We start from the raw sequence: 283,966 nt of genomic DNA, 5'->3' as shown, positions 1-283,966 counted from the left end.
CCTGCATTTACAGCTTGAGCTCTGTGACCAGCTCTGTGAGGAGGAAGGTGGGGATGGAGGAAGGTCACTTCATCTGCTGCCTGTCTCATTTCTGTCAATGTAAAGAGCTTTACAGAGACAAGTAATATTTTGCAATTGAGTTTCTCTTTTAAAGACACTTTGATGCTAATGTTGATTTAATAAGGTTCTCTCATTCTCTCTCCTTGCTTAATTTGAAACGTCTAATTTTGTGCTTCACAGTTCTGAACACAGAATTAGTGAGGGAAGAGGAGCCGGAGGCAGGAGGAGCACAGTGCCACACCAGAAGTTGCCAGGGGAGATTGATTCAATAGAGTGAAAAGGTGCAAAAGGTTATGTGTCCACAGTTCAGAGCAACGTGATGGTGGTACTAATGAGAAGAAGAGCTTGATCCTTTAAAATGTTCTAAGATCTCTGTGGGTGTATAACAAACATGAAATGGAAAAGGGAGCATTAGAGTGTTGGTTTCTTTGAGTGGATTTTTCTTTTGATTTTATATGTATGTAATATATAATATATGACAGGCAGGAAGGATAATATTCTGAGATAAACAGACATTTTAAGGTTTTTATTTTAAAGGTTGTTTTGTTAAGAGTGGCATTTATTTTCAGAAATGTTGAGAGGTTATGAGAGATTGTGAATTTGATCTGGCTAATTTATTTTGGCTGAACTTGAATGTGTGTTTTTCCTGCTAGACTTTTATGCTTGTGGAAGAAGCTATTGACATGGACATTTAATTCCTTTGTCCTGGGGATAAATGTGAACTCCCCAATACCACAGTGCCAAAAGATTATCTAAAATATTGTACAAATAATAGTCGTAGTGAAAGCTTTTTCTTTGCCTTCTGCTTTGTTACTGTGCCTTTCCTCTTCCTCATAGGAAGCCACTCCTATGCAATGGAGTTCAAGCCTAATTTGCCTCTAGCTTGAGTTGGTTGACAGCTCTTCACATAACTGAGTGGACAGAGTAAAAGGAGTACAAGATGTGTTCAGCTTAGTTTTATGATAAGCTGCCAACATGTTTCTTTGAAAACCTCATTAAATTGCAATTAAAAATTTTAAAGGAAAAAAATAGGCCATTTCAGTCAGTACTTGATAGATGAGTTTGTGGTTTTCAGTGCTGGCCAGGGGCATGAGCTGCTTCTTGCAGTTGGAGCGCAGTGAAAGGTTTAGTGAAGTCTGACCACAGAATCACCAAAAAACAGCTGCCAGCACTGGGAACTGTGAGTGATGATTCTATGATTCTCTGCCTGGGTTTCTTTTATGCCCTTGGTCAGAGGGAAATGTCTGCTTCCTGATTAAAGCTATGTATAAGACCCCCACCCCCTTTCTTCTCACATTGTTTCTGGTACTAGGACCTGCTTCTACCAATTGCTTCTGCTGAATTTGATAGCTAACACTGGATTCTGCAGAGTTATCTCAAACATTTGGCTGGGGAGTGCACTTGACCATGCAGGCCTGCATAAGGAATACAGCTTTAGGCCCAAATGTTAGCATAGATTCTAAAAGAATCCTGAACTGGCCTTCAAGGGTTTCTTTTCTGCTGACTTTCAGTGCCTATAGTGACTGGACTCCAGGAATATTTATCAGATCACTTGCCTGTCTGGATATTTCCAATCTATTGCACTGGCCAACTTATTTGATCAATAAATCAATCAATCAACAGGTTCTTAAAATTACTTTCATTGACTTTGGAGGGGTAACATACAAAAGGAGTCTACAGAAAATAAATGATTGTATGTGTCCCAACTATAATTACAGAGCAAACAGAGTGGAGATATGTTTGTAACTAGTATATACTACAATAAATATAACAATCTGTCTTTAGGGTTCTGTGATAGTATGTTGTATTGACTCTTTAAATTTGCAAACTCATAGACCATGAATCTTGGCTCTCTCAGGTCATCTGACTGCTATAATTAGAGAATACCCTATTTAAAAGCTAAATTTCAAGCTTCTTGCTTTTGATTAAAAGGTCCAGAAATAAATATTTTTCCGGTTCCTTAGCATGTGACATAATTCTTGAGACTTAGGAGCTTCGCTGACAGCAAAATGTTTTCTTTTCTTAAGGAAAAATTCTCAGACTGCTTAACTCTTCCTGCTGCACCTGGTCTCTGCCACCTTCTTCTTGACAATAGCAACACCTGTTTCATGATCCTTGTTGATAGGCTTCCAGGTACTGCTCCTTCAAAGAAAGAGAAAATGCTCTCCTCCTTAATTTTCCAAGCCATCTGCCTTAAGCAAGAGTGTGTTGCTTTGCCCAGTAAGTGGTCATGGAATTAGTTTTGGATTCTTGTAGTTTTTAGAAACATTAAGCACTTGCACAATGGGAAAACTCCTCTTTGCAAATTGTCCTATCAAATGGAAATAAAAATTTTGCTGGCAGTGACATAGATTTGTGAGCTGATCTTGATAAAATCATGCCCTGGAGATTGCAATGTTAAAATAAAGAATGCACTTTTACAATAGCCTGAAATCCTTGTTGTTGCTGAACCTACACTCTTCTTTTTGCAGATGATTTCATTATGATATATTTGGAACTTCATTAAAATATGCAACCTTGCAGCATTTTCTCTTATCACAGCCTTGAGAGGAGCCAGTGTGTGTGTATTTGAGAGCCAGTGTATTCTCTTCCTAAAACACACAGTGGGTTGCAAGTGCTCTGGAAGCAAGGATCAGAGTCTCTAGTGGACATTTTGTCTGTAGCTCAAAACCACAACTTAATTGGCAGCCTTTTCATAACACTGGCTGTGGCTTAGGATGTGGGGGAGTGCTGCAGGTGAAGATGGAGGTACCTTTGCAGCATTGGTTGTAGGGAAATTTAGTGCTGACTACCTGTGTGTCTTAAGTGATTGGAGAAATAAGAGAGGTTGAGATCAAGTTCCTCACTTCTGTGCTTTTAATTTCCTGGGTAGTCCCTGATTATTCTTTCCATGTGTTTTTACTTCATAGGTAACACCTTACTACAAGTGTGATAAATGTTATATATGTGGACTATCCCAGACCATTTATTTTGGGTCCCCTATGCTTTATGTGGTCCTTCCAAAGCAAGGCATTGGAATCCACATGATTTATACTAAGTGTTAATTACTGTATGTCTTTCCCACATGCACCTTGGCAAGTTGGTAGCTTGGAATCTTCCCCCAGAATGGTACTGACCCTGTAAGGGTGTGTAAAGTGTGCTTTGTGTATGTCTGGGATGAAGGAGCAGGGAAAAGAGGAACATTCACAAGGCTGTCAAAGGAGTAAAAACAAGCTGTGTTATTTGAAAGTGATTTTGATTCTCCACCTGCTGAAGGATTCATAGACAGACAGAGGATGGATGACCATTGTTGAAGGCTTTCTAGAATTTTCTTAACAAAGTATGTAATTATGACAGTCTCTCTGTATTAAAAAGCAGCCCCAAAGTCAACTGCATTTCTTTTAAACTGTATATTATTTGCAATAATAACTTTGAAATTAAAAAAAAGTTTCTAATCTGGTAGTAGGAAATTTGTATTCATTTTATTGTGCTGGCCTGTATCTATTGGCTGGTGCCTACAAATATCTGTTTTTTTCAGGGGCAGGTAAAAAATGTGTGTAGTGTCTGAGAGCAAATGTGGTAAGGGAATTCAATCTGAAGACACAGGATTCATAGATTTTAATGCTTGGAGACACATGGGTTGATTATTAATGCCATCTTGATTTTTTTCAAAACAGTGGTGGTGTTTGAGGTACTATGTTTGACTCCAAAGCTAATATGTTTGGTATTTAGGAATCTGGCAGGAGAGAGCTCTGTCCCCTGTGCAGGCACAGCAGTGAGACTGGGAGGTAGGCATGCATAACTGTTATTTCCCCCCGTCTGTCCTATCCCTAGAAAGCCATATGCCACCCTTAGGCTAGTGTAATGGGAGTCTGCATTAATGATTATGAGCTAGAAATAATCCAAGAAGAGTTGAGTGGCCTTTGTTTCTAGTTTTACGAGAAATACCTCATTGACTCTGCCTGAAATATATGCTGGGATCAAAAGTCATATTTAATACAAAGTTTCATGATGCCCTTTCTTGAAATTTTTGGTTGCTGGTTTGTTTTTCTTGTCCTAAATTGGTCGGGGACTTGGAGATTCTTAAGTCTAATAGGCAGAGTAGGAATTTAAGCAAGAAGGTAAAAATTTAGAGCAAGTTGTTGACTCACCTACTATCAAAAATAAGCATCTTGAGCATACATCTCTAGAGAACCTATGCTCTGCAAGATTTCTAAAACCACTGAATGCCTTGTCTGTTGGCAGCCTGCAAAATGAAAACTGTACGTGTGCATATGTAGAAGTGGTGATGGGAAAAGGAGAATGTGGAAATGGGCTGGAGTATTAAAGCAAGCAATGAAAGCAGATGGTTTTCTTTGGATTTTATAAAATAGGTTTATCTTAATTTTGTTTTAAATGAAAACCAGGAAACGTCACCATTGCAAAGCTATTTGTAGCTGTGCCATAAGCATTAGGATGCAGTTGTCCTTAATCATAAAAGGGCCAAGGTTTTTTTGGCTGCTTCCCATCTTCGTGTTTATAGAATTGTGTTTGGTCTGTATGCATTAGAGTTGAGCAATTTCATCACAGCCTTTCCTCAAAATTGATTACTGTTCAGTGACTCTTCCTTCTCCTTCTCCATTGTCAGTTGGTTATATCTCAGACTCTCATTACATTTAATATTGATACTGCTTCAATTTTTCACTAACTGGAAGAGTTGAAGAGTCTGGAGTGGATACTGAATGTCTAGATATATTCTTTAAATACTTGAATTCCTATCATTCTGGACCATGATAAATTTAGAGCTGGATTACTGCTTTAGGAAGAAGTGACTGTTTGCTCATTCAGTGATGAAGTCTGGTCATCAAGATGTTGGAATATGTGTTGCAGAGTTCTTCAGATACTGACATGAATGTAAAAGTTGTTGCCAACAGCTGCCTTGGGTTTTGGGCACCTGCTGCCTCTCATTTCTTGCATCTCCCACTCTATCTTCCGCTCCTGAAGCTGGCAGTGCCCCCAAAAATACTCTCTGTTGAGTTCTTAAGTAGGAGATCTCTACCAAGCTGGTAGTCTGGATTCCTGAGTCATTGGTCACACTGCAGTGCAATCTGTTCTGTGACAGTTCTTGACTGTGGCAAGGAAATGGACTTCAGGGGGAAGCTGGTTCCAGTCAGGTAACAAAGGCATTGTCCTTCCAAAGGCCACTGCCCTGTGCTCATCCTTTCTCCCTCTCTGCCAATCACAGAGCTGTGCTTTGATTGCTCACTGCCATTTTTACATTTCCCCAGAGTGTGACAGACTTGAGTGGTGTGCATGATGTGTAAGGCTGATGTAGTGTATAGTGAGTCTGGGAAAAGTAGCTGGGAATTGCCCTTAGGAGTGAAATACAATTTTGGTGCTGTTTTCTTGATGCCTTTGGAAGTTGGACTGTTGATACAAACATGGGAATGAATAATCAATGCTCAAGTGTGGAATTTGCAGAAGCACAGATGTATTACTCGTGTAGTTCCCATATCCAAATGTCTGTATGAATCCCTAGGACAGAGGCTGCTGCTTTGGCCTGTGAGCCTGTTTCAGTAACCTTTTGTTTCTGATACAGTTAGGAGGAATATCTTGGCTGGGTTTTGGCCTCAAACAATTAAGTCCAGTATTTATTCTGGTTCCTGTGGTTGCTGTCCAATGGGTTATCTGGAAGAGAAAAAAAACCTTTCCAACGGAAGAGTTCAGAAGTATTGACCAAGGGTGTTGAAAGATGACTTGTATCCCAGGGCTGGAATTATAAAACTTGTAAGCTGCCATCTGGGAGCTGGAAGTGAAGCTCACTTAGGGAGCAAGGAAACCAGATATTGCTCATTTCTTAAATGGATTGCTTAAAGTTCAGTTAGATTAATGGATAGGCTGTCTGTTGTTACCAAGACTGGTAAATACAGGTCTGCAAAGACATCTTGGCACAGGCTTAGAAGTTAGCAAAACTTAAACCAGTAGCCCTCTTGAGTTTTCCTTTTTATATTATTTTATTGGTGTATTTTATTTAGTCAGGGTTTTTTTTTTTTTTTTCCCAATGCAGCAGTATGTACTACTACACATTCTAATTTTCCTGTTTCCATTCAGTGGAGTGTATCTATTCCTATTCTTGGAGTAATAATTTTTCTCTCTCCTGAAGGTTGACAGAATTAGAATATTGGCAGCACTGCAGAAGAGATGCTCTGTGATTAGTAACAACGTTATATTATCTAAAACTCTGATTCTGCTGTGTGCATTGTATCTTATGGGACACATATTGGTGATAGGGCTGTTCCTTCTCCTTGCTCTCATTTCTCAGCCCCTGTCCAGTGCCACTGAGTTAGTACCTTTTGTTTATTTTGTCATGTGAGTGTTTGTCCACCAGCAATGTGTCATTTCATGGCTCAGGCACCCGGGGATGACAGATGTACATCCAGTAAAGAGTTAGTGGTGTGCATGACCTACCTGCTGAAATAATAGCAGGCACCATGAAGAGTGCTGTGTTCCTCCTGTCCATCTGCTGAGAATGGACAGACCTGTAATTGCTAAAATGTAAAAATGAAATTAAACTCATCTGTCCTGGCTGTAAAAATCATCAGGAAGAAAAATGTTATTCAAAGCAGGCTTTTGTCAAGATTGGTCAGTGATTACCAGTAAACACCTGTTGTGTATTGGTTTGTTTGGCCAAGGACTTGATGCTGCTATATCAAATCTATCTGCAGAAAGGGGGAATTGGCTCCCCTCAGTTCAAATGTAGATGTTCAGTTCCAACCCTCTAAGCTGGTGCAAAGGATGAGGATGGACGACACACATATCTCATAACACATCATCCCTCAGTTACATGAAACAGTCTCTGTGTGCCATTAAAATGATGACAGATCCCATAAAAACATTACCCTCCACTGTCTGCTCCCTCTGGCAGTGAACTATGACCAAGAGGAAAGTTCCTTGTGCCCTGTCAACTCCCCTCAAGTAAATAATCATAATGAAAAAGGGCCAGCCATTCTGAAGTTCCTGCTTAGCCAATGTGCTGCTGATTGAAGGTAGCCCTGAGAGGCAGGGAAGGCTTGCAGCCCTTGACAGCAAATGAGAGCTGTGCCTGCCTCATAAATGCCTTGGCTTCAAAAGGAGGTGGTTATGGGCATGAAATGTTTATCATCTTGTACTTGCCTTGCTGCTGCTGGCTTACTGTGTAAGTAAAAAGTAGTAACAAGTAAAGAAGAGGCAATACTGCAGTCTGTTTTATCTGCTTGTCTGCACACTTAAATAGGCTTGTGGGCAAAAGAAAAGGAGCAGGTGGAGGCAGCTTGGCTTTGACAGAGGTTTGGACTCTGCACTCAAGAGGTTTTCAGTTGCCTATGAAGGGGAATCTGGTTGGGAACCTGATCAGACAACTGGCTTTCTGTTAGGAATCACTCTGAAATTGCCCATGGCGGAAGATGACTTGCTATGTAGGTCAGCTTGTGCATTCAAAAATGTCCTTTAAAAGATTACTTGTTCTTAGCATGTAATTGGAAGCAGCACAGTTGTTGACCACCTCCTTTTGAGTCTGCCCAGCACTGGCACATTCACTGGTACACGTTGTGTATCAGCATCTCCAACACATGCAGCACCCTGCATGGCTCCCTGGAACTGGCTGCTTCCCAGCTTCCTTTGCTTAGCTCCCACCCTAAATGGGGGTCCTGCAGCAGGCTGTGGGGGCTTTGCTCTGGTTTTTGTTTAGGGGGTGCATGAGCTTTTGTTTTGCTTTTACAGCACAGTTCCCAACAGGGGACAGCACTGCATTGCTTACGATGCTTGTCATTTTAAAGGAACTTTTCTAAACTTGTCATCTTAAAAGCTATAGTGCACAGCAGCAGGCAGCCTCCAAAAATCACTGATTTCTCTTTTTCTTCTCTTTCCCTTCCTTTCTATCTTGTGCTGTCTTTATTCCAAGCCTGAGGATTTGGATGCCTGGGTAAGCTCTCTTTTTTGTCTGGATCTTGCTTATTCCAAGTGTCATGTTGTTACTGTGCATGTGCAGATTGTTATTGCTGAGCACAGATGCAGGATTTTATTTTCTGTCATTACATTTTAAAAGGTGTTCAGCTAGAAAATTGCATATTATTTCCTCCATAAAGATTTTCACTGGTTCCTTTTGTGTCGCTTACAGCTGCTGAAACCAAACTTGATCTGGTGATGTGTATTGTTGGCTATGAGAGTAGCAGAAACAGGAGGAAATGAAGGTTATACCTGTATTGCTTTTTAAGGCCACGAGTTGCATCTGGTTTCTAAAATAGAGCCTGGTCACCTGCCTTTAATAGAATGAAAGGTAGGACAAAAAGCCAGTGATTTTGTAGGCCCTGTGTCTGGAATAGTGATTGCAGACAGCTCCACAGTGATGGTGATATTTCTGCTGATGCCAGTGGAGGTTAAGTCAAGGCTCCCCCATGGCTACTTGCTTGGTACAAGCCTCCCTGTAAAGTTCTGCTATTCAGTCTTGGGTATGAAGTACACAAATTGCCTCTTACTATTTCAGTGTTGCCCTTTCAGCTCTGCCATTCCCTTTAGACTTGGCCAGGAACATGCCAGCTAGCTAATTTTGGAGTTAGCTCTGTTCCTCAGTGAATTTCTGTCAATTCCTTCTTCTCATCTTGGAGTCCTTAATAGCATTTGTTTTTCTCCCCTGCCACCTGGACTGCTACCAGGACTGGAAGAGACTTGGGAAAGCATGAGGTATTAGAATTTGCAGTTGTGAAATGTGGCAAGCTGAGGTGCCCAGCCAAAACATCTCTGCTGTGCTGCTGCAGAGATGTAACTGTACCTTTGGGGGAAGCTGATAGTTCTTCTCAGCAAAGACAGGATGATGTAGAAACTAGACATTTGATAGACTTGAGATCCTTTGCTTTATCCTTGTAGCTTATTTCCCTGTGTTGCTTCTGACTGATTATCTAGACATCATCTTGCTAGTTTGTGAGTGGTGGAAGTGCTTTGCCAAGAAGATAAATATTTTTGCAGTAATCTTGCCAAGTGCTGTGACTTGCTTTTAGGAAGTATTCATAGGCTGAGGTTTGGACCTTTCCTTCTAGCTTGAGTTGCCCTTTGTAGAGAGAGTTTTTGGGTTTTCTGTCCTCCAGGAGAGTCTTCCCAAATCCCAGAACCCAAACAGTATTGAGGAGAGAGACAGCCTGGTGGTAGCTGTCAGCTGTGGGCTGTTCTAACACTGGATTTTATTCCCAGGTGCCACATTCCTTACCATCATCTGACCCTGCCAATAAGCCTTTTTTTTTTTTTCCAAACAGATTTCCACCCTAGTTTTCATTTTTAACAAGGTGATGAGGTGGGACTGTGATTAAAAATAATAAAAATGTGGTAATACTTTGGGGTGCAACAAAGCCAAAGCTAATCTGGCAATGGTTATAGCTAGAGTGAAGCCCAGCTCTAGATCAGTTGCACAGTCTGATGTGTGGCATGTTAGTGTCAGCTCAGGACATGGCTAAGAGTGTCTGGTTTTGTTCATAGAGAATGAACCAATAATATTTCATTACCTCAATTAGGAGCTTGTAAAATATTTCTTTTGGCCTGTCTGTCAGCTAGCAGGCCAGTGCTTGAATCCTTTAGTTGTGCCAGTATATAATGTATAGCTTTAGAAATGTGCTTGCACTGTTTGTTTCTAAATGGGTTACTTGATAAAGGGAGAGAAAGAGGCAGAGGATCACATAACTCTGCCCTGGCTCTTTGTCACTGTTCAAGGCAGCACTGAGATAACCTGAAAAACCTTGGGCTGCAGAAAAAATGTGAAGATAAAGCAGAGGAAAAATTTGAAAGAACACCCAACCAGTCCATGGATCCATGCCCATGGAAGCTGTAGCAGCATGTTAGTAGTATGCCTTTGCTGTCCTTTTGTAAGAATATAATCCTTGTAAATTCTGACACCATCACAGGGGATTCTTGAGCATTTCTTGAATACGTCTTATATCTAGCTTTTGTACAGAGGGCAATGGCATACATATAAATATATCCCCTTTTCTAAGTTTTGGGTGCATTCCTTTGTTTTACAGCTGAGTATGCCCTTTCTTGCTGGTCGCTATTTTGGTTCTGTGTTCATACTTCTTAGACATCACACTACCTGTGTTCTACACATCCTAGATGTCATCTCTGGCCTTTGGTCACCTCTTGCACAGTATGTTCAAGTTCCAGCATAATTGTGCAGCTTGGAAGTGAAATGCAGCTTTCTAATATCTGATTTTCAAATCAGTGTGTTATCATGCATGTTTTCCCTTCTCCTTCCTTTTAATTCTAAAGGCCTTTTTTCAAAAAGTCTAGTGATACTTTGTTTAGCACTTGCAATCTCAATCCCCTGTGAAATTGTAATCATAGCAGCCAGTTCTGTCTGGGACATCACAGGCTTCTAACTTCAGGTAGGGAATAAGCAGCAGGACTAGGGGAACTCTTAATAAATATCCTATATTCGTTCAAAATGTCCCTAGTTGCCTAACCCAGTTTGGAACAGTGAATATTTCAGATGACACATGCTCTACTATACCGTTTGTACTTCAAACATCATCATAAAGTGCACTAAAGTTTTTAGTAATAACAGCTGGGGATAGAGGGAAACAGAAAGCAACTTTGAAGCAGATCTGTCACAAAAAGAGTGTTTCTCTGCATACTTCAATGCACCGAAACAGCAGCAGATCTTGAAAACAGGCAAGGCATTGAAAATATGTTTGTGTTGCAAGTATGAGGTTTCTCTGTAACCTCTAGTTCATCATGCATTATGGGTGATAAGTAGGACAATGGGGGATAATATGGGAGAAATTACTTTGCGGGAAGAATGGGGAGTACTCTGAGGTTACAGTCTGCAGTTAGGAGATCCAGTTTTGGTTCTTTGACCTCAGTTTTGCAAGACCCTGGGGAAGTGACTAACAGAATGCCTGTGTGCATGGCTGTGGAGGCATTATTCACTGCCAGCTCCAGTGAGGTCAGCTTGGCAGTCCAGGGTTGTCATTGTGCAGAGCAGTGCACTTCTAACGTGTCTGCATCTCAGCACCCTTCTTAAGAGATCAGGTGTTTGGTTTGTGTTCCCTTCCAGAGAAGTTATAAATATAAATGTGTTGGATTTCTTGTGCATGATGTCAGGCAAAGTCACAGGTTGGAAAGTTGAGTGAGCGTGTGGGTTTGGGATCCATGTATTGCCAGAAACAGAATAAAGCCTCTTGAGCACTAGTATTGTTACATTATTGATTTTGTACTTCCATAATATCCACCATCCCTGGAGACTAGCACAAATACATAATTATCTAGATTAAACAGAAACTTTCTTGTGTTTATAAGAATTTATTGTTTGACTCTCTTTTGTTTCTTTTTTTCATCCATCGTATGGTACAGCTTCCATCTGAATCATGCAGAGGGGTCAGTAGTGTCTTACTCTTCTTTCTCTTCCTTACTTATTTTCCTCTTAAGGAAATACAAGTCACTTGTGGAGTAATCTGATTTTATAAGTGTTAGGCAGAAAACCTGCAGGAGAATTGGGTTCTTTTGGTCATCCACCAGACCACCCCACCTTACATCTGTTTCATTTTATTTGAAATTGCTTAGGTCTTTTCTGTGTAGAAGATTGGCTCAGAGGACCAGCTGTGGTTCTCCTACCAGAAAATGGTTATAGTTCTGGCACTTATAGAGTACCCATTGGTGCCCCTATTGTTGCTGTGATATCTCTTTTGTCAGGCTGCATGTGTGGGGCAGCTCATTCTCATCCCTCTCCCCATCCTGTTCCAGCAGGTGGGAAGTAGTATAGCAGCCATAGGTTAAAGCACAGCCAGAGATTTTGCTTTTAATCAAATGCCTTTGAGACAGAGAAGATTTAGTTATGAGTCTCTACTGCTTGGCCCTGTTTTCTGGGATAACAAACATGAAAACCAAAATATTTCTTTAAAAACAAACAAAGAAACCCACATCACTACCACACCCCTAGAATCTTCCTATTTCATATAAGCCTTTTTTTGCTTGCTTATCAACCACCCTCACTGCCTAGATTAAAATCTCTTCTAAGCCCTATTATACCACTGTATTTCCATCAGCAGGGGAGCAGAAAGAAGGACATGCACAGCAACTTGCTTTCAGATGTAATTTTTCTCGTTAGCAATGGCTTTTGGCCGTAAAATGACAGGTCTGAGCCCACGGGGATATTTCTGTCCCAGCTGCTTAATCACGTTGGACCAGCATTTTCTGTGGTTGTGCCATCATTAGAAGTTAAGAGAATGTTGCTGGGATGCTATGGCCTGGCAGGGTTTGTGTCCATGTTAAGCAGGCTAATCATTCTGGTTTTGAAAGGTCTTCTGCCTGCTGCTAACTTCCATGGCCCCAGAGATTTTGAGGTGGGATGGGGGATGTGGAAAAACTGCCATCTTTTCTTGCTATTGCTGCTTGTTATTTTTAAACTTGAAAAGTTGGATTCAGTTCCATCAATGTCATGTTTTCTTAATACTAGTTCAGTTTAGGGGTGGGAATATAATTAAGCGGTGCTGGCTGTAAGGAGCTAGAAGGCTACAGCTGTTGCTGTGCCCACACAGACTTTTTTAATTGAGCACTGTTTAGCTGATGAGTACCAGATTTACTGTTTTGATAGTGCCATGCTTTTAATTTGTAAGATAGAAGAGAAATTCTTTGACAGCCATCTTCCCTCTTGCAGCACCAGCCAGAGGAACTCTGAGGGTACTGATGGGGAATGCACAGAGAGCATGTGGAGAGGGTACTTAATTATCTGGATAGTCCTGTGTATGTCTGTTGTAGGGAAGTATTTAATCCTTAGAAGCTTTTGGACACTCCAAGGGGCAAGGGTTTATAAAGAGGAGGATTTGAGGGGATTTGGTTGGTTTTTTTTAAGGTAAGGGGAAGAACATTTGAGTAATGACTGTCATGATTCATGGAAAAACAGACATGGATAAGATGGAGTTCTGAAAAAGGGAATGGGAAAATGTCACCTTTCTATTATTACATGTTTTCATTTAATAAGAAGTGCAAAACCAAGGGTTTGAGTTTGAGTAGGATGCCAATAAGAGCATTTCAAATGCTGGGGGATAACCCAAAAGAAGCTACAATTCTCAAGGTTTGTACTTCCACTGAGGGGGATCCCGTGCATGAGTCCTGAGCAGAGATTATTTTTTTTAGTCCCTTTTAGTCTGCATCTCATGTGTTTTCCTTGCACTACATTGTTTATTATTAATTTCTTCTTCTCCTGCTGCTGTTTTGTTGTCCCTGCCAGGCTGTGGAGCTGCAAGGCTGGGAGGCAAACCTGAGGCGACAAGAGGCCTTCTACCAAGAGCAGCTGGCCCGCATTGAGAGGAAGGTAAGGCTGCGTTGTCTTCATTTCTGGCCCCTGCAAGGGTAGGACTCAGATCTGTGTGGATCCAAAAGGTGCAGAACCAAAATGTGTTGTGCTGCAGCCTGGAACTGTCAGCTGACAGTATCCTATCTGCCCCCCAACCCTTATGTAAGTGGTGAAAAAGCTGTACAAATCTTTTGAGCAATTTGTGTTTGAAAGATAAAGGTTTTTTTAACTGGATGATTTTAAAAAAGGATTTCTGGTAGTTCAAACTCTATTATCTTTTTTACCATGGGATTTAGGTGAAAGCTAAATTGAAAAAAACAAACAAGTGTCCTGGTTTTTATTCCTTTTGTTAAAAATCCTTTCCTTAATAAAAAAAAATAATCAACCACCGCAACATAAATTTTGCTGTAAATATGAATTAAAGTTGTATTAACAATTTTTCTCTAGGGAGCCAAACAGTTCAAAGAGTGGTGCTGCAGTACACTGCCTGCTTCTTGTTGGATAAGCCTTTGAAATAAACATGATTTAAAGAGACACTGTCAAGCATCTTTTAAGCCTGAAATGACCTTTGAAAATCCATTTAGGGATTTGAATCTCTCCCCTAAACGTGGGATTTGCTTCTCTGTTTAATTGTTTACCATGATGAGTTTTTAAAAATTGATGCCATAAAAATAGGAGCAGCCATGCTGTTCCTTATGAACTAATGTGTTCTTCACTTCCTGGCAAAATGAAATAATGTTATAAGTAGTCTTTATTTTTTAATAAATGTGGAGAATAATCTTCTCCAATTTGAAGCAATTAGACCTCCTGACAGGGAGTTGCATACATTCGACTTGTAGTTGTGTTATGTGACTAAAAAGAAGTGCAAACAATGAAAAGAGTGGGTTGTAAAGAGACCGGGAAATCAATCAGTTTTACTACCAATATGTAGCAGGATGGTGAGTATGGAACATGGGAAAATTGTAGATTATAGAAACGGTGGGGAGCTGTTGGCATATCTATTCCTCTTTTCATTCCCTCCTACTGTATGACTGTCCATGCTGCATTTTTTGAGCCATCAGTGGTAAAACATGCCTGTGAGCAAATTCACACGGTACAATTTTGCAACACTTTAATCTGTACAATTCATTAAAAATAAACTATTAAAACTACCACTCAGTGTTGCATTTGTATTTTAAATTCTATTTCTAGATAATGGGGATTGTTCAGTGAAATTGCAAACAATCTAGCAGCTATCGTTCTAATTATCACAGTTGTCCATATGTTCGTACGCAAGGGGAATTTTTGCAATTTCTTGATCCCATGCTGTTTGCTTCTATTATGTTCTTCTCTCCAGATCTGGTTTCGTGAAGCGGAAATTACAGGGGAAACCTGTGAGCCTGTCCTTTATGGACAGTGGAGTGGGGAGAAGTCTGTGTCCAGGCTGCATTGTCCTCTTTTTGAAATCTTTTGTTGTCGTTTGTGTTTTCAAGTCCACGTCCCTTGCTACAGGGACACCTTTATAAACATCATGATGGGTATTTTAGTGTGGGATCTTCTTGGGGGAGTAGGGTGAGCTGCCCATAGTTTCTCTGTAGCTCTGCAGCTTGAATAGGACTGTCTTCTAGTTGTTATGTGTACAAAAGCAAATAGATAAAAAGAACAGGTTTTCTTTCCTCTCTTGAAACACTGGATAGTTTCTGACCCTTAAAAACTAGCATTTTGCTGGTAATAAAATAGAAGAATGCCTCCAACCGTTAGTCTGGATTGGAGTGGGAGGTGGTGGGGGCTAGAAGGGAAAGGAGAGAAATGTACTTGAAACAGTGTAATAAAGCTTAATTGTATTAGTTTTGAAAAAGGTTTTTGATCTTCTCTGAGGATAATTTTATTCCTATAATGGTTGGAAAGATGGAAAATGCAGCACAGAACAATCTTTTTTATTAGCTGTTGCTTTTATATAATTCTGCTTTTATTTGTTGAATACACGCAGACCTTGACATTTATTTATATATTTTTTCCTTCCGCTGTGCTAAAGCTTTCCAACACAGGCTTAGATATATTTTTGTATATCTGTGTATGTGTATGTCAATATTAGAAAAAAGCTCTCAGTAAGGGGATGGTGGGAGAGAGCTCTGAAATAGAAATTTGCTTTCTCTGCTGTTTTAAAAGGAAATAGTCACTTGAAGTGTGGTCACTGGTAGTTCAGAGGTGTTTGGCTGGGAGTGAATGAATATGGCTCAGTGTGGAGTTAGCAAGCTGAAATTTCTCCTTCTGAGGATCAGGCTATCAGGAATTCCCCTCTCTCCTCCCCTGCTGTGCCCAGGTTGGTTTTGTCCCCACTTCTGCATGATAACAGGATTCAGCAGTAGGAGATTTAAAGATTTGTTTTTGAAGGATGTTTTGAACTATTGATGTTAAAAACTCAGTACCTTCCCAGTAGGATGCTAGGAGTAATTGTGTTACATACTCCTTACAACAGAAGAGCTGCTCAGTGAATCAAACACAGAGACTATCCTGTTTCCTCTGACAGTGGTCAGTTTGTAAAGGCTTTGAAGGAAGGAAAAAAAACATGACCAAAACAAAGTGACAAAAAAAACTTTTGGAGAGCAGCTTTGAGAAGAGCCTTGCTAAATGTTGTCAGTTGGAGGCAGACACTTGCCCTGCTGCACAAGAGTTTATTTTCATTCAGTATTTTTATTCATTGAAAGTTGATTTAGTGCCATTGTTCTTCTGTGCATCTCAGGCATTTTTCCTGTAGTCCTGTTTAGCTCTGTGCCTCCAACATCATGTGGCAGTGTGTGCCACAGGTTAACTTATATACTCTATAAATTCTCTGTTATCAGTTTCAAGTATTTTTTGCATTTAATATCCTTTATGTGAAAGAGATAAAAGAAATCCTCCTCATTATTCATTATCTGCAGACTTCTTTTCCCTCTTTTACCTTTCCATTAAACTGTGCAGTCCTTACCTTTTCAGCCTCTGCTTGTGTGAATGATTTTTTCCAGGTTTCTCATTCTACTTGTTTGTCTTTTGGCTCTTTCCCCCTAGCAGCTCTGTCTTTGAGATGTATTGACCAGAATTGAACTCAGTAGTTCTCTTGAATGCAGCAGATTGTGTGAATACATTATCCTTTTATTTGGTAATCTTTGAAAGAGTACTGTAATCTACTGGACAGAGCACAGAATTGGAAGGAAAAACCTGCTCATTTTCTAATAGCCGTTTCTCTTTTGGGAGTTGGAAACAATTATTTAGTCCATCTATCTCAGTTATTCCATCTATGTGATGGAATAGCTTATAATGGGAGGGCAAAGTGTTGTGAAACAGTAAAGCTATAAAAATGCTAAAAAGGCTTTGCCTTTAGTTTTGCATGAGGTGAACTATAGGTGTACCTTATTTCAAACAGATCTTGAGAAACTCAGTTTCTCCAGACAGTCTTATTAAAATTTTCACGGGAAAAGGCATGTATGAAAAAATGATTGCAGTATTTCAGCTCTTGGGGTTTTCCCTGCATCTTCTACTGAAGCAGTGGGAGAAATGAGACAATGAGTGCAGCAGTTCTGTGTCACAGTGAGGATCCATCTAGTTCAGTGTGCTGCTCCTGCCTGTGACTGAATGTCCAGGGATAACTGTAAGAACTGAACTGATGGGAAAAGAGGCTGTGGAGTCTTCTTCACTGGAGACAGTCAGGGAGTATCTGGACACAATCCTGTGCCTTGTGCTCTGAAATGACCCTGCTTGAACAGGGAGGTGTGGGACCACGTGCCCCATTATGGTCCCTTCCAACCTGACCCATTCTGTGATCAAAGCAAGGTTATGGGGTATTTGCCCCAAATGCTTTGACCATCCTGGCCAGTCATTTTTGGAACTTCTCCTCACGTGTTTAATGCTCAGAGGGCTGTGAACCAGGACTGTGTGCACAGCGCTCGGGATGCGGGGGGACCCTGAGCGTGTGTGGCAGCTGTGTCAGAATCACTGTTTGGTTCTCTGTTTCTTTGTAGTGCCTGACACTTGATTTGCACTTCTGACTTGTGTTGAGCAAATGCCACACACTGCTGCTACTGGCAGCATTCCTCTGTTTTGAGTGCAGACTTGAATATATACAGTGGGTGTACTGGGATTAAGGCAATGTTGGGATTAGTTGCTGGGAATATTCTTCCCTCTGCACCCTTCATTGTCAGTTTTTCAGGGGCTGTGTGTGTGGGAAGGGGTGGTGGGCTTTGTTCTGCCTGCAGTGTGGTGCATGCTTCTTAGAGATTATTTTAATCAAATTTTGTTGAACAAATTCCTTGCAGAGGATCATTACACCAGTAAAACCCTTCATCTTCCTCACTTTAACTCTGATAGTGTGTTGTAGTTATGTGTTTCTGTCTCTTGGGTCACATGTATGTTTATGTTTTGAGGTGCCTGAAATATTTTGGTAGTCAGGAAGATGAGAGGGAAAAGCTCCTTTGAAATGACTGTTTCTTGTATGACTGGGTGTGATTGCAGAGTTGGAGCTGGTGGTACAGACATTCCATTCCACACCTGTGTTTCCAATGTGACTGTTTCATCTCCAATAAGTAATCCAGTAATGAGACCTGGCTAATTTATTATAAGTGGTTAAACTTCTAACTCTGACTTGTTCCAGTAATTTTACACCTCATCCATGTAATTTGAATTATTTCATAAAATGTGTGTCTTCTCTTAACTGTTTTGAATGAGGTTTTGTACTGTAGTGTTCCTCTGGGTAGAAAGAATGAGAGTTAGACTAATAATCTGTAGGGAGAACCTGAGACACACTCAATTTGAGAAGCTCAAGATGATGTTTTTTCATGCATTTATTTGTTACTGAGAAGCAGGGAGGGAGATGGAGGCAGGTTGTTGTAAATAGGTACCATATATACTGCTCAGAACTGGGATTTTTATTAGGGATTCTGTCTATTCTTTCTCCAAGTAGTAGAAAGGTCCTTAAAATATTGTAAGAAAGAAGTGCAGTCTCTCCTGGAACCCTTCAGATGCCAGGAGATTTCACTTAGCATATTAGTTGTATACTTTCTCTCAAGTAAATATTTGTTTTACTCCTTTTGCTGTTTGGCCTCTTGCTGAGTTTAACCTGACAAAAGCTAAGGAGTGCTGCACTACAACAAAAACATGGGCAGCACTTTGGAGTGGTGTAAAACAGCAGAGAAAGGCTGAAGGTAATCTTGGAAGATAAAGTGAAACTCCTTGCTGTAGATGATGCCTCCTCTTTGTTTGGATTTTCCTAAGCTCCAGCTCCCACGTTATCTCTTGTTAGGCGGCTGTGGACTGCTGTGAGCACTGGCTGCATTAATATGCAACGTTTTTCTGCTTGTAGTTTTTCAGAGCAGTAAGTAGCACAAGAGGTATTCATAAGCTGTACAGTATTTGTGCAAGTGGGAAAGGAATGCATTGAATACATACCTTTTTTATTAATAAGGTTGACTGCACCTTTTTCTCTGCTTGACTTCACAAATCTTGTAATTTTGTGTGTGGCATTCATCTTGTTTGGTTTGTTTAAATTAATCTCTTTTTGCCCTTGTACTTCCCGTTTAATTCATGTTTGTAAAGCATTTAGGATATGTAAAGAATGGGAGGCAAAGTTATTTTTGTTTGTTATTCCTATTGGCCTTGGTACTTCTTCTTGGAGCTGTCTCCCAATTTAGTGTCCCAAGGTCACCCCTACATGCAAGTCCACTGTCATTTTTGGTTTATGGCTGGTGACTTGTCTCAATATAAATTTCTGCAGAAAGAAGTGATAGAAGCCTGAACAAAAAAGCCTTCCAGAACAATACATTCATGTTGGATCTTCATCATCAATTTAAAACAAACTCTGTGGGGCTGCACAAATTGATGTCACCTGGTAAAGGTGGGGAGGGATTTCTGTTGAAGGGGATGAGAAATCCATTCCTTGAGTTGGATGCCAGGCTTGTGTATCCACAAGACCTAGGGATCACTTGCCTACCTTTGAAAAAACAAGCTATGTTCAGGTGTTATCTCCAGCCAAACCCTCTGCCCTCTCAGTGGGACTTAAAGATTCCGTGCCTTTTGATAAATGAGTTGATATGTCCTGGCAGGTGTCACTGACACCATTTGCTTTCTCCTGTAATGTCTTGGGGCTGTGTGTGAGCTATTGCCATGTGTGTAAGGGCTGCTTTGTTTGCCTCTAGTTACAATCTTGCTCTAGCCAGTGCTGTGGGTACCTGGAGGAAGAACAGCTAGTGTGAAATGAACTTCTGGTCTCAAAAAATGTGTTTCCCTTTCAGAAGAATTTCTTGTCCCCATCTCCATAATTGAACCTTAAAATATTCTTTAGAATTTCATTTTCGTTTCTTATCCAATTTGTTCAGTTCTCTGTTCATCCCCAGCCCTTCCTGCAAACCCTTCCTCTCACAAACCCACCAATGCTTTCTTTGAATTTTCAACATCTATGATGCAAAAAGCATTTTGCCTTTCAAGCCAGTAGACCAGTACAGCAAAGCACCCAGTTCATCAAACTGTTGATTTAATCTTCTGAGCCCAAGAATAATCCCCAGTGTCATTTTCTGAAATAGGTTGACAAGATCCATCCTAATCATTCAGATACTTCCAGTTGCTCAGGTTGCCTGTCTGTGGCTGCTGCTCTCAGGTGCCAGTGGCTCTTATCAGTCTCCCAGGGCCCAGCCTTTGATGTTTAGAGAATGGAAGATCCTGTCCTGTGTGTGAATTAAATTTCTGAATGGGAACAAACTGAATCTGAAATCATCATCTGAACCAGTTCCAACCTTCCATCCTCTTCTCCTTTTCACTTGTTCTCAGCCATTAAATGTCATGCTGGGGTAAGAGCGTGACAGGGAGGGCAGCATCCCTGATTTCTGCTGTCTGCAGGCATCCATTAGGGCTGAAGAGCATCTTTAGAGGAGGCTAATGCTCCTTGTAGTCTCCCTGTCTGCAGGGACAGGTTCTTTCCTTGATGCTGGTGGCCAACACACAAACTGATTTCCAGTACCTTGTGCTCAATTCACCCATTTAATGGCTTTTTTGCTGAAAGCTTGTGATGTTTAGTAGTTAATATACCTCAGTACACAGCTTTTAGAGATCAGATAAATTGATTGGTAATTTGATGAACTCAAAGAACATCTATAATAGGGTAACTAAAATGTGTTAGATGTCAGCACAGCCTCTCTGCCTTCTCTGCAGTGTGTATGTTCTCCCTTCAATATGTGTTGACTGCTGTACAGTACATTACATCAAATTACAAGCAGCCTCTATGCAAACAGCAGCTAAGTGTTTGCTTCCTCTTCAGCCTGCAGGTTTAGTGCAGAGATGCCTTTGCAGTCTGTGTGCTGAAGGGTGAACTGTCAGAGCCTTACGGTGATTTTGTTTCCCTGGCATTTAGAGTATCTCTGCAGAGGGAGAGAATGATGCTTATGGGCTGCTTCATCTTGGAGGAATCCATCCTCAGGCTCGACTTGTGAAATAAATGTGGCAATGTGTGGTTTGAACTTAGTGTCTTAACACTGAATTTAGCAGCTGAATTTAGATAACAATCTGGTATCTGGTCTCATCAGTGTATCACTATGAAGACTTGTTAAAGGCAGAACAAAAAGACCTGGAATGTGATCTTGTCTCTTTGTTAGAACTCAACACTGGAGCATTTGTCAAGTCTAGTCCAAAAAGAGCAAAACAAGAGATTCTTTTGTCTTACTTCTGAGAGCTTTCCCCATTATCTAATATTTCTGATATCCTACCTTGGCATTTTTTATTCAACCCAATTTTCCCTTAATTTCATTCATTTTCTCATTGCCTAATAGTTTAAATTTCTGATTCCTCCCTCTTTGTGCTGTTTACATGCTTGTCTATAAGCAGAATTGGTATTTATAAATATGTGTTTGTATATTTATATAGATAACACTGTTACAAATAAAAGCAGTGCTACTTTTCTAATGGAAAGCAGCACTTGCACACACCCCCCCTCTGTCTCTCAGCTGTTTTTACTGAGATGCAGTTGTACCTCAACAGCAACTACATCACCCTGCTGCAATAAATACCAGTGCTGCCTGTTATTTCCGTGTAATTCACCAACCAGTGTACAATTAATTTCAGGCCCTGTTATTGCACTATTGGCTATTTTATGAAGCTGTAGAGAGTTAGCAGAGTGAATTGATTAAATGTGTTCCAGACCTTAGGCTGGATTCAGTGTGTCTGCTGGGATTTCGATGATTGAAGCTTGTGCTTCTCTTGGGATATTCCGGATTTAGACTTAGTCTTGGAAATCGGTTCAGGTAGACAAAACTTCCCTGTGTGTGGAATTCACTTGCATAAGAGCCTGACTTTGGGGAATCTGAGATTTCTATTTCAGCTCACAGTGGTCCTTCCACATGTGGCAGGAAAAAGGCATTACTATTGTGACTTAAAAATAAAGCCAACAGTGGGATTCGTTTTGAAAAGGTCCTTAAAATTATGGCTCTGCCCTTACAGAATATGCTGTCATCATGTTAATGGAAAATATGGCTAATAATTACTCTATAAATTGACTCCCTGGAAGATCTCAAATTTGTGCTGAATTAAGTAGTCCAAAGATCAGACTTTAGAAAGGAACTACTCCATATTTACAGCGGCTGTACCTTCTGAAGTGTTTAGTAGTTTACTGTGGGTGTGTTAAATACATGTTTCATGACAGCCTGGGGCCACTTCTCTGAAGGTTTTTTCCCCATCTGCCAGTCATTTTAAAGAAACATAAATAAAAGAGCTACTCCAATTTCTTGAACATATAATGCACGTTCCCCAGAGACCAGGGTGACTCAGAAGTAGCTTGTAAATAACATGTTCAATGTTTTTAAATAGATATGTACCATCAGGCTCACAGTGAGGTCTTCAGCCACTGAAAACTTGCTTTGCCTGTCACAGAATCTCCTGGTTTCATGAAGATGAGGGGTGGATTTTTGTTTGTTTGGTTTTGGGGTTAATTGGTGGTTTGCCCAAGCCACAGTTTGCCATTAAACACCTTGGCTTAAATGAAGATTTCCTGGCTCACCCATTTGCATTTTAGCCTCATTGTAAATAAATATAAAATAATGGCTAATTTTGTTTTGTTTTAGTTAAAAACAGTAAACATACATCTCATATGCAGTATAACTATGTGAGAGTTGTACCTCACAAATGTGGAAAGGAGATTGCCCTGGTAGGTGTTCAGCAGTGGAGTGGCCAGCAGGTAAAAGATGTTGCCCTGCACAGAGGACAGCAGCAGTGAGGAGTGGCCACAGAGCCAGGACATGCTGAGAGGCTGCTGAATCTGTGCCCATCTCCAAGAGGCCACAGAGGAGCAAGGATGGGAGAAGAAAATGTGGGAGCTGAGATAAAGCTCTAAGCCTCAGGTTTGAGGAGACTTGTAATAACTAGGTTATTTTATGAGAAGAGCTAGCTTTTCTTTTCCTTCCCAATTACTGCGTTTCGGGTCTTTTAATAAGAAAACCAGCTTAATTCCTTCTCCTTTCTTCTGCCTCCCCATTCTTCTGAACAGAAGCCAAATTTTTTCTTTCATAATTTCAAGCTGCAAGGTTGCTTTGAGCTTGCACGCCTGGGTCAATTGAGGAGTGCCTGGGTTGTGGATTTTTTTTTTCCCCAGAGATGTCTCATGATGTACTGGGCAGTACACAGAAATCATCTTAATTTGCCCTGACATGCAGCAAGCTTTGAACTGGCTGGACTGTGGTTCTTGATCAGAGAAGACGACTCATATGGGCGTGTAAAAATGCTGTATTGTGTGTCTGTCTGTGCATGGATATGCATTTTTTTAACCTCATTTTTCATAATAGTTATGTATACCACAGAATTTCCTTTGGCTGTTTAGGGAATTAAATGTAGTGCGTGAGACCTCTCACCTTTAGGTCATTTGTTGAGATGCAGCAGCAAAAAGCCATTATGCCTGATGGTTAATCACTCATTCATGTGGCACTGAGGTAACTCTTTCTGCAGCTAGAGACAAGGGTTTGTTGCAGGAAGAACAAAAAAAATCCCCCATAATAGTGTCCTAACTGTTGATTTCTGTGAGAGCATCCCAGGGAGGAACACAGCATTTGTCCTTGCTGGCTGAAAACAGAACAGTGCTGGGTTTTAAGTTTGTGTGTTCGTTTTTTCTGTGGAGAGAGGATTTACCTCCAGGTCTGAAGTGTTTGTGGTGTTTGTTTTTATTCCCTCCTGTTGTTCCCCAGCAAAAGCATAAATCTGTCCCTTCTTTGTGTTCCTGTTGTCTTGAGCTCAAGCTGTCTCTAGTTGAAGAGCTTGAATTTTTTTGCTTGGTCTTGTCCAGATATAGATGAAATACTGATATATTTTTTTTCGTGAGCCTGAAAAAATATCCAGTTATAAAAACCACTGTTTCCCCAGCCTCTTTTTCTTACAAAGTTTATCAGCTACAGCAACAAGCCCCTGATAATTAGGATGCTTATACCAAAATGTTTCTTCTGGAACTTTAAGCCTACCTATATTTCCTTTTCATTTAATGCCAAGTTCAAGGTCTGTTGTTGCTTGTATGTAGTAATCCTTACTGTCAGACTGTGTTTAGAGATTAAATTCTGAGTAGATTAGCTTGCACCTATGAATGTGTGGTACACTGTGCATGTGACATTCTTCCATTTATGTTCCTGAGAAGCCTTGGCAGCAAGACATCGTGAGATTTTTCAGGTTTAATGTTAATAAGTAATTATTCCTATTATTGTTTAATAGGCTAAAAGTGAGACCTGCCTTGTTGCCTTTCCCGCACCTGGATTCTGTAAATTCCATAACTGAGCTGGTGGTGCCCAAAAGCTCTGTGAGGCCAGGGGTGACATCCTGCCCCAGGGCTGTGTCCAGTGGTCCCTGCCAGAGATGGGAATGAAGGAGTTGTGTGGCTGCTTGCTCTCTGTGGGTGTTGGATTTTCATGCTAATGTTTTCAGCTTAATAGGCCTGCCGTGAAAGTGCCTCTCTCCATTGGTTGGAGCTCTGTGGTCCTTCTGGGCTCCTCTTTGGAGCCTTCCCTCTTTGCCAGCTGCACTAAAAAACAGGTGAAAGAGAAGATTGCTAAAAGCAGAGAGAATGAGACTGTCAAATGATGGAGATTGCTTACAAATATTTTCTGATTCCTTTCTTATCCCGTCTGCCATCCTTTCTCCTTTGTCCTCCTTGTGTTTTATTTTTATCTTAGGATAAACATCTCATTTATTTTCTGTTTCCTGTGTGCTGAATGTCAATCTTTTGAATGGTAAAATATATATAAAAAGATACTAGTATTCCTTTCTCTGGAATAACTGATGCCTTGCAGGGCAAACTAGAGATTATGTGACAGTGATATTGTAAAGGCAGGCCAAAGGAATCTGTGTTAATCCATTTTCTTTTTCTTGTTGTCCATGTTTCATTTTATATTTTATTTTCCTTTCTAATTAATAATCAATATTTCTTTGTAGAAATATTTTAATAACTTTTTTTTTTTGCCACCTGTAAAATACATTGTTGCTTTATAATGTTTGTCCAACTATCACTAATAAGGGAGAATGACATAAAGTCATCCTTTGTAATACTATTTTTGAACTGTGGAGCTGGGGACTTTTTCCAGGTATTCATTAACTGAGGTTTCTAGCTCACTGGAAGATAAGTGAACATTGTCCCCATTTTAAAAGTGAGACCTTAATGCTTTAGGTTAGTATTTTCTATAATAGCTTTTTTCTCTTCACTTTTTGGTTATCTGGGTATGGTGTATTTCTTCAGATGTGCTGATTACCCATAAGTTGAGCTTGAAGTTTTGAATAATGAGCTCCTGAGCATCTCCAGACAGAGCCATGAGCCAGCAGGCACTTCTGAAAGTGTGGATTTGTCTGTGTCATTAACCGTGTACAGTGACCTGTGAAGTCCTAGCAGTCTTTTTGGCTGTAATCATTAAACCAGCCTCTCCTACAGGATAAAATGGGAAGAGAGCCTGCAAGCACAGTGAGAGAACCTTGACTGAAAATACAAATATCTTCAGAAAATGCTCTGGGAGTAATAGTAATAAAGAAAAAGTACAGTGGCAAAATAAATTGCTGCTGATACAATTTTTCTTCCTCTCTCAAGTTTGCCTCTAGTATGGCAGATTTTCTCCCTTCGATAAATAAATGCAAAGATGGGAATTGCTGCCAAAAACTGTCACATTTCTGGAACTTTCAGCCCCTGATTATTCACATTAAGCCTCTCCCCCCACCCCCCAGCAGTACAGTATTCTGAATATGTACACCCACCATTCTGTCAGATCCGTGCAGTCTGTGTCTGGTTCATCTTCTGTGTCTTTGATGTGCTCCATAACGTAGGCAAAGAGAGGTCTGATAGTCTCTCTAAAAACCTGACAGTTTGTGTGACAATCTGTCCACGAATCCACAGGCTCCTTGTCAACCAAATGAGCCTTTGAATATCAGAGGTTCAGAACAGCGCTTGCAGCATTGCATATGCACCAAGGGGAGAGTACAACAGGCTTCCTTGTAACCTGAGAGATGTCTGCCTTTCCCTTAATCATTCCAGGGACATCTCATCATTGCTTGTTGGCTGGTTCTCAGCCCCGCACATGTCGGGGTTATTTAGCAAAGCTTGATTTACTGGGAACTGCACGTGGAGAATAATTTGTAGTTGGGAGTAGAGGAAAAACCCCGGGAGGGGGTGGAACTTCCAGGCTTCGGCTTACTTCTGTTTTTCAGCGTTTTTTTGTTTGTTTCTTATAGTGACTCTCTTCCCTGCAGTTCCTTTACCCATGCAAATGTATGGATGTGATGCATTTTATTCAGTATTCTCCAGTTCTCTTGTACATCCTTTTTCCTTGTGTTCCTCTATTCTGCCTTTTTCTGGGAACACAATGTACTGCATTCCTTAGCTACCTGTTGTGTAAAAGGATGGGGTCATGAATTTAACTCAGCTTTTTTTTTTTCAATTGGGACAGGAACTGTTAACTGGGCCAGCTGCTGCAGTTTATAAATGGGACTTTGGGATATTCTCAGCAGAGAGATGGAAGTTTTAGCTGCAGCATGACTGTCCGAGGTGGTGGGAGTTTTGTTGGAGGCTCTGTCAAATACCAGCTTTGGCACGATGGTAAAATCTTAGCTAAAATGTTCCTTCCTTCCTTTCTTCCTTCCCAAAATAAGCCCCTGTGACAGGCCTGACAGGGGAATGTGCTTCGTATCTTTTTTATTGTATGACAAGTATTTGATGGCTGCCAGTTTTGTTTGATGGAGTTTTTTTCCCCCTCTTTATTCCCCCTTGAAAGTGCTGGTCAGCCTTTGAGTGAAACTTCCGCCTGTATTTCTTAGCACTCTTGATATTCTGGCAATTTCTTTTTTTTTTTCTGTTTCCCTTGGCATCGATTCTCTGCATTCCTGTCACTCTCTCATGGACAATGCTCAGTTGTTTGAGGCAGCATCCTGTGATCTCGGAGCTCTTCCTGATTGTGTGGTGGAGCTGCTGGTGGGACCCTGCAGGATGAGTTGTGCAGCTGCCCAGCACAGGTGCTGGGGTTTGCCAGGGGTGCTGTGCCCTCAGTGCCATGGGCACCACGTTACCCCTGCAGGTCAGGCACGTGCAGGACTCCTCTGAAGCAGATGCTGAAAACTCTTGATGTTTAATCGATGCCTGGGAAGCCTGTTTACCTGCACTTGTCAGGTGTAATTGATTTAGGCGTTTACTGTGAATTCCTCACCTCAGCTAAACTTGCAGCTGGGAGGAGAGCAGGGTGATACTCCCCTGCAGCAGTACTGGCATTAATCTGGGCCTTTCACAATGCTGTTGCTGTCCTTTCCAGAAAGCCTGAGTTACCTGCTGGAATTTTGTGGCCTTTCTCTTTGAAGCCACTTTTACTTTCCAGAGTTTGTTTAAAGAATTGGCAGTGCTTTCTTTGTAGTCTTTCAGAAGGGTTGCTTTAAAGCAACCTCATATAAACACAATGTTTTTCTCTTTTCTCCTTCTTCCCCTTTTAATTGCTTCTGTAGTAATAATTTCTTTTCTGACTTGAAGATAACATAAGACTTTTCTGCCTGCTTCCAGTGAGGCACTTGAAGCTTTTGCAAGTCCCTAAAACCATTTTGCTGTGGGGTATCTGTTTTTAATTAGACTCTTCCCAGGGTATCTTCATAGACAGTCTGACTCTGGTGTGGGATCACAGCCTGGGTCTGTAAACCCATTTTCACTCGGATGGAGTATCTCGGTGTGGGACCCTGGTTCTGGGAAGTCCTGGGATGCATATTTTTATTTGAGTCACCATGTGCTTTAGGGACTGTAGCTTAACCTTTTTGTACCTAGTTATCCTGTGTTATCCACAAGGTAAACCCAGCCATGTTCCTTCTCCCCAGCTCTGCCTCCCTCAAGCTTTGTGGAGATACAAAGCGTTCTGTGGGATTTTATCTGTGAGAAGCTTTCTAGATATGCTACAGAATTAATATTTTGCTTTCAACTCAGGATAATATTTCAGACATGAGAGGATCTGTTCAAAGAGGAATGTACTTCTGCTCCTGACTAGTTTAACTTGTCTGTGTTCTTACTGTGGACACTACTCTCTTTATGCTTTCTCTGAATCTTAATCCAAAATTTATGATCTCACAGCTTATTGCCGAAGGAAAGAATAGAATGGAACAAATTCAATGCTCTCATTTCATTATTGGTCTCAGCGGGAGGAATGGATGAACCCACACATGAACAGCAAACAACAGAGCTGTGTTTAGAAGTTGGCTTTGGCTGAAAAAGTCTCTTTTTTTTTTTCATATCAGCAAGCTGTTTGTAGTTCCTTGCATCTTTTCTCTGTTACCTTTTAAGAAAAAAAGCATATGAATTTTCAGAAAAGCAGTTTAACCCTTAACTTCTATGCTCTAGTGATATGCTCTATAGACATGTTTCTCTTCCTTGTTAATTGGCTTTTATTTTTATGTGCATTTGATGGGAAGGAGGAAATGTGATTGAGCTAACTGCTTGCTGATACCAGCAAATGGGCTAAGCAGAAACGCCAGAGGAGTGAGCTCAGGAGGTGAAGAGATTGTTTCTTGCAGCATATTCTGAAATTCCCAAACTCCCTGTTTTGGACCAAGGCTGATAGCAGTGATTGATTGTGTGAGTTGATTTTAACACATCCACAGGGTCATCCAGTGAACAGATTGGTTTGGCTCGTCTGCCTCTGTACCTGAGGGAGGGATGCAGGTACATGGGGTAATTTTTCAAATCTGTTAGGAGCCGTTTGCGTGAGACTTCTGAGTGGTGAGAATGAACAGCCTGATCTACAGCGCGTGTGAAGCAGTGACCTGCTGAGGTGTGGGGACCCTGGGTGCACCTTTGCTGCCCTGAGGCACTGCTGGCAGCAGAGCTGGCTCCCAAAGCTGGCACTGGCCCATGTTTCTCTGCAGCTTCCATGGCAGCAGCTGCATCCAGGCCATGCGTGTGCTGCCTGTCCCAAAGAGCATGCAGGCGGGCCACAGTTGTGCTGCTCCTCAGGAAGGTGTGAGGTCTTATTTCTGACTTCAGAAGCAGCTGGAAGCAGGAATTTGAATGTCTTCCAGCTGACTTTTGATATGTAAGAAGTAATCTTTGCTTTCCTTACCTGTTTCTCTCAGAAATTTGCGATGCCTTTGTGGGGCACACCATGTGTTGCCCCGCTCACAGCACTGCCTCTTGTGCTCTTTTGGGTTTGAGAGAGGCTTGCAAAGGGCATTTTGGTGCAGGCTGGTGAGCGTGGATGTCAGGAGAAGGGATGGAAGCAGCACGTCTGTCAGGTGCGAGGCAGATTGCACCATCCAATCTCCGGCTGTCGTCTGCAGCATTTGTCAGGCCTCTACTGCCCTGCTCCCTTTCATCACAGCTATCACTGGCATTCATCTAGGCTGGCAGCATTTCAACAGCTGTTAATCCTCTATGTATCTCTAAACACTGTGACCACTGACAAGCTTCTATACTCTGAGGTGTCAGAATATCTCAGGATATCTGTGGTGATGGTGGTTGGGTTTGTTGGTTTTAAATCAAGACACCTTCTAATCTATTGACCCGCACTGAAACGGATGGAGAAATCTTTGTCCCAGTGTCAGGTTTTTAATGCTGCTGCTTGATGCTCACAAATAATTTCACGTGAAATCTGATTAATTTTGATTTCCTCATGCTTGTTTTGATCAGTTTTCTGTTTTGCATGTTACTGCAAGTAGCACATGTTTCACTGAAGTTGTAAGGAATGTGGTTTAATGTCAGTGTGAGAATGAGCTGGCAGGGTTTTCTCTTTATGTTTCAATTACTTTCCCTCCAGAAATAACCCTGAGAACTCAGTCTTCTGTTATTATGTCTTCTTACTTTCTTTGCTGTATGTTCTGCAAAGGGCCTGGGCAGTGTAGTGAGGTGTAGTAGTGAGTGTTGGAGTTTCTCTGCATGTTTGCAGCCAAGGAGGAATGCTGAATTAAAATTACTCCAAATTTAGCTCTAAGTTTTATAATTGATTCCCTTTGGAAGGGAATTTTTAGCACAAGGGTGTTTTGATGAGTGGAGAGCAAGGGTATAGCAGCAAATCTGTTGTAGAAAAAGAGCAGGGTAAAGGAAAGTGGTTCTGTTGCACTTTAGGCTCTGGTTATGTATTTTTACGACTTCTTGGTGTTTTTATTATTTGCTACGACCATCATTTAATAGCAGGGAAAAATCTTTCAAACTAACATTTCTTTGCTTAGTTTGTTTGTCTTCTCTGGAGAGCTCTCTCCCCATATGACAAAGCTCTGATGTTCTGAAGTTGACTCCCCTAAGGCTCAGCTTTATTGAGAGAAGTGAAACGTTTTAGGTGGTTCATTCATTCTTTCTGTGTCTTTTGTTATTTGAGCCCTTATGGTGTCCTTTGGTCATGTTTTTAAACTTATTTCTGCAACTAAGACTGCCAGGAGCTTTATTTAATAATAGTTGAGGTCTCATGTTCAACTTTTTCTTTGTGAGCTGCCATTTTATCTCAAGCATCAAATAATGTGAAAGTAAATTAAAAGCAGCGTTCATGTCTTGTAATTTCGTGTGGAATGTTCTGTCTTTTACTGTACCACTGAATATCGTTTTATGAAGATAAAGGACTTCACTAAGACTACAGGCAGCTCAGACTTTGTTTCAAGTGCAAATACCACACCTTGATCCTGCTGAATAGCCCTTGTGTGGAGGCGACCCTGCTGAAGCTGGGGGAAGTGCTCAGGTGGTTCCTGACTTAGCTCCTTGTTTGCAGCTATATTATAAAGCCCTCCAAAGTTCTAGGCCACTGGAACATTCTCTCCTGCCATAGTGTAGTGGGTAAACTGCTGAAAATGAAGCAGATCTTCTGTTTGAAGTAGTATAGATGAGAATACTTGGAAAATTATTCTCTATTAGTAGAAGCCCCAGATCACAGAACCTGCTGTGTCTGTGCCCATGCTGAAAGGCCCTTCTCTTGCCCATTTAGCCCATTTATTTCTCATTTAATACTTAGGACAAAAGGGAATGTGGCTTTCCCAAGGTTGGAAAGGGTCTAAAGGCCAAGGAAAATGTATTTTTAAAATCTCCTTGTTGAACAAACTCAGATTTAAATTGCAGCCCCCTGTTTTTATTACTTGGGGAAGCATTTAAAGGTACTGATTCATAGCATTAGAAATATTGTTTTATTGGATTTTAGAGTTTTTGGAGGGGAAAGGTCTCGATCAACAGTTGGATCATAGGGGAGGATGTTTCCTTTTCATTTTTAAAACTCAGCAGCTTTATCTGCATGTTGAAGGTGTTCTATGCCCCTCTCAATCTTTGCATGGTGCCTGGTGGTTGCTTTGAGACCAAGCCTTTCCTCCTTCCCCTCACTGAGATTCTTGCCTCTGTTCAGGCTCTCACTTGCCTGCTTTTAGCACCTTCAGAATTCAGAACTAAAGCCTGGGTTCCTTTCCCAGCTATTTTTATCCATGTCCATCGCTGATGTTGTTGAAGATGAGCCTGACCCAAGTGCTGGGCAGTTGAACTTTAATAAAGTAGGTAAGGTTGTGCCACAACCACTTTAATCAACAGCACATCCAGCAAATGATTCTGTTGGCTATTGTCACTTCCTTCAGGTGGGTTAAACACGACCTCATGCTGGGGCTCACGTACAACAGATTTGTTCCTGTTTTCCTCTCCTCCTGCTGTTTCACTGCAGAGTGCTGCAGGCTAATAGTGTCTGATGGGACTACTTCCTATTGCCTGAAAAATGTTTAAATTTGCTACCTTGCTTTCTCTTTTTCCCACTTTCTCTCATTCTGATCTCTCAGATCCAGTCCCTTTGAGAAATCAGACAGTATGAAATATGAAAATTGCTTGGGTAGTAATTGGAGAAATGGTGAGACCTTTGAAGCCCAATGGAGATAACGCTTACATCTACTTATTCACATTATTTAATTTTTAATGGCAAATTTAATTAATGAAGCACAGGTCTTGTGGTTTCATGTGTGAATAAGTAACAGCAGGGAGCTATAAGTCATGAGGTCTGTTTACAGGCCAGAGAAAAAGGCACCATTAAAAGCTGAACTTTTCAATATAGGAAGGAGAAAAATGGATTTAATAGCATTAAAGTTTGACCACTCTGTAATAAGTAAGTAAACAAAAACATTAATGATAATTTGCTGGTAAAATGCATTTTGAAGTGGTTAGTCCTTCATGATTCCTCAGTTTAAATCTGTCTCCTAGGTCAAAATTTGAAAAGCAAAATCTGTTCTGTGTTTCTTTTGGTATGTAACATAAATTCAGGCACTAAAGATAAAACGCTTAAATATAGCACCTTGAAGCCCAGGTTCTGAAAACCTTTATAAACCTTTCAATTAGCTGAGCTTCACACAACTTCAGAGATACAGGCAGCTGTTATCCCTCACTTGCAGATGGAAAATGGTGACTTGCCCAAGATTGCACAAGTGGCAGAACCACTAATAGAACTTGAGTTATATCTGTCCTTTCCTTTTTCCAACCACTGAACAGCGTGTGTTGGCTCATCATGCGCAGGACCAGCTGCATTTATGGGAAAATAAATGAAGAAGGGCAAGAATAGTATTCTATATAAAATGACCAAATTTGGGGAGAGACGAGATAGCAGCTCGAACCGGCCCTAAATGAATAGCTGTCCTCGCTTTCAATACCATTTTGTCACTTTTTTTGATTGATTATTGCATATTTTCTGCTTGTGCCTTTTCAGAGTAAGAGCCTTGCAGATGAGCTTTGTGCCAGGCAGTTGCCAGTGGAGTCCAGGGGCTTTGCCTAAAGCAGCTTTGTCAGCAGCTTAGTGACACTGACCTGTAGTGCACTCACTGGGGGAATGCAGCCCTTCCCTCCTGCTGATTGTGCCTGGGAGGCTCCTCGGTGCAGCCCAAAGGAGGAATTCATCCTCCACATTCAGTGACTGAGCAGTTGTGAGCTAAAACTCTTTCCGTGCAAGTTCAGGAGAATTTAATGCAAACCACTTAAGCCCTGCAGCAAGACACTCAAGCCTGTGTTTGGCAGCGCCTTAGCTGAGACCTGATACACCTCCCTATGTTGTTAGAAGGGAAACAGGCTGCATAATTTTCTTTTAAAGAATAAGTAACATAAGTAGAAGCACTGAAATGTAGAATGGATTTTCCAGTGCTAGCAGCCAGTTTTGATACTTGCATGTCAGTTACTTACAAGATCCTTCACAGCAATTAATGGAAGTAGAGAACAAAACATGACCGAACTCAAAATAGCTCTGTGCTGGAAACACCTTGTTTTTGTGGTTACATGGAATAATCAAAGCTCATGGTTGGTTGATAGTGACCTTTTCCCCTTTTTTCCTTTGACAAAAGTGAGCCTTGGAATGAGGGATGTGTTATGGCCTTGATACATTTTGTTGAAAATAAAATCGACTCGTAAGTATTTCTGGCATTCTTTGAACCGAATATTCTGTTTGTTCTTGGAAATTGTTATTAATTATAGAAGATGACTTTGTGACAAGATAAGATCTGAGATGCCTTTAATTTTTAGAGCTGAGCATTCTATTCTTTGTTTCAGAATGCAGAGATCTACAAGATGACATCTGAGCAGTATCAGGAGGCAGCCGCCAAGGCAGAGGAACGGATAAAGTGAGGAACCATTTTTGTTCTTTTCAGCAGTTCCAGTTGCATTTCATAACATTTTGTGTGTGGCTTCTGGATGTTCCTGTAAACACAGTGTGAAGTTACCTCCTGTCAGGTACTGAGGGGGCTGAGGAGGTGCAAGCTGACATCTTCTCTTTCTGTGCTAAGCTTGCAGAGTTTAGTATAAGGTTGATAGATCTTGCAAGGAAGCATGAGGGAGAAGAGAGTGACTTAAAAAATTAATAATAAATAGGAATATTTACTAGGGTTTTCAAAATAGCAATGGAACATGTTTAATCTGTTCTAACTTTGACCCGTTGTACTTAACCTATACACTGTAGCACTGGGCTGGTGCATGGGGGTAGGAAGAATGGCACCACTTCTAAAGTTTTCATTGTCCAGGGGAAAACAAGATAAACAGTGTAAATCTCATCCCTGTTAGTTTCAAATTAGAGTTGTAATTTTCATGAATGTTTTCTTAGAATGGGTGCAATGATTTTTCTGTACTTTTTTATTTGCCTTAGTACAATAAGTAGACCTTTAATGTTGCCTTTTTACTGTGAGCATATATAGTGTTTAAATTATATTTGTATTTGTCAGTAGTGTTATATAACTTATTGTTCCACATGCACTAACAGCTGCCCAAGAAAAAATATTTTCTATAATTCTTAAATATTAATGAGGCTAAAGCAATTACGCTGTCAAGAGCAGCACTCGAATCTCAGTTGGGTAAACAGTTGGCCAACATGCAATAAACTGGGAGTAGCAGCATATGTAGTCCGGTTGGGTTCAATCCAGACTCTACAATACTTAATTGCATAAATAGATAATATAGTAGTGATGAATATATTAGTGGGATGTGCAGTATATTGTGCTGTCTTTATTTAAAATTATGTTTAACTGCCAAAGTGTCACATAACCTGTTGTAATTTCACGTTTTTGTTTGGACAGTCAAGCAATAAGTTGCTAAAGAAGCCAAAACAAGGCAGCTAACACATCATTTGCATTTCCATCCTGTTTTCCATAGCAGAATTTTAAATTCTCTTTTAAAATAAAATTTAAAAAATTCATAGGACATAACTTTCTTATAATCTTTAATCAATGGAATATTTTCTTGGATTTGCTTCTGCAAATGTGTGATCAGTTGTTGTGAACTTGTGTAGTGGTGATTTATCCTTGTGACTTGGTAAAGAAAGTAATTGGGACCTGGGATTGTGTTCTTCACTCACTAGTACAGCCTATAACTACCTTATTTTTTATAAGTAGTCTGAAGGTTGGTTCCTGATGTTTCAGTTTCCTTTGGTCTGTTCTGTTTCTTGTGGAAACAAAGACTGGTAATGTAGGAAGCTCAGGAGTGCAACCATTTCTTGCAAAGATTAGTGGCAGAGACCAACACAAATGCTAATGAATTCTTTCTTTCAAGATTGAGAGTGTGCTTGTGGTCTCTTAAGGGTTTCTTCCCCTTTTCTTTGAGCCTTTATCATCTAACAGTCCCTGGCTTCTGGCCTTATTGTACAGTGCTCTTGAATTTGATGGCACTGTGAACTTGAGCCATTATAAAGGAGCAGATTCCTTGGGCTGTCTTCTTTGCAGCACCTGCCCTAATGGAATTTTGTGTGAAAAAATAGCATGGCTGGAGGTATCTTGAAAAGGGACAAGGTGAGTGGCATGAGTGAAGCTGAGGGTAAAGTTGAATATCTTGCATTCTAGTTCTTCACAATAGAAATTACCAGCAGTAGCCAGGATTGCACTGAGCTGAGCTTTGGAGTTCATGGTCTGGGACTGATAATGCCCTTTGATAATTGTACATGCAGGAAGAATCATTGCTTTCCCCCATCAGCCTGCAGTGTGTCACTTCCATCAGCATGCAGTGACCCTTTTCAGATTGCTGCTTTGTGTACAGCACACTGTACAAACACTCCTGAAGCGTTCTTGTGCCTCACACCTGGGTCATGATAGGCTGGGACAGGGTCAGAGGAAAGTTCCTTCCTACACTGGCATCCATGCTCAACTGGTAGGACTTGAAGTCTGTGAGTTGTGAGGTTCTCCTGTTAGGCATCCTACATTCAAGTCATTCTACAGCCTGTTTATTGTAAGAGCCTACAAGATCCTGTGACTTCACTGGAATGAGTAGTTTGCTTATCCTCTTTTGCACTTTCGTATTAGACATGCGAGCACAGTTGGTGCTAAGATAGGTTAGACTGATTTATGCAGATCTAGTTCTTTGGTTCACAGGAATAAACTGACACTCCTGCAAAACTATGTGAAGTGGAATTTCAACCAAAGTATGAATGAAGTACAGGTCCGCCCCTTTCCAGTGCTGGACTATGATATCTCGTTAAGGAAAGGAAACCAGGAGTTGCACTTTCTCCAACTGCAGAGAGTCCAGATCCTTCACCACAGTGTCTCTTCCTGAGCTTCTGTTATCCCTGTTACACTGTGAAGACCTGCCCTTGGCACTTGTGCCCTGTGAGACCAGTCTGTATTTGTTCTCTGCCACGGTGTATCAGCAGAGCTGATGGAGGAAAAGGGAAATAGGGCTGGGGCTCTTTCCGCAGTGAGTACCCTGTTTTTCAGAGTCTGTGCCGAAGTAAAGAGAAGAAATATCTGAAACAAAACCTCAGTGTTTTCTTGGCATTTAGTGACTTTTGTAATTCTTTTATCAACACTTACAGCTCTGCACAAGTGGTCAAGCATTCCATGGACTGTTTCCACTCCTTAGTGGTTGTCAAGCATTGCAGGATTTAGGAATATTGTACACCTTTCCACCAGTGACCCTTCACAGCATGCCTGAGAGGTAGGCAAGTAAACCTTCCTGTCTCCCTTTGTATAAAAACAGAAGTGAAGTACTTAGTGCTGAGCTTCATATTAAATCACTGACACAGTCATTAGCTCTTGGTTTCCACTTCAAGGCTTGATGCCTGCATGGCCTGACTTGTGCAATGGACTTTGTTCCTCATCTCTTTACCTGAAGCCAGCCTGCTCTCATCTCCACATACCTCCTATCAGAGTGTCTCCTTCTCCTTTCTTCTGGGCTCTGTCTAACCTGTTTTATTTCCTCCCAGCAAAAAGATCTTAGCAACAAGATACCACTGAGCACAGCTTTCAGCACCTTAAGCAACTTGCTCTTGTTGCTTCTCCGCTGTGGTGAATTGGACAGTTGCCATGGACATATTGTCTCAACTATGTTGTTATAATTGGCGCATTGTTATTTTTCTCTTTTGTTAACTAACAGAATTAAAGTCAGGGGACCTAGAACATCCCCTGCCTTCTTTCCCTGTTTAGCAAACTATGCACATCAGTAACCACCCACAAAGGAAACAGTGTGTAAATAAAAAGCCAGTGCTCCCCACCCTTCCCTTCATTCCACATCCTTTTCTCAGTGTTCATAGAGCCATGACTCAGACTGGGTTTAGAGAAGACAACTTGCTAATCCCCTCCCTGCTACAGAGAATAAAATGGCATTTCATTCCAAGCTGTATTAATGCACTCGCTCCAGGGATAAAGCAGCACTCCCAAAAGGCAGTGGCCAAATTTTCTTTCTGTTGCGTTTGTCTTTGTCTTCTTTTGAGTGTTACATTTAGATTAGCTTCTGAGGATTAAATGTTATTACAGTCCCTGAATCTGGTAAGGGGAAGGAAAAAAACATCAGTAAAGAGGTTATGGCTTAGTGCAGCACTCTAGATTTATCCTCAATATGCTGGTTTGGGGTTTGGTTTTGTTGGGTTTTTTTGAGGGTTTTTTTTTTTTTTTTGTGATTTATTTTCTTTCTTGAAGGTCGTCTTATCACTTTTTAAAAAATTATTTATTTTTGTAGTTGTTACTTTTAGATGCAAGAATTGGCCTGGGTGGGGGTGTGACTCTAACAGGTAAAGCTGCAGGAGTTGGGTGAGGGGATTAGGAAGCTGTTAAAAGATAAAATTGTTCTGAGGCTGAGTTTCCCTCTGAAATCTCCCTACAGCTTTCAGAACTGTTTCTGAAGCTGCTTACTGATAACTCTGTTGCTTTGCATGTTGTGCTGAGAGGACTGCATGTGCTTTGTGCTGTTATCAAGGAGTGCATAAAGAATCTCAGTTAATCTTATCCTGGTGGAGATCAGCTGTGAATCCAAGGCAGCTTTCCAATGGAGAAACTGCCAAAGAGATTCACTCCATGTAGGACCTACTATGTGAGAGTTTCATTTAATGGTCCTAAGATCTTTAAACTTAATGGACATGAGTATTTAAAGTGATTACATTAGAGAAACCGGCAAGCAGTAAGTATCCTCCTGGCTGAATGTGGAGTAGAAAACCACACTGACTCAGTGAGGGTAGGGGAAGAAAGGTCATAGATGGATTGTCTGCTGGCAACAGGGAATGTATGGCTTGCTTTCAGTACTCATGGAAATAAAGGTTTTATTGAATTACACAAGATTTTATGAGGCTGATGGCCCCTCAGTTAGAATGGCAAGATTAACTGGAACCTAGAGAAACTACCTTTTTTTGTTTCTTTATGTAGATATGGAAAGTTTATAAAATAGTTATGTGAGTTTATATTGAGTTTGTTAATCTTGAAGTCTACTGTGAGGCTTTGGGTATTTCAACAGAGGATTGTGCCCAGGAGACAAGGTCTGAAACAGTTATTATATGGACAGTTGTGAAGCCAAAGGAGAAGGGTAAAGACATCATAGTTTTCAAACAAAATTGCTCTGGGATTTCTTCTATCATTAGATTAGATAAATGATTAATTTAGTGTTGAAATTAAGAACCTCTCCAACAGGGATTTAAGAGTTTTCAGGAGTAAGAGATTGATTATTGCTGAAAGCTTATCCATAGCCTTACCTCAGCATAGTCCTTTTGTGCCCTGCAATGATGATACCTTCACCAAGATTATTTGACTTCGTCCCAGTCCTGTTCTTCCCTTGCTGCTTGGTTTGTGCTAGCTGTTCCTTCTTCTGTCTACACTGAGTCTGTTTCATAATCTTCAAATAAAGAGATGGGTTATTAGTCAAAGCTTTTCTGTTTCTCACTTTTATGAAGTTGCTCTTAGTAGGAAATTAAAATATTCTCTAAGAGATTATAATGCATGAGTTTCCTCAAATTTATTTCAGAAGAGGGCAAAAGTATATGGGTGAATTTTGACTTTGTGTCGTTTTACCTGGTGTGCATTTTACTGGAAGAAAAAGTTTCTGGTCACTTTCAGTTCTACTTCACACAGCTTTTCACTCATTACCTTAGGATGTAAACATTTTCCTTGTGAATTCTGGGAGGCCTATTGCTAACGAACTGCTTGTACCAGTGCATTGATTTCCTAGCAACATATATTCCCCTACAGCTTTAGGAATATGGTATGTGGAAATAGAAGTTGAATATGTGCAGTGGATTTGCATAAATTTTCCAATTGGGCCAGATTATTCTTTTCTTGAACCAAATTTTAAATCTTGAAAATTTATTAGATTGTGTGCTTTATCCAAGCTGTTGAATGTTCTTTCTCTGAAGTTCAGTTCTTGAGGATTATTAAGATGCTGCTTCTAAATAAGATTTTTGTTTTGCCCAGTTAGTAAAATGAGTAACATTCAATCTAACGTTCACAGTATTGTGTTTCCTCTCATGCGTGATGAGAGATGAGTCCAATGAACTGAGGTTGCAATTCTGTTAGCTCTGAAAAACTGGTGTCTCTTCAAAACTGCAGGAGCATTTCTTCACTGCTACATTGGTGGATACTTGGGCATTTATAAAATAAGATCTGAATAACAAGGACTCAAATAGCAAAGGAAGAGGTGCCAAAAACTCCATGTAGTCTGTTAGGGATGTTTCTGTTGCTATCGATTTTTACAAGAAAAGCACTTGTTTTCTGTAGTAATGTTGCCTTTATAAAGCCCTTAGATCAGGGTTTGTTGGCAGGCCAAATCCAGATTGTTTTCAAAAGCATGGATATTTGTGCAGCTGTTAAAACAAACCTCAGTCATACTTTGTGCATCAGAGGACATGAAATATTTCAGTTCACAGCTCTTTATTGTGGAGAATACAGTGAAAATAAGAGCAGATCTCTGCCCTCACATTGGGAATTGCATATTCCAACATGTGCCATGGTGAAAGCAAGATTTCTCCAGGTTTCATAGCATCTTTTTATGTATTTACAAATTATGGCAGATCCACACCAAAATCCAGAACTTTCTGTGCCTTTGGCCTTCCCCTCCCCTTGGCTTGAGTTGGGAAAGGTGTAATGAATAGTAATTAATGACCCAGCTTAGCCTATTCCTGCTGTGTTTTTCTGCCTGTCTTCAGTGTGTGTGTGGTGTAGTGTGCTGGTGGCAGTGGTGTGGGGCTGATCTGTAAAGGACTGAGGTTAAAATTGTCTGGGGAAGCTTTCCATAAAGAGTGGTGAATTAAAGATGTCAGAAGCAATAATGCCTGAGAAACCACTTGTTACCAGTGAATTAATGACTTGTTTGCTAATTAGCAGCCTGAGGCAAAGTTGAGGTAACACTCTAACAATCTGGTCATTAATTCAGTTGCAACTGATTTCAAGGGCAATGTTGCTATTTTGAACAGTAATTGTATTCCTGACTCTGGATTATACACTCTGTGTCCTTGCTGTTGAGTCACTCTGCTCCTGAAATCTTGGAGGGATGGTAGAAGACACCAAAGGCAAGTCCCAGCTGGGGAAATTTCAGGGAATAGTTTGTTATATAGGTCAGAGCTTTTATATTTTTGTCTTCTGAGGAAATAAAGACTGTGGCAGGACTGCTGTGGACACCTTGCATCTTGGTGATGCATCTGCACAGAGGAAGTTGGTGATGTTTAATGCTGAACTGATTAAAGTCCATTTCTCCCTTAGAGAAGAAAAAAACCATCTGTGCCATCAAATTGGGCTTCAATAGCTTTAATTTTTTATTTATTTATGTGATTTTTGCATTCTTCTTGTTAGTCCTGGCAGTTGCGCATATACTTACCATACCAACTGCAATTCAAACTAATTTGACCCAAAAAGCTGGCATTTGGAAGGCAGGAGCACTTGTTCAGGGATGGATGAATATTGTTTCCCTGGAGAGAGCTGGTCAGTGTTGTGCTGACTGTGAGGGCCACCAGCAGCACACTGGAACAGCTCCAGGAGGCACCTGAGATGCTTCATGTGCTGTTCTCCAGACTTAGAACCATGGTATTTAAATTGTTTTTTATAAAGTTTTTTTTCTATTTTTTGAGGACTTCTTGAGTTAAAATATTCACTTAGAACCAAACAAGCAAAAAACCCCCAAGCTTCCCCCAAAAACTGACTTGTAAGACTTTTTGTTTGTGCTTGCTTTGAAAGCACCATTATTGATGTTCTCTGAGGGATGAGTAGCTGCTTAATGGGGATCTTTGCTGAGTCAGTGTTCAGAATTGCACAGCTTGGTAAAAGGGGGCACTGTGGTTTTGAAGTTTAGAGAATGTGGGCAGAAGCAAGGGAATTTTTTTAATAAGGTGAATGTTTAGCTTCAGATCCCACCTGAACTTTAACAATGGCAGCTTCAATCTCCTCTATAAATTTATTTTGGTATCTTTAGCAGGATGTGCCACTCTGTCAGTGCACAATATACTAATGGACTCATATTTTTGTCTATCCCTTTGTGTAGTATGAAGTAAACTGTAGGATCCTAGTGCAGTACCCAGTGGCATTTTGGAAAAGTGATTGCTGTTCAAATGGGTAGTCAGGGTTTTCTTCTAAAAAAAGAACATTTCGTTTGCAGTGTGACATTATTATAAGATCATCTCACATAGAAGACATTTACTGAACCTGCTGCCCCTCATGTCTTGTGGTCATATGAAATCAGCATATTGCTTCTTCAGTTACCTTCTTTAGAAGACTTTTGAGGAAGGTATTTAATAGACCAACAGTTTCCCAACTAATTCCCAGACATTATAGCACTGTCACAACCCATATATTCTTAAGGCTTGTGCTGCATATCTGCTACAGACTGCAAGGCTTCCCTTCCTGACCTGAGATCTTAAACAGTTTTTAGATGATGTTTTTTATCTGAAGAAAGAAAATCCCTATTCGGGTCACTTGTTGGGCTGTGTGTTTTCAGATTCAGTTATTGCTTGCTATATTGCTTTTCTGCCTTGTGGGAGCTGAGCCAGCTTCCTTTCTGATTCAGAGAACTCCTTCCAGCAACAAGATTCTGACTCATTCCTGCTTGGCTTCCAGAGACTGTTTTGCTGCTAACTTTAGGCTCTTCATCTTTGCTAGTCAACTTTTAGTAGCTTGGCATCTTTGGGAAAAAATGGTGCATGGTGTTGTGGGCAGGAGATCCAGTTCTGTTAACTTCTGTATCTCTTGGCAAGCGAAGGAAGAGGCAGTAGTTTTCCTTTCATCTTCCAAACTGGCAGTTTCTCAGAGCTCAGTATTCTACCATCATGATCAGCGAAGAATTTACATCCAAATGTACATTGGAATTATCCACTTGTGGGGAAAAGTCTCTCATTATTCTGAGCCACTTGCCATCTGCCATGCAAAATGCTAGTAGGGGTGATTAGTTATTGCATTTGCGGGTTCAGTAGGATAAGGATAATATTATTCTATATGTTTTAATTCAGTTTTTTGCTTATTCCTACCCTTCTCGTCCCCTAGAGACCCACAGCCCCAGTGCCTGCAGCTTATGGGATCTAAGGAAGCCAGTTAAATTTGGTTGAAACTGCACTTGGCAGAGCACCATGAAGTATAAGTGAAAGTCTTTGAGGATGACCCATTGATCAAATGGGAAATGACCACTTGTGTGTGGGGATTAACCATGTAGGAGGACAGGGGAGGTTGTGACACTGGAGTAAGTCAGATGGAGAGCTGGAACCAGCATTGCATGGGTCACACAATCTCTTTGCATCAATTTCATGATGGAAATGAAGAAGTTGTTGACTTCCAAAATTAGAGGTTGTTACAGAAAACTGATAGATTTTAGTCACTTTCAACATCAGTCTGTATGTTCTAGAGTTTGGGTTTTTTGTTTTATTTTTGGTGAATGAAATGTGGTTGGGGCAGGCTGTTTCTACTGACTGCAGTGCAGTGACACAGCAGGTGGCTGACACTTGAGACTTGGACTTCTGTGGTGACTTTTGTTCTCAGTTATAGAATCTAATTACTTACACAGAAGAAGATTTCAGAACTGCTTCTGCCTGTCTGTGATTGGAAGGAAAGGAGGTGTCTGTCCTGGGAAGAACAAGGGTGCAGTGAGTGCATGAACTCCAGTGGGGAATTGGGTGGCAGTTTCAAACAAGCTGTCAAAAACAGGAATTGAGATTGGGAAGTACTTGAGTGACAAATTTTGTAGGATCACTGAGTCACCCAGAAACTCACAGTATTTTAAAATATTCATTCATTTGGCACTTCATGAGCAATGTATGGAAAAACAGAGTGGGGTGACCTGTTATTAAAATGCAGCTGTCAAGAGGAGAAAGAAAGAGGGGAAATAACCACAGGTGTGCAGGAGTGTGCTGCTGACAGTGTGACAAGGCATGTGAGAAGGATTTAGACAGGAATACAGCAGCTTCAGCTGAAATTTGAGGGTAACCCCCCTGTTCTTCTGAAAATTGTCATGAGGTTTCGCCTTTTCTTTTAGTCTGTCCCCTCTTGCTCTAAACTGTGTGTTACTTCTGCAAGCTTTCTATTCTACCTGAATCAGTGGCAAAGCCTGATGAGCAGTGTTTTGAGTACTTGAGGCTGATCAGAAATACTTCTTTCCTGATCATATTAGTTTAGCCTCATGAGACATGCAGTTTGTTTACACTGTGCTAGGTTATGTAGCTTAAACATTACTGATTTTTTAGTAGACATTTGGATAATCTATTAAGCTTCTTCCATCTCTTATTTCCCTTGCCACACAGCTGTAACACAGCTCTTACCTCTTCCATTCAAACCACGTTATCAAGCTGATGTGCAGGATCAGGGAATCCCATAGCTTGTAGTGAGGGCACAGTGCTTAGTGATAGTGCAGCATCCTGTGCTGAAAGTTAGCTTGCCTGGCTGTTTGTTCTGTGCTGATGAGTTTGTTATATGTGAATGAAATGCTTCAATTGTGTTTAATTTTCTGCTGTAAATGTCAAGGATGCAATAATGAGAGGGAATGAAACCTTGCTATGTGCTGTGTACTGCATCTGTCTGGAGTCATTTTTTCTGACATGTTAGAGAAGCCATCAGAGCCAACTGCTACCCAAGGGAGGAAGCAGTTTTACAGGTCAGTTAACCACCTATTGGGTTTTATATATGTACAGTGCAGCCTTCCAGCACACCACATTTACGTGACCAAAGCATCACTGAGCTTGGTCTGAAACGTGTGTAATGGACCCTGGATATATAAACATACTAAGCAGCAATACAATGTGTCTGATGCCTTCCCAACATGCAGAAACTGCTGCTCTGTGCCCTAGGATTTACTGGCAGTGCTGCCCATGCATGTCATTGCTGGTGTCTGGGGCTGTCTCTGCTCCAGTGACTGTGGTGACTAATGTGGTTTGCTCAAGTTGGTTCAGACACTGGTCTTAGGCAAATAATGCAGCAGAAAGCAGCTAATCAAGTCACTGGATTTTGTGGCCCACATAAAATTCCAGATTACTGGCCCATTTAGGTTGCTGCTTGCAGCTATGTGCTGGAGCCACCTACTTTTAGGTTGGCTTGTGAGAGACCTTGTGTGTCTTTGTTTATCAGTATCTGACCAGAGGTATCAAAGTGTCTGAGTTTAGAAACCATCAGCTTCTGTCTTGAGTTTTTTGTTCAGCTTGAATGGTTTCCCAGAGTAAAATGTAAAAATAAGATCTTGCTCTTAACTCCATCTGGAGTTGCTGTTCTTCCCAGTAAAGCCAAGTGATGGTGTGTTACTCACTGTGGAGTTACTGATTTTGCACTAAAGAGGCTAAAGAGCTGCCAATTCCTGAAGCACTGAAGTTGCATCTCTGCTTGGGTAGTCTGATCTCGAGCTGGGTGGAAGGACCAGCAAATACATAGAGCTTTTCCAGCTTTCCCTTGCTTTCCAATACTATATATATAGTATAGAGTCTATAATTCTTTTAAAAAGGGAGCCTGTCAGCAGCACCTGATAGTAGCCATAGTGCTGTGTTTGAAACCTTCTGTCTCTGGGTCTGTATCCTGATGATATGGCCTTAATTGCTTTTTGCAGTGAGTTTGGATGTTTGTCTTTGGAAACTGTTGCTTCTTGATTAATTGATGGACATTGAGACTGGCACTTCTCCTTCTAGTGCTGTGCTTATGATAGAAATTCTCAAAGTACCTTACTTTAACCTCCCAGACACTTCGTACTTCTTCATGGGGTTTATATCCATGTAGAAATGAATTTGCCAAGACAAATGAATGCAGTTATTGACTGAAGCAGCTGTTACCTGCTGCTATTGAACAGTTAGGAGAGGGTTAAGAAGAAAACCTCTTCTGAGCCACTAGATTGGCCCTGACTAAGATGAATGTCTAATTCACTCCCAGCGTCCTTACTGCTGCCAGTAATAAAAAGCTTGCTTCACATATTCACCCCACTGCAGACGTTTCTCTTAAATTAAATATCAAGAGGACATATAATAGCACGATTCCACGCCAAGCCAATATTATCAGATTGATGTCAGCAGTGATAATAGAAGAAGGATAAGTTGATGAGATTTCATTTATTAAATAAAGTAAGGGGAATTCGCAGTGATAGAAAGGATTTGGTAACTCTCGGTGTCAAAATGCAGCAAGATCGTGCTCATTCTGCCTTACCTCAAGGGATAGTAGAGAGAAGGATGCCCTTTGTTTCATTTTAAGAAAACCTCTCCCTTCTTTTCTAGACAAAGACCTGATTTAAATCTCTCCATGGGAGGGGGAGAGGAAGTTCTGAAATCACAGATTTCTTGTGTATGTGGCCTTCCTGCCCATTGCACACTGACCAGGCAAAGGTTTCTTTCCTTTCTGTGATAGGGGAGGCACTGTTAATGAATTTTATTTCTAAATCCATCTTTTACTTTTTGCAACCTGTCATCCTTTCTCCTTTCCTCCTCCTTTAGACAGATGAGAGTGTGTTTTATTGATTTAATCTTTCCTGTTCTGTATGTCCTGCATGTATTTATTTCCAAAGTATTGTAAGAGCTTGTCTTCCGTACTTCCATCTGCAGATATTGTGCTGTCACTTCCCAGCCCAGCCTTTCCCTCCTGCCTTTTTCCTTACTGCTGTAAATGAGCCTCTTACACCTGTTCTGATAATAGTTGGAGCAGTTGCAGCATATTTTATTTTAGACAGAGGCCAACTGTCTACCTCATTTGGTGGTGACATATGCTTAAATGTTTGACCCACTTCAGGAGAAAGGCCAAAGCATACAAGGCTTCTCATAGTTGTATATACAAACCTCATCCCTTTTCCACCATTTTCCTTTTCTCTTATATGAGAAATAATGGTAAAAACCCTCAGTGGCACGTCAGGAGCAGTGTGATCGGGTGGCCAGAAGATGAATTTTCCTAAGGATTAGTTGGTGCCAACAACCTTGAGCTAGGCTGAGGGTGAAGGGAGATAGTTGATAAAAGTCCACCTCCTTTGGAACTAACCCACAATGTCATTGCATTCTGCAGATGTGTCTGTAGTTGGATGCTGCTGCTCTAATTCCTTTTTGTCTCAGATATGCATGAGGAAAGTCAGACACCTGTAAGGTGCAGCTGTTTGTGCACAGGGCTGCAGTTTCCCCAGTGTGCCAACGCTGCAACCTGAAGCTGAGTGTTAATGTGAGCAGGAGAGTGGCACCCCCTGATTCAGGCTGGGCCGGCATTGTGGCTGCTGTGCAGGGAGGAAAGATCTCAGGCAGTTGTTCACCAGAGCACTTCAGGTACCTCTTTCCAGTCCAGATGGGCACCAGAACTAATCTGCTGGATGTGGATAACTTGTGTACTCCCACATTCCGCAGTAACTGGTATTGATAATTACCTAAACCAACTTTGCAATTTGTTGATTAGTGTCTCTAAATCTGTTTTGAGAAGCTGGTGCAATTGATGCATAACCACAGCTTGAGGTTTTGTTTTGAAGAAATAAAGGAGAATAATCTTGTTATTTTGGGTACACGGTACCAAATAAATCCTCCCTGTGTTGTGGGAGGTGGTGTGCAGGAATGCTGGTTTAAATACTTGCTGGGCAGTGCATACTGGTCTGTGCTGATTGATCCTCTGCCTCTGGTAGGCTTTAGGCAACAATGCTCTTTTTTTGTGGCTTCTTGCTTACCACTGTGTGGCTTTTAAATATCCCTGTGGGCTGAGCACCAAGGGTCTGTTAAGGAAGAGGGCCACAGACTTTGCAGCACTGTCTGAGCCCACAGGGGGGTCCTAACTTCATAATTATTCCAGGCAGTGAAGGCTGATACCATAGGAAGGACAGCGATCTAAAGCAAAACAATTCCTGTAGCTCTCCCTGCTGACAATGATAACCTCTAAATATTTCTATGATGTTTGTACCATGCTCAGTTCAGATGAATACAAACTGGTTTGTGGTGTGCTGTACCTTTTAGCTCTTCCAGGTTTCTGTACTAAAATTACAAAATGCCCTTCAGTTTAACATCGCCGAGTTTAAAAAAAACTAATTTTAAAAGTCTTAACTTTTTCAATGAATTGAGGGATTTGGTGGTATTTCCTGACCTGGTATTGTTTGGTATCATTTCCACAGTCTCACTGATTTGATTAGAGTGATATTAAAGTTAGTGACAAAGCAAAATGCCAACATTATGAGTTTCTGAAGCTCTCTCTGGGTTCTTTTCTATCCCAAAATTTGAAGATTTTTTTTTTAGAATATGGATTTTCGAGGCTTTAAAGGTGATTTGCTATATAACATAGAAATTAAAAATGAACACTAACCCTTAGGGACTGTGCATGGAATAAGTTTTTTCTAAAAGCTGTGAGATTAGTGAAGAGGTAGAAAAAGAAGTCTGTATAGTATCCTTGCTGGTTTCTGATCCAAATCTCAGTGTTGTAGTGTGGCTGTCATTCTGATAAATTCCTACTCTCTCCATGTATGTTGGCAGTATGACTGAGGGCTGAAGAAGTATCAATTAGAGTACAGCTCAACCAAATTATTGGGAGAGTGTGCCCAGGTTGTTGATATGGAAAAATAAAATTGTTCTTCTTTTGGTGCTTCCACTTCTTTCCTGAGCACCTTACAGAGATGTGCATGATTTGGAAACTCATATTTGAGCTCTCCAAAAGCATTTAGATTTTGGTTTAAGATTACTTGTTTTCTTTGAAGTCTGTTCCACCTGAGAGACTGTGACATGCCCAGGGACAGGTCATGTTTTCCTTCTCTCTGCCTCACTAGGAAGCTTTTGTGCTGAATGAGTGCCTGTTGTTCCTGGGGAAATGAATACATCATAGCAAGGCATTAATATCTGCCTGTAGCATCAACTGCTTGGGAAGGAAGAGGTGTGTTTGATATTTGGGCACAGATCTCTAAGCATATTGGAGCAGGAAATGCAAGGAATTAAATGGATTTATGGTTTAGGAGACGACATCTGAGGATTGCTACACCTAAGCATATGTTCTCTTACTCTCTGGTAAAACATACCATGGCCATGGTGCTGTGAGTGCCTGCAATTTGTGTCTGCCTGTCTGTGCAGCTGATGTCACTGTCATTACTGTGTTTGTGCCATTGTTGCTGGGATTGTTTTACAACGACCTTCCCCTTTATTGGTACTGTTGCTGATGATGTGCCATATGTACACATGCACATTAGAGTAAAAGAACATCATCCTTAATTGTTCCTGGGTAGCTGTCAATGCCATTTACTGAGTATGAATACTAATTTCTGCAGAACTACAAAGAAGCAGATATCTGGTCTTGCTATTTTTCTGGGTTTTTTTCCAGTCACTAGGAGAATTGCAGTGCTTCCAACCATGCTGGATTTCTTGTAGTGTTTAAATAGATGAGAATTCAATAGATTGAGGTGGCTCATTCAACAAGTCTGTTCAGTTCCTTGTCAGACTGTTACAGATCTAGTGCAGGCCCAGCCAGGATTTCTTAAGTTCTGCCAAAGATTTCCAGTGTGAGTTGAGAAAATCATTGAAACTCTTGGACTTGGGGATTTTTTTCCCCCTGAATGCAGAGGAGAGATGATGTTTTATATAAGGGTGAAACAGCTTCTACACCAGCTAAGAAAGATCATGTTCCTTCTTTTTGCTAAGTACCCTGGATTTTTCAATTGAAACACCCTGTTGGTCATTTGACCCACTTTGGTGATTGGTGCTCCCACCAGTTTCTCTATTAGGACTACATGACTCCAGCATAAAATTAGTATGTGTGTTGCTGGCAAAGTGGTAGTAAGTGGTTGAAAACTCCTCTTCACACATCATTCTGTGCTTGTTTTCCCTGCAGGAGGAGGAATGCTGATCCTATCTGTGCAAACCTGCAGTCTGAAATTCTGAAGTGCTACCAGGAAAACAAAAGTGAAGTGCTCAAATGCTCGGAGCTGGCGAAGGAATATCAGCGCTGTGTTAGTGCAGCTCAGAAGGTAACAAAAGCTTCTCTGTTGTACTGGCTGGCTTTGCTGTCTTGTTTTGCATGGTGCTTTCCTCTGAGAAGTGTTTTTGAGAGCTGTGGTATCTGTTAGTCAAACTGCAGTCTTCACAGGAGACAAATCTTGCTTGGGATCGGGTTTCCCACATTCATTCCACATTTCCCAGTCACACAGTGTGTCCCAACTTCATTCCTGTCAGCGAGTCCTGTTGTACCAAAACAGTAGAACCAGTGCTCCCAGGTTTCAAAGCCAGTCAATGATTTTCCCTAGTTTTACCTTCTTGGATGTTATATACTGCAAATACTAAGTAAACCCACTTTGACAATGTCTGCAACAGTTTCAACAGGCTCTTAGAGATAGGAGGATAAACTCAGGATAAACATCTCCTGTTATGGGACTTTGCAATTGGAGATCTTCCTTCTTTTCATTACTGCATGGGAAAAGGTTCTGTACTGTGGGCAAAGCTGCTGTCTGTTAAGAAAATTCCATACTCCTAAAAACTCTTCATCTTGTGTAGGAAGCCAGGAAGCCTTATGGCTCTTCCTTCTGAGATGCAGAGTCCCAGTAGGTTCTGTTGATGCCTTAGGACAGTGGCTGCTCAGTACCTTGGAAGAATTTCTGGCTATTGAAACAAATGAAGGGGAAAAGAAAATGAAGTATTTGGACATTACAACTAGGGTATGGTCCTGGGCCATGAGAGAATTCAGTGGGTCAGGTGTCCCTCAAGGGCAGACTTTTCTGGTTTGTTTTTTTGGGTTTTTTTGACAGTAGAAAATTCTCTAAAAGGTGCTGAGCATATAGTAAAGTGGATGTAGGGAAAAGGATGGTAATAGAAAATTGAGACTTTTCTCATGGGATTACTAAAGCAAAAGGTGGGGGAGAGGTGGGTATTTCATGGAAGCAGTCTTTCTCTGCATTAGCATTGTGAGGGAAGCTGTATGCCTGATTTAAGTATAACATGAAACAAGCTGCCAGCCGGCTCCCAGAAGAAGCCCGACAGAAGGAGATGGGAAAATTGTCAGGATATATTAGACCAAATGTTGTTGCTAGTCCTAGTGGAATTTTTTTCCTTCCTGTTTACAAAGAAGGTCTTTGTATGTCTGCAAATCAGCAAGGTTAAAGCTGCCAGGGAAAGGGCTTTTCTCTGATATCTCTAAAGTCCCCAGCTCCCAAAACATGTGGTTTCTTTTTCTTCCCCAGCTTTAAAGTAAAGTGGTGCCTGTGCTGCTGCTGCACAATCCATGCCCCTGGTTGCTGTGTGCAGAGCACTGCTGCATCTATTGCCAGCCTCTCTTATCCTCCTTGCCTCCCCTAAATCAGGCTTGTAGCCTTTTCAGTGGAGTATATCTTTAGCAAATGCATTTACCAATACATCTTTATTGCATGCAGTGCAGGCAGAATGTGATTACCAAAGAAGACAGATTGCATTAAACTTCAGCATATTTGCAAGCTGCGGCTCCAGCCCGCCTGAGAAAGGGGCTGGGATGCTGCCAGCCCCGAGCCCCTGCCCAACATTATTAAAGAGTAAATTGGAAGCTAAATGACTGGTAACAGCAGAGGGCAGTGAAAGATCCTAATAACTTGGATCTTTTTTGGATTTGGTGGAGGTTTTGGTAGGTTTGCTTTATAAACCAAAAGCTGGGGTTGTCTGGTTGTCTTCGTTCCCAGAGTCTTCAATGAACTTCAGAATTTTTTCCCCACTATTATTAGAAACTACCTGGAAGGAGAAGTGCATACAACATTAATTTGTTGTGGATGATGACAATGTGGCAGAAAATCTTGCTATGTTTTAAGAAGGGGCTTGAAGAGACTAGAGAATAGGTAACTAACACCTTGCAGCTAGATATAGGCACTAGAGGGTTCTGCAAGTACAAATTCAAATGCAACTTTTGTAGGCAATATGTCTTCTGTAGTTTCCTTTTGTCCCAGGACAGCTCAATTCCCTGACAATTTGCCTCACTGCTCTTACTGACTCTTCTGACTCCTGAGATTCATGTAGCAATCACAAGCTGTTGTTTTATCATGTAGGATTAAAACTCCCTCCTCCCTTTCCCTTTTTAAGCTGTTATTTTTCTTTAAGTTTAAATTAGCATCTTATACCAAATGGCTTTGTCTCACGCATTCCTCTTTCAGGAAATTCAGGTTGGAGAAATGTGGGAAAGAAAGGCCAGAATCACTTAATTTCTTCCGTATTTTTTACCTTTTTTTTTAAAAACACAATTTGTTTTCCAGTGCAGGAGGAAATGTAATCAAAGTTAGATGTGTGACTTCATCTCACTTGCATGGTGGTGATTTGTTCATTTGCTTTTTACTAAGGATTTTATAAGGCTTGCTGAATATTCTTTAATGAAGCATCTGCTTCTCTGCAAGTTCCTTTTGATGGCTGGTAAAAATGTCTGCAGGGCATGGTACACATTAGACTCAGAGAAAGCCAGCTCTAGATTTCTAGACTGAAAATTACAGCTTACAGTGGATGAGAATGATTCTTTGCTTCTTCCCCTTTACTATGTTTGTTTGAGACCGTTCCTTTGGACACCCATTTCCCTTTCCCTGTTGTGCACATTTCTGTTGAGCCAGGAGCTGAGATACACCCTCAGTTATTTCTGCCCCATGAACAAATATGTTAGGTAATCATGCAATGAGTTTTAAAATGGATTTTCTATTGGTTTTCTGTACAGCTCCTCTTCCTAGAAGAGGTTACTTTATTGTGGTGCATGGTAGAAATATAGCTATTGTTATCTGTTTTGTATATTTTCTGACTATTGGGCCATCTCTTGTAGTCAACAGAGAGAAATAGGCATGTGTAGAGTGTGATGCATCTGATTCTAAAAAGTCATCAGGAACAGGCAGGCTGAATTGCCAGCCAGAGATGAGTATTTCCCTCTGCCTCTTGGGAGGTGCATCCAGAGCATAGACTACAAAGCTGGTGCCTGTTCTGGGATGCTCATGGTTATGGGAGCAGGATCCTGCTCTGGTTGTCTGCCTTTGTAGCCAGTATACTTTCAACTTGCCCTGCCTGACCTGCTCGTGAGCTTTTCCATTGATAGCACCCTGAATGTTGAGTTTTGGGCGCGTCACCGTTGACTCAGTGCAGCATCGCTGTGCCGAGCGTTGACTCATCAGCCTCTTTAAGCTCTGGGTTCCTTCCTGCATCCCCTGCTTTGCTTATGTGGAACTTCTCTGACTTCAGAGGATGTTACTGTGACAGCTCCTGTTTAATTTAGGAGTGTTTTATCTTTTCTGGTGGTCTGTTTCCATGGCTGTGCAGAACTTGAGCTACAGCATAAAAATTGCTGGCTTTAAATCTAATAAAAGCTGGGATAATGGGACAGCTGTAGGAGGGGCAGTTCCCATTGTGTCTCTCAAAATTGCCTGTAGTTTATTGACCGCAAGTTTCACCAAGAACTACTGCTCTCGTTAGATAATGAGAATTGAAAATTGCTGCTGCTGTTTCCCCAAGGTTTTATCTCGTGCCACTGAGAAGGGGGTGTGGAAGGAAAAAGAGAGTGGGCAGCGGAAATCTGTGTAATTTCTTAGATTGGGTCCAGGTGGAGGCAGAAAACAAATGATTTTGTTTTAAAACAAGTCTGAGTCCTATTAGTGAATTGCTTCCCTCCCCTGTACAAATATGCATTCACATGCAAGCTTTTCAGAGGGTTTGTGACCCATTCTGCTGCCCTTGCATTCTGTTCACACCAATAAGCAAATGTGAATTGAAGGCGAATTTTAGTTGGTTACTTTGTTAAGTAATTGGTGGCTGTACCAGGGAATCTCCAGCCAGCTGCCACTTGGAAAATGAGGCCTCCAGTGACCAAATATTAATGTGAGTTGAGATTTCTAACAGAATCTGCTTCCTGCAACTGTGTGCAGAAAAATGTCTGTTAGTGAACAGCATGTATTCCTTATTTTCAGGGGTTTCCTTTCTGTCTCTAGGTGCTTGTCTTCCACAGAAGGACCAAGGTGAAATTTTTGTGCACTAGCTCCTGGCCAAACCAAGCTATCAGGAGCCATGTACTCAGACATGTGTTTTCCCTTGTCAATAGAAGCTGTATACATTGAGCTAGGAGCCATTCATAATCCTGCACTGTTCCTCCCTGTGCTGTGTCCAGCTTCTCACAAATCTGCTATTCATAACAGACAAAGGTAAACCTACTTCTGTCAAGGCTTTAGGGCTTGTCTGTGTAAGGAAATTACAATGCAATAAACTGGTGAGTTTCTCTGTATATGAACATTCAGGGTTTGTAATGAAAGTGCAGGGAAAATGCACACACATTTACTGTGAGTCACTCTGCTGTGTGCAAACAAGCCCTTGCTAAATACTGATTGACTGAATTCCAGTGAAGGGAGACTTTTAACATAACCTTGAGTTGTCTGTATTCTGTTTTGCCCTTGACTATAATAAAAAGGAATATGGTCAATTTATTGTGTTTACGTTTCCAAGTGATCCCTGTGAAAGCCCAGTTTCCTTCTGGCACTCAAAGCATTACACTTCTGCTGCAAGTTTGTCTCTAATCTGTGGGCAGAGACTTAGATTGCTGAGAGGATGCTGCAGGTATTTCTGCAGTTCCCATCCTGTTGGAGCAGTTTTGCTCAAGCACTCTTGATCCTGCTGAAGCGTGGCCTGCTGGGAGCTTTAATTTCTGCAACTTGGATCTAAAGAGAAACAGAGTTGGATGTCATGGGCTGCACTGCAGGTATCTGAGCATTCTGGATCATCAGGCTTTTGCTAAAGTGTTGTTTCCATTCTGGTGCATTTCAGGGTACTTTATAGACAGATTGTGTACTTATCAGGATAGAGAGGAGCAGTCAGTGTGTGGGGCTGGAGAAAGAAAGTTTGAACCAGGTATAGCAAGGTCTGTATCTGTACTGTAGAAATGCCAGGATTTCTCCTCCCCCTGGGATTCTGCAGAGGTGGATCTTGGCTGTTGAAGCCTCATTGAGATGATTATCACATGGTATGCTGCTTGAAATACAGTATATCTAACTTGAAAGGCTTTAGGGTTGTTTGAGCTTTCTGGAATTCAGGTTTGTAGTTTCAGGTGAATCTGTGTGTTTCCTGTCTGGAGGATGCTGTGCCCAGTCATCCTCAGGCAGGTACACAGCTGTCCTGCCTCCCTTTGTCAGTCAGTCTTTGCTCAAAGGAAACATATCTGTAAAGGGTTTGTCTTGCCTTCTCTAGAAATGAATTTATCTCTCTTTTTTTTAATCTTTCTTTCTTTCAACCTGTATTTGTGCAAATGCTGTGGTGATAACATTATTAGAGGAGTTTGACTCAATAAATGGCCCCCACCAGGGAGTTGGGGAGAGCTGCAAGCTGCAGGCAGCTGCTGTTTGTTTAGTCATGAACACAGAGGAGCAGTGGATTAACTGTACCCAGGCATACCCTGACCTGGTATTTGCAAAGGTGAAGAGGATCCATATTTTGCTTCTAATTATGAAGTTATTGTTTTGATTTTCAAGGCAGCAGTTGTAGGTTCTGGCGAGTCTTGGGTCTGTACATAATGCTTCATATTCTCAAGAGTTCACTGTGGATAAACTAAAAATATAGAGCTGCCTGAAAGGACATAAACCACCATCTTAATATATGAGGCATGTTCCAGAGTAAATGCTGGCCTGCTCAAAATGGAAATGTCTGCTGTCTGTACCTGGTATTTATGAAACTGGAGGCATCATAAGTTCTTTATTTACTCTGTATCTCAGCACTTCATGAAGCTCTGATGTTCCCCACAGCCTGGTGTGTTGTGAGCACTTATTAACCACATGAACAAAATCTTCTCTCTGTATGCTCTTTTTAGTCCCTATAAAGCCCAGACCTCCTCAGGTTTATAATTTTTGAAGAAAACGAGAAGAAATAAATTTAAAATTCACTTGGCTGTGCTTCAGGGCTCCTCTTCCAGTGATGCTTAGTCCATATGCTATATCATCTTCACATATGAGGTTCTTGTATCCATTACCTGATCTGGAATGAGGACTTCTTTCTAAGTTTTCTAACAGTTCAACACCCAGTCCCTGTGCATATTTTTTTGTTGTTGTCTGATTTTTGTTTGTTTTGAGGTTTTGACATTACAGTGTTACAGTGAGGCATAATTGCTTTTGAGTCTAATTTCTTGCTTGATGGTTCTGATTTCAGATATATTTACAGGTAAAGTTAATCTAAATATGTATGTTTTACAGATGATTTTGAAAGCAACTTCTGTAAACGAGGGAAAGAAGTCAGTATGACTTCTACAATTTCTGAAGTTGAATTATTTGGCATTTTGTTACTTCTAAAATGTGGTCTTGCTACAGTTCTTGTTTTAAAACCTGGTTAGCCTTAAAGTGTTTAAAAATAGTCTAAAATTTTTTTACAATAAAATACTATAAGAGTTAGCTGATCAGGAATGAGACATCTTTGCTGACCTGATGCTCTAATGAGGTCTTTGAGTGGGTGTATCTGAAAAGTCTCATTAGACTTTGGTATCAAAATTTTACTCTTTGTATTCTCTCTCTTTCTTTTCAAAAATTATTTCTCTTTAGGCTTAAATTAGTGGGACTATATGGATCAAATGTGTTTTTTTGGTTCTGTGTTCTCTGTAGGGTGTATTAGGCAGCATTTTCCTGAGAGCTGTAGCCTGTATTCAGTCAGGCTTATCTAGTATGGAAAATAGTTGCTTGGGGGTGAGAGACTGTTGTGATACATCTGGCTGTTTTAATGCCAGATTCTTTCTCAAAAGATTTGTAGCACTGTTGGCAAGTGGGAAGTGGAAATTCTTACTCAGATTAATTCCAGGAGACTGATGACCAAGCAGTCTTGGACAGAAAGAAGTTTATTTCCAATTTTTAAACTATGTGTTTTGCTGCTGAAGTTAGATTGAAACAGATCCACAAAAATTGCTGTCGATAGCAGAGGCTGGTTAGAAGCACAAGGTCAGTGGTCAAGTGCTTTCAGACTCCCAGGAAGTTCCAAAGTAGCCCCGACTTCCATAACTTCCATACTAATTTTAGATCCATTCTCTGACAACTGGGCTATAACTTGGGAAATTTTATCAGTGATGCCAAAGCCTTCATGACAAACTGGGGAAACCAAAGATTTGTTGTGCTCTTTGTTGGTCATAGCCTGCACAGGATGGTTTCCTGCTGTGTGCAGTTTGCAGTCTCCACACACCATCCATCAGGTATTTTTGTCACAGGTTTTGGGGCTGTATTCTTTGAGGACTAGTAGGATTTAAAGCCTTCATCACTCAGCTGAATGTGTCTGTGTGGGCAATGTGCAGGGGTTATTGTGGTGGCAGTGGTCCCATTCAACTGGAGGAGTTGCTCCCAGGCAAGCAAGCCTGCTCTGAGTAGCCCTCTCTGGAAGTTAGAGAATGATAGATGAGCCCTCCTGTTAGTGGGAAACCATTCCTTGTCTCTTCAGAGCTGTGGCATACTGCAGGAGGGGATTTGCAGAAGTTGCCCTGATGCTGCTTGCTAGTGTTTGTTCTCTCCACAGAGCCTCCTCATCCAAAGCTGTTAGAGCATTCATCTGTTAAAAAATCCAAACTTGGAGGGAAAGTTTCTTTCTGCATCGTGCCTGCAGTAATTGTTTGTGATTTTCACCCCTCTGTGACACTGTCTGCCCAACAGGCCTCCTTGTCTGGAGATATTTCCTGACAAACTTGTGATGCTTCCAAAACAATTTAAAGCTTTCAGTCCTAGCTAAACCTTTGCAAGCCAATTGAAAAAACCTTTCTGGACACCAGAGCTTCAAATACAGGACCAGGACATGTTGAAGATAGTGTGTTACAGTGATCTGAATACAGTGTTAGAGTTAGCTGTGCTGCTGATGCTTCCATCTCTGGCATTCTTCTGGTTATAACATCCTTTTTGGTTAGAGGCCTTTACTGGTGGCCTCTAGGAATTGGTGAAAGGCTCTTAAAGGCCTCTGCAGTCACAGAAAGTGTCCAGAAAGATAACACTTGGAATAATTAAATTGTTACCTTTGTAACACAAGGGAAGCAAGAAGAGAAGCCTTGAGTTAGGATGGTGCTGCAATGTCTGGTGTACCTTGTTTCTGAAGCTGGAGAAGTGCTGCTCTGCTGTGTTGAGCCTAAGTGTGCATGCAGAAATGCAGACAGAATTATTTTGACACTGTGTTCGCTCCTTGTCCCTGCTGAATGCCTGTTTGTCCTGTATAAATGGATTTCAGGATCAGCCAATCTCCAGCTCTGAATTAGTCTAATAAGGCATGGTGCATAGGGTTTAAAGGTCATTTTGCAAGCAGCTGGCTTCCTGCATATATTAAGGGGAATGGTTTTTTAAATAATGGTATTGGAAAGCTGTTGATTTAACTTTTAAAATACCTGTATGCTATAAAATTTCAGCTCTTCTGCCTCTGTCCTTCAAGCACTCTGCTTGCCCTCTGCCTGCTCATCTTTCTGTCATTTCTGATTACCTCTGCCCATCTGCCTCTGCATTCTCTCCCCTTAGGTTTATCAGTCCACGTTTGCTGCCCACAAGGACTTGGCTTGTATTTCTGAGGAGCTCATCTCTTTGGTTACTTCTCTGGGCTGGGAACAGAAAGCTCAGGGTTCCTTGGTTCAGACTGTTAATAAAGCAATATTGCACTCTTCTTTTATTGGGGGATTGGGAGCTCTTAACAATCACTGCATTTTTGTGTCCCAGCAGGTTCTTAGTTCCCTCCTTAGGATGAATTTAACATTGGTGAAAGAAGATTATAATTTACTCTTTTTCTTAAGCTTCTGAACTGCTTGAATCCTGCACATTGATTATTCCAGTTTCCTCTCTGTGGAGTGTGTACTTCAACCTCAACCTGATCCAAGTGTTTCATATGAAAATGGAGGATGTTTTTATTCATTTGCTTGTTTCCTGGATTCCTCTTTGAGTTTGCTGATGAGTATGATTTGAAATGTTCTAATGACTTGTAAAGTGTGGACACTGTCTTAAAAGCTGAAGGGAGCACCCACATGTCTGGGTCATGCAGGCTTTTATCAGGTGGCAGTGTCCTCCTGCCAGGTGTGAGATGGCACCTTCCCATTGCAGTTACTTGTAGAAAATCCTGCATCTTCAAATGTTCTTTCTGCTTGTTTGAAGTTTTGTTCACAATATATATCCTCAAGAAATCAGATAACTGGGCAAGAAGCAAGCTTAAAATTTATGGAGATGACAGCAGCGGCAATCTTTTTTCTTCTTGCATTCAGACCGAACTGCTGGGAAACTCTTACATTTGTCTTATTTTCTGAAGGATGTTTCCTCCTCATGACTTGCAGTTGTTCTGAGTTTATTCTGTTTTTAGTACCATGCAGTGCCCTGACACAGCTACTTAAGCAGTCTTTGTCTAGGACACACCTTTCTTCTTTTGATATTATATTAAAAGCACCTCCTTTCTGTTCTTGAAGTTTTTTTCTCTGTAGCACTCTCCTGACTGTTGTGGAAATAGGAGAGTGATACAGGACTGAACTGAGTTGTGTGTTCTCTCTGGCTGCCTGTAAGGGCTCAGACAAGCAGTGCCCAGGTGTGTGATGGATCCCTGCTCAGCTACTTTTTTAAAAATACTCTTTAAGTAAGAGTAAAACTCTAACTAAGTTAGAGGTTTTTTGCTGATAGAACTGTAAACTTTGCAATTTAGAATAGTATATTAGCATAAGATTTAAAAAAATCCCCAAGTTTCTAAATACCAAAGAACTGAGATTTTTATCTTCTGTGTGAGGCAGTAGGGCAAGTTGTACACTGTGTTTTAGTTACCTACTTGATAGCTTTAGAAAATAATATATTTGACAAAATAGGAGAGTTTCAGGTTATAGATACGATATAGAGACTTGTTGATCTCTCCAAAGGATTTGAAAAGGAGACCGAATTACTATTTTTTTTGTTTGCACCATCTCAATGCCATCTTAATTCCATGTCTGAGAACTTCTGCTGATTCCTTTTCATGGGTGGAAGAAGGGAGGAAGTGTATCTTTCTTTGGAGGCACTGCCTGCAGCTAAACATGGTGTGTTGGGAAGTTACATGGGCACTTCTAACGATCCTCTGGGCTCTCTGGCACTGTCTCTCCATGGATTCAGGTGTGTACCAGATGGTGACTTTGAACACAAGAGTTTCCATCAGGACATATCAGCAGGAACTATTGAAAACTTGTGTCTTCAGTGGTGCTAAATGCAGCCTAGGATTACCATCATTTAACAAGCTCTGTAATATTCCTGGGCTCCTGGGGTGTTGTCAGTACTGTTTGACTTCCTGTGGCACATCAAGGTTGTATTTTATCTTTTGGTACCAAGCCTAAGTGCATTTAGGAGTATTCGAAGGCTTCTTCTCAAATCTTGTAAAAGTAGACAGCAACTGAAAAATGTATTGGATGCTGTGATCCAGGTAGGAGTGTTCCCAGCTGTGTGTACCTTGAGCTGACAGGATGAAGGCACTGTGATAGAGTTGGAGTGCACTAGAGAAATTTTTGTGGAGAGCTTGTATGGCACCAGTGATCACTGTATTGTTCTACAAAAGCCAACTTAAATTTCTAAAGCTTGTCTGGACTCCAGATTGACCTCTGGAGCAGAAGCAGGTTCATTGCTGAAGGTAGGCTGGGTGTAATGTTCTAATGCATTTCCCTCTTCCAGTCTTTGTCAAATGTCTTGAGGCACATGGGCTGCAACTTGGTTCAAAACTAACAAGCATTTTAATTTCACAATTAAAAGTGAAACTCATACTTTGTTCTTGCAGCTGCTGATGGGTGGCTCGTGTGCACACAAAGCTGTGTTGTGAACTTGAGACAACAGAATGCTCTCAAGTTCCTTCTTTAATCCAGTATCAGATGAGTGCTGGTTGGGAAAGAGCCCAGGCTATGTGAGACCCTTCTTAGTGCCTTCTTGTTTTGCTGAGCCTTGACATCTGCTACAATAAAACCCCATAAAATGCAGGAAAGTCTCTCTCCAGTCAGGTGAGTGTATTAGCAGGCTTCTTGCACCGATGGATTAGAGCCAGGCTGTGTTCAGTAAATGTGGCTAAATAATAAAAGGTGAGATTGTGTGCAGTGATCCCAGGTCTCCTTTCTCCAGCTGCTGCCTCCTGTCTGTTAGCTGGGAACCTTTGCACAGGCAAACAGCTTTGCTTGAGAGAGCAGGCTATGCACTGTATTCTGACACAGCCAAAGGTGGCTGACACAAAGCCAAAGGAGAGCTTCTCTCTGAGGGACTGAAATGTCAACAAAGATGTTGTACTGCCTTGCAGAGCCCTGACTTGCTTTGTATAAAAACTGAGCAGATGTTGGTAGGTCTGGAGCTTTGCCATATACAGAGCAGACTCTGGAGAGCAGGGCAGAGCCTGCTCAGGTGACACGAGGGACACTGTCCTGGGTTCAGTGTGCCAGCATTCCCCTGAATGTGGGGCTCCCCCCAAGCCATGTCTGGAGCTTTACCCTGCTTAGGGAGGTGGGACTCATGTAACCATGCTGTACATCCATGAGCCTTGTTCATGTCCCACTCTCTGCTTGCTCTAACCCTGCTGGTGAGTTGCAGTGGTGTTCCTCAGAAGCACAAAGGCTCTGAAGTAATAAGTTCCTGTATACCTTGTGAAAACAGGCAATTAGGTGGAGGGAAGGGACCCCAGTGGTGCTTGTGCAGGGGGAAGGATATTGACTCACTCTTTATTAGACGTGAATTTGGTCACAGAGAAGCTTAACTTTGAGACACGGATCTGGAGGAATCCAAGTGGCTGCTCATGAACAACCTATTTCCACTTGAAGGCTCTGGCTTGCCTCAATGTTTGAGGGGCTGACTGCTGCTTACCATTGTGATCACCTTCATTGGAGAAACTCAACAAGGGTGGCACTGCAGCAACTGAGATGATTTGTCCTTTGGAATATGCCTTCTCTGTCTAAGTATTGATTTCTTTTTTTGCCTTTTGAGAAATGGGAACAAACTCCTTGTTACAAAAGAAGGCTACAGAAAGCTTTCAAAAGTTTATAGCTTGATCCTCTAAGGCCTGTTCTTTTATTTTAGGGCAAGATAAAAGATAGAGTATTAGGTGTAAGCAGCCTGGAAAAAGAAAAATGCTTGTGGATTTAAGGTAGCCTCTGGTCTTGCTTCCTGCACCTCTTTTTTGTGTTGCTCAGGCAAATGTTTCATGCTTGGAAAATCTGAGCTCTGGGGATCAGAGCAACTGCAGATCCTTGCTGGCCTCAGCACTTTGTGCTGATGATGAGCAGGCAGTTGTCAGCTCCTCAGTAGCTTATTTTTGCTGCTGTGTCTTGAGGCAGGATAGCAGCTGAGATGAGGGAAGAGGAAACTTTGCAGTGTTATAGTCCTGTGTCCAAGGACTCATGAGACAGACATCTGTGTGTGAATGGAACAGCCTGAGGTCTGCCAGCTCAGTGATGGGTGCTCAGTGTGGCTGTTGGTTGTGGCGTGGCTGTGCTGTCACAGCTTGTTCAGAGTTGGTCACAGGCTCAGTGACTTTGGGCTGGGTTTTTTTCAGTCCCCACTGGTCATCCTTGTCCATCTATTATTAAGCCCACTTGGGCATGGCTGGCAGGAGCTTATTCCAAAGCCTGATGGAAGCAAGGTTTGGTAGTTGGGGAGCGTGGGCATTGAGGAATTGGTTGTGTCAGCCGGTCTGCAGGTGGGCTTTGGACAGGATAGCAGGGGTTCTTATTTATAAAGTTTTCATAGGCCCCTTGAGTCCAGTGATAGGCTTTGAAGCATGGTTTCCTCTGAGCTCTGCTTCCCCACAAAATCTTCAAGCATGATCCATCAAAGAGTGTGAAATATATTCTAAATCCCACTGCTGCCTTTTTCTCAGTCAGCAGGGTTGTGCTTTCTTCTCTAGTCTGGAGTTGTTTGCTGTTGAGAATAAGCAGTCTCTTTTCTTGTGGTTCCTTACCTCTCTTTGGGACATGATGCCATCAAGAAAACCAGCTGTTCCAATCTGAGAGCTGCCTCTGCCTGTGTGCTCTCTTGTCAATTGTGTTGAATCAATGAAGTGCTGCAATACTGTAGAGAAAAGGGGGAGGTGAAGAAATGAAGAGAGAGATCACACAGAAGGAATATACAGAAGAGGATTCATATTCTGTCCCATGGTTCACAGTGGCTGTGTCTGGAACTAGATCTGCTATAAACCAGAAATTCCCACATGAAAACTTGAATCCCAAGTCTGAATCCTTGCCTCACTAAGTTGTGGGATCTGAGAGGCCCACATGGAGAAGAGAGCTAGCTAATCTCAGCATCTTGGGACACCTGATAAGTCCTGACTGTTCCTGCTGTGAAGGTGGTGGCTTTGATAAGTGTTACAGGAAAAAATGTTTAAAGGAGGGAAGTAAGAGAGATAATTTCTGGATGCCAGCTGTAGCAGAAGGATAATGTTTAAAATATTCCTATTGAAAATCCTGCAGATTGCAATTCTTACTCCCTTCAACTCTTGAACCACTGTCTCAAACCTTTGTCAATACAGACATTTTTCCTGCTCAGCTTCAATGGCATCCCTGTTCAGCCAAGAAAACTGCCAGGTTGTGCTTTGACTTTGCTTCCAGATGTTCAGTGCAAAAAGGTTTCATTGCTGCTATGGAAAGCTTTTCTTAAGGGACAACATAAAGCAGGAATGTTGTGGTGCTTGAAGGCTGAAGTAGGCATCTTCCCTTGAGAAGACTCTTCTGAAGCACAGATGTCTGGTACAGTCATGAGGATAAAAGGTTATAAGGATTTTGTGTTAATCTGCAGCTGTTGATCTTCCCAGCAGGTTTGAATCCAACTGATGTTTGGACCCACCAGCCAGGTATGCAAGAGAATTTCTTCAGGGGCTCTGAACTGCTCCTCTAGGCTGTAACTGTTCATCTGGGTCCTGCCTGCTCTTCCTTGTGATCCCTGATTCTTGCTTTGCTCTCTCTGTTGGTGTTTTCTTTGGCTTCATCAGTTTTGATTGGTGTGTACCATGGTACCTGGTCCATCCTGACAGCAGGATGGTAAGTTCACACCATACTCTGTGTTTTACCTCAGGCAAGTTTGTGTTCCTCCAGATAATTGCTTCAGAATCAACAGTTGGAAGTGTTTCTTAATCTTGGCACGAATTTCTCAAGTACCACTGAAGTTCCAGTGAGTTTCTGGAAGTGCACATTGTAGAGCTGTGGGAACTTGCCCTCCTGATTCCTGACTTGGCATTTCTTATTTGCAAGTTTGCATCTAGGTGAGCCCTTGATTATCTGTTTAGGTTTTGGTTTTTTTTTCAATAGACTGACTATATCTTTTTATGGTTTTTAAACCTGTTTCCCTGAGGTTGCTGCTTGGAATCCTTCTGTTAAACTTAAAAATACTAGTAATTGCCAACCCTCTTGAAAAGGATGTGGAAGGTTCAGGAATCCCCATTTTGTCTCACTGGCACCAGGATCAAGTGTTCTATAGTGCTGCCAAGTTATTTTCTCTGTTGTATTTTTGGTTTGTTTGATTTTTTTTGTGGTGTGCTGAATTCCAGATGGCTGCAGTGCCACACTGGCACTGGGGTTGGTCCCCATGAGGTCAGGAGAGTTCATAGCAAATGTTTGAGCTAGAAGCAAGGTAAATTGTTCTAAAACTCTTCTGTGATGTTCTGTGATTAAAACTCAGACTGTGAGTATTTTACACGTATTTTATGTGTGGCTCACTGATCTCCTCCTCACCACTTAGCTCAAACAGTTCTTGGCCATGTGTAGGTTTTTTCTTGTAGTCTGAACAAGCGAGCTACAGATATGCTGTTGCCTGGGTTTGCTCCCTCCTCTTCTTCCTCCTCCTCCTTCCATCTCTTTTACTCACCCATTTCTAGTCTGGGCTCAGATTTTTTCTTTTCCCTGTCTTCATTTTTTCACCTGCTTCCTTCCAGTGTCTCTGCACCTTCTCCCTCCCTCCTCTCCTCTCTTCTGTCCCCTTGGTTTGCATTCCTTTCATTTCAAAACCTATATTGGAGCTGACACCGGGCTGCCTATTCCCTGCAGCACTGAACTGGCGGTTTGGAAGGAGGAGGCTGCAATTCCCTCAAGGGGCAAGGCAGAGTTCAGTGTCTGTCTTATTTTTAAATATGCATCTGAACATGGCTGATCAGAGGAGCAAAAGAAATCTTCAGGTTCTGAGCGCTGGAAGCTCATAAGGACATAGTGCAATCCTCTGCATCTCCCTGCTCCTCCTGCACTCCTCACTGAACATGAAAGCTGCTTGGCACGGGAGACTTTGACTGCAGGGAAGATGGGTAAGGATCAGAGACCCCATGGAAGGAGGGTAGAAAGGGATGGGTGCTTTGCAAGCCTCATACCTTCTTTTTCTGCTTCAAGTTCTTTTCATTCTGTCAGGTTTATGCCCTCTTTTGTGCCCTGAAGGACCCCAGAGTACCTTACCCAGCTATAGACCAGCTTTGCAGGATGCTGTTTGACCAAAGACTGATGGCTGGTTGTCATGCTGGTACAGTGAGGGGACAAGCTGAGATATTCCAGTTCTATATCTTACCACAGCCAGTGCCATGACAAGGTACCAGAGATGGATCTGTAGGTTTCCCAGTAGGAGTAGGAGCTCTGCTAAGGCAGATTTTGTACCCAGCTGGTGAATTTCCTAAATGATTGTGCTGTGCAGCTCTAGCTGCTGGCATCTGTTCAGGCAGCACAGTGACGAAGTCACCTAAAGGGCAAAAAAGAGGCAGGTGCTTACTGGTCCAACAGCTCCTGCCAGCAGATTAGGATCAGAAGTGAAGGAGAGCATATTGAATTGAAGCTGTAATCATAATTTCAGTTTAGACAAAATGTATGTAGCTTGGCAGAATACCAGCGTCCTGACTCTTGTAAAAATGTGTCACAGGGTCCTTCAGGACCTTGGGAAGATCAAGACCTTTATTGAAAACCTTCTGTCAGCTGTGTTACTTTCTCACAGCTACTCCCTTCTGCAACATGTTGGGCACTTCTGGTGCTGAAAGTGGTCAAACCTGGTGTAGGGTAGCTAAGGGTTCCACGGTGATTGCAGCAAGTTGTATGGGGGAGGCTGCAGGCTCATCCTCTTTATGTTTTATTTTAGTATCTTGCCTAGTGAGCTGCCTAGCCCATCAGAGGAGATACCTGACAGCATCAGGACTCAATACCAGATGATTGTCAACTGAAGTATGTTGACAGTGCTGAGGGTAGAGTGAAGTAGGCTCTACTCTGAAGAGAGAAGGCTGAGGAGGCTGTATCTTAGTCTTTCAGAAATGCCAAAATCATCCTGGAAAAACCAAATGCTTTTGATTGGAGAAAAAAATCTTGCATGAGGATCTCAGTGTTTATGTTGTCTAATTTCTTTCTTTAGAAAGAAAGAAAAATAGTAAGAGTTAAGACTTTCCAGTTGCAGACTGGTGAAATGATATGTGAGAATGAATGATAGAAAAGTTGACTGCTGGGGTGGATGGATTTGGCCTTCTGTTCTGATTCTTCCTTTTTTTGCCAAAGGATCCATGTTTTTGGACTCTGATGAGGTGTGTTCAGTTGCTGTCCTTTTAAGTTTGGACAGTGTTTATGTGGAAGAGGTTGTGCATTTGCAGTGGGTGAGGAATGGAAACAGGAGCTGGCACTGTGCAGCTGATTCCTTCTCTACATTGCTGCATATTCAGTTGTCACTTTTTCTCTACTTGCTGGAGATTTTTGGTTTCTTGTTTTAAAATAGCTTCTAGAGAGAGAGAGGATCGATTGCCTACAGGGATAGCTGGAGCCAAGTGGCAGATAAACCTCCCCTGGCTGCATTTGTTCAGCTCCTCTCTGCCCTGGGGATGGCTCTGCTGCAGTTGTGGGTCCCCTGGATGTGTCTCTCTGTGTACCCAGCCCTGATGAGCAGCATTGTGAACACCATGGTTTACACACTGCAGTCCTGACTAGCATTATTCTTCCAGTTAGACCTTTCTTGAATAGCAGAGCTACTTCTAACAGGCTGCCTTTTTTCCTGAAAAATCACACATCACTGCATTCTTGGCAGAGCGAGGTTATGTATATGGGGGAGCCCCAGATAACAGCAGTCAAACAACCTGAGCTGGCTGCTCTGATTGCACCATTTGCTGATGTCATTGGGGCTGGAAGAATTCCTTGGGAAAGGAAACAAACTGCTACAATAATTCCAGCATGCTCCTGTGACCTTGCTTTTGCTACAGTGGGGAACAGTTTCCAAAAAAACAGTAGAAAGAATATGCCCAAAGTCACTTTCATGTGTAACTTAAGTATTCAGGATTTTACCCTGGGTCCCACAAGGTAAAAGGCTGCTGTGTTAACCCCAGCTCTTCATCTCTTGCCAAGTCTGGAAATCCGGGTTCTTAAGAGGAGCTGTTACTTGTATGACCTTCATGCGTGAAACGGTTTCTCTTTTAAAATGTGTTTTCCCCTTTATCAGTTATTCATTGAAGAGTCTCTTTGCATCTGTAGAATTTTGAAGGGTAGCTATTATTTTACCATTTTAATTTTCCCAGCTGTTCAAATAATTGTTTTAACCTCTCAGTGCCTGGAAGTGCTTTTCACATCCTGATAGCTTTGCATTGTATTTCTTTGGTTTCATGGTTTAAATTGCCAACAGTTTTCTCCCTGTTCCAAATGGTTACTCTGTGACTTTCTTCTCTATAGCTTTAAAGTCTGCACTGTTCTGAACACCATTGACAGCAAGACACTTTTGAACTTCCACGCTGGGATACTGAGCTCTCACATCCTATTTTGGGGTTTGGGCTTTTTTGTTGATGTTCTCCATACACACAGGTACCCTACAAAAAAAGAACTTCAATATTTAAAGATATTAAAACCCCATTAAAACCAGAACAAACTGGTTATTCTGAAAGGTCCTGCCAGTGGCCTCTCTGGAGTTGCATTTCACTGTATGCAGGGAAGGGGCTCTGACAGAGACAGCAAAGCCAGCACAGAATACATTGTCTTCATACAGTTTTACAGGGAGTAAAGTCAAAGCATTTAATTTGACAGTGGTTTCTGTAGCCCTGACACAAGGCTGTGATGGCTGAGGACGAGGGAAAGCTTCCTGCTGGTCTGGCAGAGGACATGGCTGATTGAGCTGAGCACTCAGCTCCAGGGCAGTGTTCCCAGCCCAGGGTGATGCTCAAAGGGGAGGGATGCATCTTGTGTCCCACCTGGGGCAAAACCCTTCCACGTGGGAGTACCTCCAGACCAACAGTGTCTCATTTCATAGCTTCACTTTTCTTTTTGATTTTGATATTTATATTTATTTTCATTGAGCATTGCTTTTCTTGAGTATGTCTTTAATATGTCTTTATGCCTTGCCATAGGGACAGAGGTAAAATTTGAAAGTAGGTAATTACATTGTGATATTCTGGACATATTGTTGTAGTTTCTCTTATGTGTTCTTCTCACATGTTCTGAAAGTTGCAAAAGGTGATTTATAATTCATCAAACTAAGCATAAAACATCTGACTGCAAAGCCTATCAATCTGATCCCATCTCTTTCCAGCCCTTTAATTAGGGAAGCCTTGCTGAAAAATGTACCCATCAGCTACTGAGAAATAGTGCATTCCTGGACCCTCAGTATAGATCTTGAGTTATCCAGGTGCCAAAATCCTGTCAGAACTGACAGATCTTAGAAAATACACCCACAGGCAGAACATTATCCATTATACCAGCACTGAGCAGTGGGCAGCAAGGAAAAATCAGCAGAGAATGTGTCTTTATAAACTTTAATTGGCTTTTCCCGTTGCTAAAAATCCGTGTATCCGGCAGGGGAGAGAACCTATCTAGCAGTTTGATTTTTCCATCCCAGAGCTGAAGGGTGCAGTCCATCTTCACTGACGTGTGATGTGGACCTGTCTCAGCACAGCTCCTGGCAGTGCAGTGGAATCCAAGCCCACAGAGAAGGCTGCCAGGCTGTCCTCGGTGAGTGACCGTGCTTAAACAAGTGTGAAGAATGAATTACTCTGGATAAGCTGGATTTCATCTGTGCTCCCGTTGCTCAAAATTTGCTTCAGACAGAGCCAAACTTAGTTAAAGTTTTCTTTGGGTGCTGGCTGCTAACTGCTCCTGGAATACAACTGGCTGGGGTGTGGAATCGAGGATCTGGGCAATGGATATGCTGATCAGAAAGGAGGCAACAGCCAAAGGAAGCAGGAACTTTGCCAGAGCTACAGGAAATGCAGAGATTTGGGGGGCAGAACAAGCTTCTTTTGAGTTGTTTGGCACTGCAGGTTTTCATCAAAGGCAAAGGAAACAGCAACTGTGTGGATTTCTCTTGGGAAGGCTGTTTTGACACTCTGTTGCAGCATCTTACATTTACTGAACTGTGTAAAATGTTTCAGTTCTTCTTCGGTGCTTGTGTCTTGTTGCCATTAGATTTATGACAGTTTTATTAAATAATCTATTCAAGATCATTGCAGATCTATTATTATACTGTTTTTTCTCCTAATTGATTAATGAAAACTACTGATTTCTTTATTTGTGATGTGTCACTACTCTTGCTAAATTCCACAGAATTTCTGAGAGCACTTTTATTTTAACTTTCTATTCAGCTAAGTCAAGCTTCTCTATCTCATTTCTATAAATACTAGAAAAGTATGTTCACTCACAAAAGGCAGTTTAGTTAGTGAAATGCATTAGAAAAGTTTCTTTTTCAGAGTCCCTGGTGGTCTTAAAAGCAAACTGTAAGACCATCGCAGGTTTGCAGTCATATGAAGTCAGTTTAACCCTTGTGCTTAATAAAATTTTTTAAAAAAGCAAATTGTAAAGTTTTGTTGTTACAACAACTGAGGGAGCAGTCCTTTATCCAAAGCCTGCTCTGTAGGACCCATCCTGCTTTTGGCAGAGATCACTGTGATGGTTTGGAAGGGATCTGCTGAGCTGTGGCAGAGCAAATGGAAACCCCTGTCACCTCCCTGTGTGTGCAGTGTGGAGAGGTGAGGGTGCAGCAGAGGGGCAGGGAATGTTCCAGGGCTCTTTGCTCCGGCTGCAGCCTGAGCCTCTGCCTTTGCCAGGGCTGCTGCAGGGCCTGGCACAGTCAGTTCCCTGTCAGGATAAACTCTGCAGCCTGCCCTGTACAAGCTGTAAGAATACGATGGACCTTATGGAAAAATAAGTGTTGATTGTGTGGTTTTTAGTTTTTTATTTCTGCTTATCATATGGCCGTGAGAGACACAGCAACTTCTTGTGCTTGGAAGTTTTCTTTAGAAATTTGAAGCAAGTGGGAGGAAGGGGTAACAAAGTCTATTCTGTTCCTCTAATTCAATCTCCCTATTTACGAGCCCAACTCGTCAATATGTTGTCACTGTTCTTTGCAGCAAGAGAAAGGCTGAAGCCTTAGAACACTTCTGGAGAATATCTACAAATCCATGTGAATAGCCTAAAACATCATAATTCGTGTGGTTTCCATGGATGCCGACCATGCTGCAGTTAGGGCAGTTCTGGTGTGTTGCTCCAAATGCCACAGCAATTTTACCAGGATGCAGAATTCTTTCCTGCTGGCCCTAGACTCTGGTGGTGTTGCTGTCTGCTGTTAAATAGCTGTCTTGTGCCTCTGTGAAAGAAGGGATTCCTGCATGTGCAGCTTGAGGAAGTGGTAAAGAGTTTTATTATGTACTATAAAATAATTATTCCTGATTAAATCAAACTGCATAAAAAGATCAGGATTTTGACATCTTATTTTGAGATGGTTAAATGCTTCTTTGGTGGTCTAGAGTTACTAGAGGTGTTGCTATCCTAGATTCTCAGTTTGTCAATGCATAGTGTAAATTGGATGGACAGTGCCTGGCTCTGGCTCTGTGTCAATCATTCCCTAAATGCCTGTTGGCACCTGAGTGACCAGCTCCTCCTGCTTAAAAGCAAGCCTGCACAATTCTTCTATTTTTCTAAACCATTTGCTGTCTTTAATTGAGCACTGGGAGCCATTGTGTGCGTGGTGCTGCAGGATCCTTGTTGTGTAAGGGCATTGATAAATATGTATTGTGTTGTCAAGTGTTCGTAGCTACTCTGCAGGTAGTGGTGAAGGAGTGAGCTGCATACAGTTAAGAGTCCTTGTGTCTTTGGGGTCAATAAAAACAAGATGGCACAGGGAATTGTGGGAAAGGGAGCCAGGATAACTGCCTTCAGCATCACCTGCTAATAAACTATTAGCTATTTATAGATCAGCTGAGGCTTTGTCAACCAGATTGTTAAATTAGTATTTACATACTGGCCTCATGGTCTTCCACAGAAAATGTCATTTGCATTAGTGCTTGGGCAGAAGTGCAGCTTCCTGTGCTCCAGACACACGAGTGTGTTTGGTCACAGTCCGTGGCTGGCAGTGTGTGTGTGAAACCATTCCTGATAGATTCTTACCTTGCAAATAAATCCTCTTCTCCCTGTAGCATCATTTTCCCATCTTTCTGTGCCTCTCATTTCTTGCAGAAAAGCTCACCTTTGTTCCCAAATGTCCGCAACTCATCATGAGGCTGATCTCACTAGAGAGAGAGAGATGAGCAGCATTTCTGCATAGCAATTCCTAGTTAATCTCTGCCTCTCAGAGAGAGACTTGAATTGTTGATGGCTTGTGGGTAATTTAATAACTAGCAAACAAATAAGATGTGTAGATTGTAGCAACTTAGCCCAGATGCAAAATCCCCACACCTATTTGCATCTGTTTGAAAGAATTCTGTTATGAAGGTTTGCTTTTTTACATTTTAGCACCGGTGAAACAGCATCAGGAAGAGTTGCTGCTCAGTGAAGCTGTGTTGATCACAGCAGGCTCCACACCTGGCTAAGCAGTTTCAATCCCCTGTGTGTGTGCCTGTGTGCCTTTCAAAAGGGAAGAGTAATCTACTTGCTAGACGTGTGTCTCTTGTAGTCCTTGGACGACCTTGAGCAGTCATTTAACTTGTGTTTATTTGCCCATCTCTACCTGGGCAGATATTACTTCTGTGGTTTGGAGTGTGGAGGTTGAATGGATGCCTCGGCTTCGTTATAGATGAAAAGTGTTACTGAAATGTAAGGTATTCATAGTGTCTCTTCAGACAGCTGATCAGAGTTCAGATTCACCTTCCTGTCTTGCTGCTTCTTGCTTCAAAGCCGTTTGGACACTTGGATTGTGCGGGAAGTCGGAAGGCAGTAATAGCAGGGCTGTGATGCAGACAGGTGTCACAGCCTTTGCTCAGATTCGCTTCTTAGCACTCGCAGGGCTGTTGATAAGGTGCTGTTATGCTGGTATTGTGTTATTCTTAATCTGTCTCTGGCCTGCAAAGGGTCCATCAGCATCAGTTTCTCTGACACCTCGGCAGGCTCTCTGGGCACCTCATTACTCTTTTCAGGAAGAGAGCATTGCAATCCTGCTCCTGTGTCCACAGAGAGCAGAGCTCATCTGCCTGTGCCAGCCCAGTTACTGTGAGGTGAGGGCTCAAAATGAGGGCTGCAGTTTCTTTCAACAGGTACATGAAGCACATAATACCACAACAATAATAGAATATTTCCTGAAACCGTTCACCTTTTATTTATTCTGTTTAAGACAGCAAAGCCTTGATTTCCTCCCCTTCAAATTCTTCTCTTGGCCCACAGGAGAGGGAGTGGGAGTGGGTCTCCCAAACCCAGCTGTGGCCATGGGTTTGGGAAACCTGGAAGTTGATTCCTTGGTGCATCAATTCCAGTGACTTGGCTGTGCTTATTTCACCATTACCTTTCCCTTTTAACTTTAATCCTTGCTGTAGGCAGCACCTGATTCTTACATTTTCACATCTACCAGGTTTTTTTCTGCCTTCTGCTACTATTCAGGGGAGATGGGGGTTGGGATGTGGTATTCTGCAAAATGTCAAGGTCTCTTCCTGGAGAGCTGACAGCAAAGGTGTTTTATATGTACATGGGCTATCAGGATGAGACATTCCTACTCAGAAACATTGGCTGAGACAGACAGACATTCCTCCTGCCACAGAGAGACAGGCAGGCTCACTGTTGCCAAGCCTTGAAATATTTGGCATGTTTTCTATCGCCCTAGTTTTGTGGAGTTGTACCTGAAGTTTTATAAGTACATGAGAATTTAGTTCTGTGTTTTTACTAAAAAAAAAGAAAAAGGAAGGAATAAATAAAATACAATAAACTAACCCTCCTGCCTAGACAGAAGTGGTGTGAGAATGTGACTCAATTGCTTAAAACCAGAAGACAAATGAAATAACCCTAGTATATTTCTAAGTAGTTTCACAAGTAAACCTTGTGGTTTTGTGGGAGTTTCTGAATTTCCTCTTAGATTTTCAATATGTGAGGAGTCTGCAGCAGGGCTTGTTTTCTTGAGTGAAGGGATATTTGCAGCTCTCTAGGAGTTCACGCATCTGCAGTGTCCCCTGCAAGCAATAATGAGCTGACCAAAACAATCAGTCTCCCTGAATTAGAAGAGCCCTGCATTCTTCACATTTTCTTTGCATTCTAATTCGTGGTTTTTCAGTTGTTCTAGCTTTCAAGCCTTTCTTGCAAACAGCAGGATCTTAAATTTCGAGTGGAAGCCAAGATTTCTTGTAAGAACATGGTTCAGGGTAGTGGTGTTTTGACATTTTCACAGTTATGTCATATATCATCACACCTCTCTATGAGCTGGCAACGCCGTTTACACGGAGATGAGCGTAATTATTCACAGAGGGGCCCTGTTAGAGCTTCGGACTCCCTGGCTGATCTGGAGGAGACCAACTGGCTCTGCAGGTCTGTGTCTGTCTCCCATGGGCTCACAGCACCATGCAGCTGCCTGTGCACTCTCACACTGGCTCCGGTGCCAAGGCACGTGCTCCTGCAGTCCCCAGGGAATTCAGCGGCTCCCACTCACACCTCTGCATGGCCCGAGCCGAGGGACACATGCAGCCAGGCTCCCACAACACAAGGGTTTCCAATAAAGCTGAAACACAGAGTTATTGTTTGTCCAACCACTGGCGAGCGCACAGAGCCATTGTGTGGGTCCTGAAAGCCTGGGCGCTTTATTCTCTGCAGACTGAATGGCAGCCGCGGGTAATAATAACACAAGATTAAAAAAGCCAACATTATAGGGGCATTTACAGCCCGCTGAGAGAATGAAATCTCAGCAAGGCTGAGCTGTGTCTCCAGTGATCCTAGGTTTTTACTGCTTGATAAGGAAATGATGGGCAGCTCTGGAGAAATGGCCACCACAGAGCAGACAAAGGGGGAGCAGGTTGGCTGTTCAAACGCTGCGGTAAGTAATGGAAAAGCTGTCTGCAAATCAAGTGACCAGCCCGTCCTTCCCCATGCTGGCTGAGCTGGGGGGGTGTGTGCAGGCACACTGTTTCCTTCTCAGGCAGACATCAGTGGCACCAGGATTGGTTTAGATGGTTCAGAGCCTTGTGCTTGGAGGTCTTTGGTCAGCATCATCATTGATCGCTGTTAGCAAATTCACTCAGGAGAATTTACATGTGAGAATGAGACTGACTGCTCAAAAGAGATGGTGGAATTAGATTTCTACCTGCAGGAGCAGACACTCTTTCTGTCAACTTAAACTTAGGGAGACAATAAATACAAAGCGTCCTGAATGCAAGTTCCAGTTCTAAGTCACAGTAATGACAACTACCTGACACACTTTGAGTTCATCTGACACCTTCTTACATGTGGAGTTTTATTATTTTCAAAACAAAAAAAACCTACTCCACAAAAAAAAAAAAAAAAAAATTAAAGAAAAAGACCATTTTTAAGGAATAGCTCCTTGTCTTAAAAATCAAGTCTTTAATTCAGTGCTGATTTTAACAATTCTTTAATGCAAATATCTTTGTAAACAGCTTTGTAAGATTCACTTTCCCCTTGCACACATGGAAACTGTTCTTGGTAAGTCAGAGACAGAGTACCAGCCTGTAGCAAGATCCTCTCAGGATATGCCCAGGCTGCAGAATAATGATGGCAGATTAAGGCAGCCCTAACCTTGCTAGCCTGGAGTATTACCAGCGGGCTAACCCTGACAGTGCTGAGCCACAGGAATTTGTACCCACCTGTTCAGACAGGTTGTGCAGCTCTCTGCTACTCAGCAGGTTTCTGAGGCAGCATCTTACGTATGTGACCTTGGTCTTTGGCATTAATGATGCAGTGAGTGAAACAATGAGAGGTAGTTTAAAGTAACAAAAGATGGTTTTGCTACGTGGCTAGGGCAGGTGTGTTTAAAAACTGTACTTGTCCTTTCTAAAATCATTCTCATCTGTTTAACTCTTGCTTTGCTTGTGCCAGGCAACATGGCATGGAAATTGCTGGGCCCTGGGTGCTGTTTCTAGTGTAGGATATTGTGGGGATTCAGAAATTCAGAGTGCTTCATGGATTCATTTACTTGGATTAATGAATCTGTCTCTGCCTCTGTTTCCCCAAGAGTAATGTGAAGTTACTTACGTCAGAGGGATTTATGAGCTTTTTTCTATATTGGCCATTTTGCAGAGAGTGAAATTCAGCTTAGAGGGCTCTGCAGAAGGACGAAGTATTTGAGTTTATTTTCTTATAATCCTGGTTACAGAAAATTGGCAAGTTCCTGTTTAAAGTCTCTTTAAACACAAAGTATAAGTACTCTTGGATTTTTTGTCCTCTTTCTTTGTTCCTGTTTTTCTTCTCTCTCTCTCCTTCCTTTACATTTTTGTTTTTATTTAAAATGTTCCCTTAAACAGCAAACTGTACAGGTTGTGACCTGAAGGCTCCTCTGTGCTGGCACAGATTTGCAGAAGGCAGCTGAGGGCTTGCTTTGTTTCCACTGGTTGCAAGTGTGAATTAAATGTATGTTAGTGGTGAGGTCTTTGTGGGCAGAGTGTAAAGAGGTGTTGAGTGACAGTAGAAAAGAATGGTCTAGGAGGGGGGCAGAGAGGATGTAGCTTAAACTAAACATGATGCTTGCTTTTTTCCAGAACCTTTACAGGAGAAGCATGAATGTGTTCCCAGTCCACAACTCCCTTGTCTCTTCTTCCCCCACCCCACTCCCCTTTTTTTCCTCTCTCACCCTCTGAGGCTGCTGTTTTAGGATGAGTTGGTTCCAAACACACAATACTTTCCAAGCAGATAAACGGACACCTAAGCAGCTGCACTGGTATCTATCATGAACAGACATGCTGTACAGTGAGGAAAATTACAAGATGGGACTGGCATCATTTGTCATATTATAAAAAAAATACAAAGCTCTCCCTCCACTTGAGCAGCATCCACAAGACAATTGAACAACACTCTTAAAAACTGTCACTTTCTTTTCCAGTCTCTGAATACATTTTCAAATACTAACGTTAAACATTCCACCTTCAGGTCCTCTGTAAAGAATGTGTTTTAGACAGATGGAAGCAGGTCTGTGTCTTGACACTGATGCAGGACTATAAATTTGCAGAGGAGGCAATAGGAGATAATTGTTTAGAAGGCTTTTGTGGCCTATTCCAGCATCTGGTATTCTACTGGGGTGTCCTCCAAAGAGGGATAGGGACAGGATGGAGCTAGAGAAATGCTGAGCTTGTTTTTCACTTGGTAAAGGTTTTTAATCTTGAAAGAAAAACTTGGAATTTACACAGGAGGAGACACTGAGAAATCAAGATGTATCTCCCAGAGTTCACCATATTCCCTTCATTAGCTCAGACCCATGGTTCAGTTGTAGGGCATTTTATCTCCTGGTCTCTTCATTGCACTGGTGGAGCTGGGTGCCAGCTACTCAGAGCAGATCCCTGTTGCCCAGGGATTGACTGTGGCAGTGCCATGCTCAGGGCAGCTGAGCTTGCAGCTTCCCCTTCTGTGGTTGGGCATCTCCATCTGATCTCCCAGCCAAGCATCTCCTGATGTGTTACAGCCTCTCCATCCCCATCCACGGGTCATGCCCGGCAGGAACACCCAGTGCTCTCCAGCCCGGGCTGCACATTCCCTGCTCAACAATTCCCACTCCTTGATCTTGTCAAAGGGGAGTGGCACAGTGAAATGTTTAGTGTTTCTTGACTTCTGAAACCTCTGTCCAAGAGGTGTGGCTCAGTGATTTGACTGTCTCGGTTCAAGTCATTAACATTTCAGAAGGGCTGTTAATTCTGTCTGGTTGCCTGAACTTGGTAGAAGATTGTCTAATTGGGGCTTGGTGAGGGCCAGCCAACCAGACTTTTCTTCCTTGAGATCTAATCAGATCTTGCAGCTCCTGGGAGGAGATATTTCAAGATACTTGAAAATTGGCAAGAGTTAGACATATAATTAATTCTTTACAATCTGATACTCAAATACTGTAAATGCTCAGTCAGCAATAAGCTTCTGGTGCAGGAGAGTTCAGTGCTGAGTCAAACGGGCTGATTCTGCTGAAATAATTTCAGTTTCTGGTTTGTACCTGGGTAGGGGAGGATAGTTTTGCAAAATAATTATTTTCCTCTATTTAATTTTACCTGTAGATGCCCCTAGTGTTTGGTAGGTGTTTCACAAAAGCAGGTAGGAGTCAAATCTCACATCTATCTGCAAACAGACCTGAGAATTCTCAGTTTTCTCTTGACTATCATTGCTGATTTTTGCCTCTTCAGCCAGAAGAAAAGGAGAGCGACATCTACACCCATGTGGGTGAGATGAATACAACTATCACACAAATAAAATTACTGGCTGCCGAGTAGCAACAGCTTAATGAAAATGTGAAGTGTTAAACAAATAAAGCCAGTCAAGCTCATAATACTTCTGTGTGGAATTTCTCTGTATCACTGAACAAAAATAGAATTAGTCATAGAAAAGGATATCTGGAGAAGTCTCTGCCTGCCTCTGTTCTTCGTATATGAAGCCAGACTATGCAGGATTGAGCCGTACTTTAAATGCAGACATGATACCCTGACCCAAAGAGGAATTCTCTTTATCCAGAGCAGGAGCCTGCTAAAGCAAGACAGAAGGAAACAAGATAAAGCACCAGATTTCCTCTGAAGCATAAATGCAAATTGTACAGAGGAATGGATCCCTTGAGAACTGAATTTTTGCATTTCTTTAGCATCTTCTCTTGGTGAATAATTATCATACCTCTGTGTGGTTGGTAAGTGTCATTACTTTTAGGTACAGAAAGGGAAACTGAGATAGGGATTTATTTCAGCTGCTGGAAGAAGTTGGGAGGTGACTGACAGTAGAGCCTAGGACTGGCTTGTGCACTCTAGGCCGTGCTCACCCTCCTGGAGTGCACAGAGAAACTTCAGGCTTTAATAACACTGGCAAGCCCCTGGTGAACTCCCCAGTCTGAGAATTTAAAAACAACCATTGAGGGCCCTCTCAGAGGCACAGACAGTGCCATACCTGAGGTGAAGTGTTTTCAGCTCTTCTTTGCACTCTACCCAAGGACTGGACTTTCCTGTGCTTCCATCTCCATGAAAATTTCTGGAGTTAAAGACATGCTCATTACAACTAGTGCAGGTTAGTAATACATCCTGGGATGAGTTCTGGAAAGACAAAATGCAGTATGTAAATCTGAAATCAGCTTGTCAAGAAGCCCTGCAGCCAAGGAGCTGCTATATTTGCCTCCAAACAAAATTACATCCTCTTTCCCCGGCTTCTCCCATCTGTCTGTGTGGGGCTGTGAACAGCCAGTGAATGGGATGGGATGTTCCCTAGGATTTGGGAGGACACCTGGGGCTGCTCCCTCTATCTCCTGTCTCTCTCTTCCTCCACCTGCTCCCTGATGGCATTTCTTCACAAATTAAGCACATCTCAGCTAGGCTTGGTCTCAGGTTGTGTGGAGTCACTGGTGTATTGAAGGTTTTGTGTCTGGGTCACATGGAGCTTTAATACACTGGGGAATTAGAAATGTTTTGGGAGTTTAAATTCTAAGTGCCTTTATTTTCCTGGGTGACCTTGTGAAACTTCCTTGCACCCGACCTGTATATTGCTGTCCTGCTGCCTTTATCTAATTTGTTTTCTTGTGTATGTTACTGACATCCAGTGAAGTGTAATTTGTTTGAGAAGTGGCACTTATAACAAGGATGCTGCTAGTAATCCCTGCATTGAATCCCTATATACACAATGTTCCAGCAATAATTAAAGTCACAAACTTCAATCTTGAGGGATGCACAGGGGAAACTATCCTGAAATGAGGCTTTCCATATCTGACTTTTCTACTTCCAGTGCTTTTTAGCACTGTAGGATTTGCTATTTTTGTTCCAGGACTGAAGTAGATTTAAGAGGAAGTCTGACATCCTGAATTTACACGTCCTAACAACGGTGTTCATCAGTCAGTCTTCTTACCATGTCCTTTCTCTACCTCTTCTCTCTATTAATTTTCCTCAATAGTCTGCAGGGATCGTTTGCCAGCCTGATTCAAATTCCTGCACTTCCCTGGCATCTTGTTTTATAACATCTTGCATCATGTACTTTCCATTTCTGTAATCCATTTAATCCAGGATACTGAGATGGCTTTGCAGGTATTTATTGCATTTCTTTTTTCCTCGTGTAAGGAGGTAACAGGTCATTTATACAACTTAATCCAAAGTCTCTTGTCTTCTGGGGTTATTTTTTCCTTTTATTTTCCCACTGATTATTCTGGAGGCTGGTAGCAAGAGAAGGATAGACAGTTGTGGAGAAGTTGCCAATATTTATGTCTATTGTTTCATTATATTGTGCCCAGAGCATGGCTTGGCAGTTCAGCAGTTAAACCCCTGGAGCCAATGTCCCCCAGCAAATAATGTTACTGTTGCCTCTCCTTAATTTTTGGAAGTGTTGGGCTTAGGGTTTGAAATAATGAAATACTGTTGCATCAGTAAGTGGTTTTCCATTCCTTTTGGCTCTGGAAGCGGATATTCACAGTTGGGTGAAGTTCATTTTAATCCTCACAAAACCAGAGCTGGATTTGTAAAGGTTGTCATTGTTCTGCTTTAGAAACACTCTGTATCTTCTGGATCCCTTTATCCCTCCCAGGGGCTAATCTACAAGCTTGCAAAACATTTGGGGTGACTCTAGTTGCAGGATGGAGGGGCATCCAGTGTTATCTCCTTTGCCTCCTGCATTGCCTTCTACCACTCAGTCCAGAAAGGCACAGGAGTGTTTGGAGCGTGCAGTTTCTGATGTGTGCAGATAGTGGGATGTAATTACCTTCCTCTGAGATACAGTCATTACACTGGCTGTAAAGAGAGAGGGTCACAGTCCTAATGGGAAATGATTTTAAAGCAATCTTGACCAAGTCTAGTGGAGCCATTTCAGAGCACTTAAAACTCAGCCAGTCCTTCATGGCACTTGTGATATGTCCACTTCATGCAGCGAGAGGCATTGGGATTAACACTTGTGGAGGGATAAAGAAAATCCATGATAAACTGCAGCATTGGCTCTGGGCAAGCATTGTGTGCTGCCACGGGGGAAAGGCACAGACAGAGCCTGGCTTTGATTATTATTGTTCTTGATACTGATTTGGAAAAACGCAAGGCTCTCACAGAAGCAATAAGCCAGAAGTCATGAAACCTGCCACCTTGGGCTTCCTGTGCTACAAGAGCTGCTCCTCTGTCCCCAGGCTTGATTCCTGCAGAGGCAAGAGGATTGTTCCCATTTCCCAAGCAGGTAGCTGGACAGATAGAGGCACAGTCCCCAGATCAGAGCCAGATCACTGGTGGGTGCACTGTTGGTTTACCTGGGAAGTTCAGGCTTCAAAAATGTTCTGTTTTATAAGGCAAATTTGGTCAGAGGTTGTTTAATAGCAAATACTAGTTTGTGTTATGCTAGACAGGCTTCAGCGTGCTTTGGTGCGTGCTGGGGTTGTGCTCAGTAGCAAGGTGAGGAGAAAGATTTCAGCAAAGCTGATGGAAGGTGGCAGTCAGCAGTTGTAGGTCACATTGAGGGGCGCTGGCAGGTCTGTTGGGATCAGCCCAGGACTAAAAAGCAAACACCACTTCACATAAGCAATTTTCTGTATCTCAATCCTTTACAGAAGCACAATAGCCAAAGCTGTGCAGGTTAGCAGAGCTCTAAGCTGGTACCTGGGAGAGCAAGAATATCTAGCAGTGGAACACTCTATGTCTGATTTTCATCCTTTGAGCTCCTCTGTAATGTTAGTGGAAAACAAAAATTGTTTAAATAATGGAGCAGACCTGATGAAATTGTGCAGTGATGCAGAAGGGGTTGAGGAAGGGTTATTCCTTTCTTTCCATTACTTTTCTCCTGCTGCCTTGCCTCCCAAACGTGGGTGGAATCTTCGTGTCAGGCGCTAGCGACATCAGCCTGGCCCAGTGGCTTTTCTTAATGGCAAGAATGAGATTAAATGCAATTAACATCGATTGAGCAAAAACTGCCCTGGGTTTGTATGTGGATTAATTAACGCTCATCCTTTCAGCAGCAGCCCTTTGCAGAGCTGTGTTTGTTCCTCTTGGCCCCACTCTTTTCTAGCACATGTCCAAAATCAAAAGCACTGAGCTTGTTTCCTACTGTGATGTCTGGGGTTACCAGCTCAGCAGGGAGATGCAGCCCCCCAACCAGGATGATTTTTTTGTGCAGTCTGCTGACTGCAGAGCTGCTCAGTCAGTGGCAAAATATTTCCTGTTAAGCAAGGCTAATGACGGGAGCTCTCTGCAAGTTAGAACAATGATCAGAACAACTGTCTGGAGGAAATCAATGTTATAATGCATGAACAAACAGGTGAGTCTCAGAACAGCTGGAGATTAGCTGTGCTGCTGGTAAATAACTTTGCATTCGGGTGATGCAGAGCAAGGGGGAGGTGTCGAGGCAGAGCAAAGCAAGCAGTGGCTCTTGTGAGCCAAAGGAGAGGGAGGAGGAAACCAGAAAGACTCTTTCTGTTCCTAGCACTGTGTTGGTGGGGTATGTAGACCAGGAGACTTCCATGTGAAAGCACTTTCTGGGGTGTTCTGACAAAGCATCTGGTGAGTTTTCTGAAAAGCGTCTTTTCTGCTGTCAAGCCAACTTTGAAGACACCATCTGGGGACGTAGCCAAGAAGTCATTGGGTGAACTTGCCTGCTTTGCAAAACTATTAACACCAGTACAGAGAAGAGGGAAAACAAAACTCTCTTCATAGCTTTTTGAATTAATGTTTTTTGTTGTTGCCAGGCATGCTGCTGGCCCTCCTTATTCCAGTCCCAAGGACAGCAACTGTTGGACTCCTGAAGGATGAGAGAGACAGAGAGGCTTTTCTGTGCAATAACTATATGGCACAGAAGTGCTGTGATCCATTAGTCAGCACAGCTGCTCCACAAAATAGCCAATACTCTGAGTGTAACAGAACAAATTGCACATAACCAAAAAATACCTACAGCATACATCAAACCAAAGTGACTCAAATGTCCCTTGCAGTGCTTTGGGGTGCTAATAGCCCTGCAACAAATGCCTCATCCAGTGTAAAGGCCTTGAACACCCATCTCAGGGCAGGTCAGGATTTTTGTATTTTGTTTGTGCCTCTTTCCACACTAACTGAGATGAAAAAGTTGTGTGGTCACGTTGCTGAGGTCTTCTGTGTGCCAACAGGTATTGTGATGTTGAGAGCTGCCTGCACACAGCAGGCGACTAGGAACTATGGAGATTAATTTCTACTTTGTCACTGACACTCCAAATGTACCAAGTCATTTATCATGGGGATCTGCTTTCTGATTTCTTCATAGCTGCACAGTGCCCATATGTGTGAGTGCTGTGGTGCAACTGCTTAAAGGGATGTTAAAACAAAGGCAGGGCACGTGGTGCAGGGAACTTGCAGGGTTTACCCTGTGAGACTAACGCTGGTTAAATAAATATGCCTTAACACAGCTGAGGCTTGGCAAACAGTGTCTCTGGCCAACAGTGAAGGAGGAAGTTCTTCAGGGTCTGGCTTTTCAAGGAGGGAGATTCCTTTGTTGGCTGAGAGCCTCCAGCAAGGCCCAGAGCCGAGGCACAGAGCTGGCCAGCACTGAGGGAGGTGGAGAGGATGCTGCAGATCCACCAGGCAGCCCCGAGCTCCTGCACTGGGAACAAGGAACAGGACAGAGGAACAGGTGCATTAGAAAATCTTGCTGAAGCTTGCTCGCCCCAGTGCTGGGTCCCAGGGCCTCAGCTCTGTTAGAGGACAAGGACTGTGTTGGGCATTGACTGGACTCCCTTCTCAGCAGGGGTGAGATTTGTGGAGCAGATCTACTTGCAGAGCTCAGCCCTTTCTCCTCACTCAACTGGACCCAGAACTGGAGAGCTACTGGTTTCCCACAGGGGCTGCAAGGTGGCAGGCTGTGTTAGCTAAGCAGCCCATTTTGACTGCAGTTATCTCCTGAGCAGGGTGCCACAGTGGTGGAAGGACATGAGTTAGTGGCTCAAAGGTCCCATTTGCTGTGAGAGGCATGGAAGAAAACAAGTGCTGTGTGCCCTCCAGCTGGACTTGCTGTCAGGACTGAACAGATTACCATCCCTGTTTGTGCTGATGAGGAATTTGCCTTTGCATGGACACTGTTTTCATATGTAGAGGTGCTGGGCTGGAGCTCATCAAGACTGGAACCTGGTCTCTACCTTGATTGCCTTGGCAGTGGCATTAAGAATAACCTGCCCTCCCTATGCAAGAAGGGCTCTGTTCCCTTATCAGACTGAGGGTGTGGTGCACTCTCCAAGGCTGTTCATCTCTGACTTCTTGTTCTGCTAAGACTGCAGCAGAGACCAGCTAAAGCCAGCTGTGGGGCAGTCATTTTTTGAGGAGGCACCAAAACTTTTCAGTCTGAGCCTCAAGTCCATTAACTGGGAGTATCCTGTCTGGTGAGAACAGTGATTGCAAAGCCTGGACTTGTTGCCTGTTCGCCGTGTCTGGTGCATATGCAATGATAAGGGCATGGAGAAGAGGTAAAGCTTCTCCTTCCCTTTCCTGGCTCCTTCTGCTTGAGGTAAGTGCTATAGCAACCTGTTAGCATCTTGCAGGGAGGATTCCAGGCTGGAAGAAAATGAAAGGGTGCCAAGTCTGCACTGGCATGGCTCCAAAATTAGGTGGGCAAAGAGTGGGTTTAGTCTCAGAGATAGGGTGTACCTCAGCCCATCAGTTCTGGGTCCAGGCTCACTGTGCAAAGGATTTTGAGAAGGTTTAGTCATCCACAGTGAGATGGAACCTGATGTTTTTGCACAAGGAGTGTTTGTGAGCCTCCAGCTCAATGCATACCTGGTATGTGGGTAGGTTAGGGTGGAAAGCATTCATTGGGGTTAAGAACTGGCTGTTTTCATTTTTTCCTGAAATAAGTTAAAATATCATAGAATCATATAATGGTTTAGTCTGGAAGGGACCTTAAAGATGATCTACTTCCAGCCCCCTGCCATGGGTAGAAACACCTGCAACTAGAAGAGGTTGGAATATGTAGTTATGATTTTGAACATGAAATTGTGTAACTCTGATATTCTTCAAAATTGTTTAAAAAGAGAGGTTTTACTGTCTTCCAGAAGGGTTAACCGCAGAGTAGGCACAGAAGTGATTTTGGTTTGTTTTCTTTTTTTCACAAAATGTAGCATTCCTGGACACTTTACTGAAGTGTTACAATGTGAATACAGCAAATTACTTCATTGCAAAATTGATCGTGAGTTGTTACTGCTTCATTCATTGCAATTTCAGTGAGTGCTATTGGAGTTTTTAAAATATATTGCTCTGTGCATAACTTTTAAGTCACTAATGATGAGAAAAATTACCTGGGAAATTAGAGTCAGTGGAGTATTATTGATGGTTCATTTGTCAGATTTCTGCATAACCTTTGTCTAAATAATTTGGTGTACAATTTTCTCTTTATTCTTGAGTTCTTTGAAGCTTTTCCAGTTCATTGTTGTCAGAGATGGGGCTGTCTTTGGAAATTCAAGGCCAGCATTTTCAGTCTGCGTTGGCCATGTGTCAGCCAATATCAGCCTGCTGTGCAGAAGCAGCCCAAATGACATCCTCACCTTCTGACAGACAGTGCCAAGCGTGCTAGCATCATTATTTTGTGATGTTTTCCATTCTGATTCACACTGAAGAAAGCTCAGCTCCTCTCCTCAGAAAGGCAAATATCTGGAGAGTAGAACTGAGCTCAAATACAGCCCTAATAAAAACGGGCCATGAGACTGTATGCAGTGAGGTGCTCATTTATCTTTCTCTAGTTGGCTTTAGCTGGGTCATCTTAACATGGATCAGCACTGTCTGCTCTCCCAAAAAAAGGGACCTGCACATATCCACAGCATGAAAAAGAAGTAGCCTGTTGGTGGGCTTACCCTCTGATCCTGCTGTTCCTGAGCACTGACACAACCCTGCCACTGCTGCTGCAGGAGAGCTGATTGCCCACATTGGGATCCAGCGCTGATTTCTCAAATCCTCAGAGGGAGAGGTGCTACAGCTGGTGTCATGTGTGTTCTCATGCACTGCTGATGGCATTGTTGATTTCTTTGACTTGATTGATGCCATAAGATAAAAATAGGAAGAGACCACAGCAGACTTTGCAATCTCCATCCTAAAAACTTCCTAATTTGAAGCTTTCTGTCTTACAATAACCTTCAGAAGTTCACAGCTCATATGCAGATACCTGCAGGATCTGAGGAGGTACTGCTTGGAAGGTTTCTGTGGGGACAAAGCAGACGTGATTTTGCTTTGAATTTTGGGAAGGCTTGGATCTTAATAGAATAAAGACTGTCAGATATGTCAGGAGTTAGGGTGGTCTCTGGGTCCCCATCTTTCTTCTTCTCACTTCTCTGGTGGTCTTATATTGATCCTGTTCCAGGATGAGAGAATGGGGAGCATATGTGTGTGTGTGTGTGTGTGTGTTTGGTGGCAACTAATCAAAATGCTCCTGTGTCCTCCTGTGCTGAGGCAGGACTTAGTGTGGGGTTGCACTTACTCACTGCTCCAAGGCTTACCTGGAGCCACAGCTGTTCTGTCCCACTATAGGCCAGTGGATTTACAATCCTGATTGTTGCAACTGACCATGTGCTCTTGATCACAGACTCAGCCTTTTGTTTGGTATCATGAGCTGCTTTCTTGCTTCCACACTCCTCTCCCCTTGAATATCTTGTGTTTTACAGTAGGTGAAAGCTGAAGGTTTTTCTGAGGGATTTTCACCCTGCTAGTGCTACTCTTTCATTTCTGATGTTAACATTCCCATGTCAAGAGCTGTATAACTAACTTACTGCCTTTTCCTTTTGTCTCCTTTTTTCTCCAGGAGCTGTTGGTTAATTCTGGATAAACATCATCTGCCAAAGAGCAGAGGACAGGGACCATGGACACCCTTGGAAGCTCCAGCATCCTTCTGGACAGACACTGACCAAAACCAGTGCCTTCTGCCCTCCATCTCCAAGACAATACAACATGATTCCTCTTCTAATGCCTGCATGTATCAGTCTCAGTGGATGTTCCTGGGGGTGGGAGAAGGGTTCCAGGAGCAGGGGATGCTATAGTTTCTTTTCATTGTTTTGCAATGTAAAGAATTGTGTTGGCCCCAGGTGCTTCCAGCATAGCTCGTAGCTTAGGGTCTTGCTCCAACACAAGCCTGGTTCATCCAGCTCTAACTTCAGTTTCTCCAACCTACATGTGAGTTTCAGGAGCTGTTGCATCTGTTTGCTCTGGAGAAAGAGGTCCCAAGTATTTGGAAGTAACCCTGAGTAGCTTGTTAGGATTAACTGTTCCTAGCATGCTCCCATTGGTTACACCAGCAGGCACATTCCTTCCCTTCCAGGGTTCCCTCCTAAACAATAAAGTATTTAACAGTCACTGTGTGCTGTGAGATATTTCAGTCCCATGAGTTTGTCAACTGCTGTTTTCTGCCTATTGCCAATGCCAACAAAAACTCCAAATGAGTGTGAAGAATAGCAGTATTTCAAGTCACAGTTTATAAATCACAAAACTTGTTCATTTTGGTCCCAGGATGACTGTCTTATTTGAAAGTACTTGGTTACAAAGTCCTGGCTGAAGGGAACTGGTAGTGTGGAATCATACTGGAAAAACCTTTGTCTGCTGGCTGCAGAGCCCAAATTTTCTTTCTTTTCACAAGCTCTTGTGTGCAGTTCCTGCTGTGTCTGCCATAAACCACTGTCCCTTTCATCCTTGTGCTCTGTGTTGAGCCCTCTCCTTGCTGTATGAGGAATGGAGGATGCTGGATGCCTCTGGAATCTTATTCTCCTAGAGGTAGGTGTGGCAGAATTGCAAAAGGCCTGTCAGCAAACCAGGGGAGCAGGTCTGGTTTGGTAACCTGATTCCTTTTCTCTGGGTACAGCTTCTCTGTCTGGCAGCATTAGCTTCCTCTGTCCTCCCTGACTGTATCTGACAGTTTTTGAAGAATGTGAACATGGATTTTTGGAGGTCGTGTCAGAGTTTAATGCAGTGTTTATGAAAATGGATGAGGGGGGCTGAGAATTGTTTTCTGTGTTATATTCTGCTTCGTCTCTTTTTTCTTTAGACAGCAGCTTAGTGCTTTACATCTCCATTAAAGCAACAAAATGCCTTTCCTTCTTATTGAGAGCTGATGCCACAACACTTTTCATCCTCAGAAGTGATGTTTGCTTACGCATGGCTTATCTCCGTTAGTCTCAGATCTTGCAAAAATTCCAGCTCTGCATCTTTGTGTAGGTCAAAATTGCTGTCCCTAAGGGAGGAAGAGCAAGTTTTCCAAAACAGAGTAGGACAATTAGTGCCCTCAGATCTGTTGGAGCAGGACTGGGTGGGCTTTTGCTGCTGCTGCCATGCCAGTTTTTGGATCTGCTTGGGATAGCCACAGAACTTGTGACTCTGCAGGCAGAGATTTAGAGCACCAAGGTCTGTCCCTGACTAGGTTTGAAATTATTGTTGGTCTGAAGAGAAAAGTATCTATTTTGTCTCTTCCTCATTTTCCTCTTGCCCCTGTCCAGCATTGCCTTGCATGAGTAATTTGCATGTTATTATTTCAGTTGCCCTAAACTGGGGGGGACTGTGATGCCAGGGCTGATTATTTGGCGGCGCTGGGCAATTTTCTCTGTTAGGCAACTGTAATACATTTTCATGTTCTTTTATAATGAGCTTTATTTACCAAATTGGCAATTCCTCTGTTGAGAAATAACTGATTACAGCATTCAGGGAGTTGCTGTCATCTCAAGATACACAGGTGTCTGTGGAACATAAACAGATGTGATCATTCAGACAGTGAACTCGATGGGGGTAGGGGGGGAATCAGCCATAAAATCATAAATGGAACAGCCGCAGCTATTGTTGGCCAGGTGCACTGCTGCTGTGTGCAGCCCAACAAGGACAAAGTGGCACTCAAAGGCCATCCAGTACCTCCAGATGAGGGACTGCTTGATTGTTAGCTGAAAATACACCTCTTACCTGTCACTGCACTTCAATACTGGCTTGCCTAGCTCTGTCTCCAAAAGTTTCTGAGGACATACATTCATTTGTGGCATAGCCTTGAAGTGAGAAACTCCTCTGTCCTGCTGTGTTGGGTTTGATTTTAGCTTACTCTGTGCTAAATGTCTACAAACTTGTTGGTGATCATGTCTGTGGGGACTGTGGCCCCATCTGCCTTTCAGGCAGTCCTTTTCCTTTGGTGTTTCCTAGTGCCCAGAGGCAATTTTGTTGCTGCTGTTGCCCTAATCACCAGCTCAGACACCTGAGCCTGGGGGAAAATACAATCACCAGGGATGTCAATAGGAGACTGCTGAGGATGAAGTTCAGTTGCAGAGTCTCAGCTTCTATCCAAGTAAAAAATGTGCAGGTAACAGAGCTTCTTGAGTGAATGCTTTCTCTTCCCCCTCATCTTTGCTGCTCCTGTAGTACCAAGGCCCTTAAAAAGAAGGAAGAAGCCCTGCACCTTCTCCTAGGCTCCTTGTTTTTCCTTGACTCCTCGTGGGATATTCAGAGCAATTTTGTTTCTGTGCAAGATGGTGACAGCAGGTGTCAGTTATGCTCCAGAGTGGCAGAGATCATTATTCCTGAGCCTGGTGTCCAGTGTTGAATGGATGTCCTTTCCACACCACTACCACCACAGCTGGCACTAATGGAGAACAGGGACAGCAGGATAAACAAGGTCTGAATCCATTGTGGAAGCTGAATTAGAGGCAGTTTCCTCCAAAGGCAACTTTGGGGTGGGGTAGAGCCGGCCATCATGCTGCTGTCTGTGCTGCATAAAAAGCAGCTCTTTTGTGGCCAGGAATACCTGTTTCACCAACTAAAACCAAACCTTCCTGTGGCCAGGTGCAGCACAGTGCTGCCTTCAGCTGAGCAGTGCATGTCCATTTTGCTTGCTTGCTTATTGCAGTTCTCTGCAAGCTGGGTAATTTTGTGTACAAATGCATCCGGTGATTTGGATGCAATGCACACAATTGGGGTAATTTCATGTGAAAATACAGCTTGCAGAGTGCCTGCTTTAAGAGTATGAATTGTTTTAAAACTTGCCAGATGAATGGAAAGAACAACCTTTTTATTCATGCATAATTTCTTAGCATTGCAGGAAGGGAAAAGAACAAAACCAGAGAAGTTAGAGAAGATACAGGAAATAACAGAACTGATAAAAAATTTCCAGTGGGCCTCAGTAGCTCTGTAAATGAAACATTCAACAAGCAGCACTTTGAGATTCCAGTGTGCGAGAACATCACCGGCACTCCAAGCACCAAATTTGTGATCTTGCATAAAAACTCAGCCCGTTGCCTCCTGCTGTTAATATTTCACACTTGGCTTTGCAAGATGCTTTATCTAATATCCTCTCTGCATTTAGGCAGCTACCTTCTCTGCCTTGTCCATAACAGGGGAGGCAGGAGGAGGAAGGCAATTGCCAAGTCTGTCTGTAATCTATGTAGGAGGGTTTTGTGTAGCTGTAGGGGGACAAGAGTAAGTCTCATTTCCTATTTTATAGTCTGCTGAGTCCTGTGATCTCATGCTGTGTGCTCCTTTTCCAAGCAGAATTTTTCAATTTGTCTTTCAAGTTCTTGTTATTTTTTATTTCCAAACTGGTTAAAAGTGTTTGTCTGTAACTTGTTGATAAATCGTTTGTGTCTGACTCCCTCAGGTGCTTCATTGCCTTGTATGTGTCTCCAGTCTTGTATGTGTCTCCAGACCACCTTTTTCTTGTCTTGTCTTGTGCTCCCCCAGTGGGCTGTTATCATCCCTTTTTTGGAACCCCTGGGAGCCTGAAGGGCTGTTCAGGGTCCTGTGACATGTAACCCCACACCTGCTCCCATTCATGTGGGTTTTATCCTTGTCCAAAGCTGGATGTGATATTCCTGAGCTGACTCACCTGCCTTGCCAGCCCTATCACTCTGCTCTTGGTGTGTGTTGGATTCTCCTCACTTTCCCTGTTCTTGATTCCTTGGGGGAGTGAAGGTTGGTGTGGCCTGGAGTGATTGGGCTGTATCACCTTTGAGCTGGGGCTGTTCAGGCCAGTCATGCTGCCCCTCCATCTCCCACTCCATTGTGGAATTGTGCTGGCATAATGGTGGTTTTGCAGCCTGGGGCAAAGCCAGAGGAAGCAAATGGAGCAGCCAGTGGTCTCAGGAGAGCTCCCAGTCAAAAGTGTGTCTTGAATTTAATGACACGTGTGCTCTTTCAGACTTTTTGTAGAGGTCAGAGCATGGCAGGGAACTTTCCTCTGTCATCTTCCTAGGGAGAGCAGCACACAAACTTTTCTTTCCAAGTTGAAATCAATTGTTCCCTCAGGGCTATGTAACAAACTGCTCCTGTAGCTGATTTCCCCTTGTGAATGGCCTAAATTAGATGCTCTCCCTGGTTGCCCTCATTGGAATAGCTTGTGCTTTATCCAGCCATTTCGTTTGTGCCATTTGCTACGAGATGTTGATAGCACTTGTCTGGTTCCTGCTGCCCTGTGTTGTTCTGTATGGGAGCTATTGCATGGCAGGCCTGCTGTCCCAGGGAGTGCAGGAGAAGAGGCAGCAGGGACTTGGAATCTCAATTTGATTCCTACTTTGCATCTTCCTTTGTTTTCAGAAAGTCTGTTTAAAAATAATTTCTGGTGTCTTTGGAGCAGGTTTGCTAGTTGACATTAATTGAAACAAAGCCCTTAGGCTTACTTGGATCTTTTTGAGGAGTTAGAATCTATTCACCTCCTTATGGATCCCTGAGAGTTTAGTTTCAAAATCCTTTTTGAATGCTGAGTTGATATCGGGGTAACAGCTGCAGGGTAAATTGTCTTCATTCCCATCTAGTGCTAACATTTTTGGCAAACTGGTGCATGCAGTTCAGTCCTGTACACTTCCTACTGCCTGCTCTACAGAATTAAAAAAACAAGTTACCTTCAGTGTTTAAGACCAGAAAACAATTTGGAGTCACCCAAAACCTCCATCTGTGCCTTCTGCATGTGCATCTGTACATGAGCAGCTCTGCTGGAGTCTCTGGGTGGGCATCTCCTCCTTGCCAGTGGGACAGAGCTTTTGTGATATTTAGCCCTTGAACAGTCTGAGTTAATCTCTCTAATGGCCACCAGTGGAGGGCATGAGTGCCACTCCCTCAGGAGGAATGAAAAGGATGTTATTTTTTCCCTTCTGTGACCTCTTGAACATCCCACTGTACCCATTTTCTTGGTGGTGGAGTCCACCATCATAGTGAGTTTGATTTTTATTTTCTGCGAGTGGGGAGTGCCACTGTAAGTCAGGATTAGCTAAACATAACATTAAAAATAAAGCACGGCTATTAATTTAATGGCTTCCTCGTTACAACCATCATAAAACAAGTAAACAGGAACTCTGCCAGTGCTGCCTGCAGTCCTCCTCCAAGTGGCTGAACCAAGGGAGAGATTTGAACTCTTGCCATTTGATAAAGCCATGTGTGAACATGGCTTTTTAAAAATTAAATCTTTACTTTTCCTGTAGTAGCATTTGAACTGCTGAAGAAGCCTGGCCAGTGACTGCAGTGGAGCTTTGCAGCTCTTAATGAGACAGAGGGGAAATGGCAGTTCAGGACTTAGCTTAAATCATACCAGCCAAAATAAAAGATTACAAAAGGCTGCGAAATTGTTCTTTGTGGACTGTCTCACTGAAACAGCCTTTGTAGTCCCTTTAATCCTTACTTATTTTTCTTTTGCAAAGGAAAATAAGTAAATTCTGTGTTGGGACTTGTTCCCCTCTACTCTTTATCTTCCAGAGTGCTCTTGGCAGCTATTGGCAACTTGCTTGGGTTGGAATTTACTGGAATAAATGGGTCACACTGGGGATCTATGGTGGCCACATAGACTGGGTGCCTGCTCCCAAGTACAGTTCTGTCACTGCATCTCAGTGGGGTGTACAGAGACAAAACACACAGGGGTGTCCAAACAGTGGAATTATTTGTGTGCTGGGCTTCTTCCAGACTTAAATCAGGTGCTTGTGCAGTGCTGTGGGGTCTTTAACTTAAAGAGGTTACAAAAAGAGAAAATACTCATCCATTTGTTTGAAGACTCCATTCTAGATATTTTCATATAGTGCCTTCTGGTATCCTGAAGTTTACATTCCCAAACTGGAGGGTGGATTACAAAACAGAATATCCACAGTAATGTATTTAATATTCAGCTGTGAAACCTCAGTGCCAGCTGTTGGTTCCACCCAGCCAGTCATTGGCCACATTTATGTGCCTGTGCTAGGAAAAAGGAATTTTGCTGTCTGAAGGAAAGGGTTGCCATTCAGTCTGTGGCCAAACAGATAAAGAGGATGGTTCATGCTTCAGAGTCTAAAGCTGATTATCTGTGTGAAAGTACCCTCAGCCAGCAGGGTCTGGCTCCTCAGCTTCTCAGAAAACAAAGCAGATGTGCTCCTCTGGGGCTGCAGGTGGTCCTGTGTTGCTCACTGCTGATCCAAAGTTCCAGGAGCTTTATTGGAGGCTACTTTGAGGCAATGAATGTGATTAGGTCCCCCTAGGTTATAGGAATCCAGTGTTGATGTGACAGTATCCAAGTGTAGCAGCAGGAGAAGGAGATACATTTGCTTCTTTGGGACTGATGGGCTCATGTTTCAAAGTCTGGTTCTTCTGCTGGGTAAAAGAACTTCATTCAACACTGCAAGGAACTGCACAGAAAAATGAGACCCACGTGCATGCCATAAATTTAAGGTGATCTGTATCATTCTTCTGACTGTGAACTTGGTCACTGCCAATGAGTGCTTACCTTGTGGGATTGGAGGTCCAAACTCAGCTCTCTGGAAATATCAGACACACCCATTCCAGGGAGATTTTATTTATTGTACTCCAGAGAATTGTGCTCCAGATCTCTCTGCAGGCACCCCTGAGGCTGGGAGCTCCAACACTGCTGCAGACCTTGCACTGAGCATGCAGATGGCAGCAGAGTCACAGCTGTTCTCAGGAGGGCAGAATTCTGCCATTCTCAACTTGAAAGGAAATTGGAATTTAATGAGGAATACAAGGTGAAAACTTCTGAAACTTGGAAGCCTTTCACTCTCCTTCAACTATCCTTTGAGAATGTGGACCATGGAGCAAAATGCATCAAAGGTGGCTCAGCCCTGCTCCTGCCCATGGGGGTACCCTGGGGAGAGCTCCTGGCTCTCTGTGCTCTCCTTGCTCCATCTGCTCCACGAGAATTAGATCCCTTCCATCCAGCCTTAGATTTTAGGGTTAAGTAATTTATAAACCAGTCTGCAATATTTGTTCTTGTTGCTGTATATCCCTACATATTGTCCCAAAAGTCTTTTCCAGATTTGCAAAGTTATATCAAATCTCACCTGCTGACTGCAGGAGAAGCACCTTCCCTCTCCTGGTGCATGTATGTCCAAGGAGGCTGTGCCTGGACCAGGGTTTTCCCTCCTGTGTTGAGCCCTGGGGACTGAGTAGTTTATGGGAGTGAAGAGGAAGTGCTCAGGGAAAAGGAGTGGTTGAAAATGTATTTTAACTCTTAATGTGGGAACTTAACTAATGGTCTTGGTTCAGGTTTTCTAAGGCTTCTCCAAGCCTGAAAATTTGGGTGAGTGAGTATGGCAGGTGAGTCTCAGAGCTGTACAATAAATTAATGGACTTTTCCATGGACCTGTGCACAGTGTATCAAGTAGTGTAATGGTGCCCTTAGTCCAAACTTCTTATTGCAAAGTCATCAGTGGTTTTTTAGCCCATTACTGTTAGCAGAGATACTCCCTACCCCAGCAGTGAGACAGGGACATGGAGAAGCCTTAGGTACTTTCTGCCTTCCCTAAAGCACTTTGCAGGGCACTGACTGTGGGCACAGCTGTGCAATCTGAAAAGCAAACTGATCCTGCTGACTCTGCCTCATTTTACTTCCCCTGACAAGTAATTGAGTGGTTGCACTTTATTAATGCTAATGACTTTCTAGTTTGAGCTGTTAGTGCACAGTTTGATATTTATATTTATTTATTTGTAACATCCAGTCTTTGTACTGTCTGGATTAATCCTCGAGCTAATCTGATGCTGAGATATTATTGTGACAATTGAGTCACAATACAATTTGACATTCATGCTGTACCTGGTGTAGCTAATTTATGTAACTCAATTTATAAATTACATAAATAGGTTACATAATTTACCACATACCTTGTACACTTCACAGTAATATTCCCAGCTTGCAATTTAAACAATTTTTATACTGAGAATAATTTACACTGAAGACTCTTGAATAATTTTGCAATCTATTCCTGGACAGATAAGGAGTTGTGTTTGTTAAATAAGCACTTGCTGGTGTTGATTTTAACTTACTAATCACCCTGTCCTCCTTCCCAGATAATCTGTAGCCTGTCCTGGGTGATGCTCTGCTGGCAAGGCCAGACCTCTGCAGAGGTCCATGTCTTCAGCTTCTGCCTTTCAGGAGCTGCTTGCCTGGGAATGATCAATTTTTCCCTCTGTCATCCACCTGAAACTTCAGTGCAGCTGGTCCTTGCTGGAGATCCAGCCCTGCTGCCTGCAGCCTCCCCAGGAGTGCAGAGCCCTGGCTTCTCCATCGCCCACCCGAGCACCTGCGTGATGGTGATGGAGTGACCCTGGTGAGGTGGGGCTGGGGGTGAGCAGGGGGCTTTGCACTGCTCTGGGGGAATTTGTGGTGCAGGGTTAGAGGACACCTCCATGGGCAGAGGCACAAAGATGTTACATCCTCGGGAAGTTTCTGCCTCACCCAGCTGGTGTTAGAGTGAGACAGCTCCTGCTCCAGACCCTGTGGCACTGGAGGCATCAAAAGGAAGCAGTGAAAAGCATCGTGTAACCTGCTCATGGCAGTGCCTCCCTGGCCCCAGAGCTTTGTGCTTTCCTCCAGGAGCAGCTCCTGAAGCAGCCCCAGCATGGGGGCCCAGAGGAGGAGGATGGTGCTGTCCTTCACCCCTTATTGAGAAGCCTGTGGCCCATTTCCATGGCTCCTGGTCCCTGGGCTTGTGTGAGTGGCCATGAGTGTCACTGTGCTGCTGGCAGGTGTAAGCCTGGGTGTCTGGCAGTGCCCAGAGGCAATGCTGCTTCTGCAGCTGGGTGCAGTGTTGACTTGCTGGTAATGTTTGCAGAGGTCCTGCTCTCCAAATCTGTCGCTTCCCATCTTCAGGAGTCCAGGCTGTGGCCATACAGTTCCCATGTGGCCAGCAGTAGAGAACAGAGGCACTGGAGCAAGGACCTGGAGGCAGGTGCTCATACAAACAGCAGCATCACTTTTCCTTTCCTTGTCCTGTCACTTTTCATCCTGCTACCCCTGCCTGGATCCTCCCCTTTCCCCAGGAGGGGCCAGTGGTGACAAAGATCATTAATTTTGCAACAGCTGCTCCTAAACCCCATCAGACCCCCCAGCTGTCACCCTGTGACTGATGCCTCTGAGCACCACAGATATCAAACCTGCAAACAAGATATCTACGAGTGTGGGGATGGAGGTTGTCTCACAGCCCTGGCAGCCACCATGGCCACCAGCAGTGATGCTCAGCCCTGGCCCCTTCGCCATGGCCTTGCTGGGAGGAGATGTCCCCTGCCTGAGCTGCCTGGCATCTGGGGGACCATGGCTCTCCCCAGCTCTGCCTTTGCTCCTCCCAATCCATGTCCCAGTCAGAGCCAACAAATGAGCTGTTATGTGCACACAATCCCAGGACGTGCATGGCCAGACCCGTGCACCCCAAACGCGTGTGGGCAGACCCTGACCTGGCTGACTCCTGTAATTATCTCCTGCAAGGCAAAACAATTAGGAGTTTCTGCTCTCCTCTCCCTCCCTTCCCCCTTCCTCTTCATTGTTCTTGGCAAAAAAAGGTTAATTAAACTCGGAAAATATCCCTTTTCTCCCCCCTCCTAAGCATGAGACTTAATTTTCTCTTTATATTTGTATTTAATTAATTCCTGCAAAGGCTCTGACTATATTTTTTTGGTATTATTTCTTTCTTTGTCTCTCTCATTGTTAATCCTTGCATATTCAGTTTTTCTCCTCCCTTTTCCCCTAGATTTGAAATTCTATTACCATTTCAGAAGGCAGGCGTTTGAAGAGAAAATTGAATACCCATCCAGTCTTGATAAGAAGGGACATTTGGTACTAACGGTAATTTGTGAAGCAGATTTCCTCACACCCCGTGCTGGGGCCCCACCTTTCTCCCCGTGTTTGCTGCGGATGATGTGCGTGTGCCACGGGGGCGTGGGGATGTCACAGCACTTTGCAGCCTTTATATCCCCGGATTTCTGCGTCAGAATGCCCTGGCGGCTGCGTGTGGGATGGGTGACACGGTGACACGGTGACAGGCTGTGTCTGACACCTCTGATGCGCCCTCACACCCCTCAGGAGCCCACCCTGCACCCCCACTTTGCTCTTTTTGCTCAGGGGTGATGCCCCATCGTTTTGTCCCCATGGTTTTAGGGGGAAGCTGTGCTGTTTTCAGGGGAGCTCCCGTTCCCAGCTCCAGGAGTATCCTGGTGCCAGCAGGAGTGGGAGCAGCTGCCCTGAGCCCCCTGAAGGGCCATCCTCGGGCTGTGGCTGTGGGAATGCTCTGGCCTGGGTAACGCATCCACACCGGGGTGTCGGGGCTTTGGAGCCGCGCTCCTGCAGCTCCTCCATCCCAGCCACGGCCCTGGGCACAACCGTGCCCCTTGTGCCTTCCCCACCCTGTGGGGTTCTTGGTGCTGAGCTCCGGGCATCTGCTGACGCTGGGAAAACAGCTCTGGGGGATTTATGGTGACCTTTTCCCCCTGCTCCGGGCTCGCTGTCACCTCCTGTCGCCTTCCCCGCTCGGGACATCCCGCGGGGTCCCCAGCGCCCGGCGCTGCCCGGGGATGCGGAGCGCGCCCGCGGGGCCGGCTCCGAGCGTGCCCTGCTCGGTGCCTCGCTCGGTGCCTCGCTCGGTGCCTGGTTCCGTGCCTCGCTCCGTGTCCCGCCCCGTGCCTCGCTCGGTGCCCCGGTGCCCGCAGCAGCAGCAGCAGGTGGCACTGTCGGCCCGCGCTGCCGCAGCCGCTCCACCGGGCCGGGGCCACCGGCGGGGCTGGGGCCGGGGCCGGGCGGGTCCCCGCTGCCCTGGGCGCATCTCGGGGAGGGTCCCGGCCTGGTGCGGGACAAGCAGCCGCCCCCGAGCGTGCAGAGGGGATGGAACGGGCTCCCGACATTGTCTGGGTGATGCCCATGACAGCTCGGACTGAGCCGAAGTGAAATATTCCGTTTCCTTGCCCGAGAGAGAGAGACTCCCTCGGCAGCTTATTCCACTGCTTGACAGCCCTTTCAGTGAAAAAATTTTCCCTCATATCCAATCTCAACCTCCCCTGGCGCAACTTGAGGCTGTTTCCTCTCGTCCTGTCACTTGTTACCTGGGAGAGGAGGCTGATCCCCACCTGGCTACATCCTCCTGTCAGGGAGGTGTAGAGAGAGAAAAGGTCCTGGTGTTGCTACCCCAGAAGTGCCGAACCTGAGCTGGACAGCCACCACTGTGGCCACCGGCGTGTCTGTGACTCCAGAGAAGCCCTGCACACAGGGCTGGGTGTTGGGTCCTGTTTGGTGGGCCCTGGGTCCCAGCAGGGCAGGACCATGATGTCCATGGATCTGGAAGTTCCAACAGGAGTCCCGGGGGAACTCCCCATCCTGGCACAGCCGTGACCCTGAAGTGGAATAGGTTGGGCATGATGGGGAGCTGAGATGGGATGTGAGAGTCTGGAGAAACCTTTTAAGTCCAGGGGCAGCAGCCTGGGGGTGGAGAGCACGGGGGTGAATGGTGAAGCTGCAGAGCCCTCAGGGAGCAGCATTCTCCCCACCTCTCTCACTGCTGGGTAAATCATGACGGCTTGGACTGAGCTGAAGTGAAATATTCTCTGTTTCCTTGCCCAAATCTGTAGTTTCCTTCTGGCTCTGAGGCTCTGGGCCATATTGCACATTTGAATTTAAAAGCAGACTTGTGCTTGGGCTTGTTATTTATTTATTTATTCTAGAATTGTTATTTTCTTTAAAATCAGGGTCCTTTTTTTGCTGCAGTTTCGTGGTTCCTCTTGGAGCAATGACTGATGGACCGGGGTGCAGAGGGCTGGGGACACGAGTCAGAAGTTGGTCCCTGGTTGTGTGGGGTGTCCTTGGGGATGTCTGGAGCTGGCAGGAAGGGAGTGGTGGAGGGGAGAGCCTGGTGCTGGCTCCCAGCCCTGAGAAGGGAGATGCAGAGTTAAGGCGATAGCTGGGGGTGCTAATGGGCACCCCTCTTCCCCTCCCTGCTGCAGGATTTGCCATCTGCTGTGTGAGAAGCGGCATTTGCTTGCTTCAGGGATGTCACACTGGGGATGACACGTCCCTTCTCAGCATTGCCGGGCTGTCCTGGCTGGGCTGCACTCTGCCCATGCCCAGCGAGTGCAGCAGCGTGGGGCTGGGCCCTGGGGCTGCCCTTGTGCTTTGTCACGGCTTTACCTTTCTCCCTGGAAAGCCAGAAAAGGCTGGTCCCTGAGGCTGTGGCACAGCACGCACAAGTCCCAATGTCCCTGAGGCTGTGGCACAGCACGCACAAGCCCCGGTGGCCATTGCAGGGTGCCAGGTGTGGCAGGCAGGGACCAGCCCCGCCCCGGCTTTGGGGATGGGAGCGGTGCCACGGAGCAGCTCCGGAGGAAACGAGGATAACTTGGGATAGATGAGGGGAGGAGGTGGGACAGGGGTACGAGGAGTTGGCAGAGAGGAGGACACTGGGGAAGGGGGGGTACAAAGGGGGAGAGCGCCCCGCTGCAGGAGCGCCACCCCGCAAGCCCATCAGTGCTAACGAGGATTCAGGGCCTGCTCCGGACTCCGGTGCGGGGCTGCAGCCGCTGCCGCCTGCCCTCGGTGCGGGTCCCCAATGGCTCCGCGGGTAATTTACGGCCACATCGGTGCAGGCAGCTGTTCGCAGGTTGGCAGCAGCGCCGATGGGGGCCTGTGCCTGGTTTGAGGCTCTAAATAACCCCATCGGCTGTGCAAACCATCCCAGCCAGGCTGCAGGGAGGAGAGGGTGGCAGTCAGACATCGCTGGTCTGTCCCCCACAGGCACCAGGTCCCCAGGCCGGGGGAGCAGATGGCTGCAGCCAGCTCACGGCAGCACTGTCACAATGGGGTCCCTTAAATACCGATACCACGATCAATTAGGGTTCACTGATCGCGGCTGATCCTGTGCCTCGCTGCGCGCGGGGCGGGCGCCGGCAGCCGGAGCGATGCCCGGCGGAGGCTGGAAGTGCTGCTGGCATCTCTCTCCGTGCCCTGGGATATGTGTGCAGACATATGCTTCCCCAATCTGCTCCAGCCTCGCTGTGTTCTGACCATTCCTTGCAAATGGCCTCAGAGGGTTGTAGCTGGGGAAGGAGGTGCCAGGGACACTGAGGCAGGGACACTGAGATGCCAGGGACACTGAGGCAGTGAGATGGTGGCTGCCCCACAGCCCCTGGCACATCCTGATGGAAAAGGCTGGGAGAGGGAGGAATAATTTGGGGTACAGGAAAAACCCCAGGGCTATGTGATGGGTATTTTTGGAGATGTTGGCTCTTCTAGAGCCGGATCTCTGTCCTAGGGTGATTCAAGTCACGCTGAGCCTAGGTCAGCACAGCCAGAGGTATAACCCAATCTATAATCTTTTGCCTTCAAGGATTTAGTGTCTCTTAAGCCTTGCTCTGGCCCAAAACAACTGGAAAAGGAAAGTGGAGCTTGCAACCACCTCCTCAGAGTGCCCTGGCTGCTGTGAGCACTTCCAACATCACCTCACTGGTTTGCAGGTCAGGAGGATGTGACCTGAGCTGGTGCCTGCAGCTGGCATCACTTCCCCAGGTGAGGTGGCCATCGGGGTGCAGGGGAGCACAAGGGTGCCCTCAGCTGCACCCAGGGCAAGCCTGGGGCCATGCTTGTCGGAGAATGACTTAAAGAAAAGGCCATGAGACATACAATTGAGAGAAAAGTAAGAGGGAAAAGTAAAAGCAGTTTCTAACAGTTCTCAGCCTTCTGACTTGTATAAACAATTAGACTCTCTCAGGCATCATTCTATAAGCAATGGAGTTCTCAGACTGTCTTCCCATAACAAGCAGAACACCGTCTCTGGGAAGGCCTGCCATCCTGAGAACAGATGTAGAAGTTCTGGGAACACTGGTTTCTGTTTCAGTTTCTGGTTTCTGTTTTTGGTTTCTGTTTTTAATAAACAATTGTAGGTATTCTAAAACAAAGGGAGTGGTTAGAAGTTTCTCTGTTAGCCTATCATGAAATTGGATTACAGAATATTCATGAAGTTCGTTAGTATTGTTATTTAAGGTGATTGATTGATCAATAAAGTTGGAGTTCGATGCATTACCAGGATGGTCGTTTCTCCCTTCACTTCAATACATGCTGGCTGCTGGCCTTGGCCATTGGCATTTTGGGGTCCCTGGGGAGCACCTCCCTTGCTGGCTGCCCTGGGACTGGCTGCTGTGGCTCTGTACTCCAGCACCTTTGACAGGGCACAGAGGTGATGTGTTTCTGCTCCCCACAAGCAGTGATTTTGCTTTCCAAGGAGTTCCCTCTGTTCCTGAGTTTGCTTCTCCTCAGGTGCTTCTGCCCTCAGACAAATCCAAGTCCCTGGCATGTGGGCTGAGGCTCATGGGGAGAGCAGAGCCCATAGGATGGGGAGAGGCATTTGGGGATCCTGCCAGGGTTGAGGGAGGTGGGAGAGCTCACAGGGGTGCAGGGATCTTGGGAAGGGACAGCAAAGCCCCAGCCAAGGGCCAGGGAGGTGCATGGGCTCTGGAGGAGGTTTGTGTCTGCAGGATGGGGCTTTCCTTTCCAATGGAGTGGGGTTCTACAGCCCGGTGGGATTGCCGTGGGATTGCAGCAGGCACAGTGTCGTGCTGGGGTTTATTAGGAGCCAGTTAATAACTCTGTACTGGATGGTTCGTTAAAGGAGTTAATTTACCCTGGGCTGTTCTCTAATGTGGGCTGCAAGGCTGGGCTCTGACCGTGTCAGGCTGAGCCTCTGCTGCCTCCCTGCCCCGGGGTATTGCCCTGCAGCCTCACTGCCAGCAGCAGGGCTGTGGGGTGAGCACTGCCGGCAGGGATGGGCTGGGTCCCGCAGGGTTTCTGCTGGCATCCCCCTCTGGGTGACCCCCAAGCCCTGGCTGGGATGGCAGCTCCCCGTCCCCACCTGTGTGTCCCATTCCTGCCATGAGGCACCAGCAGAGCCTGGCTGGGCTCAGGGACCTGCCCTCCCTGGTCACCCCCGAGTGGCTGAGCTTCCTCATGACGCTGCATCGGGAAAGTGGCTTTAGGAATACGTATTGACATTAAAAAAGGCCCCTTTGTACCTATTAATTGAAGTCATTAAATTTAATGGGATGGTTATTGCATGTTAAATAAATACTGGCTAATTATGAAAAACATATTTGCCAAGGCTTAACTATAGAAAGGAAGCCTCAATTACATGGTTATTAAACCTAAAAAATATACACTTTTAATAATGAAGTGACATTTAAATAACATACATTAACTGTCTTATTAAATGTTGATTCTTTTCATATTTGAGGACTTTAATTTGGAATGTTTTCCCTGGCACTAACTGTACGATGCATCATTAGCTGTCTTTCACTCATAATTTTGTAAACTTTTTTAATAAATAGGCTGAAGTGTTTGCATTTGCTTTTGTTTTCCTAGCTTCCATCTCTCTCTTCAGGCAGCAGGGATGTGCCAGGGGTTTGTGCAGGCAGAGCAGGAACTTCCAGGCAGCTTCTTCAAATCACTAAACCCTTCCTAAAGATGGTAAACCCTTTCCTAAACCTGTCATCTGAAAATAGGCAGGCAGCCAAGCTCTTCAGGATTTTTGACACATCCTTATGGAAAGGACCACTCTGCCTCACTCTTGGTTTTCCAGATTGAATTAGTTTGTCAGAAGTACCCAGGAGATGGAGAGCAGGGTAAGAGCAGGAGCTCAAGGCTGCAGTGGAAGCCCCATCCTGGTACAGCATTCTGTCTCTATGGCAGAGACAGAATGGAAGTAACCCTTGGAAAATCAGTGTTTTGGGATGTCTGCACCCTTCCCAGGTGTGGGGGAGCCTGCTTGGACAGGGATGCTGTGGGGCACATCCCCAGGTGCTGCAGCACCTGCCCTGCTGCTCCACAGGGAGCAGGGAATGTGGGAATGGCGTGGAGCAGCCCAGCCCAGGGCAGGCAGGCTCCTTCCTTAATGCATTTATCGATTGCAGTGTACACGTCAGGATGTAATTTAGAAATCACTCTCCCAGAATCAATTAAAGACCTTACTGGCAGCACAGGCATCTCTTCTAGTTAAAGCCTTCACCCTTCCCTCAAACGCACACCCCACCGTTCCTGCTCAGCTTTTGGGGAGTTCCTGCCTCCCTCCCAGCCACGTGGAAATGTGGGTGCTGGGATCACCCTCTGGCAGAGCTGCTGCTCTTGTGAGAGCTGGTGCAGCCTCAGCTGCCTCCCAAAGCAGCCATCAGTCAGGGGCTGTCAGGGAGCCAGGACCTCTCATCCTCCAGACTCATTCTTAATGTTCCTGCGTTCACAGTGGGGTGAGTAATCTGTGCTGGGGAGGCCCAGTGGGCAGCACAGAGGCACTCAAATTAATTATGGAGGAGTTAAGTCCCAGGGGGGCTCCTGGGGGAGCGGAGCTCAGAGGTAATCAGCCGTGCTGGTGCTCTGGGCAGGGGCTGCCCTCGCCTGCCCTGGGGCTGCTCCATCCCTGAGAGGAGCTGCCCAGCATCACACACAGCTGGGCTCGGGAGGAGGGGGCTCCTCAGAGGCAGCAGGTGGGGGTGGCACATCCTCTGGCTTTCAGGCAAATGAGCATAACCACTGTGGGACAGGGGTGTGCCAGCTGCTCTGCGCTGGCTCCTGAGGGCTGCATGTGACGCCTGTACCCCATGATGGCTTTTTCCAGGGCACAGACAGGGCTGCCTGGTACGTGGGGATGGTGTTGGAGGTAAATGGTCTCCCAAGCCCATCAGCTCACCCATTTCCCTCCCCTCCTGTTGAGCCATTTGGTGTTGGCAGGGAAAGTGGGTGCAGCTCCCAGGTGAGTGGGTCTGGGACCAGCTGGGGGTGACCCCAGGTCCCCTAATGCAGGGAGGCACAAGGTGGGGATGCTGGACCCACATGGGTGCAGCTGGTGGGGCAGGTCCAGCAGGGTTACAACAGTGTGGGTTCAGCAAAGCAGAGTCTGGACTTGTATATTTAGGTGGAGAACCTGCAATTCTAAGATGCATCTTGGAGTGGGGTGGCATAATTGTTACTCAGGATTGCTGTGCTGCAAGGTAGGGGGCAGTCAGAGTGGGCTGCTGTGGTGAGCATCAGGTTTTGTATCCTGATTTTGACTTGGTTAATGTTATGGGGTTTGTTCACAAATGGGAACTGAAAAATCCTTTTACAATGGTAATATTTCTTCCAACACGTAGACCTTTGACAATGTCTAAAAGAATTTCCCTATTTCTCTTCCCTCCCTTGGCCCTTTTCTTACTATGGTGATGAACTTTCATCAGAACAATTGCAGGCTGGGTTTCAATTCCGTAAAAACCACTTTAGTCAATAATAATTTTTCTATGGAATTCTGGGGTTTGGGTCCTGTCTTTGTGCCCTCTCTCCCAGCACTGTTACAGGTGCACAGCCTGAAGTCAGAGCCAGAGTGAAACATCCCTGCTCCATCCCAGCACCATTATGCTCACAGCAGTGATGCCAGGATTGCTCTGGCAGTGATGCCAGAACAAACCCAGCTCAGCTCTTCCTCTGCCTGCCTTGGGGGTACCAGGCTCTCCAATTCCTGCCACCCCAGGAACAGAAGGAGCACAATGGATACAGACCCACAGTGTCCTGCTGCCCTGGGGTGAGGCTTGTGGTGCTTGGTATTTCACAGGCCTGAGCATTTCTTCCTCACCAAGGTTCCTGATGCTCCTCAAGGGATCTCTGTGCTGCAATATAACATCCCTGTATAGAGAAATTTTCTTAAGTAATGGTTTCTGCAGATCTTTTTAAGGTATATTTATCCTATCTTTTATCAGAATAGAATTAAAGCAAAATTAGAAACTAAAATAACTTTAATTACGAATTTCATGATTCGGTATGTTGTAAATCTCTCAGCATAATATTGTGCCATAAAAATGCTATTTTGTGATAATTATTATTATTATAATTAATGTTCCTTAATTGCTGATGTCGCAGGCACATGCTATCTCCCAGGTTTTCCTGCAGAGTCTCTGGAGGAGCTCTCCAGGGCGGGGGAGATGCAGAGGATCCGGGCTGGTGCCCGGGCAGGCTCTGGCTGTGTGCACACAGGGGGTGCCCGAGCCATGCTGCCAGCTTGTCCCACCCTGGGGATACAGGGATACACTCTGGGGATTGCTTCCAGCACCTCCCAGACAGGGAGGATGCTGCAAGCTGTGAATAAAGCCTCTGCCCCAGGCTGTGCTGTGTTTGTGCCCCCAAACTCCCTCCCACAGGGAGATGGGCTGAGTGTGGCTTGGTGCCTGTGCCTTTGGGCCAGTGAGAGCACCCAGGGTGTCTGTCTGTCCTGCCAGGGCAGGGGCAGGCACTGGTGAGGAGGAGCTCACAAACGCAGGGCATGAGCAAGGGGAATATGTGATGGAGAGCTAAGATGGCAAGAGGGAGGTGGGAGAATGCAGTGGGATGGATGCAGTGGCCAGACCAGGGCTTGGCAGTTCTTGTTTTGCCCTTTATCAGCTCAGAGGATGCTGCTGGGGTCTGGGAGGCAGGGACACAGAGTGGGTCTGTGGGCCCAGGTGTGAGGGAGGAGCAAGAGCACGGGGATGGAAAGCGCCTGATGCCAAGTGTGTGAATTTTTCATGTGACCCTGAGGCCTCACTTGTGACAGCATGGGGCTGCCCAGGCCCAGATGAGAGAGGGAAGGCATCAAAATAGCTACTGAACCACCTGCTTCACAGTGGTGAGTGTATATGGGATGAAGCTGAAACCAGGATACATTTTTAATGACTCAGGAAGGGCTGGGTTTCTTTAAATAAGACTAGACAATGAATATGTGCTCCCGAAGCTGTGTAGTGCACCATGAATGCATTATTTACAGCAGCTTCTTCCTTGTCCATTTTAATTTTACATGGGTACTCGAGAAAGGGAAGGGACTCCTTGATGTCTCATGGCCACCCACTTGTTCCATGTGACAGAGGTGAATTTTTGAGCCACCAGAGGATTTGGTGTTGATCTTTCCATGACTTGATGGCAAAACAGCCATCCTAGAGATGGAGCCTGGCACCCAGGAATGCAGGGAGCTGCAGGCTGAAGTTTTGTCTGACTGATACATCATTGCTTTTGATAGTGCCATTTTCTGCCTTCTCCCCACGGATGAAATGCAGCGGGGATGGTCTGCAGCCCTCCCTTGTGCCCACACATGCTGAGCTCAGAATCTCTGCTCCCTGCGCTGGTGGAGGACAGAAAGCCTTTGGGAAGCGGGCAGTGACACAGGATCCTCAGAGTGAGGGAGGAGGTGAATGTGCCCCATGGAAAAGATCCTCAGCTGGCCCTGGCAGGGAGGGGATGGAGCAGAGGGAATGAACAGCAGCACAGCAGGCTGTGCCAGAGCAGGGAGGAGTCCATGGTAGAGCATCTTGGAGACTTTGTGTGCCGGGGGAATGGGGCAGTGACTTTTCCACCATCTTCAACATTGCCCTGACCCAAAATCTGTGCTTGGTGCAGGGATGTTGGGCTGCCAGGGGAAGCACAAAGTGACTCCAGCACTCCTGAGGGGCTGCTGAGGTGGGATCAAAGCCTGGGAGCTGACGGACATCGGGCTGCTTTCCCCAGCACTGCCAGGCCTGGGAGGGTTGGGATGGCAGCTTGACGGCTTGGAAAATAGGCTGAGATGAAGGAATATCAATAGGAGAGCGAGCTGTTCCTGCCGAACAGCCCCGGGGCAGCCAACGTGAAAGGCTGGTTGTCTCCGAGGAGTTGACAGGTGTCTGCATCAGGCATCCTGCTAATTAAGCACCGTCATGAGTCACAGGGCTCAGGGATGAAGGCGCTCAGCTGGAGCAGGTATGGCCAGAGGGGATCTCTGCAGGACCTCCCTGGCCCCCGGGGATGGGCTGGTGCATGCATGATTTGTGGGCTGGTGGATCATTGGGATGGGCTGGGGAATCAGCTTTGGGAAGAGCAGAGCCATCCCACTGTCTGTCTGTCTGTCTGTCTGCACCCATTGTGGCTGTGTGTCCTTCCCTGGCTCCCATGTCCAGAGCAATCTCCTGTCACAGGCCTGGCAGGGGCCCCCAGAGCCTCTCCCACAGCTCCCAGCACCCATCCCACCAAAGCTCTTCCCAAATCGAGGTGTGTATCTCTGCCAGCGACAGGCTGAGAAAATGAGGATGTTCCCAGGCTTGTCTTTCTCCTGATCCTCTCCAAGAAGATCTTCTTGCTGAAATGAGCAGTGGTGCTGCCAGCCCAGCAAATCCCCAGGAACTTGAGCATGGTGGGCTGGATGGAGGGGCTGCTTGCTTCTTTGTGGGCACTGATCCAGAGGGGGCTGTAGCAGCAGGCAGAGGGTGAAAGCTGCTCTGGCAGACAGCAAAGTGCCTTCCTTTCCAGCAGAGCCAGGAGTGAAGGAATGATGCCACCCTGGTGCCAGCCCCTGTGCCACCCTGTGTCCCTGTGCCTCCCCAGCACCTTCTGCCCACTGCCCTTCATGCAGCTGCAATCCCCTGAAAAATGGCTCTATTCATTACCCATCTTAATTCCACCCCGGATCCCCAGAGGTCCGCAGACACAGTTTGTTATCCTGGCTGTCAAGGAGCTTAAAGAGCTGCTGGTGCCTCCTGGAAAACTTTGACAAAGCCTCTGGTCAGAGCCAGTGCAGCTCCCCAGCCTGGCTGCTCATCCTTTCTGCTCCCGAGGCTGGATTAGCAAAGATGTTTGTGAGGGTGGGAGGAGGGAAAAACCCCATTGCTGCCATCTGGGCAGAGAGGATCCCTCCTGGTGCCCATGCCCATCTGGGCATAGCCTGGCACCATTTGGGCACAGCAGACCTGCAGAGTCTGGCTGGGAAGGTCCCCAAAGCCCACATTTGGATTCCAGACTGTTCTCTGGGCCAGCCAGATTTCACAACCTAAAAACCTTTGGGCTGAGGCCACTGGGTTTCTTTCATCCCTCTGTGCTCAGTGCAGGGGGTTTAAATGGGGTTGCAGGTTCATGGGGGTTCATTTCCTGAAAATTTTTCCACCTGTGGGTGATAGCCAAGGGAAGTGGCATGGCCTTGACTCCTGCACTGTGCAGAACTCTGCTTTTTAGCAGAATTTTTAGCAATCAAAAACCGCAAACAGAAGAAAAACTGTGAATTTTTCTGATAATTTTTGGTCCCTCACCACTCAGACTGGGAGAGCAGAGTAGAAAATCTTCCCCATCCCTTTGGGCTCTCTGCAGTGCCTTAATCCTCTCCCAGTTAGTTTCTGCTTTTGACAAAGCAGTTCTCAGGCTGCTTTTAGAGAACAAGATGCCCCTCAGTCTCTCTGCTAACACACACAAAGCGCCCTGGACACCCCAGGAGCAGTTTGTGCCTTGATGTGAATGTGGTGGAAGCTGGGTAAGAAGCGAGTTTTGCACAGAGAACAGGAGTGGGGTGAGCCCCTCAGCTTTCATCCCTCATCCCTCATCTCTCATTGCTGGGTTTGAGTCCAGTTGCCTCCGGAGTCATCCTCAGCCCCAGCCCTCCTTCTCAGCCGTCCTCAGCCCCCATCCATCCCTCTGACCCATCCTCAGCCTCCAGCCATCCCTCTGACCCATCCTCAGCCCCAGCCATCCCTCTCAGCCCCAGCCGTCCCTGGGAGCCGGGGGCGCGTTTCGGTGCCGCTCCCGCCGGTTCCTGTCAGCCCGCAGGGTGAGGATGAGGATGAGCAGGGGGGCTGTGGATGAGCACAGCAGCCCCCTGGGAGGCAGGATAAAAGCCAGGCTCTGAGATAACGAGGCTCTGTCTGCGGGTGCGGAGCCCAGACGCGGGGGATGCCGTGTGAGTGACAAGCGTGTCCCGCTGCCCCGGGCGCGCTGTCCTTTGAGCCACCGAGCAGCTCCGCGGGTCGCTGCAGCCCGAGGCTATTTCCCACCCGACACAAAGCCACAAAGCCCAGTGTCCCCTGCCAGCTCCCTCCTGACCCTGCTGGCCACGGGCATGGCTGGTTCTGGGATTTCCTTTCTGTTTTCCTTTCTATTTTCCTTTCTTTTCTTCTCTCAGGGCTGGGCCCTCGGTGCATCAGGCAGGAGCACCCTCAGGCAGGTGCCCGTTCTTTTCTCACCACTCTTTCTCTCTCTTTTCTCCACCATCTTGGTTCCCTTTGTCACTGGGTGTATGTGGACAAATACATCTTGCAGCCAAAATAAATGGCTCCAGTTTCCCCTGCCAGGGGAAATGGCAGCACCGGCCCGAGGGTAGGGCTGCTGCACCCTGCTCCATGCAGGGAGAACTCATCCCTCTCATCCCTCTCATCCCTCTCTTTTTGCCTCTGGGGATGAGATGGCAGCCGTCGGACCAAGGTGCCCAGGCAGCAGCCCTGGGAGAGAGTGGATTTCAAAGCAGTAGTGGGAGATTGCCTGAATATCTCTCCCTTCTTTTTCATTCGTTTAAGAGGTTTTGCTGTCTCGGTAACTCCCCCGAGAGACAGGAGCAGCAGCCTCTTTGGATGTGAATACCTGACAAGTTTTTAATGTGAAAGGTATGCACTAAATTTAGTCTCATGGAGGAAGAGGGGGAAGAAAAAAAGGAGAAGTGTTTCTTTCAGTCTGGGGGAAGTGATCCAAATCCCAGCCACTTCCCTGCCGGCAGAGCTTGATGATGTCTCCTCTGTCTGGAAAGCTTTTAAGCCTGGGCCCCATGTGTGTCCCTGCACAAACAAGAGGTGGGAGAATGGCAGCCCCCGATGCTGTGCCCTGGGGGAACGGGGCTCTTCTCAGCTCCTCTGGCCTCCTGGATGCTGCTGAGGGCGGGATGGGGAGATAAATGAGAACAAAACCTTGTTGTCCAAGTTGCAGGGACATCATCTCAGCTCTCAGGTGGGCTCTGAGCGAGGTGTGACCATTAAGGTGCTGGGGGTGCTGAGGGGAGTGCAGCTCTGCTGTTTAACACAACCAAGTCACCCCTTTTCTCCTCTATTTTCCTTCCCTACTCTCACTTGAGCCTCTGAAGGTCCATTTTTTTATCTGTTCTGGTACTTGAGACTCACCTGTGCCTTGTGCTCTCATGTCCTCTCCCAAAGCGCCCTGTGCTGCTCTCCACAGCTTTGGAATTCAGTTCCTCCTGTCAGAGAGGGCAAGGAGCTCCTATGGACACACACACACCTGCTGGGATGTTGCAGAGGACATCCACGCGTGTACCTGCACAAGGCGAGCACACACCTTCTTCAGATGGGGCAGCTCCCAGACTCCCATGGCGTGTAAAGGACAAAGTGTCAAAAGGACAAAGTGTCCCTGTGCTGAGAGCTGGTGGGGCTAAAGGTCTGGCTCGTTGCAGCCAGGAAAACCTGTCTATAAACAAGCCACCTTACACCGACTGCCCGTCCTGCAGCAAATGGTGGGGTCACAGGGAATCAGAACCATTTACAGCTCATTCTCCTAATGGGGAGGTCTGGAAAGATCCACTCCTCTCATTTCCATCTCAAGGATGTCTTCTAACATCTGTGGAGGTCCCGATGACAAACACTCTATTTATTCCTGCTGATTTTATAAAGGTCCATTCTTTGGAAAGATGATGGAGCATTTCATTAGGGCCCAGCCAAACAGAGGACAGGGCAGAGCAGGGCACCACGGTGGCACTGCTGTCTCTGGGAAGGGACTCTGTGGCTGGCATGGTGAGAGGGAAAAGTAGGGGAAGGTTACAAGAGTGCATAATACTGAACGTGCTTAAAAAAATACAAACAACCACTTCAGACGCTCAATTAATACATTGTAACGTTCTTATTATTTTTCTCCCCTTTTGTAGTTTTAATTTTCAGCGGTAAGACGCCGAATGGACGATCCTGGGGACCGAGGCCCTGCCGTGGGGGGCAGGAGAGCGGCGGGGGCGGACACTCGGGTGGGTGCGGTCCCATCCTTGCCCCGCGCTCCGTGACCGCTTTTAGCGGGGCCCCTCCCGCGGCATCGCCCCTTTAAGGGCGGGAGGGGCGGGGCGGCCCCACCCAGATATCCCCGCCCACCCCGCCAGGCCCCGCCCCCTCCCCGCCTCTGGCGCCCCCTGCAGGCGGCCCGCGGGCGCGCCCCCGCCTCCCCGGGCTCTTCCCTCGCGCCGCCGGTGCGGGGCGTGCGCGCGTGCGCGCGGCGGGGGCGCGCGCGGCGGGCGGCGTTCCGTCGGGGCCCCGCGCCCCGTCCCATTCATGCGGGGCAGCGGCGGCGGCGAGAGCGAGGCGGGCGCGGAGCCCCGGGCGGCGGCGACGGCGGCGGGGGGAGGCGGGCGCGGAGGAGGAGGAGGAGGAGGGGACGGAGGAGACGGAGGCAGCGGCGGCGGAGAAGGCGGCGGCGGCCCGGCGGGCGGCTTGGTGTGGAATGCAGTTATGGCTGGCACGGCGGAGGCGAGCGGGGACCGGAGCCGTGAGTAACCCGGCTGCAACTTTCGGGCGCGGCGCGATGAGCGCGATCGGTCGGTTCGCTAAAAATAACGCGGATTTGGCTTTATCGCTCCCCTAAAATATTTGGCTTTATTGGCACCGCGGCGACGGCGCGGGGCTGGCCCGGGCAGGGCACGGCGGCCCCGTCGGGGGGCGCGGAGGGGCCGCGGCGGCCGGGCTGGGCTGGGCTGGGCCGGGCAGGGCCGGCGCCGCGCTGCTGCCGCCGGGACCAGCCCGCATTGCGCCCCGCGGCTCCCGGAGCCGCCTCCCGCGGGGGGACAGAACCACGCCGGGACCGAGCCTCTTTCTTTATCCGCCGCACGCCCCGCGCGGGTCTCGGGGCGGTGCGTGCCGGGGAGCGGGCAGGTACGGGCTGGACGGGCTGGGGGCCGCCTCCCATCGCGGAGCTGCTCGGGCCGGGGCGCTCCCGCGGGTAGCCGGCGCCAGCGGTGCCTCCCTGGCCGGTGTAGCGGCGGGGCTCGGCCGCCTCCCTCCTCCCCTCCCTCCCTCTCCGCTGCACCCTCCCGCCCCGGCTCTCGGCAGCGTTCGCTGCCCCAGCCCCGCCGGGTCCGGCACCGCTGGGGACGTGAGCCGGGCTCAGTCCTTCCGTGCTGGCCGCCTTAGATCACGGATCTGCCCTGCCCTGCGTCCGCGCTGCCATCCCCGCATCGTGCTGCCCCGCATCCTCGCTGTCACCGCTGTGTCCGCACTGCCCCGTGTCCCCGGTGCCATCCCCGCATTGTGCTATCCCGTATCCATTCACGTATTCTCGCCGCTTCACATCCCGCATCCCGCCGGGGCGCGGTGCGCGGCATCCGGGCTGGGCTCGTCCTGGAGCCCACAGCGCCGCCGTTCCCTCCGCGCTCTCCGCTCCCCAACCGGCGGGGAGGTGCCGTGGGCGCCCTGCGGGATGGGATGGGGTAGGATGGGATGGGGTAGGGTGAGATGGCTGCCGTGCCCTCGCTGTGATCGGTACTATTGTGATCGCGCTGTAGTTTGGCAGCGCAGCTCCGGGCGAGGCGTGGAAGGCTGCGGTACCTGTGCGGGGCTGCGCCGGTGCGCGCCTCCCGCCGCCGGTGTAAGCGGGGAAGGTGGCGGATAAAGCCGGCTGCGGGGTCCCTTGGCCCCTTCCCTTAGCCCGGCGAACACACGCGGCAGCTCCGGCGTGCGATCGGGGAGGGATTTGCAAAATCTCTGTGGCATGCTGAAATAAATCCCGGAATCCCGCAATCGCCTTCTCCTCCCTCGTCTTCCTTGGGGGAAAATTCTTCCTTCTGCCTCTGGCCGAGCGCCGGGGTAGGGGGAGCCAGGGGAGGGGGGCTGGTGTGTAAACAGGGCTTAACATGAAGGTCACTGGTTAAAGAGGAGACGGATGGGAGAGAAAAGACAGGCATTAACCTCACTTGTTAGCTCCCCCCTGGCTTCTGCTTGGGGAGGACAAAACAAAAGCAGAACCTGCTAACGGGGGGGATGAATATTCATGATCCTTCTCGTATGCTCCGGGACACGGAGGGGAGAAAAGTTGGGCAGATGAGCCGCCTCCCGAAGCTGCTTTTCCTCCAGCTTGCGAGAAAATCCTTTTTTGCTGAGCGAGAGCTGTGTCGGGGGGAATTATCAGCCTTTTGCTGGATTTCTTTTTTAAATTTTTTATTTTTTATTTTCTTTCGTGTGCGGCTGCAAGAATTAAAAAGAAAGGGAAAAAAAAAGAGGAGCTGAGGCTATTGACTACATCAAAGGTTATCCATTTGAAAACACCATTTTCCTCTGAACAGCGGCTAATTGCTTCCTGAACAATCCCAGGGTCTTTTGTATATACTCAGTGGGTAAAATGAGTGACTCGATGTCTCTCTCTTAAGACACTGGTGACCGAACAGGGCGGAAAGGTGGAGAAGCCAAGGAAAAGCAGTGGGGCAGATGCCTCTGGGAGGATGCATGGATAATTTCTTAAGTGGCTGCAAGGAGGGAAGGTTTTTTTCTTCCCGCTCGCCGCCGAGCGATCTGCTGGTGCCAGTGGATGCCGGTGCCGGCAGCGGTGTGGCGACACGGGGCTGTAAGGAAAGCTGGTAAGGAAGTTTGGATTCAAAATCCCCGATCATGCGTGTGATCTGGTGCTCCCCATCCGCCCGTGGCTCTCCGAGACAGACAAGCCTGGATGCGCTCGCTGCTCTCGGGGGGCTGCGGGGAGGCAGCTCCTGCTCCCCTGGGTGCCTGGGCTTTCTGCAGCTGCTGCCCTGAAGATTAAAGTTTTGGCGACATTGCTTTTGTTAGCATGATGATAGCAGCGCCGGGGAGAGTTTTCCCCCTCTTGGCTTTTTTTTTTTTTTTTTTTTTTTTTTTTTTTTTTTTTTTAATAGAAGCATCAGATTTGGAGCAGAGCGCAGGCATCTGCCTTGGCGCACGGAGCCGCGGAGCCGAGCGCTTGTGCTCCGTGACACAAAGCCCTTTCCCCGAGCGAGGCAGAGATAAACAAACTGCTCGGAACTGCGCTGCAGACGGGGCCGGGGCCGTGCCGGCGGCTCCCGGGCAGTGAGCGTGCTTCAGCGGGCTTTGCAGCCCGGATGGGAAGGGCAATAAAGCGGCTGCGTGCTGGCAGCGCTGCCTCCCCTCCTCCACGGCGGGGCCGGGGCTGCCCCTGCCCTGCTCCCGGCCCTGCTCCCTGCGTGCCCGTGTCACGCCGGGCCGGTGATTGCCGCGCCTTCGCTGCGTTTCACTTCTGCCCAACAAAGCGAAGGATCTGGCCCTGGGATCGGAGTTAATGAGGGGAGCTGGGGTGTGTTTATCCTGTGTGCTGCGTGTGGGTCAGGGCCTTTGTTGCTGGCTGCCTCGCTGCTGGCTGCAGCGCTCAGCGCCGGGAGCCGGAGCCAGCCCTGAGCCGGCAGCTCCCGAGCAGCACAGACCGGGCTGGCACAGCGGCTCCTCGAACCGGGGGAGCATCACCCGTGCTGGGCCTCTGCTGAGTCCCGTTGGGCTTTGTTGTAATCGCCTTTCTGTGTAGGGTGTTCTGGTGCCTTGGTCATTTGTATCCCCAGTGAGGAGTCAGTGATGGTTTTTGGCACCTCTGGCTCAATGGAAGGGGAGCCTTGGAAGAGCCAGGACAGCAGAGGTGTTGCCATGTCTCTGTGCAGAGACAGGAGGGCGGGCATGGGTCGCCCCAAGGCCCATAGTGCCATCCTCACTGCCTTCAAGCTTGAATTTTTCATTGATCTGAACTGGTGAAATGCATGTATTGAGAACTTAGACTGTTGTTGTCTCTGATCCATTAATGTCTCATTCAAGTTTGTGTGCTATATGGAAAAAACTAGTGATTAGAGGGTTCCTAGCCAGGGTTTGACCAGTGAATGGCTTGGTGATGTACCGTGTGTGTAGAGAAAGGCCCAAAGGCTGGGAATTATGAGTGATGTGGAGCTTGGTTCAGCATGTACCATGACTCCTTAACTTCCCTGAGTTTGGGTTGGGGCCCCTTTTCCCAGCAAGGTGCTGAGTGCCATGGCTTCATGCAAAATGAGGAGGAGCAAGGGTTTGCCACCATCCACTGGTGAGGTGGCTGGTTTGGCTTTAGACTGGAGACCACCAGCTTCTCCTCTGGCTGTACCTGGGGAGTGTTCCATGCAGTGCTCTGGGGAGCATCCCACTACAGATAAATGGTACTTGGTGAGAACATGTGTGCTCTGGCACCATCCCTGACCCACAGCCTCATTCATGCCCTCTTAGCCTTCCCCAGGGTGCAGCCTGGGGTGTAGATACCCCAACATGGTCTGCCTGCTATGCTTGGAGGTCACATTTGAGCAAACACCTTGTGCCTCATGGAGGAGAAAAGCTGCAAACAATAAATAAGTTTTGGTGGTTTTGGTGCCAGGCATGGGCAGTCCTGGCTCTTCTGCCCTGCACTCACCATGTGGTGTATCCAAGCCCACACCTTCCCATGGGTTTGTCTGAGCATAGCCAGACATGGGAAAGTGTCCTTGTTTGCCTTGCTTCCCTGAGCCCTCTGTGGCTGCCTCCAGCCCTTGTTCCAGGTGGAAGCCACCATTTAAAAACCTGAATGAAAAACATCTCAAAGTTTATTTTCCCTTTAGCCAAGGCTTGGAACGCCTCCTCTTTGTTGCTGGTGTGTCAAGATGTTCGAGTCTGGAAGAAAACTCCACATCCAGGTCATCAGGCTCACATTCCATAAACACTTTTACTCCTTTCTCCTCTGAAGTTGCCTTGCATGGTGCAAGATGGACTGTTTTGGGTGATTCCTCTGTCCCCATGGTGTCTCGGTGTAATGAGAGCCAAATGCAGCCCTGGCCTGTGCCCAGCTGTGCTGGTCTGTGCCTGGGGCCAGAGACCCTCGTGAGCTGCCTGAAGCACAGAGGAGATTTTTTATTGCTGGGTTCAGCTCAGGGCCTGGTGCGAGCCAGGGTGCGATATCCTCTTTGCTCCTTGAGCTGAGATTGTGAGGGATTTTGCTGGAGAAAGTGCCCGAGGTGAGAACATGCCAGGGGTGCCAGAGACTGGCTGTGTGGCTCTGGGGACATGCTGTGCAGGGACCATCTCCTCCTCATCCCTCCTCTCCCCACCGGCAGCCTGCAGATCAGCCCTGGGGCTGGCTGCCCACCTCCTCATCCTGAGCATCCCTCCATCTGCCAGCCAAGTTGGCACAGAGGCCCGGGAGCGCTGCTAATCCAATTTGGGCAGTTTAGCTGCACTTTGCTCTCCGTGCTGCTGGCCGGAGCTCGGCGCTTTAATCCGGCTAATGACCCCAGCTTGAGTAACCAGGACTGTTCTCTTGGTTCAGTTTTCCTTTCTGTCCTTCTCTTGGTCCAGTTTTCCTTTCTGTTGGTGATGGTGAAGGGCTGAGGCTGCTTCTGAGTCCTGTCCGTGGAATCAGGGGCGGTTTCCAGGTACAGGTTTGTGTGGGCACTGGAGGGTGAGGGCAGCGTGGAGGGACACTGCAATCCCTGCTTTCTCTTTGTGAGATTTCTCTTTCCCTCTTCCCGTTTTTTTTTTTAATTCTCTCCCTCTTTTTCTGGTGAAGATAAGCTCGTCTTCCGGAGTTATTTTGCAACATAGTATTATTTTCAGGAAGGCAAAGCCAAGAAAAATAAAAGCGTCTCTCTTCCTTGGGTTGCCTACTGTTTAATGTACAAAATACAGGGGTGGTAATTGCATTAAAACATGTATAATTATACTGGAGGGAGGAAAAAAAAATCCTGCTAATTGCACATGTGTTTTGAACTGATAAATGTTGAGTGACTCTTCATGTTTTCTTGGGAGTTTGGAGGAGCAGAGATGCAGTCTGGCATGTGAGGGGTTGGGAGTGGGGATGGCTTCCCAAAATTATTGGGAAGCTTGGATGCTCTGAGTAGTGTCGATGTCGGGGGCATGATCCTTTGCAGATTCACCTCCCCATCCAGGCAAGTCTTGGTGTCATTGTAGGAGCCCTGTGAATCCCTTTGCTTTATGCGTTTAGTTAAACAACTGTTTGTCAAAATATTCAGGCGCTCTCACAAAAGTAAATTCGTGGCAGGAGAAGACACAAATTTCTGTGTTAGGGGGAGAAATTTCCTGTGTGTGTAGCCCCACATCCACGGGCTGTTCCCCCTCTTTACCAGGGTGTTGGCATGGCTGCCGGGGGGCAGGGGGGAGGAAGGATGGTCACACTCGTTTCAAGTGGCATGATGTGAAAACCACATTTCCTCCTGCCAGCGCCGACCCCGTCAGAGCTGCCGATAACATCGCAGGTGATTGTAATGGCACCAAGTTGTTTGCTTTGTGCATGCGGCCGGGCTTTGTGTACGGGCGCCTGCTTCGCTCTTCCTGTGCAGACTGTTAGTTTCAACAGGGGAAGAGGAAAACCCAAAAATATTTTAGGAGGAGTTTAAAAATAATCTTGGAGCTTGGCTGGTGGGCAGGATGTTTCGCAGGATCGTGTGTTCCCTGCTGGTCCGTGTCCAGCTTTGTGGCCCTCGGAAGGCTTTGCTGGATGGTGTTAAGTCCTGCATTGTCATTTTGGCCAGCCCGAGGGCTTGCTGTTGGGCTCTGCGAGCTGGAGCTCGATGGGAGTCTGCCCTGCCCTGGCATTTGACTTTTGCGCTGGGTAGATCTGGCTGCCCTGCAGCAGAGCAGTGTCAGAGCCGGGGTGTGAGCCCCAGCTTCCAGCTGCCACGGCCTCTGTAAAACATTTATATCTGTTCCCCCCTGTTGCATTCCCTCCACCCCCATCTGCCTCTCCATGGTTTTTATTCCTACAAGTGTTGGCATGCTGCAGGGTCCCTGCCTGCCCGCTGCTGCTTATCTCCGTGTCCGGCTCCTGCATGGCTGCTTCCTCTCTGGAGTCAAGGGGGGGCTCTCCCTCTCTGCCGGGACCAGAATCGGCCCGATGAGCCCTGCTGAAGTCAAGAACCTGTTTTTCAGGCTGATGTCATCGGGAAGAAATGGGGGAGGAGGAAGGCAGGGAAGCAGCGCTGTTTCCGAAGGAGAGCCGCTGCCGAGCCCCATGACGCTGCCAGCGGCCCCGGCCTCCAGGGCTGCCGCTGCTGTTCCTGATCAGCCGCTGCTGTTCCTGATCAGCCGAGGTGCCCTGGGGCGTTGGCACCACATGCGGGAGCGGGAGAGGTCCCGCTCTGCATGGAGAGGGCTGGGAGGGAGGTGTCAGCTCCCAGCACAGCAGGACCTCTTGGCCCACTGGCTGTGCCTTGTGTGGCTCCCTGGCCTTCCGTGGGGGTGGTGGTGCTTGCTGGAGCTGCCATCCAGCCACTTTCATTAGCACAAAGTGGGTTTTTGGCAGCGGTGCTCGGGCAGCCCTCCCAGCACAGGCGAGCAGCCGCCTCCTCTCGGCTCTGCACGGAAGGAGCTGGTCCATGATGCTGATGCCTGTTGGAATCTCAGCTCCTCATGCATGGCATCAGGCCATAGAGCAAGGTGATGCCCATGTCTAACCTGGCTTGGGGCCGCAGCTGGGATCTGCAGGAAGAGGAAAAGCCTTGCTCTGCTCTCCCTCCCAGCCAGCAGCTTGTGGCTGCACCCACACTTTGAAGTGTGCTCTGCCAGGTCTGGTGGGTAAGACCCCCTTGCTGTGGGAAATTGGGGTGAGGTGTGCTGTGTTGGCACTGCCCATAGGAAAGCAGAGTGCAGGTACAGCCACCTGTACAGGCACCTCCCTGTTCATATCAGATGCTCTTTGCCCGTGGTGCTGTGAATGAGGCTTCTTTTGCACTCTCAGAACAGTTTCCCCTGTGGTGGTGTTGCTGTGGGGAGACTTTTGGGCTTTTCCTTTCTCTGCCTGTCCCATTGCCAGATGAGGCTCTACTCTCTCTCTGGATGTCTTACTTCACCTTGGGAAAATAAAACATGGGGCTATGCTGAGCTGGAAACTCCGCAGGGGAAGCAGAGCCAGGACCTGAACTGTTTCCAGCTGTGGTTCTTGGGGCAGCATAACTGAAACAGCAGAGGGGGAAGGATGGAAGGGTGGTAGGGGAAGGAGAAGAACACGTGGCTTGGGAAAACTCATTTGGAGAAGTTTTGTGGTTGTTTTAATCAGAACTAATGTGATGGCAGTTGTGCTTGGCTTGCCACAGGACAGCACAAGTGCTGGTGTCAGCAAGGGGCCAGGCAGAACCATGGGAGTTTCAGCTCAGCTGGGATTAAACCAACCCCAGAATGACCTCACTTTGCTGGACTGGAGGGCATCCAGCAACCAAGAATGCTCCTGTGGCAGTGCTCCATTGCAAAGAGGGATCTCTCCAGATTCCCTATGGGATATGGGGAAAGCGCTTGTGACAGAGAGGTGAAAATGCAGCTTGGAGAGCTGGGCTGGAAGAGGGGCATTGATCTGGGGAGTGTAAGATCATGACTTGTGTTTGTGGCTGCCCTGGCCCAGTGAGGGGTGTGGAGCATCAGGCTGGGGAGTGAGGCATGATGAGTGATATGTTATTTCCCAGGGAATGAGATCAGACAGGGGAAGGATGCTGATGGCCAGAGGATCTCTTGTTGGACTTCCCTGCTGTTTAGAGACCTTGCTTGTGAGTGACCTTCTGGGCCTCTGCTGGTCCAGCTGGACCAAGGTGACCTCTGCCAGCAGGGCTGGTTTTTGGGACATTTATGTGGGGCAGTGGGCTGATGGGTTGTGAGAATCAGAGTCTGGGAGTGTGTAGGCCAAAGCCAAAGGGGGAGGTGGCCTTCAGGGAATTTGGTCTGTACTACATTGCTCTTAAGATGTGGGCAAGATGTTATTAATTGGTCCTGATTGAGGTGACAAAATTTACATCAGGCTGGTGTTTGAAGCCTTGAGCTGACCTGGGTGTTGATAGTAGGAAGCCACAGTCTCATGGCTGGTGTGCTGGTGCCTTGGGTTGGGGTCTGTGGATGATGAGAGGCACAGAGGGGTTGGAGGAACTGATGGACAAACTTCCTGAAGCAGGATGGGAAGCAGCAGGCTGTGTCCTGTGTGGATGATTGCCCACGGGCTGTGCACTGGTCCAGGTCTGTGTGCTCCTCTCTCGGCTGCAGGGAGCACAAGGGAAGGTGGGGGGCACTTTCCTCCTGGGAAATGCAAGTACAGCACGTGGGCTGCAAACAGAAAATCCCTCAGCAGCCCTTGCAGGGCCCTGTATAGACTGTGATACCCAGGTGAGCTGTGGGAATAAGGCAAAGGACAGCCACCAGCTCTCACTCCGGGTGTATGGATTTGGGAAATGTGTAAGGTCTCTGTCCATGCCTGGTTTCCTGGAAGGGCTGCTGAGGCTGTCCTCATGTACCTCCTTGCCTTGGGACGCTGTGGCTGTGGGAGCCTGGGTTTCCAGCTTGGAAATGCTTGTGAACCTTTTTGGAAGGGCTCTCTGCAGAGCAGCCTGCAGTGGTGAGTGGTGAGTGCAGGTAGTGGCTCCAGAGCTGCTCTGGAGTTCAAGCTGTTCTTGGCGTGACATGACTTCTTGCAGAGGACCAGAGAAGGGGAATTGTGCACTTGAGAAATGCTGTTTAATTTCCTTACTGCTTGTTCTTTTATGCTCCTTTTTGCTGAGGGTCAAGCTTCATGAGCCTTTGGGCAGTGGATGGCTGCTTCTCCTTGTCATGTTTCTCAGAACAAAAGAGGCTGAATTCTTTGCCCAGACGATCCTTGCAGGGCAGGAGTGGAAGCTGGGGTGGATGGCAGGATGGAGTCCTCAGCCCCTGCCTGGGAGGAATGGCAGGAACCTGGGAAGAAACTGAAGATATTCTTGATTGGGTGATAGTAATGGAGATTAGGGCAGCTTCAGAGCCTGCCATTGATTTCATCAGGGTTTGGTTTGAGCCAGGGATAAGGGTTTTAATGATTTAACTCACTGGCTAGGGAGGGACCCTAACCGAATAGTTTTCAATGACTGCATGCAGCAAAAGAAGGAGTTAAAGTTTAGCCCTGTTGCAGCAATTGCATATGTAGTGCAGCTCCAATTTGTACCACCACCAGGCTTTCCTTATTGCAAGGCTTTTCCCAGCCAGATGAACCTAAAAATACAGCAACTCTGGGGTGAGGCTGCCTCTCCTGTGGCCTGAAGGCTTTTTTCTCCCCTGGATAATCTCCCCTCTGTCCCCTTTGCTAATTACTGGCAGCTTGTAGCTGGTCCCTTCTTGGCTATATCTCATTGCTGAGAGCAGCCAGTGGCTTGGAGGGATTACAGGTAGAGGCTCTTTAGATGCCATTTCCCCTTTTGTGGGTGGATTATGTGGGGTTTTCAATCCCACACCTTCTCTCCTCCAACCTCCCTTGCTAAAGTGCAAGGCTATAAAGCTCTTGGGATGTTTTGCTGGGAGAGAACCTGCTGGGGTCGTGTTGATGGAAAAGCAGGGATGGCAGGCGGGTCTGTGAGTGCCAGATCTGCACCTCTGTGCTTGTCTGCATGTTTAAACCCTGTCTCTGGGTGCTCCCCTGAGGGCTGCTGCTCTGTAGGCTGGTGCTGACTCTTGGACTTGCTGCCTGGATGAGTGGAGAGGTGGTCCTTAACTCTCTGTCCAGTCTTTGCCTTTTAAGGTTAGTTTTTCCATCCCAGTACTCTTGCTTTGCGCTATCAAAAGTGATGATTTCTTTCCCAAAGTGTGATCTCCCATCCCAAGCACAGGTTTTTGGGCACATTGCAGGAGCAGGGAGCTCTCAGCCTGGGGGGATGAGTGCTGCTGCCCCTTGCCAGCTCTCCAGCAGCCAGGAAGGGGGGCACTGGCAACCCTGGGCCATGGCCATTGCTTACTGCAGAAAGGCTCATTGGGAGAGGCTGGGATCTGTGGGTGCTGGCCCTGCTGAGGTGGGTAACTCCATCTGAGTTTTGCAGTGGCTGCAACCCTCTCAGTGTGGCCACTCTGAGGTGAAACTGTGAGCAAATGTCCTTTCCAGGGGGGATGAAGGGGACTGGGCAGGATTTGGTTGTTGTGCTGGCTGTGTTTCTGAAGGCTGGTTTCCTTCTATAAACACATGTGTGTGTATATACATATATTATGTGTTTGTGTGTGCACATGGAAATCAAAACACAAGCCTGTGGTGATGTCTGGCCTGTGGTGTGGCCCCTCTGTGGGGTGAGCCCTGGGGATGCTCAGTCTGTGCTGCATCACTTGCTGCCCAGCAGCACTGCCAGCTGCATTTGTGGTCCTGCTCTCCCAGCTGGCATGCATGCAGCAGGGCTGGGGTGAATAATTTTATTGCTGCCTGTTTCAGGGCAGGGCTTGGCGCCAGGGTATCTGCCCAGGGTTTTTCACGCCTTTGGACTGCTCTGGATGTGTTTGTGGTGCAGGTGTTGCTTCCTGGTGGTGGCAGTCATCTGGTGGCCCTGGACTGGGTGACCCCAGGGCACGGTGCTACTTGAGTGCAGCCCCAGGGGTTTGGGTGCCCTGTGGTTTAAGGAGGGTGCTAGGGGAGGAGCTGCCCTGCCTTAGCTGCACTGTGACCTCTCTGTGGCCCTTGGAGCTGTGTGACAGCAGGGAAATGCCCTTTGGCTGCTGCTCCATGGGCAGGGAGCAGTGCAGGGCTGCCTGCACCATGGTGGGCTTGAGCCCTGCTTTAGATCAAAGTTCAGGAACCCATATCACTGAATCACAAAAAAAGCAGACAAACCAACTATTTGTGCTGTTTTATTTTCACTAATTGTTGCTGATGGCTTTTACTGGACAAAACCACCACTGGTGTCAGGTCACTAGGACGAGATGTTGCTGCTGCAGTATATTTAGGAGCAGAAATCTCTGAGGAGCTCTGCAGAGTGTCATCTCTCAGCTTGCCCCAGCTCTGCCTCACTTTGCTCTCGTTCCAACTTCTGATTTGCAGTTCCCTACGTTAATTTGGGAATCTCCTGTTGGGCTTTCTAGCCCTGGTTTGTGGCAGCAGCTCGACCTCTAGTTCTCTCACCCACTTCCTGAAATAGAAGCAGTGAATCATAGAAATGCACCAAGAAAGCAAGTTCCCTGTCGTGCTCTCTCATCCTGGCAGGAGACGCTCTGGTTGGCATCCCCACGCTGCACCAATCTCCCACTGTCACCTTCCCCATCTTCCCCGTTCCTTCTCTGCTTGGCACATCACTGACATATGAATTTGGTGCTGGTCTCCTTGCCAGGCAGCCAATGTGCTGTTCCTGAGGGGCTCAGCCTCATGGGAGCAGTGTCTTGGTGACAGCTGTGCCAGTGGGTGGGAAACCACTCTCTGGTTTCCTTCAGGAAACCCCAATGCCTGCAGCTGCTGGGCTGTGGCTTTCTGGGCTAACCAGTGGGTTTGTGCTCACAGTGCCACTCGGTCCCACATCAATGTGGTTTGGGGCTAATAAGCTCTGATATGGGGTGCTTCTCTTTATTCTCTTACCAGCAAGCTCAGAAAAAGGAAGATTCCGAGCAGTGTGTGTGTCTTCTAGGAGTGCCCTTGCCCTGACAGTTTTGTTACCTATTCTTTGTTGTGAGGCTCCCAGTGTTGGAAAAAGTGGTAGGAATGGGTGATTAGGACCACGGGGATGATTTCCAGGGTGGTGCTTTGGTTGCCTCCACACCCATGGAGCTTTGTGGCATCTGGATTTGGTCTCAGTGCTGCTCATGTGCCGTTGTCCCAATGTCCCTTTGAGACTGTTGCCTTGGAGGTGGATGTGTTGGGAAGTCGAAGACAGCAGGGTGAGGAGCATTGTGGGCAGAGGCAGATCTGCAGAGAGGGTTTGGAAGTGGTGCAGAAGCTTTGCCCAACATATCTGGGGCTCAGGAGAACTGGCAGGGCTGCAAGGGTGGCCAGGGCTGGGCTTGCCCTGAAAAAGGAGAGGGCAGTCTTGTGTATGCTAGGAGTTGGAGAAGGGGAAAAAAAGTTTCTCTGGCTCTGTGGCTTGAGAGGGGAGCAGCAGAAGTGAAGGACGCTCTATGGAATGTTGGGGTAGCCGTATGGCTCAGTGCTGATGCAGCCCCCCAAGGTTTGCATGTGGCCTGGCTGGTGGTTCCCACAGCCCTGCCAAGGGCGGGATGCTGAGGGTGGGGCAGCGTTCAGCCCTGCTGATATGGCAGCTGGCTGCCCTCTGACACCCTGCCCTGCCAGGGCTGGGACCTGCAGAGCTGCCAGTCACCGCGGGCCATATTTCCTACCTGTGCCACTCCCTGCTGGGGATCCTCTGGGAGGTTATCCTGGGCTGAGTCAGAGATGGGTGATAAGGAGAGAGGGAGAGGCTCTCCTTCTCCTCCACTCCCTTCTGGAGTGGCTTATCTGCACTGGCTGGGAAACTGAGCTGGTGCCCCAGCCATGGACCTTGGTCCCACCTGGGGTGGATGGATTGGGATGGATTGTGATGGATTGTGATGGTGGGATAGGCTGTGTGCTGCAGGGGGGTTTACACAACCCCAGGTTAGTCTAGGGGTGCTTGTGCCTGTGTGGGGAGAGTGGATGGAGAAGACAGGAATGGGTTTATCATGGAGGGGCTGCTGAACTGACACAGAGAGCAAAGCTGTGTTTCCTGTGGCCATCTCCTCCCTGCTGCTGGGATGCAAAGGTCACCCCAGTGTGGGGTATTTGACTGGCTCCCCACTGCTTGGCTGCTCCCTGTTGGTGAGCCCCAGCTGTGGCACAGCAGCAGGCAGAGCATTCCATCCCCCCTGTGTGTGCCCCTTGTCCCTCTGGAGCCTCTCAAACCAACTGTCTCATGTCTGGACGTGTGTTTTTAATGCATAGAAATGCCAGAAGGACAGGCTTGTCCTTGCCATGCCCCTGTGCTCCCTCCAACCCCTCCTGCTCGTGCCCCTCCTGGCAGGCAGGTGGCAGGATAGTGGGCAACATGCCAGGGCTCTTGGCTCTTTCAACTCCTTTAAAAGGTGCTTTTGAGATCCCCCTCTGTGTAGGGGCTTGGGCTGTGCTTGCTGCTAGCTGGGATTTTGCATCCATTCCCAGCCCTGCTGTAGAGTGGGATTGGGGCAGCAGGTCAGGGTCTCTTCTGCCTGCTAGAAAAATGTGAAGCAGCAGAGTCTCCTGGGTGGGGTGGAACATGCTTGAGACTGCAGGAAAGCTTCCTAACCCCGCTTTTCTTGTCTTTCTCCCTCTAGGGTTGACTGGACTGGCCACGCCCACGATGCCCTGAATGTGGAGCGCAGAGGAAGCAGAGGAGAGTGTTTCCCATTAGCTCCTCCTCCCTCCCCCATCCCTTTAGTTTGGGTTTGTTTCTATTTATTTTGTGGCTGGGTTTGGGCATGGCCTTGGCTGGATGTGAGGCTGCTGCAATGTGGCTCCTTTGGCTGAAGCACCACTTGTCCATCCACATTTGGACCTTGCTGCTCTTGGGGAGCACCTGGCTACCGCTGGCGGCAGGCAGCCCCAAATCTCCCTTTAGGACTTTCCCGGTTACAGACTGGAGCTTGACACATTTGGTGGTCCATAACAAAACTGGGGAGGTCTACGTGGGGGCTGTCAATCGGATCTACAAGCTCTCCAATAACCTCACGCTCCTGAGGACCCACGTGACGGGGCCCGTGGAGGACAATGAGAAGTGTTACCCTCCGCCCAGCGTCCAGTCCTGCCCGCACGGGCTGGTCACGACCAACAACGTCAACAAACTGCTGCTGGTGGACTACTCGGGGAATCGGCTGATCGCCTGCGGCAGCGCCTCCCAGGGGATTTGCCAGTTCCTGCGGCTGGACGACCTCTTCAAGCTGGGTGAGCCCCACCACCGCAAGGAGCACTACCTCTCCAGCGTCAACGAGTCGGGCACCATGTCCGGCGTCATCATCGAGGTGCTGAACGGGCAGAACAAGCTCTTCATTGGGACGCCCATTGACGGGAAGTCGGAGTACTTCCCCACCCTGTCCAGCCGCAAGCTGATGGCCAACGAGGAGAACGCGGAGATGTTTGGCTTCGTCTACCAGGATGAGTTTGTCTCCTCGCAGCTCAAAATCCCCTCGGATACGCTCTCCAAGTTCCCCACCTTTGACATCTACTACATCTACAGCTTCAGCAGCGAGCAGTTTGTTTACTACCTGACCCTGCAGCTGGACACCCAGCTGACCTCTCCCGACTCCACTGGGGAGCAGTTTTTCACCTCCAAGATCGTCCGCCTCTGTGTGGATGACCCCAAGTTCTACTCCTATGTGGAATTCCCCATTGGCTGCGTGCAGGACGGCATCGAGTACCGGCTGATCCAGGACGCCTACCTGACCAAGCCTGGCAAGGCTTTGGCCAAGTACCTGGGCATCTCAGAGCAGGAGGATATCCTCTTCACCATCTTCTCCCAGGGCCAGAAAAATAGGGTTAAGCCTCCCAAGGAGTCTGTGCTCTGCCTCTTCACGTTGAAGAAGATCAAGGATAAGATCAAGGAGCGTATCCAGTCATGCTACAGAGGGGAAGGGAAACTCTCCCTGCCCTGGCTCTTGAATAAGGAGCTGGGCTGCATCAACTCGGTGAGTTCCCACCTGTCTTTACTCAAGCCAGACTGTTTCTGGTGGTGTTCTCTAGCTGGACTTTCCCCAGTGATTTCACCTGGGCTGTGTTTTCCCTGTGGATATGGGCAGTGTCAGTGAGTTGGGGCTGGGAGGGTGGTAGGCTCAGGCCTCAGGGTGTCTGCTGCAGCTCTGCTGTGGAGTCCCTTGCAGATAGCATTTGTGGGTGTCCTGTCACCTGGGACTTGGCAGTGGCCAAGCAGAAGGTGTTGGAAGCAGCAGGATGTGCAGGACAGGGAGCACTGACCTGATGGAGGGAGCTGGGGAGGCTGGTGGTCCCAGCAGAAGTTGGTCAGATGTTCAGCATGGAGGGACCACATCCTCTCCATGGGGTGCTGGGAGGGCGCAAGGCACTGTCAGTGAGGTGGCTTTTGGGAGTGACCAGTGCAAACTGTCAGAGGTGCAGGAGGTGAGTGCTGCTGTCCTGGAACAGTGATTCCCAACCGAGGGAGCACTCCCCTCTGTCCCCAGGGAAGTGTTTTCCTGCCTGGTTCCCACCTGGGTGTCTCAATTGCTCGGTGTGGGACCTCTGAGTCCTGGTGGGCAGGAGATCTCCCAGCTTGGCTCTCGGGTTTATTTTCTCATCGAAGTGTTACTGTTACTGCATTCTTTTCTGGGCAATGTTACAAACCACTCCTAGTTGCTGTAGGCTACATCTCCAGGTGATGGAGAGGTCATAGGCTGGACAGTCTCTGCGTAGGGTCAGATATGGGGCTTAGGCAGGCTTGGGCTGCTGGTGTGAGTGTTTGGGAGGGTCTGGTGGGGGTCCTGACCCACCTGCTATCACCCACCTCCCCCAGGTGTGGCTTGTTGGTGTTCAGCACCCACCAGCAAGCCCCCAGGCGTGCTCAAGCAGAGCTCTGGGTGCAGGCAGGTGGGCGGGGGGGTCCCTGAGAGTAGCCCTGCCCTCTCTCCCACCATCCTCACTGCACTCTGAAGGAGACAGCTAACAGCTGCCTGACAAAGTAAAGGGTTTGCTGTCAAGAGCGCTGGGCTCACAAATCAGATTTTGGCTTTGAACTAATTCAATTTTGCTGGAAAATGATGAAATCGTTACACGGCTGCCTGTTGGGCCGTGCAGCTGCTGGCTCTGCCGTGGAGCTGCTCTGTGCTCAGTGTTCAGTGCTGCCTCCCGTGCTCCCAGCTCACCTCTCCAGTGCCCCACATCCCCGGGTTTGGGGAGCCTGCTCTGCCCCCCTGCACTCCAGGGATGTTTTAAACTCTGATGGTCCCAGGATTGCTGCCTGGGTGTAAGTGGATCTCTGGTACTCTCTGGGTCCTGCAGATATGACTCTTGTGTGCTGTGATGGGGAGGCTCCTGCTTTTGTGTGAGTTGGGCTGGGGAGTGACACCCTCCTCCAGGTGGTGTTTTCTGTCCCAGTCCTTCTCCAGCTGCCAGGCAGAGTGGGGCAGGATGTGACTGGATCATAAGTCAAGCCCTCAGCTCCTTGCTGTGTTGTGCACAGGCCAAACCAGACCACTAGAAGTATGTAGTCTCTCTCTGACAGGAATTTCTGTGCCCCTAATAAAATAAAGCCACCTCTAGGGTGGGTCATGGCAGTCATGGTGGTGAGGACGGGCCAGAAAATAAAGGACATGCTGGTTTTTAATTTATAAGGAGGCAAAATGTAATTGCTCAAGTCAGTAGCTGCTTGGGATTTACACCCCATCCATATGGAAATGGGCAAGGAGCTCTCTTGCTGTGCTCCTTCTTGGCAGTAAGGGGCTGAGGCTGGCCCATGCTGGAGGAGGTTTTGTCAGGGCTGCACTCTCAGACCTCAAGCAGTGCAGGGCCAATGGATACTCATCACCAGTGCTGAATTCTCCAGAGCTGGTGCTGGAGCTGGGAGGAGAGGCAACCAGGCTTGGCAGATAGCTCAGGAGATGTCAGTGATTCCTCTCCAGTGCTGGTGAGTGGAGTGAATTCCTGCTTCCCATTTCTCTCTCCCTCCTTCTGGGATCCTGTGATCTGGAAGTGGGAAGGGGAAGGAACTGGCTCTGTAGGAAGACTCCTCACACTGGTGTGAGACCCAAGACCTGAGCATGGACTTCCAAATGCAGCAGAGGCACCTTGTGGAAGCACCCAGGCCACTTCCCTGTGCTAGCCCCACTGCCTAAACTGCCCCTGAGCCTCTCCAGAGGCTTTGCTGCTCCCAGGTTTCACTCAGAGGGGTTTGGTGTTGTGTAGCCTGGCTCTTTCCTTCCCCTGTGCAGTACAGGGCTGGGAGGTCTTTGTGCCTGGGGCCAGATGTGCTCAGCACATCTGCCCAGTGCTCCTGTCCCCAAACTGGGGTGAGCAAGGGCTGGTGTAGCAGGGCTGGGAAAGGGCAGTGGGCTGCAGCTGGGGTGCAGATGTTGCAGCAGGGAGTTATTTAGAGTTCCTGGAGCCCTTGGCTCCTGGGCTGGCAGTGTGGGCAGAGCCAGTGCCTGGAGCCAGCGGGATGTGGCATCAGCTTTCCCTGGGCTATCCCAGGGAGAAAATGAGTTTTGACTCCTCAGTAAGGCTTGCTGCCCAGCTTGCTGGCACAGGACAATGGCTGGTGACAAACTGGCTGAAAGTGGGCCAGGATAAGCCAAATCCTTTCCGGGGCAGTCAGAGAAATGCAGGTGGTAACAAACTGTACCACACTCTGATTATTCCTGAGCAGCGATTAATGCGCAAAAAGCCTGGCATCCCAGCCTGGCACTTTGTACCAGCCTCCTGTAACCTCCTCCCTGGCTCTTTGCATCCCTCCACATCCTCCATCACAGCCCCTGGAGGTGCACAGGGGGAAGGGGGTGAGCCTATAATGGTGTTAACTGGCGAATTACTGGCTAATTAATAATGCTGAGTGATGCGAGCCTTGTCGTGCTGTCTGCTCCCTCATTGCTTTCGTAAGTGGGCTTGAAGAGAGGCAATGAGACAAGGCATATCAGGAGACACCCGCTCCTGCTCGCTCTGGGCCTGCCTTCCCCCTCCTTCAGGTCCCTTTCCCCAGGAAATCCGAATTTCCTGACCCTGTTTTGGGGAGGAAAAAATAGTGCTGGGAGAGAGAAGACTGCTGTGCTGTGCAGATAGCTGCCCTGGGGTGTGTGAGCCAGGGGCAACTGAGAGGGGTGCCAAAGGAAAGCATGGAAATAGAAACAAAAGATAAAAATAATTTTTAAAAAACCCCAAACCCCCAAAAGAAACACTGCAACCCCCCCATGCAATAGACTGAAGGTTGTGGTCCCTGCAAAAATCCATGCAAATGTGAGAGTGGGCAGATCCCGATGCCTCCTGCAGATCCCAGCATCCGCAGGCTCAAGCGCTGCAAGGTCACTGTCCCCCCGGTGCCGTGGTGTCTGTCTGTCCCTGCCAGCACCGGCTGGGGCACAGCTGTCCCTCTGTCCATCCTGCCCTCCGTCCCTTTGCCTTGGCTCTGCCCGCAGCCCGCATCTGCCAGGGATGGGTTGTGTCGGTGGGTTCCACAACCCCGGCACTGCCGCCCTTGGCCCGACCTCTGCGCCGCCTGCGCTTTCCTAACGAGGCAGTTTGCTGTTAATGAGCTAATTGTCGGCGTAATTATTTATCGAGGTGGTGTCGGCATGGCGGCGGCGGGAGTTCCTCGGTCCCAGAGCGCAGCTGTATTTGTCATTTCCCAGAGAGTATGTTGAGACAAAGCAGAGAGCAGTAAACACCATAAACATCTCTCCTCTTGCATATTCAGCAGCCGCGGGGTTGGGGAAGCTGCAGATTGAGCTCAGAGAGAGCAGAACCTGCACCCAGGGGTGCCAGGGCTTGAATACCTTTGTGGCATTGCCCTGAACCCTTCTGTTGCTGCAGATGGCTGGGTTGGAGGTGCTGGGGTTTATTTGGGCTGTGGGGGGCAGAATCTTTTCCCCAGCAAAGCAGCTGAGGAATCCCAGGTATTTGGATGGGAGCTTTGTGTCAGCTGGAGCATTGATCGCATCTCACTCTGTGATTAGGAAGATAATTTTCTAGGATCTGCTGTTTTAAAATTCCTATTCTCATAATGCAGAGAAGGATGCTTAGTGTGTGTGTTGGCCAGTGGATAGGAGAGGGCAAGGCTGGCATTCAGAGGGTGAGTGGAGAGCTTGTGATTTCCCTTCCCTCTTTTTCTTGTGGTTGCAGAGACAGGCAGTGCCCATGTTCCTGTTTTGGGGATCCCTGTGTCTGTCATGATTGGCTGTAGGAGTTCCCCTAGTTCAGGGAAGCATGAGCAACAGTCAGCCGGGGAAGGGAGCTGATCTTTGTACGTTAACTCAACACTCAAAACCAGAAGTTAGAGTAACTGAGGGGGCATCCCCAGAGTGTCTGATGGGCTAAGCGTGACTGCTCCTTCCCTTTTGGAAGGCTGACACAGCACTGAACTCCTGCTGCAGTAGGGATTGAGACCACTGGCCCTGGAGCAGAATGGTGGCATGGTGAGGAGGGCGAGCAGCCTTGCCATGGCTGTGGGAGCCCGATGCCATTGAAGCTGCGAGTGTATTGTGCTGGGGCACGGAAAAGTGCTGTGTTTTCTCCCCTCCACATGGGTGCCTGTTGGTGGGAGCCAGTCTGGGCTGATCCTGGCTTCCCAGGCAGAGATGAGTGGGAATTGCAGAGCTCTGCACTGCCCTTGCGTACGTGGAGCTTGGGAGCTCGGCATTTTCCCATATGCTCTGTGCACATGCGGTATGGATTTAAAACCCCTTGGGGACTGGCATGCATTTGGAGCCTGCTGCCTGCCAAAAAACCTCTCTCCCCTTTAAATTCAAAATTATATAAGGAGCCTTGTGAGGCGGAAGAATCCCGTGACCGGAGCAGGCTGTCTCTGTCAGCCGTGCCTGCCTTGCCGCTTTACCCTCCTGCATCCAGGCTTGCTGCCACCTTTGGGGATTTGGCAAAGCCCTTCACTGCCTGGGACAGAGCAGGGATTTTGCTGGTGCTGTGTGACCATGTGAGGCTGTTGAATCATGTGGGAACACTGGGAGGCCCATGTGCCCCCCAGGCCAGGCAGCTGTGGCCAGGGTCTGTTGTTCTGCTCAGCAGGTCAGGTGAGGATGCTCGAGGTAGGGGTGAATGCTGTGGATCTAGTCGTGGTCCCACTCCCCTGCCTGCATCTCAGCTTTCACAGGGAGCATCCCTTTGTCTTTGCCTTGTCCATCATCTCACTGTCCTTGAAGGAAGTCCATGCTCTCACAACCCTGAGAGTGGACAGAGGCCAGTGCAGCCCTGCTTCTGCCTTTCCCCAGGCAGAGGGAAAGCTTGCAAAAGCTTCTCCCAGATCTGTGGGTTTGATCTGAACTGAGGAGGCAGCTGGCTGAGCCAGGCCCTTGTCTGGGGCAAGGCAGCGTGGAAAAAATGTGGGGATTTCCCAAAGACGTTCCTGCGGGAGGAGGAACAGGGCTGGCAGGTGGGTAGGGTGTTTGCTGGAGGCTTTGCTATGTGAAGTGAAGCTCTTCCAGGAGCCCTGACTTGTTTGCCTTGGCATGGCCTTGTCTGGGAAGTGTTTTTTCTTTGGGGGAAGGCTGGGGTGCAGCATTCAGCCCCTCCTGCCTTGCTGCCAAGCTGATTTTTTTTTTTTTTTGAAGCTAGCGCTGGGATGAGGAGGAGAGGAATGTGTGTGTGCTGGGGAGCTTGTGCTGGCATCCCACGTGTCTGAGATGGGGATGGAGGGGGGAGCAGGGATGCTCCACTGGCTCCTGCTGTGTTTGTAAGTGCTGCTCTGTAGGATGCAGGGGACAGAGAGCCTTGGTCTTGGTTTGCAGAGCCTGTTCAAATGTAGAGAGGGCCTGCATGCCGTGCATCTGTCCCAATGGCTTACATCAGTGTGTAGGGGATGTTAGGGAAATGCCAACCCATGCCTTCCCTTGGCTGCTGTAGGAGGCTGCCAAAGGTGCTGTAGCTGTGGGGTGAAGGTAGGAGATGGCTGATTGCCATCTGTGAGGTCCAACGTGTTGAGGCATTGGCAAAAAGCTCATCTCTCCTCTGCTTTCTTCCAACAGCCGCTGCAGATCGACGACAACTTCTGTGGCCAGGACTTTAACCAGCCCCTGGGAGGGACTGTCACCATCGAGGGGACCCCTCTGTTTGTGGATAAGGAGGATGGCATGACCTCGGTGGCTGCCTATGACTACAGAGGACAGACTGTTGTCTTTGCAGGCACACGGAGCGGGAGGATCAAAAAGGTAGGAAAGCCCTCAGTGGTGCTGATGGGGAGGGATGAGCCCTTGCCCTTTGTGGGGTACTGGTTGGGCTGGGCCTCCAAAATAGCGTGACCTGATATATTTGGGGTAATGTGCAAAGGGCCAGTGAGGGGCAATTTCCCCTTGCTTCTCTCTGCCAACTGAATTTACAAAACCTCTGCCCTTTTGGAAGGGTTAAGACATAAGGAAGGTGAGTCCTCGCTGATGGTTGTTCAGAGCCCATCCTGTCATGCCTTGGGGGCAGGTGGGCTTGCCCTGGAACTGCCATGGGTCAGTCTCTGTCCATCTGGATCCTCTGTCCATCTGGCCTTGTCATTGACCTGGGCAGGGTGGGTGTGATGGCTCCAGGCTGGCGAGGGGGAGCCTTCACTTCCTGCCCCCTGCCTGGGCACAAAAGGCTGCTTGTGGCAATTAGCAAAGAGCTCCGTGCGTGCCTTTCTCTGCCTGCATCTCCACAGGGCACGGATTTCCTGTTATCATAACATCATGCCTGTAATTACAGCTGTACATGCCCTGTGTAAACATAGCTTCCATGAACACATCCTCAGCCACGGAGAGGCCATGTGGAGGTTCTGCTATGGACCAGGGCTTGGCTGGGGGATTTGGATCATCTCTCTGTAACTTGTAAGGTGCTTCAGCACTCTGTTTTGGGCACAGCATTGAGCATTTTTGCTACATCTCCTGATCTGTGGTGGCCAGGGTGCCCTGCAGTAGGCAGGGTGGTTTCCCTGGCAGGAATCTGGATGCTGTTGTGTAGTCCCCATATTTCCTACTTGCTCTGACTCTGTTCCCCCTGACAGACCTGCCTGTGCCTCTGACTATTAGCAGCGTTTTTGGGGCATGGGCAGCACACGTTGGAGTGGGGGGCATGATGGAGGGGTCCTCTCTAGCCCCACGCCTTCTGCTTGTCTTTCTGCAGTCCTTGGAGGGTGCAGAGCAGCAGCAAGGCTGTCGGGATGGAGGCAGCTCGTCCTCCCTTCCGGATCAATGAGGGGTCCAGAGGGACTGGTGTCAGGTTGCTGCAGGCTTCTCCTGCTTTGGGCTCCAGATGGGAGCTTTTAGATGGAGATGGGAAGGGAGGAGCATGTGGGAGGAGGGTTCAAAAAGCCACAGGGGCTGTGTTACACCTCTGGTTCCTCAGTTACCTAGAGGACCTGGTGGTTGGTTTTTAGATGGCAATTTGGATTTTCTTCTAACTGCTTTTTTTCAGTTTTTCCCTGGTCTTTGCACCTTCAGAGCCATTTGGAAGGGGTCAACTAGTGCGGGTGCCTGGTTGGTGTGTGGGCTGCATGCTGCAGCCATGACTGCAGGTCATGTATGTGTATTTTGAGTGTCCTCCCTCCCTGCAGGGCTTCCTCAAGCTTTGTTTTTCCTTGTTTTGAACTTGGTGCCCCAAAGAGCTGATGGGGCTCTCTGGCCCTGCAGGGCATGAGGACGTGGAGCTGATGAGACTCAAGAGATGGCTCTTGGTCCTGTCTCAGTGCTGGAATGCTGGGTTGGTTTATAGGCTTATCCTGCCTGGAGCCCCCAGATCCCCTGGTGTTGCAGAGCTCTCTGATGGCAGCCTGGGAGCACTTTGCAGGCTCCAAGTCCTGCTCCACGAGGTGCTCTCCTTGTCCCTGCAGTGACCTTGAGGTGGGCAGCCCAGCCCTCCTTCCTGCGGCAGGGGCTGCCTGGCGAAGTGCTGCCTCAGCAGCTACCTGATCCTGCTGCCGGGCTGCCAGGGCTGGAGGCAGGGCAGGAGGCTGAGCAGGGGCTGCTGACCTGTCTTTGAGTGGCACCAGTGTGTCCCCGGCCAGCGGATGCGATACCTGGCAGGGGTTCAGCAGAGTGTAGCCGAGGTGGCTCCTGCAGGCAGAGGGGAGGATGTGTGTGGGAGGGTGCAACCTTCAGCAGTGTCTGCAATCCCTCTGCTTTTAAACTCTTGGTGCTTCCCACTGTCCCCTTGGCAAACACCCACCCTAGGCTTGGTGCAGCCTGCTGTCCCCCCCGGCCTTTGCAGAAGCCCTGGCATCTCCTCTGGGACGGGAAGGGCTGCACTGACAGCTGGGGGCCTCCCTCCCCACCCCCTGTAATGGATGCTGCTCTGCTGAGGGGCACGGATCCCGCCATCTGGGCCGGGGTAAGGTCAGGCCACAGTCACTGCTGCGTCTGGCTTTTCCTTGGATGGCAGCTCCCATGCCCAGCATTTGTCCAGACTGTTGCGTGCAGACAGAGCCTCCCTTTGTCCCCCCAAAAAGCCACGCGAGCCTGTGCCTGCCCTGCAGCCTGTCCCCAGCCCTGCCACCAACAGTTGCTGTCGGGAGGGCAGGGTGCTGGGCAGCACCTGCTGCCACCACAGCTGCAGGAGACCCAACTTTGGGGGGGCTGGAAGGAGCTTGCAGGCAATGTCAGATTTGCAAAACTTTCTGTGGGACAGGGGCTGTGGGCTGGGATACGGAGGCACCAAGGGGATGAAGGTCACAACCCCTGGGATGCTGAGCCAGTTGCAGCAGCAGAACCCGTGGCAGTCCAGTCTCAGCTTGTCCTGCAGCAGTAGCAGGCAGACAGTTATCTTTGGCTGATCCCAAGTTATGTGGAGAGGCCAGGCTTGGAAAGCCCTTGGTCCCACGTGCTCGCTGTGCTCCGTGCCAGCAGTCATGGGACTGGGCCACTCGGGGAATTCCAGCCATGCCCAGGTGAACAATGCAGGGATGGGTTCCAGCACTGCTGCAGCTGGCACTGAACCACTTCCTCTGTACTCCTGACCTGGCAGGGATCTGGCCTTGCACCCTACAGTCTGGGAGTGCTCTGGATGGGGAAGTGACAGGGGACGTGAGCTGTGAGCATGCTGCAGCAGGAATATCAGGGGATGTTTTTGAAAGGGAAATGAAGCTTGTATCCTAATGCTTGGGTTTTTCCTGGAAACCACCTGTCCTCAATTGGCAATGTTTTATTGGGCAGTTATAATTTTCCCAGGTTGTCGTTTGTATTTTTTGGGTAGATAGGAAGCTGTGTGTGTGATTGCAGTGGGAGTGCTCAGTCATGTGCTGGAAAGGCACGTTTGACACTGCACCCGTGTCAGCTCTTGAGCTGTGTGTGCCAAAGGCTTGATTTTGGGTGTGCTTGAGGTGTTGTATGGTGAGAGGGAAGAAGGGTGGTACTGAAGGGGGTGTGCTGAAGGGGTGCAACCCCCTCCCAGTGACTGCCGTGTGCTTGGAGCTGGAGCAATGGGACATTCTGAGAGGTGCAGTGCAGACCCGGCTGCCCTCCTTCACTGCCATCTGCTCCTCGTTATGCAAACACGGCACTGCCTTGGGGCTCTGCTGAGCTCAGTGTAGCCCTTGTGGGTTGACCCAGTTTTGGGTGCTCTCTGGTTATTTTTGGGGGGATGAGCTGAGCTCCTCTCTCAGAGCACCGGTGGCTCCCTGCCCACAGCTGTTGCAGAGCAGGGGGGCTGTGAGCTGTGCCTCCTGCCACAGCCCCACAGCAGATACCCAGCACCTGGGGGGATCCAGGCACTGGCGATCCCTAAGGCAGGTGTGGTTACAGGACAGTGCAGCCACTGCATCCCAGCCAGGGTAGCCAGGATTGCACATCCCTCTCAGCCAGCTGAGCTCTCATTTTTGAGGATTATCTCTCCCCCCTGTCACCACTGCAATCCCTGTAGCTCCCTGTTCTGTCCTGGAACTGGCTGGCCTTGGGCATGAACGCATCGTGTCTCCCTTGGGAATCTGCTCCCCCCTGGGGCTTGTGCTTGCCACGGCTTGTTTATTCTCTCCCACAGAAAGCACAGCTGAACTGGGCCTGTGTCTGGCTGCTTTGATTTCACTTCTTTGATAATAATAATACTAACAATACTACTAATGAGAAACTCTTCACACTAAGTGGATTATCCCCATCCCTAACAGCAGGACATGGTGCTCCTCTCGTGGCCTGGAGAGGGCTGAGGGGCTCCCTTGCAGCTCCCTGTCCTGTGGGCAGGGAGATGATGATGGTGCTTTGGGGGAGCAGATTTGGCAGCCTATGGAGACCCCCACCTTGAATTCCCTAAAAGCTTTGGATTAAGGATGTCGCAGTGTGCTCACAACCCTTGGTGTGTCTGAACAGAAAATAGGTGCTATGGGGAGAGGGAGTTGCTGACCAGGGCCTTTTTGGAATTTCCCTGTTGCTTGCTGGCTCCCTTCTATCACCAAAGCCCCCATGTGTTGGTGTCCTGGGTGCGGTGCATGACCTGATCATGGCTCACGTGAGCTGGGGGAAGAAGCTGTCACTCTCCCTGCCCACCCTGCCCATCCCTGTCCCCACAGATCCTTTGGCATCACCCTCTGCTCGATGCCCAGGGGAAGCAGCTCTGGCTGAAAAGGGGCCCTTTGTGTCTCGCGCGCGGAATCCGGCTCCCGGCGTGCACAGCAGGGCTTGGCCCGCCTCGTGACCCTACTGACTGCCTGTGCCTTGGCTGGCTTTGCTCTTGGGGTGTGTGTGGGGGGACACATTTGGGGCATGAACCCTGCCCTGGCAGTGTCAGCCGGTGACCCTTGAGGATTCCCCCAGGCATCGACCCCAGCGCAGCCCCTGGAAATGCTCTCCTGCCCGTGCTGCTGCCTCTTCCCAGCTGGCTGCCCGGCACAAGGGCCTTTTGTTCCTCCTGCCTCTTCCCTGTGCCTTCTCCTGCTCCATCCCCACCCCATGCTCTGGAGCCCCCTCCCCACACGCTTACAGCCCCCGTGGGCCCGGTGCTGGGCCCCGTGAGGGAGCCGCGCTCCTCGGAGCATGCGCCCACGCCTCTCCCCAATCAATGGCAATAATTTTATTGGCATGACAAGGTAGCCGACGGTTGCCAAAGTGAATCCATCAAATACCTCTTGGCGGCTCCCCGCCCCCTCGAGAGCTCTCGCTGGAGTCGTTAAGCTGTTTTAATCAAGGTGGAGGCTGGAGAGCAGGCGTGTTAAGTGGATGGGGTGGTGGGGAGGGGGCGGCGGAGCGTTCCCGTTGTCCCCTTGCTCGTGGCGGGGAGCGTTCGGCATCGCCCCATTGCTGCTCTGCAGGAAGGGGCCCCGCTTGCCGGCGCTGGGCTTTGTTGAGCCGCCCGGCTCTGAACAGGATGTCTCATTGTTGGAGGAAACAATTAGAAATTCATCGTGAACCGCTGGCCTCTGGGATCTGCCGGGGGCGGCGAGGCCGTGGCTCCAGGCAGCTGCCAGCTTCGTCCTGGGGTGACTCCTGGAGGGGAATGCCGCTGGGGTTCCTGCTCCTGCCTCGTGCAGGATGCATGGGGATGAACATTGCCAGGCTCCTGGCACTCCAGGGGATGCTCCAGCATCCTCATACAGCCTTGGGAAAGGAGAGATGTCAGGGGACTCACTGCCCTCAAAGTCTGCTCCCTTACCCTCTGTACCCCCAGGCTTTTTGACTCACAAGCCGCAGCTCTCTCTCCTTTCTCCCCATCTGCTCTGCTCTCAGTGCAAAGCCAGCAGGTGAGTGAGGCCTGGGATTCTGGCTGCTGGCCAGCCAGGAGGCAGCAGCAGCAGCAGCCAGCCCTGCTCCAACCTTCGCTGCCGAAAGCGCTGACGGTGCACGTCTCGCCTGGGCCTGGCGCCGGGCGCCCGCAGCAGCCGTGTGCCTCATGTGCCTCACCCCCATCCATCAGCACGCTCCTGAGCCTCGCCCCCATCCATCAGCCCACTCCTGAGCCTCGCCCCCACTCCTGAGCCTCGCCCCCATCCATCAGCCCCCACGCCAGCACAGTGCCTGCTGCACTTTACCCCGTCAGGCAAGGTGACTTTTGGGCAGCAGCGCTTTGTGAAAGCCGGAGGATGCTGGGGGATGAAGGTGGATCCCAAAGACCCTGTGTCTTCCAACGGGCTACCAGGTGTAAACCTGGCTTCTGTAATTGCTCTGTGAAGGGGTTTGGGGGCAAAACGCTGCTTGGCAGCCCCTTGGGACAAGGCAGTGCTGCGCTGCAGGGTATGCTCAGGAGCTGGCAGGTGCCAGCCGAACATGGCAGCATCACCTTCACAGCTGGTCCCTGCAGACCATCCTGTGCCCTGGCAGGGGCTGCCACCCTGGAAGTATTGTGGAAATAAGGCTGGGAAAGGAAAAAGCAAGAGCCTGAGGGGTTTGTGGCTGTGTGCCTCGCTGCTCCTGCCCCTGTTGTTGCAGGGCTGTGTAAGGCATTGGTGGCCATGGCTTTGCAGTGCTGGGAGAACAAGGCACATGAGCGATCCTTGGGGTCATTGATGGGGATGCTGAGCACCCATAAATGTTTGGGTCATGCTCATTGGGTGCTATTGTTAGGAAAAGGGGTGTGTTGGCTGGCTGGAGGCGTGCAATGCCAGCAGTGAGCAGTGGGTTTTCCCTCCGAGCTGGTTGCTGAAGCGTGAAGCTGCTGAGCATTTTCTCCTGCACCTCTCCGCTGCTGAACGCAGGGCTGTGGCCCCTGTCTGTGACCTCTGTTCTGCAGGGAAGAGCGGGAGCACGACTCTTGCTTTGGACTGTGCCTCCTGCTGGGGACCTCTGTGGTGGCCCCAAAGGGAGGGGCAGGGGGAAAAGCCACCCCATTAAAATGGAAATGAGCTGGGAGGGCCCAGCTCTGTTGGATCCCTCCTGTTGGAGCCATTGTGCCTATTCACTGGCTAACTTTCACAAACACTGACTAATTTTGCCTTTTCAGGTGGGAGAATGGCCCCTACCTCCCACCAAAGGCAGCAAGGGAGGATGGCTTGGCTCATCTGGAAGGCAGCAGTTTGGGAGGCAGGGACTGTCGGTATGCCTGGTGTGAAGGGGCAGTGCTGGTGTCCTGCTTCCCCTTTGTGCAGGCCCATTAACCCAGATTTAATGGTGCCTGAGGAATTTGCCCTCAGCCCCTGGCCTGCTGGAGGAGGGAGGATGTGTGCTTAGCAGGAACTCAGGCAGCTCCAGTGCTGTCTGGGCTTCTGCATGTTCCAGCCCTGCCTCAGGTAGAGACATGACCGTGGGGAAGGTCAGACATCCCCATGAGCTGAGCTCCCTGCTTTTCCCTTCTGGGCTGGGAGGAAAATCCATCATAGATGGAGAGCAAGGTGGAGGTGTGGTATGGCACTTGGGGATGCAGGATGTGGACTCCAGCTGCCCCTTAGTGGCTGCTGGATCCTGTAATCCATCTCTGAGACTTTGATACATGGGTGGTCGTTTGTCTCCAAGCCCAGGTGGGGATGGTGTCAGTCCCAGGCTGCTTGGAAGAGCTGCTGTTTGGTCTCTTGTCCCCTGCCCTGGTTAATTCATTACAGGCTTTCCTGAAGTGGAACAGGAGAAAGGATGCTAATGGCAGGCTGGTGCTGATGGGGAAGGCAGCAGAAAGGTGCCCCATGGGGTTGGCATTGTGAGGTGAAGTAGGAATAGAGGAGCTGGAGTGGGTGCTGCATGGTGGTGAGGGTGCAGACCCCTGGGACAGCATCCCTGTTTCTCTCTGGTTCTTTCCCTGGATGACCTGTGCTACCAGAGCTGATCCTGGCACCTCCCTGCTCTTTGTGTACCCATGGACCAGCTGCCAGCACAAAACCTCCCCGTGGCAGTGAGAGCAATTGTCTACATGGGAAGCAAGTGGGAAAGTTTTATTTAATGGATGCTTAGTTCTTTTAATGCCATTTAGCAGCTGGAGAGAGGGAAGAGAGGCAGCGCTGTGTGACAAGCCAGCTCTCTGCAGACGGAGAATGGGCTGAAGTAGTGGGGAGCATCCCTACAGTCTGGCAGAGAAAGGCAGGATAATGTGATAGTGCTTTAATTTGTCCACGCTTTGTGCTCTTGAGGGCAGCATCGTTTGTAGCTTTGTGCTGGGACAGATCTGGCATGACTGGGGTGCTCAGCCCTGGGATGCAAGGAGGGGTTCTACTGGTAGGGCAGGTGCTGGGAAATCACCTCCCTCCCACCATAATCCCTGTATGGGTGAAGGAAACAACACCAGGCTGAAAAAAGCCGGCGTGGTTTTTATTAGCTACAACCCTAATGATGTATTTTGGATTGCTCTCCTGCATGGATAAAAATTACCAGTCCTTGAATGAAGGGGAAATAAAAAAGTCTCTCTGACCTTGAAGCTGTTCGTTCACTTGTCTTCATTTCATTCCCCTTGGCTGGGGATGCAGGTCAGTTTTGGGTGCTATTTATAGTCCGCTTCATTTGGTGGTTTTCTTTACAAAGCGAAGGGTTGTCACCTTTGTTTCTGATACTGCAGAGAGGAGCTGCTCTAGGGAAAAGGAAGCATAAATGAGAAATCTCTCAGAGTGTTCCTGTATGCGGCAAAGCTTTGTAATCTGGAAAGATCAAAAAGCCCTGGACTGCCAACCTGAGCTCCTTGTGGGGAGGTAGCCAGGGTCCACGATGCCTTGAGAGACATGGGGTGATGCTTTTCTGTGCTGGCCAGTGGCTGCTGGGGCTGATCAGATCTTTTATTTCCACCAAAACAGAGATAGTTTCCCTTTCCAGGCAGCTTGGCTCGTGTCTCCACATCTGGCACGGTTGGCTGTTGTTGAAACAACATGTGGGCTTGATTCTTCCCTTCTCCCACCCCCGTGAAGGAAGCTGTGGCTGTGCTGTCCATCTTCACTGAAGACACATGTCCACAGGAGCCCGGCTGCTGAAGTTGAATCCCCTGCCTGTGCCTGCATCTCCTCCTCCAGCCCTGTCCCTGACAGACAGACTCGTTGAAACAACAAATGTTGCCATAATTTAATTTTCAGGCAAACAATAGTCCGGGGACAATGTTAAATTCATGAAACTGGCTTAATGCGATGACATTTAATGAAGCAATTTGTGCGCTAGCGTGGCTGTGCGTGGCTCTGGAGTGGTGGGGATGCTGCTCCACCCTGCTGGGCACTCCCTCCTTGGGAATGGGCTGGGAAAGGTTGGTGCTGCAGGGTAAAGGAGGGGGGCTGTCCCACTGCTCTCCAGGCTGTGTGTGCTCTTGTGGTGCAGCTTTCCCATGCTGCTACCTGGTGCTGCTGCAGTGGGAGCTGGAGCTGGTGGGTTCAAGCTCTGTGGTTTGGCCTGGAGGGAAGGGTTGATGAGAATGTTTTGGAGCAGGAGGGGACTTGTCCTCTGCAGCCTCTGCTTTCCTTGGACTTTTCCTCTCTGTGTCTGGAGCCCTGGAAAGATTTTTGCCCCCTTGCCCCCCATCTCCTTAGTGGGCCAGATTGAAGCCTCAAACCCTGTAGCACCCCATCTTCCATGCAGGGCTGGCTCTTCTCTCCAGGGTACCCTGGGTTGCAGTATCCCATGGGCTGTTAAGAGGCTGTTCCCTTGAGAACAAGAATTAGGAATTATGCTGCACTGGGAAAGCACAGGCTTGGCTTTAGGGGATTTACAGTTCATAAAAGCAGGTGAGAAAAGGCAATTTGGAGGGTGGAGAGACCGGCTGCTTGCTCCAGGGATGGATTGGATTTGTGCCATCCCACCAGCATCCCTTGGGCATCCTGGCACCAGCAATGTGTGGGCTTCTGCTGTGTCCCAGGAGAGGGTTCCCTGCTGTTTCTTTCTCCCCTTGATTGACAGAGCCCTGTAGATCTTAATTATGTGCCAGCATCCACAGAGCAAACCTGGTGCTGCTGTAGCTGGAGGCTTAACGCTGGTAATGCTGCTCCATGGGCAGGCAGTTCCCAAGGTAAAGGGTTTCCTTGCCTTTTTAGGGACAACTTGTAGTTCTCGCTGAACATGATGGGCCTCTGGAGCTGTGGGAGTGGGAGCTGGACTAGTGACAGGTGAAGGGACAATGTGAAACGTACATGAGATTTTGGTGTGGTGTTCTTCAGTGGAGCTCAGGGAGGAGGGAGCTGGAGACACAGCAATGTCACTTCTTTGGAGAAGCCCATGTCGCGTTTCCCACCTTGAAGGACACAGTATCCATATGTATCCAGCAGGGCTTTTCCCACCTCCAGTCCTGCCTGTCCCTCTTGCATCCTCCCAGCCCTCCCAGCAACAACCGAAACCTGAGCTCCACCAAACTCATGTCACTGCTGATGCTCCTCCCAAGCAGGACTTAAAACTAAATTTTTACTGAAGCACAGCCAAATCCTTCTGAGGATGGATTCTGGGCTCAGCAGAGGTGCTTGTGGGCAAGCTTGAGGTCTGTTGAGCAGTTTGCAGTCCTGCTGATCTTGGAGGCTGGGTCAGTGTCTGGCTGTTCTCTGGTTCCCCTGACTTTTTGCTTTCTGTTAACAGTGGTCAAAAATTAATTGGTAGTTGTTGAGCAGAATGCAACTGAAAAAAATTAATAGAGGAAAATATGATGCAGTTTGATGTGTGCACGCATGTGTGTCTCTCTCTTTCTACATATGTATTTATTTTTCTTTGAAAGTTTCCAGAAATAGGTTTGTGTCTTGGCCAGGGTGACTGCATCTGTAATTAGTTAAGGAAAGTGGGTGTTTTGGTGACAGCCACGCAGGAATGCTCAGCATCCCTGGTGAGGATGCTGGGATGTGGGACCTTGGAGGCATCGAGTACTGGCAGCTTCCTTGGCAGAGGGAGGGGAGCAGCCTCTGCCCCTGGATGGAAACACTGGATCAGGTTGGGCTCAATGCCACCAGCCCTGGTTTCCTGGGGGAGGGTGATGCTTGTGGTATTTTATTTAAAAACTAAGCAAAGTCCTTTAAAAAGACCCAAACCCCTGAAAACTGCACCTTGCATGCATGGCTCCTGCCAGCTGATCCCCACCCTTTGTGAGGGATGGGAACTTCCCAAACTCAATTCTCCAGGATTGCTCTGTGTTGGTCTCCTTCTCTTCCTGGTATGTTTATGAGCCTCAAGGGATCTTGTTTTTATACTCAAGGCTCAAAATTAAAGATGTGTTTCCAGTAGGTGAGACAAACACTCCCTGTCTCAGCTGGAGGTTTCCTTCCTGCCTCTCCTTCCCTCCTTGAATCTGCTGGTGGGAAAGTGTGAGCCTGTGGCTGGAGCCCATAACCTGGGAATGAGATTCCTGGGCTCTCCCAGGGGGATGAGTCAGCTTTCATGCAGGATGTGTGAGCTGTGGCTTCTTCCTCCAGTGGCTTCTTATTTTAAAAGAGGGCAAAAAATTGCTGCCTTTGGCATGGAGGTGGAGGAGCAGGGAATGGGGAGGGGTAAATGTGCTTGCTCAAGCTTCAGAGTGTGGTTCACCTTGATGGCTACGGGCATGCCATGTGATGCTGCTGCCCATCCACAGGTGTGCTGCTTAAATTGTGGTAACTCGGTTGTATGGCAGCATCAGCATTTCTGGCTGGAGGCTGTGGCAGGGCTGGCACAGCCTGGGTTGGCACCCAGCACCTGTGTTCCCTGCTGGGTGTGCTGCTTGGTGTGCCTTGAGCAATCCCCCTGCTCTTTAGCCACTTATCCCAGAGGTGGAGCCCATCTGTGTCCCACCCTTCATGGAGTTCAGCATCATGACTTGCCTTCCCTTCTGCAGCCTCATCCTTCCAGACCTCATGCAGCTGAGGTTCTCCTTCCCCATTACCTGCTCACCGGGGGTACTGAAAGGAGACTGGGCTTCATTTTGGAAATGAGGGTGATAAAGAGCATCCAAACAGCTGTGGTAATCTCTATTTCACTCCCCAAGACCTTATCTGCCTGGGTAGCTGTTGATGCCTCCCTCCTGGGATAGAGGAATCCCATTCACCTCTGCCTGGCTTTGGTTTCCCCTTGCACATGCTGTCACACTAGTGAGCACCCTCACCACTGTGCTGTGAAAGCCTTGGCTGGAAACCCAGCCCACATCTCCAAGTACATGATTTTTCAGCTGAGACTTGGCCCATTGTGAATTTCTGAGTTGAGCCAGAGGTGACACTTCATGCCTGAGGACTAGAGGTATTTTTGCAGGATATACTGAGCTCCAAGTGTTGCCCTCCGTGTCCCTGCCACGGGTGGCAGCTCGCACTGGTCAAGATTGTTGAGTCAAAATTGTTGTTTTTGACCCCTCTAAGCTCCCAAATTCTGTTTATGCTCAAGATCAGGGAGAAACAGAGAGAGAGTGAACGTTTTTTAAATAGCTTGCGAGTTTCTGATGTTGTTTTTCATCAGGAAAATGATAGTTGTATAGAGGCAATTAATTGGAGGAAAAGTTTCTGGTAATAAATGTCAAGAATGTTTCAAGAATGGTTTGCATAAAATACACTTTTTTTTTAAAAGTCTCCCAGCAAAACAAAAGCCTTACCCTATTTTGAACCTTGCCAAAGAGAAACAACTACAAAACTTCAATTTTCTTTTTTTTTTTTTTTTTTTTTTTGTGTGTGAGTGTGTAACGTTTAAGTGCTTTTTTTTTTCCTGCTCAGCTTGTGCTCCTTAAACAAAAGCATGTGTTTTCCTGGCGTGGCTCCCTCGAGGCAGCTCTGTTGCAGTGGAGGGCAGGGGCTGTGGAGGTGATGGCTGCACAAGTCCAGGCAAGTCCTGCTTTTTGGCAGGAGCTGGAGTTCTCCCTTTTTTTGGGGCGGGGCAGGGGGAAGGGAGGTGGTGATGGATTTTGGTCAGTTCCCTTCTCCTGCCTGCATTTCCCAGTTCTGCTCTGTGCCAGACGTGGGTGGTGGTGGTGCCTGCAGCCAAAAGGAGGAGCAACGTGTGGAGTACTTTGATATCCTGGGGCAGAAGGTGATAAGGGAAAGAATGAAAGCTTCAGAGCGATGTTAGAGCCTTGGCTGCCTCTCCCGGAGCAGCCATCGCCTGCGGCTTGTGGGCTGTCGGTAACCCTTCTGTGCCTCTTGCTCCCTAGAGCTCGGGGAGTTGGCCTGGCAGAACTGACGTGTTATGGGGGAGGCGATTTCCTGGTGGGGATGTCTGGTTCTGTGCATGCTCTGGAGCATCCCTGGGGTGCTTGTGGCTGTGTGAAGCTGCCAGGGAGCTCCGCTCACCCCGGAGAAGATGAACCCCGCTGCGTGCTGCCTTCCAGCCACAGCCATACCTTTGGTCCCAGCTGTGGGGTTCAGCGCTGGTGTGTTTTTCATAAAGGCTCTTAATCACATACAGGATGTTTCTGTTTGTTCAAGCAATGAAATCACACAAACAACCCACCCCCAGTTTGGCTTTCGCAGAGCATCAGCTGCTCGACCCAAGGCAGAGCCGGAGCAATCCTCCCCTCTCCTCCTGCAGCTCGGGGCCCAGCAGCGCGGTCAGAGAGCGCCTTTCCTGCTGTGGCCATGCCCTGGAAAGGTGCCCAGCACTGGGGATGGGATCACACTGGGGCTGGGAGCTGGGGCTGACTCATCACTGCCTGCTTGGCCGAGGCAGCAGCAGCAGCAGAGTCTCATGGGACCAGGCAGAAAGGCTTGGAGAGGCAGGACCAGCCCTCAGTTCTGGGGGCTTGGTTGCAGGCAGGCTGCACATGAGGCATGGTGCCCCCCCAGACCTTCTCCTGAGGGGAGCATGGTGCTTTTTTGGCTGGGTTGCAAGCTCTTCTTGTTCCTGGACACTGGGGTTGTGTATTTATTGCATTACCCCAAGCACTCAGTCCTGGATGAGGACATCACAAACCTGCCACTGCATCACCATCTTTTACTTTGGGTTTTGTCCTTCGGGATGTTAAACAGACAGAGAACAGGAATGCGTCAGGGTGGATTGAAATAAAAAAAAACACCCTGACTTTTCTCACTCCTGTTGCGTGCATCGGTCCCATGGCTGCCGTTTCCATGGCAAAGCAGCGGGCCTGTAACCCAGCCCGCCCCGTGCTCCTCAGCATTTGGAGGAGCAAAAACCCTCGGAGATGACAAGAATAATTTAACGAGCCATTAACGAGAGTGGGGGAAAACACCGGAGGAGCCGAGCGGGGTCGGGGTGGGGGCGAGGGGAGGCAGGGCTGGCTTTTGGCAGGGAGAGGGTCACGTTGGCAGCCTGCTCGCCTCGCCTTCGATGTGTTATGAAGTTTTGGAGGTTGCTTGAAAAGTGTCTGGGGAGCGGTGGCGAGCCAAGCGGGCTGCGGGCCAGCTCACAGCTAAACATGTTGTTGTGTAAAATTGCAGTCAATTAATTTGAGACCTGCCAATTTCAACTGCAAAGCGCTAGGAGGTTCTGTCAAGTTTTCAATGGGATAAAAAGGGGGAAAGGGGGATTAGTTTTCAGCACTTGGACGGGCAAATAGTGATCCTCTGCCCAAGCCTGCAAAGCACCTCCTCCTCTCTGTTTCTTTTGCTTGTGGTAAACTCAGCCTCTCCTGATGTTAAAAGTCCTTCTGGTGTATGCTGTTGGGGCTGAAATGGCTGAAGGATGTCAGACAGGGCCTAGTGATCTGCTGGTGACCATTTCAGGGCTTGGGGAAGCACTGGCTGCAGGGGGATGACCCACTCCCCTTTGACTTTGCAGTATTCCTCCTCCATAGTCTTGTGGGGAGTATCCCCTCTCTGGCATTCCCAAAGTGCTCTTCCCCAAATATGCTGATTCCTGCAAGCCTGCAGGTCCTTGGTGTGCTGGGTGCTACACTGACTGTCTGAAATAGAGGAGGAGCTGGAAAATGCTCAGGGCAGGCCCAAGAGGTGCCCTGTGTCCCCTATGTGCAGCCTTAAAGGTCAATCCTCACTCACAATGAAGTGCATAGGCTGGTACTCACCATGCAATAGAAGACAACCTGCCCCAGAGAGCTGATGGCCAGGTGGGCACAGTGTCTGAACCCCACAAAGGCTTATTCCCCCCATTTCATGGTGGCAGTGGGGCAGTGCTGCTCTGCACAGAGCCCCTCTTTCTGGTGGCGCTGTCCTTCCAACTACTCCTTGTACCTATTATCCTCTTGTGCTGCAGGAGCACAGCACCCCCAGTAATGGGACCTGGGCTGAAAACTTTGCTGAGGTTTTGCTCTCTTTATGGCAACTTTAATTTGAAGAGTGTTTCCTGGGTTTTTTTGGGGGGGGAGGGTAGGTGCTTTATGTGCATCTGCAAGCTGGCTTTTTTTTTCCTCCTTCCTTTTTATTTTTTTCTTATTTTACAGCTTAATGCAACTTCTGAGAAAGTGCAGCTCTGCTGTGAGTAAGAGTCATGAGACTGGTGGGGCGAGCTGGCTTTGGCTTGCTGAGGGTTGAGCTCCTTCTTGGGGCTGCTTGAGCCTGAGATTTGTGCCTCAGCTCTTCCCTGTCCTTATCCCAGCTTGCTTTTCCATCCACAAACACACTGTACAGTGTGTTAGATTTACACACATATGCTCATGCATCTTTCATTCCTGTGGTCTTATACCTGGGCTTTTGCTGTCACCTCTGCCATCACGGCTTTATGTCCCCAGGACACCATCTCCAAGCACTGCTGCTTTCTATTTTGTCACCAAAGGGTGTAAATCCACTTCTCCCAGACTCCTGGGGCTCAGAACCAGCTGCATACCCCACCATGGCCATGGGGTTTGTGCTTTTCTGAGCCAGGGCTTTGTGCTTTTCTGTGTCAGGCTTTGCTCAGCGCCCGTGCGCGAAGGAGCTGCTGTGGTCCCTGCAGGGCTGCAGGCTGCCTGCCCCTCCTTGCTGTCAGGAGAGGGGATTTGGAGGCAGGTCCCTCTGGAGCCAGGCTCTGCTGCTCAGGCTCTGCTGTATGCGGACTTCCCCAGAATATATTAAGCGTAATTTCCTCCTGCCTCACCGGAAGCTTGTTAATATTTCACTGGGGCACGGGGGCAGACTGCAAAGCCCACGCTTCAAAGGAGGGCAGCTTTCAGCAGCTCTGGGGTTGGCTTTTGGCTTTCCCAGCTCTTGCTGTAACTCGTTCTGTGGTTTTGAAAATAGGTAAAAACCCCCAACCAGCCAGTTGAGGAGAAAGCCCAGGCAGAGCCCACCAGGCATGCCTGTCCCTGCCTTGCTGAGCCAGGCTGTGGCTGAGCTGTCTGCTCAGCTCCACTCTTCCTGCACTGACATTTGGGGAAAAAAATTGTAAATTCATGTCTGGGTGCTTTGTGAGCTCACTTGGGTTTGAAATGGCTGGGAGGAACCTGGATTTGCCTTACTGCTGCCAGCATAGCTTGTGAGGAGGGCTGAAGTGCGTTCCCCTTCCATGAGAGGAGATTTTTGGGAATGACTTTTAGGGAATTACTTTTGCTTGATCCTGGACTCCACAAATCGGAGCAGGATTGGCCCTCCAGGAGCAATAACAGAAAAATTACTGCATTGCATGGGCGTCTTTATGTGTTTTTTAAACTGTGCCTCCTAATTATAAATAATGGCTGCGATATGAGATATGATTATGATGGATGGTGATTCTGTATTCCGTGTGCATTAGCGGCTTTAACCTTGCCGGGGTAATTATGTCTCATTTCAAATTCTGATACTATTTATTTGAGGTAGGGGACTGGGAATTTAATTTCTACTGCTTTGTCTTTTAGTATTATTATTATTTGAAAAGGATACCTTCGCAAAATTGTTTTTTAATCATTCCCTCCAGTTGGCAGCACCAGTTTATTAATATTTTCAGTGCCCAAGTGGGGCTGTTTTGGAAGTGTTTGTAAAGGTAGATGTTTTGGGGGAATGTGAAGCTGAGGGCTGATGTGTAGGAGAGGAGCTATTCCTGCAAGACACCAGCGTGCACCCCTCAGCTTCAGTCTTTGCCAGAGCAGCTGCCTTTGGCACTGGCTGCTGCTGACCCCTGTGCCTCTGCCAGCCTGGGCTCCCTGCTCACAGGAGGTCCCTGGAGGTGCAGGAAGGGCTGAGCCATGGTCCTGCCCACCCCTCACCATCTTCCATGGCACATTTAATTAAAAACCGCATCAACCCGAAGATTGTGCACGTGGTCCTTAATCAGTTTGAAGTCTCTGTGAGAATAAAGTAATTATACTACTCGTTTGGTTACAGTAATTAAAACTTTAATTAACATCATTTCCCACCCCTTGGCCTCCCTTTACAGATATTCAGGCATGTGATGGGTGTCTGCCAGGGTTGCATCTTGGGATAAGGCTGTTTATGATTCTGCCTGTCCCCATCTCTGTTCCCTCCTGCACCAGGCTGGTAAGGTCCAGCTATTCTTGACCCTGGCCCAGCTCTCTCCAGGCTGCCAAGTGTCAGCTGCATTCCTGTGTGGGAATGCTCCATGGCCAAGGTGCTGGCAAGTGCTGGTGGGGAGCAGCTCCACTTGACATCCCCTGTAAGCACTGGGAATGGTGGAGAGGGTGGTAGGTGTTCCTTGAAGATCTTCTGAGAACTTAGTTTTGAATGTGGCATGTGGTTTGGTCTGGTCTTAGCAAAAGCTGGGCTTTCAGGGAGCAGCCCTGCATTCCCAGGAGGAACTTGTTAAGGAGACAGGCAGGCTCTTCATTTCCCATTGCGTGGACCTGCAAGGGCTGAGGTCACAATGATTTGTGGCTGAGTACTATCACACCAGGAAAGCTCAGGGTGGGCTCCAGCCCCTCTGCACCCCATTTTGTCCCCCTGGGTAAGATGTGGCCACACCACCCCGTGGTCAGTGATGGGCTCTGTGTTGGCCAGCAGCACCCTGTGCTCCCTGGAGCCTGCAGAAGGGATTGCTGCCTGCAGAAGCAGGGCAGGGAGTTCTGCAGTGGTTCCAGAGGAAATCCATGCTGTGTAAAACCTGAGCTCTTAAATATCTTCAGCAGCATCCTTGGGGAAAGCAATCTCTATATTTAAATCTCAATCTCTCCTTCGAAATTGCTCTGATGCACAGACTGAAGGGTCTAATTTCCATCCTGGTTTTGAACAGGGAGCCCACTGCAGACAAGTGGTTTTCTTTGCTCTGGGTTCTGCATGCTGGGGAGCCATGGCCCCATAACTTTCCCTTGGCTTTTTGGAAATGTATAGAAGGGTCTAGTGTGGCCAGGGATGTGCATTGGAAATGGTGTAGGAGGGCCAGAAGTTTAGAGTATGGGAATGAAATTTTAAAACGTGAACAAAAAGGAAGATCAGGGAATTTAGCATCAAGAGCTCAAGCTGGAGTGAGTGAGAGGGTCTAAATCTATTTCAAGCAAAATATTTGCAGGCACTCTGGTGTGCTCAGTGTGAAGCCAGGCTTAGCTGGCTGTTATCACCAGGATCACTGGCCATGGAATGTTGGAGGATTTCTTGTCTAATCTTGAAAGTGTTTGTGTTTGGAGCAGGGGCTGTTCTATGAGGAAAGGACCTGGAGTTTTGATCATGGCATGTTTACAATAGTGGAGCTGTTGATCAGAAAAGGTTAAGAAAAAGCGTGGCTGTAACTTTCTGTCTTCTCCTGATGGCATGGGTTTCATTCTCATGGAATCCATCAGGTAATGCATGATTTTGTCATTGAATCTGTGAGAGACTCTGCATGCCCAGTCCTACTGCCTGTGCTGCCTCTTAATATTTAATGTCACTGTGCCCTGCGATATTTAGACCCTGATTGTTTATTGCTTATCAGCTCCTCCCGGGCAGCCTGGTGTGATTTGTCCATGGAGATAAAACACCAGGACAGCCCAGAGCTGCAGTAAAAAGAGGACTGATGGGCAGGAAGGGATCAAAGCTGGTGCTAAATGGGTGAAGCTGAACCCGCCGTGCCATCGGTGTTGTCCTTCTCCCTGTGTGGAGGTGAATGTGCAGTGGATTTTGTTCCTATTATAGTCCCCTTGCTGCAGGAAATGGCTTTTGGCTCTCATGCCGTGGAAATGGTGGCTGATGCACTTATGCGGTTGGAGCTGAATGAGTGGGAGGCTGAGATGGGGGTGCAGAAGGTGCTGCAGTCTGGTGGATGGGTAAATCCAGACATGAGCCATTGTGCCTGCTCAGACAGCCCCACTGAAACAGGGCTTGACTGGGGCTGGATCTGTGTGTGGGGCTGCTGGGAGGGGAGGGCAGCTGACCAGGGGAGTACCCTAAAACAGCCCCCCCCTTGGGGTATGCCCCTCTGCAGCCCCCACTCTGTGGCTTTTCCTGCCCCTGGCCCCTCTGTTTGCAAGGCCAAAGCCCTGCCTAGCGCTCAGGCAGCTCCTCTCTCTCTGCTGTGCTGTTCAGGGACCAGGAAGGAAACAGCTATTTTCCTGGAGCTGAGAGGGGAGGAGGGATCCAGCTGATCTCCAGCTGTGCTGCAGCCCTGGGAGCTGGTGCTTCCTCCCTGACCTGTCCCTGGTGAAGGCCTGTTACCCCCTCCCTGCCTTTTTTCCCTGGAAATGGGGTGGTCCCCATTCCTGCTGTCAGGCAGCAAGGCTTTGAGCCCCTGGCCACTGGCAGAGACTTTGCCTGATCATTGCTCCATGTCCCAAGTGGGCAGGATGGTGAGGGTGGTGGGACAAGCCTTTAGCATTCATGTTGGGGTTGTCTTGGTCTGGTGTCCCGTTCTCGGCTGTTTTGATGGCCTGGAAAGGCTCGGGATGGCCTTGGGACAGCCCGCGCTCCAAAGGACGAGAAGAGTCTTCAGGTTTTTTCTCGGTCTTCAGTGTTTATTAGTTTTTTATCTACAAGATTTTCTCTCGGCCCGACAGAGGTCCACACAGCACGTCAGCCATGGACACACTGACTGCCCTCGGGGCGGTCACTTATCTTTATACCCTAAACTACGTATAAGATATTTACCTATTTTCCCCAATGCTTTTCACCCTTATTGATAGGTGCACTTTTAGTAAGGACCAATCCCAAAGTGCCACCACCACCACAGAAGATGGAGGCCAAGAAGAAGAAGAAAAAGAAGAAGAAGAAGAACAGGACACGCCCCAATTCCTCCATCTTACTTCTCTAGACCCCCCTGTACCAAAATTCTAAAACCTGTGTTTCACACTCTAATTAACCTATCCCTTCACCATTTATCCCAGTGAGATCCTCCCATCCTCATACAGGCGTCGTCTCCTGTGCAGGATCAAAGTCCAGCCACCAGACACTTCTGGCAACATTCCAGGACCTCCGAGCCCCCCAAGGGTGGTCTCGGTGACTCTGCACCTCAGTCCTGAGGCGCTGAGATCCCACAGTCTGGTTGCATATGTGGGCAGAAACTGAGGGAAGCTCAGGAAAGGGGGTTTATGCTGCCCTGTTGAGCTGAGCAGCATCATTAAGAGGTAAATAATTTGAATTTGCAGAATAAATAGGAAATTCTAAGCTATGGAGAGGCTGGCGCTGGTGGCTCTGGGTCTGCTCTGTTCCCTGTGATGGGCTGTGTGTCAAGGAGCACCAGTAGCCCAGGGTTTGGACTGGTCCCCATGTGATCTCTGGAGGAGCCAGTGCCTTGGCAGTGGAAGAGATGGTTTTTGTTTTGAAAACTCAGTATTGAGCCCTTCAGGTGAGAGCTTTCTCCCCAGGGCCTTCTCTGGGAGGTTTAGGAATTAGCCAGCCCCAGGCTGGTCACGTGCAGCCTGAGTCCTGTGGGAGCTGGAGGTGACACATTGCCATGGCTTCATTCATGCCTCTCATGCCTGGGGCCTGCTGGGACTCCTGGGATGCCTACAGTAATTAATGAACAGGAGGAAAAATAATCCAGTGTTTCTGTGATGTGCTCTGCCCTTCACTGCTGTCACCCAGGGCTTTATTTTTGCATGGAGAAGAACAGTGGGATGCAGAGAGGAGATCCCTGTTGCATTTTGCTTTGTGCTCTCCCTGCCCTCACCTTCCATTTTGCAAGGCTAAAATTCCTTCTCCATCTGTTACTGGGCTTTCCTCCCTCCAGAGCTCCCTCCTTTCTTCCCAGGGCTTGAGAAAAATCAGGATTGTCTTACCTGCCTGTGCTCCTCTCCCTTGCAAGGGACATTTCTTCAGTGGGATGTGGTGCTGGGGTTTCACAGGATATTTTTGCTGGAATGGGCACAGGCACTGTGTTGCTGGAGGCACAGTTTTGGGACCCTCTGAGGCTCCCTCCCCAGGGAACTGATGTCCTGGCAGCTGCTGTGCTTCCCCAGGGACACCCTGAAATTGCTGTCAGTTCTCTTTAGCCTTGGGCAGAGCCCAGCATGCAGATCCTGCAGGGCTGGTGGTGCTGCAGCTCTGTGCAGAGGTGAAGTTGCATCACTGTTGCTTGGCCAAGGGTTAGCAAAGATTGCCACCCTGCCAGGTCACAGCATCACATGGAGGGGTCCCTGGGGTCCCCCATCCCCCTTCCCTGTGCCACTCAACAGCTGCCAGTGCCTCCTGCCTGGTCCCTGGGAGCCCCAGGGCAGTGCCTGCCCATTGATTCGCTTGTTGGGGGCCCCCTCTGACTGCCTCAGCCCTGAGCCATGCTGATTGGGAAATAATTGCAATAATAATAGAGATATTTTGCTCCTGAGTGACTAGACAATATGCACTGGGCTCTGGGCCAAGAGGGCTTTGAAGGGCAAAGCTGAGAAATCAATGGCTCAAGGCTGCTGGAGCTGCTGTGGGGTGGCAGGGATGGGACCCAGGGCTTTATTTGGGATGAAAGTGGGGCAACTGCCCTAATGCATCACACATTGTGTAATTCCTCTGCCACTTCATTGTGACTTCACCATCCATCAGTCCCTCCCCACCTGGGTTTGGCTCTGCCAGAGGTGCTTCTCCTGTGCATTATCCTGGCACTTGCTCCCTCTTTCCAGCAGTTCAGTTTTGGTACTGAGAGATGGGAAGGATTTTTCTGACATTGTCTTCATTCTGTCAAAATTGCTGGGACAGTGTGTTGGGCTGCACTTCCCATGCTGATGGAGCAGTGCTGGCAGAGCTGGTCAAGAGAGGTTTTTGGAGGGTTTGCAGAGGGTGAGCGTGGGGCTGGTCAGTGCTGTGCTGTGCTGTGTGGGCTGCTGCTGGTGTAGCTGGCTCTGCTGAGCCCACTTAGCATGGTGGAGCACCACTTGTGTGGGTGGCTGAACAAGAGGGAAAGATGGAAATGAGTTTAAATGAAAGGAAAAGGCGGTTGAGAAGTTCTGGGGAAGGTGTTGCTGTGTTTGGGGGCCTGCTGGGCAGGGTTGCTGCCCTGCCTCCTTCTCTTCTCTTTCGTATGGCAAACCCCAGAGCTTCACCAGTTCCCAATTCTGGTGCAGTGAGTGTGTCTGTCCCCAGCCCACGTGGCTGAGCTCAGGATCCTGCCTGGGGATGACACATTGGCAGTAACACGAGCTTTGAAACCAGCTGGTGAACCTGTGCCACATCTGCCAGTGCTGGTGAGGTGCTGGATTTGTTGCTGAGCATTTGAGCATGGATTTAGATTAAGTATCTCCTTGTTTTTTGCTTTATTGTACCAATATGATTAAAGTCCCAATATTCTCCAACTCAGGGTGATGTTGGGCCCAGGACAAAAGCCTGGCTTGTACTCCTCTTTATCAAGTGAATGGGTTCAGTGAATGGAATCAGGCAGGTTAGTGATGAGGCTGGAGCATCCCAGCCCTGTGTGAGCCATCAGTGAAACCTTCTCCTGCAGGGGAGGTGGAGAGGACAGAGCCCAGCTCTGCCAGATCCCAGCAGCTGCCTGCCTGTCTGGCAGGAGGTGTGTGTCTGATCCTGGTGCATTCCTGTGCAGGCAGCTGCTGGGATGGCAGGGAAGGGGCTGGCAGCCGGCTGGGGGGCTGGGGGAGCCGGGGTGTCGGCTGCCAGCCTGCCCTGCATAGCTGGCATGTTTCTGTGGGGCCCATCCTGTCATCAGCCCTGGGACAAGCCCTGTGAGATGCATCCCCACAGCCCTGCCCGTGGCCCTGCTGCTGGCTGTCCTTACCCTTCCTCTGGTGTCTGGCTCCTGCCCCATGGCACAGAGCACCTATAGGGCTAGCCCTGGTGAAGGGTTAGGGCACTGTAAGGGTTAGCCCTAGTAAAGCAAGGTTGGGGCACTCCTAATGGCCATTTCCTGGTTATCTGAGCAAAGCCAGAGGCAAATCCTCACTACCCTGGACACCAAAGTTTGGTGACCTGAAATAGGTCCCCTTCCCCAGCAGTACCCATGTCCCAGGGCTGTGTCCATGGGATAGATGATGCCATGGCCCTGCAGCTGCTCCTGTCCCTGCCTTTTGCTGCACCTTTCTGGGTGAAAGGAAAAAGAGAGTGTGTCTCCTTGGAGCAGCTGATCCAGAAATTTAATTTAAACCCTTTCCCTTCCTTTGGAAACTGGAGAAGGGCGTGTGTGTGGCAGCTGCTTGTCCTGGGGAAAGGCATGTGGAGGGGCAGCTGGTGTCCCTGTCCCCACATTCTCACTGCCTTGGGGTGAACCCAGGCCATGTGTTAAGAGGGGCTTTGCAGGCTGACCCCCCCCAAGGCCATCCCTTTCCCCAGGAGCCCCTCTGGCTGGACATGGGATGTGCCTTTTCCTGCTGCAGGCTTGTCAGCGTGGTGTTGAGTGACACTGTGCAGCAGCTGTCACCTCTGCCCCGTGTGGCCAGGCTGAATGGGCCCCCTGTTCCCTCTGGGAGGTGGCCCATGGCTTGCAGGGGCAGCTCTGCAGAACCCACTCCTCTCCTGGCTATATTTGGCCTATCCTCTGCCTTTGGGGGTGGATGGTGCCAAAATCAAAGCAGAATGCTGGGGGTGTTCACAGGGCCCTGCTCTCAGGGAGGGGACATTGGCACCTGCTGATTTGGGTGTGGGAGCCTGGGGCTTCCTTGGTGCCTGAGCTGTGAGCACCAGTGGCCTTGGGAGGGGAAGGTTTCACTCCTGGGGCTGCACTCTGCCCTCCAGCCATGACAAAGCATCTTCCTCCTCCCAGCTCAGCCATGTGCTCCAGAGCTGCTCACTGGTGAGATGACAGGCCAGGAGAGGACCAGGACATGGGCACAGGTAGGGCAGGGTCCTCCTTCCAGCATCCTCTCCTCACAGCCGTGTCTCATCCCTGCCTGTTTAATCTCTGTCCCCAGTGGAGATCGCTGGGGCTGGGGAACTCTGTGCATCCCTCAGCGTGTGTTGAGAGGGAAGAGGGGAGGCTTTGAAATGCACTCCCATAAATAAGCCTTTCTTTGCCTTGCCTGTCAGTGCCGTGTGAGCCCCGTGGAACGGGAAAGGGTCCCCGTGAAAAGGCTGCCGAGTGTGTTTCAGGCTGATAAGTCCCTGCCTTTGAAGTGTGGCAGGCGGGCAGAAGCGCCCTCCTCTTGTAGCTGCTGCCAGCCGCTGCGAATTAATCACAGCCCCGCGCTGATAAGAGTACAAAGCCTGACTGAGCACTTCTCCTGCCCGGGGAGGGGGCTGGGGGAACGCTGGGGACCCAGGATGGGGCCTGGAGAGCCTGGGGGTGGGCAGACGTGAGGCTGGGCTGGGAGGGTGCATGAGAACACTGGCTGTGGGGCAGTGCAGAGCCTGGAGAGCCTGGAGCTGGGCAGATGTGACTGGGGTGAAAGCCTGCAGGAACACTGGCTGTGGGGCAGTGCAGAGCCCCCTCCTCCTGCTGCTGGGCTTAGGGGTGCCCCCTGTGAGATTGGGTCTCCTGGGGGCCTTCTCTGTAGACCCCCAAAAATGTGGATTTGGTGCTGTGAGGAGCCAGTGGCCCACCCAAACACCTCGCAGAGCCCGCACGGAGCTCTGCTGGCATGTGTTAAATCCAAAAGCAGCCTTGGCATGTCTGCAGCTGCCTTCCGTCTCCAGCTGTGCTTCCTCCCTCTCCACCTGGTGTCCCTGGCCCAGACTGAGCTGTAAAGCCCTGTCCTCCTCTGGACCTGCTGCCAGGGCTGGGTGGGTGCCAGGTCATGGCTGCTGCCACACGTTCCTCTCCTTGCCTGTCTTCCCAAAGCTGGCTCCTCTCTGCCTGGGGCTGTAAGGATGTTGGGAGATGTTTCTCCTGGCAGTTGGCTGATCAGCAGTGGTTGTGGCACTGGGGAAGTGCCTCCTCACCTGGACAAGCCTGAAGGGCACCTTGCCTGGGGGAGAAGCGTGCTGCCATGGAAGGAGCTGTTTCTTCAAAGCCTTGTAGGGGATGGCAGCTCCTTTCTCCAGCCAAGACAAAGCCATCCTCAGGAACCATCTCTGGGTCTCTTGGGAGAGAATTTGCCCAGCTGGGGTGTGTAGTGTGCAGTCACTCATTACACCAGGGTCTCCAGGGGTTGGTGTATTGCCCCCCATCCTTTCCCTCATCCTTTCCCTCATCCTCCTCATGCATTGCCCCCATCCTTTCCCTCATCCTTCCTATGACAGGGTTCTCAGCTTCTGGTGGTGCAGCTCTTAAACCCCTCTTAGAGTGAATTTATTCTGGGTGCTGGCCCCATGGGGATGGGCTCATTGTTTGACTGGGGAGGCTATGCCCATGGGTTTCTGGCAGAGCAGCCCCTGGGCTTGCTTTGAGATGATTCACCCAAGCAGGGAGTTTATAATTTCATGCCTCTGGCCCTCCCCATGTGCTAAAAAAGGCAGCAGCCCCTCAAGACCCTCACTCCTGCTGCTGTGCCTCAGTACAGCCCCGGGAGCTGGCTGCCCCTTGGGGCTCCTGCAGCTCCTGGGAGGAGGCATCACTACTGAGCTGCTGCCTGAAGCCAGCCTGAGGCAGGCAGGAGTGAGGGCAGGAATCCTGAGCAAGAAATTAGTGTGAGTAATTATTAGTATTGGGTAATTATATCAGCGTCAGGATGAGGAGAAAGGTTAATATGTTTATTTATTTATTTATTTATGGTAAATGTCTTTTCCCCTGGGTGGGAAGGCAGCCAGGGTGGGCAGGAAGGAGAGTGTTTCTGAGGGGGTCTGCTCTGATTAAACTGCATCCTCTCCTCCTTTCCCTGTTCCCAGCTACCCTGGATGCAGGGAGGGGGAGGAAAGGGGCCCCTTCCAGTGTCTGTGAGAGATGGGAGGCTCTTTGTGCATTCCTTGTGTATTCCTTGTGCATTTCTTGTGCTGCTCTACCATGCTGTAGTCCAAAGAGCCCATCCTTGTCCTGCTGGCCATGATGGGTAGGTTCATGTTGGGCTAGCCCTGCTGGAAGGGCCCTGATGCTGCATTTCCACCTCTGTCTGCTCAGAGTGGGTGCTCTGGGCAGTTGGGTCCTGCTTGGCATGGGGGAGTCTGGGGTCTGTCTGCTCACACAGGTTGCTCGTGGAAGTTTTGGGTGCCCCATCCCCAGGAGTGTTCAAGCCAGGTTGGATGGGGCTTTGAGCAATATGGTATAATGGAACCAGGGAATTGAACAGTGGTGTTAGAGCTAGATGAACTACAGCTTCCTTGCACCCACACCTTTCTGTGATTCTATGGTCTCCTCATGCTGGAGAGGACTGTTAGGATGCATTTTCCTACCATGAGCTAAGTCACGGTCTCCCTCTGTGCCCTGCACTTTGGCCAACCAGAAAACATCTTGATTACCAGCTCTTCCAAATTTCATTTTCCTGATTCCCGAACACACCTACAGGTTATCCTTAACAGGGGGAGAGGTGCTAGAGAGAAGGGTTCTTGTGTGTGCATGGCCCCACCAGAACATCCTGACGTGTGTCAGGCTGGGTTCCAGCCCCGTTTGACTACCAAGAGTATTTTTAGGTTCTTCCTGGAGCCTCAAATTAACTGGAAGTGCTTCATGTCTGTTGTTTTTTTAATACATCTCTTTCTCTTTCCCAGCACTGCACAGTGCAATAATGTAATGGGGAAATTACCCCGCTAGTTAAAAATTACTGCCAGCGCCACACGCAGCCATAGATCTATTTTAGAACCAGGGGGAAACTGTATCGATTATTGTGTGCCACAACTGCAGCCCATAAAAGGATTGGAAAGGTGTGTTTGTCACCTTGCCATGGTGGGGTGGGGACATGGTGCCTTGCTGGGGGGTGGCAGGGGTAACTCTCCTCCAGAGAGCTGGCTTGGGAAGGACTTCGTAGCAACTTGTGAGGAGATGTGGGGAGGCAGGGTTGTGCTCTGGGGTGATGCTGGGTACCACAGGGCAAGGGACACTGCTGGGCAGGGCTGCGACATGGCCCTGTGCTGTGGGCATCTGGGGCTTGGCCCCCTCTGATCTGTTTGGGGTAGGAACAAACATGGTCCTGCACCTGGGCAGAAATATACCCCTGCCAGAAAGGCTTTAGCACCCCTGGGTGCCCCAGCATACAGTGGTACCAAGTGTGAGGCTGATGGGGAACAGAGTCTGTGCAGGGGTCTAGCAAAGGATGCTGAGAAGGATGGGGGAATACCAGGACAATTTTGGGTTTTGGTGAAGGCTCTTCAGTCCTGTGGAAGGAGGTACAGGAGGTTTTTGGCTGTGCCATGAGCTCTCAAGAGTTAGCCTGGCCCTGCAAGCCCAGTTGTCACATCCCTGGGGAGAGGGCAGCCCCTTTGCTCACTGCTACGCAGGACTCATCTCTCTCTGGTTGCTCAGGGGTCTCTTTCTTAATTAAATACATTTGTTTTGTAAAACTGCCTAAAAATAATCCAGGGCTGGTGCATGCAGGAGGCTGGCAGTGAATCAAAGGCGCCGCTCTAATTAAACGGGCCCCGGTTTGTTTGTGAGCCGCATACATTTCCATGCTAATCAGCTGCACACCGGGATCCTGCTTTCCCAGCCCCTGTCCTTCTGACTGGGAGCTGCGCAAATGCTGGCAGCAATTTACTGCAGGAGCAGGCGAGGTGGCCAGGCTGCTGAAATGGGGGCACAAGGGGTGGTCGTGAATGTGCTGGGCTGTGGGAGTGGGTGTGATAATCAGGGCAGGGCTGTGGGATGCATTTGGGGAGGGGGGGTGCTTCCAAGCAGCCAGTTTGCACCTCTCCTGTGGGAGGATCCTGAGTCCTGCAGATGGGGATGCTGGACCAGGTCTCTGTGTGCCAGCAGCAGCATGGAGATAATCACAGGTAGAGTTTGCTCCGTCTTGCTGGGCATGATGCTTCACTGTCTACCACTGGGATTTTTGTAGAATGTGTGGCTGATGTGGCTCCCATCCCCATCCCCATCCCCATTCCCATCCCATCCCCATCCCCATCCCATCCCCTGAGCATTTCTCTGGCTCTGTCCCCCTTGGGGCTCTCCCATGCCCAAATCTGGGGGTATCACAAGTAATGGCATGAGCACAAAGTGCTTCTGGCTGGTGGAGGTGCCAGTCAGGGTGTGCCAGTGGCAGAGCTGAGTTTAGCCCTGTGTGGTGTGTGCCTGCAGCCGATCACTGGGACAGCAGGAACCGGCGTGCTTAGGAAGGGTTTTAACGTAATTGTGAGCCACGAGGAGATTAAAGCCTTCACCATGCTCCTGCTCAGGGAACAAAGGCTCTCTCTGAACCTCTGTTGACCTCCAACTTCCTTGAGACCCTCTTGACTTTCCCGGTGACGAGTCCAAGTGTTTCCTGTGATGGATGGGCGGATGGGAGCGGAGCCTGTGTGTGCAGTGTCCCTGCCTGGCAGGGCTTGGGCTGTGTGAGCTCAGCTGCTCTCAGCACCACTGGGGCAAGGCAGGGTTTGATGCTTTGCTGCAAGCTGGGGACTCATCTGCTCCATGCTGCAGCTTGGAGGGGCGTTGGGGCTGAGCAGCAGCACATAGTGGTGTGAAATGTGAGATTCAGGGATGTGTCCTCCCTCCCTGGAGGGAGATAAATGCCATCAGCATCAATGTGGTGCAAATGCACCAGACAAATGTAGTAAGGCAAGGGAGGCATTGCAGTTTGGTTTGGTTTTCTGGAAAGGGCTGGAATGCTTGCAGAGCAGCTGATAGTTTGCTGTGCTGCAGGGGCTGTGGAGTCACCCCATGGGTGTGGGATGGAGGGCTGGTGTCCCTAATGGGGCACATTCTGTATCCCCCATCCTGGGGGGGCTGAGGTGTGTGAGGGATCATGCTCATCCCCCCTTGCTCTTCCCACAGATCCTGGTGGATTTGCCAGCTGAGAGGAAGCACCAAGCTGTGCAGTATGAGAACGTGGTGGCCCACGAAGGCAGCTCCATCCTGCGGGACCTGGTGCTGAGCCCTGACCGCCAGCACATCTATGCCATGACTGAGAAACAGGTAAGGGGAGGGGTCAGCATCCTCTGCTCTCCTGACTTGGCAGCCCACCCTGCAGCCCTAGTCTGCAGCCCTGAGTGCTGGGAAGCCTTTGAGCTGCTCTCTGGGGGGGCTGCCCTTTGCTTCCTGGATTGGAGCTGCCTGGGGACCCTGGGGCAGCTCCTCCCTGCAGAAACACTGTCCTGAGGCTTTAATTGTTAGCAGCAGCTGCTTGAAATTCCCATGGTCCCAGGGGACCAAGGGCTTCCTGACCCTTCCTTGCTGTGAGTGGCTGGCCATAAACCTCCTCCCTCTTTTGGCCATCCCTCCTGAGCAAGGGTTTTGCAGGTCAGCGGGAGCTCCATGCTCCAAACAACTTTTTGTCCTCTGGAGCAGCTGCTCTTGCATGACAGAGCAGAGGGGACATAAGGCTGGTGCACTCCCAGGCTGCTGGTGTGCACCCCTTGGTCCCTGGCTGTGCTTGTGCTGAGCTAACTGGAGGTACAGACCAAATCTGGATCTGGTGCTGCCATCCTGGCACCAGATGGGTACATGATAGGAAATTTTGGTTGTCTTAGTGTCCCCATGACCTGTGGGAGGGCTGCTGCTGTGAGTTCATCCACCCTTGGGCTGAATTGGAGGGAGTGAAGCGGGTTCCTGTCATGGTGGTGACACTCTCTGGGTCTGGTGGGTGACACAGGGTGGCCGTGCTGGGCTGTGCTGTGCCTGTGTCTCCCAGCAGCTCTGCCCAGCCAGGGGTGTGTGTGTGTGTGAGTGGGACTGCAAGCAGAGCTGGGAGCCTCTCAGTCTCCTGGCCACCAGCCCGAGGGCTTGGGAGGGGAAAGGACGATGGAGCAGGAATGTAGGTTTGTCTAGACAGTCCTGAGGGGACAGCAGAGTTCTTCTCCCCCTCCTCCCAGTGGCTGTTTCTGGTTTCTGCTCTGCTGCAGGAAACATGCAGCTTTCCAGGTGGGGCAGAACCTGCATTTGGGCTCTTCCATGGAGCTGTCCTGGGCTGTATTTCCATCCCTGGCTGTTTCTGTCCCAGAGCTTGCTCAACTGAGCTTCCCCTCTGTTGGAGAAGTGGATGCCAAGGGGGCAGTTGCATTGACCTGGACTGGGGATCTCCTCCAGGGACCACCACAGTTTCTGGGACCTGACACATGTCTGTGTAGGGGCGGTACCCTCTGTCACCACCTGCCTAAAGCAATGTCAGGGACAAAAAAATGGGGACAGTACAGGTGTCCTCACCACCCTGAGGGGGACTGGTTGGCCAATGAATGTAAGCATCATGCTGAGCCTGTGCCCTGCTGTGCTGTTTGGAGGGAGAACACCCCAGGTTTGGCCTTCAGTAGAGAAGTTTGCAAATTTTAATTAATGAATGAGTGCTGCCCCATGGGAGCAGTAGGGAAACTGAGGCACAAGCACGGCAGGCACATGGGCAGCTGCTTGGTGCTGCAGATTCCTTTGGCAGGCAAGCAGGAGCCCCCTTCCTGCACCCCCTCCCTGTCCTCCCTCTTCTCCTCCCCTTTCCTTAATAAAGCCCACTCTCTTCCCTGGTACGCTGGGTGTTATCAGAGTGCTGGTGGAAAGTAATTAAATGAACAGTTGTAACAGAGCTCGAAGGGCTTGGAGAATGAGGGGATTTTAATCAAATCTGGAGGAGCAATTAATAAAGGACTGGTAACCCTTTCAGAGCAGGGCTGCAGCAGCCATGGGGTGCCTGGCTGGCACTGGGAGCCCACGTGGAGCTGAGTCGGCCCAGCCCCCTCTCAAGTACTGCTAAGGTGCAACAATGAAAGGAGCTTTTTTGGAGTAAAAGTCTCTCTGGGGTGAGATGTGCTGCCTGGGCATGGGAGAGGAGTGGGTGATGGTGAGAGTGGTGGGTGATGCCCTCCCACTAAGAGGCCAGGGTGAGCCTGGCTCTGTCTCTGCCATGCCAAGGTGGGCAGAGCAGCCTGAGCCCCTTCACTCCTGCCTGCTCCCCGCAGGTGACGCGTGTGCCGGTGGAGAGCTGTGAGCAGTACGAGAGCTGTGAGCTGTGCCTGGGCTCCCGGGACCCCCACTGCGGCTGGTGTGTCCTGCACAACATGTGAGTACAGCAGGATTGTCACTGCAGCTCTGCCAGTCGCCTGCAGCTGACTAAATGTGTCCATCCCCACTGCTGGTCTCCTTGGGGACATCCCTCCTGACTTTGGCCCCAAAATGCTGAGAGATGGAATGGTCCAAGGGGTCAGTCATCCCCTCCTGTGGTGCCCAGGCTGTGCATGGTGAAGCTGCTGCCAGAGCCTGCTCATCCTGCCCGTGGACTCCTGGTTTAGCATTCTTGTGCCAATAAAAAAACTGAATATAAAATACTCCTGAAGTCTCAGGAGAGAGCAGAGCTCTGGTATGGGCCTCGGTCATCCGAGGTCCCTACTTGGCCATCATTTCCATGCCAAAGTGTTAAAAATAGGTTAAAAACTGTTGTAAAATAGTTGAGAGATCGTTAAGCCTGTACTGTTAGTTTGGTTATTATATTGTAAAAGGGGTTAAAAGTGTAGTTATAAGAAATATGGTACTCAATGTACCATAACACACCTCAGTAAAATGCAGCACTCCCCAGGTGAAATGAGCCAGCCTGGACAGAACTGTAATGGGCCAATCAAGCACCTTAAACCTTCATGTAAATGAGGGATCCAAAAAGAAACCAACCCAAAGGGACAAAAATCAGGATAAAAAGGGGCTTCTGACCCACTGAAGCCGTGGGACATCGGGGACTGAAAAGAAGCCCCAGCGCCGGCGCTGCAGCATCCTCGATGGGAACGCTCCTGCTCACCCCACGGGCCCCCGTGCTTTAGGCCTTTCTTTTTCTTATAATAAATCCTGAAAACACTTTAGTACTGGGAGTTTGCTGAGGTGCCGGCCCAAGACCCTGCAGGAGCCCGGGGGATTCTCCTCCTCACCGTGGTGCTTTCCTCCCCGCAGCTGCTCCCGCAAGGACCGGTGCGAGCGGGCGGACGAGCCGCAGCGCTTCGCCTCGGAGCTGCCGCAGTGCGTGCAGCTCACCGTGCAGCCCAGGAACATCTCCGTCACCATGTCCGAGGTCCCGGTAAGGCACCTCTGCTCCCTCAGCCTCCTCCCTGCCACCTCCTGACCCTCTGCAGGCAATTAGAAATAACTGATGACTGTACAATGAGTAGGGAAAAAGGGGAAGAGAGGTCTGAGGCAAAGCAGAGCAAAGTGCAAGGCACTGATGAGGGCAGGCCGTTGGCTCCATATTGATGGAGATAGTAAAGCAGGTGATGATTATTCAGAAATGACATAACTGAGCAATAAATATTTCTCCATAATAAAGCATGACCATCAGAAATGCTGTTCATAGGCCAGTGATCTAGCTCCAGTTCAATAGCCTGTCTCTGACTCCAGCCTGCAGTAGATATTTTGGGATGAGACTTTGATGCTCAACTTGCTGCTCTCTCTCTGTGCAGGCAGAAAGGATGAGGCACTTCCCTGAAGTATTTTTCAGGCCATTAGCACCGTGAAGAGAAAAAGAAACAGCATATACTAGTAATAAACTGCAAGGTCTAGATATCTGGCACTCAGGAATCCTAAAGAAGTTGGCCAAGGAGTTCTGTGGCCTGAGGATGTATGTGTAATAATATCACTTTGTAATAAATAACTGAATGTTGAGAAAAGCCCCAGAACAGAAAAGGTGCTCATTTTTTCTCTCAGGACCAAATAGTCAGAGACTGTTTTGTTTTACTTCAGAATTAGAAGAAGAAAAAGAGCAGGTTCAGAATACACCTGATAATGATTTAAGGATGGGAATATAATTTATGCCAGTCAACGTGGGTTTGTGTCTGACAAACCCCATTTTGCTCTTTGGTGAATTTATGACTTGAATTAGAAGAGGGACTGTGGGGATGTGATGTCTTTAGGCTCCTACAAGGCTTTTGGTACAACACAACATTCTTATTAAAAATTAGCATTATACAATAGTGATAAAGCACGTGTTAAGTGGATTAAGAACTGGTTGTGTGACAGATCTCAAAAAGTTCTCATCAGAGGGGAATTGTCACTGGATGGAAAGAATTTGGAAAGCACTTGTGCAGGGGTAAATGTTCTTTGGTAATGTGGAGATAAATGCGATATGGCTGCAGATGGGACCTGCTGGGGTGCTGGCACTGGGGGTGGTGAGGGTGAAGTTCCTTCAGAGCAGTTGGGTTTGAGTGGGGCTGTTTAGCAGAGAAATTGGGGTTTGGTATTGCCCAGTCCAAAGTTAGCCATGGATGGAGGTTCACCTGATGTCCTGGAAAGTGGTGCTGGGGCTGAGCCCTCGCTGCGGACTCTTGATGCTCCTGGGATGGAGCCAGGAGCTGGGCAGTGTTCTCACTCCTGGGGTAATTATCAATTATCTCCATCCTGATGGCAGGATGCTGCACAGAGGTCTGGGGTGGATGACATGGAGATACTCTGTTTGGGCTGGAGTGCAGCTTTCAAAGGGAGGGACTGAAAAACTCCCGTAAACATCATGTAAATGAGTTGAAGGCTGGAGAAAATGCCTTGCAGTGAGAGACTTCCAGAGCTCAATCTGCTTAGCTTATCAAAAAGAAGATTAAGAGGTGACTTGATTACAGAGTATAAGTGCCTTTACAAGGAGCAAATATCAGGGACTAAAGGGCTTTTTAATCTATCAAGGAAAAGCATAACAAGAACTAATGGCTGGAAGCTGTGAAAAATTCAAATTAGAAATAAGGCAAGCGTTTTGTAAAGTGAGAACTGCTGACCCTGGGGATGACTTTGTGAAGGAAGAGGTGGATTCTTCCCCTCCTTTCCTCTGCTGGAGTGGGTGCCTTTCTGCCTTTCTGTGCAACATACTTCAGCCCCAATGCTGTTCTTGTTCTCTCTAAAGAGCTGAGGCATAGTGGCTTGTGGTGTGTCAGGGCAGAGGACAGAGGCTGTGAGTCATTCCAGCTCTTAACCCATTTAAACCTGTGCTCCTTCCTTGAGCAGGGAGGGGCATGGATGGGGCTCCCTTTCAAAAGCCCAGAGCAGGTCTCCTCGCCATGTGTGGGTGGCAGAGGAGGAATTGCACCCCCTGGTCTTTTCTGTTGGCTAGACTTACACATAGCAGACACAGAGGAGCTCATTTTCCTAGTTCTCTGTGTTGATGCTCTTGCCTCTCCTCCCTAGCTGGTCCTGCAGGCCTGGAACGTCCCAGACCTGTCAGCAGGAGTGAACTGCTCCTTTGAAGACTTCACCGAGTCCGAGAGCCGCATTGAGGATGGGAAGATCTACTGCAGCTCTCCCTCTGCCAAGGATGTCATCCCCATCACCCGGGGCCGCGGTGAGCTTGTGCCCCAGCGTGCAAGGAAGCCTGAGACAGATGTCCCAAGTGTTACCCCACAGGCAGAGGTGGAGGAGGACAATCCTCCCATGATAGTGATCCCAGGCTCGGGATCTGAGCCCCACTTAGGTTCTTGGGATATAGGAGGTAATGGGGGGCTGGTTCCTTAGTCTCCTCCAAGCTGTGGGCACAGCTGCTTGGATGCAGCCCATGGCAGTGGGCTTGGAGCTAGATAATCCTTAAGGTGCCTTCCAACCCAATCCACTTGGTGATTTTACTTGCTGACCCCTCCTGGTCACCCTGGCCCTATTTCCATCTGTGAACCATTCCTGGGTAGATGTGGCTATGGGGTCTAGGACATTTTCCTGACCCCAAAACTATTAAACACTCCTTCAGCTCACCCAGTATAACCTAAGGCCCCAGTCTCCCTGCCAGCAGGTTGTGTTTAGCTCTAGGGGCTCAGAGTTGTACTTTGGCTCTGCTGGCCCCTTAGGTGCCTAAATGGGGGTGGATGAACACTCTCTTTTTATTGCCACGCTTGGAGGATTTTGTTAATTAACTGGGCTGAGTGGTGATGCCCAGCTCCCCCCAGCCCATCACAAGCCTTGCACTGGATGCTGGGCCATGCACTGTGTCCTTTCTGATGTCTTTTTTTGCCTGGGTCTCTTGCAGGGGACAAGCGAGTGGTGAAGCTCTACCTGAAATCCAAGGAGACGGGGAAGAAATTTGCCTCTGTGGATTTTGTTTTCTACAACTGCAGCGTCCATCAGTCGTAAGTGGCCTGGACTTTGTGGGAGGGCTCCAGGAACAGATTGGTGGGATGGTGTGAGACTGGGAGAGGGAGTTCACTGCTTTGTGGGTGCTGATGTTGCAAGAGGAAAGGGCAGTTGAGTACAGTGGTGTTTACAGTGAGAAACCTCCTCCTTTTGCCTGTGCAGACTGGGACAGTGACCAGAGCACCCACATTTGGTTTGGGTGTGTGGGAACATGTAGCGTCAGGACAGAACCTCACATAAAAACAGGGCTTGGGTTTGGCAAAACTTTGGAAGGAAAAACGAGTTTACTGCACTGCAGACTGTAGAAATCAATCCATGTGACTGAAAACTCCAAGTGTCTTGTTATTCCTGGAAACAGTTAATAGGAGTGACTTGGCAATGCAAGAGGAGAAGCCTGTACTTTCCTGCCACGGTACCTGCTTCCCAGGCTGCTGGAGAGGGAGCTGGAAAGTTACAGCAACATGGGATGGAACATGCCACATGTCCTGGGGCGTTTGCCCAAGAATTTCCTAACTGGAAGTAATTGTGAATTTGCTTTCTTGTCAGGCTGCTGTGAAATCTACTCCTGTAAGGGTTTCTAGACAGCTTGAGATATGCGTTTGATAAAATAGAGGAGGTGTGGATTATTGATGTGCTGTCTAAGCAAGGTGTCTAAAGTCTCAAACCACAGCTCCTGCTGAGGAGCTGCAGACAGTGCTCTTGAGCAGTGGGGGATGGCTGTGCTGTGCTGTAGGACTGTCAGAGCTCACGCTGGGGTGTGTTTGGGCAAAGAATTTGGAGCTCAAGAATGCAAGAGATTTCATTTCCCTGCCAGAAGCCTGCCATGGATGGTGGAGCTCTGGCTAATCAGTAATTATAGACAAGCAAATGCCAAGTGATCTCTTTTGGATGTCTTTTTGCAAAGTGTTGAGCCTGGCTTGGGGACTCTGCTGAGGTTCACACCTCCAAATCCTGTTCAGAGTTTCCGCTTTGATCAGGGAAGGGCAGGTGAGCTGCAGGTGCCCTGGCTGGGGACCCACCCACAGTGAGCTCCAGGAGGGATGTGTCAGAGGAGAGCCCCGCAAGGTTTCTGCCTCACAGGGATCCCTTCCCTCCTGCTCTTTGCACAGGGAGCAGGGCTCCTCCTGGGAGTGCTGTGCCGTGAGGGAGGAGAGACTTTGCAAACTTGACTTTCTGTCTCACCTTGACTCTGAGATGAGCTTTGTCTCCCTTCACATCCTGTGGTTTCAATAACGTTAGCTCAGCTTTGGCTCGGGCTGGCTGCATGTCAGTATTTTGCAAATCAAAAAGCAGATATGACTTTTATTTTTGTAAATGAAAGAAAGATGACTTTTAAGTACAAATGGCATCAGATTTGGTCCAATCAGTGGTCCGGTGGGAAGAGGTGATGAGGGAATTGGCATTTTATTTTATGTGCCTGACACAGGAAGGGAAAAAACCCCTACTCCCCCCGAAACAAACCTACAACAAAGAGCCTGACTGATTTATTACTGCGTTGATGTTTAATTTTGGATGCATTATTTAAAAAGGCTAATTATGGATGCATTAATATTTATGGCTCCAGTTGAAGCTGATAGAAAAGTCCATGTTCTAAGCTGCTGAACATTATTATTTTTTTGACATCAAGAGTTTTAGGGTTTGGAGGTAGTTTTAACTATGTGACCTGCAGTCGAATCGTAGCCAAAGAGCATGACAATACCTCCTGGGATGATGCAATACTTTTAAATACCATTTGCAGACAGGCTTTTTTAATGGATCTCTCTGGAGTTAATAGCCTTTCAGATCCAGGTTTCATATTTTGTGCAGGAAAATCTATACGTCAGCCTGATAAATTCTGTATTAGGAACAATGTGCTTTTCCACGAGGCTGATGTTTTTCCTGTGGAGATCTCTGATCACTGTACATTGTTTTCTTTTTATATTTGGATGGCTTTGTTTAGGTTGGAAGGCAGAGTTCTGCATGTCAAATCATTTCTCAGCTGAGGACAAAGTGTTGGAGTGAGATTTTTCAGATGGTTGTGGAGAGATGGGAGGCTAGTGAGGCAGCTCGTTGCTGAATTCAGCTGGGGTAGCTCCAGGGGAAGCCAATGCAGCTCCACCATGTTCACCAGAGAGAGTCTGACCCTTCTTATTTTCAGCAGACATCTGGAAAGGCATCAGCAAAACGTGGGCTGTGGGGCTGGTCCTGCTGCTGTGTGAGCATCCTGGCTCTCTTGTTTCCCACCACCTTGGCAGGTCTTCTTCCCATGCATTTTCAAGGGCTGCTGGAGCCTGCCTGGTCAAGGGAGGGGTTGCAGAAGGGAAGATGCATCTGGTCACTTCTGCAGGAGAGTACAGAGGGGGCTGGTTGGCTGTGATGTTCTGAGCAGAGGGGGTGCCTTGCAGGTAGAGCTCCAAAGCTGTCCCAGCTGTTAATGCAGGGCTCTATGCCTGTGTGATGGAACTGTTCCCATCACAGACCAGCATCACTGGCTCCTGGCATACTTTGTGCAGGGTCCCTGGGAGGCCTGATCAGGAATTTACATCCTCTCTGGGGCTTCATTCCTTTTCAGGAGTAACCTGGGAAGCTTCTGGAGGTCCCAGCTGTATGTACTCAGGGTTCCTGAGGGGCTCTGCATGTGCTTTCAGGCAGTGGTGCCTTCTGGGCATCCTGCTCCTAAAGGCTTGGGCATTGGGCAGGGGATGCTTCTGGCTGAACTGTGGGATTGAACAGGGGAGTGGAAACCAAGGGTTTGATGCAGGGAAACGGGGCCCTTGCAAAGGGGGATGTGGGTGGCTGGGGGAGTAGAGAGCAGGGCTGCCCACAGGCTTGTCTGCAGCTCCTGGGGACAGGCCCTGGCTCCTGCACTGGAGGATGAGCTGGAAACCCCCGTGGCAGGGCTGGGTGGGTTCCTGTGGGGGTTTCCCATGGGACCCTGATCAAGTGCAGCATTTGAAGGCGCTCAGCACCTTTGATCCTGCAGTGAATCACCGAGTCCGGCGCGTGCACAGGCAGATGTTGAGGCCGTCTTTGTCAGAGTTAAACGCCTTCTTCAAAGCGTTTGTGGGGAAATGAGTCCCCTTTTAAGATAAAGATGTAACACCAGGCTCCCTGCCTGCCTCTGGCAGAGCTTGCTGGTGAGGTGGGGGAGTAGGGAATCCTCACAGAGAGCTGGTGAGCAATTCCAGGGAATAGCAAGATGTATTTATCTGTTCCTGCTGTTTCCATGTTTCCTTGCTGGATTTCTCCTCTGGAAACTCTGTTTCATAAATCCTGTTGTGGTTTGGCTTTTTGGAGTGTGTGGCTGTGGGAAGGGAGCTGGCAAATGGAGTGGGATGGGGAAGAAGATGAGAGCCTCTGGTGCTTCCTCCAATTCTGTGGGCAGGTTTTGCAGAGCTGCTGGTTTTTCAAGCACCAACGTGCTCAGCTCATCACCAGCATGTCCTGCCAGCATGTCCACCAACGTGGAAGCAAAAATCCAGGTGTGGCACAGGGAAAGGGGGAAAATCAAATCAGCAAGTCTGATTCCGAGAGGGAATCCAAGCATCCTGGAAACTTGTCTCCAGTCCAGGAGGTGGCCATGATGCTACCAGCCTTGTGGTTGTGCCTCAGTGTAGTGACAGCTGTGACACCCATGTCCCATCAGCAGCAGGGTGCTGAATTTCTCTGGCGCTAGGGCAAGGGCAGACATGCCAAACGGCTCTAACTCCTCCAGGCTGGAGAGATGTGACTCTGCTGTGTCTCTGTCCCACAGGTCAGGCTTTCCCTGTAAGCCTCCATTAAGTAAATGGGATTTTAATGCATGTCCCAAGGGCTGGGAGCAGCAGGGTTGTGCTGATAAGGCAGGGCTGGGCTGTTCTGGTGGCCAAGGCATCCTTGGGTCCTCTCTGCAGCCTTTCTTTCTGCCCACACATGGAGTGGCTGCTTCTCTGTTGGCCCGTTGCTGCTTGTTCCCAGATGCTTACAGATGCTTTCTTTTCAGAGGCATGGACAGATGGCTGCAAGCAGTTGAGTGAGTGTATCTGAGTTTTTGTGGCTGAGTGGTGTGGTGGGAACAGATCCCTGTGTGTTCCTGAGCTGGGGCAGGTGGAAAATCCTGTAGGAAGGCCCCAGAGACAGCTCAGGATAACCTGGTTTACATCAATTATGTTACGAATGAGGAGGGCTGGTACAGCCTGATCTTAGGTTTCAGTAAGGGGAGGCAGCTGAGTGCCTTTCAAGAGAATTCTCTTAAAACCCAGGGCATGATTCTGCATCCTCCAGTGTGATGGTGGATGCTCTGGACCACCCTGTGAGTAAGGACCTTGGCAAAAGCTGCCAGGGGTGGAAAACAACTGGGTTGGTGTGAAAGGAAGGGTAGAAATGGATTGAGATGAGCAGGGATGGAGGGGGGGCAGAGCTGACTGCCCCCCATGCCTTTCTTGGGCACCAGGGAGGAAACTGCCTGCAGGTTTGTGTAGGGCTGGGGGGACACTGAGCCCCTGCTTCCACTGCTCCTCAGGATTTCCCCTTCTCCCTGGGGTGGAGAGATGGATCTAAAGCCCAAAGCACTGAGTTCAGCCCCTGAGCCCTGACAGCTGCTGCTCCAGATGCAGGCTGTGCTGGAGCTGAGTATTCACCGAGGATGCATCCTCCTGCCAAGAGGAGATCTGAGGAACAGTCAGGGGGCTCGCAGGCGGCTGTGCTGTGCCTGTACAGATGCTGTTTTCATCAACACTGTGTTTATCATTTCCCTTCTTAATGGACCTCCCCTGCTCTGCTCTTGGTGCCATTCAACTTCCCCCTGTTCCTCCTCCCTGCCCTTCACTCCATGTCCTTCCTTCCTTCAGGGACATGCTGTGCCATGGAAATAGCCTTGGTGTGTGTGAGTGTGTGTGCCTGCAGAGCTCACACCTCCTGTCCTGCTCCTGTTTGCTGCTCAGCCTTATCTCACTCCTCTGGATGCTGCTTTTGTTTTGTGCCCCTGCTGTTCAGTGTGATGAAGAGCCCTGGGCTCCTCTGGGCACGTGGCATGGTGGCATGCCTGGGGCTGGCAGTGCAGCAAGGAGAGTGAGTGAGTGAGGAGTGTGGATCCAGCACTGCTGGCTCTGCACACTTCCCATCAGCTACAGCTTTGCTTTGGGTCATGTGTGTAGACAGCTCGAGCTCTCCATGGTCACTGAAGGTGCCTGCACACTCAGGGGGAGTCAGTCCCTGAAGATACCCCTGGTGGCTCATCCTGCAGTGATGCTTTTGGCTCTGTACCCACCCTGCTCTTTGCTGTCCTTCTGCCCTGTCTGCACCTCTGCTTCTCTGCAGCCCTTTCCCTAGCATGGCTTTACCAAGTTTGGGATCATTTATGGAAGTGGAAGGGAGTGTTTGGCCCAGCTGTGGTGTGAGATGTGGGCAAGCGTGGGGGCTGTGGAGAGGCTCTGGCTTTGACCCTGGGGCACTCAAAGTTGGGCAGAGCTGCTTTGCTGCCTGCAAGGATGCCTGCCCTGGCTGGGGGAGGTTTCAGGCCAGCAGTGAGCCTGGGCTTGTTTTGGGTTGGGGCTTGTGGCACAGAGTGACCCTGAAATGCTGCTCTGAGGCTGGTGCCATGCTCTCTCACGAGGCCATCAAGAGACAAGGAGGGCACTGCCAGTGGGCCTAACCCCCTTTCCCTGCCTTTCCTGGGCTTCATCTCCCTGGGGCCTGGCAGGGCTGGGGAGGAGGCAGATGGGGAACAAGCTGTGGGTCCCCATCAATGCTGCACCCCCATCCTCAGTGCCTCACTGGGCTCCTCGCTCTGCTGGCACGCTCTGGGGAGGCGGAACACTTCAACACATGAAGGAGAGCCTCCCTCTAATTACCAGGAGTGATGAAAGCCTCTTAGGCAAGAAGTGATGAGGGAAGAGTGCCTGACCGTGGGAAGGAGAGAGACGGCGCAGATGGCACCGTGCTGCCAGCAGCCTGTGCCCGTGCCAGGAGCACAGCATGGCACAGGGACACCTGGGCAGCCCAGCCCTGCTGCCCAGCCTCACCCACAGCCAGGGACCCCTGCCTCAGCTCCTTTGGGCCTTTGGGCAGCCCTGCAGGGTGCTGTGGTGGTCAGCAGGGCCGAGGCAGGGCTGTGAGAAGGGTTCACCATGTTACTGGCACCCAGTGCTGGCTTACTCACCACTCTGCCCTGGACCTGCTCTAAATGCAGCAGAAGTGCTGCAGAGCAAGGTGTGTGTGTGTGGGCAGTGCTCTCACAGTGGCATTTGGTGTCCTTATGGCAAAGGGAGAGTGTGGAAGCCATCCCTGAGGATGGGGCTTTAGGAATGGCTCAGTTAAGTCAGAAGCAACTGGGAGGCCCAATTTAGGAAGGGGGAACCATGCACCTCAGTGTGTACATGGAGGATAACCTGAGATCCTTTCACAAGGGGAGACCAGCTGGGACCTGCAATAATTAAATGGCAAAGGAGACCCTAAGATGAGGAGGGTCTTGAAATAGTCAAGATTTGGCTTTGACCCTGCAGAACTGCAAGTGGAGCTGCAGCTGTTGGGGCTGGGGTGCCCAGGGCAGGGCTGCATCAGGAACTTCACCCAGCTGCTTTGAGATGCCTTGTGAGGTGGTAGAAAGGACTGGGGAGTCTTTTTGCAGGACCTGGTGACTGGAAAATCTCTGGAGGATGGTGTGGGCGATTGATGGGAGGTTGTGCTGCAGCTTGATGGTTAGCTTGTGGCTGCTTGTGCTTCTCTCTTATGTGACCTCTCTGGGGCTGAGCTACTCCCATGAGGATTAATCTCTGTGTTCCCTGTCCTGCCCCTCCATATCCTGGATTTATCTGCCCACTGGTCCTGCCTGAGCCCTCAGCAGGAGGGCAGGACTGTCCTTTGCCTTTGTTTGTGTTCCCTATTTCCCCCACCCTCTGCACCTCCCTCCATCAAAGCAGCCAGAGATAGGAGGCTGGGGCTCTGCTTTTAAGTTGAATCTCTGCAGCTGAAATAAAATTGCATATATTTGCATAAGGAGCATCTCAATTAGCATATTTGTGGGTAAAGCTAAAAGGGCTGTTCATTTGGAAGTGAAAATGTGAGCGAAACATGGAAATGACTTCCAGCCCCCTTTGCAAGCAGCTTAATTAAATATTTCCTTAGTGTGTGTGCACGGATTTGGGAAGCTCTTGCTGTATATGTAATGGTGTGTGAAACCTCAGGGCAGGCAGGGGGACCTGCTCCTGCAAAGCCTTGGGTGTGTCTTTGCACCCTGGGCTGCCCTCCCCCTGTGGCCCCCTCGGGTCCCCACACCTCCAGAGTGACAATTCTGCTGGAGGGTGAGGGATCTGGCGTGCCAGGCTCTGCCACCAAGGATATTTTCTCCAGGAGGATTGTCTTTCTGCTGCCTCGCAGGGTGATGCTGTGTTTTCCTGTCGTTTCCCAGGGGTTGAGGCAGAGAGGTAGCTGTGATTAGGAGGAGGATTGGGCTGGGCAGGGCTGCCTGCCTCCTGCCAGAGCTGTGTTCAGGGAAAGAGCCTGTCTTTGTTTAAATATAATTGCTTTGGGCCTGATCCTTTTGATGCTCGGATCAGTGAGGAGCAGGTATGAGCCTTCTAGGGTGAAAACTAGTGCTGCTGCTTTTTTCTTTTCTTCTTTTTTTTTCCTTTTTTTTTTTTTTTAAAGCCAGACTGATTATTTTTACTGCCTTTTAGCCTATGCCTCAGCAGCTCTCCCATCTCCTCCTTTGAGAGAACAGCTTGGGCTGCACAGACATGCCTGGTGCAGACCCACCCTGTGCAGGCTCGTGTACTAAATGTGGGACCTGTCTGCTCTGCCCCCAAAAACAGCATGGCAGGGAGGGCTCAGCCCCTTCCCTCCTCACAGGGGGGAACCCCTAAAAGCCTCCCTCCAGCTGTGGGATGCAGACAGGGATGCCTGGGAGGGGGTTGAGGTGCCACGCCTGTGAATGGCTGCGGGACTCTGTGTGTCCCCTCCTGCTTTGGGGAGAGCCATCAGATCTTGGACTGGTTTCATTGCTGAGAGGTTGTTGAGGTGCTGTTGGGAGAGAGGAGCAGGAGTGATCCCTGTGCACAAAGAGCCCTGAGAGGAGGCTGGGGGGGAGATGGAAGTGTTTGATGCTGAGGAGGGCTGGAAGGCACAGGCACAGCGCAGGCGTGGCTGGGGAGGGCTGAGGGGGCTGAGGGAGGGGGTCACACACAACCTATTGTGAGTGCCTGAAAGGCCCTACAGTCCTGAAATGTTAATCTGACCCAACCTTTCGCCAGTTATAATTTTCCTCTCAATGAGCATACATTAATCTGGCCCTTTCTCCCCTGTTCCCCCGTGGTGCAGAGCCCTTGTTCTGCTGCCTCTTGCTAAAATCGCCTTTCAGTGAACCCAAATAAAGCTCCCAAAGTCTGGAGCTCAGCCCCTGCTGCACTGGGGTGGTCAGGGTCAGCCTGCCAAGAGGAAGAGGGAACGTGGCCTCTTCAGCTGGGACACAAATCCTGCAGTGCCTGAAGGATCATATCCCCCCACCCTGCCATGGGCAAAGCCTGAGGGCTCAGGTTGTGCAGGATTCTCCCTCCCAGTGCTTGCCCAGTGCCCCATGGATAAGGGATCCTTTCCACCCCCAAGTACAGGATCACCTGGGGATGCTGTCCTGCTGAAGCATCCCAAGAGATGTCCCTGTGCACTCTGCCCTGATGCTGCCCTAACAGTGCCCATTCCTGTCCCTCTGCAGGTGCCTGTCCTGCGTGAACGGCTCCTTCCCCTGCCACTGGTGCAAGTACCGCCACATCTGCACCCACAACGCTGCCGACTGCTCCTTCCTGGAGGGCCGTGTCAAGCTCTCTGAGGTAAGAGTGTGAAACTGCTCCCCTCACCTGTTCTGGTCCTGGCAGGGTCCCCTGCCCTCTGGGGAAGGGGTTAAAGAAGGCAAACTCCTTCAGAAACAATTCCCATTGCCTCTCTGGGATGCTGGGACTACCTGAGGAGGAGGGAGGGAGGAAAGGGAAATGCTGATGGGATGAGGCTGTGTGGCTGAGGAGATGCAGCTTGGGAAGTCGGCTGAAGCCCGGAGCACTTTAGGCTGAATGAAAGGAAAAACAAAGGCAGAGATGCTAAAGCATTTTCCTTTGATGTTTGTGAAGGGAGCAAGCTCGAACTGTCATTGCAGAACAACTTGTTTTTGGAGAGGGGAAGGTTGAAATCTGTAAAACAAACTGTTTTGCTGCACCTCACGCCTTCTTCATCTCAGCTGCTCTAAGGAACATGTTCTTTTGTGGGGGCTCATCCTGTGCAGCATCCGTGCCACCCACTGGGGATAGCTGCCATCAGCAGGGTGTGTGCAGGACATCCTGCTGTCCCCAGCCTGTGGTGGCTGCTTGGCTTGGGTATGGAGGTCTGCAAGGCACTGCTGGCTCTACAGTAAATGCTGATTTGGATCCTGAAGGGAGAGTTGTGGGAAGGAAACTCTGTCTCTGTTCTGGAAGGGGGCTCCAGTTAACTTATCTGGGTTTCCCACTGACTGTACATGGCCCCAGTGGGATGGGTCCTGCTGCTTCCAGGGGAAAGCTGGGAAAAGTTGTTTTCTCCTGGCTTGTGCTGTGAAGAAATGCAGTGAGCAATGTGCCTATCTCAGGCATCCCCAAAGCCTGCTCCTGAGGTCACACTCCAGCCAGCCAGCCAGCCCTGGCATTGCTCCTGCAAATGCAGCACGTGGTGTCCAGAACTCTGGAACACAGCAGTTCTCATCTGCCCATTCCCACCATGGGATCTGCCCCCCTCCTGCCAGGTGAACCCCAGAGCCTCTGGCTGTTCCCCACAGTGGGGGTGCCCTTGGGATGTGTGCAGCTCTCCACAGGCTGCCTGCTCAGGAGCTTGTGTCACTGCCCAGTGGGAGCAGGCTGTCCCCCAGCAGACCTTTTGGCCACCCTGGGAAACGGACCAGTGCCTGCTTTGAGGTTTGGATGGCCTGGCTCAGCCTGTTTGCACATTGGCGTGGCCTCAGCAGTTCCCAGCAGGGATGGTGAGGCACCCTCAGAGCAGCTGCAGCTGTGGGCTCTGTGACCAGGCTGGGATGAGACATCCTGTCCCCATCCCTGGCCATCCTGGTCCCCAGCAGGGTGGTGTGGTGGGTGGGGGGGCTCATTGCCAGCCCCATGGCACCACCAGACGAGTTAATGGTAGGCATCCAGCCCATTCCTCTCTCAGGAAGGTTATTTTAAGCAGGATTTGGTCTGTCTGTGTTGGCTGGATGTGTGGTGGGCACTGGTCAGGAAATGCAGGGACAGAGGGTAACTGTCTCTGCTCCTTCCCATGGGTGGTTCACCACAATTTCCTGGGTAGGAAAGTGGTTGTTTTGTAGGAAAACAGAGTGATCCATGGCACTCTGACCTGGGCATGCCAGGAATGCCTGTCTGGATTTCTGGGGGTGGCAGGGCTGGAATGGGCAAGGGTAGGAGCCACCACTCACATAAATGTGCCTGGAAATGGTGACAGCAGGCAGGATGTCCCTGTCCCCTGGCTGTGGTAGCTTTAAAGCCTGAACTCTGGAGATCTGTGGCTTTGCTGGGGGGTGCAGGGCTGGGGAAGAGGTGATGAAGCAGCACAGGCTGCTGGTCATTTCTCGTCCCAGAAGGCTGCTCCTCTGAGACAGCCCCTGCTGATGCAGAGCTGCTGTGGAGCGTGAAAGGCTCCTGCTGTGGGGAACAGGTGTGTTGGTTCAGATTAGGGAGGTTCAGTGTTTGTTCTTCACTCCCCATCACTGGGAATGGCTGAGGACTTTGTGAAGGAGCCTCAAAGCTGGGGTCAGGCCCAGTCCCAGACTGCCTTCATCCCCTCTCTGCTGATGCACAGCTCCTCTGGAGCTGGGAGCTGCCAGAGAAAACCCAAATGGCAGCATTTGCAGTGTGATCCCAAAGCTCTCACCTCTCCAGACAAACCTGGACATCCAAGTCATGTTCTTATCCAGCTAGAAAAATGGTTTTAATGGAGAAAATCTGATATGTGATGTTTGGGAGTTTGTGTGAGCTGGGGCCTTTGCCTTTCTGCTTATCCCATGCCTTCATAGCTGCCCCCTCCTGGGGCCTGGGGCTCTGCTGGCAGGGGCTGTTCTTGGCAGGACACAGAGCTCTGTGGGCTGTGCAGAGTGCTCCCAAGGGATGCAGGCCCTGGGCAGTGCCAGACCGAGTTGTGTCAGCAGTTGGACTCGCTCATAGGGGAAATGAGTTGTCCTTGTACCCCCACCCCTCCGGGCACCCTGGGCGCCCACTAGCACCAGGTGCTTCCTGTTTGGGCACAGCCCGACATTTTTGCTGGATGAGACACTTCTGCTGGCAGATGTGGGGCCTGTGACATCATGGGGGGATTGGGCTCAAACTGGGAATGAGCAGAATGAGCCCTCCCTGCCTGTGTGGGGAGAGGGACACCCGTGCCTGCTGTGCTCCCTGGGCATGCCTGCACACAGCCATGGTGAGCCCAGCCTGGGGGCAGGGACTTACCCACCACCCCAGATGGGCTGCAGCAATAATTACTGAAAAAGGAGGAGATAGGAGAGTGTTGGAGTGTGAGGCAGGGGTTAATACTTGCCAAGTGTGAGTGTGCCCCATGGGAAAGGCTCCTGCCACCCATGAGGTCCCCCTGCAGTGTGGGGGAGATCAAGCAGGCAGGGGCTTCTTCCTCTGACAGCACTTCCAAGCTGGGAACTCATGGGGAAAAACCACCCTGGAGTCATGGGGACACTCCATGGAAATGGCAACAGGCATGAGGTGTGTCCCCACTGTGAGTTGAGCTGGTTCTGGAAGTGGAGGGGAACTGAAGCCCCACTTTGCAGAGTGGCAGCTGTGATACAGAGCAGGGAGGTGACAGAGCAGTGCCCAGTGTCCCCAGACTGCCCCAGCCCTGTTGCCATCTCTGGTTGGGGCTAACACTACTGATCCTCTCAGCTTTTATTTTGTTTAGTGTGTTTTGGAGATAAAAAGTTTCTCCCCTTCTCCCCTTGAAAACTGTGCTTTTGGGGAATACAGACTTGTGAAGAACAGAAACCCCAAAGAGTAAAAGTGGTTAGGTTTTTCTGTCAAGATTAGCTAAATGAAACAATTTCTTTTTCTTTTCTCTGCATTGTTTGAGAGTTAATTAATCATCCTGGCTGAGATAAAGGCTGGCACTTTGCAAGGCTCAGCCTGGCTGGCTGCAGGATGGCAGGAGGCAGCTGGGCAGCCTTGGTCACACATGGCTGCTGGTGGCCTTGGGGCCAGAGCTGCCCCTGCAGCCACACTGAGGCCATGGGGAGCTTTGTGAGAGCAAAGTGGCTGTGTCCTCTGCATTTCTGTTTCTAAGGCAGCTCACATGTTATTCCCTCTGATGTTATTTCAGGGCAGCACTCCCAAGAGTAGCTGCTGTAGGTGTGAGACCTGTGCCCAGCTCAGCAAAGTCGGTGTGGGATTGCATCAGGCTGTTGTTGCAGAAGTGTTACCCGCCAGGGCTGCAGAGCTGTTTTGCTGCCTGAGCTCATTTATTTTTGCTCCCTTCTGCTCCCCTGTGCTTTGCACACCAGAGTCACCAGCTCCCCTGGAGCAGCTGGGAGCCCGTGACTATTAAAAGTGGAGTGCTTTGCCCTCCCAATGTCTCCTTCCCCAGGGGCTGGCAGGGAGGTGCTTTCCTTGCTTTCCTCCCCAGCTCAGACTCAGCAGCATCCCCTGGCTGGAGTCACTGTGTGCTGGGCAGCCTGCAGCCAGGCTGAGTGGGGTGACACTGCTTTGAGCTGGTGCAAATAGAAGCAGCAGCAGCAAAATTTGCTGCAGAGCAGGTTCTCTGCCACACTGGAGGAGCACATTGCTGTGTCAAAGAGGGAAAAGGCTTTTCGATCTGCTAATGAGGGAAGGATGGAGGCTGTAAGGGAAGCAGAGGGGCTGAACAGGTAGCTTGACAGTGCACAGTCCGGTGGGCATTGACTCTGAAACCTACTGGCTGCAATGGTGGCATTGAAGTCCATGTTGTTACCAGTTGGCCCAAACACGTGTTGCTGTTGCAGCGGCAGGTTACAGATTCCAGAGATGGATCCTCTCCCCACCTCCCACCCAAATCAACCTGAGCTGTAGAGAACACTCTACTGCCCTGCCACCAGGTTCCTTTGTGCTGTTCTTTTCTGTCTTCAAAGCTTTGGGCAGAGCAGGTGTAGGATGCTGGTTTGGGGTTGCTGCACATGAGGATTTTCTCAAGCATGTGCTCAGGGTGGTGTTTTTGCAGTGCATTGCCAAGCCTGCCAGCCAGGAGAGGGTCACAGCAGTGCTGGGGGAGGCTGTACAGTGTTCCCATCTCATCATCTGCCTCTTGTTCCCCTTGCAGGACTGCCCTCAGATCCTGCCTTCCACGCAGATCTACATCCCCGTGGGTGTGGTGAAGCCCATCACGCTGACGGCCAAGAACCTGCCGCAGCCGCAGTCGGGGCAGCGCAACTACGAGTGCATCTTCCACATCCCGGGCAGCACCACGCGCGTCACCGCCCTGCGCTTCAACAGCACCAGCATCCAGTGCCAGAACACCTCGGTGAGTGGGCACCAGCCCTCCCTGCTGTGGGCCCTGCCTGTGGGCTGCTCCTTCCTGCTGCCCCAGCTCGTTGCACGGGCAGTTTTGCTCTCTCGTGGCAGGTACAGGGCTTGTGTTGTTGTGGGGTGTGAGGGGGCTCCCTGACACTACCCCCAGGTGCACTGGGAGGCTGCTTGGGGTTGTTCCAGATAGGATCAGTGCTGAAGCCACCAGGATTTAGGGAGCACTTGGGTTTGCAAAGCTGAAGAAAGTTGTCTGGGCTGGAGCCGGCTGGGCCTGGATGTGCTGGAGACCAAGCTGTCCCATTTTACAGGCAGGACAGAGGTAACACCTCTGTGTCCCATTGCACACGTGGAACCCTCCACATGCAGCTGTGCCTGCCAGCCCTGCAAGTGCTTCCCCTCCTCCTCTGCAGCCTCTGTCCATCCCTGGCTCCATCCCTGATCTGACCAGCAGCTGCCTCCTTCCCCTGCCTGCCTGCCCTCCGTCCCATGCTCCCTGCATCGCTCCCTGCTTCTGTGTCCTTGCCCCCTGTCACTTCAGCTGTCTCCTGCAGGCATCTCTGCCCTCTCCAGGCACCTTATCCCCTAAGTGGGTTTAGCAGCCCTGGGTCAGCTGTGTGTGTGCCTCTCACTGAGCACTAGCCCATGCACAAAGCCACTCTGGGTGCTAATAGCCCCACTGGGAGCTGCCATTGCTCAGCTCCTCAGCTGCCTGCTGTGCTCTACACAGACCTGCCCTCATCCAGATGCACCCAGCCCCTCCCTTTGCTCGCCCGTTTAATCCTTTTAAAATTTGTTTTTCATCTCTCCTACTGTGAAAGCTCATTTGCAGCCTAACACCAGTGCTGATCCCTGCTCTCTTTGGTGGCACAAGTGACATTTAGAAACCACTGAAGATGAGCACTGGCTCCCTCCCTCCTCCAGCGATCCCAGGGCTGCAGAGCCTTTGGACAGGAGCATCCTGAGCCATTGGTCCTGCCCTGGGCAGCAGCCCTGGGGGATGCTGTGCAGCCAGTCCAGCCCCCTGCCAGCTCTCCCCTGCCTGGAGCTGCCTCCTGCCCAGTTCTGTAGTGTGGGGTTTGGCTGAGTTTGTTCCAGAGCAGTCTGGGACACGTGTGCTGCAGGATGCTCCCTGTGGGGAAGCGCTGTGGCTGCACAGTGCTGACAGCAGCAGCCTGATGGCTCCTGGGGCTGCTGGGGAGAGGTGCCTGAGCCACAGGGGAGCCTTTACATAACAGAGGTGGAGCTTGCAGAGAGGCTCTGAACGGTGTGGACTCATTTCTCCCCACTATGTTTGAACTTGTCAAGCAGGGGGGAGAGTGAAGCACAATGCATTCCCTGTGTTTCCCAAGGGATGCTGTGGCTGCCAGGGTTGCATGGCCTCAGCAGCCCTTCTCCAGAGGGATAGGACAGCTGTAACCAGCACCTTTTCCTGGGCTGACAGTGGTGGATGTTTGACCTGGAAATTGTCAGGGATGCTGTGAAAACAGGACAAATTGTCAGAAGGGCATGTGTGTGGTGTTGTGAGGTGCATGGGGAACAGGTAGCAGCAGCTCCATGGGCTGCACTCTGGGGCAGGAGATGCGGCTTTTGGGTGCAGGGTGGCTTCACAAAGAGAAAAACTGAGTTTTGACTTAAAAGAAGCTGCTTTACTTTCAGGGTCTGCTCGCCTGCTTTAATGTTTGAGGGCAGTGAGCCAGGCTGCATTATGGTGTGGGGGATTCAGATTCACACTTGTGTGGTGTTTGTCTCCTTCATGCCTTTTTGCAGTCCATCTGGCTGCTTGATAGTGCTTCAGGCTCTCCCAGCCATGGCCCAATGCTTCTTCCATTGCACTTCATCCTTTGGGTTAGGATTTTGGTGTGGAGAGCACTGGCAAGTGGAGAAATAGGAAAAGGATGACATCTTCCCAGCCAACTAGAGAAGGATGGATGCCAAAAGGCATTTAAGCCCACAGTGTTTCCAGGAGTTCAGTGGGATCTAAACAAGAGGTTAAATACTCTGTGGAATAAGGGATGCATTCCTGAATCACTGGTGAATGAAAGGCATAATAAGTCAAGCCCCTTAAAACTCTTTGTCTTTTGTTTTAGTGCTTGTCAAACTCCAATGACTTGTTAGCACTCTGAAGAAAGGACATCTTGGTTAAATATTCAGCAGTCCATTCATTAAGGGCTGAGTGTTGGCTATAAACATCGTTTGAAACACCCAATAGATCTTTGGCAAACTCAAGGGAGACCAGCTCTGGTATTCCCCAGCATCCCAGGCCATAAACAAGCTGGAAGAACATTTTCTGCCTCCTCACTTTGGTCTCTTTCTGCTCTTCCAGAGGAAAGCAACCCTAATGGTTTTCCACATATATTGTAAAGATGCAAAAAGGAAAGACAAGCCTAACTAAGAAAATGAAGATCTTTGCCAATAAACTAATTTTTGCAAATTGATTGCTTTTAATCTTCTGGAGGCAGACTTTCCCAGTCTCTTTTTGCAGCAGAGGATGGAGAAATGGTCACCTGTCTTAATGCATAAAGTTGCCACTGAGATTCATTCACCAAATATCCTTGCCTCTGCCTATTCTTTCCCATTTGACATCCCTCAACAAAGTTCATCCTCCTGATTGCTGCAGAAATGGAATAGTTTTGCAGCTGAAAAGTGCCACAGTCCCAAATCTGCACTAATGCCTGTAACATTGGACTTGATCTGATTTAGCCTTGGCCTTTGCAAAATGGCTACAGGTGTTTCTCACTGTCAAGGCTTTGGCTTTTTCGCTCTAAAATGTTCCTCTTAAGGCTGAAATAGCCCCAGAGCTGCTGTTTCCCTTTAAATGTATAAATAGGAAGAACCCCTGATCTCCTTTTCATGAGCTTGTTGTCTCAGCACTTTAAATTAAGCATCATGCCTCAGTTATTTCCCTTTCTGTTTAACCAAAGCCCCACGTGGTGAGGAGCAGCTGTGCCACCTCCCTGGCTCCCTTTTGGTTCCTTTCTCACCAGTGCCCCTGGCATGGAGAGCCCACCTTGCCCACAGTTTCTGCTGTGGCTGGGGAGGTTCCTGCCCTCTGGCTCAGCTCAGGTTGGGATATTCCCTCTGGAGTGAGAATTATTGCTGGGACACAGTGGTGTGGGTGCAGAGAAGCTGGGCTGGCAGGGTGGGCACATGTGTGGTACCCCAGTGTGGATGCTGGGGAGTGAGGTAAGACCTCTCAGATTTGCGTTTTCTGGGTATTTTTTGGTTGCTGTAGAACCTGGGTGTTGCTCTGGTGTATTCCCAGGGTCTCAGGTTGTCACACCATGCTGGATTTGAGGCAAGAGGAGTCCAGGTGAAGGAGCTTGTGTCTGTTAGGGGAAGAAAGAAGGAGATCCATGCGAAAAGAGAAAAAGGAGATGCAGAACCAGAGGCTGAGCGTTCCTGTCAAGTTGTGCTGTTGTGCGGATGACGGTGTTTTACTCGGCCCAGGGTATATTTATAGAGGAACATAAATCATACACACATGCCCTGTTCTGAGCACTGCACACCTCCACTATATGTATCTCTAATTAACCAGCCATGGAGAGGGAAGCAGGATTGGAGCCCACAGCCCCAGCTCCGTTCGCCAACAAAGCCGCGCTCTCCATCCTAGCGGTGCCTACATTTATCTTTCCTGCAGCAGTGTTTAAAGTGAAAAGGGAGTATCAGGAGAGTTTGATAGGATCCAATTAAATTCCAGCAGATAAAATAATGATGAATTGCAGTTGAGCCCTGGCGAGACGCGATGTACATTACTGCCGTCCCCGTAGTGCGGGGAAGGAGTTGAGGTCATCAAGTACAGAAAAATAGGACACAGCTGCAGCCCGAGCTCTCCTCCAGAAATGCAGCCCAGGGGGATGGTGCATGTGGGAGTGAGGGGGGCTGCACAGGAAATTTGGATGTGTGGGTTTGCCTGCAGAGGAGCAGCCCCTGTGCTGCCTTCCCCGGGGATGGGTTGGGCAGGCTGTGGCTGCAGTGGGATGGATGCCCTGTGGGAAGGGTGTGATGGCTCTGGGGCTGCCCTGCCTCCCCTGGCATGGCAAGGGCTGGTGCCTCGTCCAGTTGGCATGGCATTTGCAGCAGCATCCCAAAGTGCATCTCAGTGCAATCTGCCCACAGATTTGGGGTGTTTCCTGCTAGCTGCAGCTGTGTCTCCTGTGTGGCTCCCTGGAGGTGCCTTCTCAGAGTGCTGAATCTCTCATCCCAAGGGAAGCTGGGAGCTCTCAGTGCCTGTTGCTGTTAGCTGGTGGGTGTGTGAGCAGTGGGCCTCCTAGAATCAAAAGTGGGACTTCCACAGCAGGTGACAGCCACAGCCCTTGTTGTTGGCAGGGCTGGTGGCATTCCCTGCACGGGGGCAGGGTGGATGTGAGAATCAGAGATGTGAAAAGAACGTGAGGTTGGTGGTTGTTATTTGGGAAGATGCCTGAGATAAGTTTTGGGTAAAGAGCCCTGAGAAAGGCTTAGTGAGGAGTTCTCTTGCCTGAACTGCATCTCTGCAGAAGGAGACCTTGCTGGGAAGATCAGTATCCAGGTGGGTGAGGCTGAAACATCCTCTGTCCTCTCTTCCACATTTGCCTTGGAAGCTCTTCAGGGAGGGACAGGGAGACTGGCTGGGTTAGGTAAGGGGCCAGGCAGTTCTCATCTCAGTTGCTGACTCACTTGACATCTTTTCTCCTGTCCCCTTCTGTGGGCTGTGCTGCATCAGACCACATCGCTTTTGGGCACTGTTTGTTTGCTCTCAGGCTGTGCCTGTTGCATTTTGCTCCCAGAGCAAACATCCCTTTCCCATAGCTTGTCCTCATAGCAGTTTCCTAGCCAAATCATCCTTGGGCACAGCTGGGTGTCCTGGGCACCTTTGTGGAGTGGAAGATGGTCTGACAGCAGAACTGCCTGGGTAGGTGCATCCCCCACTCACACCCATCCCAGCCTACTCCCCTGCTGCTGCTCATCCCAGTCTGCTGCCAGCCACTGGGATTGATTAACTGGGAGGTTAATAACAGTTAAGTGTTTAATGGGTGTTTAACACCATGTTAGCTCTGAACAGGGAGGAGCCAGCGTGATGGAACCTGTTGGCTGTCTGTGAGCTCCTTTTTGTTTCCCATAGGATGGACAGATTGGTAAGCATCCTGTGCCTGATCCCCACCAGGGCCTTCAGGGCTGGAAGGTGGCTGCTGCTTCACTTGGCTGCTGCTGCCTCCCTGGCTGTGGGTGGAGAGGCCACTTTTGTGCTTGCAGTATGGCAAGGGCTAGTGTGAGGAGGCCCTTTAGAAACACCTTTCAAAATACGAGATGTTTTGGAAATTAGATCTGATGGATCTCCAAGTCCCAGGAGGCCAAGCCTGGAGCCCCTGCAGCTGCAGCTCCTGCCCGTGCACAGCCAAGTCCTGACTCCAGCTCCAGTGTTCCACAGGGACCAGGAACAGCATCCAAGCCACAGACCCACTGCTGTCACTGCAGGGCAGGTTAGAGGCTGCTGACAGACATGCAGATGCAGAGGACACATTGTTCATTGATATCCTTGTTCCCTTAGTGATCCCACACTTTGAACACCAGCTGAGGCAGCAGCTCCTGGTCTGCCATTCCCTTCACACAGTCCTGTGCTCCTGCTGTTCCCCTCTGTCTGCTCCAGCTCCCTGCCACAGCAAAGTCAGCATCCTCAGTCCGGTGCCCTTTCCCAGAGGGAGACAGTCTCTCATGCACTTGGCCTCTTGCTGTCTCAGGACTGGTGCATGAAGAGTTAATGTTCTCCGTCCCTCTCCCCCTATTCTTCTTCTTCCACCCCACCTCCCAGAAGAACTAATTTCCAAAAGCAGCCGGGGCAGAGAGATGCAAATAAATGTTTTGGACAGCTGCAGGCTGGATGCCTTCCCGAGATGCCAGGGCCCCAAATGAGACATGTCAGAGTACAAATTGAAAATGCCAATTTCACTTACGCTGCCACGTGGCTCGTCACAGCTAAATTCTGCTCCAGCACTGCCACCACCCTCCCCAGCATGTGCTCCCTCCTGCTGCCAGGGAGTGGGCTCTGCTCACTGCTATGGGTCTGGCCAGCTCCTTGTTGGGGTTCTGTTGAGGATATCCTTGGGTGGGAGTAGGACAGGGCAAGGTGAACAGATCTGGACTCCTAGCCAAGTTCTGGCTTCATTTTCTGAGGCCTGGTAACAGGGATGTTGCTGAGAGGCTCTGGTGGTGGATGGTGCATGGTGGAGATGTGGTGAAAGTTATCTGAGCAAGCACAATGAGAGCTGCCATGTCCAGGGGGTTGTGTTGGGAGTGATGGAGCTCTGCCTGTAGACAGGAGGTGGTGGTGGAGCTCTTGGGTTTGCAGCTGGTTGTGTTGTCTGACCAGCAGCAGCCTTCCTCCCTGGAGAGGGCTGCATTTCGGGGTCCTCCACACCCTGTGTTTGTGTTGGGTGGCTCATGGACAAGGGATCACCAAAAAAAAGCTGTGATGGAGGACCAGGCTTGGCTCTCATTGGCACCCTGTAGTGCTGAGGGAGGGGTGTGTTGCTGTAGCCAGGTCTCACTCTGGGCTTGTGCCCCATTTTGGTGCCATGTCTGATGCTGGGCTGGTGATGCTGCCTGTCTGGGAGAGACTCAGCACAGCTTTGATGGTCAGGTGAGAAGACTGAAGTGCTGTTTTCCAGCTGGCCTTGTTCATGGGCCGCCCCTTGTGGAGGGGTCGAGTAGAACAGAGCCTGTGCAGAGGATGGGGCACTGTGTGGGGCAGCAGGGCTGGGGGAGATGCTGGGGCCACCTCCAGGTACAGCCTGGGGCTGTGAAAGGTGACACTGGCACTGCCTGGAGGTGGTGGCAGGGCTGTGGGTGAACTACTGCTGGTGCATCCACTGCTCTCTAACAAACTCCAGCAAGCCATGAATCATTCATTTAATCTCTCCTGACACGCCTGTCATTTTCTCAGGCGAGGAGCGGGGAATCTCTTGCCGAAGGAGGTCATTAGCTGTCAGGGATGGTTCCAAATGCCTTCCTGCCTCTGTATCGATTAAACCTCTCTGGCTGCATGCAGGGGCTTTGCAGGGAATACTGATGGTGCTGCTGGGGCTGGGACTCAGCTGTTGAGGCAGGGGAGAGGGGTCTGGGTGGGGAGGAGGTGCTGGCCAGGCCAGAAGGAGAAATGGAGGTGGGTTTGTCTGGACAGCAGCAGGTCCAAGGGCCTGAGTTTTGGTCCCCTAAATCTGGGAGGGGGTAGGATTCCCTGGTGTCACCTTCCTATGTGGAAACTCAGGGTGGTAGTTCCAGTCCTGAAATGGAGAGCAGACAGTATCCAAACAGTGTGGAGATGGGAGTAGGGCATCTGAGGGTGTGGTGTGCTCTCTCCTGAGATCTTTCTGAGGGCTGGTGTGGCACTGGAGTGGTCCTTAGCTCTGTCCCACCCACAGCCATGTGGCCACAGCTTTGTCATTTTGTTATGGATGTTGGGGCTTGAGGGGACTGAGGGACATCCTCCCACCGGCTGTTGGGGGCGACTCTACTGAATCCACTCCTGTGATGTGCCCAGCCTGTCCTCACCGAGCTTCACTAGTGATGACCATAATCCCAGATATCCAACTGAGCATCCCTGGGCTGGGGAGGACATGGGGAAGGGCTTGGGAGCCTTGTGGGGAAAAGTACATCTGTGCTGCAGAGGCACCATCTGTTTCTTCCTCTTTCAGCAGCAGCAGCTTTAGACCTTTGAGTTGATGGGCTTTGGGTCTATTTAAAAACCCACTGTTTTGCTGTTTTATCTTTTTTTGTCAGTCCAGCCCACTGGTTTCATGTGCTGTAACTGGTGCTTTGATGAGTGGCTGTCAGACCTGTTTGTCCCTAGCCAGCAAGTCCCAGCCAGGACCCCATCCCTCTCCTCTGGGCTGATGGGAGACATCCATGTAATGGGGCTGTATGTGTCTCTATGCCCCTCACCACCAGGACATTTGTCTCAATAATTAACAGGCTCTGCCTCCTTCTGTTTCCTCCTGCAGTATTTCTACGAAGGGAATGACATCAGTGACCTGCCCGTCAACTTGTCTGTGGTCTGGAATGGGAACTTTGTCATTGACAACCCCCAGAACATCCAGGGTGAGTGAGGGATGGGATGGGACCTGGCCCAGTGCCCCCTCAGCCTCCAGGCTCTGGACCGTAGCTTGCACCATGTTTGGTGGGTTTTTAAACAAGAGGCTTTTCCCAAGGACCTTTGGGAGGCACTCCACTGTGGTGTTGAGTCCAGCGTGCTGCTGGCTCCTTCCCGTGGGGATTAGTCCCTCTGGGAGCTGGTAGGAACAGCCAAGATCAGCAGCCTTTTCCCCAAACCTTTTCCCATGGGCTGGGGGGCCGTGCTGACCCTGCCTTCCTCCCTCCCTTGCAGCCCACCTGTACAAGTGCTCGGCGCTGCGGGAGAGCTGCGGGCTGTGCCTCAAGGCCGACCCGCGCTTCGAGTGCGGCTGGTGCGTGTCGGAGCGGCGCTGCTCGCTGCGCCAGCACTGCCTGGCCTACGAGAGCAGCTGGATGCACGCCAGCAGCGGCAGCAGCCGCTGCACCGACCCCAAGATCACCAAGGTACGTGCCACACCCTGTGCCCACCCCAAAATCACCAAGGTTTGTGGGACATCCTGTGCCCACACCAAAATCACCAAGGTTTGTGGGACACCCTGTGCCGAGGGACCCTCACGGGATATGGGGATGGGGCTCTCCGGGCAGCTCACGGCAGCCAGATCTACTCAGTGTCACAGACATCTTTTATGAAAAATCCTTTCCTTAGGATTTTTCCTCCTGAGAAGCTGAGAGGCCTCAGGAAAAAAATGTAAACAATGATTATCTGCTGCTGTGGAATGCAACAGGTGGATCTGTGATTGGTCTCATGCAGTTGTTTCTAATTAATGGCCAATCACAGTCAGCTGGCTCAGACTCTCTGTCTGAGACACAAGCCTTTGTTATTCTTTCTTTTTTTTTCTATTCTTAGCTAGCCTTCTGATGAAATCCTTTCTTCTACTCTTTTAGTATAGTTTTAATATAATATATATATCATAAAATAATAAATCAAGCCTTGTGAAACATGGAGTCAGATCCTCATCTCTTCCCTCATCCTAAGACCTCTGTGAACATGGTGACAACTCAGTGTTTAGTAACTGAGTGTTTTTTGTCACCAGTTCCATTTCCAAGGCACCCCCGTGCACTGGCCTTTTTGGCTCATTTCCAAAATTCCAACCCTTCCTGCACATGACTGAGGGATCCAGGGAAGCTCTAGGTTGCTTCTTGTGTTGCCATGTGCACTGGGGCTGGTAGTTCATCATCACCATCCCATTTCCCTGACAGCTTTTATGACCTTTGCTTTTAGGATTGTGTATATTAATATTCACATGCCTGTTGGGCTGGGATCCAGGTTCACAAGGAGGGACTGGTGGGTATTTCAGCTGGATACCTTCTGCTAACCCACGGCTGGCCGGGCCTCGAAGGTGTTAATTACTGGAGTCTTAGCACAGGATCTGATCTGTTTGGGTTTCAGCGCCTTATCTGATGGAGGCTGGAAATGAGAGGGTTGGCTTTTCCCAGTGTGTGCTGCCTGCCTCTCACATGGATGGGCCCTGCAGTGTGCTGGGTGGCAGCCATGTGGAGAGAGAGGGGAACAGCCCTGCTGGGCACATCCCTGCCTGCGAGCAGTGCTGCCTGCAGAGTTGCCTGGGGCTGGTGGAGTGCTGGCAGGAGAAGGGATCTATTCCTGAAAAAGTGGGATTGAGCCTCAGAGCCTGCATCCCTACATGGAAGTTGTGTGTAGTGCTGCAGGGCTCCCTGTCAGCTTCCCACTGTGCTCAGGCTGAACTCCCCAAATCCAGACCCCTAGGGGTGATGGGAGTGGAGGATGCCGTGGGGCAGGTCATGGCCTCGCTGTAGGCTGTGCCCTGGTCCTCTTGTGTTCAGGTGACCAGGGCTGCAGGCATTTACACACACACACCACTTACAGCAGCTTCCCAGCAGCTGATGGTGCCCAGCATTGGTCACAGCAGTTGGTCCAGAGCTGATGGTAACAGCTCTCCCCAACTGAATCATTATGAGATTTTACAGTAATTGCAGGTCTAGCAGGAACAGATCTGTTAGCAGGTGGGCTTGACCTTGGCACTGCTCTGCGTCAATGGCCTGGGAGGTGGCAGGCAGTGTGGATGTGCCGTGGTTGTGGGTGTGATGCTGCTCCTGAAGCTCCCTGCTGCCTCCTAGTACCCCAGTCCCACACCTGGGCTGTGGGCATGCTTGCAGGTGGTCCAGAGAAAAGCCTAGTGCAGAGAGGGCAGCACAGGGCAATGGGGGAGAAGAGTCTCCTAGAGTGGTTTCATAAGGAGGTGGAGGCTCCTTGCTGGCCAACTCAGCAGAGTGCAGGTGTCCTCATGGTGGTGGGGCTGGGCTGGGAGATGAACTTCACCCTTTAATCATTTCCCCATTGTTCAGCCCCTTCCAAACCCCTGTGGCGTCTTGTCTAGTGCTCACTGTGACCCTCAGAGTGATGTCCTTTCCCTTGGGAAGGGGGTTCCCCTTGGCCTCTGCACCCCCTGGCTGTGCTGTGGCCACCAGAGCTGAGAGCAAGCCAACTGCTTGTACCCGCTGGAGCTGGTTGCTTGTTGATGTAAAAGGACCCTATGAAACCAATTAGGAGAAAAGCAGCATTGTTTGTTGGGGCCAGGGGTCCGGAGGTGGAGAGGGGAAAAGGGGGGTTGAGCAGCTATTGCTCTCCTTGGCAGCTCCCCCCTCCCACACACCTTGTTTGACTGTGACCTCCCTGTGCTGGGTGGCCAACAATGTCATTTCGTTCCTGGGCTCCTTCCTCCCCAAACACGTGGCCCTTGTCAGTTCTGGTGCGGAGGAGGAGGCTGGAACACGCAGGAGCAGCTTTTAACACTCATTTAGAAACACCAAACAAACAGCCTCTTCTGCCAGCCTTCCCACCAGAGCTTTCTGGAGGGGAAGACCCAACCTGCTGCTGGCTGCAGCTGCTAGAATGAGCTCCAATCCCAGACTTGGGCAGGGGCTGAACAAGGTTTAGGCAAACAGTGGTTCCCCACAGCCCCAGAGGGTTTTGTTGCTGTGTAAATAGTGAGCTGTGACTGCCTCGGCATGACCCAGGGTTCAGCACCAATCCTAGCTCTGCTGCTGGCCTGGGACACGTCCTGCAGGATGCCTGTGTGCAAGGGGACTGGGTGCTCCTGTGTGAGTTTGTGTGTGCTGAAGGTCACCAGCTCAGGGACAGAAGTTAACCCCAGAGGCATTGGCTGTAGCGGGACTGCGCAGAAACAGCCCCTGGCTCCATGCAGTCCATCAGGGTTGATGATGGGGACAGTGTCCACTGCTGCAAATTTCCCACCCTCAGCTCATCTGCTTTTCCTTGCTGTGGAGATGATGTTCAGGAACGAGCCCTTCACAAGGAGGAGGAGGATCCATCTGGCTCAGGCCCCAGGGCTACAGCTGCCCAGCTTTGCCAAGAGTGGAAAGAGCTTACACGTGCTTGGTCGTGGCTTGAACCTGTCCAGGAGCTGGGCTTAGTGCAGGCAGAGGTGCCTGGCAGTGCCAGAGGGGAGGAGAGGCTGCTCTGAGCCATCACCTGCAATAGAACCATCCCTTCCCCTGGGTCAGGCTGGGATTTCTTCCTGGACTGACCCAGCCTGCATTCCCCTCTCCCTCTGCTGCTGCCTGCAGCTGCCTCCTCTGCAGTGTCTTTGTGTCACTGGTACCCAGCTGTGTCCCCAGGCCCACTCAGGGCATGCAGCTCTGCCATTCATCCCAGTCAGTGCTGCAGGTGGGCGCTGACCCCGGGGCCAGCAAACACTGATGTAAAGCTGCCTGTAATTGCTTGGTTAGAGGCAGAGTCCCCACGTACCTTGGAACAGGGCCCACACCTCTGTTCATCCCTCATTCTGCCACTGTCTGTCAGGCCACACCTGTCTGCTTTATTGGGCATCATCCTGGGAAATGAGGCATGGTCCTGTGCTGAGCTCCCCTCCCTTCCCAACTGGCCTCAGCAAAGGGTTTGCTGGGGAAGAGAGACACATTTCCCCCCACCTGCCATTTCACCTCTGCAGGGACCTGTTGGAGATGCTTTCTCCTTTGAAGACATCTTGGACATGGGAATCTCATCCCTGGGCACCTGGGACCTGGCCAAAAGCCAGGCACATCCAGGGCTTCCTTGCTGGTTCAGCTGATGCTACCCTGTCTCCTTCAACTCTTGTGTCCTTGTCACCCAGGAGATGGCTGTGCCTGCAGGAAGGTGTCCCTATCCCAGCCCTCTGCTTGGACATCTCTCATGTCTCCTGGCTTGTTCCTGGGGGGATATTGTGGATACAGCTGTCACTGGGGAGGTCTTTCCTGCTCTGTGGGCAGCTCACACATGTGCTGGCATTTCTCATCACCTGTCTGCTCCTTGCTGCTTGTGACACACATCCTGCAGCTGCCTGGGCTGCAGTCTGCCTCAATGAGGCGTCCCTGTGGCTCTGCATCCTGGTGACAGACCATGCTCTCTCCTAGCTGTTCCCTGAGACCGGCCCCAGACAAGGAGGGACCCGTCTGACCATCACTGGCGAGAACCTGGGCCTGAAGTTTGAGGACGTTCGCTCGGGTGTGCGAGTGGGCAAGGTGGCGTGCATCCCCATCGAGAGCGAGTACATCAGCGCCGAGCAGTAAGTGCTGCTGAGGGGTGGGCGTGCTCCAGGTCACCTCAGGAGGGTTGGGACAGCACTGATGGTGTTAAAATGTTGCCTGTGGCTGCACAAGGCATAGAGCTGAACTGGGAGGGAAGTACCTGCTGGTTGTGGTTGCTCTGGGAAGAGCTCAAAGGCTTTGAGGAAGCTTCTCTGAGGGCTGGCACTGTCACCACCTTGGTTTCTCATGGAACTGCTGGCACTTGAGACCTTTGCTTTGCACAGGGAGTGTCTTGGTGCCAGGACACTGAGAGTTTCTTGCTCTCATCTCTTAGGATTGTGTGTGAAATCGGAGATGCCAGCCAGAGCAAGGTGCACGAGGCACGGGTAGAAGTGTGCATCCGTGACTGCACGCCCAGCTACCGGGCCATATCCCCCAAGACCTTCACCTTTGTGGTAAGCCCCCTGCCAGGGACAGGTCTGTCATCTCGAAAGGGAGGTGATGCTGGGTGGTTTTGGGTGGTTTTCTAGCTGAGTAGGAAAATTTGCCATCATTTTCCTGAGGGGGAGGCAGGGGTTCTCTGGTCAGGCATTGAGTAATGATGATTGAATTTCTCCAAGGCTGCCACTGCTCTGCCTCCCCACTGTCCTGCTGGCACTGCCAGGCTTTAGAACTGATGCTGTCTCCCAGGTCCTCTCCTGTGTGTCCCTGTCACCTGGTTGAAGCTGCTTGGGTAAGGATTTCAGTTCCCAGCCTGTCTGACTCCTGCCCTTTTCCTTTGACAGATGCCCACTTTCTCCCGTGTTGTCCCAGCCCGGGGCCCTCTCTCTGGTGGCACCTGGATTGCCATTGAAGGCACCCACCTCAACGCTGGCAGCAACGTCTCCGTGACCATCGGGGGACGGCCCTGTGCTTTTTCATGGTGAGGGGCACACAGGGTGGTGGGGGGTGGGCAACAGGCACCTTCAGAGGCAGTGGGACCCCCAGACAGGGCAGCAGCCAGAGGCCTGGGCTAGGAAGCCAGGAGAGACCATGGGAGCCAAACCCCCTGGGTGGCCAAAGGTGTCTCCTCTTGAAACATCTGTGTGTCAGAGGCTGCAGGAAGAGCCCTAAGAACAGAGATTTTTCTCTAAAAGCACAAAGCCCTGAGGCATGAAGTGGATAATTTTTAGATTAGGGATGATAATGGAGCGGCTCTTTAAATATTTTCCTGCGGTAATTACTGGTTATCAGCCCTAATCGCTGCTGTTTGCAGCCACCGCACGATGGGAACGCTCAGGAGCTGCTCCGTCTTTCCCGCCTGCCTTTTGTTTCATTTCTTGGGTTTTTGGTTTTTTTTCTTTTTTCCCTCCTTTCTCTCTTCACCCCCAGCTGTTTCAGAAGGGGAGAGGGGCTGGGGCAGGGAGCTCTCTGCTGCCCTGGCCTCCCTCGTGCCCAGGCACTGACAGGTTGTGTATTTCTGCCCCAGGAGAAGTTTTTTATTCCTTCCTTTCTCTCTTCACCCCCAGCTGTTCCAGCTGTTTCAGAAGGGGAGAGGGGCTGGGGCAGGGGGCTCCCTGGCTGCCCTGGCACTGACAGGTTGTGTGTTTGTGCCCCAGGAGAAGCGCCCGTGAGATTCGCTGCAGGACCCCCCCAGGGCACACCCCCGGCAGCTCCCCCATCCTCATCAACATCAACCGGGCAGAGCTGAGCAACCCAGAGGTGAAGTACAACTACACAGAGGACCCCACCATCCAGAAGATTGATCCTGAATGGAGCATCAACAGGTGAATTGCAAGGAGCTTGTGGGATGAATGGGAGACTGTTTCCCGTACGGATTTCCCGCTCCTGATGGGCACATCTCAGTGCTGTGATAACTGCCAGGCTGCACTCCAGAGATGTGGCAAGAGGAGTGTGAGCAATGGCTTGGCACCAGGGCCCTGCTAACTCCTGGCCTACAGTGCTCAGCCTGGCAGGGGGCAAGAGCAGAGAGTGCTTTGGATCTGCTTAATTTCAGCTTGACATTTGGTGGCGGCAAATAAAATTAAAATATTTCCCATCGGGGGATTTTTTGAAATGTTTACATATTTTCCTAAAAGGCTTGAATTGGCTGGAGAGGAGACGAAGGAATCCATTGAGAGCTAGTGCCAAGGGAAACCTTCCCCAGGCTGTTGATGAGGAGCAAGCTCCCCAGAGGCATGGCCAAGGTCCCTGGGAGCACTCGGCTTTTAACACCAAATCATGGAGAAAACTGGCAGAGTTCAGCCTCTCCTGTCGCCCACTGCCTCTGAGGTGGAGAAAAGGTGGCAGAGAGGAGCTTGTACTTGGGATGCTTTCCTGTTGGGAATGCTTAGTTGACTTTAGCTTGGGAGCCATCTTCGGACCCTCAACCTGCACACAGGGTGGGATGTCGGTGTTAATCACCAGGTTTTATATCTCTATTTGGCCCTTGGGTCAGCTGAAATGATTGTACATTGATGCATGCCAGGTTCTGCCAGCCATGCAACATATGGCTGGGATAAGAGATACCTGGGGCATGGTGGCTCACCCAGGCTGGGGCAGATGGGCATCTGGCTGGAGATGATGGCTCCTTCCTTCCTAGAACTGGGGATCCAGTGCCAAGCTGCCTTTCCTAACCCACTGTCTCCATGTCTCTAGTGGTGGGACATTGCTGACTGTGACTGGCACCAACCTGGCCACCATCAAAGAGCCCAGGATCCGGGCCAAGTACTGCAGCTCTGAAAGGGAGAATGTAAGTGGTGCTGGCTGGGGCTGCGGGCAGAGCACAAAGAGGAGGGATATTGTCTGTGTGAAATGCAGGGCAGAAAGTGCACCCTTTGCCCTTCAGATGTGATGGTCTGGAGAGGCTGAGGTGCAGAGGCTCCTGCCCCAAAGAGAGTCACCAATCTCTCTGCAGGGCCTCTAGCCAGGTGCTTTCAGGAGAGGGTTGAGATCTCAGCATTCAGAACTGGTGGGAGGTTTGTGGGACACCTATAGGATATTGACAGAAAGAGCCCATCTGCAGCTTGCCATTCCTTGCACATCCATTGCAGACAGGAGTCTGTCTCTGCCCTGGGGTGGGATGTGATGCCTGTTGATAGAACAGAGCAAGAGATTCCAAATCTGAACCCTGTGTCCAGAGCCGCTGCTTTCAGGAGATCCTTGTGGGGTCTGATCCTGCCCACCTTGTTGGGAGTGTGTCTGACCTGGTTCTGTGCCTCCTGCAGAACTGCACTGTCTACAATGACACCACCATGGTGTGCTACGCTCCCTCCATTGACAACCCTGTGCGGAGCCCTCCCGAGCTCGGCGACCGCCCGGATGAGATCGGCTTTGTCATGGATAACGTCCAGGCCCTGCTGATCATCAACACCACCAATTTTGTCTACTACCCAGACCCTGTCTTTGAGCCACTCAGCCCCACAGGGATGCTGGAGCTGAAGCCCAGCTCTCCCCTCATCCTCAAGGTAAAGAGTTTGCACCTGGGGGCAGAGGTAGGGACATGTCCCTCTGTGGAGGTGGCATTTTGTCACTTCTGGAGAAAAGATTTTGCCTTGTGTTGGGTTTCTTTAAACATTCCCCATTGCATGAGAACTGACAGTCTCATTCCTTGTTCCCTCAAAGGGCAGGAACCTGCTCCCACCAGCTGCTGGGAACTCCCGCCTCAACTACACGGTGCTGATCGGAGACACTCCCTGCACCCTCACGGTGTCTGAGACACAGCTCCTCTGCGAGTCCCCCAACCTCACTGGCCAGCACAAAGTCACAGTAAGTGCTGACACTGGTGCCTTTGCTCCCTGTGCCTCGTGTGTCTCAGAATGTCAGTCTTTATGCCAGCACCAGCCCTGCTGTGTGCTCGTCCTTGAATGAGGACCAGATAATAGGTGTATGTGCAAGAGCGTTCCCCAGGAGTCATCTTCCTGCTCCCTAGGCATCCCTCTTCCTAATCACATGTTTGGTAAGGCCAAATACTTTGTCACCCTCCCCCACACTCAGCTGGGTGTTACTGTGCCCTGGCTGGCGCTGGATGCAAGGCAGGGGGGTTCCCACCTCTCCCCCTCAGTGCTGGCACGTGCTGCAAGGCAGGCTCCTTTGTTTGTGGGGTTGTAGTGCAGCAGTGCTCACGCTCCAGGACTCTGCCATGTTAAAAGGGACCCAGCACAGTCCTCCCCAGGCTCCCCATCCGTGGGGAAACTCGCTTTACATCCCATCTGTTACTGTAATGTTGTCTGAATGAGACATCAAACTCAGTGCCTGCTCCACGTGCACTGGCAGCGTGTGTGCTGCGTGCCATTGGAGCGTCTCGCACTGCTCCTGCCATGCCTGTGTTTGCCCTGGGCTGGGAGTCGTGCTCCAGTTCCCAGCACGGTGGGCACAGCCGGGAGGGCTCCCTGTGGCACACGTTCCCTGACGGCAGCTCCATTTTTGCCCTGCTGTGGTGCAGATCAAGGCTGGAGGGTTCGAGTTCTCGCCGGGGACGCTGCAGATCTACTCGGACAGCCTGCTCACCCTGCCCGCCATCATCGGCATCGGCGGCGGCGGCGGCCTGCTCCTCCTCATCATCATCATCGTCCTCATTGCCTACAAGCGCAAGTCCCGGGATGCCGACCGCACCCTGAAACGGCTCCAGCTGCAGATGGACAACCTGGAGTCCCGGGTGGCCCTGGAGTGCAAGGAGGGTGAGGGATGCCTTTGCCATCAGCATGGGGCTCTTTGGGTGTTTCTTACTGCTCCAAGGCTCAGCGTGCTCCTACCCTTTCCTTACTGCCTTTCAGAGAGGGAATGGGAATGGGCAGAGCTGCTTTGTCAGTGAACTCATTTTAGGTGGGATTTGGGGATTTTTCCAGTTAAGAAGTTCTTCTCTGTTTCTCCAAGTGGAAGAAAAGAGAGCAAGCAGGGTAGCGAAGGCTTCCTGTGAGTGGGCAGTGGATCTCTCATTATGTGACAGACAGAAGCTGTGAAATTGGACAGAATTCCTTGTATGATACTGCTGATAAAACCTAATTGCCCATTATCCCCCTGAGCTGGCTCCAGAGGCCCTGACCCTGCCAGCCACAGCCACAAGCAGCCCGGACACTGTGAATGAAGCAGGCACTGAAAACAAGATAATAAAAAGGGGAAAGAAAGACAAACCTTTGCTCCCCTAAGTCCCCATCCCTCCACATGCCTGTGGATGGCACTGGTGACAGGGAGAGGGGAGGGAGCTGGTGGAAGGGATGGTGTCTTGTCTTCCACAGCTGGCAGATAAAAGGATCTGCTTTTAATTAAAAGGCACAATCTCTTCCCTGCCTTTTCTCTTTTCTAGTCCCACTAGTTACAGATAAGATAGCACGCCTTTCAAGCTGACGGTTTGTTTTTTCTCATCAGGCTGACGAGCCTGCAGTCCTCTGCCTGGCTTTCAGCTCCCTTTAAAGTGCTGTTAATTTGATTTTTCTGAAGGTTTTCTCCCCCCACCCCAACTCCCTTCCCTGGTGCATTTCCAGGACTCTTCTCCCATCAGCTTTTCCCTGTAGGTGCAATTAAAGGTTCAGGACCCCCCTGGATCATGTTCCCCTGGGAGTCACAGCTGCCTCTGCTGGGATCAGGAGGTTCTGGGGTGGGTGTGTTCAAGCTCTTCTCTCAAGTAGTATTTAGGTCAAAAAGAAATTAGGGCAATCTTGTGATTTAGGCTAACATTTTCCCCAAGAAGCTCTGTTTTTGTTCAAACCTTGCTGTTCCTCCCTGCCCCCAGCATCCCTGGGAGGCTGCAAGTGCTGGGCAGGGGGGATTTGACCCCCCTGGGACCTGGCAGTTCTGTTCCCAAATCTGCCACTTCATTTATTCCGGAAATGTCATCCCCACACTCTGCAGCTCAGTTTCTCCATCTGTGAGATGGGGACAGCAATCACAGCCTGCCGGGAAGAGGAATGCTGAGAATATTCATGCCTTGGGGAGGGTCCACCCGTGGGGTGCTGGGGGTGTGATGAGGGGCTGAGTGCCAACGCTGTGTGCTGAGACTCCAGGATGTGTTGTTTAATTCTGCTTTTCCCTCCCTAGCCTTTGCTGAGCTGCAGACAGACATCAACGAGCTGACCAACGACCTGGATGGGGCTGGCATCCCCTTCCTGGATTACCGCACCTACGCCATGCGGGTTCTCTTCCCGGGGATAGAGGACCACCCTGTGCTGAAAGAGATGGAGGTGTGGGTCTGTCTGTCTGTCTCTGCAGTGTTTCACACTGGGAATGTGCCCCTGCACAGTCCCCTGCACGAGCCCCTGTGCCCCCGGGCTGGAGAGATGCTTTGGTTGGATGCTGGCCCGGCGTGGGGCATCTCTCCACGTGGCAGCCGGCGCGGATGTGGACTGGCTGCCAAATGGTTACTGCGTTCTCTGACATTAATATCAATATTTATATTAATATCATTGCTGCTGTCATTTTCTACAGCACTTGCTTTATTCAATTGGGTTTGTTTGATGCCTGACTGGTCGCTTGTTTTTAGCAGGGTTGTCTGACATCGCCTGCTTGCTTGGCTCCATTTCCCCATGCAGAACCCATCCTTGGCATCCTTCCTCTGCTCCCCAAACCCACTCCTTCTCTTCTCCTGTCCTCCCCACCTCTGTATAATTTAGTGCATGCAATTGCATAGCAATTGCCTCTCGTGTGCTGGGCTGCTGAGGCCACTCTTGATTACAAGAGGAAGGAGGGGGGTGACCTTCGTTTCCCCTCACTGCTGACCCAGCACAGTAATTAATGTCGACGTGGGCTTCACAATGTATTTAGGAGAAGTAATTGGCCCTGGTGCAAGATGCACGGTCACTAATTACAACACAACAAGCTCTTACCAACTGCAAGTGCACGTGCTGGTGTTGTACACCAGCATGGCTACAGTGTGGGCCCTGGCCCTCTGCCTGCTCTGTTTCCCCAGCCCCTAATCCCGGCTCTGGAGGGTGGTGGGGACCCTGTTTCCATGGATTTCCCCTTGCAGCTCAGGTTTCCGGATGCTCAGAGCCAAAGCAGGCGTGTAGGTCTCCCTGGGGCACAGCCCTTCCTGTCTGTGCAGATGCCTGGCTCTCCTCTCACCTCTGCTCTTGCTCTTAAAGAATTTCCCTAAAGAGGGAAAGTGGAAAGGGTATCAAAAAGGGTATCAGAGGAGGAATTTTGCATTTGCTGTGGCGGGCTGGGTGGACTTTGTCCATTTCCAGCTCCTAACCCAAAACATCCTGCCTGAGAGAGCACACCAGCTCAGCCTGGCCTGGGAAGCAAGGGGTTAAATTTGCGAAGGGGAAAAAAAAAATCCCCAAAAGAGATTAAATAAAGCAACTAGAGTTGTGTAAGCTTCATATAATTTAATCAGGTTTGCTTTTATTTGTCTCTTTACTCAGAGTGTAACATTAGCTATTGCAAGTGACGGAAGGAAGCTTGCTCACGCACATGCTAATCCACAGTGAGCACCGGTACCAGCTCCCTTCCTCTGCAGGCTTGTGGGGCAGGCTGGCTGCTTTATGAGAATTTAAGCCTGATTAAATATTTAACTCAGTATTGTTCATTTATTTCTGCTAATGATCAGCAAGTTGAACACAGGGACTTGGAATTGACAAGGACTTGGTGGGAAGCAGAAAGCGGGAAATAGTGTTTTGGAGAGGGAAGTTACAATTGTGAGGAATTTCACTGAGCACCAATCCAAAGTTTTGATTGAAGTGAAATGATTTGATATGTCAAAACTCTGTTCTTCATTTTGAGTTGGTGTTTTGAAATGAAAAGTGTTGTTTTGTCTCCAAATACCGACATGAAGCGAAATTTAATGCTTATTCTCCCAATCAGGAAGACAAGAGGGGGAATTAAAGAAAAAGACTGATGTTTTGTCACAGGAAGGCTTTTATTCAGAGGAAACCATCTTTTCTAATGGGAAAATGGAGTCTTGTAAAAATGTTTGTTTCTGATAACAAATGTGGTCAGGGCTGGCCAGAGCTGGGCTGCTGATGGCAATGCAGGTGTGAAAGCATCCAAGTCCAATCCCTGCTGGGTCCTATATGGCCAAATATGGCCAGAAACACAATTTCAAATGTCTCATGAGTACAGGGACTTTTTAGGGTGTGTCTGCAGTGGGACAGAGACAGATCTCTGCTATTATTTCCCTATCTGAAATCCATCGCCACAAACCAGGCGGGTTTGCTGTCGGTGGAGCTCGGGGTTGTGGCTTTATTTGCTTTCTGTGTAATACCCAAAGCACATGTTTCAGTGACTTGGGTGGGAATTGAGCTGCTTGTTAGCTGAAATTGAAAATGATAATTTGTGTGTGTGCTTGGGAGTGGAGGAGTGTTTGTTTACGGCAGGGAAATGTGTTTATGTGTCTGCACACAAGTGGGAGAGAGTCTTTGTGTGGAAGGGTGTGTCTGTACAGACATATATATACATTGATGCCCTGAGACTGTGTTAACCTAATGCTGGGATTTTACAAACTAGATAACTCTTGTGGAGGAACTGAGACTGATCACCAAAGGGGAAGCTTGGTAATAGGGATAGACCTAGTCCAGCTGCTTCTTGACCCTTTTTCATAATTTCATTTTGTGGGATTGAGAGTGAATTCAGGGTGTGGTTCAGTCTAGCCACCTTCTCATCACTATCATCCCTATCATTCCTGTCTCTCAGCTTTGCTCTATCCTTGCAGGTCCAGGCTAATGTGGAGAAGTCCTTGACCCTCTTTGGTCAGCTCCTGAACAAGAAGCACTTCTTGCTGACCTTCATCCGTACTCTGGAGGCGCAGCGGAGCTTCTCCATGCGGGACCGCGGCAACGTGGCCTCGCTCATCATGACAGCGCTGCAGGGTGAGATGGAGTATGCCACAGGGGTGCTGAAACAGCTCCTGTCCGACCTCATTGAGAAGAACTTGGAGAGCAAGAACCACCCCAAGCTGCTTTTGCGGAGGTGAGTGTTGCCCTGAGAGGCTGGAGCTGTGGGACAGTGCCATGAGCTGGTGTCCTTTGGGGATGCCACGAGTGATGGCTTTGGTGTTGGCTGTGGCAGTCAGAGCACTGAGTCTGTGGTTAAACATTTCCTTGCTTGTCTGTGTGCAAGTGTGAGAGGGATGTGGGGCTACCTGGCCCCAGCCAGCTCAGGAGCACCCGGGGGATGTTCTCACTCCAGTTTGGCCTGTGTGGGCTCGTGCTGCCTGGGAAGGAGACAGCAAGGTGCTTGCCAGGCTGGTGCAGGTAGGGTGCATGCTAGTGCCAGGCACTGTTGTGGGTTGCTGCAGGTCACCTGGAGAAGGGAAGGTGACCAGGTGGTCCCCCACATCTCTTGGCATGTGGGGCAGCTCTTACCTTGCCTGGTGGCTGTGTGGATGCCAGCATGGGCTGGCAGCAGGCAGGAGTCCTCCCTTCCCTGCTGTCTCCTCAGGGCTTACCTGCCTTGCCAGTCACATGGGGGCTTTCCTGGGAAAGTCACTCAGATCTCTGTGAGCTGGGAGTCTCTCTGGGCTGGGGAAAGTGCGAGCAGGAGGCAGCCTGCCAAGCCCTGCCGTGAGTCTGCCTGCCCCATCAATATTTAACGATAGCTCTGAGCTCTCCTTCATCACGGCCTGATGAATATTGAAAGATACACCAAGTCCTGAACAAAAACTATTAATAAGCTCCACTGGTTCAGCTCGAGGCCCTTGGTGCCATCTTCTCCCTTTGCACGCCATGTGGTGCCTCCCCATGCTGACACCCAGCGGCCTGGTGCCACCAGCCTTCGGCAGAGATGCAAGGATGGCTGAGAGGCACAGGGCAGGCACGTCACCAGAAAGGCTCTAGAAACCCAGGGCATCCTTCAAAGATAAACTGATGTTCGTGTCATGGCCAGGCTGGACAAAACCTGTCAGGTTTTGTAGGCTTGGCTCTGGGAAAACACCTGGAGAAGACCCAGATGTGACTGGTCCCAGTTACATCCGTGTTGCCCATCTTGTTGCTTTCTTACTCTCTCTGCTTCATTTACATTACAAGGGTGCCCTTAATGCCTCAAAGCATCTCATTAGCATGTGTCAGAGGGGGTGTGTTGTGCTGATGATGGCTGTCTGGGAGTGGGGTGGGTCTTAGAGGTGCCAACCACTGTTCCTCATCCCTGTCCCCTGACTGCATTCTTAGGCTCTTCTCTTCCAGTCATTCCTCCATAACACCAGGTTTCACTGAAATATTTAGAATGCATTTCCAGCTCCTGAAGTAAATCAATAAAATATAAATAAAAGGCATCACGAGGAGGCTGGCAGCAGCAGTGACTGAGCCATGGCAGCAGCACAGGGGCAGAGCCCAGCCTGCACCAGTGCCCAAAGACTGCCAGTCCCCAGCCACAGTGCTCGAGGGCCTTTGCAGTAAGGACAGGGATAAGTCCCCTGGCCAGCACCTTGCTTGTGCTTCCCTGAGTGATATTTAACAAAGAGACTGTTCTTGAAGCCATGGTGCAGAGAGCCGTGCTTCTCTATCTGTTTGCTTAGCCTTGGGTGTGAGAGTGTGCTTACTGCCCAGGGCAACTGGATTAGCATTGATCTAACTGGGGAGAGCTGTTACTTATTTATTTGGTTGTTGGATAATCCCCCCATTGCTGTGGCATCTGGCTCTATCATGGATAAAGACAAACATCCTCCAGAGCCTGAGTGGTGGCACTTCAGATAAGCATTATGGGCTTGTCAGGTCCTTTCTAGGGCCAGGGAGGATGTCTGCTGAATAGCTGCAGTCCACTTCCCCCTTGGCTTTCTCTCCATGTCCCTTCTCCATTTTTTGTTCCCTGTGGTGGATTATCCTTTCCTGGTGGGAGTATGAAGCCTTCCCTTCCCTGAAGGCTCAAGTAACGCTGTTCTCAAATGGTTTAAGGAGATCTGTGCTATTCCAGGGAGGACAAAAAGGGCTAAACCCCATTAGCACAAGAGAAAACCTTGGAAGGGACCATATGACACTGAGTCAGCTTGAATAAACTCTGGGAAAGTGGATTTTCTGCCCCAGCCATCTGGTCTTTGGGAACTGCTCCTGGCCCATCTGCTGGGCATGGCAGTGCATGGAATTGGGCAGTGGGACTCCTTCTGGTGGCTCTAACATTTTGGTTCCTTCTGGATTTTGTTTCTTGAGTCAACCATTTGTATTTGTTTCCCTGGGGCAAGAGGAATGCAGCCATCTCCCTGAGGTTATTAGTATTGCCTGTGCTTTCTGGGCTATCTGCATTTGCAAGTGGCTGATCTGATAATTAATGGGTGGATAAGCTGGAGATTTTAGGAGTGAAGGCCATGTTAAAAATAATGGACATGTTAAGGGAGTGTTAATTTTATGGCAGAGAGATAAAGTGTGGTGCAGAGCCAGGCATGTTAGCTGCACCTCTAGGGCTGCAGGGTTCACAGGGTCAGGTGTCACCCTCAGCTCCCTCCAAGCCTCCACGTCCCTCTCTCTGCTGGGGTGGCACATCCTGGCTGCAGTACCAGCATCACGAGGTCCCTCATTCTATTCACATGTTTCACAGCCATCCTGAGGGATTCTGCTCTCCCTTTTGTGCATGGTCCCCAGCAGACACAGGCAACTGCCTGGACCTTCCCTGTTTTGCTGCTTTGCCATCTGGATTTGAACTGTGCTGCAGGAAACTAGGGGTAATATATAGGTTTTCTCAAGGCAGCTTTGCCTGCCTCCTTTAGCTGTATATCCAAAAGCTGAGAGGCACAGCTCCATTTTTAAATTTCCTTTGGAGCAAATGAGTGCAAACTTGCAAACTCCTACATTACCACCCCACTCCAAGGAGACACACAGCAACCCTAAACTCACCATGCAGGCATGGAAGGGTTAAATTCCAAGCCTGGCACAGTGTCTGTGTTTCAAAAGTACATGGAAAACAGGTTAAGTTTCCAGCCACTTCTCTTACTCCCTCCTTCTTTAATCGCCTTGTTTTCAGCTGAATTAGTAGTGAGGATAAGTTTGATCAAAAATGTATTTGGGTCAAAGTTTCCAGACCTAAATCTGGTTGTGGCTTTAACCAAGGCAATGTACCACTGGATTGGTGGTGGTCATTGCCCTCTTGCTCTACTATGGGCCCTGGACTTTGATGCTTTAGAGATCAAGGGCTGCCTCAGGGGTTGCAGGGGTGTCCCATGTCACCAGCGCTGGTGGCCTGCATAGGACAATGGCAGTGCTGAGTGCACTGCAGGAGCAGGAGGCAACAGCAGCTCCCAGGTGGGGAAAGGGGCTTCCAGCTACATCTGTCTTTGCCTTGCAACCTCAGCCCTTTCTCAGGTTGTCTGGGGAGCTTGAGGTACGTTTGGAGACATTGTACTTGGCTTAGGTGCCTCATACAATCCTCCTGTGGAGAGAGCTGCCTGCTTCCAATGGGACATCATAGAAGAAACAAAGTTCACTGAAGTAGAAGGTACCAGGGAGAAGCAGAAAGCTTCTCATCCATCCCCTGGTGAGACTCCCAGTGGGACATGGTTGAGCTTGTTGCAGTTCTCCAAATACACTGGAGGCCAATTTGCTTTTCCCTCCTGGGGGCTGCTGATGGGCAGGCTTTCCAGCAGAGCTTGTGCTGCCTGCTCGTGCCCCTTGCTTTGAGCCTACTTCCCAGATGAAGCCTTTTAAAGCCAAAAATAATTTAGCTACAGTCTGAGGGTGAGGTGGCAATGGGTGAGATCAGAGACCTTTAATATTCTGTGCTGATGGCTTTGCTCTCTACCTTCCCTACAGGACGGAGTCAGTGGCAGAGAAGATGCTGACAAATTGGTTCACCTTTCTGCTCTACAAGTTTCTGAAGGTGAGTTTGGGAAGGGATGGCAGCCCCATGTGGACAGGGAGGTGGTTCCTGCCTCACTGGGCCAGGCAGCATGCTACCCAAAACCCAGGCCGACATGGTCCTGAGCATTGCTGCTCCCTCCCAGAGCAGAGATTGCTTCCCAGATCTCTGTTTCCATCCTGGTTTTCTTAGATGTGATTCTGGTCTTCTTTTTGGGAAATAGCTGAGATTGGGAAATGAAATCCAGATCAGGATTGCTTAATGCATAGTGGGTTTGAGATTTTAACAATGGTGCCCTGAGGAAAGATAAATCTGAAGCAACTCAGCTGAGTCTTGGAGTGGTCCCCATTCCTCTCTTCTTGCCTTTGCTTGAGTAACTCAGGAGGAAAAAGCCCTGAGAGCTGATCCTTCTGCAGGCATGGCTGTGATCAGGGCTGTTTCTGCCTTTTTTGAGTTGTATTTGATGAGTTGCACTCTTCATGTAGTGCTGCTGCTTTTCCTTCATCTCTCCAACACTGAGGTTCTGTGGTAGGGGAATTGTTTCCTGCAGGCATCTCCACTTCTACTGCTGCTTCCCCTGACAAAGGTGCTCTGGTGGGGATGGATGCCTTGAGGGGCTTGTTGACAGCCAGGGACAGAGCTCTGAACTGCACCTGCATGGGGCTGCAGAGCATTTTAGCTTTTATTCACCTGTTTCCAATTTCATCAGGGTAGGAGAAGAGGACACCACAGTGTAATTCTGTTTTTACCACTGGTGCATCTACCCATATTGAGGACATTTATTCCATCAGCACCAGTGTTTCCACCTGCTACAGCTGCACCACTTTCCATGCAGATAACACAGCAGCAGCTCCAGTGCATGGACCCCAGGCTCAGTCCTGCTGCAGCTTTGGGATGACTCCGATGGGTGAAGGATGCCTGCCATCCTGCTGCTGGTTTGTCAGGCAGCAGGGCTGTTTCTTGGGATGCTGCCTGGTGTTGGTGCAGTGAGACTGGGTGGCACACTGCTGTTTTTGTGGGATTTCATCCCTCATTAAGATAAAGAGAGTTTGAACTATTTCCAGCCAAGAGATGAGAGCGAGCAGGAGTCTCAGCAGAACTCAAGTGATCGTCAACGAGAGGTGATTTATAATATCACTTACATGCTCTTGGCTGTTTGCCTCTGTCGAGGAATAGCCTGTATCTCTAACAATCTATCTAGCATGCTGGAGCTTGCTTGCCAGGGGTAGGAGAGGAGAAGAGCTGTGCTGGTCATAGGGAGATGTCAAACCTCCCACCACCCCTTTGTGCCAGGGCTTTGCCCAGCAGGGCCCTTTGGCCTCAGCAGTGCCCAGTGGGATTGAGTAGAGCACTGGCAGAAGGCTCTTTGGGCTCTGTGAACTTGGTGGGACAGGCAGGAGTAGCTCTCCTTGTGGATAAACTCGTCCAAGGCTCCTTAGAGGAGTTCACTTGGGCTGAGCAAAGTGCAGTGCACAGCCTATGAACACCCACAGCAGAGTTTGGGGACTTTATATTTTTGTGTGTGACCTGACATCCTTCACCTGTCCCTGGCTGAACTGGGCCATGCTCAGAAGTTACTTTGGATTAGCTCATGCACCATCAGTGTCCTGCATCTGTCCTTGTCCCCCTTCAGAGAGGCTTCTGGGCACATTACCAGTTGTGGAGCAGGTCTGAGGATAAGGAGTAGCAGGTGAGAGGTGTGGGGATGGTGGAACCAGGGCAATGCCTCTTTATAAAAAATTACTTGGCTATACCATGACTTAGCCATGGGAAAACACCTCCAGTGTCTGAGTGGTAGCAGCAGGAGAAAGGTCTGATCTAGGTGCACCATTACAGAGAAACATACACAGAGTGCCTGGATGGACTTGCTGGCTGTGAAATTTGTTACACTGGGATTCATCTCCTTGGGAAGTGGTTGAAGCTCCACTCCTTGAGTCACTTGAGTTAAACTGGAACAGACTTGAGGATGTGCTCATGCCCTCTTCTGGGTTGGTCCCACCAGAGGAGACCCATGGGGCTGTTCTCACCTGTCTCTGGACAGTGAGGATGACAGGTGGCAGCAACAGCAGGAGAGGGCTGTGGAGTAGATGAGGAGTATCACAACAGACAGCATGCCAGCAGGGAAAGTGCCCCAAACTGCAGTGATTGTGCATGTAAATGAGACAGACAGCCATGTGCCCAGCTACTGGGTCAGCTCTCAGCAAACCTGCCCTGAGCAGAGCAAGATACAGTGGGGTGAGGGATGGGGACAGGCACAGGACAGCCCCTCGTGCCCAGGGCCAGCAGCGTGGGGAGCCAGCGAGGGCTGGCGTTTTCGGGAGGACCCTGTGGTAGCATTTATCAGACTCTTAATGAGACACCTCAGGGAAAGGGAGATGGATAAATCGAGACAAGAGCTGAAAAATGCACAATATTAGGTGCCTGATGAGCTAGATCTAGTCAGTAAGACAGTTTGGGAATTAGCTGGCTTGTCTCAGCCTGCTCCCAACATATCAACATGGGCATGCACAGGGTGTCTGCAGCTGCCCTCCTCCAGCTCAGCTCACATGGAGAGCGCCCAGAGCTCCCCTCACTCAGGTCCACAGCAGTGAGCAAACTGCATAAGGGCTGGCAGGGTCGGCACGGTCACATTTGGGGAACAGGCTGCCTTCATCAACCTGAGCGACCACCTGGCCACATCTCAGTGGTCTCCTGCTGTATTTTATCTGATGGAGTTCATCCCAGGTCAACTGCCCACCACCCAGTTCGCTGTCAAAGATGATCCCTAAACTATCCTCATCTGGATTGTCCCAGTGAGCTGTGACCCACAGCAGCACCTTGGTCCTGGTGTTCAAGAGCCAGTGGAGACAGTGTGGCTGGGAGTGAGGTGCTGCATTTTAAGGGTAGGATCCACACTAGGAACAGACAGAGAAGCCAGTGTAGACTGAGCCCACCTCTCTTGGTGTGAATCCCTAGAGGTGGGTGCAGAGCTTCAGGTGTGGGGGCAGCAGCTGTGCCTTACTGGAGAGGTGAAATCTGTGGGCTGAGACTGTAGCAGCCGTGGCAGATGGGAGCAGGAGTCCTGCTCCAAGCCATCCTCCATCCATACCACTTCCACAGACTTGGGAATTTCACAAGGAGTTTTTGCAAGGAACCAAAAAAGGGAATTTAAGTCCTTCCACCAGAGCCAGAGGGGTAGGCTTGGGGTGCCCTGGGACCCCTGGGCTCTCACCACTCTGCAGCCAACCTCGCCTTGCAGGCAGCCGGTGCTGTGCAGCCTAGCACCCACTTGGGTCTCTCACTTTTCCAAGCTGACTTAATGAAGCCAAGTTTGCAAATGAAACATAATTTCAAAGACAGGCATGTTGTCGGAAGGTCTGGGGATGATGTATGCCTGTTCCTGCTCGTTAGCAGCTGTCTCTTTAATTACCGCAGATGCTAACGAGATGCTAACAGCATATGGTGACAGGGAGAGCAGCCGCACTTTGCACCAAAGTACAATTTATTTGTGAGGCGGCCGGGAGGGAGGGATGAGGGCTAGGGGGGTAAAATCTGCTGGGACTTCTCTCCATCCTCTCTGTTCCCTTTTTTCTCCCTTAGGGCTAATGCCTGTATCTGTAAGGGCTCATTGGCATGCAGCTCAGGGGACATGTTTGGGCCCCGGGTTATGAACGGGCGTCCACTCCCAGTCCTGCTATGCCAAATCCTGGCCCCAGGCTGGTTGGTGATTCCAACCTTGGCAGGTCCCTTAGTGTTTCTGAATCCAGCATCCAGCATGTTTTAGGGGGAAGTGTCTGGTCCAGTTTCCCTTTCCCTTCCTCACATGTATGAGATAGATGCTGCTGTGGCTCTGTCTGGTAGCTAAAGCTGGCTCTGACTACAAGGCCTTGGCAGTGGAGATGTGTAGGTGGCAAATGGATTAACTGCAGGAAACCTCATTGCCAGGTCCCCTCCATCACCTGGAGACTCAGGGTAGGGTTGTCTGTGGGTTGCTCCCTTGCTTTTCCTTTCCAGTAGGTCTGGCTGGCTGTGCCCAGCTGTCATTTGGAGAAACCTCCTTTGACCTTCTCTCATGTGAGACTGGGCTCCTGGCAGGTGTCAGAACTGCATTGTGATATCTGGGCAAGAGCCCCCAGGCTGTCCCACTGCAGTGTGCCTTTTCCAGTCCTCAGGTCTTGAGCAGCTCAAAAGACAGGCTATATTCCATACTCAAGGTCCCCAGATTCAATCTACTCTTCAGTAGACCTGAATTGACCATTTTTAGCTCACCTTTGGCTTGCAGAATGAGCAGAATTCACCCAGAAGTGTCTAGAAGCCCTGGGTATCTGAGGTTGATAGAAAAACAACTTCCAGTGGGTTTGGAAGGAGACAGTGAGTTCCTTCACAGGATGAATTTTACCATGGACCCGCCCATCCCTTGCAGTCTTGAGCAAGGGATGAAGACTTTTTATAATGCCACGTGTGGGGATTGATGCTGCAGGGCCACAGGAGACTTCTGACATGGTGGTGGTTCTTGAAAGGCAAAGCTGGTGCCTGGCACCTTCTAACTCCTCTCTCTCCTCTCCTCCATCCCCCTGTCCCACAGGAATGTGCTGGGGAACCACTCTTCATGCTCTACTGTGCCATCAAGCAGCAGATGGAGAAGGGACCCATTGATGCCATCACAGGAGAGGCTCGCTACTCCCTCAGTGAGGACAAGCTCATCCGGCAGCAGATCGACTACAAAATGCTGGTTAGTGCAAGCAGAAGCTCAGTGGTACTGGTGCTTGCCAGGACTGCCAGGTCCAGCTATTTACAAGATCTTGGAGGCACACAAAATACTTTTAGAAAGAATTTTGTCTATTGTTCTCTCCAGCATTCCTGGGGTGCCTCTCACCCTGTCTGAGTGGGGCCCATCTCAGACAAGGTCAGAAGCAGGGCCTTTCCTTGGTAAGGTTTGCTCTTGCCATGGGCCCGAGGAAGCCAAACATGAACTGAATCCTGCTCCATATCTTTCCAAGCAAACCCCTGGCAATGACAGGTTTGGGTGGGAGATGCTGTTGAGCTTGTGCTATGTGGAACTCATGTTTGGTTCAAAGTTAGAGCTTTGAGGTTACTGCAGGAGGTGGAATGATACTTCTCTTTCTTCTGAGCCATGTCCTCTGTCCAGCTAAATGACAAGCCAGACCCTTCCCCTGGCTGAGCCTGCAGCTGGTTCTTCACCTGCAGCTCAGTCTCCACAGGGATGGTTTGGGAGGGGAGTGGAGTGTGCCTGGGCATTTCTTGTTCTCAACAGGCTTTGGTGCACTGGGCATGTTTGCTGGCTCAGGATTCCTTCACTGACACTGTGCTTCCCTTCTGGGAATTGGGGGTTTGAGAGTGGCAGGGAGAGCTGGGGAAAGGGGAGCAGGGATGTGCCATGAGGCTACAACTCCGCAGCAGCTCAGGAGGTGAGCAGACACGGCCTGTAGACAGCTGTAGCCTTGTGTCCTTGGACCTGTCTTTGCAGCCAGTGTGTCACAGCCTCTCACTTGACCCTTTCTCACCCTGTGCAGACCCTCAACTGTGTGAACCCTGAGAATGAGAATGCCCCAGAGATCCCTGTCAAGGTGCTGAACTGCGACACCATCACTCAGGTGAAGGAGAAGCTGCTGGATGCTGTCTACAAGGGTGTGCCCTATTCCCAGAGACCCAAAGCTGGAGACATGGACCTGGGTAAGAGAGAGCCCAAGCACTGCCCTGTGGGGAACAGGGATGTGGCTACAGGCAGAAGTGCCAATAAATCTGTGCAGGGCATGATCAACAGATCCTACAGAAGCACATTTGTGCTTGTTCAGTTCACTTTTCCCATGCTGGTGGCACTGACTGTGTGTGGGGACCCTGACATGAGGGTGTGGATCCTGCCAGTGGAAGGGGTGGGGAGGAGAGCCCCCTTTACTCTTCTGGGGTCTGAATTGCAGGTTTGAGGTGTCTTGAGACACTTCCAAGGAGGCCAGCAATACTTGAGAGCAGTGTTAATAGTCCTGTTCTTAAAGGTGGGACAGGGGAGTGGAGAGTAGCAAAAGTAGCAGTCACCAGGGTCAAACTGATGCTGTCTTTCCCTGAGTACTTGGATTTGTCCAACGCTTTGATAGCCATCAGCCCTGGGGCTCAGAGAGGGGTGGGAGCCCTCTTAAGTTGATGCCTTGGGACTGTGCTCTACCCTGCCTTATCTTTGTGCTCCTATTACCACTAACCACAAGCCCTTCTCCCTCATGGGGACAGAGTGGCGGCAGGGCAGGATGGCCCGCATCATACTGCAGGATGAGGATGTCACCACAAAGATTGACAATGACTGGAAGAGGCTGAACACCCTGGCCCACTACCAGGTAAGGCTGTCCATGATGGAGAACATGGAGCAGTCACCAGCTGCTTTGAGCTTGAGCATCTTTTCTCCCTCCTCAGCTTGGTCAGGGCCTGGGCTCAGCTCTCCAGGGCCATGGCCAGGAGATCTGCAGTCACTTTCCTGCCTGCACCTCATGTTTGTGGTCCTGTTAAATGGGTATTTCCATGGCTCATAGAGGCTGTTTCCCTCTCTGACCTTACTCTGCCATTTTCATGCCGAGCTTCCTGGTGTGTTCCTGTTCTTCCCCTTCCCCCAGCTGTCACAGAGCTATGTCAGGCTCCTTTGCTGGAGATGATGTCCCTGGGATGCAGTGTCACTGCATCCCCCTGGCACTGGTTTCTCCCTGTGCTGGGGCTGTTCCCCTGTGCCTCTCTGGCGTGGCAGCCTGCTCAGCCCATTTCTGCTCACAGGTGACAGATGGCTCCTCGGTAGCCCTGGTGCCCAAGCAGAACTCAGCCTACAACATCTCCAACTCCTCCACCTTCACCAAATCCCTCAGCAGATATGGTGAGTGCACATGGGCATTCTCCTCTGGGCTGGCTGGGGAGGTGACACTGGGCTGGGCATGTGGACCAAGGTACAGGGCAAGTCACTATAACTCATGTGAAAAAAATCCTCCAGACTCCCAGCCCTCCTGCACAATGCTACCTATTCTGGTGTTGGAGAGGGAGCAGGTGCCCTCAGAGCCATCTTTCTTTGCAGTGTTTTGGGCTCAGGGGAAAAAGGCAAATGTTAGATGGCTGCTGCTAAGGGATCCTTTCCCTTTTATTCCCCTGAAATCTAATTAAAATAAGCACAGAGGCACTTAGCACTTAAAAGAGCAGAGTTGAAGACTCCCACGAATGTACTGGCAGGTGTACTTCAGCCTTGGTTTGGAAGGGAATAGTATGATCAGGAAGCATCTGTGATCCTGGCACTTGTGTGCTGGGAGCAGGACAGGCTCTGCAGAATTTTCTCCATGGTTGTTCTGGCCCCTGTGCATCAGCCAGGCCTGCGTGTGGCCCAGCAGGCTGTGAGGAAGGTCACAGCAGAGCTCCCGGTTCATGCTGCTGCAGAGGCTGAGTCCCAAAGCTCCTGTGGAGGGAAGGGGGATGCTGGGGCTGCTGGTGAGGCAGAGGTGGCAGGGTGGGAGCATCCCCTGTGCTTGCAGAGAGCATGCTGAGGACAGCCAGCAGCCCCGACAGCCTGCGCTCGCGGACCCCCATGATCACCCCCGACCTGGAGAGCGGCACCAAGCTCTGGCACCTGGTGAAAAACCACGACCACATGGACCAGCGGGAGGGCGACCGCGGCAGCAAGATGGTCTCTGAGATCTACCTGACCCGTCTGCTGGCCACCAAGGTATGGCCCAGAGGCCCAGAGCTGGTGCCTGGCTCTGGAAATCTGGGTGGGGATGGGTACTGATTTGGGTTGTCCGAAAGTGGTAAGCACTGCTCTTTTGTTAGCCTCCTGCTGTAGCATAGGAAGAGGTCCTCACCTGGTCTCTTTTCTGAGCTAGAGGTGAAGGGTTTGTGTGTTGAAACTACAGTGAATATTCCCTGAGTAGATTTTCCTGTTTACTCTTTGCACCTTTTGGTGTTTTTACTTTTCCCTGTATCCTTGAGCAGCTGCCGGTCTGCAAAGCAGAGATGCCCTGGGACAGGTGCCTCTTTGATGTCTGGGGTAAAACTGCAGAATTGGTGATGTGGGAAGGGTGATTACCCCAGGCATTTGGCACTGCAGAATGTTCCACTTCCCTCAGCACATACAACACTTTTTTGTTTTGTATGGTGTTTTTCTTTGTATACTTTTAGCATGCCAGATCACACAGTGAAGGAGATACCTCATCACTGCAGTGTCTGTTTCCCAGTATAAACCACTGAGAACCAGCAGGGTTACACAGACTGTACAGTGCTGCTCTTTCAGGTGTAGGAATAGAAGTGAAATTGGTTAGAGGCTCACCATTAGTTAAAGACCCACCTCTCTGCTGGCCCAGGGTGTTGCTGAGCAGCCCTTTTCTCTTTCTCCTCCCCAGGGCACCCTGCAGAAATTTGTGGATGACCTGTTTGAGACCATCTTCAGCACAGCTCACCGTGGGAGTGCACTGCCCCTCGCCATCAAATACATGTTTGATTTCCTGGATGAACAAGCTGATAAGCATCAGATCAATGATTATGATGTCAGGCACACCTGGAAGAGTAACTGGTAATGGAGGAGGACAGTGGGCTGGGGGGTGGGCTAACATCATCACAGCTCCCAAGCCCTCCCGCAGGGAGCAGAAATATGAACCTGGAAACGATCCAGGACAAGAGAGGCCCATATCTCTGTATTTCGGGTGTGGGTAAATCCCTTGCATGCCTTCCTTGGCAGAAAAAATCCCAGGAATGCAGTTCTCCCTCAGCCCTTCCCCAGATCCCAAGCACCACGCTCCCCCTGATGGCTGCAGTGCTCAGGGCTGTGTTCCCATCTCACCTTGGCCTCTCCATCCTCCGGGCTCCTCCAGGGATGCCAGCCCCGATTCTCATCTCTGCTGTCCTGAAGGTGCCGTGCCCAAACAAAGCCAGCAGAGCTCTGTGTGCACATCCTCCCTGCCCTTGCCTGCAGAGCCAGGCTCTGCTCTGCTGATCACTGAACGCTGGGGCGGGGCAGCCTGTGACACTCCTGTGACACTCCTGGGTGCCACACTGGGGCTCAGGCAAGTGCTGGCTCCTCAGCCCCCTCTGGCATTTTTCATTTCTGCTGCCTCACTGATTTCATCTCTCTGATTTTACTGTGACTGGAGACGGGTACGTATGTTCCCCGTGTCTGGCATTTGTTAAATGGCAGCCAAATCGCTTTTGTGTAGTTCAGTAACTGTTTGCAATTAGCAGGGCAGGAAAAGAAACATTTTTAAATGGAGATGTGAGAGCGTGGAAGTGCTTGGAACTGATTTATAACTCAGCTTCCTATATTAAAAGAAGGAGTGAAAGGCAAGGGAGGAAAAAAGCCCCACTCTTCAGGGGCTGGGCACACAGGCTCTTGCATACTAATGCTTGTGCTTATCTCTGGGCGCTAATTCGACATGTGGAGCTAATTTCTCCAGGCCATTCCCTTCACAAATGAAATATGTACATGCACCCAGTACCCTCATTAGGAAAGTCCTGGGGAACAAAGTGTGTTTTCTTTAAGATAAAAGCATTCACTGAGTGTAGGTGCTGGGGTATGACAGAGTGAGGAGGATTTCTGGTGGGGGAGGCTCTGAGGTGCTCCTAGGAGAGGAGAGGACCAGCAGGATTGGGAAGGGGAGCTATGGAGGGTGGCATGTGGTGTCAGTATGCAGCAAACAACCAGTCGATGGCTCGCCAGGAGACCTGCTGTCTCTACAGCTGAGAGCTTTATTTCCAGCATCTGAGGCCACCTAAATTTTCCTCTGGTGTTAAATGTGCTAATGAGTCCCTTGAGGAGTCCAGCTAACTCCCTCCTCTGCCACGGGAGATGTGTGAAATGCCACACAGTGCTTTCAAAAGGATTATTAATGTAGGAGAAAGGGACCGAGTCTGGTTTGACCCACGGGCTCAGCAAGGTCTCTCCAGGGAGGGTGGGTCCTTGGAGAAACCACAGATCTGCACTGCCCTGCTTTGCCCTTGGGGATATTGGCAGTGCTGAGGAATTTCTTCGTGGAGAACTGCAGCCTTGTTGGGGTGGGCAGGGGGGAATAGCCATTTACCCAGGGTGTTTGCATCCCTGGAATGCTGGGAAAATCAACCTGCCCAATTCTGGGTCATGGGAAGCTCCTTCTCCACAACTGGAGGTGCGTGTATGTGCCAGCTGCCCTGCAGGATGTGGTTCAGGTGCTGACTCCTATTTCCTTCATCCCTCAGTCTACCTCTACGTTTTTGGGTGAATGTGATTAAGAACCCCCAGTTTGTGTTCGACATTCACAAGAACAGTATTACTGATGCCTGCCTATCCGTGGTGGCTCAGACTTTCATGGACTCCTGCTCAACTTCTGAGCACAAGCTAGGAAAGGACTCTCCCTCCAACAAACTACTGTATGCCAAGGACATCCCCAACTACAAGAGCTGGGTAGAAAGGTGAGTAGACTTGGCAATAGCTCCTTGCTTCTCCTGGGGGACTTGTTCATGGATGTGGTGATGTGGGTTGTTGGGAGGGCTCCTCTTGGTAGCTGGCTGCAGCAGGACTGTCCTAATGCTCACACAAGGTGGTCCTCTTGTTTGGGGGATGATGCTTTCTCATTATTGTCTCCTGGAATGAGTTTGCAATGATTGTTTTAAAGAGCCGTTTATGACTTGCTTAAGGGGTGCTAAAAGCAACCTCCACTATTAGGTTGTCTGATGTTTTCTGTTGTAAAAACTTGGTCTGTACTAGGGAATTACTAACACCTCGCTTGATTGCTTTTGAAGAGCGGTGAGAACTCAGCCTTGGACTAGAGAAGTGCTTTTTTTGTATCACAACAATACATGCAGTTTTTGCTGAAATGCTTGAAAATTATCATTTCCCAGTGCTCAGGCTGCAGTCTCTGTGCTGAGGAGCAGGGAGAGGAGCAGGTCCCCTGACACCTTCCAACAGCTTCCACCTTCCCTGTTAGCTGAGATGTCCCTCTGTCCTGCTGAATTAATGTAGTGTTAAAGGTTCAGGGTTTGAATGAGACTGATTGCAAATTGATGCACTCAGACATAATGCTGTGTTTAGCTTTATCCTTTTGGGAGAGAAACCTAGGAGATGTCCTCCAAAGCCCTCCAAACAGAGCTACAGTTAAAATGTTGCCATCTTGTGAAATGGAACTTCATGAAACTTAAAAAATGCCAGATTTCAGGTTGCTGTTGCAACTTTTCCTTGGTGATGATGTGCTGGGCTAAAGGTGATGCTTTTTTCTTAACTGAGAGCCCTTTTTCAGCATCTTGACCAAATACAGAATGAACTGAATGAAGGATGTCCAGACAACAGTAAATGTCATATTCTCTTGTTTGTAAGGGTGGAACTTTGTAGCCTAAATCATCGTTGGGTACTGTTTGTACACAGATATTTTTGTTGCACCATTGGCATGCTTGCTGTTTCACAGGCAAGTACAAAGACAAGTGTCTTCCCTCGAGGAAGGCAGGGCTTGGATCAGAAGCAAAGGTGCCCCTGAAATATGATGCCTGAGCTGAGAGATGAGCTGCATTGTAATAGGGGGAAGTTCTTTGCATGGGGCTGGATGGGGCTTTGGACTGGGGTCCCATAGGAACATCACAAGCTTCATAAGGCGAATTTCTCTGACCTTGCCATCTCTATGACAAAAATATTCAGCTCTGTGTATGTGCCTGGAAGAAAAAAGGTATCAAACCATTTCAGAGTTAAACATTGGTCTAGACATTCTGCATCCCCGGGGAGGAGGTGGGAGATCTCAGTGGTGACAGATGTTCCTGCCATTGCTTACCTCCAGTATGGTCCCAGAGGCAGATGAGCAGGGGGCAGAGATGTCCTGTGCAGGGGGTGACTGTGTCTACTATTGTTCCTCTGCTGCAGGGATTTATGGCATAATCAGCACTTCTGGCTTTTGGCACAGTTATAGTCACAGAGCTTTGCAGAGGAGGGATGGGAGTGGTGTGGGGGTGGCTGAGTGGGACTGCCGGTCCCAGCAGCAGGTCTGTCTGCTGCTGTGGCTCAGGCACCAGCTGAAAGAAGGGCATCCTGCTAGTCTGAGGCAGGAATAGCACAGGGAAAGGCTTAGGAAGAGGGAAACCTGGGGAAACCCAAAGGGACTACTGCTGGGGTCATAGGTGTCCTCTGGAAATGGCTGGTGTGACTGGTCCATGTGGGCCATGCACACTTGTATTGAAAAATGATGGTTTCTTCCATCCTATACGTCATGATAACACCTGGAGTGTGAAACTGCTGCTTTAGGGGATGTCACTCTGGGGTGTGAGATCTCTCTAGGGGTGTAGGAGATGCCTGGTTTAGTCAGAGGTCCTCACCTCGGACCACTGCTCTCCTGGCAGCATCCTTGCATCATTTTCTGGGTATGAATGAGCCTCTTTGTTAAAACTGCCCAAGTGGTTTATCACTAGTTGAGCTCAGTGCAGTGGGATGGAGTGGATCCTCATATTCATCTTCTTAAGTGGTCTTGCTGCCATCTGCTCCTATCCAAATGCTTCAGCAGTGTTCCATCTCAGCATTCAGCTAAGTGGTGCTAATCACTGTACCAGAAACTTTACCAAGTGGGGAGTCATGAGGAGCAGAGCAAACCTGAGAGAGGCTGGCACTCTGCATTTCCAGGTGGAAATGCTGGAAGAGCTTGTTTGCTGTGGGTGGGGTTTCTTTTAAAACAAGGCCTATGGACACAACCCTGGCTTCCAAAAGCTCCTCAGCAGCCAGTCCACTGGTGTGTCTGCTTGGTGTAACTCCTGCTGTAAGGGGATGCTGCAGCTTTGTCCTCTCAAGGTTGTGACCAACATCCTGTTGGATATTCTGTTTTTCCACTGCCACAGCACATGTATTGCTGCAGGGGCAGGATGTCACCTTGTCATGTGTTCACAACCCAAGTATTTAATTGAATTCAAAGGGGCATTGATGGCTTGAGGCACATGGTGACCTTAGGAGAGTAGTAGCAAAACCTTGTGTGCTACTGCAGGTGTGGAGGGTCCTGGTGCATGTAGCATGCCAATGGGATGGGAAGGACAAAAAATGTGTAGTTTAGGAGAGGGCGGAAAATCCCTTAGAGCAAGATTGCTTGGCTTCCCAGCATGGTGAGCAGAATTGGACTCAGCTGGGTGCTGCTCCATAGGAGCACATTCTTAACTGTGTTGACTGCTCTGTGGAATGCTCAGAGACCTCTTAGTGAGCAGTGTTAAAATGGGTGATTGTATGTCCCTGCTTGGAGGAAAGATGCTCTTCACTTGCCTTTCCATGGCTGTTCTCTGTGACCATGGTGGTGGGGACCCATCCCTTCGTGCCTGTCCCTGTTTCTGACTCACCCCTCTGTTCCTCCCTGCAGATATTATGCAGATATAGCTAAAATGCCAGCGATCAGTGACCAGGACATGAGCGCGTACCTGGCGGAGCAGTCACGGTTACACCTCAGCCAGTTCAACAGCATGAGTGCCCTGCACGAGATCTACTCCTACATCACCAAGTACAAGGATGAGGTAAGATGTGGTGAGGCACAGGCAGGCCTGAGCTGCCACTGGAGTCCTTTTGTCCTTGTTTCTGCAGTCCCCTGCTTTTTCCTATAGAAAAACAAACTGTGAAATGTGGAATAGTAACATATTCCACGTCTGTGCTTGGGCTGCTGGAGAAGGAAAGGTTTGGGAGGCATGAAGCCAGGAGCTGGAGTGGGCAGTGCTCATTCCTCATATTTTCTGCAGTGAGTAATGTGGGAAACACCTATTTTTCTACACATTTGGCACATGAGCTCCATGAGGCTGCAGAGATCCCAGCATTATCTCAGCGTGCTTCCCCTATCCCCTGCCACCAACCCTGCACCATGGTGGTATCAGTGCTGTGGAACTGTACATGTGGTGTTTGGCTCCTCTCCCCAGGGATCTTAGAGGATGTGGTGGTCTCTCCAGTGCTTGTTTTATGGTTGTCAGTAAGGATGGTTAAGAACTTCTCTGTTGTAATTTATACAAATTAATTTCTCAAAACTCTGCTCAAATCCACAGCCTACATCTTATTAAAGCAATAAAATATGTAACTACAGTAAAATATAGGTCTATACACATAGCAGGATAGTACAGATTTTATTGTCCCAATAAAGGAGTTGATGACTATATCTGAATGGTGGCTAATTTAAGTGACAGAGTGCCAGAACATCTTCCCACTCAGAGCCAGGAGAGGAAATGGGGTGCCTGTTGTTCCATGCAGCAATGCAAAGAAGCTTCTCCCATTGCCTCTTTGAGGTGTGAATTTAAAGAATCCATGGGCAAGTTGTAGCAGACCTGGCTCCTGGGTTTAAGGTCAGCTCTGGAATCATGGTGGCCAATATCCTATGGAACTCAGTGCTTTACAGGAGGGAAGAGGAGATTCTGGTTCTTGTGAAGATGCTGTGGTCATCATGCAGCTGATGGCCATGTACTGATGACCATGCTGGTGGGACCTCTATGCCAGCCCTTAGGATGATTTTGGATGACACATCCCAGAGGCCCCTATTGCTCTGGGAAATGGGCTGGCCATGAAGGGCTTTTGGGGTTTTACAGCTTGCACACTGTTCTGTGGCTACCATGAGAGTGAAAGTGGAGCAATCCAGATTTGCTGTGGTCCAGCTATCATCCCTGAGCCGTCATCCATTGCTCAGTTCCTCCAGGCTAAAAGTCCCACAATCCTTAAATGAATCCTCCAAGCCCTGGGTGAGAGCATGGAGGGGACCATGTGAGATGAACCCATGGCACCAATGAGCTGCTCTTTAGGGGCACAGGTCCTCTTCTTGCCTGCCAACAGCAGCCTGACATCTGTTGAGTGTCTTGCTGCTGCCTGCTCTCTGAGCATCACAAGTGTGTTCACAGCTCTCAGGAACTTCTTTTATTATTTGTAATGGGATTAATAAATCGCAGCTGTTCCCTTTGTTTGTTTTCATCATTAAGCACAATTATATGCAGCCCGATTGCACCCTCTTTGATGCAAAATGGGAGAGAATAATTTTTCCTGTTGTTCAGTGCAATAATATGCTGTCATTGGCTGTGAATGAAAATCATAATTAATTTTCATTTGGGTACTTGCATCTTGGTAATCAGTGGTCCTGGCTCCTTACAGCAGGTGACAAACCTGGGTGTCTCTACACTCAGCACAGGTTTCCTCTGACTGCATTGTTTCCATAAGGCTGAGATAAGAGTAAATAAATGCCTGGGCAGTTTGGGAATCATTTGGCACCTCAGCATTCCAGGATATACCTCTGTCTGGTTGGGAGAGGCAGAGGAGGCAGGTAGGGGGAATAGGCTTCCCTTCACTTCTGTGACCAATCTCATTTGGTTCCAGCTCAGGCACCTTTCAGGCATATGGGGTTTTGATTTCTGTGTGTCACTACAGGTATTTTACTCTGTGTGTATAATGAGGGCTGAGAGCATCTGTGGAGATGGATGGGGGGGAGTGTTCCCAGTAGCAGGTTCGTGGCAGAATCCATGAGTTCTTTGCAGTCCAGCTGCTTCCCTGAGATGTTGCTGCCAGAGGAGGTAAATCAGATGTGTCCAGCTGATGCTGGTGATATTCCCCCCCCTTGGGAGCTGACACCAGTGCCCAGATGTAGCTTTTCTTTCTCTTTTGGGGAGAGATTCCCCATCAGGCATCTCTTACTGCCCCAGGAGACAGCCTGGTTCTGCCCCAAAATAGCCTGGGGGAGATCCCGTCTCCTGGTGGCCGGAGGCTGGTTGTGGCAGAGTGGTGGATGCTCCTCAGCATGCTCTGCCTGCCTCTCAACAACTCGCCGGCGCTGCAGCAGCTCTTAATCAAAGGGAGCTGATTCCCCATTAAGAAGTTACCTGTAGGGCTCCTGATGGACTTTGCCTGCCTCCTAGTAAGTCTATTAATTATACAACAGTTGGTTTCCAATTATGCAGCCAATGAAATGGTTAATCAAGTCCCCTTTGACGGATGCCTTGATATATAATTGCAAAAAATTTGCTCTCTCAACTAGCTCACCCGAGGAGATGAGATTTCTGTCAGGTTTGTTTTTTCAAATCAGCTTTTCTGCTCTGCTGGTGTGATGTTACTGAGACGAGACTACTGGCTGCTGGGAGGGCAATTGCCCCTTTGTTTTACACTTTGTTACTCCCTTTTCCCTACTCTGAGTCTCATCCTCTACACTAGTCCTTCCCCAGGCCTGGGGGCACGGTCACATCTAGCCCAGGGCAGGGGATTGTCCCTCCAGCCTGCAGTCTGTCATCCTTATCAGCAGCTTGTGTAGAGAAAGGATTTCAGGGGAGGAAAGTCCTTCTCAGGTGTCTGTGGGTGCACCCCTTGAACAGGAGTGGGGGCTCCCAGGCTTTGCTGGTGCATCTGTCTGATGTCCCCTTCCAGCACCCCACTGTCCCCCAGCTGGGATGAAATGAGACAGGTTTTAACACTCGTGGCAGCTAAAGCCTTGTGGATTTGGTGGTTTTGTGCATGTGGAACCAGTTCATGGTTTGACTGTGGTCTCTGAAACACAACCCCTGCTTCCCTGAGGTGTTACAGGATTGTTGGAGTCACAGATGTGGTGGGAAGGTGTCATTGACTTGGATTTGGGGTTCACCCGCTGTTTGACTGTGTTTTCTTCATTTCCCATGTGCAGGTTGGCTCCTCATTAGTGTCAGGCAGGTCCCTGGTGTCCCTGCAGACATTTTGGGGGTCCTGGTGGGCTCGATTTGTGGACGCCACCACTCACAGTGGCGTCTTTCACCTTGCACTTCCTTTGGCCCTGTTGGGGCACAAGAACACTTCCCATAGGGCCGCATCCCCGTGTCCTGATGCCCTTAAGGAGCCAGCAGGCCACAAGGAGCCACTTTGGATAGGAGGGCACCTCCTCACCGTCTCTCCTCCCCTCTCTCCCCAGATTTTGGCTGCGTTGGAGAAGGACGAGCAGGCCCGGAGGCAGCGGCTGCGGAGTAAGCTGGAGCAGGCGATCGACACAATGGCCTTAAGCAGCTGAGAAGGCGGCGGCGGCGCCAGCGTCCGGCAGCGGGGCGGCAGGACGGACGGACGGACGGACAGACGGACCGATGGACAGAGGGAGGGAGGGAGGAAGGACCGGCCAGCAGCAGCTGTGGGCACAAGACTTTGGGGCTGGGACCGGCCGGGCCCGCGGGAGCTCCCCACGGCCACCCAGAGAAACCTCGCGCTTAGCGGAACAAACCACGAACCCCGAGGGCAGCAGCAGCAGCGTCCATGGAACTCCCTGAGCCACAGAGCAAGCCCCAGCCCCACGGCAGGCAGCAGGGACCTTGCAGAGAGGCCATGGGGGCAGAGGAGAAGGGGCTGGGCTGCCCCACGGACCTGCTGGGCGCCCCTGGCCCGGGCAGAGCCCCTGAGCCCGCACAGGAGGGTCGGGACCGCGGGGCTTCCTAGGAAGGCGTTTGGATGTTGTTGTTACTTTGGTGAAGGGAGGGTGGGTGGGCTCCTATTTTTACTGTACTTGACTTGCTCTCCCTTCCTTCCCCCCAGCTGTCCACCCCCTCTCCTCCTCCTCCTCTCTCTTTTTCTGTCTCTGCCCCCTTCTCTCTCTCTCTCTGGCCTTCTGCCACTAGTGTTAACTGCTATATTTGCACAATTTACACGAAACGAACAAAATTTTTAATTTAAAGGGAAAAAAAATTATAACAAAAAATGGGAGGGGAAAAAAAATATTCTGAATTTTTTGCAACAAACTAACAAAAACGATTTTAAGTGATAAGCTAAAGGACTGATGCTGGGGAGATTTGGGGTTGGGGCTTTAGGGGTGGGCAGGAAAGGGAGCTTTGATATTTCTAAAATATGTCCTGTGCCATGTTTTATTTGAATGTTGTTTAGTGCGAAAAAAAAAAATTGAAGAAAAAAAAGTTGGGAGTTTTGTTAGCTGGATAGATGCTATTATTTTAATGCTGCTGAGTGGTTCTGGAGGTCAAAATCAGAGAGGAAGGGAGATCCCAAGGCTGGTTTTTCTTTTCCTGGGTGATTGCTGAGGGATGGTTGGTGTTTTGTTGAGCCTGTCCTTGTTTTCCCGATTCGGTGGCCGTGGGCTGGTCTGGGCAGTGCTGCCTGCTCCTGCCTGTCCTGGGCTGATGTGGGGTGGAGGATGGCTGTGGGACCTTGGGGGCTGTCAGGAGGGTTGATGGGGAGCCAGCCTGGTTTCTTGTGTCAGATTCTTTGGCACTGGAGCCGCCTTAACAAAGCCCCTTTAGGTTTATTTTTGCCCGTCATCTTTTTGTGCTGATGCAGGGGAAGAGAGCAGATCCCCAGTGAGAGGGGAGGCAGCTCCCCTGCACTCCTGCCTGGGATCCCCCTGGCAAACCCCACTGGGCTCCCAGCCCATGCAGGGACGGGGATTCCGGCTGCCATGGGGCTGTCACCTGCTCTTCCACCTGGGGACCCCAAACATGTGCAGGACCTTCCACCCAAGACTGACCTTTCTTTCTCTGTCTTTTCCTTCTTTCTCCCCCTTTCTCTCCTTGCTGTCACCCCGTCTCCCCTCCGCTGCCTCTGCCCTGACGGGGCTTCGCTGGGCACCTGAGGTCTCTCCCTCAGCTTCCCCCTTGGAAATGTCAGTTCCTTGTGGGTTTGTGCTTTCCAGAGATGAAAAGGTGCTGAATGCTGCCCTGAAGGGCAGCAGGTGACCAAAAACTTCCAAAAAAAAAAAAAAAGAGCAAAACCCTTTCCTTTTCTGTACTGAGAGCTCCTGTCACTGCCCAGGCCACAGCACATGGGGCCACACTCTGCCAGGAGCGGATGGCTGTCAAAATCCAAGTGGAGAGAAGCCCAGCTGATTTCTGTCCATTCCCTTAAATTGCAAGTTAAGGGGGGGAGAGGGAGAAATAATGAAGTTTTTAATTAAAAAAAAATAATAAAATTGTGTATATATATATATGTGGTTACAATCTAATTCTCGTGCCCCAGTGGGGTGCTGTATAGTTAACTGAAGGAGAATTGAACCAATATAAAAATGAGATGAATTTACACAGCCAGTTAAAACAAAACAAACAACCACTGCAAAAAAAAAAAAAAATTAAAAAAGGATACCAAATGGTGTGGAAGGAACTTCCAAGCCTTTCTCGCCATGCAGAACAACCGTTTGAAGCCTGCACATCTCTCATTATGTTGTAATTTTGTTTGGTTTTGTTTTGTTTTAATAAGGAGGGAAAGGAGAGAAGATGGTGATTAAAAAAAAAGAAAAGAAAAAAGATGACAAAAGAATCCAACCACAACAGCAAAACTGTTTGAAAAAGAATTTATAATTGTTTCCCAAACCTACGAACCCTGAGCTGTCGCTGGATTTCTGAGAGCTGTGGGCTGTTGCATGACTGTGCTAGATTTTAGTCTGAGTTGATCTTTTTAAGAAACAGAAGAAAAAAACCCGTAAAACAAAGAAACTGCAAGTATTGAATATTAGAGGTTTGTTTAGACCTGTTACCTATTTTTTTTTTAATTTGAAATTATTTTGCCACTTTCTCGTCCAAAAGAAAAAAAGAAACAGCAAAAAGAAAGACTTTAGAGGTTCACATCTCAAATGTGGTACTTGGAGAGCCTTAAAGGACAGCTGTGTGCCCTGTGCTGGGGCCACTGCTGGCTGCCAGCGTCTCTCTGGGTGCTCTGGTGGGACAGAACCCTCTGGGGGTCCCTTTGTAGGATTCACTGCTGCTGTGGTGGGGTGGAGGGGTGCCTGCAGCTCCCTTTGGTGCAAAACTTCTTCCCTGTGGCATTGCTGGCTGCGTGGTGCTGGTGGAGGTGCTGGAAAAGGCGCGGAGGATGGCGGCAATGCGTCGGTGATCGCTGCGGTGTGCTGGAAGGGGAGCGATGCCCTTGGGGTCTCTGTCCAGGACTGGAGAGGGTTCTGCCTGCTGCACTGGTAAGAGTGTCTTGGGGAGCTTTGGTCGCTGTTGGGGCAGCCAAGCACATGGGTTTTGTGGTGGTTGAGAGGGGATGGAGATGTGTTTCTAAGAACACCTCCCTGGAAGTTTCCCTTTTGACATAGGGGGCTGGAGGCACTGTAAATTGCTGAGGTCTGTTAGCCTGTAGCTTTCCCAGCACCAGTGCTGTGGGTGCTCCCTCAGCCAGCCTGGAGGGACAGATGAGTTTTTTGGCCATGGGGGTCTGAGATGGATTTGGGCAGCAGAGAGGCTCCTGGGGAGGTGATGCTGGGCAGGCTGGCAGTGCCATGGTGTGGCTCTGCTTTCTGGGCTCCCCTTGTGCTGTGACCTGGCTCTTCCAGCCCTCTGGTGATGCTGACTGCCCGTAGTGTGATCCTTGGGATGAGTTCCCATTGGCTTCCTCCTGGAGAGCTTTGGGGTGTCTGTGGTTTGCTCCACTGAAGGGTGCCCCAGCAGCTCCTCACTGCTTGGAGGTCCCCTTGCTGCCCCTGACAGGGAGGGTGCTGGTCAGTGGGGTGGGCACTGCAGTGCTGCCCGCAGCCTCTGGCGCTTCTTGGTGCTACCTTTGCCTTTCGCATGATGCCCAGCGTCCTTAATTGTGCCAGGCAGCTGCCCACCTTCCCTTGACCAGCCTGGTGGGGTCAGAACAGCCCTGTCAGACCCTGCCTTGGAAGGGGAAAAGGTGTGGAGAGGCTGGGAGGCATCCACAAGACCCCTCTTCCTGCTGGTGTAGCCCATGCCCCAGAATGTGAGCATTGTAGTGAGCCTGCATTTCCAGAGGCAGCTGCACCGTGCAGGCTGATCCCCCACCACTGCAAGCAAGGGGGTCCCTCCCTGCTCTCATTGCCTTTCCCTTCAGTTTGGGATTAGAAAATGTGCAGCCCAGCCTGGCAGTGTCCCCCCTAGCAGGAGCCCCATGTCACACCCAGAGCTGGGGACAGGGAGCAGGGGGACAGGTGGGGACCCTGCAGGCTCACCCGCTCCCGACCAAAGCGCACAACAAGCTGTCCTTTAAGGAAGCAGGGGGAAACCCAAGGTGGGTCTGGAAAGAGGCAGAGAATTCTGATAGTTTTAGAAAATTAAATGGGGAAAAGAAAAGAATCACACTCCGGAGTCCTGATTCCCTTTCTGTGATTGTTTCAGACTTGAAGCAAACAGGCCAGCGTGGCTGGTCAAGCGCCCTTTGATCGTGTAAATATCCTGCTATTTCCTATTTTAATGTTCTTCAGATTTAGTACTTGTAAATAAACACATGCATCAAGGAGAGATTAAACATTTTTGCTAAAGCTGGTGTTTTGCCTGTGTTTTTGGGGGTGATATGGGTGCATGGAGCAGGCAGCTTTGGGAGCAGTGGGCAAATCCGTGGCTGTGCCGAGGGGATGTGATGCAAAATAGCATCATGATGTGCCAGCAATGGAGTGCACGTGTAGGTGTGGGGGTCCTGAGGTGTGGTTGTTAACACCCACCAAAGGAGCTCCAGACACTCACAGGGGGATTTAGGTGGCTTCCCCATCAGCCCCTTTCCTGGGTGGCTCATGTTAAACTGCTTTAAATGGTTTGATTTTATTCATCACCTTTCAAACTGCTCAGAGCTGCTGATCAGACACAGAGGAGCTGAACCTGCCACGCTGCAAGCACAGGAAGGTAGATACCTGCCTGACTCTTCTGCCACTCAGAGGTCCATGGGAACCAACCAGGGCTGGGGCAGCTTCACTTCTACCCCTCAGACCTCCTGGCCCTTCCTCCCGTGGGACATAACAGGGAGTCAGCACAAGCGCTTGGGAGGAAGTGCACAGTGGTGAGGTGATGCTGCAGTCGTGTCTCTGCAGGCTCTGCACGCTACAGGGGCGTCTTCTTTTCCAGCTCCTCATCTTTTCTAGCTCCTGATCCTTGTCTTTAAAGCTGTGTCACCCTGCAACTCTGGGTACCTCCAAACTGCACTGTAGTCTCTGCAGGGTCCCAAAGTGAAGCACCAGGAGAGGAAGCCCAGGGCAGCAGCCGGTCACCTCAGCAGCCTGCTCACAGGGGGACCTTCCTCAGCGAGGTCAGTGGTGTGGCAGGTGTGGGGAGACATTCCTAGAGAGGCAGGGATGAATCCCTGGGGTATGGGGTCAGCAGGAGCCCAGCACACACACCAAGGCCACACAAATTAGGCTGCTTTTTTGTTTTTTATTGTTTCCTTAGCCTTTTCCTGCCCTGGGGCCAGTCTTCTGAGAGATTGGGCTGGCAGGGCTGATGTACTGTGGATGCTGAATACATAATTTCTCTGTATTTAGTGTGTGTATAAACTGGATGTTTTTCATGTTTTCTCTTGCAGTTTTCTTTCTCTCCAGCAAGAACATCATCGGCAGGTATTAAACATCCACTATTTTTGCCATAGTGTCAATAAAACAAAGATTGTTTTGATCTTGTTTTTCTATCTTAAAAAAATAAAGTTTTCTTTTACCAGCTTTTCAAATACTTAAGAAAATCACATTTTAACCAAATTTTGATCAGGTTTCTGGGAGGATTTAATTGAGGGCAGCAGGAAAAAGACCCTCATTTTCCCCAGTTTTGTGCTGCACCAAACACCATCCTCATGGCCGCATGGGAGCAGGTGGCAGCTGAGCATCAAACAGGTGAGCACTGTGGTGGGTTCAGAAATTGTATTTAAATAAATTGTCAGTCCATATAAAGTAGTTTTCATTGCTTTTATCAAGACATATAGATGAGGGTGTCTCCCTGAAGAGACCTTGCTGCACCTTGGTGCCTTACTCTGAGCCCTTTGCAAGGAGGATTTTTGTTTTAAAAATTGGGAACAAAAACTTTAAAACCTCCTGGTTGACCTAATAAATAAGTAAATAAATAAATAAATATCTAGTATTTCACCATCACCAGGGCGTTCTTCAATACAAATTGCACCAGTTTTCTCAAGGAGTAAGAGCTTCTGGCAGGAAGCCAAGGCCTCCAACGACAGCTACAAATGTCTTTGTTTGCCTCCTCAGTCCCGGAGCAGAGCTAACCAGAAAAAGATTATCATGGCCGGCAAATGATTGTGTAATCCACAAATGCACTTTATTTGATTAAATGATAAGATGTGAACCTTCCAGCAATAGCATACACCGCTGCCGCCTGGGACGGTGCTAATCCAGCAGATCTGCAGCAGCCTCCTGTGGCTGCGGCTGGCTGGCTTTGGAGGTGGAGGCAGCCCTTCCTGTGGCCTCCCTGGCTGACCTGGGGCTCTTGGAAACCCCCCTGCCATCATCTCATCAAACCAGGGCTCCAGGTGAGTGGCACATCCCAGGGCACCTCTGTGGGGTCTGGAGGTCTCATCTTGGGCTCTATCCCCTCACCAGCACCGTGGTTTTGTTCTTTCCCTGGGCACCTCCTTGTCCTCCTGCCCTGGGAGATGATGCTGTGCTGCCTTTGGGTCTCTGTATAGTCCTTTGCTTGCCTGACCCATGCAGTGAGGGCCAGGACATGCAGATGGTGGCTCTGCTGCTGCAGAACTGCCTGCTCAGTGCCACGTGTCACCTCAGCTGTGGTGGGTGTGGGACATGGGGACCCACAGCCTGCAGCACTCATCTCCCTAGGCACAGTCAGGGACAGCCACAAGCTGCTGGTGCCAGGGTCAGTCATCAATAAGGCTCCTCCTGCCTTTCATGAGCTTTGCTGCAGGAAGAAATGAGTGCTTGGCTTGTGGATTCAACACCTCTTTGACCTGTTGCTGATGTCCCCCAGTGTGTGTTTGCTTCTGGTGTCACCACTGCTGGGCTCAGAAACCCAGAGTCATTACAAATTACTATGGATTCATCCTCTTCAGGTTTAGCCTAAAAGTCAGCAGGAACAGCTCCCTTGCCCACTATCTTGAAATTCCAGCAGTGGCCACCTGCACCTCCCCTTCCTCTCCTGCACCATAACCCCAGCCAGTCCTGGTCCTTCTGCTGCTGCCCCATGGCCCAGAGACTAAAAATGAAGGGAGCAATTAGCTGGGCTAATTGGGCTGTCCCTCATTGCCCCCTGAGCTCTGTAATCCTGCAGGAAAGGGATCTGCCACATCTTCAGGGGAATATGGGCAGGTCCTCAAGCAGACACTTTCCATGGGAGAGAAGCTTTATTTCTCACACTTGAGATATATATATATATGTATAAAATCCATAGTCTATAATCTAAATGTATATATAAAATTGATAACAATGTACATTAATAGAACAGAATATAATAGAATAGAAATTAAAACCCAGCTGGAGCATTAACATGCCAGGCCATGTGCTGCCTTCAGACATAGCATAGGAAAGGCCAGAGCAGCATCATGTGACCCTGCAAGTTGAAGGATACAACGGGGGGTTTCTTCCCCCTCAGAGGTGATGATTAAGTTTCTTCTGAGCTGCTAGGAAGACGGGGAAAAAAAAAAAGAAAATCCATAAATTTTGAAGGCAGTAAGGGCTGAGCAGAGCAGCAACCCCTTTCTCTCCCTGCCTGGACTAATGAAAATCACAGCCATGCTGGGAGGCAACTGGTTTATGTTTGTTCTTTGCTTTAAATGTAGTGGTAAAAAGCCCACAGTTTTGGGCACGGATGGGAGGTGAGATCATTAGGAGGTGGCAGGCAATGGCTGATACACATTAATGTGCCATGAGCAGAGCACCACTGTGTGGGGTTTTTTTTAACTGAGGCAAATTATTGCTTCAGGAAAAAGGCTGTCTCCCCTGGTGGAATTAGAGCGAGGGGAAGGGGGAAAATTGATTTGTCTCAAGTTTTATTGCACCAGATTGACAGCTCAGGCCCAGCGATCTGCCCCCCTGCAGGGCCATGGGGCAGAGGGCAGGTGAGACGGCTCTGGGCACTGCCAGCTGCCCCTTTCCAGAGGGTCCCCCTTTAGAGGGGGTGGCAGTGGGGTACAGTGACCAGTGTGGAGACCATGACCACTGGGAATCTTGGCCATGACTATCAGGAACAATTTTTCCATAGGGTGAAGTCAGCTGAGAAGCATCGCTGCAGGCATCTTGCCTGTTTCTGTGCTCCTCAATGGTTTGGTGGCTCACCACCCCATTTCTGGCGCAGGTAGCCTGGAAGGTCACCCTGGGCTGGCAAACCCTGGGTGGGGGGGAGTGCACTTCTCTGAGTGCTTTTCAGTGGTGACTGATGTGACACTGCATGTGCTATTTCTGGGTGCAGTAACCCCATTGCAATGGGCTTCAATGGGCCTTTCCCTCCCTCTGCTGGAAAAGAGCAGATATGTCCCGTGTCCATCCTGGGGACCCGGCTGACAGCCAGGGGCATCTCCCATCACCTTGCTCCAGGTGCTGTCCCTCAGCAGCTGTGGTGCCTCCAGCAAGGTGTCTGCAGCTGAGGGATGGCAGCTGGGTGGGTTATTTCAATGGTGTCCTCTCCCATTTCATAGGGGATCACAATGCACCCTGTAAAATCAGCCAATAGCTCACAGACCACCCAGATGAGTCCCTGTGGGGAAACTGAGGCATGAGGGCAGAGCTGCTTGGCCCAAGGTGATACAGAAGGTTGCAGTGGGGAGGGAACCACTCACAACCAACCCTGAAATCCCCAGGATATATGCTTTGCTTATGGTCCCAGATGCCTGGGTTACTTTGGCTGTCACACTATCCTGAGCTGGAGTTTTATTTCTTCCTCAAACTGTTTTTTTTTTTCCTTTTTTTATGAACGAAATTCTCCCTTCCCAGCTCCTATTCTCTCAGGGGCTCTTCCACTCAGCAGTAGCCCAATTTCCTTTTATAGCTCATACAATGACTGTCCTAATTACAATTAAAACCGGGAACACTCTAATCAAATCTTTTACTATTCTAGACAAATTCAGAAAATGAGTAAAATTAGTGACACATGGCACAAAAAAAAAAAAAAAAAAGGAAGAAAAAAAATGTCCGTGAGCCAGTGCTAACACAGAGAGAGTTAAAGGGGGCAGCGGGATTTCTGCTCTCATCTGCAGTAATTGGTGGTGGGAGGAGGCACTGTCACCACTGGGGAGCTGGACTTGAGCATCCCTGGGGCTTCCTCCATCCTGCTGACCCTGTGCTAGCTGGACCCATTGGTTTGAATAATCCCCCCCAGGAGTTACCATGGAAACAAAGCCTTTTGATGGTGAAAACCTTCAGCATCAAGAGTTAATCAGACCCTAAATGAAAACGGGGTTAAAGGCAGAGCAGGGATGTGTGAACAGTGGAGTCACTGGGGCAGAAGAAAAGCAGAGAGTGGAGAGTAAATAATAAGCAAGGAAGAGGGGTCTGATGTCTTCTCGAGCTCCAGACGATGGCCAGAGGGGTTTGACTGTGATGGGAAATCACAGGGGTAAATTAATAGGCTGGATAATTATTTTTAATTTTCTGAAGGGCTGGTTGTATGATTTTACCACCCTGCACCAGCTCCCAGATCTGGGTGCTGGTTTAGCAGGGGAAACTCCCCATGCTGTGAAGGGGAAGGTTGGGCACGGGTCCCACCTGGTGGAAAGGTGGCCCTCAGCTGGTGTCCTGCCAAGGGACAGGGCTTCAGGCCAAAATGGGGCTTGCTGCAGTGGAAGGACTGCATGTGCTGTGGGCTGGCTCAACGCGTGTTATCAGTTTGGGTATCTGAGCTTGCTACTCCAGAATTGCCAGCTAGAAATACATGATGTAGAGAGGTGGGCTCCCTTGCGTTTGTGTTAGGGAGGAGTCAGAGAGAAGGATTTATGGATACATTTCTTGGATTAATGCTCCTGGATCACGTAAGTGTTGGAGAGGTAGGATGGAGGCAGAGCCAAGAAGTTCAGCCCTTTCTGTAGTTTACTGCTCATTTGGGGTTACAGATCCTCTCTGGGTGATCACTACAGGCTGTCTGTTTCCAGAAGTGGTGTAGTTTGCAAGGGATGGATGAAGGGCAGGGACTGAACTGAGAAAGCAAAACTTGGAGCACTGTTCCTACCATTGTTCCTACCAAACAATGAAAATAGCACTGTCAGGGTAAAGAAGTTTTTTCTGCTAGAGAGAGGAGGTGTTTGTAGTTAACCCCAGTACTGTGTTGTTACAGTGGCCAGGATTTGTGAGGTCCCTTGAATGAAGGGAGAAGGACAGGACACCATTGTGGGGGGGAACCTGTGGTCATTTTTAATATCAGGATGTATGGGAAGACAACACTGGTTGGGAGTCAGTGTTACAGTCAGGGATGGAGTTAAAAAGAAGGATCTTTGGATATGGAGAATTGGGTAGAGCAGAAGAACTCCCAAAGAGCCAGGGCTGTTGGTGCGGCTGTGTTTCATGTTGCCTGGCATCCCAAATAATTTAATGTGATTTAGTATCATGCAAGACCTCATGCTGGACCTGCCCAATGCATCAGTGCTCTCCTCATCCTAAGCTGTGGTGTGGTATTCCCCTAACTCCTTTTTCAGGAACAACTGTATGTTTGCACTCATCAATGGCAATGTGCAACAGCACTTCCTTCACTCAGTAGGTTTTTCCCTCCTTGCTGCTGTATAATCAATCTCCTTTTTGCTGGTCCTGCTCAGCAGAGAGGTGGAGACCAGATTGCTCACAGATGCTGGTTTTGGAAAGACATCTAACTCCAGGTCTCATTATCTCCAACTTCCCCCTGCACTCTTTAGTTTTGGGAGTTGTCTGAAGTTTCAGCAGTGAGGGAAATAGTCTTGGACAAAATGGGAGATCAAGCACCTTTATACCTTAGAGTTATCAGCTTTCCATCCTGACCATGCAGTCTCACAGCTGGATGTGCCCCGAGGCCTCCCATGATGGAGGGGCACCTCAGAGCCAGGGGTTTGCTTACAACACATGAACTGGTTGATCTCCTCACTCCTTCCCTTCCCTCTCCATCTTTATTACTTTGCCACTGTACTTTCAAGTATAATACTTAAATTTTATAGGTCTGAAGCACGAGATTATTCAATTTTCTTTATAGGCCCAGTTTGATAAATCCATTGGAAGCCCATGCTGTGGTAATTGAAATGCACTGCCTGGGGAGGAGGTAATTTCTGCACTGGCTTCAGCCTTCACTTCTGACTGCTGGGGGCTGGCTGCACAGGCAGGATCCAGCAAAACCTGATGGGATTCACAGGGCAGGAGCTGCCTAGGGGCCCAGGTGGGTCTGGATGAGATGGAGCTGGGAGAGCTGCTGGAACAGAGCTCTCTGAAAATGTTAATTCCATGTTCCTCCTTTTGTTCTGATCTTTCTGACCCATCCTAGCCTCAAGGGCTGTTGAACTGTTGGGACCCAAACTGAAATGACAAATTACACAGAAAGCAAAAGGATGGCCAGGAGCTCAGTGTGGCTCCCACTAGGACGTTTTACATGCCTGCAGGAGCAGTATTTGATAATTCACCCCTGACCGCATGGAACACACAGCAGATAAATTTCTCAGCTGCCTCCAAATGATCAGAGGCTGAAAGAAGGTTCTGGGGGCAGAAAAAGCATCTTTGAAGGGGTTTGACACCTTTCTACTGGAAGGGATGAGTGTGGGAAACTCTCACCTTTGCCATGGTAGTAGAAGACTGTCTTGAGGAAAGTTTTAGTGGGTCTGAGGCAGGAGGAGGGTTTGGACGTGAATTTCTGGTTCACAAGGTTTCTGGGAGCCACTCAGTTTCTCTCTCACGCCCCATTGCACCTTCATTTTGGGGAGATTTTAATCAAAGCTTTGAGCTTTATGTTTATGTGAGGATAATACATCACAGTGTCTGTGACAACAGGGACCTGGTGCAGGGAGCCAGGTCCCTGAGCTGTTCCCAGCCTCATGCTACAGATATCCTTGATGTCCAGCTCTTCACTTGAAGTTTGTTAATTGGTCTTGATTCCTGGCATTAGATGGACCTACCTGTGGCAGACCAGGTTTCTTCCAGCACTAACTCTCAGAGGAGCAGCGTTCCCCAGAAGCACATGGTCTGAAAGCTGGCATCAGTTTTCCCATTTAGAGAAAGGCTCTCTCCTCAGGGATCAGTCCTGTGATGCAGCAATGCTCGGGGCTCCAGGGAAAGCTGTGGAAACACCACAAGTGCAGGGACCCAAGGGTACTGTGGTGAGAGGCTGCTGTGCTGAGTGTTGGATTGAGGTCTTTAATCCAAATGTTGTTAGAAATTTCCTCTAACCGTTCAACAAAAAAATGTCAATGTTGTACTGAAAGCAACATCGATCCTGTGTGACACCAAATATTTTGCAAAGTCTTGGAAAAAATTGGGAAAGTTGGTTGTTTTTTTGTTGCTTGAAAGGTTTGGTTTGGGCTAAAATGATGCTATTTTTTCCCCAACTGAAAAGTTTGAAAAATGCCACGGCTGGGTCTAGTGAAGACCTCACTAGATGGAACTGATCAGGTGTGAAGAGGCAGCAGTTTCTTGATTTCTGCCTGCCCTAAGGGCAAGAAGCTGAGTGCAGGAAATATGTTTTGCAGGCTGATTCAGGAGATGGTCCTGCCTGCTTGGAGCTTCCTTGGAAGAGAGGACAATTCTTTCTGCTTGTTCCCTGCTGGCTGCAGGGATGAAGAGAGGCAGCATATATGTCATTGGGAGGTGCATCCCATAGCCTTGACTCCAAACTTTCTCATTACAGCCAGGCTTTGCATGGCACTGGGAGGAGGAATGGGACTGTCACTTCATTGTTTCTGCTGGAGAAGTTGCCCTTCTTTTCTTATTTTAGTCTTCATCCCCAAGGGCTGTTAATACAGCATTTCCCAGAAGGGCTAAATTTAAAGCAAATTGAAGTATATTATATTTTTGGCTCCAGTAGGTAGAACTATATAACACTCTGACTTCATTTTTTATTTCTCTCTCTCTGCACAGAGTGTATATCATAGACCGTCATTGTATTTAAATAATAGAGCAGAACCAGGATTATTTTGTACACTTTTTTCCTCCTCTCTGATCTCCCCATTGAAAAATGCATGGAAAGCAACAGATGTTTCGACTTTGTAGCTTGAACCTTCTCAACTGTTTGAAGATTTGATATGAAGTTCTTTGAACATCAGTTTCAGAGGAGACTCTCTTAGTAACAGTTGCCATGCAAAATTCATAATTAATGAAGATTTCAGGGTTATGGTGGGTTTTTAAAATGTTATTTCTTTATTTGTGTTATTATCTTGTACTCTTCTTAATCAGCTTGGAGGAGGGGCAGCAGCCAGCTGGAAGAAACTGCCTCAACTGCACCTGGGCGTGTGGCACTGGCTCAGGGTATCTTCTGCAGACTGTGGGGCTCAGGGTAGCCAGAGGGTCTCTCTGAGTAGCCATGGAGGCACGGGTGCTAATTGAGGCAGGAGCCGTTGAAAGGCACCTGGTAATTAATTGCTGGGGTTCAGGCGCTTACCTGCTGCCCAGCGCATCAAAGCAAGAGCTGATCTAACTTGGAGGACTGGATTACCCTCTAGTGGCTGCAGATTAAATAAAGGAGGGATGTGTGCTTCTTGCAGACGTGGCTCTGATTTACTCAATGCTCCTGGGCAGGGGTGCAGTGTGGAGGGCAAGAGGAGGTTGCAGGGGAGTAGGCACCAGTGCCATGGGGAACACTGGGATGCAGAGCCCCCCAGGAAGAGCAGCAGTTGCAGAGCAATGCTAGGGTAGCTGCAGTGTGATACCCGATGCCTGATTGCCAGCACCAGGAGGGCCGGTTTGTGGAAGTGCCTGTGGCCAGGCTGCCTGGCACAGCATTGTGCTGTTGTGGCTATCACACCAGAGTTGTCTTTGGGATGTCTAAAGCAGATGGCAGAATCACTGTGGGTAGGCAGGGGAAAGCTGTGACTCAGGGATGGGCTCTGGGTTTTCTCTTGGCTGCCCCACATTGCTGCTCTGGGTAGCTCTGTCATGGGGTGATCCCTTTCTCTGTCAACGGGTGTGGCAGCTCTGTCATGGGGTGATCCCCTTCTCTGTCAAGCCAAGGAGTGTGGCAGGATCTTTGCTGGGCTGGCCCTGTCTGTAGCATCTTGCTGAGTAACAGCAGACATGCCCTCATCTGTGCTATCCCAGATTCTGGACAATCTAAAAGAGATTTTTTTTTTTTACCACTGGGTTCATCCACTGTTAATACTCCAGGGAGCTTTGGGGTCATGGCAGCGTGTCAGTCCCCTGTTTTTAAGGCAGGATGTAAGTGACTTTATGGTTTAGCTGGCAATAAGCCAGCTGGTGCACAGGGATGTGTCACACCGGTGAGACTGACCGTTCTTGGCATCCCTTGGGAGAGACAGCAGCTCAGCAGTGTCAGCAGTGACCAGTGATACTTTGCTGCCACCAGCAAGCCACCACTGGCTGCCACTGCAGAGGCAGTCAAGTCATGCATTTAATTGGTGTCTATTGGATTTTTTTCCTGCAGCTACAGTTTGTGCTACTTATTGTGACATCCATGAGAAGCGCTGATTTGGGTTTGTTTGTGTGTCTGACTTGGAGCTTTTCTCCACGCTGGCATCTGCCTCCTCCCTCCCATCCTGATGGCTGTTTTTCTGTGTCACTGGGCTGAAATAAGGGGAATATTTTGGGTTGTGGGCTGGGCAGGGTCAATAAAGGGAGCAGAGGAAGGAAAGCACAGCCAGGCCAGCCATCAGGGCAGCTGCAGGGACGCGCCAGTCTCCTGGCTGCTGATGCCCCAGGATGCAGCAGCCAGGCTGGCCTCTAGCAAAAAGCTGCAGCCAGGCCTCTGTCATGTCCCCATCATGTCACCACCACCCCAGCTGCTGGGGACAGAGCAGACAGGCCAGGCAGCAGCAGAGCTGTGCACTCCCAGGGTGGCACTTTCTGCCTGCAGATCTCCAAGTCCAGAGCATCTGGTGGCTTGGAGGTGAGCAGAGAACGGAGTCTGGATTGTCCCAACCCTTTTGGACCTATCATTGCTTCAGCTGGGGTTTCCTTTGGATTTCCCCCTAGGGACTATCAGCAATGTGTCTGACAGGCAGTGACTCCAAACTGGGTGATGACAGAGCAAGGTAAAATGAAGGAAGAATGCTGAAAGGCACCCTCTGTGAGATACGTGCATCTTAGCCACAATTCGTGTGTTTGTGATATGTCCTTGTCACTGGATGGGACAGTTTTGGAAGTTCTGGGCATGGACAAAACAACTAAGACTTAGCAGAGCTTCTCCTTCAGCACTGATTCCTCTTCTGCTCTCTGGGGAGAGCTGGGCTGGAAGTGTCTAACTTGAGCACTTGAGGTTTTGAGACATTTCACAAGCTAAATCTACATTTCTCATCAGACCCTGCTCTGCAGAATAAGTGTAATGAGCCCCACTGCCAGCAGTTCTGGGCTTGGTCAGGGGTGTGAGGCTGCTGTCCAGTCCCAGCACTGTGTTAACCAGCTGCTGTGGTGCAGGACACTGGTGCACTACAATGGGCTGCAACATCCACCCTGCAGTGAAATTTCATGTCCTCAGGACATTCACCACCCTGGCACTGGACATGATGGTCCCTCCTGAAGGAGTGGTTTTGCTGCAGTCAGAAGTGGCTGAGATGGGTTGGGAGCTGCCACAGACCTGTCTTCTGAACAGGGGGAAATACTTCTGTTGGTGTTCCCAAGAGAAAGAGAGGAGAGAGGCTTGATGTGGAGAGGTGTGTGCAGCTGGGGACAGTTCTTGGCTGTGCCAGGCTGTCTGAAGAGCCCTTGCTAGGGCTCTGGGCACTGTGCTGGCCCTGCTGTCCTTCAGGGAATGAAGCACAATAGGTGGTGACAGCACATAGAGCTGTCAGACTTGGCCTGTCATCCTCAACCAACACAGTGGAAGCCTCCAGGGCTTGCTGCCCTTCCCTCCTGACCAGTTTACTGGGCTGTGTGCACATGAGGACTGTTACAACAGTTGTCACCCTCTTGCTTCTTCTCAGACTGACCAGTCAGCTTCTTGTCCATTTGGTGGTGGAAGGCACCTTCCTTCCTCCCTCTGGTCCTCCCTGCAATTTGCTGCCTCTCTCCAGTCCTTCCTTTGGATACATCTTTGGTGTGATGCTGGATTCAGCCAGAGCAGAAGGTGCTTGTGGCATGGGGCATGATGTAGTGAAGCTGAAGGGGATTCCTGTGGGAACCTGTCTCCTGACCAGGCACTTTTTGGGGATGTCATGGGCAGCAATGCCTCCCAGAGAGCACTTTGAGTGAGGGCACTCTGATTTTGGGAACAGGTTGGAGAATGCAGCGGTTTTGAGCCCTGCTGAGTCACTTGCCTTGGGCCAAAGACTGTGCCCTGCTGCATTTTCTGTACTCACCTTTATTTACTTTTATTTGTGAGCATCTCTGGAGTACTCTGAGGAAACACTGCTGCAAACCCAAAGGATCCATATCCCTACAGCTGCAGCTCAGCTTATGCAACCATCTCCGCTCCATGATAACAATAATTCCCCACTTCTCCTTCACCACTTAACCCTTTCTGCTTCTCCTCCACTTCTCAGGGTGAGCTGAGCTGGGTGGGATGGTGCCTGTCCCCAGAGCAGCTGGTAGCTGTGGCTGTGGCGGGGTGCAGCCAGCACTGCCCCTTCTCACCCCTGTGACAGTGGCTGAGCCCCTCTGGAATAACCCACCGTGGCAGATGGGGCCTCCCAGCCCTGCTGGGGCTCTGTGCTCAGCAGAGGGGAACAGCTCTGGACTCTAATCCGAGCAGACAGATTGAGGTCAAACGCGCCCTTCGTGCAACAAGCGGGGAAGGAGAGGGGAGTGTGCCTGTGCAGGGGGCAGCAACAGAGGGACCACTGGGCACTGGGCAGCCTGGGCCCCTCCTGGCCCTTCTCCAAGGGGGTGCCAGGTGCCAGGCAGTGTGTGGGGTGTGGCAGTGGCAGCCTGCTTTCACTGGTGGGTGTGAAGTGCAAAGGCAAGGCTGGCACAGATGAGCACTGGGCACGTCTCTCCCAGCATCCCATGCAGTTTGCTTGGCCCTTCTCTGTTGTGATTTAGGCTCCAGACAGCCTCCTGAAGCTGAGGAAGGTGAAAGTTGATACTGACATATCCCTTCCTTGGGACAAGGAGCAGGACTGGTGTCAACTGTACCTCATCTTGTTAGCAGCCTTTGAAGTCACAGTGCTGGGGACTGCCCTGCTACTCTTGTGCCAAGCCACAGGCTCAGAGGAGTGGGAGGTTTCACTGCTAAACCTCTGTGTGTCAACCACTCCATCTGCTTCCATCCACCTCCCTGCTCAGGGGCAGCTGTGGGAAGGAGAGCCCAGTGCTGAGCACCCTTCTGCCCCATTCCCAGCATCTGGGCATCCTTCTTGGCTCAGCCCTGCTGCCAAACTGAGCAGCGAGGGCTGAACAACAAGCAGCTGCAGGAGGATTTAGTCTGCTCAGGTTTGCTCTTTTGTGGTGCTTTGGCATTTCCACGCTGGGCTATGCATGCTGGTCACTGCTGGCAGAGCAGGACTTGTAGTGCTCCCTGGGTCATGTCTGGGATTTGATGTGGAGTCTGTCACCTGTATCATTCAGCACAAATAATAAAGAGTAAAAGAAGGGACAAGGTTTTAAAACCCAAAATTACTCCCCCCAGAACAAGGAGCCCTGATTGAGCAGTCTTTTTTGCAGAATCTGGTGGTTGTTGCAAGAAAACACAGTGCTCTGAGCTAATAAAAAATTATATGCAGGCATTGGAGCACCTGGATGTCCCAAACAGAGGCTGTTCCTCTGTGCATGAAGACATGGTGCCTGTTCAAATGAGCTGTTTGCTGCCTGGGAACCATGGATGCTGCTGGTATCTTCTCATTTGGCTCAGGCTGGAGATGGCTCAGTTTTCCTTCAGCCCAGGTAAGCCTGTGTTATTAAGAAAGTCTTGAGTGGCTCTGAAAGCATCTGCTCCTAGCTGGAATTGCTTGGACGTGTCTAAACTGTACGATAGCCTGTGATGCCTGAACTCATTCTGTGCTTGCCAGGAGGGGCACAGAGGTGTTTGTGGTGTGCCCAATGTCCCCCCTGGCTGCCCTGGACCCTGCTCCTCATGCTCAGGTGTCCAGAGGTGATGTCTCCACAGTGTGACAGGCTCAGGGAGAGGGGCTGGGGGCTGCCAGGCTCTGAGAGCTGGGCTGCTCTGATGCAAATCCTGTTAGTGCTGAAGCAGGATGAGAGGGACAGAAGTGTGGAAACAGAATCAGCTCCAGACAGAATATATATATTTTTTTTGCCTGCTCCCCGGGAGACTTTTGAGAGCCTTAGAGCACCATTTCACATAGTTGCTCAAGTGGAACTGTGCTGAATAAATAGCTGCTTTTCAGCAGTGGAGATTTAAAACCAAGGTCTTGGCAATTTCGGGTTGCTGAAAATCCCTTGGTACTTTTCAGAGTAGGGGCTGTGTTAACCCCAGTACCTTGGCTAAATTTCCAGCTGGGAACCACCTCATAAAATCCCTTTCATACTCCTAGCAGGAGCCATCTTAAAAATACTTCCTCCTTGTTTTCTCATTGTTTGCCCCAGCTGCCTCCCTACTCTAGTGAGGCATAATTTTGAGCTCAGACATGTTTCTAGCTGACATATTTTAGTACTCATGTCATCTTTCTACCACCATTGCTTTTTCCCATGTTTACTGACTACAGTTGGAATGGAGACAGAAATCACATCGCCTTCAGCCTGATAAATAAAAAATTCATGTTCCCAGTCTTCTTGGGCCATTTTTCCATCCACTGGTTAACCTGACAGCCTTTCTTTGAGACTCTTGCTGCTTTTGAGTGTGGCTGACCAGTTTAATTTGTGAACTGGGAGACGCCCTGCTCTGCTGGAAATCCTCCCCTGCATACATGTTAGGATCAAATTTACCTGCTAGGTGGCTTTATCTCACTAATCAGCCTGTAATTGACTCCTTCAATCAAAGTCCTTTCTTCTACGGTTATTTTCAACTCATGAATTCCCCATTTGCAGCAGAAATTCCTGAAAACTGCATGGTTTGCTTCAGAGATTGAACCATGCTCAAGCTGTGCTTCCAGTGTGATATCCATATTGTTTTCCCTGGTTTCTCCTGCTTCTCATAGGCTAGTTTAATTAAGAAGGACTCATTAAGGGAATTGTTGACCAAGTCCTGAGACCACTCTGCAGGGAACTCCACTGTCAAACCTTCCCTCCTTGTCCACAGCTACCTCTCCATCAAATCCTACTCAGCCTCTACAGTGCCTGGGATAAGCCTCTTCCTCTTTATCACAACAAATCACTTCCCATCATGGCCCTGCATTAAATTATTCACTAAAATGTGTATTTTCCTTCATCTAGAAAGTCAGTAACAAAAAAAAAAAGTGAGATAAAAATAAAAACAATCCCAAATGGGATAGTCTGGCACCGCCCCCCCCCCCCCCCCCCCCCATTTTTTGCCCTGTCCAGTTTTTGCTCCCTCCCTTGCACATGGCCATGGGTGACAATGCTCAGATTGCTTTTTCATCCTTTTTACTTTCAGGTATTTCATTTTATGTTCCTCACCTCCTTACTGGTGAATTTATTGCAGCCCTTGCTCCCAATCTGTCTGTTTCATGGAATAGTTCCTGCAGGAATTTGGGTTGTGAGACACCTGGCCTTGTGGTTAGATCACAGGAAGATCTTAGATATTCACTTCTCTCTCAGCTGTGGTAAGTATATTTTCTGTATCAGTCACCCAGCTAAGTTCATATGCTTGTAATTATTGTCACTGTCCAGAGATACTGAGCAGAATTCACTTAGTCTTGGGACCTCACCTGGATTTCCTGTGAACTCTCTTCCCACAGACTGAATCACAGCACTGCTTGTTCTGTCTTTATTACCTTTGTGTTTGTATGACCAGAGAACCTTTCACTATTTAATATCCTTCCTCAGGTCTAACTCCTTTGACATTTGGCATTTCCCACTCCATCTCCTCTGTTTTCAGCCCCTAAAATTTTGCTCTTCGCTGATGAATCATTTCCCTTTCTTTGCTCTCTTCTTATTCCTTTCATCTGCATTGCTCTACTCATTCCAGCAAGTTTGGAGGCACCCAGGATTTATTCCTTCACTATTTTTTCTGTGTTTGGGGTGAAGTCCCCAGGGAATTTTGCCTTTGCTTCAAAGACATTTGAGACTACCTTTTATAGGCAAGGCTAGGTTTGCCCTTTTGAAACCAGGAACCTTTAGGCAGCACTCTGCTGTTTTCTGTCTATTCTGTTTAGAAGAAATCAAAATGAGGCATGAGTTTTAAATAAATCAGTCTGTCCAAGGCTATTTTCCAGTTCCATCTCTTCCACTCTGTTTTTATCATTCACCAATATTGAGTCTAAATCACAATCATGTCTTGGTGATGCATCTACAGTTGGTGTTCAAGTCTTTAACTGGTGCAGCTGGGATGTAAGAGCTTTTACTGTTGGATTTTTAGGTTGATTTTGGTAGTTAGTCTCCTAGAAGGGGCATTTTTAATAGATTCTCTCTTTTTATTAATAATGTTAACAGAAATCTCAGTGTCCATTCGAACTTTCTTCTAATGGAGGTACTTCTATTTTTTTGTCCAAGTGGTGGTGGCCCAAAATGATCTTCTTCCATCCTGTCATATGTCTTCATCCATCACATTTGTGAAGGCATTGCTGAGTTTACACCTCCTCTTTCCCCCCTTTCCTGAAGGAAACAGCCACACTGGTACTTTTGCTCCACCAGTTTTGTTGCTCAGTCATGTCCCTGCTTGGACAGCTCCTGCTCAGCCTCAGCAGCACTACAGAAATGTTTTCCTCTGAACCTTTCCCATAATTACCTCCCTCTTTAATTTTTTTTTTCCTTTCTATAGTGTATTGTCAGTGTCTTCTGGACTTGAGCCTCTTGGGATCCTCAGGAAAAAAAAATGAGCTGATTTCTACTGGAGAGGGAATGAGCAGCCTCCAATTTACCAGTCTGGGTGGATTATCTTGTCTTCTTGCTTTTAATAAGCTGCACAGGATTAAAGAATGGCTGTGGGTTAGGTTGGCTGCTTTTGTTTTTTTTCCCTGAGTTTTAACTTGGCACATAATTGGAGGCAAGCCTTGTGTACCCCTGCCTTCCACACTGGCACTACAGCAAATCTATCAGTGAATCCAGCCAGGGATAGGGACCAAGGGGTTTGTGGCTTTGAAGGACTTACATGTTGTTAAACATTTCACAGTGTTTGAATTGTTTGTATGTGTTGGTTTTTGTTTTCTTCTCCCTTCTCCCCTCCACTTCATCTTCAACATCTGCTCGCCACAAACCTGATTTTAAAAAATGCATGCACTTATTAATTTATGAGCTGTGGTCAATGCTGTGGGAAGAGAGAGCTGAAGGGAAAAGGGGTTTGTGGAAGCAGCAGGGCTGTAATGAGATCAGGGATAGGGGAGGCTCCGTATTTGGACTCTGCTCCTGCTCTGGCTGAGACACTTGATCCTCAGGGGAATGAACATAGCAAATGATATCGTCAGCTCTCCAGCAGTTTAATATTTCTCTGAATGATTGATAGCACAATGTACAGGACCTTCAGATATAAGGATGGAAAAGTTTAGACCACAAATATCCTGTGTTTATGGCTGATAGCAGCACCTAGAGGAGAGAGAGTGCCCTGATGCTCTCCTCTGCTTCCCAGGGCGGCAGTGACCATTGCCAGGGGCAGGCAACCCAGCTGCTCACCTCTGTGGGGGCAAGGAAAGTCTGATTCTGTTGCAGAAACATATTCATGGATGCTCTTTGTGGTATGTCCAAAGCCTTGTCTTCCTCTCCTGATGTCAGGAAAAACAGACTCAGAGGAGGGTGCCAGCTCCTTCTCATGGCGAAAGGACCAAGGCAAAGCTTTCCAGGGTGGTGGGGTCCCCTGGAATCACCTCCTGCCTGGGGCATATGGCTGACCCCTGGGCAGAGGATGGCATCCTGTAGAGACCACAGAGCTGGGAGGCACTGACTCCTGCACTCTTGAGTGCATTTACCTCAGTTAAAAAGCAAAAGATGCAAAAAAACAGAGGATGGTAGAAGTGTTGTCCTGATTCAAGCCCTGTCTCAATTTGTTGGCACTTCTGCTGTAGTCCTATTGGAACCTTGCAAGTGAGATTGTTTTTCTCTCTTAACCCTACTCCCACCCTAGAAACAGATTTTGCTTCTCACAAGCCCAGCAGTGCCCCAGTTTGCAGATCCCTGAACATGCAGTTTGTGTTGAAGGAGGTGTTTTTTGTGCTGGGCTTGTAGTGGTGGCTCCTCCAAGAGCTGGGCACACCAGCCTGTTACTGCAAAGCTGTTCAGGAAAATGGCAGTGCTGGACAAACTGGGCTTGTGGTTGAATGGCTTCTCAGGGGACCTTGGTGGCCTCAAGCAGAAAAAGTGCAATTAGTGCTGAGGCATCTGGGATGTGTTAGGACTCTTTTGACACACAGAACGTCATATGGATTTTCCAAATGGATGTAAAAAACAAAACAACAGGTCATCATTTGGCCCTTCTGATCTCAACATGCATCCCATTAACAAAGGGAAAAAATGATGCAGGAAATTTGTGAGTTGGCTCAGCTGCCTGTGGGAAAAGATAGAAGTGAAAAGGGGAAGATACTACTTTAAATGTAACATCCATATGCCCATTTAGGATTTAATAAGAGTTACCACATCTCTAGTAAGTGACAGCTGGTTATTAGAAGCATACACTGAAGCTGTGGATCATCTAAAGTCAGAGCTGATGCTTAGCTATTTGTACACCAGTACATCTGCCTTTAATAATGGTTTTTAATTTTGTTAACACGCTTTAACTAGCTTATTAAATCAGAATAAAGTGGGAATCTTCATCTTAATGCAACCACACAAAAAGGATCCAACCTCAAACCCTGCCTCCCTGGTTGTATCCCATGATGCCCCAGATAAAAATATGTCCAAGGATAGGTTTAAACCAGCATGTTGTTCTGGCAGAGTTACAACAATGTTATATTTCCTCTCTCTATCCATTCTTCCTTTTTTTGACTTCTGCATTACCATTCTTGGCACCCTCCAGAGCTTGTGTGTGGCATGGGTGGGAAGCTCAGCCTGGTTTAAAGTTATTCCATCCAGAAAATAGGCAGCAAGTGTGATTTCTCCTGACTCCTTCAGAGAAGGCTGCACTCCTGGCCTCTCTAGGTGAGTGAGTGATCTGAATCAACTCTTCAGAGTGCGACATCCTGGGTTTTAAGGGAGCAAAAGCTTGGACTTGGAGGCACAGGCTGCATCTGTTTTGTTTTCTGCTTTAATAATGACAGACTGAGATGCTTTTAGTGTGGTGGGAGTGTCCCTCAGCCCATCATGCTGGTTAAGCACTGCCAGCACACTGCTGCTGCACTCTGCATTTGCAAACAGATTTGCTTGGATTGGGCTCACCCTCTGCTTTTCCAAGCCAGCCCTGGTGTTTGTGCCAGTGTGCTTTCACAGCATGGAGGCAGCGCTCTGAGATGGCTGCTGGTGGCTACCATGTGGGCAAGAGGCACATGAGTGTCCTCCCCGCAAGCTGTGCTGTGACAGAGAGGGAAGGAGGGCAGGTCAGCCTTTAGAGATGCCAGTGCCTTCAAATTCCTGTCCCACAGCACCCTCTGCACCTCCCTGATAATTCCCATGGCCTCTCTTAGTCCTTGCACGGCGAGATGCACCAGTGTGAAATGCGCTCCTTGAGTACATGGTGAAAGGCAGCAGCATGGTATGGGTGTTTGTGCTTGGGTTCCCATCCAGGCATGCTCTGAGTCTGGCTAAAAAGAAAAAATCTTAAAAGAAGAAATCTTAAAAGAAGAAATGACTTTTTGGAGTCAAGTTTTTCGGTTGTCTGCACCGCCTGCTTGCCCCTCTCCAGCTTGGTGAGGTTCATCCAGTGGTTCCCTGCCCGCAGGGTGTTATGGACTAAGGCTGAGGTTCTGCCTTTTAATTATCTGTATGTTTAAGTCTATCTACTCTGTTTCAGCAAGTTTGTTACTTTACATACCCAAATACTCCCCAATGAACAAAACCTTTATGGGATGCTGCCCTCAGGTCTTTGTCACCGTCTCAAGGCAGTGTCCCACAGCAGGTGTCTTGCTGCTGCCCTGTGCCACCCTTCTCTCTGGTGAGGCTGCTGAGGTGCCAGCACAGCAGGGCAGGCTGAGCTGGGTGTGCTCTGGGACTGTGGCCTCGTTGGTCCCTGTTCCATGTGCCCAGCAGAGCGCAGAAATTGCCTCTTACCTCGGGTCCATTTGTCATGCACTCTTAAATTGCTTTGTATTGACACGCTGTCAGAAATGGATTGTCACATTAACCCAGGCACAGCCGGGCTGGGGCTGCCAGGCCTGTGCTGTTGGACTGATCTCCCTACAGGCTGAGGGCAGGCTGCCTTCCTCTTCGGTTTGCAGAGATGTTTAGCAGCACTTTCTAATCATGATTCAGGTGAGCCAGGGAAAGGCAAGGCTGTAGGAGTGATGGGGGTAGGATGGTTGGGATGGATGGAGATGAGAGATCTCTGAAGCCAGGTCATGGAACTTGGGGTTTATTGCAAAGGGCCTGGATGCAGGGCCCTGCTGGGAGCTGCCAGCCACAGCTCAGAGCAGGCCCCAAAGAGGAGCTCCAAAGAGAGACCCAAAGAAAGAGAGAGAGAGAGCTAAGAATAAAAGCAAGATGGAAAGAGAGGTAAAGAGAGTGGGAAAGAGCGTGGTGAAGAGGATGAGAGAGCGAAGTTCCTGTTACAATACAATAAATCTTCTCCTGTGTTGAATATTCTAATTCTCACTAACCAATCTAGACCAAGATACAAATCCTATTGCATTTACACAAAGCCTGTAAAAATCATTCTATTACCGTACCACTACATTTTAAACCCTAAAAACTCCTCTTTGGACCCCTTCTGCCAAGCTGTAGGGTCTGCTCTGACCCTTGGGCCTGTCTGCAAGCAGAGGGTGTTGTTCCATCTAAAGGAGATTACCTTCAGCTGGCCACACCATTGTTTTCCAGTTGTTCAGTAACTAAGGTACCTCAAAGCTTGCTTTCATTTCAATCTCACTTATAGTTTCCATATTCTCAAAATCTTTTGCCAGGCAATCATATTTATAAGGCTCTTCTGTTTCATCTTCCCCAACACAAGGCTCTCCATATCCTCTGTTCTATAGCCATTTTTTCTTCCTTTATTTGATCAAAAAAGTGACTTGCAAGAGTGCTGCCTCCTCAGCTATAGGGTCTACTGGTCTGACTCACAAAGACTCTTTCAAGGTGAGACTAAGTGATTGAGCACAGGATCCCAAGGTTTAAACAATTAAATTAAATTACATTAATTTTCTCAAGATGAGCCTGTTTTGCCCATGACAGGAGTTGTGAGTGATCTCTCCCTGTCCTTATCTTGACCCTTGAGTCTTCATTATATTTTCTCTCCCCTCTCCAGCTGAGAAGGGGAGTGGCAGAGCAGCTTTGGTGGGCACCTGACACCCAGTCAGGATCAGTTCACCACATCAGTGATTTTGAATATGGTGAATGTAAGGAAGCAAGAGTGATGGACTCACTTTTCTCCATGAGCCAGCTTGCACAGAGACTCCCATTTCTCCTGGTCATTTTTCTAGGTGATGTGTAATTTCTAGAGCTTCCCATCCCTACCCCTAATGACCTCTTCAATTTCTCTAATGAGATTCCTCCTCAGAGATTAGCAAATGCCTCATGAAGTCAGAGTGTACACCACCCACTTCATTCTCTTTGTCTTTTCATGAAAGAAAAATCCAACACAGTGCTGTGTGAGCTGGCTAAACTCAGCCCATGAAGCCAGAAGTGAAGACAGTGCTTTGCAAGGGGGTCTGAGCCTCAGTGATGAATATGGCCATTCCTGCAGTGAGCACTCCCTGTGCTCCATGAACTCCTCCATGGCACAGGAGAGGCAGCCACAGTGCCATGGCCATTTGGCCGTCCTTGGCTGAGGGTGCTGATATCAGAGCCAGCTCTGGAGTGGCATTTAGCCAGGCACACATTTTATCTGGTAGCTTTGTCCCTGCAGCCCACTTTACACTGAATGCCATGCTGCTGATGTGGCAGTGTGCTTCAGCCCCTGCTGCCTGAAGCCACATGGACAGGAGACACTGGACTTCAGTCCAGGAGCCCTCCCAGGAGCTTCTTCCACCCTCCTCCCTGTGACCCTGTGTCTGGACATCTTTGTCCTTTTCACTGCCTGACAGTGCTGTTGTATTGCAGATGAAAAACATCCTTTGCTGGATGGAATAGTTCCTGCCATTTTCCCACTTGATTTGTCTTTCTCTGCTCTTTTTTTTTTTTGCTGTTCAGCCTTTTCTTCTCGTTCCTGTGCTCCTTCCCCCCTCGTCCCGATCAGTCAGACTTCTCCTAAGCCCTGATGTGTTGTGACTGGGGCTGACTGACAGCACTTCTTTCCTGACACACATCTCTGGGATGCAGCCCAGGATGTGTATTTAAGAGCAAAGTTGTATTGTAAAGTGCCATGTGGGAGTCTCTGAGAAAGGAGTCAAAACACCGTCAAGCCTATTCTTCCTGAGAGGAGTGGAGATGTTGTGTGGAGCCTGCTGATGCCAGGAGAGGCTCTGAAGGCTGGGTAGGAGCCATCCTGTCCCACAGGCACTGAAAGCTGCACTCAGTCCGTTTGCAGAGCCAGGGCAAGGGTTGGGGGGAGCTATGGAGACCCAACCCCCCTTTTCTGGATTGGTGATACTACTTTTAACCTCACCATGGGTGTGTGTGGATGGCATGGAGCAAGCAGAGGAGTCACCTTCTGCTGCACCTGTTCTGGGTACATGACATGGTACCCTGTGGTGGCTGTACCTGGTATTTTAGCAAGGAAAGGTGAGAAAATTTGGGCTGCAACTGAAAAGAGGGAGTTGATTAATGAGTCTTCCTTCTATCTCCTTTTCATCAAAGGACTTCAGAGATGCTGTTTCCCACCTTCCCAAAATTTGTTTCTTTCCACCCCAAACGTGGAATGAGATCATGGAAGTGTAGAATAGTTTGTGTTGGACAGAACCTTTAAAGGCCATCTACTCCAGCCCCCAGCAGTGATTAGGGACATCTTCAACTGGATCAGATTACTCAGAGCCCTGTTCAATCTGACCTTGAATGTTTCCAGGGATGAGGCATCTACCACCACTCTGGGCAGCTTTTGCCAGAGTTTTACCACCCCTACTGTACAAAACTTAATCTTTATATCAAATCTGAACGGACTGTCCTTCAGTTTAGAACTGTTTTCTCAAGAGATGTGCTGGCAGAACTCTGGGTGGACTCACAACTCTGAACCACTTTGTTCTGCTACCACACTAATCTTCTTTCAGCCCTGCAGGGGCTCTTGGGCTATTTTTGGTGTACATGAGAGCATTTTCCACAGAATGGGCCTTGATGAATTTGCAGAGAGTGGTGCTTTGCTGGGAATGAAGGAAGGTTGTCCTGGCACGGAGGACCTGGGTGAAGTAGAAACAGCTGCTGTCCTCCTCTCTCTCAACCCACCTGCAGGCTCAAGGCCACTTGCCCAAGCTCAGCAATTATCTCCTGGGGCTTAGCGCCAGTCTGCTCTGCTTTCCCACAGCCAATTCAGGCTTTGGAGGAGCTGGCTGGGCTGGAAGGTCTAATTTGTACTTGGAGGAGGCCTGTGGTTTTGAGGGCCATCTTTAGCACCATCATGTCACCCTCCACTGCCTGCCACCTCCTGAGTTTTCTGCATGTAGGGTCATTTCTGCTCACTGGGAACCTTCTAAGCTAATTTCCCTATCTTATGCAAAGTCACCTAAAAATCCTTTTTGCTGGCACCCCTGGTGACCCCAGGTCCTCCTTGGAAATCTCTTGGGGAAGTAATCATCCCCTTTGGATTGCAGTCACCTTCTGTCCCTCTGACGGTCCAAATCTTCTTGTGTGTTTGACTGTGGAGCACCAAAAGTCAAACACAGCTGTAGGTTTTGGGTTTGTAGAGTTTTCTTCACCTGGGAGAAAACCAGCAGGGTTTATTCCTTCATCTCTTCACCTGCTACCCTGTCCCCTGCTCTTCTGCTGGCTTTGGTGCCTTCCTTGGTGGAGGGCAGGGATAATATCTCAGTGTAACTGGTGCTGCTAATGGGAAGTGTTCTCATTTCTGTAGGTGGGGAAGAAGCACATGGTGATTACAATGAAAAATGGGGACTGATTTTGGGGTCTTTTTCTCCCCACCAATAGCAATAGTGTTCCTCTGTCCTGCCATGGGACCAAGAGGTGTGGGTTGAAAGAGATCTCAGGACTTGCTTGGAGCCCAGGATCACTGAGGGCCTTCTTGACTTGATTTGACTTAATTTGACTTGACTACCATGCTAGTTCTTCTGCTGTTTCTTAATGCCTCATCTTCTTTCATCCGAATCCTATTCATCTCCAGCCTTCCATTTTAATTTTTTTTTTTCTGTTTTCCTATTTTCCAGCTACAGCACCAGTCCCTGGCAGAAGAGGAGTGTTGGAGCTGAACTTGCTTTACCCCTCGCAGTCAGAACCCTCCAATCATCCTGCAGAGATGCTTCCTGGGCAGGTAGGTGTCAGAAGTGCACCAGCAAGGGTGAGCTGTTCCAGGAGAGACCCAGATGGAGCTGTGAAAATGTTCCCTACTGATGTGGCATCTTGGTTAAAATTCACATCAGGAGGTAGCCTGGAGCTATTGAGGGCCATCCCTTCAGATGGAGGGGGTAATTCCTGTGCAGGAATTAGCAGTCATCACACCTGTTACTACAAGAGACTCCAGCTGAAAAGAGAAGAAGGATGGGAGGGGGTGAGTAAAAAAAAAAAAAAGAGGCTCTTCAATTTAGTGCAATTATCTCAATTTTCCCAGGATAAGGATCCTCGAGATATTTATCTGATTTATAAGGGTGCACGGCAAGGCGGCAGACACGTCCTTAAAGAGACATTTATCAATTCCTTAAGCATGGATGAGGGGAGAAGAAAGAAAAAACAAACCAGTGAGAAGGAGACACTGCAAGGAGACTTTTTATGGGCTTGGGAAGGAAAAAGGAATCCTGCTCCCTCTGTATGTTTTCACTGGTGATTAATAATCTGTGGAGAACTGCAGAAGCAGGAGGAGGCTGGCTGGGCTGGGGCAGTGGCAGAAATCCTGTTGTAGACTGAGTTGCCGTTGTACTTTCAGCAATTTATATTCCAGGGATGTGTGTTAAGTATTTCTTGAAGAATTTCTTTAGCTTACATTTCTGCTGGGGAAATGCTGAGGGTTAGATTTATGCCAGGCCTGGAGACCTTGCCCAGTTACAGAAAAGTGCTCTGAACCTGCACAAGTTTGGTTAAGGCGACACAAGGTTTCAGCAGGATTCATCTTGTCCATGTGCAAATGTTCTGGGCTCAGGGAATACATGATTCTCTACATTCAATTTTAAGGAAGGGTAGCAGAATTCACCTGCACTTTTGGCTGCCCAAAAATTGGAGGGAGTGCACTCCTCTTCATTAAAAAGACAGCCCTTCTCCTTCAGTGCCATTAGACTTTCTAATTTTTCCCTCTTGCCCATATCACTGCTCTATCCTTTAGTCCTCTTCCTCTGTCCCAAATCCTAATGCCTCTTTGTCCCCTTATGCCCTGCAGCTGCCATTGTTTTCTCTGCACCTCAGCAGCTAAAATGGCTCTGTAGACCTTTTGCATCTGGAGGCAGCAGATGCAAAAGGTCAACAGAGCTCTCTTCCTCATCCTTGTCTTCATATTATCTGCACAGAGAAGCAGGTGTGAAAATTCTTATCTTTCCCAAAAGTGCAGCTGCCTTATTGCCATTCCTGCAGCTCCTCACAGCTCCCTTTCCCCTCCATCACATTCAGGTTTCTTGGCATCCCTTCCCAGCATCCCTTCCCAGCCCTTTTGCCTCTCTGTTGCTCCTTCACGTCCACATCCCTTATTGTTCCTCTGACACTGTCTTGTCACATTGTACCCTACTCCCTTGATTTGACAATAGAGAGGAAAAAAGAAGGGATTCATTGGACACGAATGAAATGGGAAGTGGGAGAGGAGGAGCAGAGAAAGAGAACATCAGAGGGAACAAGAGCAAATGCTTGTAGCTTAATGTTGCTCAGGAAGTCACCTGGGGGAGTCACTGACTGAGGGGTCATTGACCCTTGTGAGTAAATTTCTGTAATAAACTGGTAAAGGTACTGGCAGGCCCAAGTGATTTAGTTTAGAAATTGCTATAGTTCAGCTCCCCTCAAATGCAATTCAGCAGGGCTGTTAGCAAGCACAAAACCCACAGCCAGCCTAAATATGGATTACTTTTCTTTGTCCCTTAAGTTCATCTTTTTACAACATGGTTATGTTCTCATAAATTTGTTGCAGCACATTTGCCAGCAGCTGACCCATTGGAAAGGATTTGTGTCCACCAGAAAAGCCTTTTGGATAAACCCCTCTTTGGCAATATGCCTTTTTAAGGCCCTCCTGCACACAGGTTGCTCTAGGAAATAACTGCTTTGTTAAGGACCAGTTCACTTCACTATCAGAGGTCTGACTGAGGCAGCAGCCCTCAGCTGTCACACATGGGTACCCACTTGTCATCCCTTGCTGTGGATCTCACACCTCCTGCCCTCCTCTGTGATAGCTACTTCAATAAATGAGATGCAGCCTTACTATGAGGGGAGAGACTTTCAGATCCCTGATCTCAGTGAAGTTCCTCATGGCATTAGAAAGTCAGAGATGCTTATCTGCCTGTGGAACTGAAATTATTCTCTGGTATCATCTTCACTTACTCAGGCCTGTGGGTGGATCTTGCTGGGGGGGGAAGGCAGTCCATAACCCACCCCTGTGCTGCAGAGGTCCAGTTGTTCAGCTCCCTATATTGGCATTTGCATGGTACAGGTGCTGGTTTCCTGTGTTGGTGTAACAAATGTGAGAATTTCCTTGTTAAAAACCCTGTTGAGATATATAAAGAATATGTATTTCTGCTCCATAGAGCAGAGTAGAGGGCAAATTATATATATATATAGAGATAAATATATTATTTTATATATATATATATAAATATAAAGATTATTAGATATAATATAATATAATAATAATATATAATAATATGTCATATAATAATATATTATGAGAATATATAGTTTGTGTAGTGTTGGTGTTTGTGCAGTGGGATCCTGCTCTGTGGGTAGGGGCCAGAATACTGAGAGTGGAAGTACAGTCAGGGGCAGGGTGTTGACATTTATCCTGTTTCTCTTCACCTTGGCCCATCTGCCCACCACACCCTTCAGTACAGACTGCAGCACCCACATGGGTGCCCATCTCAGAACATCTCACATTTGGGTCTGTACAGACCTGGCAGCCAGAGGCTTGCACTGTCCTTCCACCTGCACACCTGCCTCTTCAAGCTGGTCACCATCTGCGCTGGTTCCAGAAGCAAGTAAAGCATGTGCTGGAGGTGTCAGCACTGCACTCACTGCAGAAACAATGGCATCTGGGGCAGCCTGCTGTGTTGTGCAGTGCATCAGCTGTGATTTCACATTACTCTGATCTGTAGGGGTACCCTTAGTCCCTCTGGGTACCCTTAGTCACTCTGGGTATCCTTTTTCTCTCTCCCCAAATGTGGGCAGTGGCCCAGCAGATATGGCAGTGGAGAAATAGCCCCAGCAAGTGAGTGCTAGGGCAGTTGGGCATCCCTTTGAAGCAGAAGCACCTCCCAGGACATCCCTGGTGTACTCTGGAAGGGGTGATTTGTGGTTGAGCCCTGCTACCAGCAGCCCATTGTTGCTCACCTGCCCTTTCACCACTGAACTGCCTTTAGTCATGAGCTGTGCTGTGCAGGTAGGGGGAGAAAAGAGAAAGAAAACTAGGGGAAGGGAAAAAAACAAGTCAAAGAACAGTGTTTCACGTTGTTTGATCTTTGAGGAATGCTGGAGAAATCTCTTAGGCCACTGTCTCCCTGGTTGTGCTGGTAAGGAGATTATGGACCTCATGCTTTCACAGGAAAACACCCAGCTGCTGGGCCTGGCACAGTAATCCAGACAAAGGATAACAGCAGCCTAATTAATTCTCATGTCTCTGAATCTGATAACAGCACAGTACACAGACGAGTCCGTAAGGACTTAATGAGTTTAATCGACTGCACTTGATGATTTTATTTGAAACCTTGTGCCACAAATTAAACTATTAAAAATGCACTTGAACTTGATTGGCAGCTGTAATCCAGGCAAAGTCTACTTAATCCACGGGGGTGGGAAGCGGGGATGGATGCAAAAGGCTGGAGATGAGGAGAGGCTCTGGAAAGTAAGGGGATTTTGGGGTGAGTTTAAAGGAAAGCTGGAAAAAAGGGCAAAGCCTCACAAAAGCTGGGGGCGAGGGTGGGAGAGTAGGGGGTTAATCTGTGCTCACCCAGCCCTGAATTGAACTGTGGCATGAGGGAAGGGTTCAATGTGTTCTTGTCCCATGCTCTGCCCTGCAGGACTTTCCAAGCAGCTGAAGGGGTTGTTAGTTGGTCAGAGTGGATCAGCTGCTGGCTCTGGAGCGAGTTGTAACAGCAAGGTTTTGCACAACTGAGATGAGGAGGGTGTGAATCTCGGGCCCAACCTCCAAATCTCATGCACAGCAGCTTGGTGAAAGGCCAAAGAAATGCACACAGGGATATTCACTGTGTCCCACGCAGTGGTGTCACCAGTGGGCAGGCACACACAAATTCTCAGCTGCTCATCATCAGTAAAAGCTGCCCAGGTGAAAATCAGCCTGTAAAAAGGTATCTGTGCAGAAACAGATACACTCTCTTATGTGTTCTCTGCCAACTGCTGTCACTCACGTGCTTGGTTGGGCTCATCCAGTTTGCTCCCATACATAAATACCTATATACATATGCAGACGTGCACAAGCAGTGATTTGGCTCAAAATGGGTCATTAGCCAAGGAGGGAAATAGCATGTAAGTCTCCTTTGAAAGTCCCTTGCCCCCCACTCTGCTATTTAAAGTAATTTGCAAAAGATTTGCAAAATTATAAACCAATTTGCAAATAAATGATCATGATTAATGGCATATTCTTTAGGAGGTGACAGATCCGTAATAGATCTGTAATCCCCCTTATTATGCAGGAACCATTAATAGCAGTAGGTGTTAAGAGACTACATTACAGCTAGAATAGGCTTCAGCTGTACCTCTCGAGTGGAACAGGTCAAGTTTCTGTTGCTAGGGCTTCTTTACCTATTGCCATGCTCATAATTGGTAGAAAGCAATGAATCTCAGTGCCACTTGGGTTTCACACCCCACTTACCCTACCCTAAAACTTGTGCCCTTTGGCACCAGAGGGAAAGCCTTCATCTGCTGGTGAGTGAAGGCATTGCACATCACCATGGCAGGAGGGGCAGCTGGCTTGTCCCTTTGTGCAGCTTATCTCCACCTTTCTTCCTGCTGTCGCCTGGAAGTGATAGGACAGGGGATGATGGCTTCAAACTGAAAAATGGTAGGATTATATTTGATATTAGGAATAAATTCATGGCTTTGAGGTTGGTGAAGCCCTGGCACAAGTTGCCCAGACAGGCTATGGATGTCCCATCCCTGAAAGTGCTCAGGGCCAGGTTGAACAATGCTTTGAACAGTCTGGTTGAGTGAAAGGGGGGTTGGAGCTGGATGGTCTTTAAGATTTCTTCCAACTCAATCTAGTCTATGATTCTGTGATCTACACCACTCCTGGGTGTGTCTTGGGGTCTCACAAGAGTGCTGGGGGTGAAGGGTTATTTTGGCAAACACCCCTTGGGGCTGTGTGTGGTGGGTGAGGCTTTGGGGCAAGGCGGAGAGGAGCAGGGAGAGAGCATGCAGCATTTTTGGGGGGAGCCTGTGGCACACCCACACCCTGTGCAGGAGACCGAACCCCACCATGTAAAGCAGTCCTCAAAGACACTGAGGGATCAGGAGCAGTGCCAGTGCCTGTGCCTTTGATTTCTGGAACAGCAGGGCTCTGCTACATGGACATAAGCAAATGATCGCGCAGTCCAAAGCACACACCCTGCTGTGAAGGATGGTAAAATCCTGCTCCAGTGATTCCCTTCACTCAGAGAAAATCCATCCCTGACCTTACACCTTTCGAGGGGTTTAATGCACTGTACATGGGTGGGACAGGCTGAGACGCTGTCAGAGAAGTTCCATCCGTCCTCCTGAGCACCAGCCTGGGGCAGAGGGCAGCCTGGTCTTGCTCCCTCCTGCACACACTTTCAATATGATGTTGTAAATTTGGTGTATTGACAAGTAGCTGAAATGTTTTTATTTGATAGATTGCAGCATTATGACTTCTTCCCCCCCCCCCCCCCCCCCATTTTTTTTTGCATCTGACACTAAATCTGTGGCAGTGCCACAGTGTGTGGTGATCTTGTGAGTTCCATAGCACCTGCAGTGCTCTGCCTCTGTAGCAGGCTGGGACAGGAGCGTGGGTGAGGAAATGGGCACTGCAAGCAGACATTGATTGGTGATTTGGTGATGCTCTTTCTAGAGAAAAAGTGTGCTAGGGGAGGATTTTTCAGGTGAGTTAACACTGAGATCCTGGCTGCTTCTCCTTCTGAAGCCTGGCAGTTCTAGAAAGTACAGAGATGGTAATTTAAGGTGTTGTGCATGCTGACTAATTACATCAGTCCTGGCCATAGCTGCCTTTTATGCTTCTCACTTTAAAATACACTGTAAAGTTGTAATTCACTGTTAAACAGATGCTGTATGCTTTCCCAGTAGTGGATACATTTTAATTTTTTTTCTGAAAGGAAAATAATTGGCATATCTTTGATGGAATAATTCTTGAAGATCTTAACAGGGGAGATCAGCTAGGGAATGGCAAAATATTTTCATCTATTTGGTGTTGTTAGTGCTTTGATTAAACAGACTAATATTTCTGAGTCTGTCACTTAGCATGAACAGCAGGATATTTTGTTATCAGGTAATTCCCTGCCTACAGTGGCTGCAGAAATGGTTGGATGTAAATCATGCAGTTAATAATACTCCACTACAGAAGGCAGATGCAACTGCTAATTGCAGAGCCTGGGATGCTCGGTGAAATCACAACAACTCATCAGCCTCTGTCAGGTCACTTGGGCTCTCCCTCAGCCTCCCAACTTGTGCCAGGCAGGATTCCACGGCTGGTGGCACGAGGGCTGTCCCCTCTGCTCCCTCCCAGCTGGGTCCCAGGGCGGGCTGGGGACAGAGCCAGCCCAGGGCTGTCCCCAGGGCAGGGAAGTGCTGGCAGCACCGTGGGCAAACAGCCACAGAGGCAGCGCACGCAGAGCGCTCCTCAAATATTTACCCTTTGTTTCAATCTCGACCTCTTTGCCTCTCAAGATAAATAATTTAGTGTGGAAGGCTTGAAGGTTAATCTTGCATTTATTTAATGTTACAGGACACTTGGCTCACTTACAGCTAAAAGCCCTGCGTGCCGGTTGTTAGTTTGTTTAATCCAAGTGCCATTTTCTTCACCCTCTTCTCTCTGAATTGCTGAAAGGGAGGAAGGAGAGGGAGCAAGGGGAAGGAGGAGTTATCTGTATGCAGCTTTTAGCTCCTGCTGCAAGCTCCATCAGGAGCAGCACCCTGGGGAGACGTCGATCCGAGTGCCTCAGCCCAGCCAGGCATGTCACCCACCAGCAGAGCCAAGAGGCTGGATCCCAGCACCCCTGAGAGAAACAGGGAAGGCAGAGGATCTGACACTGACATCCCCAGCACACTGGCTGTGATAGAACTGCCTGTCTTTGCCCAAATCTGTCACAAATTGCTGCTGTGCCAGAAAAAGAAAAAAGAGACAGCATGATGGGCACGAGGAGGGGGAAGAGGTGAGGCAGCGGGGAGGAAGAGCATGTTTGCCTTCATTGATGAGATACTTTTTCTCTCCTTTGTCCGAAAGCATCAGGTGGTCCTTTGCAGGAGACCTCTACAGCGCTGCTAGAAAGCTAATGCAGAAGGGGGAGGGTATCTGAGGGAGATGTGGGCTCTGATTTACCTTGCTAAATGATGTTTGTAGTGATTTCTAGCAGGCCAGGGCAGAACTTTTGGGTAGTTTGCAGCTGGTTCAGCACTGGGAGGCTCAGCACCTCTTCCTGCTGCCAGGGCCAGCAATGAGGAAATGGCCAGGAGCTTCCAGGTTTCAGCAAAGGTAGAAATCAGCTTGTTGCCCAAGAGTTTCACAATGATGGATATGAGGATCTGTAAACTTACTTGCAGGGACTGGAGAAGACATTTCGTCATCACCCCTCTCTCTGTTCTCATTTCTAGAGAGGCACAAAAACAAATGCATGGTCCTGCCTGAGACTTTGTCAATATATCTACACTGTAGAACTATTGGACAAAGAAGCTGGAGAAAAAAAAAGCCAGACACAGGGAGCAGACTGGCTGCTGGAGTTGGTTTGGCTTTTACAGACAAGCCCACAATTTTGGATCAAAAATTTGGTGTTAGCTGCTGCCTCTCAACTGGGGCTTGCAGCCAGGAACTCAGGAGGGGGGAAAATTCCAAGATTTCAGAACAGCCTGTCTGTATTTGTCCAAGTGCAGGCCCACGTGGCCAGCAGGCAGTGAGGAAGCCAGATTTCCCTATCCTCATGGCCAAGCCTAGCGGAAATGTCACTCCCACTTTGTGGCCCCAGGCTGCCCTACCGAGCTCTGGCTGAAGAAATCTCCCTCCCAACCTCAGCTTGTGCCTCACCAGGTCTCAAAAGCCACTTAGGCAAACTCTGCAGTCATCTGGATGTGCTCCTTACCTCTTGCAGCGATAGCTGCACTCATCCACCACTTCAGAGCAACTTCCTTCCCACCCCTGTTTTTAGAGACCTCCTAAGGTAAAATATCTGTGATTTCTCTAAAGGAAATAATACCTACATTCAGTAGCATTAGGGCCAGCAAGGGAAGAGGAGAAGTGTCAGAGGATGCTGGCAGTGTGATCACACTAGCATGTCACCCTAGCACAGTCACATTTTCACCTGCTCATGTCGTCCAGCCCAGCTGTGACTTGCTGGTAATTACTTGCTTGTAGCTGGTGTGACTCCCAGCTCTCAAAGCCATCTGCTTACCTCCAGGTCCCTGCTGTGTGATCTTTCATTTGGAGTTCACCTCTGCAGTTTATGGCAGTTTCCAGGATAATGTTCCAGCTGCAGAGCCTCTCGACTCCAGCTTGGGCTGGCTTTTCTCCATTTAAAGGACACTTTGCATCTTTCAAAAAGCACCAACAAGATGCTAAAGGTAGCCTGGCAGGATTTGACCCAAAAAGGATAGCTATGTGTGATAGGTAGGAGATTTGAGCATCTGGGTGTTTGTTTGTGCAACCCAAATCTCCTCAGCTAGAGACGTGAACAGAATGACCTTTCCCACGAGCTTCAGGTGCTTTGGTATTAAATGGGAAATGGCACAAGATCAATGTGTCTCGAGCTTTTCAATGCCTCAGACTGAATCAGGAGAGACAGTAATAAGAAAAAAGAATAATTTAATAAGCAATATGTGTTGGGTCTTTTTCCTTCTAGTGAGGATTCTCATATATGTTTGGATTGGTGAATAGGCTTATTTTTGTTCAAGACAGTAATTCAACTCAATTTTGATTTCATTTTGGTTCTTATTGGTGTGTACTAGAAAAGATATGAGAGTGGGATCTCTGGGAAGAGGCTTAGGGCACCTAAGTGTGACCTCTGCCTGAACAATCTTCTGCAGGAATCACTTCCCATGTTGTGCAGGAAGGTCTCCCAGCTATTACCGGGAGATGCCCTGCATGTGTGAGCAATGTCTGGAGGTAAGACTACCTTGGGGAAATGGTGAATAGCAATTGGTGACTGCTTTGTAATCCCCTCACACTGGAAGAGGTTTGAGCTGAAGTTTTCCTAAGGGCAGCTGAGAATTCACAACCCTGAGCAGTGGTTTGGCTCCTAGGACCTTTGAGAAGAAGCCACATGGATGTGTTCTTCAGACATTTTTGTGTCAGCTTTTATGTACCACTTCCACAGTTTAACATTTTAGATGATGACAAACACCCTCCCAGCCGAAACAGCTCCTATCAAAGTGGCACTCACTCTCATAACACCCTGCCACCCACAAGGATGTGCTGATTGCTGCCAACCTTTTGGCAAGATCCTTGCTTTTGTATTAGGACAAGGTGATTGACAATGCTTTGTGTGTCTTGATAATGGAGAAATGTGCTATTTAGAGAGAGAAAAATTCAGACATCAGTGGCTCCCCAACATGATCTGCTGACTGCTTTTTCCTTCCCCCCCCTTCCATATTTAAAAAATACATCAATCCAGACAGCTGCAGGGGCTGAAGAAAGCAGCTAATTCCCCTAACAAGTCTTTTGCAGAGAGAAGTGCCAGCCACCCCAACTCTGAACTTGGGATTGGAAGTGTGTATAGGATTAGGGGCATATCTGGTGGCCCAGATTCCCCAAAGCCAATTAATGACTGTTACAGAAGGAGGATTTTCTTTCTGAGGTTAGAAATGCATCCTTGAGTCTGGAGGGGGAAATTTAAAAAAATAGAAGGAAAAAAGCTAGAAGAGCTCAGGACTCAAAGGGAAAGTTCAAAGGGTTGGGATTTTTTGCAGCTGGAGCTCAGAAGAGAGGGGTTTGTGTGAGCGTGTGTGTTTCTGTTCTGCTCTCTTCCTTCCTCCAGCTCTGTTTTCCTTATTGATCCCTCTCGTAATATGATTTCCCTCCGGTATAATTGAGCGAAAAATAACTGAGAGTAAAGTCTTGTAGATTTGCTCCTGACTGAGTGTTTGTCTTGTCCTGGATGGCCCCAGACCAGCACAGATGCTGAGTGCTGCTCTGTGCTGTCCCACTGAGCCCAATGGCAGCTCTGGAGCAGCCCTATGAACACAGATGTTGGGGCTGGGGCTGCTCTGCAAGGCAGGGAAATGCCCACTTTTCCTCAGTCTCTTTTTTTTGCCTCAGCAATCTGAAATTGGGGTTCCTGGGGAGCAGAGGGATTTTCTGGAGATGCTCTGTGTGGCCAGTGTGGCACCAGTGGGCAGTGACGGTGCTGGACCCAGAGGTGGCTTTGGGAGCCTGTGCAGCACATTTACACCACTCCATTGCCTCTCCCAGCTTCCATCCCATAGACACCCCTGTCTCTATTTACTAAGAGCTTTGGGATCCCCTGTGATGAAGGCGTGCAAACAATTATCACTGGAGCTAGGACAGAAAGCAGAAGGCTTGTTTGTTATTTTGGATCCAGGGAAGTTTGCTCAGCTGCATTGGTATCACTGCTAATTATTAAGACATTTATTACCATGCTTTATTTATGTGTGTGGGTGCTTGTTTACCTTTCCCTGAAGCCTACAGATCTAGTTGTTCTTGGAAAAGTGTTTTTGGATCCTCAGTAGGATGGTTGGTGAGTCCCAGTGCTCCCATTCAGGGGTAGAGGAGTGAGATGTCTTTGGCAGTTTAGGACTTACTGCTTTCACTTCCATTCCTTTATTTCCAAGAGCTGAATTTTTTAAAGTTCCCTGGAACAATATGGGACATCTGCTCTGCTGTTCATTTTTTATGTGTCCCTCACCCTCTCTATTTTAATCAGAAAATCCTGTGCTCAAGAGGTTTCTCTCATCTCAAAATCCAGCTTCAAGTGCTGGAACAGGGGAGGTGGCTGGTGCTGAGAAGCTCTCTGGGGGCCAGGGCAAGGTGGGGGATTAATGAAAGAGATCTGTTCATACAGACCATTATGAAAAGTGGAGTTGAGGCTTTGCAGGTGCGATGTGGGGATGGGGAGATTAACTTCTGCTGGGGCTTATGGCTGGGATCAGGGCAGGTGCAGCTGGCAGTAGGTAAATAGAAAATATGTGAGCTTGATATTAAAAAGGGGCTCTTATGTGGAGAAAGCCTTGAAAGCTGTTCACCTCTGCCCCAGCCCTGCTGCAGCTCACCGTGGAAGCAGGAACACGGAAGGATGTTTTTTCTTGAGGGCTTATGTGCCGCTTTTGCTGGGCCGTTTCAGTGATGTCCTGGTAAGGAATGGGTGGCATTGAAGTTATCTCCATGGCAACAGCTATGGAGGGCACAGATTAAGTGGGTAGGACAAAGATGTGGGAGTCAGGACTCTTGGCTTCTGTTTTCAAGGTTCGTGGTGTGATCTTGGGACAATTGGTTCAATATTTGTGACCTGGCATTTTCCATGCCAGCCCCTGTAAAATGGTTAGAGACTGAGGGTGAAAGGTGTTTGCAGGCAGAGCAGGGAAGCAGCTCTTGATGCTCCCACTGACTACAATCCCAAAGCCAGGGTGTCCTGCTGCCAAGCAGGACCATCTTTAACCTAATGACAAGGTGTGTTCTTCCCTTATTCTTTCCCCACTCTTGCCTGGTACCTTTACAGCATCTTTTCCCTGTTCCCAGGGGTCTGAACGGGCTCAGCCTGGCAGAGGGTTCAGAGCCTCTGCGGCTGCGAGGCGACATTGTGCTGGAGGGATGGGATAATTTAATGAGTGTTTACATACATCTGCATTCCATCTCTGCTCCAATTTGTGCATTTGTCAAAACCAGCATGCTGGTGTTTCTCAGAAATTCTGCTTTCCCTTAACGTTTTCTGTGCAGAGCAGAGAAGAACGTCTGTCTCTTGGGCAGAAGCAGAGCTCTGCCTGCCTGTCCCACAGCTGGGGGATGCCCTTTGATAAGCTCTCAGCTGGGTGCAGAAGGATGGTCTCTGGCCTCCCACACTGGGGTTTCTCAGCTCCAGAAGCAAGGGGAGGGCCGTGGCAATCCCTGCTTCATCCCTTACATGAACATATGGTGCAAATTGCAGCTGCAGCAGAGCCAGCTGCTCTGGGCAGGGAGGAAGTGGATGCTGACTAGTCCCTCCACCTCTGCATCCTGTTCCACCTTGGGCATCTCCAGCACAGCAACCAGGGGACTGAGCAGACAGAAATTCGTGGTGTAGCAGCAAATAATTCTAGCTGATCTTTTTTAAGCAGGTGGTGTTTAGTGGCAGCTTGCCTTGCCTTTCTTTGTTTTATTGATTTGAGGTTGCTGCAGAGTTGTTCAGGTTAAAAGAGAGAGGAAAAAAAGCAGGCAATGGGGACAGACCTGCAGGATCCTGGAGCTGGCACAAAAGTCTTGTCTGATTTCTCCACTGAAAGGCTTTGTAGGTCATGAATGGAAACTTGATGTAGTGTTGTGGCTGTGACTCTTTTGGGAATGATCCTGCAGTTAGGGAAACTGAATGGGAAAAAGACATGATCTTCAGCCACATCCTGCAAGTACCTTTCACTTTGAAACACGTGGTGATTGCACACCCTCTGTGAGCCTAAAGGCAGAGCAGGGGCCAGTCCAGGGCTGCTGAGCTATGTGGTGCTTGCAAACAGAGGACTTGCACTTCCCAAACCAGATCTAAATCACCCATCAGGCTGGGTGAGGAAGCAAGACCAGGGTGCTGGCAGATGCTGATGGTGTAGCTGGGACTAAGGGCTACTTCACTTGTAGGTAACTTGGAAACATCTGACCTGGGTTGGGACTCTGGGTGCTCCACCAGAGAGCTTCAGTGAGATTAAAGGTGTACTTGTGGGATGCCAGGGCATGGAGATTGTCTGAGGAGGGCTGGGCACCCCAAAATCATGGGCAGCCTTATCCAAGGTGTGGAGTTCAGTGAGGAAGCAAGTGAGCCTAGCTGGGAATTGTGAATCAATTGGAGTTTGCTCAGGTGGCACCATGACCCTGTCAAAGTGCTGGTCTCTCAGGGAAGGAGGTGGGAATGGTCCCAGCAAACCTGTAGGGCAAGATGGACCACTGTTCTCAAGAGAAATGGCTGTGACTGGTGAAACCAATCTATCATTATAGAGTGTCTTTTTCTCACTCCAGGGGCTGGATCCTAGAAAGCAAGCAAAGCACAATATGCAGAGGCCAGCCATTAGTTTAGTTCTTACTGGGGTGTAACTCTGAGAATTAAAAAATAACATAGATGTTGTCCAGCTCCCAGTAAGCAGTGGTTTGGGAGGGATGAGAACATCCTTTCCTTTCAGACCAGGAAACACAGAAAAATAGATCTTCTGTTATCTCTTCCTCTAGAGAGCAGAGCTGAAATGACATGCCTCCTCTTTTGCCTCATTGCAGGATTGCTCTGATTGTTGTGGTGATTGCCTCAATCCATAAGAATTTTTAGAAAAATACCTTTTGATTAGGCAGCCCAGCCTCACACAAGAAAAGCAGGCATCCCCAGTCAGCCAGGTAAGCATCAGCTGTCCCAGCCTGCTGAGGGAGGAGGATGCCCCGTGGAGCAGACTCAGGGTTTGGGGCAGAGCAGGCTTGGTTCCCAAGAGATTGCAAACATTAGAAAGAACAAAAATGTGAGTATGAAGAGGAACACAAACTGTACAGATGATAGCAGCAGCCATGTCTAAGTACTGCTCTCTAAATGAGCCTTTTCTGGGGAGAAAGTTGCATCAGCAAACAAGAATTGGCATTTACCAAAGCCTTTCCAGTTGCACGTGTCATTCCTTCTTCATTGTTGTGGGGTGTGCTGCAGCCAGCCTTTCATATGTCTGACCAGTAATTAATTAGGAGAGGATCAAGGCTGATAATTCCCTGTAATCCCTTCTCTCTCATCTTTTTGTTCCATAATCCTTTTAATGCTAGCAACTTGGGGGGTGGGGAGTGGCAGGGGCAGCGGGGGATGCCTGAGCTGTGGTGTGGTGCTGGTGCTGGTCCGAGCCTGGCTTTGTGATGCCAGAGCATCCCTCTGCTTCCCTCAACGGCATCCCAAACTGGGGGCAGCTCACAGGGCAGCACAGGAGGGGAGAATTCTCCTGTGGGGAGAACAGGGTTGCGGGGCAATGAAGCAGGGGCAGGACAGAGAGCAGAATCCCTGATTCTCCAAATGCCGACAGATTTCAGTTTAACCTCAGGATCTCCACAGACCAGTTCTCTGCAATGACCATTAGGAGATACCTTATTTGCCTCCAGCTCTGTGCCATCCTTGTCATACCATGAGGACACTTAATCAGTGCTCTGCATCACCCTGTGACCTGGAGAGGGACTCTGCCATCTGAGGAGGTCTGATGTCTGCAGAGGTTCAGGTATTGTCAGCACAGAGGAGATGGGAAAGAAGTCCTAGATGGGGATATGGGTGGGAGGATTTGGCTATGGGTAAAGTGCAGAGCTGCTGGGTTCAGGTGTGTAGGGGAGGGGATGGTGGGTTTTGAGCAGAAGAGGTTTAGGAAATGAGAGAGCTGGCATCTGATGTGGCAGTGACAGCTGTAATAGCTCTACACTTCCATGTGAATTAGCCAACATGAGTGCTGCTATCACTGACCCTCCTCTCCTGCCAGGTCAGGAGGAAATGGAGAGTGATGCCAGCCTGCATGATAAAGTGTTTGGATGTTGAGATAGCCCAACATTAAATCAGCCTCCAATCTACAGGAGAGTTGTCCACGTTCCACAGCCCAACGTCCTCATTTCCCTCTGACTCAACTTCTTTAAATACTTCCCCGACAGCTGGAAGAGGAGATGTGAACCTGCTGATTCCAGGGACTAAGTGGGTCTGAAGGGCCTTTTGTTTGATCAGAGCTGTGGTTATTACCCCTGACAGTCACAGGCAAGGAAGTCTCCAATGTGTGTTTGACTGAGTTAAGGTGCCTTTGATTCAAACTTCTCTTTATCCCATTTAAACTACAGATCATTTCCATTCACAGTGAGAGGAAACTAAATAATTCAGTGCCAGACAGCAGCATCGATGCAGCTGGAGGTATGGGATGCCTTTACCATACAGAAGACATGGCCTTGCCTGCTTGAGGGGAGGGAGTTTTGCGAGATGCAGGGCTCTCTGGGCTGGATGAAGTTTAGCCCCACAGTAACATATTGTGATGGAGCAGATAGGAAAATGCACGTGATGCTTTATAGACAGAACGAGGGCCATTTGCTGTCACAATCCCTAAATCCCCTCTCTCTGTGTATTTAATAACACAGATGTCTATAAAGTAAATGCCAGCTGATTATCAGGAAACATATTTGCTGAGTATGAACAACTTGTAATAATCGAACACCAGAGATAAACACTGACTATATTGTTTTGTAACTTCACCAGGGTTATAATCTGCAGTGTACCAAAATAACAAATGCCCATTGAGTAAACTCTTTGTCTCTGTATCACAGTGCAAATTCAAGCTGGGTCTCTGGAACTGTTGATACCTAGAGGCTCTTACCTTGCTTCCCTTGGGAATGTACATGGAAATCTCTTTCCTGGATGACATGCATTGTGTCTTTCTAATTCTTCTCTCCTGTGGCTGTGGGCTCTCATTCAACTTATAGCATGACCACCAGCACAAAGGATGGCCAGAAACATGGTGTCCACAGCACCCAGCAGCCTGGAGCCTTCCTCCAGCCCACTCCTCACTTTGCAGAGATGTAGTTCACAGTGATTGGAGATGACCATGCAAAAGCAATCTGGGGAAGCCTCTGGCAGGTTTGCAGCTGTTCCCATCTGAATGGCCATCATCTGGCCCAAACAGGGCCATTTTCTTCAGGACAGTCATTTGTGTATTCCTTTCACCTCTGTACACAGTTAGGAGCCCATGGGGTTCTGTTCGTCCGGTCTTTGTGCTGAACTGCAGCTCTGCTGTGGGCTTTTTTCTATGCATCATTTAAAATAGCACAGAGTTAAACAGCTATTTTAAAATAGCTTTGTTAAAAAAAGAAAAGCTTACTCCCCATGGCAATCAAAGGGAGAAAGAATAACCTCCCCACAGCACCCGCCAAGTTTCAGGTGAAGGGGAATATGTGAGAAATAAACACGGTGCCTCTGCCTGACACTTCCGATGGGGTCAAGTTTTTCCTGCTCCATAATGAGGTCTTGTTAGGAAAGTGGGAGCGGTGAGGTATGCTCCTTTCCCTTGGATCTCTGCATTTCAAGCTGCCTGCAGAAGAAGTGCGGTTGGGGATGGGAAAGAAAAAAAATTACTCGTTAGATATTTCTACCTTGGGCTTGGATGTTCTGAGGATACAAGAGTGAAGAAAGAAAAGATGGGAGCAAGGGTAGCAGGAGGCCAGGCAAGCTCTGCAAACAGTGCTCATCCTCCCCCTCTTTCTTTTCTGTGCCAATCTTTGTTGGTGCCTCCATTAGATGTTTTAACTTCACTTTCTGTGATGAGGAACCTGGGAGATGTCTTGGCAAAAGCTTTGCTTTCCTGGCAATAAGAAGGCTATACAGATTTGGGGGCTCTTGTGGCATCTGAGTGGATGGGGAGGGGGAAGGAATCCAAACTTTCAATCAAGCCCTGCCAGCTCTTTTCCGTTCGAGAGGAACGAGGCTCGCCTTGTTAAAGGCAGAGCGCGAGTGAGAGCGGGCTGCGTGCCAAGAGCCATTTGAGAGGCAGGTGAGACTTTCTGAAGTAAGAAATATCCATTCCACTCTAAACTGAAGTGTGTTAAATAAGGATGCTGTTCAGTGCTAATAAGGCAGGGAGCGAGTGGAGAGCACAGCTGGGGTTACGGCTCTCGGAGAGCGCAGAGGAGCCGTGCTCGGATTTGGCCGCAGCTCCGGCTGCGTGCGGGGAAATGAGCTCCAGGCAGGTGCTGCCCTACTTCCTGAGGATGCTCATCGGTCAGCAAAGGCTTGGCTTGCTCGACTTAGCTTTTTTTTTTTAGCTTTTGAGCCCTAGGGTGGGAGTGATGGGGGTGGTGGAGGTCATGGCTGAATGTGCAGAGGGACAGGGTTGGGTTTGGAGCTGGCATGTTGTGGAGAGCTGCGGTGATGGACTGGAGCATTGGGACTTTCCCCACAGGGATAGGGAAAGCTGGCACAGCACCTCCTTTCATTAGGCTTTTGTCTACCTGCAGGTCCCAACCCTCAACAGGAGAAATGCTCTCAATTTTTATTTTTAATTTTAATATTTAACTTATTTTCTTTTTGAAAATGCTGAAACATAGAGGAGCAGATGCAAATTAACACAGAAATTCAGGTTGGAGGGTGTCACCAAAAAGATAGGTTGCACAGTAATTAAAGAGCATGAAATTTTCCATGAGATATTTTTCAGTGTGCTCTAAATAGCCAATTGCTGTTTCTTAAATATTCAGTAATTACTGTAACTGGATGCAGTTTGGCTTGGAATTTAATAAGACCTTACTGGAGAGTCTATTAGATCACCAGGAGGCTGGTGGGATAATTTAACAGTAGTGCCTGTCTCTGCTTATTGATTGTGTCCAGAAGGCAGCGCGGTGGTGTCCAGTCGATAGGGCATGAGCAGGGGGCACGAGGCACAACCTGCCCCTCACTGCACTGCCAAGGGGGCTGGGCTGAGCCCTGGGGGTGCTCATCTCCAGGCTGTGAGGGACTTAGTGCCCCGCAGAGCCCTCCTTCCCAGAGCCCTCCCTTGATTTTATAGGCAGAGCAGCGAGGTGCAGGGGTGGGGATGTGTGCTTGATTGGGTTTGTGCAGCTCTGCCTGAGCTGACCTGGTGCTCAGGGGAGCCCCGTGCTCTTTGCAGTGACCCTGAGGCTGGTTTGCCTCTGCTATCCCAATGTACTGGACCCTTGAGGGCTGTTGCCAAACCCTCCTACCCCGTTTCTGTGCATATTGAGGATGAGGAAACACACCCTGGATATTTACCTCATGACATAGTGGAGAAAGACTCTGGGAAAAATGCTGTTTCCATCCTTGCTGGCTGATGGTTTGGAACACATGAGCTGCCAAGTACGTGTTTTCCTGAAACAATACAGAGCCTAGGAAATTACCCACGAGGAGGGGAAGTTGCCTGGGCACAGCTGTGCTCTGGGTCAGCTTCAGGGCGAGGGAGGCTGGTGTGGGTGGGCAGCTCTGCTGGGCTGACCTAGGAAGGGGCCCAATTGTCCAGGCAGATCCTTTGTGAAGTTTTTTCCAGGCTTTGTCTTGGGTTTTCTCCAGGTGTCCCTGGACACCTCCTGGAAGCTGGCTCAGCCTAGGAGCCATGCCCAAATGGCAGCAGGAATCAGACTGCACGTTCCCAAGCAGAATGTCCCAGCTGGCTCTACATTCCTGAGCATCTCCAGGTGCTTTCTTGCTGTACCTCAGGGCACACATCTCACAGCAGCAGATGATCTTGCTCTGGCAAGCTGCTGGGCCGCCCCCCAGTCATCTCAGATGTTTAGGGATTGAAAAGTTAACCAGTGGTAAACTTTGGAGTGTCTTGCTCAGTGCTTTGAGGTCATGGATAAAATGCACTACTGAAGGACAGGCAGGTTGGTTCCTGCCAAAAGCTGAGCTTGTGCAGCCCTGTTTGCTCTTAAAATATATGCTTGGGAGACATGTTCTGCTCTGAGACAGGAAGGAGACAAATTCCTTTATCATAGCTCAGAGCTGCCCACCCAGCTCCCACCGCCAATCTGGGCAAGTCCAGCATGTCTAGGCAGTGGCTGCAGCATCTCTTTATGGCTGGAAGTGATAAGCTCTGGTTTAAGGCTACAATGGTGGATTTGAAATTTCTATTTCCAAGCATTGCTTCTATAATTAGGTGCTTTTCTATTGTGTGCCTCTCCCCCAGGAATGGAAAAAAAAAATCAACCCAACAAACCTGTGAGATATTTTTGAACAAGTTCCTGCCCTCCAAAATGGAAAAACAGACTTGGGGGCTGAAGCAACTCCAGCTGCTCAGCTCATTTAATTGTTGCAAGCGAGGAACAGGCACTTTAGAAAGAAATGCTTCTTTTAATTGCAAACCAGCTTTCCACGATAATGTATTTCTTTTTCTTCCTGAATGAGATTTCATCCTGACCTCAAAACCACAGCCCTTTGGATCACACAGACAGGGTGTCACAGGATTATTTTACTCTGGGAGGGAGGCTCACTTCCACAAGAATTCCTCTATTTCCCACTGCTTGAGCTACAGTTGCCTGATCTTTCAGACTCATAATCTAAGTGGACCTGCATCACTGGAGCCCAATTTAATGCTAAGCCATAAATTGAAGGATCAGGAGCACCCAGCCACAATGAAATCCTGTTCACAGATTAGGGAGTCCTGGCTGAGCAGCCCTAGAAATTGAACTGGGGGACTGGAGTAAATCAGTTGGATTCACACCAAAGACAGTGATGCTACTGAAATGCATAAAACAGAAAAGGGCAGGATCTCCCATTATCATGCACCTAAATATGGGATGAGCCATCCAAAAGTGCAGCCTGACCTTTTCTAGCTGTGATGTCCCAAGTGCTGGCTTCACTTTCTGTCTGTTCCCTTTATTCCATTTTCTTTTTCCCCCCTCCTCTTCCCTTCCCTCAGCTTGAGTAGTGGTAATTTTGGGCTCTAGGTTAAAAAGAAATAATGATGGTCCTGAAAAGGGAACTGACTTTTATACAAAGCTTAGAGTGGAGCTGGACCAGCCACATGTCCATTCCTTGGCATGGAACCTGGATAACCTTAACACAGTTTAGGTACTCTTGGGAAAGGGAGGGAGTAGACAAGTGTTCTCCTGAAGGAATATTCCATGTACGAGACATCACTGGGACTTCAGGTGAGGAAAGAAGGGCTTGAGATGAACATCTCCTGAAAGAGATGTTCATCTTATTGTGCCACCCTTTCACCAAGTGCTTTGTGGATTATCTCCTTTTCACAGGAGAAATCGGTGATGTGGAGCTTGAGCATGTGCTCATTTCATGCTCCATGTAGCAGCTCCAGAGTGGAGAGGGGCAGGGAGGATGGGAGTTGATGCCATGAGCCACGAGCCTTGCTCTCATAACTCCAGAGCTTGCTCATGGGACAAGGCTCCACTTAGTGCAGGGGGAAAGGCAAGCTGCCATGCCACATCTCCATAGGAACAAAAACAATTGGAAAACATGGACTAAGTACTGTTCTTCAAGCAGAGTAGTTCATGCAAGAAAGAAAAGAATGCAGCTCAGGAAAGGCCTCCTACCCTGCTGTTCTCCCACTGCTAAGCACATCATTTCCTGCACCTCTCTGTGGCTGCCAAATGTGACTGGAGCATGGCTGGGGCGGGGATGCCCTGATGCAGCAGGAAAACTGATGGATGCTGCAGATGGCTGCACTGGGACTTGGAAATCCACAGCCTGTGAATGACGATGGCACAACCATTAATCCTTGGGAAAACAGTGCTATTCCTGCCTCAAATCAGGGCCCTGCAGCTGCAGCTCTGATGGAGGACGCACAGGGAGTTTACTAAAGAAACTGTGTGGACATGCACACTCCTACCCCACACTTGGAAAGTTCAGATCAAAGGCATCTTCTGTGGAATTTCTCCTACCCACAGTATTCTTGGAAATTGCCCCTCTGCCTGAAGAGTTTGCAAACAATAATGACTGGCCCTTGTTCAAACCCCTGGCTGTAGCTGGTGGGAGATGGCTCACCACACGGCAGCCAGCAGAGCAGTCTATCACACTTCAGATGTGGCTCTATCAAATTCAAGGCACTATAAGATGTGGAACAGATTACAGGCTGGATCATATAAGCCACAAACCACATTAAAAGCGTAGGGACTACAATAGATATTCTGCTCTCACACTAAAACATGATCCCGAATGAAAGGATTTCCCCTGCCTCCAGCCCTTGTTCCCCTAAAGCAGGATTTCTGTCTCCAGAAAATGCCATCCAGTTGCATGAAGAGCCTTGGGAACCGTGAGCATCTTTGCATAACAATGTCATGTCAAAGAAATTCCTGCCTGCCTCTTGTCTACCACCTGATGTATTGTGCCCCAAAATGGTTTTGACTACCTGCCACCTCAGCAACACCCGCTGGCTATGAAAGTAGCAATTGCAGAGGCAGCTGTGAAAATGAAAAGTAAAATGGGGTGGAGGAAGGAGGGGAAAAGCCAGCTCCATGGTGTGCTGAAGTGTTGGGACAATGGAGGGAAGAGGAAGGCCAGCTGGGAATGGGTTTTGTCCTCCTCTTTCCAAATGAGAGGTGATGTCTTTCAAGTGCCAGACAAATGAGCAGTGGTGTGGAAGGGCTTTCTAATAATTAGTGATTGAAAATCAGTTCATTAACAGTGATGGTCGGCACTTTTTAAGAGGGATGAATTGTTTCCCTCCAGAGAGCAGAGCCCTCTCTTGCTGCAGCCCTACCATTATCTGTGGATGTGTGTGTGTGCATATGGGTAGAAGGAGGAAAAATAGGGTGTTTTGGTACCCAGGGCTTGATGCTGAGCCTCCATTTTTGGTTCTGGCAGCACCCTCAACCCCACGGGTCCTGCGTGGAGTCTCTGGGAGATGGGGAATCAGGGCTCCCCAGCATGTCTAGAGCAGATGTAATTAAAGCCTTCTCTGCCTGCCACACAGCATATGGGACATGTTAGCAGAGTAATTAGATTTTGTGAAGTGAGTGTTTGCTGGAAAGCTGGAGGGTGGGTCGGTGGGACCAGGGAGAGCAGCAGTGCTGCCTCTCTCACCACCTCCGGCCCTCGCTCCAAATTGCTCCTTGTGTGACAAGTTGAGGAAATAATTAAGTGGTGGCTCATTTGCATTATTTGTTGAGTTTGTATGTATTAAAAAATTCTGAGGAAGCTGGTCAAGCTGTACAGATGTTGCAGATGAAATAGAGGCTATATTTGTGTGTGTGTGTGAGTTCTAAGCAGAAAGGCAGAGGTGGGGACTGGAGAGCAGAAGGGGGAGAGAAAGGAATGGGGAGAACAGAAAATCTGGTTCTTGCAGACATGGGTAAAATATGTGCAGTGCACAGTAAATTTGCCAATTAGTGAAAAATTCCAGGAGGATGGAAACTGCTCATGAATTGGAGTCAGTGCATATCTCTGGTGAGGGATGGAGCGAGGGGGATCACACAGGCTGGAAGTGTTGGTTTGCAGGTTTCAGAATAGGACATGCCTTTTCTTTACCAGGTGAAACTTTCTGAGGCAAGATCTTTACATGTTAAACTTACATTTTGATATAGTCTTTTTCACTTAAAATGAGAGCAGGCTTCTTTTCTCGAAAAATAAATAGGTCAAATAATAACTCAGTTTAAACAAAATTCTTGTCAGGATTGAATGAGTCATTTGTAGTTGTCCCACATTGAATGTTGTTTTGTTTTACTTCCCCCCAAAGCTGAGTTTTGAGGCAAATCATGCTCAGTTTATGCATCATACTGTTTTCTTTGGTCCAAATATTTTGGTTTCCCCTTTTGAAGTTGGTTTTCACCCCACATTGTGTTTGTGCAGCTCTTACAAAGCAGCCAGTTCTCATAAACACTCAGCTTCCAGCAGTGATGATTGTGGAGCTTACTAATACATGGAATGGGTTTTATCTCTTCTTGAGAACACATCTATAATGACCTACCCTTTTCTCTCACTTCAGGATGCTCATACAGCAAATTGTGGATTGAGAAGGCTGGAAAATGGTGACCAACCACTGACCTATCTGCAATGATTGCTGGCTCCAAAGCTTTTGTCTGGGGCAATGGTGAGTCTGGTGCTTGCTGTAGGTTAGGTGTGACACTGTACCTGTGATGTGTTTTGGGTTTTGAAACACATCTGAGATGTGCAAGGGGAGGGAGATGGGGTGGAATGTGGGTTTGTTTTAGGTAAACTCTCTTGTAGTGTCAAATCCTCAGAACTGCTGAGGAACAGAAAAATACATCCACAACAGCAATGTTTACTTGGTGTACTGGAAAAATTGCTCTACCCAGGTGTCCACAGGGCCTTGGATCACCTCAGCTAGTTGGGACAGACAAACCCACACATCCAGGCAAATTCATTCTTTTACCTTATTCTGAAAGTGATGATGAGGCAGGAGCAAGGCTTTAAGTGAATGAATGATGCTGAAAAGTGGGGTCACAGCAACTGTTTAATAAATGAACACTGGCTTCATATTTGTTTAGCATCTGCTTCAGCATCTGCACCACTCCTTTTCTGGAGAGCCCTTGCTTCAGCTGGAGGGGGTAGCTTTGACTGAGGGCATGAATCTCCTCATAACACTACCCTGTCAAGGCATTTTTTCATTGAAAATGAGACATGCTCATATCAAAAATAGTCCTGAGCCAAAAAAAAGCACCATTGGTAGTTTTGAATGGTGGAAAGTTCAGAAGGTTTCAGTGTTCTTTCCCCCTCATTTCCACTTAGAAGTTATAGACTGGAGACTCCCCACAAGTCATTAAAGCTTCTACATTTAGCATCGATTCTTCCAAAATACTGTCTTCCCCAAAGGGTTTGTTCATCTTTTGGAAATGCTTCCCTTGGTAGTTTCTCTTGCCTCTCCTGGAAGCTGCTCCTTCATCTAATTGCTCAGCAAGAGCAGAGCTTTCCCTGCACCCCATCTCATCCTGGTGGGTTATGGCTAAAGATTGTCAGGCTTGTGAGTCTGCAGTAATAGTGGATACTTTGGAGATCTGCAGTAATAGTGGATACTTTGGAGATCTGCAGTCAATGGATCAGAGCTTGTGTGCTGCTCCAAACTTCCTGACCTCCAGACACTCACTGGTCAGCATGCTCAGGTGTCCTTGGCGATCCTTGCGTGCAAAAGGGCCAAAAACCATGATCTCACCTGGGATCCATGGCAGCCTGCTGCTCTCCAGTGCCTGCTGCAGGAGCGTGGTGTGAGCTGTGCCAGCCCAGCCTGATGTGTGCCCTGTGTGCCACTGTGTGCCACAGCCAGAGCAGCTCTGACATGTGTTGGGAAAACCCAGGTGCAAAGGGGACTGGTTTTTCAGGGATGCAAAATGCAGAGAGGAACAGGGCATCACCATGGCCATATAGCTGTGCTTGATGCCCCTCTCCTATAGCACATGGGTGTATCTGGGAATGAGTTAAAGCTGTCAGAGGGCACCTGACTCTGTCAAAAGACACAGTGAGTGAAAGAAACCACCCTCTCTCTTCCTGATTCCCAACTCTATCAGAATTAAGGGGATCAGCAGCACTTGTACATGGCAGCACCATGTCACCCTTGCTGGCTTTTATGTAGTCCAGGGCAGATCTGTTTAGTGCAGCACCTGCCCAGCAGCAGGGGCTGCAGGACCTTCCTAGCCCAAAGGAAGACTTCCTTGCTTGAACTGCAGACTAGAAGGATGGAGAGATTGTGTTTAATGAGCATGTGCCTCGTTTGCTTAGGATGAAGCTGCAAATATCAGGTTGTGGGTCACTTCCCCACTGTGCCAAAAATGACAGGCAGCTGTTGACACGTGAAGAAAAGATGGATGGGAAGGACATGATGGAGAGAGTCACCTTGTATGGGGTGATGTGGCACAGTCAAGCACCTTTCCTCCAAGGAGACCTGAGATGGTGCTGCTCAATATGTGCCCATCTACAGAGCTCCTGCTTCCTCTTTGTCTTGGCTTAGATGGTAGAAACTTCATGTACAATTTGCTTTACAACATGCCAGCCTGGCAACTGTAGTGAGAGAAATGGGGAGCGAAGAAGAAATATGTAACTAGGTCAGTCTGCTTCACATTACAGCTTCATCCTTTACCCAGGGAGGAGTTGTGGTCTTTGCCCGCCCCTCACTGTTCCCATTCAGTCACTTGATGGGGTTTCCAGCTACTTTGAGCCTCCAACCTTCAGATCAAGACTTTTTCTTTTTTTTATTTTTTTTCCTTCCTTAACTTGGCTTTCACGTTCGACTTTGCTTCTTTCAACCTGTGTTCAGAGGCTCACAGTGGAAGAAACCTTTTGCTGTATTTAATTGTAAAAGTTCCTTCCCTATAAAAGTCTTGGCAAACTGGGCTGGCTCAGTGGTTAGTTCTTTGCTCTCCTTCTTGCAGGGGCAAAGTTCAGTTACTTAGCATCTGGCTGCTTGTTCCTTAATCCAAGAAGGAGTTTTTAATCACAGTAGGACTGGATGGTTTGGCTTATTCACAGTAGGGCTACAATGCCAATTGCCATTAGGTCTCTTGTTCAAATATGGCCTGGATTGCTAGCAAAGTTTTAACTGTTTTGTGGCCAGTGCTGAGGAGCTGCTGGGTTCAGGCTGTGTGTTGATGGGTGGATGTGCCTGTTAAGTGAACACATCCGCACAAGGAGCACCAGGGCATTTCCCATTGCTCTTTTTGTAGCTCCCCACTCTTAGTTTGTGCTCTTTGCCAAAGACCAAGGAATGCATGGAGGGGACAAGGTCAAGCCCTTGCAGATGTCCTTGACATCTGAGGGATACAGACAGGGACTGGTGTGTCCTCCCTGTGAATCCAGAGTCAGAGAGCATCCTGCCTCACTCATCCCTTTGCACATCCCCCTGTGGCCAGATGAGCAGAGCTGTCCTACTGCAAACCTTTCTATTGCCCTTGTGTAAAGCCCTCCTCCACAGCATTTTGGCTCTCCCACTGAGGCTACACTCTTCCCCTTCCTTGTGATAATCCTCACTGTTGCCTTCCTGTGCTGTCCTCCTTCTGCTTTGTTGGTCGAAGCTGGAGAAAAGGCAGCCCAGCCAGACTGCCTTAATTGGCTTTGGAAACACTGCTGGCTTGGTATCACTATTACCATCACCAGTATGAAAGTAGAGATGGCACATATGGGCTGTTAGCAAGCATGTTAATTATGGAGAGGTGCTGCATTACTCACTGTGGGCTAGACCTGCCCTCTGGCAAGTGGCACTGTCATCACTCTGTCCTCCCTGCAAATGGGTGCCGCGGGCAGAGCGCATCCTTCTGGGCCATATGGGCACCTGGGCCTGTGTGGGGAAGCTTTGTCCTTCTCTGGGACTGCATCTGACAGCAAAAGGCAGGGATGCTTTGGGTAAGGCACTGGAAATCATCAGGAAGAGGAGCTCTGCTTGTCAAATGTTAGTGAGCATTTTAGAGGCAAAGCTGTTTTTTTCTGTTTGTAATGACTCTAGTACAACTCAGGCTCAGACAGTATTTGCAAACCATGGGGAGAAAAAGATTTAAAAACAACAACAGAAGAGCATTAACAGGAAATAATCTCATCAGCCCCAACTCTCCAGCAGTGCTGAAGACAAGAAAATGATGCCTTTTTATTAGCCTTATTGTCTTTAATTAAAGCATTCAGCAGAACCCTCTGATAATGGACTGCAAGTGAGGTCGGCAGCATTTGTAATAACACAATGCAGAGTTCAATTAAGTTGCACTTTTGTAGCTTTTCATCTCCAGTTTAAACAAGCTCATGATATATACAGAATGATTACCTTTGTGAGCCAGAGGAAAAGAGGGGGGGCACAGGGGTTTGGGAGACAAATCACTTGTTGCTGTATAACTGATGTTAAAAACCCCCTCCATTTCCCCACAGCATTTTCATTTGTTCAGTCAGCTTGTAGGGATGGTTGTAATTTGGCTGCTATACTGCAGCCATTAGGTATGGCTTTCTATACCACAGTTTCCTCTCTCTGTGGGTAACCACTGCAGGCTTCCTAAGCCTGAACCTAAAAAAAATATATATTTTGGTGGTTGCAGTACCTAAAGAACTCCAAACAAACATGAGGATCAGAGATGGCAGAAGAAAAGGTCAGGGGTCCAGGTATAACCATTTGAGCTGAAAGACTGTGGATGATTGACAAGCAGTTGATATTTGCTGCTCCTTCTTTCCCCTGCTCTTTTGAATTATTGGTCATAAAACACCCTGCAGCCACACTCTTGCTGTGTCAGAGAGAGAGAGAAGCCAAGAAAGGACCCACATGGCTAGCACTTAACTTTATCTTCACCATTAAGTAATGCTAAATTAGAATGAAATCACTCTGGTAATACAGGTGACAGCTATATGGAGACCAAATGAATTCCCTATGATCAGGGCTGTTAAAGAGGAACATGGGCAGAATTCATGATGATGGGACACTTACTGTGCATATAACTCATGTGCACACACAGGAAACTCATGGTAAATCTGGCTGGTGGTTTATGGCAGGCTTTATAAAAAAAAAAAGTGGCTTTTAAAGCCTCTGCTCAGTTTCTCATGTCTCCAGCCCTGATGTAAATTTGCAATAACTGAATTGCACTGTTAACCTGCTACAGTGGGAAGGGATGTGAATGGGAAGCAGGGACTTTATTGAGGTTCTGGAAGGGATTCTGGATGCTTCCTTCTCCCATGCTGAGGCTGCCTGGGCTGTGCAGCCTCGTGCTGCCACCCAGAGATGGTTCTTCATGGCCTGGTACAGGAGCCATCAGCAGTGGGACTGTGCTCCATGGATGGCAGTGGCAGCTCACAGCAGCCAATACCTCCCTGTGTACAGGCAAATGACAGATAGGGATTGCCATGAAGTTAGAGTGGGACTGTTTCTGGGACACCTATGGCCCCTATTGATTAGTGTAGCCCTATATAAATGAGAGGATGAACTGTGCTTGGTCTCCATCACAGCTGTCCTCACAGGCTGCTTCCATCATGAAAAAAACCCCAGTTTTTGGATAGATGTCTATGCCCATAGAGCTTTAGCATGTGAGCTGTCCTTGCCAGGATGCTGGGGCCTGCCATGGTGGTATTAATCAGTCTGTATTTATGGCACAAGAAAGTCCTTTCCCTTGTGCTGATTGTAATGCTGTGGTACCCCATGCTTTGTCATACAAGGACAGTACCCTCTGCACACAGGCAAAAATTACAGCACAGTATAATTATGTCTGCCTCCTTACATCCTGGTTATACCTGAATACAGTTTTTTTTTTGTGTTTTTACCATCTCTCACGCAGTGCAGCTATGTACTGTTAAACAGCTGTTCAGCTCCACCCTAGAAAAATAGCTTCAATAAAGTGCATTTCCCATACAGGTCATATATTGGTTAATCCATCCTTTTGGGAGAACTTCCAGACAGGAAATGTGGAGGCAGAGGAAGTTGTCCCAGTAGAGCACAACAACAGTTAAATTAAATCCAACCCTGGCTCTCACTACCTGCCATTGTTACTGAAATTAAAAGAGAAAGCAAAAGGGCTGAGCTGCACTGGGGCTGTGTCACTGCCACTGCTGAGTGCTCCATCTCACAGGGCAGCTGTTGGCAGTTTTATCCTGGAGAAGGTGGATTGAATTTTATATGGCAACATCTTAATTTCTGTGATTCAACAACTGATATTTTTTTGTGTTCTTTGGCTAAAACAATAGGGCAGTGCCATACCTGTGCTATATTCTAGTCAAGGCATAATAGATGGGTAAAGAGGGACACTAATGTGACCAGCCCCCTTAATTCATGATGTTAAATGAAACAGCAAAAGGGAAAAAGGAAAACACGTTGGAGCTATCTAGGAACAGAGCTGAACTCTGGTAGATTCTAGAATCAAGGAGGTACCAAAGGGGCTGCTCTGACTGCTCCCATTGGCTCACAAATTTCTCCAGCCCTGTTTGGGCCATGGATATGACTTTGTGTGGTCATGGCAGGAATCACTTCAGTGCAGACCCAGTGTGTTGTGTGCTCCACATGGCTTTGCTGTTATTGCACCCTGACTGCTGCTGAGACAATTTCTTGCCTATTAAAATGCAGTTATGGCCTGGAAAGTGATAGTGTAAGAATGGCTTATCAGTGCTCCATAGCTATTTGCTCCAATCATCCGTACCAAAGGCCTGAGAATGCTCCCACAGAAGCCAATAAGACTTTTACCATTGACTTCAAAGGCAGCAGAGAGCAATTTAGCTGCTGCCACTAGACAAAGCAGGTTAGGCTACAGCTGGTACTTCCACAGCTAACTTGGCTCTGAAATCCTGACAATCTAAATGTATTTCTGCTACATGGGATGTTTAAAAATAGACAAGACAAAGTAGCGGGGAAAGCAGATTGCTGGGAATATTCCCTCCCTGGTAGGAGAAATGGACTAGCTGAAGCTAGCAGGGCTTTTCCGTCTCCAATGTGTACGAGTCTATGATTTTTGTCAGCAAACTAAGCACTTCTGAGCCTGAGGCAGCACAGAAAGCCGCTAAAAGCAATTTAGAGGTGCTGGTATAATAATTTCTCAATCCAAGAGTAACTTCTGGTTTTGCATATATTGTAGGGCTCTGGAAGATTCCCCTGAATCCGGTAAAAAGCAGTGTCTTAAGTGGAGGTGATTCCATGGACAGGAAATGTAAGTCACAATATTGTGTAAGTCTTGAAAGGGCTGCTGTCCCTGCTGCCTCATGGGAGCAGGATATTGAGTGCATGATGTTGGAGAAGATCAAAGAAACAGCTACAGCTAATAAATCACCAATAATGGGTGACTTTGCCTGCCCACATATAAGCAGGTCAACAATGTTTAGTGAATCATTGTCTCAATACTTTAAATTATCCACAGAACAGTTACTTTGAAGGCATGAAAGACTATGGGTATTTTGAATTTTTTTTTTAAGTTTCATTTTAAGCAACATGGAGAACGTAGATCAGATCAAGTAGCTCCCTACATATACAGGTCATCGTCTAGCTGTTTGTCACCCTCATGGACTTCATCAAAACTTGGTCAGGAGCTCCAGTGTATGGAAAGGAGAAGCTAAAAGAAACTGAAAAGTAAGAAACAAAGCTCCAAAGTCAAACTCTTCAGGTTATATATAAAGACAGTTTAGTCAGCCCATGTACATTTTCAGGGTACTGTGTGAGTGATAGAGGGAAGGGATGCATAAACTGGATAGGTACCATTTGCTAGAAGTGGAGCCAGCTGGAGTATCCAGGAGAAAGGAGCACAGACAAGGGCAGGGCTCTGCTTTCTGTACTCTGTCTCTGACGTGGGATTATTCAGGCAGCAGATGCCCTGGTTGAAAGCTGGAAGTGCCCCCATCATTTCAGCAGGAGATTGCAGAGCAGCCCCTGCCCAGCCCTTCTCCTGCAGTCTGGATTGGAGACTCATCCTTGTGGGAGATGGGCCAGGGCAGCCACCTCAGCTCCTCAAAATGCTCTGCTGATGCACTGAAGTGGACTCCACACAAGCCTGAGTGTTTCATTAGCCAGGTTTTCCAGCTGGGAGGAGAGGCTCTGATTGCATTGACCTTAATGGGAAATTAGAGCTGTTTAAGCAGGTAACAGGCAGACAGCTGGGTGCAGCCATGCGCTGGAGGCGTTTGTCTCTATTTGCAGACAAGCTGTGTGTGTTTCCGTTTTGCTCAACTTTTGCTGCTTGTTTATTTAGTTAATAAGAGATAGCAATCTGCCTCATGGAGCCGTGCAAACAGCAGAGCAGAGTGCTGAAAGAAGGGCTTTTGTTCAACACTTGCTGGCCTTATGGCACCAGTTGTGTTTCACTTGCCAGGCAAGAGAGCTGGAGGGAGATAGCTGCATCTAACAGAGCTTTCCCCCCTGGTGGAGCTTGTCCTGTATTTCTCCATGACTGTGGGTACAAGACTGCTGTGTTCCCATCCCTGTGCTGGCCTTAGGCACTAGTGAGGGACTGGGCAGTGTGTCACCATCTCCCTGCTTCTCACATCCAGCTCAATGTGGTTGTACAGGAGTTGCCAAAATTTTGGGTGGCTGTCCCTCAATAGACAGACAGGAGGACATGACCAGACCCTCCTGTCCATGTTAGTGCTTTAGAGAAAGAAAGCAGAAAGAAGGCAGCATGGACAGCTGCTACAAAACTTCTCCCTCATCCATCTCCACCGGAGGACTAATGTTGCATTTCAGGAAAATGCTCTGCCACTGGCTTGTCCTCTGCTCCTGCACCGAGCAGTCCTGTCTGAGATTTTGAGCACCAGTCTTGCAGCCTCCTGCTTTTATCCATCAACCTTAAGTGTCCCAGATGCTGCTTAGGACTGAAACACAGCTGCTGCCTTCTTGAGTTACCACTCTTCCCCTCTGGTGTTGGTGAGGCTGTTCCCCAGCATCACCAGCTGTCCTGCCAAGGATGGGTGCTGCAGGCTTTTAGTACACTAAAGATGGACTGAGATGCATGAACTCATTTTAGGGGATCATCAGGCAGGCAAGAGATTGAGCCCTGATCCTGGGCCTGTATTGCAGGCATGTGTTAAAGGACTCTGACTGTGCTTTCTCACTCTGATGTAAGCTTTGTCTCATCCCATGCCTCTGCTGCCCACATTTTACAGTGTATTCTTTGGATGTCTGAATTGCTGGCCTAGGTGGATGACTTCTAGCACTGTCCCCAGAAACATTCTTTTTACAGAGCAGGTATTTTCACACCTGTGTTTACTTTCCCCGTGCCTTCACTGCTCATATCTGGACCATTTCTTCCCCCGTTGCTCTGAGTATTTTCCTGCAGTGTGAGGGGCTTGAATAGTAAATGAAAGAGAGGGAATCTCCCTGGGAGCTCTCTGAAATTAGCCAGGGAAGGCAGTGGCAAACATTTCCCAGCAGGCCTTGACCCAGAGACTGCTGGAGGCAGCAAAAGTCCCCAGAAAAGACTCTCTGTAGTTTTCAGACTGGGTCCCAGCTGAGTAGGGAAAGGATTAGGGAGCCCAGCCCCTCGTGCTGGGTGCTGTAGGGACACAGGACAGGACAGAACGTGCACACACATCCACACATCTCCTCTTGCATGTGTACACATTAAATCAAATGGATCTTCAGTTAACTCTGTTCTGTATTGGCTGGTCCTCTTGGAACACGAATGAACACACACTACCTAGTTTATCCTGTGCTCAGCTGCTAATTAGGAGCTTTTTAGGACATACAATTGAGGTGTTACCAATTAAGTCAATTGTGGACCAAGACCAAAGCTGCTATTTGCTTTGTCATAGCTATTGAAAGCCAAATAAACAAATAATGTCTTTAGCGTCTTTCCCCTGCGCTTCAACACAGCTGTTCAGCAAAATAATAATAATTTCTTTGTCTACTTTCCAAAACTTTATGTTTAAAGCAGATCATAAAAAATCTTCACATGGCTTACTTTGCCTAATTGTTACAAACTCAGGCTGTAAATCCCAGAAGAAAGAATATATCTTACTTTTAAAAAAACCCAAACACACAAGAAAATCCAACCAAAAAGAAGCAAATGAAGAATGAAATATGCTAGAGTTTGTCTGACTGTTGTTTATGATCAGAAGTTCTGAAAGAAGCCATTGGAGAGAAGTGCTTGATTTTCAGAGGAGCTGTAGTATTCATTTCACTGTGGCTCTTATAAAACCCAGTTAAAAAAAAAACCTCATAGTTGCAACAAATTAGCATAAATTTGAAGAACTACTTTTTTTCTGTCTTTTTAACTCCAGAAGTTTCTTTTCCAGTTTCCCAAGAAGCCACCAGCCACGTGTTTTGAGATAGCTTATTTCTGTTGTACACTCTCCTGGTGGCCAGTTCTTCTTGGAGATGTCCTTGCCCATCAAAGGCCTCTGTCCCATGGGAGGAGCAAAGGATGGGAAGGACAGGAGCCAGCTGATGGGAATGAAATGGATCAGGAAAAGCAAAATTAAAGGTGTCAAATGCCAGACTGATGACTGACTGTGGATCTGAAGCTGTTGAACTTCACAGGTTTGCCCTCCTTCTCTTTCACAAGCCTCTTTTCCTTTGCCTTGGTAGCATGAACATGAGTCATGAAGCGACAAATGGAAACAGAAATGGTAGTGGTGTCCCCTGGCAGGCAGGGGTGAGCTCACAGAATCAGGTGAGTGCTCAGCCTTCAGCAGTTCCCTTCAAAGGTCACATCTAATTAGGACAATCCTGAATTTTGACATTATTGATGTTTTTAGCAAGTTGGTGTCTTTCAAGGCGGCAAAGAAGTCCAGCTGGGAACCCATATGGAGAAAAATATATATATTCCATAAACTTGTTATCCCTAGAAAACTTCTTGTATGTACTATGTGTGAGCTCACTCTATACACCTACTCTTCTCCATAACCTGATTTTAGACATTGCATGACAGATAGCAGATACCTGTCAGCATTTTAATATTTTCAACTTGGAATCCACTGTGAGGCAAGTGATGCTCTCTTTTAGAGAGGAAAATATTTTCCTGGTCTTCCCATCAGTTTTTGGTCACCCACAGGAGTCTCAGTCTCAGTCATCAGTGATTTCCACATTGCTTTCATGGGTGGCAGATCAAATTCACTCTAATCTGATTATTTGCTGGAAAACACAGTGCAGGTGCTTGGAGATTTTCACCAGTGAGTTCCTTTAACACCCTGGCAGTGGCAATACTTGGGCATAGTCCAAGATTCAGTGTTGTGTCAGTTTGAGTTCTAACTTTAAAACAATTTAATTTTGCAGAGCAGATATGTGTCCAGTTACTTCAGCACAGATGGTGGGGAAAAAAGTTATAAAGGTATTGGGATGCTGCCTGAGGTAGGTACCCATATCCTCAGAAACACAGACTGGGTGAAGCAGACAGATGTTTTTCTTCTTTCAGTTGTAATATAAGCAGAATAATGGTGGTTACGGGGTGAATCCTGGCCCCAGGAATGCCTGATCCTTATTGAGGTGAAGCTGCAGCTATAGATAGGCACATACACTGTAGCCCACCCAGGGGTGGTAAATGGATGGCAAAACTGCATTTTAAGCCTCGTTCAAGGTTGCTGCTGGGGAGAGGCACTGCCAGCACTGCCTGAGCAAGTGCCTGCATCTCATCCCACGCCAGTGCAGGCATGAACTGGTGTGCTCCAGGCTGAGCCTGCCCACAACTGAGGGTGGGTGCCCCAGCCCACCAGAGATGCTGCTACACTGCCAGCTGGGTGCTCTCTGCCACAAAACGGCATCCCCTCACTTCCCACATCCATCCACTTGTCAGGAGCAGGCTCATTTTAACACTGTGGATTCTAAATTTTCTCTGATGTAATTATTGTTTGACACTGCAGCCTTTCCAAGCACCTTATATAAGGAAAAAGGGAGAATTAAATATGAGAAGCCTAAAAATAAAACTATTAAAAGGAGGAAGAAGCTGTTTTGTGAGCAGCAGGAATGATGTGGTGCCTCTGGGAGATGGTACGTGGAGCCAAAGGAGATGTTCTGCTTTTAGGCAATCCCTTTTATTGTATTTTAGTGAAGTTCTGCACTTTTCTGAAGTTCTTAGGTGCAGGGCTTTTAGAAATGAGTCTGTTATTTCTCTTTGCTCTTGCAAAAACCATGACTTTCATACCATTTCCCAAGTCAATCTTCTTGAACAGACTGCAGCCAAAATTTCCCTTCCCTAATTAACCCAGAATGGTCTTTGAAGAAGTTTTAGCCTCAGAGAACATCAAATTTAGCTCTTAGCCTGGAGCCAAGCTCTGGGCTAAAGAACACATGTCATTTTAGGAATTCATGCAGATGCACCTTGACATCTGGGATGTGATCTGTCGCCTGCACGCTTCCCTGCTGAGCTAACAAGCAGGAGTGGGCACTGCTGATGCTGCAGGTGGAGAGCAAAAGGTTCTTCCCATTCGTCCCAGCACTTTTGTCCAAGGTATGTGAATAATTGCAGGAGACTTTTTTGACAAATGTGAGCCTCTTCTACTGGTGTTTGTCCACATGTAACTCAGTCACCTCATTTTCCCTTCTGGGTTGATTCAGAGGAGAGCTACTGCAATATTTTCTAAGTTATGGTCCCAGAAGGGATGGAGTTCTCCACTGAGCTGTTGTTTACCAGAGCTAACTCCTCTGTCATGGGAAAAGGCAGCCAAGAGTAAGTTACACATTGGTTTTGATTGTGTGATTTTGGAATGCCCCTACAGAGCCTGGTTTACACACATCTGGTGATCAATGCATGCTGAAATGCAGGCATGGAGAGTGGGGCTGGGAGGGATCATGTGCCTCAAGTCAGGACTG

The 283,966-nt window shown here is 48.7% G+C and overlaps 2 protein-coding genes across 3 annotated transcripts in view; both read left to right on the top strand.

The window, feature by feature from the left end:
* CHCHD6 (coiled-coil-helix-coiled-coil-helix domain containing 6) overlaps positions 1-85,305 on the top strand; it is a 108,993-nt gene extending 23,688 nt beyond the window's left edge. Inside the window, exons 5-9 of one of the 2 annotated variants that reach the window (XM_054281042.1) lie at positions 7,958-7,978; positions 13,265-13,348; positions 33,282-33,352; positions 48,677-48,812; positions 84,758-85,305. In XM_054281042.1, coding sequence (XP_054137017.1) covers positions 7,958-7,978; positions 13,265-13,348; positions 33,282-33,352; positions 48,677-48,812; positions 84,758-84,781 — 336 coding nt within the window. In that variant the 3' untranslated portion in view covers positions 84,782-85,305. The remainder of the gene's footprint in view (positions 1-7,957; positions 7,979-13,264; positions 13,349-33,281; positions 33,353-48,676; positions 48,813-84,757) is intronic. The other variant, XM_054281043.1, reaches the window with a different exon arrangement.
* A 24,015-nt stretch (positions 85,306-109,320) lies between these two features.
* Positions 109,321-221,273, top strand: PLXNA1 (plexin A1). Its single transcript, XM_054280706.1, has 32 exons — positions 109,321-109,438; positions 122,956-124,302; positions 130,312-130,494; positions 159,007-159,147; positions 161,115-161,215; positions 162,091-162,214; positions 164,299-164,452; positions 165,125-165,224; positions 173,894-174,008; positions 178,501-178,701; positions 186,683-186,779; positions 187,066-187,256; positions 191,205-191,356; positions 191,653-191,773; positions 192,104-192,240; positions 192,917-193,084; positions 193,956-194,049; positions 194,525-194,764; positions 194,922-195,065; positions 195,742-195,976; positions 197,334-197,476; positions 199,945-200,201; positions 203,966-204,032; positions 208,576-208,722; positions 209,525-209,684; positions 210,234-210,337; positions 210,765-210,861; positions 211,505-211,695; positions 212,369-212,538; positions 214,194-214,406; positions 217,310-217,460; positions 220,838-221,273. The coding sequence occupies exons 2-32, from the start codon at positions 123,100-123,102 to the stop codon at positions 220,931-220,933; spliced, it is 5,697 nt and encodes a 1,898-aa protein (XP_054136681.1). The 5' UTR covers positions 109,321-109,438; positions 122,956-123,099; the 3' UTR covers positions 220,934-221,273.
* The last annotated feature ends 62,693 nt before the right edge of the window (positions 221,274-283,966 follow it).

This window comes from Melozone crissalis, unplaced genomic scaffold (genome assembly GCF_028551555.1).
Source record: "Melozone crissalis strain CALT ecotype California unplaced genomic scaffold, PUWL_Pcris_2 ptg000029l_1, whole genome shotgun sequence".
NCBI classification, from domain to species: Eukaryota; Metazoa; Chordata; class Aves; order Passeriformes; family Passerellidae; genus Melozone; species Melozone crissalis.
The sequence above is the reverse complement of the archived record's forward strand: the minus strand, read 5'-3'. Positions and strand labels throughout refer to the sequence as shown.

Excerpts from the sequence above, each read along its gene's own strand:
- PLXNA1 (XM_054280706.1), top strand. The coding sequence starts at position 123,100 with ATGGCCTTGGCTGGATGTGAGGCTGCTGCAATGTGGCTCCTTTGGCTG. Across the intron at positions 174,009-178,500 it reads GCCGTGTCAAGCTCTCTGAG|GACTGCCCTCAGATCCTGCC; the intron begins GTAAGAGTGTGA and ends TTCCCCTTGCAG. Across the intron at positions 178,702-186,682 it reads TCCAGTGCCAGAACACCTCG|TATTTCTACGAAGGGAATGA; the intron begins GTGAGTGGGCAC and ends TTCCTCCTGCAG.